Source organism: Miniopterus natalensis, chromosome 8 (assembly GCF_054644295.1).
Source record: "Miniopterus natalensis isolate mMinNat1 chromosome 8, mMinNat1.hap1, whole genome shotgun sequence".
Taxonomy (NCBI): Eukaryota; Metazoa; Chordata; class Mammalia; order Chiroptera; family Miniopteridae; genus Miniopterus; species Miniopterus natalensis.
In genome coordinates, this window is record NC_142088.1 from 34,439,460 (window position 1) to 34,727,817 (window position 288,358).

The following is a 288,358-nucleotide window of genomic DNA, read 5'->3' on the forward strand; positions in this document are numbered from 1 at the left end:
GTGATTAGCATTTCAGAAAGCATCAAGATTTTTCTGCTTTGAACTGATTCCTGCTCATCCACTTAGCTGTTGAAGAATGTCTTTGCTGCTTCCAATTTTCAATGATTACAAGTAAAGATGTTCCAAATATTCACGTGCAGATTTTTGGGTAGACACACATTTTCAATGCAGTTGGGTAAATACCTAGGGGCACAATTGCTGGATCATATAATAAGACTGTGTTTAGCTTTGTTAGAAACTGCTTTCCAAATTGGCTGAACCAATTTTGCATTCCTAGTGGCAATTAATAAGAGCTGCTTTCTCTACATCCACACGAGCAATTTCTATTATCAGTTTTTTGGATTTTAGCCATCCTAATAGGTGTGTAGTAGAATCTCATTATTGTTTTAATTTTTAATTCCTTCATGACAAATGATGTTGCGCCATCTGCATATCTTCTTTGTTCCCCCAACACATTTTTTAATATTTAGATAACTTACTGATTGTTAGAGCTGGATTGCAATATTATATCACTTTCCTATTTCAATATTATATATTCTCCCCCAAGAAAACATCCTAAAATGTGTGACTCTGGATTATATAGACAATATCTCTCATGCATGATCTATTCTGACATTATAGATAGAAGTCTATTTTAAATGATGATGTTGTACACAGTATTTAGTAAGTTATTTTATGGGCAGTCTACATAATAATATTGAATATTTGAAACTCCTTCTTTCCACATCCCAAAAAGTAGAACCTAATAGTATAAATTACCTAACACTCAAGGAGAAGACTCACACATGTCCCAGTTATAATACTGTCATGCTTTGTGTCCTAAGACAAGTCACTTTACTATGTGAAGCCTCGGTTTCCTCATCTGTGTATAAAGGGTGATTGTAGATCATTGAGAGCTTCTTAAAACACTCTGGGTTTATTCTCTGCTCCCCTCTAGAGTCGCAAACACTGGCTGGAGGCTCATCATCACAGTATCCTTTTCTTTGGCTACCTTTCCTTCTACTTTTACTACACTGAACTTCCTTTGTTTAGTTGTTAGAGCCCTTTCCAGATCACTCCTTAAGTACAACATGTCACTCTCTTGGCTTTGATTATCCAGAGATCACTTTCCTTTGTTAATTTGCTGTGTTTTAATTTTTATATTAAATCTAATTAGGAAGAACTTGCTTTGTCTGAGAGTAATTAAATTTCATCAGGGCAAATCAAATATAAGCCAGTGGCTTTATAGTTTATCTAAAAATCATCCTGGACTGCTTACTAAAATCTAAATTAAATTCCTTTCCATTCCTTCAACAGGAAGACTTCATGAAAAAAAGTTGGATTCTTGATCAATTTCAGCTTTTGAACTACTGTCTTTTTAATGGACAGATCTTAGAAGCTAAGAAATTGAACCTGAAAAACAACAAATCGCCAAAGGGTCTTACTAAGGATATATCTGATAAACTCTCTTTTCCTTGCTGCTGAATGTATCCTGTTGCCTTGAAAGAAAGGAATCCACCTATCTTATACAGTGAACAATTTTCTCTCCAGGGAGTATTTTGCTCCTTCAAGTTCGCCATGGGTCAGGCTAAGAGCAATCCAAGTATAATTCATATTTCTTCCCACAGACATTCTTAACTGCTTCAGGATGTATGACTAATTAGAAAAAATATACACAGCAGGCACAGTATGAGCACATAAAAACCACCTGCACAGGTTGCCATTGTGTTTAAGTCGCACAGATTGCCCCATGAGTCATTAACTTCTATAAAAAGTCTTCAAAAATCCATGTGCTAGCAGAAAATGTATATGAGCGCTTTCAAAAACTCAGGTAAGTCAAATGATAGATAACAGGAAAGCAGCGTTTCTCCTCACAGGGAGTAATTTACAAATCTAAGGATCATATATTTATAACCAGAAAAGTAGAACTGTCTCTAATGGGTAACTACATTGGTTTTCAGTCTCACACGGATCCTGAAGCACAGGTCTTGGTTCAGGGCCCTGAAGGTGTTCATTGCTCCCCAACACATTTGTCATTTAATTGATGAGTATGAAGTTCTCTTTACTCTGGCTGGCCAAACACATATTCATGCCCTTGTAGATATTTGAAATTCAATAAATGTTTATTATTGAATCAGAGAAAATAAAAAGTAAGTGAGCTTTGAATAAGGGCTTAGGAGGTCTCATCTTTGAGTAAAATATATGACTGATACCGTAAACATGCCCCAACAAACAGGGCAGCTTGCTGTGAGGTGGCATGCTTATCTGATCTGCCCACTCTGGGTGGGCCCTAGAACTTGAACTAGAGTAGAGCCAGATACTATCAGGTATAATAATACCTGGAAGGGTTTTAGATTGGAAATTTATGAAGATGACAAATTTAATACTAAGGAATAACTATGTATGTAGGTTACTACTGAGTTAAACATGAGATCCATTGCATATGTTTTCAGTAGCATTACAAGTCCCTGTATCAACTAAGGAACTGATTCTTTTAAACAAATAAATAAAACATCCTCATTTGTTTTCTGGATCTAAATTTGTAAGTTTCTAAATTGTTCTATACATTCTTCAACCTGTGCAGGTTCCACTGAAACTTGTGTGTGTCCAAGTTGTTGTTTTCCTGGAAAAAAAATATAATGAAAGTGAACTTTAATTAAGGTCTTAGCACATTTGCAGGACTGCTCTAAACTCCTATGTGTATTAACTCACATTTCTTCTTCTATCAGGGCTTCTATTGCTGTTTTCCAGGACATTTTATATCTTAATCTACAACTGCTCAGTGTTAGGCTTTAAAAGCTGTCCTATCAGGAAGGAGTTGGCTTTCCTTCAGTGTTCTCCACAGAAGTGGGCAGGGAGTTAGTGATTGGAAAAGGCTGCTCCCCTTGTGTGGCCTTGAAATCTCCCTCTCTCTCTCTTTCTCTCTCCCTTTCTTTCCTGCATGCTGACTGCAGGCGTGAACTTCTAGAATGTAACTTTTAGAACAGGACCAAGTTGGAATAGCTTTGCCCACTGCACTCATGTGGATAATATCACCCTCCCTATGAACCATCAGCAATAAAGCTACATGAGAAAAATCATGATTACTGCTGCAGAATATTACAATAATAATCTGTTGTCAATTGCTCATGATTTACTTCATGCCCATTACTTGCACAGGTTATATATATATATATACTTTGTGATACTAATATGGCTGTATTTTTCACTTACTTCCCCGCTCTCGGATATGTTCTGCATAGGTGTGATTCTAAATATCAAAAAGTTCCTCCCAGTTTCTTACCGTAAACCACATTGTTGATATATAGTTTATTCCCTTTAGAAGGATTTTTCACTTGGCATTAGAGGTCTCAATTTATCATCTCTGTATCCTCTTTAGCACCTAGGTCAGAAATAATATAATTACTAGCATTTTAAAATGACTAACAGTTGAATCCACTGTGCTAAGTGCTCTATATTCATTATCACCTTTAATCCTCACAACACTCTTATGAGAAATGTACTGTTCTTAATCCAATGTGATATATGGTCAAAGTCTGATTTGATGATATTAAATAATTCAACAGTTAAAAGTTTGAAAGCAAGTCTGCTGATGCTGGAATCTGGTCTTTGCCATTAAAGCTGTGCCTTACGCATAGTGTTCATGCTAGCAAAACACAACAAAGCAGCTCATTTGTTGGGTGAAAGCAGACCTTAACATTCTTTCTCCCTGGTCATGTAAAATGAGTAAGGAGGAAAATGGAGAAAAACCAAAGAAATCCTTTGTCTGCAGCAGCAGAGCTCTCACAGGTTTTGTAGGGTGGGTGTAAACACAGCTGAGCAGTTGGACTGGAAATGTTGCTTTGAGCCAAGGGAATGTAGTTTGAGTTTCAGTGCCTATCATTCTGCCTTATACTTAGAAGACACTCGATAAAACATTCAATTGAATCTAAATATGTTCACTGGAACAGCTAGCCTCAGGAGGAAGGGAAAGCTAACAGAATGACCTAACCATTGCAAACCACTTTATGGTTTGCAGTCTGGTTTCACAGCCCAAGCATATAGCATGTGAAGAAGCCAAAAGTATTGCCACTGAGTTGCTGCTACTCATGGTGTTTAGACGTGCTGCCATGTTACCCTGGCACAGCACTCTTCTTTTCTTTCAGTCCACAATTGTCCATGATGTGGGTAGGACAGATATTATTGTTCACCTAAAGCAAAAACACTGTTTAGTAATAAACACATTTAATAATGTATGGCAGACAAATGGTGATAGATGGAGACTTGACTTGGGGTGGTGAACACACAATACAGTGTACAGATGATCTGTTGTAGAATTGTGCACTTGAAACCTGTATAATTTTGCTAACTAGTGTCACTCCAGTAAATTCAACAAAAAGGAAAAAACTAATGTATGGCAGAGATTTGATTCTAATAATTTTGAAAATTGAAAACGTGCCAAGGAGCAAGTGGCTTATATCTCATTTTGTTCTGGGAAAATTGACTTTGGTGAGCCTTTCAAATCTCCCAGATACATATTTAGATGCAGACTCATATTTTCAGGAAAGCCCTGGATAATAAAAATTTAATTCAAATGCTATTTCAAACTGGTATCTTGAGTTCTATTTAATTCTTTAATTAGGAATATTATTAGGTCTTTGCCCCTGGAGATGAAGAGAATTCCCCTCCCCGTAGCCTTGATTTAGAATGTCTTTAAATCAAGAATAGCTTATTCCTGGAAGGCCTGTATCATTTTTGTCTAGATAGTCGTTCTCAGGGTTCTGAGATCAGAGGCCAGGCTACGACAGGAGGGACGTGCAAGTCTCATTCTTCCTCTACCTGCCTCCTCCTCCTATTGCAGCAGAGGCTGTGATGGGAAGTTGGCCTGGGGCTTGTATTCTGCTGCATGGCTCATTCGTTAGTAGCCCAAACATGTGCTCGTTAAGACTGAGCAATCAGGATTTTGAGAAATAGGGGGAACAATTGTGATCTCTTACAGGTTATTGTGGTCAAAATGCACACAAGTGGGTGATGATGGGTAGGATCTTATCTTAAGGAAAGGTAGTATTACTGTCAATCATTCTGGTTTCAATAAAACAAGTCTGAAATTCATTTAAAACAAGAGCAAGAGCAACAACATTAAATAGTTGGGCCTAGACTGGAGTTTGGAGGTGCTTAGAAATTCTCATTGATGGGGCTGAGCCAGTCTCCACAATATTAGAAGCTGTGGGAGCTAGTCAGGAGCTCTGCAGTCCAACTGCGCTTGTGAGCCCTAAAAGTAGCCACCACTGGTAACAACTGTTTATTACTCTGCATTAGACTTTGGTTATTTCCGGGTCTTCAGTGAATTCTTACTAAAGTCACAGGCTGGAATCACTTGTGCTAAGGAGAATTATCAAGAGCAGAGCCCCTTCTAGAGCTGAAGAGGAGGCATCAGTGGTGATCAACTCACTCAGGCAGGCCTACCCCAAGGTCTGCAGGCCTGGGCAGGAGTACAAAGGAGATGTGCACACTCACAGCCAAATATTTAAACATTATGAATCAAGCTACCTAATTACCTAGAATAGGTCCATCCTCCTACTTTCCCAAATCTATCTTCATAATGACCTGGTAGGCCAGTTGAAATTTAGAATTTTCTTCCTTTTCTGTCCATGACCTACAGCCCATCCCCTTCTCTTCCCATGCTGGCTCTGTCCCATATGAGGAGGGGCCTTGTTCGCCCATGGGTGGATATCCCAGGCCACACTTTCAGTCTTCATACACACTCTCACAACAAACAGCCATCCTAAATTCCCCCTTTAGCGGGTAGACTGTGCATACTTGAGTGTTCTAGCTTCAGGATGAAAGGGCCACAGAGGAAAGCTGAAGTCCCTCTGGGCAGCAGATTCTGGAGTCCTGGGGACCCAGAGTATGATCTAAAAGGGGCAAGTAGGCCCAGTGGACTCTCCATCCCATGTGGTGGTGCATGGCTGGAAGAAAGTCAGAGTGACCCTCTTGCCCAATTCTAAGAGCAGGAATGCCAGTACAGAACAATTTTCTCAAATGGCCACTTCACAAGTGTAACCCCAGCAGAATCAACAGTGGAATGGGATAGAGAGGGGGGGAAGAGAGAGAGAAGAGATCAGAACAGAATAAACTGAAAAGACTCTGCCAGAGATCAAAGGGTCCTAAGGAACTCTCAGAAATAGCTGGGGTGACACTGAGAGGAGTTCATTTCAAGCAAATCAACCATCAGAAAGTTCAACTGTAAAATTATAGTTTGAAAATATGGGGATGTATCCTTTGAGGTGGAGTACATAGGGACAGGTTACGGTGTATAATTCTTTCACTACAATGCATTCCCCACATAGGAGAAAACAGACCACAAGGGGCCAAGAGGCTTGTCCACAGTCACATTCCTATTGCACAGAGTAAGCTTTCGGATTATAAATCCAGTGTTCTCTGTTTCAAAAATATCCTGAGAGAGCAGCCAGAGGAGGTAAAGGATGTTTAAGGCTGGTTTATTACAGATAACTCTGCAGAGCATCTGCTCATACCTGGGTGCACGGAAAAAGTCTTGCTTCATTGATTTTCCTCAATAGGTCTTCCCACCTCGCTGATTCTTGCTGCTGAGTGAATTGGCTTTCTGGTTGTTGGAGGTGTTTTGTGGAGGTGTTTTATTTCCTTTTGATTCCCCTTACCCAGTTTTCAATACTGGTGTATTTTTTTAATGCTATCACAATGGATTTGTGTCAATATTAGCCCACTTCCCCAGGATGGGATTGTTGGTCCTACCCAGAAACTGCTTGCCTCAGTCTCATGACTTGGGAATTTTCTGGACCATTTTTAGGGCCTTTTTTTCTCATATTGTGTGGCTCGTCTTAAAACCCTGGGTTTCAACTGCATAAATCCTGATACTTATAAAAAGGAGCCAAGAATGGCTACTACCTATGGAGCATGTAAATTGTACTGGATGCCTTTATTCTCATAGCAATCCTATGACAAAAACAACAAAAATAATGACTTGCCTCCACTGAGTACTAATTGTGCCTGGTGCTATGCCAGGCTCTGCTCATCCATTTGGTTATTTGCTATTATACCCCGTCAGGGAGGAGTGATCACTCCCATGGTAGAAGTGAGGAAACAGAGAGTGTTACATGAACTGCTGAGGCCGGTAATGGCGAAGCTAGGATTTCAGCCCCAGTCTGAGTCACTACATGTTCTTTTTATTATGCTCTGTTCCTCCCATATTTTGTAATATAGTAACTTAATGTGCATGCTTTTCTCCGGAAGAAATAAATCATTATTTATAGTTATTATTCTCTGACCCATAAACTGTGATTGTCCTGGGAATGTTAGAGCTAGAAGGAACATTAGAAGGAACAGCTAGTCTGATACTCTCATTTTATGGTTATGAAACAGAAGTGCAGAGACATTTGGTGATTCGCAGAAGGTCTTGCAGTGAGTTGTTTATAACCCTAACCCCCTTTTTTTTCCAAATCTTATTCTGGTTTTTGTTTGTTTGCTTGCTTCCACAAACATTGTCAGAGGCTTACAGGAACTTAATTTGCCAACCCTGAAAATGTAAATGCATAATGTTCTCTGTATCACCATTTTTAAAATCTCTCCTTTTCAGCAATGAAACCCAACAGTCTCTAAATGACAGTGTAAAAACTTTGAATTACCAGTTCTCAACTAAAAATTGAGGAACTGAAAAAACCCTATATACAGATGGACCATCGCTTTTCAAAAGGCCAATGAAAAGTGATGTTATCATCAAAAGACTGATGAAATCTAGAATATTTTTAAGTGAACAGTACTTGGGCTTGAAAAGAAAACCTTTATTTGACTGTTATTACATTTATAGCCATATCATTGCCTATGAATACATCACTGAGATGAATCATGGTACCTGCTGTGATTTATAAAGCAGGACATGAAGTGCCCGTTCCCCCACCTCCAACAGTGATAAGCTGAACAGATGCGCAGTAACCACAGGTCAGAAGGTCAGCGCGGACAGGCGCAGACGGATGCAGGGGACTGCAGAGCGAGTTCGCGTCGACTAGCAGGTCAGCCTTGACTGCCAGCTACGCTGCTGCTCCCACCACATCGTTTTCGGGAAATAATTACTGTGCCGAAGGAAACGGGCAGGGGACGCTCTAGGGGACGCTCTCCGCTTCTTCCCGTCCCTGAGGGTCAGCGAGCCCTAAGGGACTGACTAAAGCACTAAAAGGATTAAGCTCAGAAGAAAAATGGCTCATGAAAAAAAGGATACGCACAGGACCACACACATTTTCAAAGTGGCTTCATTTATTATTCGGTGTTGCTCAGGCACGATCCTGGAATTCTCACGTGTCAGGAGCCAGAAAATGCAAAGGCAGGATCAATGCTAGCTGCTCTGTTCCGCTCATCATGAGCCTGGCAACGGGCGCGGCGGGACTGAGGGTAGGTGGTTTCACTACCCAGCCACCTTCCAGTCACTCCCCTACGTTTCCGTCCACGGGCCTGCCTACACCGTGCACAGCTATGAGCCCCCCACATTCCTCTACTGACTCAGTTTACTTTGAGGAGAATCACAAAGTAGCAGTCTCCCACCCTGGTCCAAGTGCTGCCCCCTCTCTGGCTTTTCTCTGTCTTCTCTACAATTCCCTCCTAATCTGTTCTTCATCTACCCCAGGTTTAAATAATGGAATTCTTCAGGGAACTGTTGGAAAATTTTCCTCTCTCCTCTTTCCTAACACTTCCTTCCTAGGCAATCTCCACCTCTTCTATGGGTCACAGACAGCTCCCAGCATGTATCCCCAGCCCAAACCATATTTCAAACTCCAGACGGATATATCCAACGGACTGCTCAACATAGGCACTTAGATACGGCACAGACAACTGAAACTCCACATTTAAGTTCGAGTACATTTTCCCACCCAAATCTCCTCTCTGCCAGTGTTTCTTATTGGAAAGCACATCACATTCTCCCAGTGGCTCCTATGAAAAGCCAGGGAACAAGGCTGGACCAAAACACAGACAAGAGCAAACCATTGGTTCAACATTTATTTGGTGGGTGTGTTAGATTCCATACAATTTACCACAAATTTGGAGGCTTAAAAATTACAAATTTATTCTCTCATAGTTCAGAAGACTAGAGGTCTGAAGTCAAGCTGTCAGCAGGGCCATGCTTCCTTTGAAAGCTCTAGGGAGGAAATCACCCCTGTCTCATCCAACTTCTGGTGGCCCCAGGCATTCGTTGACTTGAGGCTGTGTAATGAATCACTGCCTCTGCCTTCACATGGTCTTCCCTTTGTCTCTTCCCTTCTTATAAGGACAGCAGCCATTGGATTTAGGGCCCACTCTAAATCCAGGGTGATTTCATCTCAAGAGCCTTAACTAATTACATCTGCAAACCTTAACTAATTATATCTGTAAAGACCCTGCTTCCAAATAAAGTCACATTCTGAAGTTCTAGGTGGACACGAATCTTTGGGGGCACAAATTCAACTTACTCCAGGGGGAGTGGAGAGGAACAAATTTAATAACTAAAAAAAATGAAAAATAGAAACATTCACTTCTACTGGTCAAAGCAAGAAAATGTTCTGGGAGGAAATGACAAAAATCTTTTCACTTTTCTGCAGTTTTGGTTCTCCCCAGTTTTCTGTTGTTCTTTGTTCCAAACTTAATAATGTATTATTTAGTATATGAAAGGATTTTTAAATTTTTATAATTAAAAAAACAAACAAACCAAAAAAATGTATTCCCAGTAAATAGTACTAGGCCTAGTTGGTTTCAGGACTTTAACTGGTTGAAGGGCTAATTTTCAGCTGATTGAGCTGAAAACATGCTCAGAGAGAGACCTGCACTAGTGGAGAGGGCATTTTTGCGGAGAGAGCATTTCTGTGTTTCAGTTTCCTTTCATGGGTACTGTGCACTTCAGCACTGTATACAGTGGGCTGTATTTATAGTTCACCGAGTTTCCCAGTGGAGTAACGCCTTTGAAAGATGAGCATTTTGACAGCTGTCTTGCTTGCCTTCCCTTGACCTTTGTATGTCTAAGGTTATCTTTGACATCTCCTGTCTCCTCACTCGGCACATCCAATCAAGTCCGCTGATTCTACCTTCTACCATCCACTTTTATACACTTTCACTGCTATAATCCTAGTCCAAACCATCATCTTCACCTGCTTGAATAATCTCAATAGCTTCTGAACTGAGCTCCCCACATAAATCTTTCACAAAGTAACAGCAAAAACTTTTCTAAGTATAAGTGTGATCATTTTACTCTTATGTTTCGAAATCATCCCATTCCCTTACTTTAGAGGCCAAACATTTTAACAAGGCCCTCATGGCACAACACCTTCTGGACCCCACAAAACTCTGTAGCTTCATCTCTCACCATGTTCATTCCTTGACAATGTCAAACCCTCTCTAACCTACCTCAGGGCCTTTACACATGCTATTCCCTTTGCCTAGTATATTACTTAAAAATTTTAAAGCACGGGTTTTGAAGGCAAGAAGACCTGCATTTGAGATCCTGCTCTATTGTTAATGAGCTGGGTGACCTTTTGCCAGTTATACAACTTCTCTAAGCCTCATTTTCTGTATCAACAAAATGTGAATGAAAGTAACATTCCCAAGATTTGTGTAAAGATCATATAAGAAAATTGACTTATGTTTTTCTATGTTACATAGCACTATATAAATCTTAGCTATAATCATTACAATTATTCTAATAGCACTATCCAGTTGAAGGCCTTGAATCTCACTTTAAAGTACGACTTAAAGACAATGTTAACAGATCTGCCTGAATATGTAAGTGCTTGGAGAAAACTTTATTTCTCTTAAACTGATTGTGTTCTACCTATATGCGTATTATAATAATTTGTCAAACCTGTGTTTGTCAGACTCTTCTTAGAGTTAAGGCCCAACTAAAAGTTTTATTGCATATATGGAAAATAAAGTGACTCTCTATACTGTTTTTGTGCAACAGGGTGACCAGGTCCTCTTGGTTCACCCAGAACTTACCTGGTTTTAGTACTTAAAATTCCATATTCTGAAGACCCACTCAGTTACTTAATGCCACAAAATCACCATTTCTAAAGTTGGGCCCAGAACAGGACAGAGGCAAACCTACGACAGACCAGTGGTCACCAAGAGAGCTGGAGGAGAGGCCTACTATGGAGGTTCTTAAGGGAAAGGCAGCTTCCCTACCAGAGTCACATTCAGTCATGAGTTTTCATGTCTACTCTGGCCAGAGCCCAAGGGATTTTCAGTCTGGTGCTCAACCTTATCAGTTCTCACCCACAGCCATTTATCTGCTGGTTTCTACCACCTCAGAGACCCAGAATCACCCTCTCTCCAACTCCTTCCCTCTTCCCAGTGCCTTCCCTCTCCTGAGTGGCATCTCTTCTTTGAAAAAAATTAGTTAATTCATCTCCTAAACAATAGGAAAGAAAGCCTTCAGTTTAATATCTGGCTATGTACCCCTTTTAGTAGGGCTCACATTCTATAGTAAGTAAATTACTGATGAGAAAACAGAAAGCATGGCTATGAGGAAAACATCAAGATCAATCCCAGGTTATTTATAACAGAAGGACCATTCCGTTGCCACAGTATTTTTATAGTGAAGACAGGATTCTTCTCCTTCTGGTCATAAACACCCTGGGCTGGGGTCCAAGTACTGATTGCCTTTACACTAAAATCTCCTACGGGGATTGAGCAGTGTCCCAGCAGGGCTGTGGAGTCATTGACACAGCACTGTGCTATCGTCTTTGTTTCTCACATCTTGTTAGAACTCAGCAGCAATTAATCTGATGCTATCCGTGGCTGCTGGTTGCTTGTTTACCTTAGTCCACAGCTTGAACCATCCCTTTGTTTATTTTGGTTCTTTTTAAAAGGCCTTCTTTGTGGTCTTAGGCACTGTAAGTAGATGGAGTGGAACCAGGAGTTAATGTGTAAAGTTTTTCATCTTTGCAGAGTTTTGTTTCAAACTAACTCCAGGTCACATGTGCACGGAGTTCAGTTTTTGTTTGGACAGAATGCCTCAGCTTGGAAAGAAAGAGCAGGAAGTGGTACATTCCAGCCCCCAGGCAGCAGCTTCTGCTTGTCAAGCCTTTCTTGACAATAAGGTCAGAGACATTGGGTAAGGGCAGCTCTGGGAAGTAATTTACAAATTATGCTAAGAGCAACAACAAAAAGGGTTTATTATTAAACCAGAAATGATATGAGCACACTAGCAGAAACAAGGTTGTAAAATGATGTTACCTCCAATCCAAGTATCACAAGACTGTGCCAATTAAAGAGAGAGTCACTTTCAGTGGGAGGGAAACCAAGACCAGAACGAGACTCATCCTTCCTGCAAATCAACTCCTTGGGCATGGACATGGTGGAAGAGAAAGAACAACTGCTGACCAGGTTGTGAAGGTTTGGCAGCCAGAAGACAGGAGTGAAGGGCAGCTTTTAAGGACAGAGTGAAACCCATTCAAGTTTCAACCATGAAGCCACCGTGGAAGAAAAGATCAGCTATCAAAGAGCAATAGTGTGGAGAAGGCCTGGGGCGGGGGTGGGGGTGGGGGGGTGCCAAGAGGAGGCGATCGATGGGCGGAAAAAGGAGACATCCTTAATACTTTCAACAATAAAGATAAATTTAAAAAGACAGAGAGAGTGAGAGAGCTGGTACTTTCTGAATAAGGAACCAAAGAAGTCAAAAAGCATGGCTGTAGGGCTACCTCTCTGGGACCCCTCTCGCTGTGGCGGAAGCTTTTGTCTCTCCTCTCCTTCAATAAACTTTTGCTTTCCCTTAAAAAGGCATGGCTGCAGCGATCACAGATGTACCCTGACAAATACCTGCATCTGGGCCAGAAAAAAAGACTGATCACCTTCCAGTCTTTCCTGAAGTCTGGGATTAACAATTTCTTGGCATTAAGAAACCGTTTCCTGTTTCTTTCATTCCATCTCTGAGGATGTCCCAGGGTACAATTTATGTCATTCCTCCTGTGGCAAGGAGACCCCTGAAGGGCCTGGCTGAACCACGGATTGCCATTCTCACAAGCCCGACCCCTTTCCTGAACTGAGACGAGGCAGCACTGGCGTCGGAGAGGAGACACAAATACCATCCCCTGTCACGATGATGAGTTTCTTGTTAACTTGGCGTGGCCCAGTTGCTCAGTTATGCCAGATCATAGCCAGGCTGTCATCGTCTTCAAAGAGAAAAGGTGGTATGTCCTTCTTGTAAGCATTCTTCATCATCCTAAAACGCCACAAAGAACCTGCATGTACCTGAATCATACATTCTCACCAGGCCAGGAAATCATGCACAGGGTAAAAATGGAAACTGTCAAGTTCATTACAAAGCACAGCTGCTTGGAAAATTGATGAACGCTTTTTGATGTCCTTTTTTAAAAAAGAAAAAAGAACGTAGAATAAGAAGGGAGACTATTTGTAGATTCAGAATTACCCAGGTCACCCTTTAGTTGTTATGCTCAAAAGATGGGAACCTATTCTTAGAGGCACACAATCTCCATCTAGTCCCCCAGCACGTTGCTTTGTTATTAGTAATGCCATTTGTGTTTGAGCTAGGAGGAAATCCAATGTCAAATGAAAGGGGTTTCTCCTTTTCATGAATTAGCCTTTCTTTTGCCACCCCATCGAAAAAGTGAGGACACTGCTAATTCCCCAAATCTTTTCCAGGCTGGCAACAAATAATTCAAGTAAATCACTGGATGCCTTTATCTCCGAGTGACTCATGCCGCTGAGAGCCAGCTTTATGGGATTGAGACCCAGCTAAACTCTCACTACCTCCTTTGTCTTTTATGTAGCACAGCTAGGTTCAAGTGAATTCGAAAATTGTTTTTGAACCATACAACTTGCTATTAGTTATAACCCATAAATTGTTATCTGCCTACTTGGTTGGATCTAAGTATTACGCTGACTTTTTTTTTTTTTTTTTTGCAATCTGAAATATAATCTTGGCATAATTCTGGAAAATTATGACTCGATGGTATGACCCTAAAATAAAGAACATCTGTTTCATTTTTAAAAGGAAAAAGCTATTAGCTTATTTCTCATCTTCTCTAACTGAATTTTTAAAAGATTATTATATGCAAGAAAGTGCAGTTAATAATCTAGTATTTTAGAGGGTAAACTTATCTAAAATAAACCTAAGAAAATGGCAAAGAAGAGATTTAGCCAGACGATTTCGTTAAAATAAACTCCAAAACATTTTCTCAAACAAGGTAAAATCATCTGTACCTTTATAAGAAAAATAATAATAATTTCATATCAATACTGCATGTCTCCTTTTATTAGGAAGATTCAAAGATTTGGAATCTTCAGGTTGGAGTTCCTAATTAGCAATATTTTTCTCCAAATTCAAGAGTTGGTTCCTCTGAGTGAGTTTCTGAAGAGGCAAAGATTCTGCTGACTGAAACTGCACAGAATTTTCAAATGAATGCAAAGATCAATGTTACCTTAACTAATTTTCCTAATGTGTTTGATAATATCATGTTTCAAGATTAAGCACGCCATGTGAAGTTAATACTCTTTCAATCCTTTCATTTATTAGATCAAAATCAAGCGCAACTGAAAAGCCATGAAGATAAGCGCTGTCAACTTGTTGAGCTGTCACCACACAGAAACTGACTAACCCAAACAGGTTATGTGACCCATGAGAGCAGGAGATATTTCTCATCTTTTTTGATAAATGAAAATGCTTCTTGCTGTCACTTATAGCTTAGAACAAATAACAAATATTAACATTTAATTACTGCTGACTCTTGTCAAGCCCTTGCATTTGAGACTCTGATAATAATTATACTCTTCACTAAAGAATTTGTGAGAGAGACCCATGGATCAGTTGCCTCTTTCACGTGCCTCGCCCAGGGATTGAACCCATAACCTTGGTATGTGCCCTGATCAGGAGTCAAACCCGAGACCTTCTGGTGCACAGGAGCTCCAACTGAGCCACACTGGCCAGGGCCTCTGCATTCCAGGATTTGAAATGACACATTCAATGTATAGTTTATTAAAACTAAAAACATCCAAAATGGCTGTAAGAGTCAAATTAAACAAGCTGTTTCAGCAGAAAGAACAAGGAGTTTTTAGAGTACTTAAACTGAAACAAAAACAAATTTATGTTTCATCTGAATTCATGTATTTACCAATTGTATAACCTCAAGCAAGTCATTGATGCCCTCTGAGCCTTGGTTTCCACGTATTAAAAATAGGTTAATGGATCTTATTTCAAGACGTTATTTAGCAGGTTAAGTAAGAGAACATATATCAACCATTTACTACATTATTGATACATAGCAGGCATGCAAGTTGATAGAACTCTTTTTGTAGAACCCCAATATTATTGAGAAGTTACTTCATTATACTGGTTGATGTCATCAAACTAAGTATCTTTCTAAAATAGAAATAAACTGCCTCTGGTAACACAATGATTCAGATAGGAGGGCTAATGAGAAGTCATAGGGATTGGCATCACACCACTCAAAGACCTCCTGGAACCAGAGATGGTGCTTGTGAGACCCAGGGCTGTTTTTTGATTTACTGGTACATCTTGGGGCTATGAAACAAGCAATTCACTTAAACTGCCCTGCTTTTCTTATGCTCCAGCTTCTTTGCATAAATTGGATTTTAGTGACCTAAGTCCACCACGTAGTATTGGGGCAGCATCCAATTAAACAGATGGACTAATGGGAAAAAAAGTAACGTGAGATGACAACATTTAGTCACTGAGGTTCTGCAAAACAGGATGTTCTTTCCACACCACCTCTTCCTCTCATTCACTAAGGATGGCGAGTTACAGGACTTTGGTGCTTGGCAATTATCATCCCAGGAGGAACTTGGTGTGTCCATGAACTAGAGGTGAGGTGTGTGGTAAGCTTGCTTTCTTTTTTTTTTCCCCCCAGAGTTTTCCAGGGTGCTAGCAGAGAATATATAACTTTCTATAAAAGTATAACTTAAATTCCTTGAAGGAGAACAGGAAGAGTTAAAATTTACAAAAACTATTATGATAAAATTTCTTTATAAGAGCTGTAATTGCTAAGATATCTTATGTAGATAGCACTTGGGAAGAAACCATATAGAACTAAAAGATCTAAAAATGCTAAATCAAGAGATAGTGGCACCTAGTAGTCTTAGGTAACGCACACTTCAATATCCAATCAACACAATCTTCATACAGTCAACTGACATTTGCTGAGTGGCTACTGTGTGCAAGGTACTACGGAAGTCACATGGAATATACTCGTATGAAACAGCCTGACTTTATTATCTATAATGGTGGAGACAGACACATTAAAAATTAATAATTTTGTAATGTACTAAAGCACAGTAACATTCGTGGGCATGGTGCTACAGGATCACTAAGGAAGGGTACATAATCTTGCTTTGGAGGTATTGTAGAAGGATTCCCAGCCAATATAACACCATACCTAAGCCTTAAAAGATAAGTAGGACCTAGCCACTGGTAATGAAGGGAGAAAAGGCCATTCCAAGAATAAGAGACCACATGAAAAAAGCCTTAGAGATAAGAAGCAGCACATGCAGGGAACAATACACAAATCAATACAGAAGCTTAAAGTATGGCAGAGAATAGGAAGAAAGATCAGTGGGATGCAGTTTATGAAGGATCTTACAGGGTAAGGAAAGCATAGGTGATGAAGATGTGAAGAGATTTAAGCAAGGGAGCAATAGGGGTCAAATTTGCATTTTTAGTTAGGTCCTTCAGATAGTATTATAGAGGATAGATTTGAGAGGGAAAGAGAAACAGAGGGAGAAAGAACAACTGAAACTTGCGTTAATCCAAATAAGATATGATAAAGACTAGGACTAAGGTCATGAAGGTAAGAATGGAGAAAAGGGATTCATTAAAGATTTGGAGTCAAATCAAGCCAGTCTAGACAAGTGATAAGAGATGTAAAATGAACTTTGGGATTTCTAACTTGGGTAACTAAAAGCTTGGTGAAGACACTAAAGGGGAGAGAATACTCTAAGAGAAGTAAATGAAAGAAAAAAGACCAAAAAAAATCACACTAAATTCCATTTGAGAGGCCAATGAACTATATCAATGACAATGACAAATAGGAAACTGGATATGGAATTGAAAACTTGAAGCAGGGTTGGGACTGGATATATATGTGGGAGTCATAAGCAAATGGGTATCGGTTCAATCAAAACGGGGCATTTTACTCAAGTGAAGCATATAAAGTGAGAAGAGCATCTTACAGAGAACATAGCCCAGGGCTATGGCCATAGTTACCGTGTGGGTGGAAAAAATGCCAGGAAGGGGATGGTCACAGTGATACAAAATAGCTAGAGAGAGACAGTGTCATAGATCTTATGGAAAAAGAGCTTCAAGAAATAAAGAAGGACCCACAGCACCAAATGTAGCAGAAGCTGAGCAAGATAAGGGCTAACAGCATCTGCTGGATTCAGCAAATAGTAAGACACTGGTGATTGCGGGGAGCTGAGGCTTCAGAGGGATGGAAGAGGGGGTCAGATGCTGAAGGCCGAGGAGTCAACGGGAGGGAAGCAAGTGGAGAAACCTCTTTGGAGATGGGAGAATCAGTGATGGTACCACAGGAAAACTGAGGGGAAAGTGGGTATTTGCGTACTGGTTGTAAAAAAATGGAACTCACTTGAGCATATTCTTAAATTGAGAGGAACATGGAAAGATCCGTTTTCTTTGATAAATCAGATCTAAGATATTATGGATTAATAAAATCTGAAATCACTTAAAAAATTTATTTAAAACCATAATTCCTTCCCCACCAAATCTTTCATCTATATTCCTAATAACCTTCACTTTGGACTGATTGTGCTTTTCCTGACTTTCTCAGCCAACATTTCTGCTGGCACCACTAATAGGCCGTGAATGCAAGCAACATAATGAAGAAGGAAGCAGAAGGGGGGAAGCAAGGCCCTGAAAAATTCAGGCTGGAAAATCACCTTCTGAAGGGGTCCAGGTTGGCTGGTCACACACAGAGTAATGCCAAGTTGGCTGTGCTCCTTTGAAATGTATCCAAGCTACAATCTCAAATGCTAAACACTGCAGAACCCTAACAAAAGTCAAATGCTGTAAAGCATGGGCTTGGTCCACTTACAGGGTTGTTATTTTCCAGAGAGAAACCATGGTATCTGAAAGTGGTGGCGTGAAAGCAATTAGTTAATTATCGTATTTCCCAGCAGAAGACAACATCTAACAATTACGGTTTGGCTGCATACCTTTCAGTGTGATCCCTTCTCTGTGAACACCCAGGGTGGTGAAATCCAGGGCGTTCTGACAACACTCCTGGGTGTGTTGTACTGACTTTGGCTGGCCCAGGAGCTCTTCCCAGTTTCAGGTGGCAGACTCCCTTGATTGTTACTGTGATGGTAATACCAGGGCAAAATCAAAACAGAAAGTAAAATTTATTTTTCCTGCTTATCTATATCTATTTCACATGTTTTGCATAATTATTTTAAAATAAACCCTAAGGACACAGCCTTGAAGTAGAAAAACTTTACTGGATGTATTTTTATAACCTGCCTTCCATTCTTTTGGGGAAAAGGCAGAATATGCACAAACTTCAAAAAAAAAAACAGGTGTAGATACAGAAATTAATCCATGACAAATTCAGTGACAAATCAAAATACAATTAGCAAACTGAAGAGAATATGTAACATCAGGCTGCTTTCCAGGTGGTTTCTAGAAGTGAGTGGCAGTGCTTAGATCTCTTGTTTTTGAAAGATAACTCTGAAGATTAAGGATCCAAGCCAGAGTGTTGAAGATGCGTTTAGACAGTGAGGACACACACTGAATGGACACCTATGAGCATCAGGACACCAACATGGGACCTGCCTGGTTTCCTCACGTCTCAACTTCTATGCAGTTATGTTAGGGAATTTCACCAGGTGCCCACTCTCCTTCCGAATTCTTCCTCACAAAAGCCCACTAACTGCTCTTCAAGCACCTTACTGTAGCCTGAAATTAGCCAGGATTTGTAGGTAATCATGATTTACGTATAAAACAGCAAGTCCTTTTTACTCAAAACCCTCAAGGATACTGAGAAAAGCCTCCAGGCGAGCCAGCTGAGAAACAGCTGAGTTGCTGTCTCTCTTGGGGTTCTGGGCCACCAGCTTCATAGCTGACAAAGGCAGCCGGGCTGCAGAATAGCGCGATGAAATTCTGGACACCTGCAAAAGGCTTCAAAAGCTCCTTCCTGGGAATTTAACATTTTCTGTTTCCAAGTTCTGGGAGGAGGCTGCTGCTTCTTATGCTTAATGCTGCCAGAGGAATTGAAACGCTGAGTTTCACATCAAGTCATGTTCGTTTTGGTTTATAGCCTCCAGAAAAAACTAATCAATAAATAATAAACATGAAGAGATAATTACATAGAAAAGCTGTAGTTGTTTATCAACAAAATAAGAAACAGGAGCTCTGGATTCCTCAAACCTCACTTATTCCTTTTCAAGAAAGCTATAAAATATATCTAAAATAACAAAATATATAAATCTAGAATTTATAACACTTGTAAGGATGACCTAGAATATTTTTTTAAAACTATCTTTCTCAGTACTGAGATAATAAGTTTTTGGAAATCGGGGACATTTTTCTCTGTTTCCAGGGTCAAATTATTTTGTACATAGCAGGTGCTAAATTAAAGCATTTTTAAATTACAAAATTGAAATAGAAATGTTCTTGCCTAAGTCAGAGAGCACTAGAAAACAAAGGACCATTGTTCTTTAAAAGTTTCCTTTGGGAAGGTTAGAGAAAAGTGAAACATTTTCTTGAAGGTCCTTTTTTGGGTGGAAGAAAGAATAAATCTTGACTGACTACTTGGAGGAAAAAAGAAAACATTATATTTTTAAAACCTAGGTTGGGATTCCTAACCTTTATTAAGGGCCTGTATTGTGTACCAGAACCTACAGTTTACACGCTAAAGAATTAATAGGCCATGTGGCATGCACGTGCGCACACACAGCTGGCTGCAGGATGCTATAGACCTGCCAAGTCATTCTAATCAGCTATCTGCTCCCACTCAAATGAACACCCCGTCCCTGCTCTTCTTCAAGCCACTAGCTCATCCTTAGTCCACCATGATTTCAGTGACCCTTCCTCCAACCCCCCGGTCCTTGAATCCAAGTCATGATTATTATTTCCCTGATAAAAAGACCAAACTAGTATAGGAGAGAATAGATAATTGACTGTGTAGGATTTTGCTTTTAAAGCACTCAGAGCAAATTAAACAGCACATAACAGAAAAGAAAAATCTGGTCTTTGTTCACACGATTGTTTCTAAAAAATGTGCAATTTCACTATGGTGCCAAACCATACAATGACTAACCAAGGAGAAGCCAATAAAACATGACAGATCCTATGGGATTGGGTAACAGAAAGCCTGAGGGCCTTGTTAGGCATGTGCCTAAAGGCCTCTTGCCACCATCCACCTATGCCTGGTGTTCACGACCAGCGCAGACATTTGCAACACCGAAGTGTTTTTTAAAGAGAGCTTCTTTATTATTTGAGAAATACTGCTATATCCTTCCACATTTAAAAGTGATAGAAGCTGCAAGAATAAAAACCCAGAACTTAGTGGCTCCCCCTCAGCATTCCAATTATTTATTATTTTTACAAAACAGTTTTTAATACAAGAAAGCCTGCTGATGGCTTGAAGAAATAGGATGCTTGCAACAATCTTGTAATTGTCCATTTAAACCAAGAGACTGTGTTTGAGCACAAAAACTTCACTGTATCTAGAGGGGTAGGGAAACCTACTGGTTTCAAATAGGAAGATATTTTTATGTTGCTGCCTAAAACTATTGACAGAGCAAAGCCTTTAGCATATGGATAATGGTGTTTTTTGCCTCCTCAAAGAACTTAAGACGAGTTATTTAACTCTGTTACTCCTTAATTATTGCATCCTGTAAATAGAGATATGTCTGTCTTCTCCCTCTGCTAAACAGCTTAGGGATCAGTTAGATAACCAGTTGAAAAGGTGTCACGATAGATCTTTTACCAACATAAAGCCTACAGCTCATTTCTAAGAGGCTTTACTTCTTCCTTCTCTTGGGTGGGCCTGGCTTCCTTGGAAATCTCAGAAGACAGGAATTAGCTGAATAATGAAGGCAACATAAAACATTTCCATCCCTGCCCTTCCCATTAAGCTGTGAGTCATTGTTTCAAGTGTGGTATTAGAGTAGCTTCCTCTGGTTGTTTAACGTCACATGCAGATCGCTCCTGGAGGTAGCACACCTCCTGCCGTGGACAGCATGAGTGTATAAATAGTAAAATTAGAGCATTCTGTATGTCACCCCCAAAGATGCGACAAAATTATTCACACAGTCTCTGAAGGCATTATTAGCTATTATTAGGAGAGTAAAATTAACTCTGATTTAAAGCATTATTTTCTTGTAAATCCAAGCTTTTTTAATAGAGGAAAGGGGTAAAGGGACAAGGGGTTGAGTATGAGAAGAAAGCTAACAAAGTTATCACCCTGTGAAAACTTTCGTAAGGAAAACATTTTCTTACTTCCTAACAGTCAAATGTATAGATCTGCTAGATTCAAATCTTAACTCCCCCACCCCCCTTGTTAACTCTATGGCCTTAACCCTTTACCCGCCTCCATTTTCTAATCTCTAAAGTGGAATAAAAATTATAGCACTGAACCTCAGAATTGTTAAGAAATGAGAGACTCAAGCACTTGGTACAATGACCAGTCAGTTTACGTTGGCGGCGCTGTTTCATGAGCACGTAGTAAGTGCTTGGTAGCCGTTGCAGAGGAGAGGACCCAGCTGTCGTTTAGAAGTACTGCTGTGCTTTATAACGACCGCAGCAGGCACTTCAGTCTCTCCCCGATGCGAAATGCTAGCGCATTGAGACCAGCGAGAAGGAAACACAGGCAAAATAGATTTAAAGGCAAAATAGATTTAAAATGGCAATGTCCTTATGAAAGGCGCAGGTTAATTCTCGGCCTCGAAGCATCTCGGTGGGGGGGGGGGGGGGGGGCTTTAATACCGTGTAAATCAGCTCCTGCCTCCCTCACCCTCGCGCTAAACTGTGGGTTACTCTTAGCTGGAGATCAAGAAAAGCAGGAGTCCTTAAGCCCTCAAAGAGCTGTTCTCCCAAATCCTCGGCGGAGAGAGCGCACAGATCTGACTCTCTCCTGTGCGGGGCTCTTACTGGTCACTGTCAGCCAAGCTCTGGAAATAAACCGAGTATATCAAGTCACCTTCACCGCGGCCTTCAGTGCGAGTGATTAAGGGCGATCTTTACTTTCTGTGCAGTTTTCTTCTATTTTATACCTTCCCCACGGCAATATTAGTGTAACTCATTCAGGAAAACATCCTGTTAGTTATTGTTAATTCATTTCCAATTAACGTCTGCTACGCACGTATCCCACCCAGCACCCGCTTGTAGAGTATCTGATGCGCCCTTCGCTGCCGCGTCTGGGCGCCTCGTCTGGTTCCGCACCGGCGTCTGAGCCGTCTCCACGGGACCGAGTCACCACGCGGAAGACACGCAGGGAGGGCCTGTCTGCGCCCTGCGGGGGACCCGCGCCTCTCTGCCGCACAAGGTCTCCGCTTCCTCCCACCCCACCGCCTCCTCACTCCCCCCTACCCCTCCCCACCCCCTCCCTCCCCCCTCCCCCTCCCCAACTCCCACCCCTCCCCTCCCCTCCCCCTCCCCACCCCCTCCCTACCCCTCCCCAACTCCCATCCCTCCCCTCCCCTCCCCACCCCGTCCCTACTCCTCCTCACCTCACCCTACCCCAACCCCAACCCCTCCCCACCCTCTCCCCCTCTCCCACCACCCCACCCCAACTCCCATCCCATCCCCTCCCCTCCCCACCTCCTCCTTATCCCACCCCAACTCCCACCCCTCCCCTCCCCACCCCTCCTCACCGCACCCCACCCCAATCCCAACCCCTCCCCCTCCCCACCCCCTCTCCCACCCCCCACCCCAACTCCCATCCTATCCCCTCCCCAACCCCTCCCCTTCCCCCCTCCCCCACCCCTTCCCATCCGCATCCCTCCCCACCCCACCCCCACCCCCTCCCCAGCCCTCCCCACTCCACCCCCACCCCCTACCCCCACCCCACCCTACCCCCCTGCTCTTGACTGCTCCCCTGGATGGCGCCCCTGCAGGTGATCCCACAGGGCTCCTACTTTTCAAAGACTCTCGTGTCAAGTAAACAACTAGGAGGGCTAAAGGTTTCAGAGCCCGAGCCGGTCTGTCCTCTCCTCCCACGCGAGGCCGGGCCGTGTCTCGGGTGCCCTGCCGCTCCCAGGAGACGTGACGCGCGTGCCTGGCCGCGGGAGCCCTGGCCGTGCGCTGGGGTTTCAGTCCCCCGGCCTCAGGCTCTTTCCGCGGGCCCTGAGCGCCCGTAACCATAAAGCTGGGCGGTTAGCCTGGGAAACGACAGGTCACTAAGGAAAGGAGCCCGCCCGGCGGTGACTCTCGTCTTTAATAGCTTTCCAGGCGCTGGGCCTCCCGCTTGTCTGTGACCCTCCGGCTGGAGGGGGTGACGCTGCTCTTCTCTTCATTGCAGCGTCAGGCCTCTCGCTGCCGCCCCTTTGATCAGCCACACTTGGTACACATTGAACTTTCTCCTCTGCCCTCAAAGTCCCAAGTTGCCAAAGGAATGTCTGCAAAATGAACAGGGCTTGCAATGTTAGCCACTAAGACATAGAAATAAGCCATCCTGTGTCTATTTCTATGCATGTTTTCAGGGTTCTCCCCCCCTACAGAGTCCTAAGAAGGAGCTATGCATCATCTTTTTAAGCTCTTCATGACTGTAAGGAAGGGGTGACATTCCCCCCATGCCCTTATACCAGCTGTCACCTTCCAGGTTAGGAAACTGCATCCAAAGCCAGATTTCTGATATGAAGGAAATTGTTTTGATTTAAGACATTGATTCACATACAATATTAAAGAATAGTTGAGAAAATTTCACTCTTACTTTAAATGTCATTGTTTAAAAGTTTTCTTTATAGCATTTTTACTTTCCCAAACCCTGCCCTATGTTGGCTTACAAATACCAGGTTGAATGTTCTCTTGCCTGAAAAAACCTGTAATCCACTTCGGGATCTTCTGAAAGGCCCTGCTGAAACCCTAACCTCCATGGGGCCCCAACATTGTCCTTTGCCATCCCGCCCAAGCAGAGTAGAACTGTCTCTGAGAGCACAGCCAAATTGAAAACAGGGAAAGGGGGTGCAACTACCCCACCTACATTAGGCAAAAAAATGATCTTGCTGTAGCTCTTAATTTTTTTCTTTTCTTGATCATTTGCATAATTGCAGTACTCTTCTGATTCACTTTGCCAATGAAGACTTGGCTGCTAGCCCCGTAAATTGCTTTCATATAAACCTGGAAGTCAAGAAGTAAACATGTTGCTCCAATTAGCCTAAAATCCAACCTAATTCGCTGTTGGACCAAAAGAGGACTTTCTAAAGACAGATAAAATCAGTGCCTATCACTCTAGTAACGGATCCCTAAAGAAAAGTTTGGTTGACTGTCCTCCGAGCTGAAACAGAAATGAAGCCTTGACATTCTCATTCAAGGTCATTGGCTGTGTTGTTCTCTTGTGGTAGTTGCAAAATAGACTGGGGTGGCGGCAGGTGGTGAAAGATGAGGGGAATAAATCTTCATTACTATTACCCAGTCAGCCCCTGCCCACCTACTGGAGGTCAGGAGAGTACAGAGAGGCAAAACTCACCTCCATCAGGGAAAAAATAGAGGTGTTTTTATTGGCTGAGGAACACGCACTGTGTTGTGTTGGTGATTGCTCAATTTGTTTACATGGTGACTCATTTACGCTGCCAGTCTTTGTTCTTTAGACAAGATAGTCCGAACAGCAGAGCAAATCTTTGTTTCTTATGAGCTCATCGGCTTCTCCCGTCCGTGCGCCACACCTGTAATTATAATTGCGGCCCACTGCTTGGGACGCTGTAACCCTTTCTAGTGAAACCAGTTGTGAGTTCACAGAGTTACTTAAAGAGAGAATGCCTGAATTGACAGAATCAGTGTCATTCGTCTTTCACTGGTTATTCTGGCTGCACTTAGTCTTCTATTAAGATTCAGGTGATTAACATTTTTCAGTAATGTGGAGGCATTTTTGCATTTTTCAAGGGGACTGCGATGTTATACTAAGTGGGACACTCTGAACAAGCATATTAAGGTGAGGCTTTCTGAAGAGAACAGCTGATACCAAGGGATAAAAGAATTGGTGAAGTCGCACCTCAGGTATTACATTGGTGAAGGAAAGAGAATCCTTGTAACAGCACTGAAGTGAACTCCTAAGAGACATGATCAGTATATCATCAGGTGTTGACTGTTTATTTTGACCACATCTTTCTTACAGGGTGGCTGTGTATTTCAACACTAACAGACTCAGTGTGTTGCTAAAATATTCTGCATTATGAATGGTCTACCCCCAAGTCAGAGCAGCTTGATGGTTTTACAAACTCACTGTCCTTTAGATGAAAAAATTTAACACAGAACTTTTTTGTTTCAATTAAATTGAGGCTCAGGAACATCCAGGCCTTGTTCTAAAGTAACAGAGTTCCTTTTTTTTTCCTTTTTTTTTTTTTCTGAAGAGGCACTGTTTCTCTTTGATATAATGTTCTTTCCTAGATACTTGATAAGGAAAGGAATTTGTGATTACTGGGTATATATGCAATTTGCAGTTATAACCTCTTTTTATTCCGCAGCCTCAAAATTGGAGGAGTGGGATTTGTTAATCCATGTAAAGCAGATAAGACTGTTTTCCCCCCTCTACAAGGTTTCATTTCTAAAATCTGAGCCCAAATATTACAGGCTTCAATTGGTCTATTGTGTTTCAGTCAGACAAAGAATTTAGTCAACTGCAGTGGCATTTCAGCTTTTTAATCCTGTTGCAAATTACTGGATGTACCATGAGATTTTTCTGTTGTGTATCAAATAAAATTCAACTTGGAAAAATAGAATAAACAAAATCTAGGACAATATAAGAAACAAAAATCTAGGCCAAGGATAATATTTAATTTATCAGTGGGCCCATATTCATCTGATGAATTTAGGTAGAATGAGTGTGCTTGAAAACAAAATATATTCATGAACACTGCTTTTTGATAAGGAAGAATCCCAGAATTCTATAATTAGCAATCAACATTGCCTCAAAGAGTGGTTCTCAAAGTGTGGTTCCTGGGTCAGCATTGCTTGGGAACTGTTCAGGTAACCTGCTTGCCTCTTGAGTTCCTTCCCATAAATTATTCTCCACGCTGTCTCCAGAATGCCCGTGAAAGACGCTGATCTAATTATGCCGCCCTCTTCCTTAAAGCTCTGGCCCAGCTCTCCATGGCTGTTGGGTCAGGATGTTCATGGTATTCAGAGTTCCCCGCCCACTGGTCGCTGAGGAACACTGCAGCTCCATTCCTCTCACTTCCCCTGATCATCCCCCCTCTGCCACCATGACCACCACCTGCCGGCCCACAGGCGGGCCAAAGTGCACGCGCTCACCAGCTGCACACCCACGCAGCTCCAGCCGCCCCCGGCTCCTCACAGCTCTGGAGGTGCGCTGCTTTCTCCATCTCATCCTTGGGCTCTGTTCCTTGTTCCTTCCCCCCGAAGCGCCCTTCCCTTTCCTTCCCTCCCACTTTTCCCCACCTCTCTTTATCTGGATAACTTGTTCTCATCCTTCCAGGACTCATGCTGGTCCTCAGTCATCTCCAGGAGGCTCTGCCTGAACTCTCCCACCCATGCCTAGGCTACGTTTTTTTTCTAGGTGCTACCACAGAATGTTCTGTGTACTTCCATCATTGCACTCACCACCCAGAATTACAGAACTATAAGTACTTTCTTACCTCTTTTCCTCTGACTAAACTATAAGCTTCTAAATGGGAATGAATATCTCTTACACTCTTGATATTCCAACATCTAGCATAGGGGTTGGTTCATAATAAGCATTTCATAAGTCTGCATTGAATGAATGAATGAATGAATGAGTCCCTTGCTACTACAGATGAACAGAATTGGGTCCAGAGAGGAAAAGTGTTCTGACAAGGGTCTACTGTATAGGGATTAATGCCCTAATCCCGTTGTTCAATCCAGTGTTCTTGCTATTAAAGCATACTGTTTTTTAGACCCAAGGAAAAGTTCACCCCCACTGTGAAGAGGTGGGACTAGGCAGTCTTTGGAGTTCATTTTATAACAATTTTAACGATGTGAATATGATTTTATGATGAGGTTTTATCATGGGAAAGGTGGTGACCCCATACCAGGACAGAGTGACAGCTCATTTAGTATCACCTCCCAAGTCCCCTAGCATACACAGGCCTTCTATTGGTTGCATGGCACAGGGTGCCTCAGATCTTAGCTAGAGGCCAGTGCTCTATTGGTTTGAAAGCTCTGATGAGGTGGCTAAACCAGGAAGGTCACCTTACATAGTGGGTGAGAACGTGAGCTGTGAGCTCAGACTGGTGGCTCAGTCTTGTCCCCACCCTATGCTAACCACTGTGACATGTATGCTGAAGTTCCTTCATCAGCAAAATATGGGAGAAGGTGCTTCTTAGCTCATGCACTGGTGTGGAGACTAAAGAAAGGTAATCAGTCAAAAGCATTCATCACTCTGGCATAAAGGAAGCACTTCAAAACATGAGCAAAATTAAAACTAATAAGATACTGAGAAGTTTAGCAACCAGTTTCAGCAGAGACCATACATACAAAAAATTTAAAATGCAAATTAATGTCTATTTTAGGCTGAGATTTCACTAAAGGACATTGTTTCTCACGTGTGTTATTTTGAAAATTTTAATCTAGCAACAGAGATACTATGATAAAGTTCAGATCCAAAAAGTTTAACATTAACATAGTGGCATTTTATTTTTTTTCCAGCTTTATTGCAGTATAGTTTACAAATAAAATTATAAGATATTTAAAGTGTACATCACGATGATTTAATATACACATACACTGTAAAAGGCTTCCCACCATCTGGTTAATTAACACATCCATCACCCCACATATTTATCTTTTTGTGTATTGGTGAGAACATTTAAGTTCTACTCTCTTGGCAAATTCCGATTGTACAATACCATGTTATCAACTATATTCACCATGTCCTATATTAGATCCTCAGATTATTTTTTTCCTTTTTTTAAATTTATGTTTTGTCTTATTTTATTATTTTATTTTATTTTTTCCATCATCATTTGTCCTGTCTATGCCCCCTTCCACCTCCACCCACCCCACTACCCCACACAATTGCCACACTTTTGTCCCTGTCTATGGGTTCTCTTTCTTTTTCTTTTCTGTTCAATTCTTCCACACACACACCTCGAACCGCCCTCCCCCACCACCACCAGAGCTGCCTGCCTGCTCTCTATCTGTGAGAATGTCTCTATTTTGCTTGGTAGTTCTTTGTCTGATTTATTTCCCTTAGTATAATGCCCTCGGAGGGCACTTTAATGTAAGTTGTTTGTTAAGGAAAAACATTTGGACATTCTTAAATGTTCTTCCTTTGCAAAGATTGAACACACTGTTACCATCATGGGTTTAAAGCATCCACAGGATTTTTTACCATGTACCAGTGCTATACACAAGCTCCCGTGTGAGAGAATTCAGCAGACTCTTCCAATTAAGATTTGAACTCTTTCCTCTTATTGAATCATGGTCAACTTATAATCTTACTTTGCACCCTTTAAAATGACCCAAGCATTAGCCTCTCTTGAATTCAATGGGAGCCCTATGCCCAGCTGGGCTTCATGAAGTGCAGTGAGAAAAGAAAGGGACAGTCCTACAATGAAGAATGGAGTTTTCAACTGTCCTCAGATGATGATATTAAGGATGTTATAAAAAGGAGGGATTCAATGAAATAGGCCTGTAAGTATGTGTTTCAATTGGCTCTTTTACACAAAGGCCCTTGTTAGAGATGACACTGCTTTTTTTAATTCTCCAGTGACTTCTAGAAGATAGAACATACTCTGCTTGAGAAGGGTCAGGAAACCCACTGTTTCATTAAGATGTTAATGTTGGTGGCAGTAGAGACATGATCACTACATAATGAAGGCTCCAAACCCCTTTCTAACAATGAAAAGATGGCCAATTTGATTACAAAATTGACAAACATTTGTTGACTATGCCTTCATTCTGGATGCTGTACTGGGGCTTAGACAGAAATTAGTCAAATACATACTCTGTATCAAGTGTGCATTTTAAAATACAAAAATCTGGCTCTAGCACTTACTAGCTAGGAAAAGTTATTTAACTTCTCTAAGCCTCAGCTTCCTGATCTGCAGAATGGAGGTCTGTAAAACTGTAGAATTTACTTAAGATCTAAGGTAAAATAAGATCATCTCTGAGAAGACGGAAGCATAGTACCTGGTTCAGAAGGCTCAGTAAACATTAGCTATTATAATCCAAACCCAGGGTACCCAATCTATCAATGGAGGGTATTTTGTGGGAGAATCCGATGGCTCCCCTTATTCCATTGTATAGCCTTCAAATAGTTAAAAATGTGGGCACACACATACACACACACCCTCCACTGTCCTTATTAAAACTCCACTGCCACTCAGAGCCAGAGGCTGACATGTGAGGGCTGTAGCTCTCTTCACCCAGGAAGTTCTATGACACATTTTGGAGACAAATGTGTCTGAACTCAACTGAGATGGGGCAGCAATGAAACTCTGTGAAATATACTCAGCCCCTGAGAGAAGACTGGCTGAAAATATTTGTCTGTGCTTTTCCTCTTCTTTCACTTGGCCCCCCATCGCCCCTCTTTCCCGGCGTTGGCGTCCTGCACCTCCTCTCCTCTAGCACACACCCGATCCTGTCCCCCCACCCCCAGACCTGAGCGCTTGCTCCCTGCCCACCTGGCTCTCCGGGTCCTTCCCTCCTCTCTCCCTCCTCGGGTTGTACCTTCCGTTTCCCTCCCATTCCACTGTCGGCAGCCCTCTTCTAAGTAGCAATACCTAAGAAGTTTTTGAAGAAGGCTAAGTATTTCATGTTTTCATCCATTGGACTGACTTGGCCAATCAAACTGTCATCAGTGTGGTGCTCTGGGTTGACAAAGAGCCAGAGAGAAGCCCAAGAGGGGTTAACTCAACTCTGGGTACAGGAGGGGGCTTCCATGGGGACTGTTTAGATTAAAATAATGAATTTACAGGTGAGATTATCAACGTCTCTGAAATAATGAAGGATAATAACAGATTAGAATAGACTTGTTCATTCTGTCCTGGAATTTGAGAATGAATGAGTCTTCTTGGTGCCTGAAGGGGATAGGCTAATAAAACTAAAATGCAAAGTGCTGCAAACTTATGCAACCAAATACCCCTGGAGGGTTTTACAGACTGGAAAGGAAAATCATTTAAGAAGGGATTGGATACATTATGACTGGTAGGTCATATTAAATTAACCTTCTTTGATCGACCTCGGTGCTGTTCTCAGGGTCAGATTATAAATTACCTTTTCTCCAGAGCCGTATTAGCAGCTCTGGGAATACGGGGAGCTTGGAATTTCTCATTTCATGTATCTCTCTGGAAATATAGGATGTTGTGAGTCGAGAGTTATGGAGTGTAAATGTGACTTCAGATAGAACAATGAAAGGATAGCGCATAAAGGCTGAGGTGTGTAATCTAAGTTATTGCCATCATTACCCGGTAGAAGTCATCCGGCCTGTCTGATCATGCCAAAACGCTGCGTGCTTCACTTTCTGTCTCTCAAAGTCTGAGAGACAGAAAGTGACGGTTGTTGGGTGATGTTCTCTCAAAAAAGCCTTCAATCTGTAGTGTAGGGATAACTGCAAAATGACAGTGTGCGCCAGTGTAGGGAATCCAGGGCATGGCCTCTAATCACGGTGACAGCAGTTTCATCGTCGACATATCCACAGGTAAACACATTTTCGCGCATGAACTGTGGTGAATTTTGTCTCTTTTGTACACGTGCATCCAAACACCCCGGACCAGAGGAGGATCTCACAGTGCCCTTATTCTTTAGTCATCACTTTAAAAATGACCATTTCTTATTTATAGACTTAAAGAAAAACACTAGAGTCAGTATTGGGGAAGTTAAAGGAGGTCCTGATCTTTTGCTCCCATCATTTCCCCCATCCCCAGTTACACCAGACAAATAGGTTTGTGGATGCACAGAAAAGCTGAATTGGGAATTCAGTAGATTACTAAATGTGGTTGCTATTTTAAATGGCCTATATATTTGTTAGATCTCACAAATTTCTGTTTATTGTAATTTCCCCCTTTGGAAGTATCAGATTTGACATGTATTCTTTTAGCCACAGATGTCCTATTTGGGTTTCTGGCTTTTCCCTCAGAGTGAACTAATGATAGTTGTTTTGGATTTTTTTTGGGGGGGAGGGTGGTGTCAGGGGAGTTTGATTTGAAAGTACAGAACAAACAGACCATCAAAAACATTTAAAGCTCCTTTACAAACCATGGATGAAATAGACATGGTAAGGAACTTGAAACTTTTATTAGATTTATTTGGTGGCTTTTCTCCAAAGAGCCGGGATACTGCTGTGACTGTTTATTTGAAAGAAGCAAAATTGCAAGTTAAATAGATCCTTCTTCTCTTTTAGCAGACATAGAGGTGGCTGTGATTTCTTTTTTCCTTATATGTATTTAATTGAGACTTCTGTAAAATCCCTTTTTATAAAGATTCAAACAAAATTGCAAAATGTAACAAGAGAAAACAAGATTTATTACTTGTGTCCAGGAAAAAAAAGGATGGTCCCTTCCTCTCAGGAAAAAACAACCCCTTCAAATGAGACATGAGCCATGCCATGGTCAGCAGATTAGCGCTGTATCTAGCAAGGAGGCCAAGCAAGATAACCAGCTCAGAATGGCAACACCCCATTTTTGCCCCCACACGTTTTCCTGCCTCGGAAACCTATACAAAAGCACAAATCCACCCCCGGGATATGTTAAGGCTTTGGAGAGTTCCAGCAACCCACTTTATAGGCTTATAAATTGAACATTTGAATTCAGGCTCATGGCACACGGCGCACTTTTGTGTCTGGCTTGCAAATTTGATTGATACTTTTGAGTAAAAGTTGAGAGACAGGGAAAGACAGTTGTCTTAAAGACAGCTGTAATTGCCTGGCCAGGTGTGGCTCAGCAGTTGAGCATCGACCTAGGATCCAGGCGATCCGGGTTCGATTCCCGGTCAGGGCACGTGCCCGGGTTGTGGGCTGCAACTGATGAATGACTCTCTCATCACTGATGTTTCTATCTTTCTATCCCTCTCTCCTTTCCTCTCTCTGAAATCAAGAAAGATATATTTAAAAAAAAAAAAAAAAAAGGATAGCTGTAATTTTGATAGGTTTGATCAGAACCTAAACTCTAAATTAAAACATTTGTTTTTCAAGTGTCTGGGGCAAGGGAGCGAACAAAAAGTCTCCTCAGAAAAATGATGAGGTTCCTGTTTCCACAATTATGCAACATCCAGCATACTATGGTGCTCACAGGGTTTCACCTTAAAGCTGGGGGGACACGGAAGCCATTTCAGCAACAATACAAAGAAGCCGAATTGAGCATCTTGCCTGAGGTCCCACAACCCAGTCTAGGGATTGTTCTGCCTCTTTCTGGATTCTTTCCCCCAAACTATTATAGTGTGATTCAATTGCCTTCTAAATGGCTCCCCAACACCTGTGTCCACACCTGCTTGCTGGCCCAGGGGTTCCATTCTGTGGGTGCCACATTGCTTCCTGTTTCAAGATTGTTTTTGGTGTTGGTGCTACCCTAAGGGGAAGTGGAACAAGTTTCCGAGCAGTGGAAGAACTAAATCTTACCAGCCTGTTACATGTATTCTTCCCTGGTTTCCAAGATGACACCAGGGATTACACACACAATTTAAACCAACCCAAATCCCAAACTTTTATATGTGCTTCTTATTAATAAGTTTGATGTGATGGGGCTACACCTGATGCCTTCTCCTTTCTACCAATATGCTTTAGCTGGAACTCCTTGTGTAATCTTCTGTAGACTATATTTTAACCCAAAGAAATGTCTCAAAGGCTGGGAATTGCAGCCTTTTCGGCAGTGATGAAGGGAGATATTTCCGAGTAGGTGGGTCTTGAAGATGTCAACCTTCATATGTAAACATGGAGGCAATTTTTTATCCATAATTAGAACCATCATCTGGTATTTTACAAAACCATGGGGGAAAAGTCTCTGAACACAGATTTGATAAAAATACAAAGTGACTGATTTGTCAAGGTTGAGACTAAAATGTACCTCTGAAATTTTTTGGAATTATGATCCCTGGTCAGCGTCTGAAGATAGCCTTGCTTGGAGGTTTTATGTCCATCCTACCCTTGCAGAGCTGTATACGAAGCAAATGGATTCATGTGTATCAAAAGCAGCTACTAGCCCTTTTCAGGGCCGCTCCATTCCTACCATTTCCATAGGTCTGTTTGAAACTCAGTGGGCTGCCAAGATTGAGAACAATTAGTTCTCAGATAATTTTATCTGATGTAACACATCATTAAAGAGAATGTATTCCGTCATTTATCTTTGCTTTTGTATCTATTCTTTCTCAACCCAACCCCCAAGGAGAAATGAACTTGAGTGTTTAACAGCAGTCCTGAACTTCAGAACATGTTATTTGAGGTTCTCTTTGCAGCCTGTGAAGCATGGCCTTTGAGAATTCAGAAACCCTCTGAACTAAATGGGTCTTGACCCTGTATGGGTTTTCACAATGCTTCCATTGATAACGCACAATGTCAACCACCCGAGTGAGCGTGGTGGTGATGTCATTACTGATACGGTTCCACCGGATCTCACACTCTAGCGAGGCAGGGGAAATCAAAGTTGCACCACGCTAGAGGAGGGAAGCATTGCGGTGGTGATAAGAAAATCAGAGAAGACAGTTAGATGCCAGCTACTGATGAAAAAGAAAGCGAGAGAACCGTGCAAATTACATCAGTACCCTGCAAACACAAGCAAAGCTGTGGCTGCATCTTTTGGGAAAGAGAATATTGCTTTTATATAAGGTAGAAATGCTAGGAAGTTATGCTTCAAATTCAACCATGTGACTTGGCAGGAAAAAAAGAAAGCTATTATATCATATTCATTCTACAGGGCGCAAATATAAACCTGGGACAGCCTCCTTTTCATCAGCAGTAAGGTATAAAAAGTACACAGAGCCCGTGAAAGTTTCCCTCATTCAGAAACAGGCCTTCCACCCCACACATCTGCCTAAAATAGGGCTCAAAGTTTCAGGCAGGTAGGGAGATTTCCAGAAACACACATTTCTGAGTACAAGAATTTCTTCTTATTTTGACCCTTAGATTCCTGAGCACAGGGTGAGGGTGTCTATAGTAATTTGACTAGAAGTTGGCAGCAAGTGCTAAAAGCTATAAGGAGTGGCAACTTCAGGGATGCCAGTGAGACCAGCACAGAAATCACACAGCTCCCAAGAACACCGAGTCCTTAGGGCCCCAGGATTCAGGACAGCTCTTCTCAACGTGGCAATGGGCAGTCATCACAGCGATACCCAGGGTGTGTAGCGTATCCAAAGACTTATAGAATTCATTTGTCCAATAGACCTCACTGTACTATTATAAAAAATACACAGTCTTTGCCCTCAAGGTGTTAATTTATAGCTGGGGAGACATACGAGCAGACAGGTAGTTACAGCATGAACTGGAAAATGACTAGAGGGGGGAACTCGGGGCACAGAGAGTAGGCACCTCCCTTGGGAATGTCTTCCTGAGGAAATGAGGCCTACCCCGTGGCCAGGCAAGGAGATGGAGTTAGGTGAAGGAGGGGGAGGGCAGGAGTGCATTCCAGGCAGAGGCAGAACAGTCTGTACAAAAGCGTAGAAACAAAAGAGACATGGTGACTTCAATGGAAATGAAAGTAGTTCAGAACAGTAGGTGTGTAGTGGGCTCCAGGGGAAGGGCCAGGCAGTTAAGGGTAGAGATGCAGGCAGGGACAGTCCATGAAGTCTTCTTTTCCCATCTTCTTTTGTTGGCTTTGAAAGAACTGAATGTCTTAAAAATCTGACTTCTGTTTGGGATGTTTTACAGCCTTTAACATAAAAAACTCACCGAAGTTATAGAACTGATTATGAATTTTCATAAAGACCTTACCATTTCTCTCTAATTCACCTACCAACTTCCAGATACTTGTTATAGAACCTGAAATTGTCATTAGAGTTACGCTCTTTATTCTTCTAAAAAGGAATCAAACTGTGTGCCAGGCAAATCCTAAATTTGCCTATCATTGAAAGAGCTTAGTTTCTACAAATCAAATTTCTTTTCATCTTTCATTCTGTAGATTATTCCCTTAATGTCAAAAAAACACTAAGTTTGTGGGACAGTTTGTGATCCATATAGATTTAAAAACCGGTCCCTTTGTTACCTCATACCTACAAATCAATTCCAAATAAATTAAGGACTTAAAAAGAAAAGTGAAAACTGTAGAGCTTAAAAAAAAGTAGAATTCTTTTTAAATTCCAAAAAATGAAATATTTCTTAAACAAGGCAGAAAAAGTAAAATTTATAAAGGAACTGTTTGAGAATTTTGACTATATTAGTATTAAAAACATCTATTCATAATATATACCATTAAAAATAAAAAAAATGCAAGGCACAAACTGGCAGAAAAGATTTGCAGACATATAACCACAGAGGTCTAGAATCTAGAATATTTAAATAGAATCTCTAATCAGTAGGGAAAGAGGAAGAATGCAATAGGAAAGTGGGCAAAATCACGAATAAGTAACTTTGTTAGAAATCAAAGACATGCAAATTAAAACCACAAGGAAATGCCATATTTTACTTTTCAGTTTGCCAAAATTTTTTAAACTTGGAAAATATCAGGTCTTGGCATGTTTGGAGCAGCAGAGCTCTCATCCGTTGCTTGTGGGTGAGTAATTTGTACAACTACTTTGGAAGAGATACCTTCTGGCCCAGCAACTTCATTTTTAGGTACATGACTTAGAAAAACTGTTACACATGTGCCTCTGGAGACATGTGCAAGAATGCTGCAAAGAAGTTTTGCCCACAACAAAATGCTGAAAACAACTCAGATATACGTAGATCACAGAACAGAAAAGTGAAGTTTACTGGGGTCCCACAGTGGAAACTATAGCACAGTGTCAGCTTAGATGAACCTAGAAACATAATGCGGAGTGAAGGAAGCAAATCACAGAAGAGAGCATGCGAATCCGATTATATAACGTTCAAATCCTGGCACACTTAACTAGTAGTTTCTCTAGAGGGGCAACGAAGTGATCAAAAAATACAATGACTTTTAAAAGAAAAATGAATGAGTTTCCATGGCAGTGTAAGTGTTGCCCCTAGCTGAGGGAACTGGCATGACCATAAGGATAATGGATAGTCTTTCTTTGGTTTAGGGAGTTAAAAAAACTCTTAAAGTTTCTTCCCTTGGAAACATTTATCTCTATGAAACACCAAAACAAAACTAACAAGCAAACAAACACATGGCCTAATTTCTGAGATCCTGAGGTTCTGTGAGGCACCTTCCCCGTGTGGCGTGCTCCCCACTCTTCACGCGAAGCTTCCCAAACACCGTAGGTGCTGTTTCCTTCCCATTGGAGGGTCTCGATTAACTCATGGTCCTGGCGTGTTCAAAGTCTAAAGTGACTTTGCCCCCCTGCAAGTTGTAATTGTGTAATAGTTGCTTGTAAAGGAAATTGATGTGATCATGTCTGGCTAGCAGGAAATTAAGCAGATAAGTGGTCGGACCATTACACGCAAGCTTTAGTGGACCAGCAGCTGGATACCTTTCTCTGTGTGTCACTGTCCTCCGTTTTGGTCCACAGGCGGTGGATTCTGTCTGAGTACCATTTTCATATCACCACCATATGTTATTTGAATTATTTTTAAATCTTTAAATTATTTTAAAACATTAAAATAATTATTAAAAACAGCAAGGAAAGAAAAGTTCTACAAAGCTTCAAATGTGGTGGTGCTAAATCATAGAGCAAGGAGTTTTCAAACAATAGCAGCAACAACCAAAGCACTTTTAAAAAATTTTATTAGGAATAATAAATCTGTAACCATGGGACAAATTTATAGCCATTAATTCTTGTAGAAGGACATGTTGTTTCCCCTTTCTGTACTTGAAAAGGGAAAAATTTCAGTGTATAAAAGTGTTAGAGTCATCATTGAAGCTTCATAAAACCCAGGGAGCACAATTTTCATATCTCTAAGTCACATAAAATTTCACTGGGTAATTTGTATTGAGAAGGACATTAATGCAAATATAAATCATTATTACATTCTACTATGTTATCCTTCAGATACACGTAGTCCAGCTCAGCATATACTTACTATGTATAGGTTTGGGGAATTAAAATTCCTATTTTGGATATGCAAAGAAAGTGTTTCAAAGGTCTTGGGAAGGAGGTGAACTCCAAAAAACTCATATTCAGTTTCTCTTTGCCATTATCTAGATGTGAGACCTTGAATAAGTAATTTTACTTTTTCTGGGATGCAGTTTCCTCAGCTAAATTCTCTCATGTTGCTTCCATTCTAAAATTTCATATTTTGACTTTACTCTTTACTAAAAGACATGTTATTTAAGTATGTAACACAAGTATTTGGGGGTGAGGTGGGGAGAAGTTGCAGTACTCACACCCAGCATCTCATATAGAACAGGGACTCCGCAATTATTTTAAATAGATGAGTGACTACATAGCTTAAGCTCAGTGAAGCTAACCAAAGCTTGTAATTTGACTAAAAATTTGTGATTTTTCTTTCATTAAAATATTATAGCATATTATAGCAAATTCTGTGTGTGAGTTTTAAATTATCTGATTTTCCTAGGGGAATTTTTTTAAAACTCCTTACCTGTGGAAACTTCTGGTACACTCACAGACTAGCTAGCATTCTAAAGAACTGGAGTTTTGAAATAGTTGAAAGAAACTGATTAGAGAGCAGGTATTTACCTTTCTCATTAGCATTTTATTGACTAACTGACATGCCTTCTACCCACTCACTAAACAATCCTGGGCATGTTAATTCTCCATCTGGGCCTCTGGCTCTTTGAAAAATGGGAATAACAATGTTGACCTGCTTTGAGGAGGAAACAGCTATTGGAGTCATAAAGATCAAAATTCACCAGTAAGCCCGCGGAAGGCTATTTTCTAATAACAGTCAGTGAGAGATATTTACATGGTTGTTTCCTTTGGGGAAAACTTCTGGAAATGAAACATTTCCTTTAAGAAATATGGGTTTTTTCCTTCCATGGTTGCCCAAGTTTGTTTGTTTGTTTTGGGGGTTGTTGGTTGTTGTGGGTTTTCCTCCCTTCTGTTTTTATTAAGGAGTTTGGAAGCAAGAATATTATCCTTGTGGGGTATCTGATGGGTATGTACCCTTCAAGGCCAGGATTTTTTTTCATCATTCATTAAAGTAAATACTAAAGAGGTGAGTACATTTAAAACTCAGAGGCAGGTTCTTTGTGGAAAAAAATTTATTACTGAATCTTTTCTTTTTTTCTTTTTGGCAGCTGAGACAGAATATTTCTGGCCAATTATTGCTAAATTTTAGACTAGATACTTTTTAAAGGCATAACTGCAAAGTTATGAAAATATTATATCAAAAATACCTCATCATTATAAATATCATATCTAGTTTTAATAAGCAGGAGCCATAAAACTAGAACATTTCCCCTTCCCTAGAGGCTTTACTGACCCTGGTAATTAATCTTAACATCTGTTAAGGTCACTCGCCTTGTGAAATACTAAATTATCAAATAGCAGGGTCATAAAAGAGTGACGATTGCTTGTACATGGTTCACCATATGGCCCAGTTCAGTGCTAATATAGGGAAAGCCACGTGCTTAGTAAACAGGAGGCGGATTGCGGCCTGCGTTTACAAGAGGCAGTGGAAGTACAAAGTCATATAATGATAAATTTTGGCCTCACAAAGATGAAGATAATATCATTAGCTATTTATCGCAACGGAACTTAAATCTTTTCAAATTAAACTCATGATGGATTTTAATCACTTGGTTAATGTTGGTAAATGATTATGCCTCAAGCCATTACGATAATGATCATTATTAGCAAGACTCTGTTTTAACAATGTTTTTAATGTTTAAAATTAATCTAGAAGTCAAGAGCCATTAAATCATTTTTCCTGCAGCAGAATTTAAAAGATGCGCATACTTTACGTAACTGCATTTTAAAAACAAAAGCTAAAAAGGCAATGGAAAAAATACACAAGGAAATCAAGCTGTTCACTACAGCGCCACCAAGTGACCAACCTCAAAACTCCATGTAGAAGCAAAAGGCAATTAACGCGAAGGAAAACAGGTATATACAGAAAAGTGGCCACAGTAAGAACTTCAGATGGGTGCTGTTTATTGACCTATAATGGGTCTCAAAACTCTAAGAAGTCAACTTCTACCTCTGGAATTGTAAGCTTCAGAACGCTGGGAAATCTCAGGGGCCAGCAGCGGGTGGCCAGAGAGCCTACACTTTGCAGAATTTGAATCGCAGATGGAGATTACCCTTTAAACAGCAGCTACATTTTTAAATGTAAAGAAAAATGTTTGCTTGAGCGATATGACCATTACACATGACATGGTGTCATCTTTCAGCACAGAGAATAAAATGTGAACAAAAGAGAAAATTACACTGTAAAATTTTATATCTTATTTCTTATCATCTGAGCAGTCTATTGTCCTCTCTAAGTGTCAGGTTTCACATCTATAAACTGTTGAAATCAGACTATATGATTTTTAAGTTACTTACAAGGCCAGAAATCTCGTGGCAGGAATCACTTTAAGGCATGTAGTTCAACGAACTTAAGCAAAAAACATGTATGTAAATGCTTATACAGGATGAGCTTGTACCGTAATAGTCTAATTGATAATGTGTCTAAATGGAAGCACAAGAGAAGCATCTTATAAATCCAGGAGAAAATAACGTAGAAATAATTCTTACCGGCAATGTTTAAAAAATTATTTATTCATCCATTTACTTCGTGTATCTTGGTTTCCAGGAGCGTTCTAGGGATAACAACGTATCATAGAAACTATTCTTCAAGGTGGAAAGGTGTCCCTGATGGAGGGAACGCAATACTAACTACACGAGTCTAAAGGAGACGTGGGTTGAAAAAAATGTAAAAATTAGATTAGTTCCAAGCAATATGTAAAATCAGCCTATAGACTAAAGTATCGGACTCCACCCGATGAGCTGTTCCTGGAATTGCTGTTTTTATTCTTAAGCCAAGAATCATAAACTGAAAACCAACCAATCAGCAAACAAAAATGACTAAGGGAATGACGCGTTTGAATGACTAATGGGAGAAACTTAAGAGGAGCCAAATATAAACCACCTCACTATCTATATCTGACAAAACCAGGTCTAGAAATAGAAAAGTGATGAGGGGCTGAGTATTTTTTTCCAGGACACAAAGAGATAACCACTGGAGTGAGCAGTTAGAAGGAATGAGGGAAAGGAAACTTTAGATAGTATCAGAAAGAAAGCTTCCTGTCAGAGAGAATCATTAGCTTAATTCCATTTTTGGGAAATGCCAGACGGTTCACTTGGTGATCTGTTGGGAGCCCACCGACTGGAGCCCTGGGGCGTGTACTTGGTGTCCCCGGAGGGCGGCGAGCTGGTGATGCCTCAGTCTCCCTCACACTCTGCCAATGCCGAGGATTGGCATGGAAAATCACGACGCGGGGGGAGCCAAGCGAAAGCAAGCGTTTCTTAGTGTAATATGGAAATGGCTTATGGAGTTTTCCAAAATTACAAACTACCCAATTAAACCATTTTCCCTTCCACTTGTGTCTCTCCCACTGGTTTGAATCAAGGGAGGAAACAGGCCCAACACTCTGTGTCCCTGAGGAGACAACTGCATTGCAGTCCTTCATGCCACTAACTAGGCATAATATAGGACGTGTCATTTAAAAGAGCAAGAAGGCAGCGCTTGCCGTACATAACAGTTCAAATTCCGGGCTCTTTCCCCTGTCCTGAAATAAGGAAATCGTGCAGAAATACTCACTCGGCCCGTTAGTTCGAGAGTGTCCGGTCTGCCTGCTTCCCCCCTCGCCTGCACGCTCAGGTCCCATCAGTGCGCCTGGGGCATCAGGGCGCCCCCTGACCCCGCGGGCAGGTGTAAGCCCCCAGCCGCCCGCCCCGCCTCCGGTCCACCGGGCCACTGAGGCGCAGTCTCGGCTGCTGCTTTTGTAAGAGGGCAGGAAACCAAAAACTCTGCTGTCTTAACACCGGCCCTGTGGGTTGGTGACTGGACACCTCGGCCTGGCTTCCCTTCCCAGCTCAGGGCTTAGAGTCCAGTTGTGTTATTCTCGTTTAGCTACGTATGTGAATTCTGACTTTAGCCATTGCCAGGCTCCTAGAGTGACAACTGGCTGTGCTGGTTTAGTTTCCTGGTATTTTTCCCCTCTCCCAGACCTAGGGTATGACCCTGATGTTGATTCACAGGATTTCATCCTAATCTTTGTTTTGATCTATGGGGTAATTTTTAAAAATTGTTTCGAGCTTAATCTGCTCAGCTCTGCTGGGACAGAAACTCCCGGTTTTCATACCTGTGCCTAAGTATTTGTCATGTAAAAATGAACCCATTTTTCTTTTTTTAAACTATTTGTGAAGGAATCAATAATGATATCTCTGCTGAAGTAATAGAATATAGTTTAAATTATTATTTAAGCCACAATTAGTTATTATTAGTCACTTTTACAGGTGAAGGGATTTATTTCTTTTTTACTATTTACAATTTTCCCCCAAAGATTGAGGTAGTGGGATTTTTTTTGGGAGGGGGGGTTTGTTTGTTTTAATATGAGTGGTTAGAAAGAAATGTAGGTTCAAATAATCATATAATTGATATATCCATTTGGTTTACTAGAGCATTATCTACCATGGCTTATTATGTGTACTCTGTAATTTTCTTGCATAAGTAAATTATTGTTATTTAAGTACAGCTGGTATTCACATTTTCCTTGCCTCCATAATTTAGACATTTTGATCAACAGACAGGTAAATAGATGGTCTTTCCTGATGAGTTATAATTAAAGTACCAAACACTTACTTCTGTCAGGAACTAGATTGCCTTAAAATACACCTATGTGTATGCCTCAAGTGCACTCACGTGATTTCAGTAGCAGAAAGTACTTATAATAGAAAATTACAATTCTAAACTGTGATGGAGTACAGATGCTAAAGCTCCAGCACTTGGTAAAACTATGCCCCAACTTAGAGATTCCCTGGTTTACAGAAATATCAATTCATCCCTCCCTTATTCTCAGCGACAAGGACAGCAGCAGTTAACATGATTGCCTGATTTCTCCTCGGTGAGCTTCTGTAATTGTCAGAGCGTATGCCTGGGGTACGGGAGATGTAGTGACTTTTCTACCCTTGCATGCCCCCCCCCATAGGTTTGCGACATGGGCTCCGGGACACATAGGCTTTGGAATTCTATCTAACCCAGCAGTTTTGTGCTTCTTAGTAGAGCACAAGCAACATCATTTTGGAAAGGCTTCTCACGATCGGAACTCAACATAAGCATTTGGAATTACATAAAACCCAAAAACCAAAAAGAAAACTTCTCATCCCTAAATCATCAGGCTGTCCCCCCCCCGCCCTTTTTTTTTGATTAAGCAATAAGGAATCTTTAGAAATTAAAAAATATGTAAATATCAGATCCTAAACCTAAATCTTGGACTCTTAGACATTTTAGTAATTAGGGTTTAATAATATCTAGTTTTGTTAATAATATCAGGTTAAATTACATGTAATTACCATTTTTTATAGCTTAACAAGGTCAAATATTGGCAGCTTCAGAAGGTTTAGGTACGTAAAATAAGAGCATAATGAGAAATTTCATTGAACTAGACATTCTATTAGACACATATTTGTATTATATTAAAGCTTCACAAAACCCTGCAAGATAGGTAGTATTATTATTCCTATTTACAGAGGAAAAAATGATGTAATTTGACAAAGTTGACATTGCTGTTAGGTTTTGGTTTAAATCTATGTTCTTTTCACTATGCTGTGTGGCTTTACTCGATCATTTCAGAGGTGATTTCTCCTCTTGTCCCTATGTAGTTCATGAATTCTCTCTAAAATGTCCTTAAAGACGAGTCGAGTAATCTCTTGTTAGACACACCAATGTTTAACCCTCCATGAGCACTCATTACCTTTAGATGCAACCCATTCCATTTTCTGTGTAGCTTTGTCATAAAACTTTTAATTCTATTGAGTCAAAATCTGCCTTCCCATGGTTTCTATTTTTCCTGTTCCTGCTTTTCTAAGACCACCCAGAAAGGTCTAACTGTTCGTGCAAACAGCAGTCTTTGAAATATACGGAGATAACTGTGTATTGCCATGCTTCAACATCCCTAATTCTTAAAAACATTCCTATATCACAGAAATTGTTGGTTGTCAGATCGTGGTTTTTTGTGTAATAAAAGCCAGGAAATGACATCCCTTTACTAACTGGAGAATATGATTTCGGTTACCTGCTTTTCTGGATGAAAATAGTTGATAAGAAACTACTGTGAATATGAACATGAGAAAGATATTCAAGCAAGAAAGGACTTGTCTTGTATGCATTTACATTTTCTAAAATTCAGAATAAATGCAAATGTGCATATAAATAAGATATTCCTGAATGGTGCTAAGTTTGGCACCTTGGAATAAGGTATGTATTTGTCCTGTTTATTGATTAGAATATATCATTCTAGTTATTAAGGCATCAAATAAATGTACAAGGAGAAGATAACAGAAAATATATAACTTCTGTGGTACAGCGTGAGCAATGTAATTTTGAAAAGACTTTTTAAGACTTGTTTCATAGTTAGGGCATATGGTGTAGATAGGCCTGGGACTGAGGGGACCATATAGCTTGGTGCCAAAGTATGACATGGTTTGATATGGGGGACCGAGCTGAAAATGGACAACAACAGGAGTGGCCTTAAAAGACAATGAGGAGAAAAAACTTTCTCACTGGGCAGAGCTGAGAACAACACACCTATCCTTTGGACGTGCAAGAGGAGGTGGCCCAAGGTGAGTCTACATAGAGATTCTTGGGCAGTGACCAATGGTCAGGATCTTGGAAGGAAAAAGACTAGAAAATTAGAGACAAAGAGGTTCTCAGAGTGGCATGTGAATGGACATAAGGGAGTAGGCAAACATGTGATATTTTTGTATTACATGTTAGTTGCCACCAGAAATCATCTACCACTGAAGAGGCATTGAACAACCAAGTCAAAAAAATTACTTGTCTGACAGTTGTTAGCTATGCTTTGTCACTGGCCATCCCACAACCAGCATATGGGTGCATGAATGGAGTGGCCACGGTGGTAGTGATAGAGACTGTATATGAGCCCACCAGCATGGACTCCCATTTAAAAGGTCAATGTAACTACTGTTGCCTCTGAATTTTCACACTGAGCCCCTGGAATGACATTATTCTTTAATGAAGCTGATTTATGGCAAATGTGGCTACATTGGATCCCTTCTATCATAGAAAGTCCAACGATTCATTATCACAGGGAAAGATAACTATAGAAGGTATAGGTTTGCCTTTTATTTCTGCAGTCCCAGCCAGTGCTGATCCTTGGGAACTTATGGAATGCCTTGATCCACAAGCATGGATCCTAGACAGCATAGCATCCAACCAGGGGAACCACTTCAAAGCAAAGGAGGTAAAGGGCATGAGCGTGGGATCCACTGATCTTATCATATACCACATCGTTCAGAAGCAGTCAGCTTCAGAGAGTGCTAGAACAATCTTCTCAAGGCACCGTTGAAGCTTCATCTTAGAGGCAGTGCTCTGCAAAGATTGGGTTCCATCTTTCAGGATGAAAACTTTGTGCATTAAATCAGAAATTTCTACATGCTGCTGTGTTCCCAATAGGAAGAATACATGAATCCGGGAATCAAGGCCTGGAAGCAGGATTGGTGTATCATTCCTCCCAATGACACGCTGAGGGATACTATGCTTCCCACAACTATAAACTCTTCAAGGTTAGAGTTACTGTTTCCCAAAGAGAAAACACTCCTTTCAGGAGACACAGAGAGGGCTCCATTGAACTATAAGTTATGGCTGCTACCAGAACACCACGGACCAGCAGGTCAGGTCACCAGCAGTGAAATTTACCTCGATCAACAGGAATAAGTAAGGGCTGTTTTTACACAATAGGGTCAGGGAGGAGTGTGTGCGAAATCCAGGTGATCCATTTGGCCACCAAATGATACCTTCTTGTCCCACTGTAAGGGTTAACAGACATATGCAGCAATCTGGTCTGAAAAACACATGGTTGACAAAGGCTGAGATATTTAAGGAATAAAGATTCAGGTAACACCACTAAGTGAGGCACTTAGGCATCCAAAGGTGGAAGCTGAGAGTGAGGGGAGTCTAGAATGCGTAATGGAGGGGTAGGGGGTGAGTACCAGAGACCAACAGCGCCCATGAGGACTCTCACCCATCCCATCAATTTCCCTGTAAGCTTCCCCTCAGGAAGAGAGGCCCAGGGAACCATGCAGGGAGTTTTCCCCAACCTAAATGGAGAAGTGGATCTGTGCGGTAGGAGGGGTGGGCTGTGGTGGCACAGATCTCCTGCTGTGGGGAGCATGGTTGACTGGGGCCTCAGTCCCTGCTCCCCTGAATCCATTGCTGTCTTCACGCTGAGACCACCCCTCCCACAGGGTGCTTTCGGCCAACGGCTGAGGAGAATGAGGGGACTATTCCCAACCCACTCCTGTTAGACACAGAAGTCCCACGATTGGCCATATTGGCTTGAAAAGTCCCCAAGACCTCAAGTGTGGCTAAAACTTCTCCAGAACTACATTGCAATCTGAGACTCTTTATACTCAATCTTCCTTCCCTCCTCCTCACCTTCTGTGTTCTCCACTCTGAACATCAATTTATCCTTACTCTTTGTATGATTTATAAACACTATAATGCACATCTATCTGGAAACATCTAAAACTGCTTCATTACTCTCACTCTGTGTTCTATCTGTCTGAATGAGTGTTTCCTTACATATTTTATAATTTCCCAAAGGAAAACCCTAAATAAAGAACTATTTTGATACATCTAACCCAGTGATCTGAACAATTAAGCACAAAATGCATGCTTAAAATGATAATTATGGTAAGTAGTACTGAGGTAAAAATATTCAACACCCCTCCCTGCTGGGTCCCTCCTGGTGGAGCCTCTCTCTGTGACAGGATTATATTTCTTACCTAAAGATATCAGGCGTGGCCTTATGATTCACTATATTAGAAGTGACATAGGCCACTTCTGATCAGGAGCTTTAAGAACCAGTGTGTGTGTGTGTGTGTGTGTGTGTGTCTGAGTGTGTGTGTGAGTGTGCCCACACGCCCTGGCTAGTGTGGCACAGTTGGTTGGAGCAGCCTCCAGTACATCAAAAGTTCAATTCCCTGTTACAGTGCATACCCAGGTTGCAGGTTCGATCCCCAGTCAGAGCGCATGAGAGGGGCAACCAACCCATGTTTCTCTCACACATCATCCTCCCTCTCTCTCTCTCAAATAAATTTTAAAAAGAACCATTGTGTGCCCCCCCCCCCCCGCCCATTGCTTTCTTTTCTCTTTGTCATAGGAAAACCAGTATTCCAAATAGAGGCTCCTCCTTCGGCTTGGATATCCAGTAAAGAAGACCCATGGCAGACACATAACGTGAGAGAGAAATACCCTTTGTTGTTGTAAAGAGATTTTGCACTTGATCTCTCTTAAAGCCCACCTAAGCCCACCGAGCTGACTGACACAATCCCGAGAGTGTAATGTCCAAGGGCGCTGTTCAGTGTCAGTGTATGTATCAGTCCAGACTTAGGTGCACAAGAGAGTGCATGTCTTTATTTTCTGGGTATTAACTGGACTTCTTTCTTTGAAACTTAAGCTTTTGGAAACCAAATTTGGGAAGCTTTAGGACTATTTGTGTTTTTCAATGGGATGCACCCCCTCTCTGCTAACCAACAACAGAGCCTGCTGTTGGAGTGAATATGGGGGTTTGGGGGGGCTAACAAGGGTTTTCAAACAAATCTCAAATTATTATTTAGCTGTGCTATTAAAGTATGGAGTAATATAAAATGAGAAAAGAATGTAGGCTGTATTGAAATCAGATCAAGGTAATATTTTATCATGAGCAATTCTCTTACCTCAGTTTACTACTGCAGATACACTGAAAAGAACTATAAAAATAATATTCTTATATTTTGCTCTACTTTTGTCTTTAAAAACTAAAATATGCTTGTAATTTACATTATTCTGCATTGTTATACAAAATGAAACTAGAACAAACCATATGGCTGAAAAAAGACGGTTTCATTTGTTGCCAAATATCTTCTCTCCCGAACATCTGGGTACTTAGAACATCTGTATGACTGACAATCTTTCAACTTTTCATCTGGATGTTTGGAAAATACAAAGAAAATATTGCCTTTCTAAACATAATTCTTATTTTTATCCAGTGCTATTCTAATAGCATATTTGTTAACATTCCTATCATCCTACTATTTTATCTAATAAAATATGGATACAATATTGGAGCAAAACAATAAATTATTTAATGTTATGTTATGTGCCCACATATAAGCTCTGACAGTTGAAAAGGAAAATTTTTGGTGAATTCTTTCCCCACAGCCATCAATCTCTTCCAAGACAGTTTAACAATAGAACACATCGAAGCACTCAGTCCACGTTCAGTGGCCTCTACTGTGCATGCCCTTTATGTGAGGTGAGAGAATTCTGTTCTTCGGCCAGATGCTGAAACAGTCCTCTAACATCTGCATCGATGCCTGCTTGGCACTTAGGGTAAGGGGGGAAATTTGATTGTACTCTCGAGGTTATGGAACATGGAGATAAGCATCACAATCATCCTTTGCAAAAACTCCAAGGGGCTTAGTTACATGTTTTTCCCTTGTCAACATCTGTCAAGAGCCACATGTCAATTACTACTCCATCTTTTCTCAGGTAATAAAGGAACAAAGAACTCCCAAATGAACCATCTTTATCTTTCTAACAATATGCCCCAGGCCTTTGCTTTTGGATGTAACCCTCATAAATTTTTGTCATTTCCTACTTACAGGGATCTTGGCAAAGAAAGAGGCCTGGATGAAAGAAAAAGGTATTATTTTTATTACAGCAAACCTTGTGTTCGCGTCCATTTCAGGATATCCAAAGCGAAGAAAGGCAGAGTGAATTTAACTCTTGTGTAACTAGGATCTTGCAGTAGAAAAACACTTGCATAAAAAAAGGCACTAAAGTTAGCTTGTGGAAGGGCTGCTGGGGCAAAGCTCACAAAGATCAGGGCGAACCGAGCCATGAGCTCCTCCCAGGGAGCATCCGGCCCGAGGGAGCCAAGAAGAGGACCACGAGTGAGCTGCCACAGTGTGACCCAGCCCAAGAGGCTCAGCTGTTTCATGCACTCTGCATTCAGCTGCTGCTCCACAGTGGCACAAAACATCAACACGCTGGGAAACATCGCACGGGGACCAATGTGACCTCCAAGACAGCATCACTCCTGATCCCAGTCACACACGAGCTGATTCACACTGGAAAACACATATTAGAACAGAAGAACCTGTCAGAGTAAAGTACATCAATAAAAATGATTCTGGAAGCTATTAATTGTGTACAAAAACAATTATTAAAGACTTTCAAATAGTTAAATAAAAGGGAAAAGCAGATTGTAATTAAGAGAGAAAGTATTTGTTAACTTTGTAAAGTATATTATATTGAATTTGAATTCATAAATATTTATAGAAATTTAAATAAGAATATGAGTTGTAATTAAGGAGACATGGAGAAAAAAATTATAAAGGAAATGATGTACCCCAAAATATCTTGCTTCTCCACCAACTTCAGTCTGGTCACCGTTCATTTAGAATCATCCATATGCACTAGAGCTGCTAAGATATTATTGTTTCTGCACTATTCTATCAAGCTTTAGAAGTTTGACTACTGAACTTTTTATAATACACTTTTATAGCAAATGTTTATAAGACTTCCATTTATTTCCATGTCCCAGAAGTTTCTATTGGGATGGTCATAGTCACTGTGACTCAGCTCCAACTTAATATTGATTTTAATACTCAACCATATAGCACATTTCATGTACCCCTATCCTTAATGAAGAAAAGTACTAGGATGACTGAACAACTTCTTGAATAATAAAACATAACTACTCTAAAGTTATGTTGTCTGATATGGTAGCCACTAGACACATGTGATTATTTAAATTAATTAAAATTAAGTAAAAGTAAAAATGCAGTTTCTCACTCACCTCACCACATTTCAGGTGCTCAATAGCCACATGTGATAATGGCTACTGTACGGGACGGGGTAGGTATATAGACTGTTTCCATCATCACAGGACCTTCAAGTGAAGCAATGGTTCCACTGACCTACACAATTCTGCCAAATTTCTAAAATAAAAGCACAGTAGTTCACGAGTCAATAATGCTGTTAGAGTTAGCATACAGTTAGCCTCCAGTACCCTTCCCCTGCAGTGGTAAGTATTACAAGATCCTTCCCTGGTTTTGCCTCAGGTGCCAGGAGGGAGTGAGCCCACCCAAGCCCCCTTGCTGACAATAGACAAACTTCTGCAGATGTTGTCAGTGCTTTGCCCATATCTTTGGTTCTTAAGACTTCAGTGTGCTCCGGCCATCTTCCAGCTGCCAGTATTTCCATTTTCTTTGCCCACAGCCTTTTTCTAAAATTGCTGTAAGATATTCCGCCTATACCCCTGGCAGGACAGAGCACTGAGAAATTAATGCCTAGCAAAAGAACTCTTCGACCAATACCTGATGGAAGCTGGGGTAAAACTTCTCCAGCTCCACCATGTCTTAGGTGGGAACCTTTGAGCCCCGTGTTTTGCAGCATTTTCCAGAGTGGCCCGAGGTAGAGGCTGCCCGATAGCACAGCCTATGTCGGCGGTCTTCCCTCTCCTCTATCACTTGTGCTTCCTTCACCTCCAAATAAACCCTTTTTTCTCAGATCTTTGTAACAGGTTCTGCTTTTGAGGAAACCCAAACTAAGACAACATCCAAAGGAGCTGAAAGGGATAATCAGAAAGAAGGGGGAACTTACAAGACTACAGACAACCAACATTTATATATCATTAGGTTTGAACCCCTTGAGAGCAAGGATTGTATCTGAATTTCCTATTCTCAATGTCTAGCCCCTAAAAGATTCTTGCTTGTATTATAGCTTACCACGTTTTACATATGTTGTTTCTTTGATATCCCAGCAATCCCCTTCAGTAGTTATTACTGCCATTTTTCAGCTGGGTACATTAATGATCAATAGTTTAAACAAATCACCCAAAGTCACACAGTAAGTGACAGTGCTCTGTCTGGTCCAGGGCTTCGGCCTCCAGCTGGCGATGCCCACGTGCCGGCCATCACACTGACTTGCCTGGGGCCTCGAAGCCTCAGCGATGCCCACGCATGCTCTCTGCCCAGCCTCTGCCCAACTGAAGAGGGTGAAGTATGTTATTATTTCTGCTCCTGATCCATATGACAAGTGTGTGTAGTTAAGCTCATATAGTGGTTTCTATTTTCAGGGACCATGGCTCTTTAGCTCTAGGCTTGATCTTCGGAACAAAATGCGAAGGAGACAACAGTAAGTTCCTGGGTTCCCCACCGTCTAATCTCTGCAAGTGACAGTCTCACCCTCAAAAATCTCAAGGACAGGCATTATCATATTCCGTCCAGGACTCCCCTACCCAGGCAGTGCCAAGACTCTGGAACTATCAAAAATTAGGAGGAACTGCTATACCTCAGGGGATGACTCCAGGTTCTGTCCCTGCCCTCAATTTTGAAACTTCTACTCTCTGAATGTTTTGCTCAGACTGTTAGCTTGGTTCTTAATTAGAGTTATTTTGGGGGGGGGGGGAGGGAAATGTTTTCCATTTAAGGGATAGTTTGAAGTTTGGGTCAAGCTGGTTGGTTCTGGAGAGAGAGTGCCTGGATTAGAATGTATTTTATTAGCTTTACTAGACAGTGAATATGAGCCTTGGGCTAATTATTTTAAATTCTCAGCTTCAGTTTCCTGATAAGTGGAACACAGATGATAATGAAAGTACTCACCCATTAAAAAAAAAAAAAAAAAAGTACCAGGAGGTTATGAAGATTAAATGAGATAATCCATGTAAAGCACTCAGCACATTGTAAACAAGTTATTACTATTAGACACTATTATTAACCACCTGTCTGCATGTCCCACCCTTTCCCTCGCCCCTCATAAGCTCAATTTCTATCCCAGTAAACCCAGCCCTTCATTGAGGGGCGTTATCTAGAAATATAATTTAGATCAATGTGTTTCCTCTTTCAGGATTAACACTAACTCTGGGATTTACAATTCTTCAGTGGAAAGACATGCATCTTTAGTGAGAGCCATCTAGGAAGAAAGCCCATTTGTGAGCGGAGTGCCACAAGATGTTGGAACCATTTGCTTCCACGTGCTGTTTACCTCCCAGTTATTCATGAGACTGTGTGTGCTAAACGCTGGGTGTAGCTTAAACAGTATGTCCTGTGCATGAAGGTGGCAGATACATTCTGATAAACATGTATGCCCATGTTTTTATGTCTAAATCCTGCAAAAACAAAGGTGGAGCTTCTTCAAATAGAATGATTAAAGGCTGAGAGGCTTTTAAAAATAAGTCAGTCCTAGTCAGTTTGGCTCAATGGTTAGAGCATTGGCCTGCAGACTGAAGGATCCTGGGTTCGATTCTGGCCAGGGGCATGCACCTCGGTTGCAGGCTGGATCCCCGGCCCCAGTCAGGCCGCGTGAAAGAGGCAACCAATTGATGTGTCTCTCTCACAATGACGTTTCTCTCTCTCTGTCTCTCACCCCCTTCCACTCTCTCTGAAAAAGCAATGGAAAAAATATCCTTGGGTGAGGATTTAAAATAAAAAAAATAAGTAAAAATAAATAAATAAAATAAAAGTCACCTTGTGAGCTATATTATTTCTCTTTATGTGCTTAGATATGAATATGGTATTTATTTCTTATTTACAACCTTTTATTTTTAAAGTTGAGACCATGTAAGTCTACAATATCATGTTCCCTGAGCCAAAAATTTGGGTACAAAGTTTGATGAATGATCCCCCCCTCCAGTTTTTATATTCATGTAAGCTGCCAGTATTACAAATGCCTAAGAATTAAATTCCACTTAGCTACATATTTAATGAAGCTCCTAGTAAAAATTCATAAATATATGAAATCAGAAAAACCCCAGAGGATCTGGGCTCCACAGAAAACCTCAAGTGATGCTGCTTTCATTTCCTTTTCTACGTTTTGCACAGCAAAGCTCATTGCCCAGCTCACAGACACTTTCAAACTGAAATGATTTCAGAGGAAGATTGGCCACCACCTTTCCCATGTCCTGTGATGAACTACAGTCCTCGGGCAAACAAGGGTTTGGTGACACAACTGAAGTTGGCAGAAACATTTTTTCAGCTTCTTATTGCCGGACGAGATGGAATCGTGCCCACTCCACAGAAGAGCGCGGTGCCCCGAAGCTCGCCTTTCGGTCCGGTTGGGTTAGAAACTGTTAAGCAGCTGCCCTGAAGATGGCGCCACGTGCTCAGCTATGTTCCAACCTGCATCAGGCTGTGATTTCTTCTGAAGCCGCAAGTCCCTAAGGGCCACCCAGATTTACAGAAAGATCTGTAGGAAACGCAAACTTGAAATAGTATCCCTGTATTAAAATATAAAAATTAATCTGTCGCTCGTGATGTGAATGATGTGATTACATCATCTCTAAATTTTTGGTTAAGAAATGACAGGAAAAGAGAGAGCAAATGTTATTTGAGTTAGGTCAGTGGCATGCTCTAAAAACCAAAGTCCATCTCTGAGCTTGTTCCTGCTCCTTTGTTCCCTGTTTGCCATCAGTGGCCCCACCGTCTATCAAGCCCCAAGAGCCAGAAACTTGAGTGACAGCTTTGATCTTTCTCTGTTTTGAACTTCCCCACCAGCAGCCCCACATCACCCAGTCCGGCCTATTGGAAGTCCATACGTATATTCCAAGTGTGCCCTGCCCCCCCACCCCCTCCGCTGCCAGTGAGGCCCAGCGCACCGCCCCTGCCCCCTGCACCACTGCAGGAGCGTTACCGATCCCCCTTTCCCGCGGCTTGCTCCTCCCAGGCTGCTGGGCTGGAGTATCTCTCACAGGACAGGCCCAGTCAGGTAATCCCCCCGTTTACAATCCTCCATGGCTCCCTAGCACTCTCCGGCAAAGTCTGAACTCTTCCATAGCCGACAGTGCTGTCTACAATCAGTGGCCCCCTAACCCTCACCCACCTCTGCAGCTCAGCTGGCAGCACCGCCCCGCTTGTTCTTTTGCCTTAGCGGTCACAGATTCCTTTTCAGCTCTGGCACCTTTATTCTTACTGCTCCTGCTTTTGCCCCCAACTGCAGCTGCCACTCTGCCCTCCCCACAGCTGGAGCCATCGCCACCTCGTCCACCTAACCCACGCCCTTCCTGCAGGTCTCAGCACAAGCGCCATGTCCTCATGGGGGAGACCGCTGGGGCACACCAGGACCCCGTGCTCTACGACTCCGCAGCACCCTGCGCTTTCCAGCTTTTAACTCGTTTTATCATAATAATTCGTGGATGTTTGCCCTGCTAGATTATAAACTCCGTGACAGCAGGAACGGCGCCTGTCTGTCCTTACCTCATGTTCTCACGGTGGCTGAAGGCCTTCCATCCTCTGCCTCCCTCGCCTTGTCTTTCAGCCCCTGTTACCTGCAGTTCTCTCTCATCCTTTGCTTCGGCCTCCTTGCTTGTTGCTCTAAATTGGTGTCCTCTGACTTAGCCTCTTTGCGGCTCCTCTGACTCTCCAGGCACGATCCTGCCTCAAGGCCTTCGCGCTTGCTGTTCCCTCTACCTAGAATGCGCTTCCTGCAGTTTTCTCTGTGGCTCTCCTCACCTGCTTCGGATTTTCATTCAAAGGCCACAGCCTCCGTGGAGCCTTCCCTGGCCATCCAGCCTAGCACACACGCCCCTAGACTCCCATCTCTCTCCCTGCTCGATTTTCCTCCTTAGCTCCGGTCGCTGTCTAACACACCGTCATGGTTTGTCATCAGCCTCCCTCCAGCGGAATGCAGGCTCCACAGGGCAGGGCCTTTGCCGCTCTCGTTCATTGCTGTATCCCCAGCGCCTGCAGTTATGCCCAACACAAAGAAGCCAGAGGAATTGTTCATCACAGTGGGACCAAACTTAGTCTTTCATAAACTTCGTCTTTTCATCTTTTTCAGTACTAAATTATTCTAATTTATAAGTGGGGAGAATTTTTTCTTCCCCTGGGAAGTCTTCACGCTTCCAGGTTCCATTAGCTTCCTATTTCCAGAACTAGTATGTCTTTGTGGAGAGGGGATGGAGAAATCAGAACTCAAAATAAATATTCCTATTAAAATACAAAAGCAGACATTTATGGAATTCCTTTAAATTGCAATCGTTTCCAAAAAATAAATTTCCTGAAAACTAAGAGGACATTTGGATGAGGCCAGAGCTTCGAGTCTTGTTTAAAATGTCTCCACCTAGACAGATGCCAGGGTTATAGTTCTTTGTCATCCTGTTCATTGATGAGATACTCACAGAAAAAGTCTGATTCTCTCACATTACTAGGGCACATTCTATATTGAAACCCACGGATTTGCCTGCCTGTACAACCAGCTTGATCAGAAACATGAGGTTGCTAAAGCCGAGCCAGCTGTGCAATCAGATGAAGCCCGAGTTTGAAGTTTCTTGAGCAGGAAATGGCAAAGAAGAGTCAAGTTAAGTGACTGAAATATGGGTATGTGGTCATTTTGTAAAATTCCAACACCTTGCAATGATCAACAACTCTGGGGGAAAACCACATCCAGCCTCACAATACTCAAGGCTGATTCATGGCTAATGATTTATCACGGGGGTTGGATTCAATGTCCACTTTTCGAGTTGTAAGATGAGCTAGCAGATGCACCACACTCTAATTCAAGGGTATATTATATTTAAGCACAGTTTTTATGTGAACATGTGAAATATTGTTACGGAGAAACCTGAGAATGATCATTTATAATACAAAACAGAAATGGACGTAAATATCTTCTACCAAAATTCAAACTTTTGACAGAAGATAAAGATCCTAGTTAATTGAAGCCAAAGGAAAGGAGAAAATCTAATGATATGATTGGGGGTATAAGCACAAGATTTTAAAAAGCAGCAGCTGGTGTCATTTCATCATTACAAAATAACACGTGACTTACTCACAAAAAAGAAATCATGTGGGTACAGTGAAAAAGGAAGCTGAGGAAGTTACGATTTAGTTGGACAGTCTAACAATGGTTAGGGTTCCGGTGACAGGCTGTACATGGTGAAGATAAAGATTGAAAAAAAGAAACAGGAAAACAGCAATCATCAATTGCATATTTCTGGAATGAAATACAACAGAAAAGAAAGTGAAAGTCTACATGGTAATTTAATGAAAGTAGGCACCCGGATCAGCAGAAATGAAGGAGGAAGGGAGAGATGTGGAGCTAGGAAAGACGGTTTCCAGAATATCCCTTAATTGGAAGAGGTCAGGGTAAAAGGGCCGAGGCACAGTCAAGGTTTAAAAGACAGTGTGTAACAGTGGCCAAGGAATGAATGAATCATATAAACTAAGCTGCATAACTCTCTTCTTCATTCTGAAGGACTGATCTTTGAAATTTGTTAAAGGGATTCTATTTTTAAAGTTCCTTCAAATCAACAGAAAGGTGAAGATCAGGCAGAACAGAGTAGGCCTTCTGGAAAAGGAGTGTTTCTTAAAATTCCAGAGGAAATTCCACTCAATAGACTCCTAAATGATAAAACTAGGACTATAATTAATAATAGGGAAATCTACAGCTATTCCCCTGGTCTTGGAAGTGACTACCCTATACTTTGACCAGAAAAAAAAAAAAAAAAAAGCATATATGAGTCCTAAACTTGGTTCAAAGACAAACTGATTGGAAGGAAGTGGTAAATACTGGGGAAAAAATTGTCTACCTAGTTCCATGTTGGAAAAACTCACCTGTAGATGATTGATATTTTTTAACAATCCATGGAGGATTTTGAACAGGAATGTAAATTTGTCAGTCTCACCAAATGAGTAGGTAATAATCTGGACATTAAGTTTTTTAAAGGAGGTTTGTATCAGTATCATTTTGGGGAGCAGGAGAGGAACTGATAAGCTATCTAGCAATTATTTTCAAAACAAGCTCTTCATTCCCTGAGGACATATTTGGAAGTGTCCAAATGAGCCAGGCAGGGGCCCGGGCTTCATCCTCAGACTTCCTGACTCTGCTGAACACCAACCTTGCTGGTCTGCTGGTTTTATTTATGTTTTTGTTTTGTTTGTTTTTTAAGCAGGAAACTGGGAGGTATGGTTCAATAATTCTTTCAATGATGACAATTTTTGCTTGAAAACGATGCATATTCTAATGCTTTGACTTAAGTAACAACTTTCTAGAAGCTGTTTATCGCAGTTACTTAACTTATACATGATTTTGCTATGTTTTCATCACCATTTGGGAAAAGTTATTCAGAGAGAATGAACTAAGAGTTTTGTACTTGCTCTCTCTTAAAAAAAAAAAAAAAAAAGTTGTGTGTACTTGGCTCTGGGGGCATTGTACTACAAAAAACTGAGATTTTTCCATAAAAAAGAAGCCCCTCCCTGCGGTGTTTACACCGTGCTCCACACACAGCAGATTTGGTGCCAGAGCAAGACCAGCACCATGTTCTCCCACATGGCATTGCAAACATCACCATGCCAGATGGGCTATTGCAAGGAACCTGTGAAATGTTCCAGTACAGTCAATTACACTTCTTTGTGTTCCATAACCAGAGCTAACATACTATGCTCTCTCTGGAAGAAAGTATTCCTGGGCCTGCCAGTTCTCAGGTCTTGTGTCATATTCATGGTCATTTTCATTCACAGAAAACCTCTGAACAGTCAGCAGGAAAGCTTGACCCTGGCTAGAGACATTGTATAAAGTGCTGGGTCACTTGGGCTTGGCGACTTCTAAATCACCAGACACATGGGCCACCCCTAACATATTCCTCTTCTGGGTTCCTACATGGTGAAAGTTCAAAAACAATGAGAAGTAAATATTACTGCATATAGACTCTCTTGTTCTCAAAAGTAAAATTTATAAGCAAACTGTGAAAAATGAGACTCCTTTCTTTTCTGGTTACAGATGTGGCTCTCCTTTTAGTTCACATAGCAATGCACTAGTCCTTCCAAGAATTTAACAGCATTTTCTGGCGTAGGATGGTCTTTTAAACACTCAGCATCATCAGTGCATCGGCACTGAACCTAAGGTAAGTCACACACTGACAAATTATCACACTCACACACAGAATAAATTCATTTTACTTTCCAAAGTCTCAAGAGAATTTTTATTGAAAATCTTCTTTCCATTGGAACAGATGGAGTAAAATATTTTAGCAGTGGACAGTTTCTGTTGCTTTCTTTTGTTTTCTCTCAAGAATTTTTTTTAAAGGGGAAAATGCATGTTTAGTTTACTCAGAATTGAGTTAGTAGGAAAAGCAGAGGTTTCTCTTCAAATGCCACTAAAGTTGCACTTCTATAGCATCCCTTATGTTCAGGGCAGCTGAGCTCTTTTAATAACCCCTTTTGCTGGGGTCCAGGGCTGCTGGAATGCACCAAGTCATTGCAGACGCCTTGTTTAGCTCAGAAAACTCACTTAAGTTCTGTCTCTTCTCCATTTCAACATTTCTTACTCCTTTCTGGCTGCCCCCCTATGTATGCCATGCCTTCCTGGCTGATTCTGCTCCTTGCAGATGCTGTTGACGCCCTGCCCAGAGCCCCCGGGGCCTTGCATGCTACCCAGGCTTTCAGCTGCCAGCACCTGCATCTCATTGCAGAGCCTGCTCTGCCCATGTGCATGGGAATGACCCTCACCAAAGACTGGCAGAAATTGCTGCATACAGCCTTAAATATCTTGCAATTTTATGTGTCAGTTATACCTCAACAGAACTGGGGTGGGGGGATAAGTTGGTGTATATGTACCCCAGCTCCTCACACTCAGGTGAACTAACTCTTCCACAACGGCTCCATCATTTCCCCAGTAGTAGTAAGCTCCAGTTACCCACAGTAGCAATTACCCGACACATCTTTTTATTAACTTCCTTCATCTTCCTATATAACTTAACCATTCCCCTATTTATGTTTTCTGGAATAGCCTCCCAAATAACCACCAGGGCCTGCTTTTTACTGAATCTTAATCAAGATACTACCATTGGATTTCCAAATTCGGCAGTCAGATACTATCCCAGCTCCAGCACCCTACATCCCTATATATCTTGGGGTAGGCTGAGAATTAAATGTCATATTTGTGCTTGAAAGGTATGTTTTCATATGCAATATACTTTTATTGTATCATATCTCCTTAGATAAATTGATCTGTCATATTAATATGCTAATGATTTGTAAATCTGTGCCTGCAGGCCAGAGCTCGCTCTCTCTCTCTCAATTTTAAACATGTATATCGAATGGCTTACTTGTCAGTAGGATGTACCCAGGCCCATCACACTTAGCATAAACAATCTTTAACCTAACAATTTCTTTTTAACCCTGTTTTGCCCTCAGGCTTTCCTGCACCATTTATCGGATTGCTTAACTCAGATACCAGAAGAAAGCCTTGCCAACTCTCATTTAACCCAATATCAAAGAGGCTGGGTGCAGCTACAAGTAAGTCCTCCCTTAAAGTCACTGATAGGTTCTGCGACATCAAGTGAAATGACAAGCAACAAAACCAGTTTTACTCCAGGCTAATTGCTATAAAGAAGAGTTAACTTCTATGGCATCTCATCAGCGTTACAATGAAGTGACCTTGAATGAAACGCATCATTCAAGAACCTGCTGCGTGGACACTCACGTTCTACACCCTTTATTAACAGCAGCTTCGTGATACTGCTTTCCTTTCCTCCCGTGACAAGCAGGTTCAAGGTAGGCGGCTGCAGTGCTGATTCGGTAGCTTAGAAACACCCAGCAATATTTCTGCAGTTCACTAGGTCTCTCCCAGTGGGATGGAGACAGAGCTGCATCATCTTCTCTCTCAATAAAACAGAAAGAGAAAGCAGCAGGAAGCAAAGCTTTCCCTGAAGAACTTCCCAGCAGACGTCTCTTCATGGCTCACTGGCCAGGACGGACCAGCTGACTGACTCTCCTCGGTACAAGGGAAGCTGAGGAGCAGGGCCCGGACTGCTCTGGCTGGATACCCCATCGAGACTGATTACCTTGAGGTGGGCAGTCGGCATCTCAGGAAACCACGAAGAAAGTGAAATAGATAGTAGGTACTTTGCAGCGCCTGCAACAAATCCCATTCTCCTTCCAACCAAACATCACGTTGGGTCTAGAGGCTTTGCTTTATTGTTATTGTGCTTCACAGATGTTGCGTTGTTTTGGTTTTTTTTTAGGTTTTTTTTTTTTTTTTTTTTTTACAAATTGAAGGCAGGACCCCTCACCAGCAAAAAGATTACAACTCCCTTTATTTCAGTGCTCGCCTTACGGCAGCGGCCCGGAGCCCGACCCACAGTATCTCTGAGGCACGCCTGTGCCCTATCCTCTAAATCTTTCTAAAGGGAGTGCTTCATCACTGGCCCCGCTTTAGTGTCAACTACTGTTATCTGTGCTCAGGACAATACAAGACTCTTGCTAATTGTTTCTCCGTTTAAAGTCACAGTTTCTTCCTTCCAACCTCTCCTCCACCTTTACCTGGCGTGATCTTTCACGAAGGGGGCTCTCAGCTTGCTGTTCATTTGGCTTAAAGCACTTCAGTGGCGAACGCCAAGCTGTTCTTTCCTCTGCTCACCTTGCCCCTCCCGAGCAGTCCTTGCTTTGCCAACCACACCTGCATACCCACATTTAGCTCGCTCTTAATCATCCTGTAAGATTTTCTTTCTCTTTCCATCATATCCCTCATCTCCTGGCTGAGGTAGGCACACTTTTGTGTTCCCAAATCGTATATTTGCACTGTAGAATTGTTCTGTATAACACAATACTGTATTATCATTGTTTTATTATAGCATTGTCATCACCATTAAGCAGAGTTTCTTTAAAAGTAAAGCATTTGTTTCATTCACAGCCAGGTCCTCACCACCCAGCACAGTACTTGGCACATAAGAGTTTAACTAATGCTTGTTGAATAAACAGGGTGATTAATTAAAGATGAATATTTGCATTATTGTTGTTAATTTGAAAAGTTGGGTAGTAATTATTTCTGTAGATACCAGTAATAAATGAATGAACAAAAGACAACATGTCAAAGTTTCTGAGAGTATGGAGTCTAGATCCCTACAGACCAGCTCCACAAGGTTGGTTCTGTGACCTTCAACTGGTTAAGTGAATCTCTTTGTGCAGAGTTCCTTATACAGTATGTAAAATGTGGATAATGATAATACTTAACTTGAAAGGTTGTTATAAGGACTTGAAAAGTTAATGCTACAATTATAAGTAATGTCTAGAATAGTATCTGAACCATGGTAAATGTTACAAAAGTTTTTTTTAAATAAGTGAGTGAAACAATCATGATTTACTGTCTACATAGAACTTATAGTTCAGGTGATCCAAGAAAAATATAAGATGAGCCATATAGCATATAATTTAAATTGTTCTCGTAGCCACATTAAAAGTGATTGGATTACAAGTAAAATTAATTATAAGTATTTATTTAAACCAATATATCAAAATATTGTCATTTAAACATGTAATCAATATAAAAATTTATTGGGATAGTTTGCATTCTTTATTTTGTACTGTCTTTGAAATCAGCGATTATCTTATATCACATCTCAATTCATATGCTTAATTTTCATCTGTATTCAACCTGTATTTAGATCTGTATTTAAGTTTCATAAAGTTACAGTTAAAAGAGTAGACTCACATATCCAAGTTTTTCCAAGTATTCGTAATAAGTTTATGATAACTGATTTAAATGTAATTTTAAAATATAAATTTATTAAAATTAAATAGAAGTAAGAATTTATTTTCTCAGGCACACAAGTTACATTATAGTGCTCAAGAGCCTGTATTGGACAACACAGGACTAGAGAAAAATATGATAAGTAAGCAGACAATTGTAGAATGTGATTAAGTTAGGGGAAGGCTAGAGTGAGTGCTTGGGAACACATTAGGGGTGTTTGTGTAGCTTGGGCAGAGGGAAATTATAAGGAAATTTTCCTGGAGAAAATACTGTCCATCTTGAGACCCCAAGGATGAGCAGGAGCCAGCCAGGTCATAAGGAGGAAAGAGTGTCTGACAGAAGAAACACTGCTAAAAATGAAGGGAAGCGCAGCATTTTCACAGACGTGAACGTATTTAGTGGGACAAACGCAGAGTGTATATGTATGTGTAATAAGTAGGGAATGCATTAGAAGGACAGAGGTAGAAAAGGGAGCAGGTGAGAGGGGAGGCTAGAAAAGTAAGCGAGGGAGGAAAACTGACAGGTTTCATGAGACATATGAAGGAGGCCAGGCCATCCTGAAGGCAAGAGGGGCCCCTGAACACAGGGTAGTGATATGATCATCATATGCTTATTAGAGATCATTCTGACTACAGTACAAAAAATGTTTAGGAGACAGAAACTGATGGCTGGAATCACATACCCATTAGGATGGCTACTGTAAAAAATAAACACTAACAATAGGTGTTGGTAAGGATGCGGAAAAATTCCAACCCTTGTGCTCTGTTGATGGAAATGTAAAATCAGGCAGCCACTATGGAAAACAGGATGGAGGTTCCTCAAAAAATTTAAAAGTACCCAGTGAGCCAGCAAGTATACCTACTTCTGGGAATACACCCAAAAGAACGGAGCACAAGGTCTCGAAGAGATATTAGTGTACTCATGTCCATAGCAGCATTAGTCACAAGACCTAACACATGGATGAAATCCAAGTGTCCACTGACAGATGAACAAGGTTTTTTCATGTTGTGGCATCTATCAGGACTTGTTATTTTAATGGCTGAATAATATTTTATGGTGTGGATATACCTACCACATTTATTTATCCACTTGTCAGGTGATGAACACTTGGGTTGTTTCTACTTTTTGGCTGTTATGAATAATGTTGAAATAAACATTTGTGTGGAAGTTTTTGTACGAACATATGTTTTCAGTTTTCTTGGGGATATACCTAGGAGTAGAGTGGCTGGGCCATATGGTAACTCTAACTTTTTGAGAAACTGCCAGACTTTCTACAGTGGCTTTACCATTTTATATTCTCACAAGCAAAGTGTGAGGGTCCTTTCACTTCTTTTTAAAAAATCTTGTCTATGAACATTATTCTCATTTTATTCTGCATGCTTAGTTTCTCACCCATTTCACCAAGCACATTTTCTCCTTGCATCTTCGGCTTCATTATTCCACATTTGTTAAAGTTACCTTCAATCTTTGCAAATAATATATTTTATTTATTCTGCAAATCATGTGTGGCTTCCCTATCCCATAGTGTATACAATTTGTTTAAATTATTCAAAATATAAGTCTCTCACATATCTTAAGTCATTTGTCTAAACTGTTTATAATCACCAAAAGCATTTCCAAAGTTGGTTAACTATGGATAAGAACCTTGACTTTATTTACCTTCCCTTCCTCTTTAATTAAATTTAATCCAATTCAATAATTTTTTATGAAAAATCTGCATAATACTCTTGGTGGTAGGTGGTATAAAATGAAGCAAATTGTCTTTCACCCTGAAAGAAATATCCCAGTGAGTCCCACTCCAAAGAATGCCCAGACTCTTCATGGAGGTGTCAGGCTCCTAAATTGTCCTTGGATTTATTCCCCACCCTATGGCATGCATGAGCCTCTTCAGTGCAGCCAGGGTGTCTGTCCCTTCCTGCCTTCCACATCTATCAACATAATGCCATTGATGCAGGGACCAGCATGACGCTCTGCAGAAAGGTGAGATGATCGAAGTTCCCCGAGGGCTAAATGAGCTCGTACACCTGAGACGGAATGTGTCGAAGCAGGCTGCTTCCGGCGCTCTCTGCCTATTGGTGTAAAGGAAAGAACGTTTGTCAGAACAATGACTGACTACCAGGTATCAGGGCTGTGTTAATTTACTCAGCTAAAGAAGACATGTGCAATAGTACCTGCGTCTAAAATCATCACTTGTTTAAATTTACAGTAATTCATTAAGATTCTCCAAGACCCATCTGTCATCTGCACAAACCAAAGAAAGGTGTGTGTTTTTAAATGGGGATACGACAGGAGTCACTGCCTATATTTGTTAGCGTATGGGTTCATTTGCTGGAAAGAGATCCATAATGATACAGACATAAACAAGACTAAAATTTCTTTCTCCCTAAATGAAAGCCCTTATATAAGCAGACTAGAGCCGGCACGGTGGTGCTAGAAAGGGGAGCACAGCTAGTAGCTGCTGCCGTATCACTTTATACTTTTCAAACCTGTGATACTGGACTAGTCTCCACGGTCCCCCCAGTGTAAAGTTTTACTTTGAGTAAGGACAGAAAGCTCAGTATGTTTGGTTTGACCTTTTGCTGCAAAACAAACGTCATTTGGGGAGTCAGGGAGTCAACCTGTGTATTCAGTTATCTCTAAACGCAGGAAATGTGGAAGCAGCCACAGGATGGGTTTTCGGGCTCACAGGAACCACTACAGCAGAATTAGCCCCAGAAGTCTGACTGTCATCTCATCCTCATGTCCCCATTTTGTCAGGTGGATCATAATGACATCCTGCACTCTGTTACTTCAGAGTCAGAGGCTAATAATCCCCCAAAGACCCAGCTATTTCCCTTTTCCAACTACACAGTGACCTAGGTGAATAGTCAAAGATGATTTGGGGGAAGGCTGAGAAAAAGATTTATTACTGTTTTGAGTAACTCGCGCTCTTTCCTGAAGATCCTCAGGGTGGCTGATGGCAGATAGCCCGCCTCTGCGCACCTTATGCGCCTGTGCCGCTGCGTGGCTCACCGAAGCAGCGCCCCAGCGTGGCGCTTCATTCCAGCGGACCACAGGTGAAAAGTTAACCGGCTAATTTATCGCTAGGTGTCAAGGGTTACTGTCATCTCCTTTAATAGCTTTAACCTGATTATATATATTTTTAAATCAACTAATCACATATTCCCATCTTCTTAATGTTCCATTGCCTGTAAACTGCTGTGGCACCAATTACTAAACAGGAAAGGGTTTTTAATTACAGGCAGTATAATCAACTTTATGCAGAATCCATACAAATGAATTTCATGATGGATATAGCTGATTCACAGAAATATTAAGAAGCCTGAAGAAACAGACTCTAGCGTGACATTCCAGGAGCAATAGCTAAAACTCTATGACAGAAGTAGGCTGTTAAGAAAACTACTCTCTTTCTAGAGTCAGAAAGCTGGCAAATTAGAAGACCACCACCACATCTGCCGGCTTCCATATCTCACACCAGAATCGGTGGCAGTCAAGTGAACCCCCTGTCCTCTCACTCCCCCATGTAACTTGGTTCCAAATCAAAGCCCAGTGCATCTGATTAGCAAAACATATATTACATCTAGGAAGGATAGGACACGTTTTAAATGCATTCCTTTGTGGTAGCTTTCTAGCCTTTTCCCCCGGAAAAGCACGCCTGACCGTAATAAGGTTGGTGCCGAGGGAACCAGCCCCTCTGTCTGCTACAGGTAGGAAGCGGCCCGCAATGTGTGTGATCGCACGTGGGGGGTAAGAGGGCCTGGAATCGAGAGGATCGCAGGGCTGAAAAGAAACTGGGCCCGGAGCATGGGCCACACAGGCTCCTCAAATACTTGCTCTTCTTTGTTGTTAATTAAGTTGGTAATCAAGTAATGTGAATAAAAAGTAAAAGAGCTCCACCCTTCTCTAGATGTGTAACTTTGAACAAGTTATTTAACTTCTCTGTTTCCTCATAGTAATGAAGGTAATACCTATTTATAGAGCTATTTTGATCGTTAAATGACATAACTTTTCTAAATTGTTTAGCACAATCCTTAACACATAAATACTAGTTTAACGTTTACCATGAGATGTACAGTTTAAAATTCTTTTTTTTTTAAATTCTCACCTGAAGACATTCTTTCCATTGCTTTTCAGAGAATGTAGAAGGGAAAGAGAGAACCATCGGTGTGAGAGAGACACATCAATTGGTTGCTTCCTGCATGCGCCTCAAACAGAATTGAACCTAGGACCCTTTAGTCTGAGGGCCGACACTCTCACCACTGAGCCAAACCAGCTAGGGTCAGTTTAAAATTCTTGAAACACACCTGTCACTCAAGGCACTGCTGGCCCTACAGGAACAAAGGTACCTTGCATCTCTGACAGGAAGGGATGCTACTTACCCACCTCAGCTGCAGGAAGAAAAGACTCCTCCTTGCCCAGTAACAGCTCAGCCCAGGGGAAACTGCCATAGCTCAGCCAATAATAAGTCACTATACTTTGAAATTTCAGCTTCCTCCAATGGACTCTTCTTTACAACAGTCCCTCCCAAGTCCATAAAATAAACTTTCTCTTCTTTGTTTCTCTGGGCTTGCGCCTGGTTTGCCCTTACACAACATGTTTGCAATTGCAATTCTTTGTTGTTCCCGAATAAGCCCATTTTGCTGGGCTTATAAGTGTCCTTGAAACACTTATAAGTTTAGGATATTGATGGAAAGTGTCACTTCAACAGATAGTTCTTGATTAATCAAGACAACCAAATCCCTAAGTAATCTGGGGAAAAAATGAAGTTTGTCATAGTAGTGTATCATTCAGGTATTGCTGCTTGGCAAACAACCCCAAAACTTAGTAGAATAAAGCAACAAATATTTATTATTTCTCATGTATCTGTGGATCAGCTGAATGCTTCCAGTGATCTGGGCTGTGTCTGTCAGGATTCCCATGTAGCCCTGCTGTCTGTTTTCATGGCCCCTGGTACAGCTCAGACCACATCACTCCAAAATTACTTATAGGACTCTCTTCCCTGTACACTAATATCTATATCTGATTATACACAGTGGTTTGTAGATACTCACATAATAAAAAATGAGAAATTAAAGCAACCACACTGTCAAAATCCACTGTTAAAATGCATTTAATGCCAAATCTAACAGTTCTTTTTAAGGTGCTGAAATTACTACCACATTTTCAAAAATGAAATGTGAGTGTGGCCATCAAAACTACTTAGGAATTTTACTCAGTATCTAGGGAAGACAATGCCACAAATTTTCATATTGTTTTAGTCTTGATGTTTTACAGTAATGGTTTCCTAAAAGGCATGTGGCTCCTGAATTTGGCTACTTATTTTCCTTTAGTCACTGTATTATTTAGTTGGCATCTCTAATCTACCAGCATAATTAAAGGACAAATTTCAACTGTTTAAAAAACCTCGGTGATAAAAGCTATTCTGTCTATTTAAAAAAATTAGTTAAATAAATTTAATTGAATAAACACTCATTTAAATATTTATAAATGTAAATTTATAATTTTCAAATAAAATATATTCATGTAACATATCTGGTTATTGCCAATGAAAGAATTCTATTGCATTAAAAACAGAAATAAGATAATTTATCAGTTGAATTATGAATGTAAAAAAAAAGTTCCCATTGACTATGTGCTGTAATTAGGCAAAACTTTTTCTAAACTTATGATTTATTCAAACACTCAAGAATAACTAGAAAAGTTACACTTAAACTGAGGAAAGACAAAGTTTTATTGACCCAGATCGGGGACTAAATGGGGAAAAGATTCCAAGATGACACACATATGAGTGTGGAAAGGAGAGTGAATGGAGATATTAGTGGGTTTATATATGGATGCAGAACTAAGAAATAGGGGCATTTAATGTACAGTCAAAACTGAAGACCACGTCCAGGGCGCTTTCTGAAATAGACAACTTTTGCAATAGGGTTCCCATAAAACTGACCATGATTTTCTCCAGAGAAGGAAAAGTTAACTTTATTTTTCAGCTTTTAAACTGAAACACATGCATTATTGTCTATTGAAATCTTCCCATGTTTAGAAGCTAAGGATATAAGCAATACATTAAGTATATTAATAAAAAATGTCAGTTACAGCCTTTCCCGCAGCCCTCTCCCCATGTCCATGTGAAAGTCCTCTCATTTATAAGTATTCAGGCAATGAATATGCCAAGGAACCAGGACTGGGCTGTAACTAAATAAGACCATTTTTCCCAATGAAAACAAAAGTCTCCAATTCTTTACTAAAGGCTAAAGTAGAGGCATGCTAAAAAGGGATTCCTTATTTTGAATTAGATATATCCAGAGCCAAAATAATTAAAACCTTTCAAGAAGGACAAACTTTAGCATAGTTCTTGATAATGAGCTTTTATGAAAAAGTTTATCTCATGATGTAGAATAGTTTATTTCCCTGATTTACTCCAACCTGATTGATTCTCATCAATTAAATTTGTTCACTACAAAACTTGGATGGATGTATTTAACTAAATTATTGGCTATCATTCCCTCATTCTTATTTCCAGGAAAATTCAGCAATTTATATTACAGTTTATTTATTATTAAGGTTATTTTCCTATTACTGGAACCCCTAAACACCAAGCTTAAAACGATTTCTGTGAAAGAAAATTTGAGTGTGTTTTTACAAAACATAATTTGTAAATATCCTTTCATATCCTTTCCCTGGCATGACACAGTAGTTAAAAGGCACAGCTCTGAAGTCAAGTAGACCTGAGCTTCAGTCCCTGTTCTGCCACTACTTAGCTGGGCAACCTTTGGCATATTACCTGACCTGTGTCAGCCCAATTGTCCTCAAGTGTCAAATGAGAACTATCCTAGTTATTAAGTCAGTGCACCTGGAATGTTGTAAGTATTCAGTAAACATGTTCTGTTGTTGTTATATTATTATTTTGCAAAGAAGGCAATACTTTTAGATTGCAGCTATGTTATGAGTTAACAAGTCCTTGTTGATTTAAATTAAATTTAGTATATTACTTCTGAGGAAACCAATAACATTCACCAACATTATGAGGAATTATGGCTTTTAATGGCCACTGGGTAAAACTAGGTGGTGGTGTCAGGGTAATCTCTCTAAATATCTTGAAATATTTTCTCTAATTTCATTAATCTCTGCAACCCGCTTCATCCCAGTACCATCATCTCTTGCTAGGAAAACTGCAACAGCCTCCCTTTACCCAACTCACATGCTCTGCAGTCAGGTTTCTATCCTGCGGTTAAAGCCATCTTCTGAAAATATAAATCTCACTCAAGTCTTATTCACACTTCTCCCAGCAGCTCAAAGCTCTGCAACGGGAAGCAGGCCTGGGTCCTGTCTTCCTTTTTGCTACCTCACCTCTTACTCCTCTTAGTCCTTAGTGCTACACTGGGCATTTTTTAGGTTCTTAAACTCCCCATGCTCTTCTTGCCACAGGGCCTTTACCCATATTCTTCCCACAGCCTGAAGGACTCTCTCCCGGGGAGCCCCCTTCACTGGGTAACACCATTCTTATTATTTTAGAGCCCCACTTACACGGGGAGCCCTCCCACACCAGTCTTTGCCAGGTTCCTTTGCCCTCGGCTTTTGTGGACGGGTGGGGTTTGTTTTCCTTTCCTGCACTTATCTCAAGTCAGATGGGTGAGCACTCACCTGCGAGGGAATCCTGTTAAAGTCTATCTCGTTCACCAGAGTGAAGGCTTTGAGAAGGCAGAGACTAACTTCTGTTTCTATTTACTCCTGCACGCCTGGCACCAAGTAGCACTCCATATAGATCTGCTGAATACGTTTATTACTCAGCAAAGCAGGCAGTTTCAGAAGGGGGGAAAGTGAGGAGACAGGCTCTGCAAACCTCCCCAGCAGACAAATGCAATGATGCTCAGTGTCACTAATCTTCAGAGAGATGCAAATTAAAACCTCAATGAGATACCAACTCACCCCTGTCAGAATGGCTGCTGTCAATAAATCAACAAACAAGTGCTGGAGAGGGTGCGGAGAAAAGGGAACCCTTGTGTACTGCTGGTGGGATGTATATTGGTGCAGCCACTGTGGAAAACAGTATGGAGTTTCCTCAAAAAATTAAAAATGGAGCTGCCTTATGACCCAGAGATTCCACTTCTGGGAAAATATCCAAAGAAATCTGAAACACTGATTCAAAAGAATATGTTCATTGCAGCATTGTTTACAGTAACTCTAGCAACTTTAGAGCCTTTGCTTATGCCTGGCCCTGACTTTCTACACAGCCTTTATGTCCCAGTATTGTGAATGATTTAGAAAATACAGGACTTTTTTCACCCATTAAAGATGATCCATCTTGTCCATGTCAAGACATATGAAGTGGGAAACAAGAGTGAACTCAACAGAGAAAAAAAAAATTTGACTTATTAGAGGGCTGTTTTAAATTATATTTCCTCATCTGACTTTGTTTTAGTTCCTTGCAAAAGCTTTTCCACATCTATGATAAGTATGCATGACCTTTTTCTTTCACAGTCTAAGCATCTGAAATGTTTGGTAAATGATGCCTAGGGAGAGCCTCCCTAGAGGCTGCACCCTCCTCACCGCCAGCCACATACACCTCAGGACCAGCCTTGAAGGGAGGCAGAGATGGCAACCTGCAGAGGACAACTGCCGCAGAGCATGGTGCCCCTGTCTCTACCCAAAATATACCCCCCTTAGCCTTTATTCATCTCTGACTGTCAAAACTAAGTATTTATTCCTTTTTCCTTGTGCCCTATGATTTCATAAGCACTCCGGGTAGGGGCACAAATTAAGCATCTTTATCTTCATCATTCTCATAATTCCTTCTCTCTCTTTCTCTCTCTCTCTTTCTCTCTCTCTCCTCTTAAAATTCATGAACATATTGCTTCAATAGTAGGCATGGACCAGAAAGGACAAAAGGTTGCTGAGAGCACCCGAGGGGACTTGGAAAGGTGTCACCAGTGACAAGAAAAAAAGGACCTATAAAGGGTTGGTGGGGGCCACAGAAGACACTTTGGTCTAATTTATAATCTTGGAATATTGGTTGTAATCTGCCTCATCAAATTAAAGTTTTCAAGGGAAGGGAAAGGAGTTGTGTAGATGCTCATATAGTTACCAAACTGACCTCTCAGTTTCTCACCATATACTAGGATAGAAGGGGTGGCCAATTCCCTCCAAGATGGCTCTTGGCATTTATACTCCTCTCCCTGATGATTTTCTGGTCCCTCTTTTCCTTCCAGAACTAGGGAAAGGATAAGTCAATGAGTAGGTGTGATGAAATAGTCTCAGACTATCAGACCGCCTCACAATGGAGCAAAGATCTCAGAGGAGGAAAACAGACTGAGGTATTCATCCATAAGCCAGGAGGTTGCTTTAAAACATCTAGTTCATGACAAGTAGATCCTCTCTCATAACATCATTGTGTGCAAAATACCTAGAGCTTAAGCACATTTGTGTCATTTAGCTATGTATAAATGTGTTTATTTATCTGTTTGTTTATTATTAAAGTCTAACCTAATCAGACCATCCTGGTTGGTCCCCAACAGTGGCTTGTCACTGAGTGACAGTAATTTCCCATGGCAGGTGCTCTCAGCAGGTGGCTGCTCACAGTACCTGCATTGGAAAGGTAGATTTAGTCAGAAATTTTATTTTAATATGAAATTCCTATTGCAGCCTGAGCCACTACTGGGTGATGTGCCAAAATTCATGTTTGCAGCATGATTTATTATGTGAAAATACCACAGAACTAATCAGTGGAGTTACTAATTAATACAAATCTGCATTTTTTGCATAAGCAATTAGTGCAAGGAGAAAGCAGTGAAAGAGGAAGTTTGACTCCTTTAATCTCAGTGCCTATTCAAGCAGAAAGACCCACCAGGGCCAAACTCCAAGATCTACATTTGGAATTTTCCCCCTTTGATTAGTTAAAGACACAAAAGGTCAAATTATCAATATTTAATTCATGTGAAAATGTATTCACTAAAGAGGAAAGAAAACATTTTATTTAAAGAAGATGAGGCTCTAGGAATGAATTCTTGAATAAAAAACTTATATTTTTTATTACAGCAAAGTCTGAATAAAATTTAATAAGGATTCTGATTGCTAATAATGATGAAGTGTGAAAATTAGATCAATAATGGGGGAGGGTGTATGGTGTACGTTTCTAAGATGTTTTAAGTACTAACGGTGCTTGTGTTTCTCAGAGTCACATCTCTATTGGGCTTTTCCCAATATATTTTGTATGTCATGTATGTTAAGCTGTAATATTTAAAATCTACTATGATTTAAATTAATTTTGTGGCTCACCAAATCTGAGTAAATAATGTCATTTCATTTTAGCTAGCTTATTTTCCCCATTGAGTTAATCGAAATCATTTATAATATGAAAAAACTGGAGAGTTGATAAGATGATGCTGATAGAAAAATATTTATTATCAATAAAATGCGTGTTCCATAAAACAAAAGCAATAGCAAAAACATGTTTAAATATTTTATTATTTCTGTGCACAGCAGAAAAGAGCTCATTGTGGTTTTTGAACCTGTGTGGCAAATAACAGAAGAATGGCCATCTCTCTGAAAGTTATTCAATACATCATTTCTTTGTTTCAGATTCACTGGCTCAAATTACAGTTTAAGCCCTTCCTCCACCCCTACACTTGGACATCTACCTTTCCAGGAAACTTATTTTTCGAAGAACGTGGCTAACTAATTGCAGATTTACAGAGCTCTGTGAGTAAAAGTTCCTTCGCGGTGGTCAGTGGTTTTAGCAGGAAAAAGCGCAGCGCTGGGAGGGCCGTGGTTTAGCCGAGTCCCGAGGCCGCGCCGGGGCGCGGGAGGGAGCTGTCCCGGGTGCTGATTCCTCGAGGCCGCCGGCGTCCTGCACGCCGCCCGGGGCCCGGACCGCGCGTCCCCGGGAGCCCGCCCGCCTCCCCCACCCACGGCCGCAGCCATTGTTCCGGGGACGCGGGCGCCGTCGGTGTCCCCGCTCTCCACGCCCGCGGCTACACCCAGCTCCGGGGATGCCTGTCTGCCGCTGTCAAAGCCAAAGGGTGACACACGCGGGGCGCCTGTCAGTTACCGGGCCCTTTGGTCCCCTGTAGACGGCAAACTGTTCCTCAGTCCGGGAGAAAATAGGTCCGCGCCCTCCGTTGAGGCTCCTCACCTGAGAGCAGGAGCTCCCACGAACACACACACACACACACACACGCACACTCATGCACACCCTCCCCCTCACACAGTCACATAATTCACGCACAGTCACTGACGCATTTCCTACACACTATCACGCGCGTTCATACCTTCACATGCACACTCCCGTTCCCACGCAGCCTCGCACGCGCTTACACTCGCGCTCTCAGATCCGCACACCCTTGCACACTTCAGCACCCGCGCACAGGCACACACTCGCCCATCTGGTGCGCGAGGCCGTGGCAAGCAGGCAAGCGCCCTGAGCTGCTGCGTTGCTTTCGCGTTGCGCACACGCGTGCTGGGTGATTGCGGGCCAGCCCCTCCACGCCTGGCAGGGATCAGGGGTGAAGCCCCTCAGGGGCCAGCAGGCGCCTTGAGGGGCGCCACCCAGGTCCCAGCAGGGCCCGGAAGACATAAATAATAAATAAAAGAGCCCAGGCAGACGGAGCCGCGGAAGCCCAGCCCTAAATCACTCCCCAAATCACAGCCGCGTCGTGCTCCATCCAATAGCTCTAAGCGATTTGTGGGGTTGAGGGTTGGAATCAATTTTTTTTTTCTGTTCTCGCAGGTGCAATATGAATCAATTATCTTAATTAAGATTATGCCGCAAGCCCAGGAGATTTGGAGAGGACGGGGTTTTCGCTGGGGGCGACGACGAGGCATTTTAATAGCTTCTCTTTTGCGCCTGGCTCTCCCCAGCCAACTGCCTGGCAAAGCCAGGCCTCTCCGGCCTCCGTCCAGGGCCCCCAGTGGTCCGGCCGAGGCGCCAACCAGGAGCAGGGCCCGAGAGCTGGACGGAACCAGCAGCACCCCCCTCTTGCCTCCCTAGGGCCTTGGAGCACCGGGGCCTACGAGGGACCTACAACTCTGGCCCTCGGCTCCAGCAGCTCCAGGGCCCTCGGGTCTCTCCCGCTCCTCAGCCACCGTCACCCCCGGCTCCTGGAACTGGCCCAGGCCGGGACACCCCCTCCTGGGAGGGGAGAAAAGAGGCGGGAGCCGCTCGAGCCCTCTGGCGCAGCCCTGGCCACACTTGATTCTTTCACTGAACGCAAACTTCCCTTGGCTAGCAAGCATCTGTGTCCCCGAGAAGCAGGTCACGGCCGGGGACGCCGGCCGGGCCCCCGCTCTTTATCTTGGCCTGGTGAACGCGTCTAACCCCGCTTCCCTGCCAGCGCCGCGCCTCCCTCCCCCCACTTTCCCCGCCCAGGCCGCAGTCCCCTCTCCCCACCCCCGGCCACCGCCTCCTCCCGCCCCCCTTCCCGCCAGCGCTCCGGCTGCTGCTCCAACGGCCCAGACCGCCCGGCCCGCGCCGCGCGCGCGGAGCGCCGACCCGGGGGCGACAGATTTGGGGCATTGCTCGAGGGCAGTGAGTCATGAAAGCGGCTTTTGTTGCTTGCGCGTGCTGTTCGCGTGCAGCCCAGCAGCCTGCAGCGCCCAGTGGGGCCCGGAGCTGGAGCTGGAGCTGGAGGGCCGCTAACGGGCGGCGGGGCAGAGGGAGAGGGGGGGTTTAGGGAATCGGGAGGGGAAAGCGGGCAACCGTCGGAACAAAGTTCAAAGGGAAGAAAACAGGCGGGGCGGGGCCTCGGCGTCGGTCGGCGGCGATCCTCTCCAGGCGGCCCCGACGCCACGTCGATTGCCCCCCTTCCCCTTCCCCCTCCCAACAAAAAGCACCTCAATTTAGGCTTGATCTGGACCCCCCTCTTCCGGGACTGGCTGCCCGGCTGCGGCCTCCCGGGGGCCCGGCGGGCTCTCAGCGCACCTAGGCAGGCGCGGGGGAGGCGTTCCCCGCACCGAGGGGGATCGGCTCCTGAGCGCCCTGGGCCGGAAGGCCGAACCTCGTCAGGTTTCTGGAACATCCAGGAGGGGCCTTTTCTTTGTACAAATCCCCTGGCCTGGGCGAAACGACGGGCAGTGGGATTAGGGGTGAATTTATCAGGAGAGGGAGAGAACACATCTAATAATTCCCGCACTTTGCGCATTAGGATCTCGGCTGGTGACAACCGGGTTCACTACCCAGCCCTCCCAGCCCGAGAACAGCTGGCTCCAGCAAGAATTCCCTGTACTCCACAGGATGTCGCAGACTGGGGCAGTTTCTTCTTCTGGGGGTGGGGGCAGGAGGGGGTAATTCCCTAGGCCGCCCTCGGGCCTCGGGGGCCGCTGGTGCCCGCTTTCACTCCGCCCCCAACTTCTCGTCCGCGGGCTGAGAAACGCGAGCGGGGACACGAGTTCCGCAACCCGGACACACGGTGGGCTGGCCCGTCGGGGCCGCTGCCAGGACAGTGGCACCGCTTGGTGCGTCCCCGCCGCAACTGTCCCCGGACAGCCGAGTTGAGGACCGGTGTCTGCAGCTGCTCCTCTGAGGCCCCTCAAATTTTAACCTATCACTAAAGATACAGGGGTAACTACTGAGACTAGGTGCTTGAATTAATTCTTGTATTCTCCTCTGTGCTTTTTGTACACCGAGGAGAGAACGCAGAAAAGCAGAACTCCACACAGGTTGCTCTGGAAACTCAGCACAATTCATGCCACCCTTTGGGCCACTGGTCAACTCACACACCCCTTTATTCCGCTTCCAGATTTGCGCCAGACGGGGAAAGCTGCGGCCTCCACTTTCCAGACACCAGCGGTCCCCTCAGGACCCTCTTCGCACTCCCCCCCTACCCACGGCATCCCCCCTCCTGCTCCCAGATGCACCCAGCTCCAGCCGCTCAACCCTGACACTGTTTGCAAACTCAAGGGGCTTTTAGAGCAATTGCCTTTAAATAAGCAATTCAAGTTCGATGCATTCATTGCAAGGGGCTACTGGGCCTGGGAGGGGATAGGGGGTTAGTTAACAGAGGATTAGAGCTGGCTGAGACCTAGTGGACAGGGAAGGGTCAGGCTAACCCCCCCCCCCCCCCCATGTATCCTCTTCTAACATGCCTTGCTGGGAAAGAGTGAATAAAGAAAGAATCGCCATTTAAACACAAATATGGCTCTTTCAAAATTAGTTGGAAGGCTCTGTGGTCTTTGCATGACCCTGATGGTGAAAGTCGCATCCAGTCAGAGTCTTTGAGGTCTGGAGGAGTCCTGGCCCTTAGCTCTTCCCAATTGCGCCTGTGACCTTTCTCTAAGGAGGAGCCAAATAGACTCATTTAGCGCAGGCCCTTTGCGCAGTCTTCTCTGAACCAAATACCCACTTACAGAGCGCGGATTAAGGGTGCAGGCAGCCTGTGGCAGGGAACCAGGGACTTAGGGTGAGGGCACCCTTTGCAACAATCCAATGGCCTTGGTTAAAAGGCACAATCCGCGCGTCAGAGAAATCTCCCAGCTCTCAAGCAAGGGAGCTCCGAGGCCAGCGGAGCCGAGGCCTGAGCCCACGGACTAGCGCGCTCTGAGGGGTGCGGGGTCTCCAGGGACAAGAGTAGCAGAGGGTCAGGGCTCACCGGGCGGGGCAGCCCGACAGGTACGGAATTACTGTACCGGAGGGTCTGGGAGTGGGCCATCCAGATAAGGGGGCTGGAGACTAGTCTCAAAGCTGCTTTCGCAGATGAGGCCTTTTGTATGGCGTGTGTGTTTGCTTAAGGGGCTGATGGACATTAGTAGAAGCCACCTATTGGCATCAACGAGCAAAGCGTCTGCCAAGGAGGCGAAACCACGCGATGGGCACCTCAGAGAGGGCAGGGAGGCTTGGTGCCCTGGAGGGCAGTGCCTGGGCGAGTAGTCGAAAGGAGGTGGGACGCTTCCCTGCGATCCCCAGTCTCCGCCTTTCTGCCCGGTGCCCCTCCGCCCTACTTCCCGCCCGAGCGCTGGCTTCTCACTCGGACCCAAACCCAGTCAGTTAGCTTTCCCTCTTCCTTTCCGCAAATCCCGTCCCCCCTCCTCCCCTCCTTCCCCCGCGGCTCCTCTCCCTTCTGCCGCCTGAAAGGGTTAATCTCTCCTGCGGGTAAAAACAGGTCCGCGGAGTCTCTAACTGGCGACAGATGGGCCACTTTCTTCTGGCCACAAAGGGGCCGGAATGGAGCGCTCGGCGGCATACAAATGGGCAGGTCACGTGGTTCCCGGCTCCTGGCCGGACTGGAGGGACCATATGGCGCATGCCGGGGAGGGGAGAAGGGGCGGGGTGGGGGCGGGGGAGAGGGGAGCTGGAGTGGGAGGCGGCGCGGCGTGGACGCGGCTGCAGGGGCGGGGGCGGGGAGGCGGAACGGAGCGCGCCGCCCCGACGCGTGCGCAGGCCCGGGCGCGGGGACCCGCTCGCCGCTCGGCTCCCGCCCCGCCCGCGCCCGGCGCCGCCGCCTCGGCTATATAACCTGAGCGCCCGCGCGGCGGGGACACGAGGAATCCGTCCCGGCGGAAGGCACGACGTCCGGAGGCCCCAGGGTTATGAGACCATCGCTGCTCAGGACCGAGTAACAACTACAGGTAATTACAGTCCTTTCATTTTGGCTTGGAAATAAAATCAGTAATTGAAGACCCAATGCCGCTAGATATTGGGTATTCGTGCGCTTGTGAGTGCGTGTGCCGAGGCAGGCATTCCTCCCCATAACGGCAGACACGCATGCTCACGTTTTGACTCCCATCACTCAAATACCGCAGGCTTTCTACTTTTAAAAAATTGTTTCAGTTGGGGGTAAGGGTGAAGAATAGGAGCATCTTTGGATTTTAATACCATGATTATTTGCTAATGGTGATTTCAAAGTCCCAAAGGCAGCGAACTGCTTTACTCTCTTATTTATTACAGTAAGAAAAAAGCCCCTGTTGTTACCAAGATGTATTTTGTGTGCATGTGTTTTATGCACTTTGGAAGTGCCGAGTTATTTTTTTCAATGAATGAAAGGGACTTGGATACTTTGGGTATGCACACCCCGGAAAATAAATCCAGTTGAGAGAAAGTTTAGTTGAGAGGAGGGGAAATGGGGAGAAAAGGAGAGGGACTCACTCCTACTACCTGTTACTGCCCCAGAGGCGGCCAAGTCCCCAGCAGCCGCTGCAGGAGCCAGAAATTCAGTTGTCTCACTAAATGCTTTTTATTTCCTTTATTAAAAGCGGCAACTTCGCCATTGCCAGTCGCTGACCATTGTAATTACTCAATCTTTTAAAAGGAGGTTTGAGGCGAACTTTGAAAAGCCCCAATAAAGAGCGGGCGGCCTTTTCAATGGGCTGTTTATTAGAGAGGAGCCTGGCGCACCTGATCCCCGGGCGCGGACGCGCGCCCCGCACCGCGCCCCCAGCCCCAGCCGCGCCGCAAGCGCTTTTGTACAAGGTGGATTTTCAGCAGAGGGCCGGGGCCGGGCGGCGAGGAAAGAGAGGCGAGGGCAGCCTGGAAGACCCCTGCCCCCTTTTGTTGCCAAATGTCTTGTTGATGGTGAAATAATTTGGTTGAATGCACTTTTCCTCCGCCGTGCCTTTGCTCTTCAGTCTCCCGTTGGTGTAATCTTCTTAAAAATCACTGCCAGCGCTGGTAAGTTACGTAATGGCTGTTCAGCTTTCATCGCTAAGTACGGAGAAGCCTGGGCAGAGATGGGGACAGAAACTGCGATTGTCAAACTCGTTATTTTTGTGGAGTTGTGTCTTGGAACTCATACAGAGAAGCATGAAATCACCGAAATGTACACTCGTTTTCACACATATTATCCTGCCGGGTAATTACCATAAACAGACTTAAGTTAGTCACTAGGAAACACACACACGCACACACAGTGCACACGCACACCAGTCGCTCGCTCCCGCACCCCGGCTCTGCCTGGCCCCCTACGCCCCAGCGGGGCACCACGTGCCAGCAGGAAACACTGCGCTTACCCGGGCCTGGGGCGTCCCTTGTGTACCGAGCCGGTGCTTCTCTTCGCGCGTCTACAGGGTTGGGGAGCAGGCGCCGAGGGCGCGTGAAGTTTTCGAACGCAGCGTTTTTCCTTTCTCTGTCTGCTTTCCTCTCCCCCCTGTTGAATGCAGGCAACCGAAACATGACCAAATCCTACAGCGAGAGCGGGCTGATGGGCGAGCCGCAGCCGCAGGGGCCTCCGAGCTGGGCGGACGAGTGCCTCAGTCCCCAGGACGACGGGCACGACACGGACAGGAAGGAGGGCGACCTGGAGGCCATGGACGCGGACGGCCCGCTGAGGAACGGCGGGGACGAGGGCGACGACGACGACGACCTGGAGGAGGAGGAGGGGGAGGAAGAGGAGGACGACGACCAGAAGCCCAAGAGACGCGGCCCCAAAAAGAAGAAGATGACCAAGGCGCGCCTGGAGCGGTTTAAGCTGCGGCGCATGAAGGCCAACGCCCGCGAGCGGAACCGCATGCACGGCCTGAACGCGGCGCTGGACAACCTGCGCAAGGTGGTGCCCTGCTACTCCAAGACCCAGAAGCTGTCCAAGATCGAGACGCTGCGCCTGGCCAAGAACTACATCTGGGCCCTGTCGGAGATCCTGCGCTCCGGGAAAAGCCCGGACCTGGTCTCCTTCGTACAGACGCTCTGCAAGGGCCTGTCGCAGCCCACCACCAACCTGGTCGCGGGCTGCCTGCAGCTCAACCCGCGGACTTTCCTGCCCGAGCAGAGCCAGGAGATGGCCCCGCACCTGCCGACGGCCCCCGCGTCCTTCCCGGTGCACGCCTACTCCTACCAGTCGCCCGGGCTGCCCAGCCCGCCCTACGGCACCATGGACAGCTCCCACGTCTTCCACGTGAAGCCGCCGCCCGCCTACGGCGCGGCGCTCGAGCCCTTCTTCGAGAGCCCGCTCACGGACTGCGCCAGCCCCGCCTTCGACGGGCCGCTCAGCCCGCCGCTCAGCATCAACGGCAACTTCTCCTTCAAGCACGAGCCGTCCGCCGAGTTCGAGAAGAATTACGCCTTTTCCATGCACTACCCGGCAGCGAGCCTGGCGGGCGCCCAAGGCCACGGAGCGGTCTTCTCGGGCGCCGCGGCCCCTCGCTGCGAGATCCCTTTGGACAACATCCTGTCCTTCGATAGCCATTCGCATCACGAGCGCGTCCTGAGCGCCCAGCTCAATGCCATCTTTCACGATTAGAGGCCCCAGTTCCACCGGCCCGGGAAAGGAACCCGCGGGGCTTACAGGGACCGTCGTGTTTACAAGAGGCAGCCCCCCTTTGGGTACCACTGCTGCAAAGTGCAAATACTCCAAGCTTCAAGTGATATATGTATTTATTGTCGTTACTGCCTTTGGAAGAAACAGGGAATCAGAGTTCCTGTTCACCTTATGTATTATTTTCTATAGCTCTTCTATTAAGAAAAAAAAAAAAGTAGTACAGTAAAGTAAAAAAAAAAAAAAAAAAGCACCACAAATTTGGTGTCTGTATTCAGATCATATTAATTGTCTGATCGGGATAACAAAATCACAAGCAATAATTAGGATCTATGCAATTTTTAAACTAGTAATGGGCCAATTAAAATATATATAAATATATATTTTTCAACCAGCATTTTACTACTTGTTACCTTTCCCATGCTGAATTATTTTGTTGTGATTTTGTACAGAATTTTTAATGACTTTTTATAATGTGGATTTCCTATTTTAAAACCATGCAGCTTCATCAATTTTTATACATATCAGAAAAGTAGAATTATATCTAATTTATACAAAATAATTTAACTAATTTAAACCAGCAGAAAAGTGCTTAGAAAGTTATTGCGTTGCCTTAGCACTTCTTTCCTCTCTAATTGTTAAAAAATTGCACAATTTGAGCAAATCATTTCACTTTAAAGTCTTTCTCTCTCTTTAAAATGAAAACCAGATCCATAACACCCAAGAGGATGAAAAAAAAAAGATGTATTCCCTAACAAAACATATCAGTTCATTACTTGCACAAGCTTGTATATACATATTATAAACAAATGCCAACATACCCTTCTTTAAATCAAAAGCTGCTTGACTATCACGTACAATTTGCACTGTTTCTTTTTAGTCTTGTACTCCTTTGCATTCCATGATTTTACAGAGAATCCGAAGCTATTGATGTTTCTAGAAAATATAAATGCATGATTTTATACATAGTCATACCAATGGTGGTTTGTCCTATGTTCATGTAATGGATCTGAGCCTAAATCAAATCAGGTTGTTAATGTTGGGATTTATACCTGTTGTAGTCAATTAGTACAGTAGCTTAAATAAATTCAAACCATTTAATTCATAATTAGGACAGTAGCTATTGCATGTAAAATGCAGTCCAGAATAAGTGCTGTTTGAGATGTGACACTGGTACCACTGCGATCGATCTGTACTGTAATCTTGTTTGTAATCCTGTATATGATGGTGTAATGCACAATTTAGAAAACACTCATTCAATTGCAATAAAATAGTATTAAAATTCTGAGCAATTGTTGCATTTCTTCTTAAAGTGGTTTTTTTTGAGTATAAATAATTCCCAAGTGGAATAGTTGTTTTATTTGCTGAATTAAGAAACTACTAAACAGTATTTGTAGAATAAAACAAAAAAGAAAAGTTTACTTTAGCCTGTCTCTAGTCTGTTTATCTTGCTTAGGGAGCCATCAGCACTTTGTAGATAATGAAAGAGCCTAACTGATATTTTATTACTTGGAATATGAAGCTGTGGGGGGGGAGGGGGAGGGTTGTGGAGAGACAAACTGTTGTTTTTGTTTTTCTTTGCCTTAAGCAGTCTTCACATTTAGCTTTTGGGTTTTCATTCTTTTAAATTGTTATGTTTTGTGTTTTCTTCAATTGTTTAAAGGGGGATTTAGTTAATTATTAACAAACAAGGCACAAACGAGTACCCTGGCTTAGTTTGCCTACATATCAAAATATATATTTAAAAAACTTTACCACTTGCTTGGTACTTTGTTATCTGTATATTTTCCTGAGCTGAAATGTTCTCTAATGCAAACCAGTGTTATCCCCAAAAGAAAGTTATTACCTTTAGAAAATGCCTGGGGGAAGTTATTTAATTAATTTGAAGAATCCAAGAAGTGGCATTTTATAATTGTTCTATAAAGATCTTGTGACGATTTCAGTAATTTTTCAAAAATAAAAGGTAATGAATTACTTGTCCTCAAGAACATACTATGATATATTGTTGGAAGGTATAATTGTTGCCCCATCTCCTTTGGAGCACTATTGTGCTGTTTCATAAACAAAATTCACTGGAAAAACTTACAGATGATTCTGCCCACTGTTAAGTCCACTAAAAAAAAAATTGGCATGTCTGTTCCTCTGGATGTATTGACTGACAGGAAAGATTCCTAGGGAATAACATTTGGCACTTGTGTTCTGGCTCTACCCTGGTGCTCTGATTACTGTCATTAGTAACTCCATTGTTCCTCCTCTGATTTGGAGGCCACATTGGATGACTACCTCCCTTCCCAAGCTTGTTCCTTTAATCTCCTTCTCATTGGTGATTGAGGGGTTCCAGAAAGCTGACCTCATTTAGCAGGCTGCTCCAGAAAAATGCGAGTAATCTAATGGACAGGAACAATTAGCCATACTAATAACATTGCCAACGGGGCCACATCAAGCTGTGACGGTAGCAGCGAGGAATATTTCTACATTAGGAAAACGTCGGAGCGCACTTTAAACTACATTATTTTAGCATGTTTTCCATCAGCTTCATCCCATGACAGAAATGCTCTTAAGGTAGTCCCAACTTTATCCAAATCGCAATAATCTCATTCCAAGTGAATCAGACTTGTTGTTCTGGAACCAAGCTGTTGCTTCCCACGTTCAAGATTGCTCTCACTGTTCTTGCTTTAAGAGACATAATGCAGACCTGGTGTCTGAACACTGCCACCCTCCCAGCCTAGGGGACTGTGAAGTGTACGTTCAGATCTGATGTGATCTCTTCAGCCGCTCCATTTCACCTGTAATCAAAATCAGCTTCATGCAAACTAAAAATTGTTGCTGTAGTGGACAAAAGAAATAAGGGGATAACATTATAAGAATCAAAAGAACCCAGCTTTTAAAACAGCAAGCAGGGGAATCTAGACTGTGGGGGTTTTTATAAGGTGTAAATGAAGACTGCAAGTTAGGTTTGATTTTTCCCCCCTCATTTTATAACTTCTTTCTAAACCATAAGGATTCTTCCAGTCAGTCAAGGAGTAGCTCACATGCCACCATCTTTTATTCAAAGGCGGGCACAGATGTTCCTTCTGCAGGGGAGGTTTTAATTTATGAAAATGATATTGTTTATGCATGAATGAGCTGAGTGCACTCTGCATAACACACAGCACTTTCATCTGATCAGAGAAATACCGCAGAACCAGTGCCAATGGCAGAAGCATATTCTACAAATTTACTCACTTAAATGTTTAATGAATATTTGGAAGACCTTTTCAAACCACAAGAAACCTTTTCAATGATCTCTTCCCTTTCTGTTTGAGTTACTAGCCATATTTAAAAGAGACTCGTACAATTTTTATAATAGGCTAATACCTACACTTAGCTAATAAGAAAAGAAAATGTTTACTAAACGGAAGGCAAAAAAAAAAAAAAAAAAGAAACACTGGCAATTTTAGTTTCATTGGGAAAAATATTCCTATCATATAAGATGCTTAGATCTACTTATGTGAAATGTGAAAATGCTCTGAGGAGTTATTTCTGGGGGAAAAAAGCTGGAATTTAAAATCAGTGAACAGTTTCAAAGTTAGAGATGAAATTTGGCTAAATATTTTAACTGGTGCATAATTCCTTTTGAAAAGAACACTGCATAACTTAGATTTCATTTACATCACCAATTGCATTTATACAGTATGATCTATCCACTTTTAATGTTAAAAAGATAATTAAAGGCAAACTAAAATGAAGAATTATAATTTCATAAGGATGCTCTATTAATTTTAGGTTTATAATACGTCACAATAAAATAACATTTGAAACAAATTTGTGTTCTAATTTATTAACCTAAAAGAAAATCTCCCTATGTTTTCACCCTTGAAAGTCTATAATTCTTACAAAATTAATGCATTTCTAAATGCAGCTAGCAACCACTAAAATGATATATGGATCATTAGCTAACAGTTTGAACCAAGCTGTTTTAGTTGTATAATTAAACAAGAGATTTAAAGTGAAAATATCTATTAAACAATTAATAAAACTAGGTTTCAAAACATGGGCTGATTTTATCCTAATGGAAATCATGAAATAGCAAAGCTATTTCTCAAACTACACTAAGGTCTCTTGCCTTCTCTATTCCTCTCCTTCCACCAGCACTTATTTCCTGAGAGTGGTCTAAATAAAATCCTTAATTCCAGGGTGTGATAAAGAATAAAGGGGGCAATGCAACATCTTGTGGAACACCAGGACTGAGATCTCCTGTCACCATCGCACAGAGGCGTTCTGGCGTCAGAGGCACAGTGATTTGTATGGTGGCATAACCGTTGGCTCCCGGCCAGGCATTATGTTTCAGACGACGCTATTGTCAAGAACCGTTCAACTAGAAATATGCACTTTATGCGCTCAAAAGTTGAGATCATCTGCTTTCCTATGTCAGAAAGAATTCTGGGCTGGCAATCGACTCATGGACTCTCTTCACACACTAACACTTGGTTCAATGGCTCTGATGGAATTAGCTGTGTAACCTAACTAGTGACATCAACAAGACAAGGCCATAGCCTCCGGGGACTTCTGTTCAAAGTGCTAATTTTAAAATCTCTGATAATGCACAGTATTATGTTAATATTGGACTAAAACTTTAGATACATGAAATGTGGACTTGGTCCTATCTAAACATTATCATGTTTTTTGCCCAGCTAATTCAGAGGTAGGTGGATAGTGACAATAACCATCTTTACAGAGCATTAAGTATGGAGCAATCCACCCAAGGGATGGATCTGATTGTGAAATAACATCTAGAAATTAGAGAATAAATTTAATCTCATATATGAGGTGACTTGGTAACTTACTTGGCTGTTAACAAGATTAAAATCTGACCCTGCTCTTGGGCTTTAATGTCTCAAGGACAAACAGCCAGAAAGATGCTTACGAGGCTTTCTGTACTTACTAGGTCAGTGTTAAGTGCTTTCCATTCCTTCCAAACATTTCATCATCAAAGCAACCCTGTTCCTTATTTTACAGATGCAGAAACTGCAGGAAGCTGGAAATTTGCATTACAGGTTTCCCATTCAGGTTCTAGTTCATATGCAGCTTCCTCAAAGAAGCCTTTCCTGATCCTTAGCTGACCTAGCAACCACCTTCAACTCCACCAAATTCATTATTATATCAGAGCATTTATTTATCTGATGTTAGCGTGCTTATTTATTTGTTTAGCTTAGTTTAAAATGACAAAGTTCTCCCTTGAAGAATGTGGGCTTCACAGGAACGTGTCTTTTGTTTGTTGCTGTTTCTCTGGCACTAAGAAGACCTGGGAGATCCTCAATAAATATTAACATCCTAAGGGAATCTAGCCACACTGATGTGAAAGCTTGTTGCCTTAACCACTCTGCTACAAATCAAGTCAGCTGAGAATGGAGAGGGCCACAAGTGATTCTCAGCCCAGTGAAAATTATAAGCATTAACTTTATGTAGAAAAAAACAACAACCACCCAAAACCAATAGAAACTAATTTCCTATTGGCACAGCATGGCACCAAACACCCCTCCCCCCACTCCTTTTGAGGATCAGGAATAGTGAGTATCTGTCATCTTTTGGTTTTATTTTATTTTATTTTTATTTTTTAAATATATCTTTATTGATTTTAGAGAGAGGAAGGGAGAGGAAGAGAGAGAGAGAGAAACATTAATGATGAGAGAGTCATTGATCCAGCCCGCAACCCGGGCATGTGCCCTGACCGGGAATCGAACCCTGATCGCCTGGATCCTAGGCCGACGCTCAACCGCTGAGCCACGCCCAGCCGGGCAGTTTTATTGATATCAATTGGTTACATATAATTTGGAACTGGAATAAAATAACTAACATATTCTTGGCTCTTTCCAGACTTTGCCTTTTTTTTTTTTAACGTTCATTAAGAACTTGTTACTCTTTTTTCTGTTCATCATTCTTCTAGCAATTGTTCTTGTTCTGTTATCATTGTTCTGTAAAATTGTCCCAAACTTTCTTGCCACCATTGAAGTGTTTAGATTATAGCAGATCAGAATCCAACCCAGAAGGGCTATGTACTCCAGTAAGGAGTTTGGGAATTTGAATAGAACCCAACAAATTAAAAAGTAAAAATAGGCTACCTATAGGCAGCGGATGGCACAGAAATAGAAATCCGCCGTGTAAAGGAGGGAACCTCACAGCATTCTTCCAGAGTACCAGTTAGACAGACAAGTGGTAAGTTTATAGGAAATATGATATTTGTTGTGAATACAACACCCTTAAAGAAGAAAGAGTTATTTTTAACATCAGGTATTCACTTTTGCACTACCCAGGAATTATTACAAGATCTGCTTACATAACAGAACATAGAAGGATCAGTGTTACTGGAAGACGATTTATTATAAAATCACTGAAAACTGAAGAATGACCAATGTTCTTTATGATAATCATATCTATACACGGTATGTGTTATCAGCTGAGATAAACGCAGCTGAATTACCTAAGCTATAATTTTTACCTTAAAATGTTCACTGCATAAACTTAGCACGTCAACACTATTTCTTTAGTGTTCTCTCTCAGTGATGTCGGTTAGGAGATCATCCCGCTTTCAGTGACGTCAATGAAGGGGGATTACAGTGCTTAAGAGAACTGTTAATTCCTTACCTCTGGTGTCAACAATTGTAGTGCTTGCCTCCTTGTAGCAGGAATTACAAATTTATTATCTGCAGCAGGTTACAGGTACATGACCAACTAACGTTCACATCCAAGAATAGAGAGGATAATATAGTATTCTAAAAAGGAGACTCGGGATAACATCACCTGCCATTGTTAACAGATAACTGAATAATCTTTATTCCAACCAATGATTAAATATACAGCGAACAATAAATAAGCAAGAGTAACAACGCATATAAATTATAACTAGAATCTAAATAGTAATATTTATTAACATATTTCTTTACTAAAAGAATTTATTGGTTAATAGAGGCAAGGCTACTTATTTAGACATTTTAAAATCCCAACATGAGATGTTTAGATACAGACACTATATTTTAATGTTTTCTCAACTCTGACTAGCATATTAAAATTGTTAAGTAAAGAGGTATTTTGCTTCCCAAGGTTTCATTTTGCTTAATTAACTAAAAATGCATTTATCTAACTTCAAATATCAAGGAAAAAAATACACTACATTGGATTGAATACTGCCCCACCCACCCCGCCCGCTCTTGAAAATTCACATTCAATCAGAACCTCAGAATGGGATCTTATTTTGAAATAGTGTTTAAATAATACATCCTAAATGTAAGATGTAAATTAAGGTGAGTTCATACTGGATTAAAGCAGGCCTTATAATAAGAAGACTGATGTCCTTGTAAGGAGAGGACAGGACAGACACACAGACACACAGGGAAAATGAAGACTTAGGCAGAGATTGGAGTGATATGTGTATATGCCAAGAAACTGCAAGAGTTGGCAACAACCACCAGAAGCTAGGAAGGAAACATGGAAAAGATTTTCCTTTTGAATCCCCAAGAAGGAACTAACTCTACGGACACCTTGATTTTGGACTTCTGGTCTCCAGAAAATACATTTCTGTTATTTTTAAGCCACCCAGTTTGTGGTCATTTGTCATGGCAGCCCTGGGATAATAATACATATGTTAAGGTCTACAATTAATTGATATGTTAAATATACATAAATATAGGAGAGTTCATTTAAATTCTTCTGAAAATATTACCATGAAGTTTTAGTGACATAATAGATAACCACCAGCCTATTTTAGTTAGTATCAGCTTTGATATGATTTTTTAGGCCTTTTTTTTTTTTTTTAAATCCTCACTGAGGATATGTTTACTGATGTTAGAGAACAGAGAGAAACATCTCTGTGAGAGAGAAACATCTCTGTGAGAGAGAAACATCTATGCGTTTCTGACCAGGGACTGGACCTGAAACCTAGGTATGTGTCCCGACTGGAATCGCACTGCACCCTTCTTGGTGTATGGGATGATGCACCAACCAACCGAGCCACACAGGCCAGGATGACTTAACTGTTTTGATTGCTCAAAAATGCCAGTTAGTGGTTATTTTTTCTGAAGGTATTCAATTTATCAGAAGTTTTAGTTCATGTAGATCTGGGCACTGTCTTGTTTTTAATCATTTTCTTTTTAAAATTTATTTATTTATTTATTTATTTTTAGAGAAGTGGAAGGGAGGTAGGGAGTGGAGGAGAGAGAGAAATATCGATGTGAGAGAGACACAGTGATTGGTTGCCTCCCACATGCACTCTGGCTGGGGCTGGGATGGAACCTGTAACCCAGGTTTGCGCCTTTGACTGGGAACCGAGCCCTTGACCTTCTGGTGTGCAGGCCAACTCTCTAACCACTGAGCAACACTGGCCAGGGCAGAGTGAAGAAAAGAAGAGGAACTGGTTCTTACATTAAATTACTTGAGCCACTGGATCAATTATCTCACTAAGCTATATCTACATCTCCAGTTGGGTTTTATTATTTTTAAGTCCAGTTTCAATTGGATTTTCTGCCACATAAGGAGAATAGCCTAATACAAGAGAGACTGAATTTTTTGTTGCTTGTCACTTTTTATACATTAAGATGGAGAAAACCCTGAATATAGTGAAGATAAAATTTAGTATGATATAGGTATGTTTGACAGAAGAAAGTGTTGAGCAGAGTGGGGGGTAGAAGATATAGAACATAGGCAAAGAATTCCTTTGGACAGAAAGGATACTTCTTTTCAGAAGTATATATATTGTATATATCATATATAATATATCTGATATATATAATATCAGTGAACACATAAAGGCAGTTCACAGAATTTCTAAAGGAGTTGTATCCATTTGGACCAAAAGAGACAAAAACAGTTCAAAAATTTTAAGACCATGAAAGCTTCTGAACTCTCAACTTTTCATGGATAGAAAAATGACTGAAAAAGCTACTCAGCTGCCATCATGAACCATTTCTTGATGAAAAGAAGAATGAATGGAGGACAGAGCTAAAAGCCTGGAAGCTGGAGCCAAGAGATGCTGAACAATGCATTAGGGAGCCACTGCCAGGAAGCAGAACTAGATGTGAGATAAGGAGCATTCTCTTCCTCAGGGTCTGGGAAACTAGCAGCACATGTCTTACCTGAATTTCAGAATTGCTATGGATCAGTGACTAGGATGAGCTTTCCGTTTTTCCCCCTTTTTTGGGTGGGAGCATCTCTTGTACTTATCCTATGCCTGTCTCATCATTGCATGTTGACGTGTGTGGACATTTTGGGAAGAGGATATGGTGCTTAGAGCCCCTGCAGCCATCTGGGGGCCACCAATGGTGTCCTTGTTGATACCTGGGCATAGCGAAGTAGGAAATTGTAAGGGCCTTGTTTTTTTAATGACCAACCCAGGAACAGCCTGACGCTGGACCTCTGTTTATGTGAAAAGTAAAACCTTATTTCAAAACAACTTTTAGCTGTATGTTCTGTTATTTGTAAATTATAGACAAATAAACAAGCCTTATGGTAAAAAGGCAGGATGAAGAGGAAAGAATACTCACTGATGGTAAGAGTTGTCTTTATTGTCTAAAATACATGGAATCACCTGGTGTGCTTGTTTAAAATACATGTTTCTAGGAATAGTTCAGTTATAGATTTGAAATCTGAGGGCATCAGTGAGGGGTACAGCCTCAGAATTTTCATTTAAAACAAAGTGGACATTCTTAAGCACATGCAAGTTTGGAAAGAGTAGGAGTTGTGTTCAGAGAGTTCTTTTTTGAGTTAAAGCATTCAAGGAATCTACAAGGTCCAGAGGATATGATGATAGGAACCTGCAATGGAGGGCACCAGAGAGGGTTAGGATGAGGTTGTCATGGAAATTTGAGACTAGTGCTCTAAACGGTAACAGAAAATGATGTAAAAGTCAAAGACAGTGAACCTAGAACCAAACTTTTTGATGTCTATGGGCAAGAGGCCTGGGAGCAGTGGGCTCTTTTCAACAGTGAGAAGGGACATTGCCTCCTCTGTGTAATGCCTTTTTCACAATTATGATAATGTGAGCTATAGAAATTGAGGATAGATTTCTGATTTAATTTTCTATTTGTGTATCTGGTTATACCTAATTTAGTATTTTACACTATGGCATTGCTGGTAGTTACTATGAGAGTTTCAAACTGTTTGGTGGAAATATATTTCAAATAGTTGGTTCCAAGTTTATAAATATCAGTACCTACCTGAAAGTGGGCCTTAAAAACTTGAGGGGAAGAGAAGAAAGGCATATTCTTCTTTCCTATGTTATTTATTGTTATTGCTTTTGGGGAAACTAGAGATCACATGGTCACTGTCATTACCTATTCAGGGGAGATGTGTCCTAGAACACAGAGTTTCTAGAGTTTTAAACAGAGCTTAAATTTGAGTGTGAAAAACTCACACGTGAAGAAAATGTGATATTCTGAATTGGTGGGATTTTAAATATTTTTCTATTTTCTCTGTAATTCTTGTAGGGACATATGGCTCTCCACCTTTTAGGCCGCAGGAGCCAGACTAGCAGGAACATTCTGACGAAATCTCCACTCACTGTGAGAGGAAAGCCGTTTCCTTGATATGTTGATAATGTGCCCATTTGGCATCAGAAATGACTGAGAGATGGTTGCAGGCAAAGATCACTTCACCCAAAATGTAGGTTGGCATGAAGAAATTAAATGTCATGAATTTTTTCTCATCCATGAGATATAACATGTTGAACAACATCAGAAATTAATACAGGAACTCAATTTAAAAAGTTACTAATTCATTCATGCACTCAACAAGCAGTTATTGAGCACCTATTTTGCTAAAAGCACTGTTTAGGCTCAATAGGTAGAGCCATCAACAAGCAGACTAGGTCACTGTGGCTGCTGAGGTAACCATCTAATGGGAGAAGAGAGACAAATAAGAAATAAGTAAACAAATTAATCAATTACAGACTTTCAGATAGTGGGAAGTGTATTGAAGAAAGTAACATTGAGTAGGGGTCAACTTTTGATTGACTGGCCAGGAAAGATGCTCTGGGAAAGCGACATGAGGTTGATCTGGGCCCCATGCAAAGCCATGCCATGAAGACCATTGTTTTAGGCAGAGTGAACAACAACAGCAGAGGCCCTGATGACAAATGAACTTGGTTTATTTGAGGAATGAAAAGAAGGCCAGTGTGGTTGGATACAAGTATAAAAAGAATGGAAGAAAAATCACAGGAGATGGGGTTTGAGGAGGTGGCAGGATCACATGGGATCTCATAGGTCAGGGTGGGAGTTTGGATTTTATCCTACTTGTACAGAGAAGTCCTTACTGAAAAATATTCTGTAAAGTAAACTGGAGTTTGAAAAATGACGTTGATGGTAACTTGATAACATAGGAACTCAATCATTTGTCACATAAACTCCAAACTTTGAAGCCAGTAGAGACTTTGAGAGATCAAAGGGAGTGACATAGACTTATTCACTGGCCAAAGCTCAGGCATTATACTTCCTTGTCACCTGTCCTTGAAGCAGGAGGTCTGAATGTATCCATTGTCTGTGATTTCACCAGCCTCCATCTGTGGTACTGAGAAGGTGGCTCCAAATTCAGGAGGTGGCCCCATCAGACCTACATTCCTGGGATTTGCTGGGGTACTTATTGGCCTCCTGAGAAGAATGTTAACAATAGCAGCGATTTTTTCAAGGTCTGCTCAGATGTAGATTTCCAAAATCCAGGGATAGAGAGTGTGCTTCTAGATCTAGTCAAATGTCTTCCAAAGAGAAAGAAACTATGTTACTTTTAAGCAAGGACAGATATTTAATGCTCTGAAAACAAATACCCAAGCGTCAGCCAAACAGGGAAAGCAATGTTCAGGAAGCTCCCTGAAAATTTTCAGAGAGCAATTTTCATGCACTAGTGTATTATATATGTTATATATATATATGACTTATAAGACAAATGATCCTCAGGAACTGGTGGGGGGCATGACTATTGGGCTGTCTTGGCATCATTGTTACAGATAAATGTTAAAGGAATTCATTCATTCTTTCACATATTTATTAAGCATTTATTATGTATTATGTACTGTGCTAGATACTGAGATTCAGTGTAGAACAAATAAATTCTCTGCCATGAAGAATCCTTTATTGTAACAATAACACATTTATTGATTGTTTCTTATATTCCAGCACTATTACTAAGTGCATTAAGATCTTCAGTGAGAAACCTAGACAATAAACAAGTAAATATATAACAAGAGGTAATAATAAGGCATGTAAGGAAAAATAAATCAGGGTATGGTGGAGAGATTAATGGTGGCTTGAAGATGTCTATGTCCTAATCCTCAGAACCTATGAATATGTATCTTACATAAAAAAAGGGAATTTGCAGACATAGTTAAGGATTATCCAGAAAGGCCCAATTAATTACAAGGGTACTTGTAAGAGGGAGAAAAGAATGAAAACAGAAAAGATGCTATGCTGTTGGCTTTGAAGATGGAAAAAGGGGGGCCATGAGCCAAGACATACAGACAACCTCTAGAAGCTGGAAAAGCCAAGGAAGTGAATTCTACCCTACAGCCTCCAAATGGAACGAACGTAGGCCTGTTGAAGCCTTGATTTAATCCAGTGAAACTGAGTTTGGACTGCTGACCTCTAGGAGTGTAAGAGAATATATTGTGTTGCTTTAAGTCACTGTGTGTAATTTGTAATAGTAGCAATAAGAAACTAATATATAGGGTTTTAGGCTGTTGAATGATAGATAATTCTCAGCAATGGCCTCTTAGAGGAGGGAAACTGTAAGCAGAAAAGTGAATGAAGTGCAGGAGGAAGCCATCTGGTTGGCCGTCTGGAAAAGCATTCCAGCCAGACGGAACAGCAAGGCAAATGTTCTGAAAAGGAACTAGTTTCATTGTGTTTGAAACCCAGGAAGAAGGCTGTGTGAGTGAGCAAGGGGACCTTGGAGAGGTAGCCAGGGGCCAGGTTACATAGGGCCTTTTAGCCTTGCTAAGCATTTTGATTTTATTCCAAGAGTGATGAGAGGTCACAGGAAGGTTGTGAGCCTAGAGTAATATGATCTTGTTACCTTAAAAAGGAACAATGTGACTACTAGTTGGAAAACAGACTCTGGGTTGGGGGAGGCAGTGCAGGGGAAGGGGAAAGCAAAGAGATGGACTGGGAGGCTATTGAAGTTGTTCAGGTGAGGGTGCAGGGTCATAGACCTAGGTGAGAGCAGGCTTGAAAGGAGTCTATTTTGCAGATAGAATGGACAGGATTTGTCAATGAATTGGATGTGAGGTATGAGACAAAGAGAGGAGACCAAGATGATGTCAGGATTTTGATGACACTATTTGTTGAGATTTGGAACATTCTGGGAGAAGTAGGTGTGAGATGGAAAATCAGGAGTTTAGTTTTAGATACTTTACATTTCAGATGGTTATTGGGTAGCCAAGTGGAGATGTCAGGGAGGCAGTTGGATATAGTGTCTGATGTTCAGGGGAGTGTTTGGGGCTGGCAACATCACTTGAGGAGCCCTGGTTAGTAAGTAAAGCCATGGAACTGATGCCTGTGTAGATGGATCCTAAGGACAGAGCTTTGGGCGCTGCAACCTTTAGAGCCTGGGACAGGACAGCTCATCAAAGAAAAAGAATGGAGCAGAGCCATTACTTTTATCCTCAAGAAATGCAAAGCCAATGTTTTTGACCTTCTGGCCTGACTGAATTTTTGAAAAAATGGCAACTTGCCCCTTGCAAAGGTCCTAGGAAGTAGCCACTGAGCCAATTTGCCAGGCCTCTCAGTGAGCTTCTAAGTGTCAGTGAGCGTGTTGATTGCCTGACAGCTGTGAAGACAGATGCCGAGTCCAGAACTGCAACTCATTCTGCAGAGGGCACCAGCCTTCCCGAGTGATTCCTGAGCTGAGCTACCTGGAGCCTGTGCGGGGGTTTATCAGCAGCTGCACTTCTGCTCCAAGAAACAGCTCCCTGCAATCAGATCCAACTGGGGCTCTTCCCAGCTTCGCCTGGAAGCTTGGGTGCTTGTTTTCAGAGCATTACACAGTAAGAGTCCCAGCTTAACCAGCACACGAGTGTTTTATGTCTGAAGGGGATTTGGCTAGGCTGACAGTCGCCCTCCCTGGTTTTTTGAAGTCCAAGTTTGAGTAGAGAACCTTGAGACACTCCTGCTGCCATTAGCTCTCTGTCTGACTTTTCAGTGTGACCAGAGATGAAGATGTGGTTGGTTAGGTACCGGCACGCTGGAACTCGATTTACAACCCTTTTAATTTAATTTCCTCTTTAACTCCCTGACCCCTAACTTTTTCACAGTACAATTATTTTGCCCTTATAAAACGCCTGCTGATTTACTCCCCACTCTGCTCTTGTTCAGAACTGACTTTTCTGTCCCTGTCTTACCACCCGTGTCAGCTCCCCCAGTATTACACGGCTCGGAACAGATTTCCTCTGCCCTGGCTGGGCACTGGGATCCACTCGGGGAGTTTTTAAAAGTTCTGAACTCTGGGTCCCATCCCCAGAGATTCTAATTTAATTGTCTTCGAGTGTAGCCTGGGCACCTGGATTTTAAAAACCTCCCCAGGTAACTGTAACGTGCAGCCCCGGCTGAGAGCCGCTGGCCTCCAGACCTCTGCGCTTTAACAATCGGCCAAGGTCAAGCATCTCAGCTCTCCCCAGGCAGCGAAGGGTGAACCCCCAGGCTCTCTCCATCCCCAGGTGACACTAAGTCACCGCAGTAGCCTTCAGGAGAGCAAGTGCTGCTGCTAGCAATCCCTCTCCAGGGAGCGCCAGGTCCGGCCGGGGCAGGGCGCCTTGGGCACGCGGGCACCTTCCTTGCATACCAGGCCGTGAGGGGCGAGCGGCCCGTGCAGCCCAGGGCCTTCTCCGGGGCGTCCTCGCGGGGCTTTGGGAATTCAGCCCGTCCTCACGCTACACCCGCTGCGGACAGCAGCTGCTCCTGAGGGCGTGCCGGCGGGGTCGTGCGGGCGCCCCTGCTCGGCCCGAGGGCGCGCCGCCGAGGAAGTGGGGAAACGGAGGGGGCTCCGCGCTCCCCAAAGCGTCCCGCGGCCCGGGGGTGTGGGCAGCGCGGGACACACGGCGTCGCGGGCCTCCACCCGGACCGCTGCCGGCGGAAGCCGCATTTCACCAGCGCGCCCGGGGCGAGCGTGCGCGTCAACCCGCCCAGGTTTGAGAAGCGCGGGCTTTTCAGCCGCGGGGGCGCAACGCGCTGAACTGCTCTGAACGGCAGGCGCGAGTGGAGGGAGCACCGCACTCCCCGCCCCGCGGCCCCGCCTGCGCCCCGCCTCCCTCCCGGCGCCAGCCCCGCGCGGTTGCTATGGCAGCGCGGACGCAGCTCGAGGCTTCGCGGCGCGGACGCCGCTTCACCCCCCGCTCCAGGCACCCGCCTCCCCGACCCCCGGACCCCGCCCAGCCCGCGGGACCGCCATGCCCCGGGGGAGGCGCGGCAGCCGCGTGAGCGCCCTGGAGGGCGGCGCGGAGGAAGGGGCGCCCCCGGCGGAGGCCGCAGCGCCCTCGGTGCGGTGGGCGTCCCCGCAGCAGCCCGAGGCGGCGGCGGAGCAGGTTCTGCTCCGGGGCATCTTCGAGATCGGGAGGAGCAGCTGCGACATGGTGCTGAGCGAGCGGGCCCTGAGGTGGCGGCCCATCCGGCCCGAGCGCCCCGCGGGTGAGTGCGCGGGTCCCGAGCCTTCAGCCCACCGCTTCCAGCCTCGGCCCCGCCCCGCGCGGCCTCTCCCTCCCCCTGCTCCGCTAAGCTCCGCCTTCCCGGGCGGGCCGGGGCGTGCGGGTCCGGGCCCGGGAGAAGCGGGGCCGATCCCCGGTCCCCGCTGCCCCCGCCTCCCGCGGCGCTCCCGGCGCCCGCGTCGCACTCAGCGCCCGCCCCGCGCCGAGCGGGGAGAACTGGTCCCGGAGCGCGCGGGGTCCCTAAGCGCGGGAAGGTCACCTACTCCTCCCGCTCGAGGCTGGCGAAGTTTTCCTCTGCCCGTTTCTGAGCCTGCTCCGCGGTGCGAGCCTCTGACGCAGCCCCCACGCGGGTCGGAACTGAGCTCGCTGTGCGGACTCCTGGAGTTCAGCTTCGGAGCCTTGGAGTGTCTGGACTTTTCCATCCTTCACCCTGCCCCCCACCCAAGCCCCCCCACCCCTCACCCCCACCCCACCCCCCATGCCCCCACCCCCACCCCTGCCATTGCCTAGAATCAAGCCTTCTTCAGGCTGAGTCTGGAAGCTTGTGATTTTTAACGTTCACTTTAGAATCATCATGATTCCAATCAATGGTGTTTACTTGCATTTGACTTTTATTGACTCGAAACTTTAGTCATTTAGAAGGTGTTATAATGCTGTGTTTTATAACAGAAACATTTCAATTAGAGATGACACAGAGAAGTACCTTGGGATGTGGTACAGTCTCTTCTAGTTAAATACAAACTTAAGAAGTTTAAAAAATAGCCTCCCCCGTTGGAAAACAAGATTCAGTGTACTATTTATATTACAGAATAGAAAAACACCATTGTAAGGTTTCTTGGACAGAAGTCTAACAAAATGCAGCTGATGAGCTAGGGACCTAAGCCCTGGTCACGAGTGTGAATTCAGCTTCTGTATATAACTCATGCTCACTCACTTCACTAAAACCACTTTTGACTTTAATTTACAGGTTTTTAAGTGTTTTGAAAACCAAGGTGGAATATTTTCTTTCACTTTTAGTTAAAATCTAGTATGGACAGAATTATTCCATTTAGTTTGTAAGTCATTTTGAATTTGGGGGACATAAAAGTTTACAATTAGAGTTTAGGTTAGTCTACAAGAGACCATTTAACCTACAGTGAAGCTGAAATCTGATAGAATTAAAATGAAACATCATACAATGAGAGGTCATACAAATTAACATTGCAATGCTGGTAAACAAAAGGACATAATGTGAAAACTAAGTGCTGTTTTATATTGAGTGGTGATTGAGGAAAGGTAGGCTTAATTAGCATTACTGTTGGTAGCATTTAAAAAGGGACATCTATAATATTTTAAACAAAAATAAAAAAATAAAAAATAAATTAACTGGCCTAGTAAATAATAATAAAAAAAGACATCTTGATAGTTATAACTCTAAAGGTTGCAAATGTTGACCCTCTTTGTTTAATTTGGCCCTAAAACCCTTTGGTTATCGATTCCTCCATCTTTTAGAAGATGCACCACCTTTTCTTTGTAACTAACACCTAGTATGCAGAACACATTAGGCCTCTACATTTAAAGGTACAGAAGACTAGCACCTTAATAAGTATTTCTGTTCGAAGAAGAAACCAAGAGATGCTTTACTTAGTAGCATAAGAGTGGGGGGAAAAAAGCAGGTATTAAGAGCTGAGATGTTTAAATGTGACATAGGGACTGGTGTGGAATTAGTTTACATGTGAGCAGTAAAGGACAAGTGACATTGGTCCAGAAAATGGAGGAAACTACCTCAAGGTTACTGTACTTGGGAAGGCGTGGTGTGGGCGGATGAAGTGGGGGTCACCATGTCCATTGCAAGCTGGCCAGTGACTGGCTGTTCCAGAAAAGGGTGAGGGTGGGGGTCACTGGGCATTAAGTCACACATATGAGATGTTTTTGAGATCACTCAAAACCTGAGTTTTTAAACCTCATAATGCCTTAGTATTTTTTTTTTTAAATAGACTTTATTTTTAGAGCAGTTCTAGGTTGGGCAACGTTACAGAGATGTATCATATACCCCTGTCCCCAGACATGCACACCCTCCCCTGTTCTCAACATTTCCCACCAGAGCAGTGTATTTGTTACAGTTGATGAATGTACACTGACACACCACTATCACCCAGAGTTCATAGACACTGGAGTTCACTCTTGGTGGTGTATATTCTGTGGGTTTTGGCAAATTTATAATGACGCATATTAGAGTTCTCCAGAGAAAAAGAGCAGATAGAGTGATGGATAGAGAGACTCAAGGAGATACATTATGGGATTATGAAGACTGAGATATGCCACTGTTGCCATTTGCAAGCTGGAGAGCCAGGAAAGCTGGTGGTATCATTCAGACTGTCTTGAAGGCCTGAAAGCCAGGGTAGCCGATAGAGTAACTTCCACACTGAGGCTGAAGGCCTGAGAAAGGGGGGTGGGAGGCACTAAAATAAGTCTCATCTTAAAAACCAGGAGCTCTGATGTTTTAGGGCATGAGAAGGTGGATATCCCAGCTCAAAAGGAGAGCAAGAATTTGCCCTTTTTATGCCCAGCCGGGTGTGGCTCAGCAGTTGAGCGTTGACCTAGGGTCCAGGCGATCAGGGTTCGATTCCCGGTCAGGGCACATGCCCGGGTTGCGGGCTGCAGCAGATCAATGACTCTCCCATCATTGATGTTTCTCTCTCTCTCTCCCTCTCCCTTTCTCTCTCTGAAATCAATAAAGATATTTAAAAAAAAAGAATTTGCCCTTTTTATACTATTTAGCCCTCAACAGATGGAATGATTTTGCCAACATTGGTGAGGGCACATCTTTACTCAGGCTTCTGGGTCAAATACTAACACACCCAGAAATAACGTTTTACCAGTGATCCTGGCATCGCTTAGTCCAGTCAAGTTGTCACATAAAATTAACCTTCACAACATGTATCCACTGTTACAGTATCAGAGTAGCTTCATTGCTATTAAAAATCTGTGCTTTGCCTGCTCATTCCTCCCTCTGCAACCCCTGGCAACCCCTGCCCTTTTTTACTGCCTCTAGTTTTGCCCTTTCTAGAATGGCATATAGTTGGAATCACACAGGATGCCGCCTTTTCACATTAGCTTGTTTTACTCAGTAGTATGTGTCTTTCCATGGCTTTGAGAGCTCATGTCTTTTTAGTGCTGAATAATATTCTCCTGTCTAGATGGCCCACAGTTTACTGACCCATTCACCTGCTGAAGGACATCTTGTTTGTTTTTAACTTTTGGCAATTATGATTAAAGCTTCTGTAACCATCCATGTGCAGATTTTTGAGTGAGTGTAAGTTTTCAGCTACTTCAAATAAATACCTGGGAGTGTGATTGATAGATCGTATGGTAAAAGTATGTTTAGTTTTGCAAAAAAATGGCTAAGCTAACTTCCAAAGTGGCCATACCATTCTGCATTCCCACCAGCAATGAATGAGTTGTTCCACATCCTTGCCAGCATTTGGTGTCATCAGCATCTGGATTTTGGCCATTTTAGTAGGCGTGTAGTGGTATCTCATTTTAATTTGCATTCCTCTGAGGACATATGCTGTGGAGCATCTTTTCATAAGCTTATTTGCCCTCTCCATATCTTCTTTGTGAGGTGAGGTGTCTGTTAAGATCGTTGGTCCTTTTTTGATCAGATTGTTTTCTTATTGCAGAGTTTTAAGGGTTTTTGGTATATTTTGGATAAAAATCTAGATGCATTTTTTTTTTTTTTGCAAATATTTTCTCCCAGCCTTAATTGTTTTCACTAATGAAATAAAATGCTGTGTGGTCTTTCCCTAATATTCCATCTTGAATAATGCACAAAGATATTAATGTGTATTATGAGAGCCATCACTGCCAAAATAGTGACCACTTGATGGTCTTGTTGGCAGGGAAAATGAACTTGACCATAGTTACTGGGTTCAGGGGTGACTTGGAATAATGGTTGTGTTACCCATCCCTGTAGAAGTGAGGACAGCCTCTAAGTCAAAATGGGAAGCATTTTAATGGGAGAAATGCCCTCAGTTTAGTATAGTAGAACTAGTCAATCACGATGAGCAGTTAATTCCATTAACAATTTAACTTAAATATTTTGGTGCTAACTTAGTGGCAGAACACTTTGCTAGATGCTAAACAAATGCAAAATGATGACCTGGTCTTTGCCTTCAAGGAGATTTTACCTTTTTGGAAAGACATGACTGTAAGCCATAATGTAAGACTCTATGTCACCAAATAAAGTCATCCACCAAACATTAAGCACCTGTATGTGCTTTGTGCAACGATGTAGAGATCAGTTAGATGTGAGCTCTTTAAGGATTTCTGTGTGTTCAGAGGAAGGAGACATATATTCTTGATAGGAGTTTCTTCATGGAGGATCAGTCTTCTTATTTATTTAAGTCTTCACTTCCAAAAAGAAGACTTCGAGTTGAACAGTAAAGAGTATTTCACGAAGGGTTAAGGTGGTATGTTAGTTGCCTAGGGCTGTGCTAACAAATCACTGCAAACTTGTCAGCTTAAAACAACAGAAATTTATTCTGTCATGGTTTTGGAGGCCAGAATTCAGAAATCAAGGTGCCAGGCAGGCCATGCTCCTGAAGGCTCTGGGAGAGCATCCTTCCTTGCCCCTTTCGGCTCCTGGTGGCTCCTGGCATTCCTGGACTTGCGGTAGCAAATCTCCAGTCTCTGCTTTGGCCGTCACATGGCCTGCTCTCCTTTCTGTGTGTCCTCTTTATAAAAGGACAAAGTCAGGACCCACCCTACATCCAAGATGACCACATCTTGAGATCCTTAAATACATCCTGTAGTATCCTATTTACAAATAAGGTCCCATTCTGAGTTTCAGGTGGACCTGAAATTTGGGGAGCGTGTGTGTGTGTGGGGGGGCACTATTCAACCAGGTGTGTGGAGACTGGGAGAAAAATTCTAGGTTGAGGGAATTAAATGAAGGCAGAAAATGGAAGATTTTCTGGGAATAGTGACTGGTGATATGTGAAAGTATAGCAGGAGGAGAATATTTAACAGGAAAGCAGAGGCGAGAATGGGGAGAGGCCTGAAGACAAAAGGTAAAGAATTCAGGTTTTATTTAATAGAAAGTATGAAGATATTCCCCCCCAGCTTTTTTCTTTTATTTATTTATTTTATTTTTATTATTATTTTTTAAATATATCTTTATTGATTTCAGAGAGAGGAAGAGAGAGAGAGAGAAAGACAGAAACATCAATGATGAGAGAGTCATTGATCGGCCGCCTCCTGTACACCCCCGACTGGGGATCGAGCCCGCAATCCGGGCATGTGCCCTGACAGGAATTCGAACCCTGATCACCTGGATCCTAAGTCCACGCTTAACCGCTGAACCAGGCCCAGCTGGGCTCTTATATTTATTTAAAGCTGTGTTATCTTACTCACAACATCTCTCTTTATCCCAAGTCCTGCCATTGGTGATGGTCACATCTCAATCACTGTTGAAGCTTCAGACTTCCTAGGCCACTTCTACTTCAGTGACTTTCATCTTCATTCCATGTCATTTGCCTCCACCCATGGCCACACCATAGGCATTTGTCACCTCTCTTCATAACCAATCCATCCCATTTCTTCAGCCTCATGTAAAAATTTGTGTCATCTGTTATAGCCCCTTTCTTAGGCTTTTAGCCCCGGGTCCCCTCGCTTTCACTTAAGCCCAGTGATGTGCTCAGGACTGTCCCATCCTAACCACCCCTGCCTTGACCCTGGAACCTTCTCTCTCTAGCTGCTACTCTGCCTCTTTTCCCACTTTCTTGGATAGGCTCCTGGCAAAATTAGTTTACTGTCACTGCCTCCATTAGTGCTCTTCTTAATTACCCCTCTGCCATCTGAGACCTGGCTTTGTTCTCTCTGCTAAAACTGCTTGGGCAAAGGTTAGCAGTCACCTTCTAATTGTCCAATCAAATGGACCAATTTCAGCCTGTACCTTTTTGGATTTCTCCTTCATTTGACTTTGACTTTGCTGCCTTGGTTTCCGTGACACCACCAGAACTTAGTTTATCAGTCTTCCTTGGGGGCTTCTTTCTGTTTGCCTGTCTGATTTTGGTTCCCAAGGAGTCTGGTCTCGCTGACTGTTGTCACTCATCATGTTCTCTGGGTGATACCGTCCACTGTTCTCATCTACCCTCAGGCCAAACATTCATTCTCTGTCTGTAGTCCTGACTTCCAATACTTCCTGTATAGATCAACTTGGGAGTCCCACAGATTTAATAGGTCTACAAGAAAAGCAACTATTCGTGATCCTCAAAAATAACACCTGGTCTTGTGTTCCCTAACATAGTTTTGGAACTCACTAATTAGTCTGTCATCAGAATATTTAACTTTGCTTTTAGGTGTGTGTAAGCTATGGTGCAGCGAGTGGGACTCCTCGAAGTTTATGTTGGATGGACATAGGGTTGCATATATAAGTAGTAAACATCCTCCCTCCCTCCCTCCCCCCCCCGCTATCTCACACTGGGAACTTTGTCATTTACTAAAAATAAAGCACCTTGAAGTATGAAAAACATTATAGGGTCGTTTTAGGCTCCTACTCCAGTTATCTCTAATGTGCTCCCATCTGTGGTGTAGGAACAGTTTCAGGGTTTCAGGAGTGGGCACCAAAGGACCCGAGGTCTTGTCTCTGCAACCACAAGGGTGTGACTGACTTTGGGCAAGTCATTTAACCCCTCTGGGTTACAGTTTCTTCACCTACAAAACAAGGCATTTATATTATGTGGTCTCTTAAGAAGCATCAACTCAGTGAAACTGCACTTTAAAGAAAACGCCTGTTTTTATAGACTTCAAGTGTTAGGCTATCTCAATACATTAAGTAAGTCTGAGTAGGGTTTGAATGATCAGCGAGGTCTACCCTCTGGTGAGTGTGGAGGAGTGTTGCATTTTACAGCAGGAGCTTCTTAGCCCTAATGAATTTCTAATTAGAAGAACCACATGAGAAATATGAGCCAGGCCCCTTGCTCCCCTTCCTGAGCTTCGGGGCACAATGGTGAGAGGTGAGCCATTGCCTCAGCACAGGTCGTCTTTGGAAAGAAGAAACCATTATCTATAGAAAATTGTTGAGGAAGGCTAGACATAAGCAGATTTTTCAAAATGGACAAAAGGACTAGGATATCCTTTCTTCCTGCTATTTTATTTCCTGTACCCTCTGATCAAATTTCAGAGTAAGGATTTTATAATATGTTTGCTTAGCATTAGAATATGACATTTTAAATATTTTTAAAATAAAATGAGCGTTTCAAATCTTAATCATGGCTTATAAGTCTCTCTTTTCCATAGATTTACTACCTCAGGTTACACACTTCCACGTTGTCTTTTCAAAGGGTTATTCTTACCACAGCTCTGAGCTCAGCTGAATTAGAGCAGTAACTAGAAAATCTGAGGAAGCTGGGTTGCAAAATAAGGTCTTGGAAGTGAGTTAAAATGATTTTCTTGTGCTTTAATTTTATGTAAACATTTATTCGCTGGAAACTTAGCAATGTGAAAGGCAATGTGGAAAAATGTGAAAATGAGAAAAAAAAACAATCAATTTTAAAACAACAAGAGTTAGTGATTATGTGGGACTTAGCAGAGCTGGGTGCACTCTAAGCATTAATCTGCCTAAGCTGCTGGGGAACAGATGTACTTGAAACAGATCCAGTCGTCTGTTGTGTCCATCCAAAGTGAGACATCTGTCGGCCGACCGTGTGGTCAGAAATAATGGAAGCAGGGGTTAAACCCCAAAATGACCTATTACTCACGTGAATTATTGAAGGACTAATTACTCAGTAAAGCATGATGCTTTGGTTCATCGTTCTACATGTTAAGAAGAAAATACTTTTAAAACTTGGTAGTATGTTTCTAAGCTGTCAAATTTGAAGGAGTTTGAAAAAGATGGTTGTGAAAGAATCAAACTTACCAAGTAACTGCATGTTCTGCTTATGAAGTTTTTCAATGCTTTGGCAGGTCTGTTAGCCTATTGTATATTGTGTATAGCTCATCTTGTATAAATATCAGCTTTTTATTAAAGTAAGTTGGTAAATGCAGAAAAACAAATGTGGAGTGAATCTCTATAGCACGGCTGTTCAGTTAAACTTTCTGCGACGATGGAATGCTCCCTGTCTGAATGTTCGACACTGTCGCCACCAGCCACATGTGGCTGTTGAGCACCTGAAATGTGGCTAGTGTCACCAAGGCACTAAAATTTAATTTAAATTTAAATTCAGTAGCCACATGAAGCTAGTGGTGACTACAGCTTTAATGCATGGAGAGCTGAAAATGTTTATTTCCTTTATTTCCAGGGAATTCAATCTTTATTTTAAAAGATAATTTAAAAACTTAAATTCCTATTTCTATGGAAAGGTACAGTTTTCAGATAATTAATCTCAGCGTAGAACTGATCTGCTCATACAATCTGAGCTGCTGATTGAAAGGTAAGAAAGCTGAGTCCAGAGATGCCCAAAGTGGCAAAGCCCTTAAACATATTTTGTGAGTACAAAAAATGCTTTTATTTGTTATTGTGAATTAATTGGCTGATAGCAAAGTTGTTAAAAGTCATCATATTATTCTCCATGGTCATTGTGATTTATCATTTAAACTGAAATTTGGCAAACTTAGTATTTCTTACTATAGGATTAGTATATTCAAAATGATAACTGTCCTAGCCTATGGACCCTGACCTCATAGAAGTCTGCATACTAATGTTGCTCTTAAACATGCCACAACCACAGGGCACCATCTGAAGGCATGTACTTTTAAAAACTGATCTACTTTTGTTTTCCTCTTTATCTCCCCCCTCCCCTACATGGGTATCTTTTGGGGCTGGAACTGGCACAGAAATATCCTCCTTGGATTAGGGCACAGTACTTGCATTGAAGCCAAAGGCTATAGGATGTACAAACTGAGAGTCAGATGGGCTGGGTCAAGGTCAATAAATTAGAAAAGTTGGTCCAGTTGGGATGGTCCAAAGCAGGAGGACCTGAGGTATACTGCAGAAGTCTAAACATAATGAAGCTAAAGAATTAAAAGAGCTAGAGCAGTAGATACAGGAATCACCAGATAGCATGGGTGCATAGCCAGATGGGATGCTCTTGCCGGACTGCACATTTTTGTGCCCTCTGCAGTTTGGGAAAGTGGACCATTCTTGTTTAAAGGGCCAGGGATGTAGTAGATATAATTCATTGTGATCTCAGTACTAGAATACTCATTCTGAACCTCATTGCTTATCCAGACTAGCCTATTACTTGACCAGGTTATTAGATGACTTTCAAATATTGACAAATCTACAAACATCATCAAAGTCCTCAACATGGGCCTCTCTCTCTTCCGCGTGGCTGTATTCCTGCCCAAGTTTTAGAAGCAGCGTGTCAGTGATGGGGTAGTATATGCTGAGCTAGCGAGGAGTGCGTGTGTGTGTCTGTGGTGTGAGCAAAGGGAAGGAACTCTTAGTAGCCATGGCTCTTTATATTCTTTTGTATTTTCTAAAATCAGTGCATGAAGGGAGGTAAAAGGGAAAGGAGGGAGGGAAATGGAGTTTGAAGGAAATTAAATCTCACACTAACTTCTACTTAGTGAATAGATGACTGAATGCAAAGGCAGGGAGGCAGGCAGGCAAGAAGGTAGGCAAGTATGCATACGAAAAAAAAAGAATTGGCATAGTGCTGTGGACTTATGGTAAGCCTAAAGATAAGCCTAAAATTATGTACCAGCTGGCATCAGGGAATTCCTATGTACATTCCAAGATTTTCATCAGAAACAGTGTTCTGGAAACTACCACGGCTGCTACCCAACAGTGTCCAGTGTTTGACTGAAAATAATGAACATTTATTGATGTTTACTCTGCCAGGTCCTGTGCTAAGTATCTTATCTTGTTTAATCTTCCCAATAAGACTGTATAGTCTAGATAGAATTTTTATCCCCAGGGCCCAGAGATATTAAATAACTTGCCCAAGGTCATGCTGATAATGGAGTTGCTGGGAGTCAAAGCCAAGCAGACTGACCCCAGAGCCACACTGTACCCATTAGGTTATGCTGCTTCCTCAGTCAGGCAAGAAAGAATACCCCCGAATGCCTCCAGGAGTCTGTCTGAAGGTCTGAGTTAGTGATAGTGTAGCATCATGGTCCAAATCAAAATTAAAAACAAAACAGAAACCCTTTAATACAATAGTATCATCTGACTTCTTTCAGACTTTTAAGACAGTTCCACCATAGAAAGCATATGCCATTTCTCTCGGCATCTTTAATTTATGAATAAATGACCAAAATGAGACAGAGAAATGAGAGTTTTTAAAGTTTTTTTAAACCCAATATTTATTGTGGGAAAATGTCAAACACACCCAAATGTAGAAAGAATAACATAGTAAGCCCCCATGTTCAACCCAATGAGGGTGAGGCTCTAGGTAACACATTATTGAGTTTAAATAGTTTTCAAGGTGTCTTGTTTCATCTATGCCCTACTCAGTTCCCTTCTTTCTCTGGAATAGTTTGAAGGAATTCTTAGACATCATATAATTGCATCTATAAACATCTCAGCATGTATCTCTAGGAGGTAAGAATTTTTAAACATATAATATACAATATAATCACAATACCACTATTTCAATTTTTTTTTGCATTTTTATTTTTCAGTTACAGTTTACTTTTAATATTATTTTGTATTGGCTTCAGGTGTACAGCATAGTGGTTAGACATTCATATACTTTACAAAGTGTTCCCCTGATATTTCCAGTACCCACCTGTCACTATACATAGTTATCTCATTATTATTGATTATTCCTTATGCTGTACTTGACACCCTCCTGACTATTTTGTAACTGCCAATTTATACTTAATCCCTTCACCTCCTTCACCCAGTCCCCCAACCCCCTCCCCAAATATTCCAATTTAAAATAATCGTCTATATTCTTAAATATCCAGTGTTCATATTTCTCTGATTATTTTCATTTTTCTTTCTTTTTAAAATATAAATCAACATTGAAATAAGTTCCATATTGCAGTTGGTTGCTTTGTCTTTTATGTTTTCTGATCCACAGATTCTTCTCCCTCTTTTTTCTGTTTCCCTCGCAATTTATTTTTTGAACAAACTGAGTTGTCTGGTTTATAGCTTCCCATAGAAATATGGGGGCAACTGTCTGTGACAGATAAAAAGGGGAGGAAGCAGATTCCGAGGGATAACTTTCAGTCTGTGATGACAATCTGACACCCTTAAAGGGGGATGAAGCAGGCAGGGGCAGGGAGAGCCTCAGCCAATGATTTATGTCTGATAAGTCTTTGCTTATTTATGCCGAGAGCTTGAGAGAAAAGACTGCCCCTTAAAAGCCTTGCCTTGGGCAGAAATGGCCAGATCTCAGCAGTGTTCAGTCATGGGCTATGGAATGCTCAAACTGTCCCGATTCTAGATTTTTGGACCAATGGGAACCTCTTCATGTTGACTTCTGCGTCCTTTTGACATTCCCTCAGCCATCTCTGATAGCTTTCTTGCTTTCTAAAATGGGAAGATACTCCACGATCATCTTGGATACTGGTGTTTAGAGACCACAATTGGAGCACCAGCTGTGCTCATTGCTAATGCTTCCTTTATATGGTCCTATTTCTGTTTTTTTCTTAACAGAAAATGTATGATGGAATTATGCTGAAACTCCCATTTCAGGTTCAAGACTAAAAGGTTTTTGACTTTGTCTCTTTTCTCCTAACCTTAAAAATCCCTGACTGCAACGTATCATTACTCTCTTACTCTATCCTGCAATACGTGGTACATCCCAGAATAACAATACCAGTGCTACATCGACAATATAATTACTGAAAGCTATTTAAGATCATTCTGTGTAGAATTATTCATTTCATTTTGGTTTTTATTTTTGGGCATGGCTTTTTAAAAATCCAATTTTGTTCTGTAATTATGTAAAATGTTTATATGGTTCTAAAGTCAAATCTTCTAAAGAAGCTATATTCTGAGAAGTATAACTTTTATCTGTGTCCCTTCTACCATTTTTTTCTTCCTATTATAGGTAAGCTTGTTCTTCAAATTTTTGGTTGATTCTTTTATTTTTTAAATATAAGCAAATATGTACATATATTCTTGTCTTTACCCTACCTCTACCCACTTCCTTAAATGTATGTGGGTCTTGAAGAATGATTGGAGTTGGCAACACAAAGGAGTAAGGAAATTAATCTAGAAAATAGTATTTTAGAAAAATCTCAGGAGAGAATGCTTTGACCTCTTTGGGAAATAAGACTGTAGTCTGTGGGGAGGGTGTACATTAATGGGGGGAGAGGACAGTGCTTTGTGATAAGTTAATAGTTTGTATAAGGCTTTGAATATCATACTGGGAACTTGGTGTCTTAACCTGAGTGTTGAGTAAGGTGTGGCAAAGGCCAAGTGTCAGAATAAATCAAGATTTTGTTTTTTAAAGTGTGAGTGAGTTTGGGTTTTAGAAAGGCAACCATGGGGACAGGATGGATTATAAATGGGCTCCACATTGAGTAGCCCCTTTCAGTGACCTGTATATCAGAAGATCAGGAAGCAATGTGTATGTAGCAGGGAGAATAGTGTGTCTAAATGATGGAATATTGTCAAAGAACTTGGAGGGTGAGGGCTTGAGGGAAAGGGAAGAAACAATGGCAATGCTGAGGTTTTTAGCTTGGACAATGAAATGGATAGATCTGCTAAAATTAATTCTCAGATCTGCAAAATGAGAGCATTTTATTTGGAGTGGATTCTACAAAGCATTAAATATGCCAGTGACTAGCAGAATGTCCAAACAGGAGGGAAATAGACAGCTTGAAAAATAATATAAGCTGGAGAAATCTCTCCTGAAGGATTGTAAATGGAACCCTATCAAGCTTAAGATCTGTGTGTTCTGTGAGCCTCAGACTCTGTCCTTCTGTCTTGTTTCTTATTAGGTTGAGGCCACTTAAAAAATTTTAAATAGGTATTGGTAAATAAATTTATCTTTGTACAGCCATAATTTTTAGGTATTGTTGCAATATAAAAAGTCAGTGAAATAACTTAAAGTATGCCAATTTTTATATGTAGAAAAAAAACTGTTTACATATTATTTTAAACTTAAAAAAGTCATTTATTGTATAAAATCTCTATGCTGGTTCTTCTTCTTTTTTTTTTTTTTAATACAAATAATGTTTTCCAAGTCAAAATTTTAAGTTTAGTAAAGGTTACAAACACATAATTCAAAGTGCTTTCTAGTGTCCATCTGTGAAGAAAGGAAAAGATCAATAAAATTGAGCAGCTGTTAGGATGTATTAGTTTTCTTATATTTTAGGTGTGTTTTCATGTATTGAAAGTATAAAGGGAAGATAGTATATGTTTTGTTGTGGTTTTTGTCATACAGATGAGGAGTTACAGTGAAAATCTTGGCGACTAAAATGCATTTTTAAAGTCCCATTCATAGCCCACTTATTTTAGAAAATATTTCATTTAAATACTTAGAGTAAACTAAAGGTTTTGGGTGACATTTTTTGTCATATAATTTGATTTATAATAATCTCTTATTTTAAAAGTAGAAATAAATTTTTCTCTAGAAATTGTGTTGTATTTTAATGTTTTCACGCTGGGACCAAACCTACTCTGTTATTGGGCTTTATGCTATGGAAACATTTTATGGGAAACATATATTTCTGCATGGAAAATATGGGCCTTGAACTTCTAAGGGGTCTTTCAAATTTAACTTTCCTAGAGGATAAGGTAAGTCCCAACAATTAGTTTGGAAAGCTGTGGAATGCCTTTTGGCTTTGACTTTTCAAAGACACTCAGTCAATAACATTTACTTAGCATCCTTTGTGTACATTGTATATTTTGGGACGATGTGACTAGTTCCAAATAAATATTCTAGAAGATCTCAGACTTTTGTGGTTGAAGCTGATAATACACTCACTAAACTATGCGCTGCTTTACATTAAAATGACTATTCAATAGTTACCTACTGCTTAACTATTGATATAGGAAACCCAGCTGAAGCTGCTGATTTTGAAGTCAAGAATTCCTAATCATATACTAAGCTCACCAAGTATTATCATTAGCTTTGAAAATAACTATCTTCACCATCATTCTTGGGTAAACTAACGAAATCAGAAAACCCATCTTGAAGGCCTCTATAAATACTTTAGTGTTCTTATTGGTTAATATTCTGCCTTTATAAGAGTCTGAATAAAATCAGTTAAACATAAACCCTGAAAATTCAACATATTATCATGTTCAGTTTACTGTTAAACAATATTATGCCCTGTATATAATCTTCTAATTTTATTTTTTCACCTTAATAACAGCGCTGGTCATTATTGCTGCCACTGATGCTCTTTTGTCTGCACACACTGTTGCAACATAATGTGTTGTACATTTGATACGGATATTACCTTATTGCCATAAGGAGCTGCTATTATTTTAGGCACCAACTGATTCCATGATAGTGTCAGATTTCTTTAACATATGCTTATGTTTTTGTACAAATGACCTGAAGAAACATCTGCCAGTTTTGTGGTGGTATCTACTGTTTCTTTTTTAGAATTTGACCTGCCAGTCACTTTTTAATGTGAATATACAGTATTTCTGTAGAGTAGGCTCACTTTCTGGTTTTCATGCTATTGATATTAATTAACAATTTGAGTCAGCCTAATGGCATAATTCAGAAATTGAAGCTGCCTGTGCACATTATTTTAAAAATATCTTTTCAGGATCGTGACTTTATTTTTTTAGTCATTGATACTTTAAAATAGAAAAGTGCCCTTTTCATGGGTCCTTTAGGATCCAAAATGTTGAGTCCAAAGTTGCTTTCTAACGGCTTTGAGTTTACTCTTCAAATTTTATGAAAATGTGTAGTAATTGTGGTGTATTTTTGGTCAGTTCATAACCTGTGCTAATTGCTAGTCCTTCTTAGTATCTTTGATGGATGTGTAAAGGGTGACAAAGGAAAGGAAGTGAAGTGTCTATAAAGTTGTGAAATCTTTGCTCGAGGAGAATGGAAAACTTCTAGAGAACGTAAGCCCTTGATTGTGGAAATCGCTTTTACATGCTTTGGTGTGACATTGCCTAAGAAGCAGTGATCACAGATTTCCATTGTCTGGCATTTTCTTTTCGGCTTTCTTCTAATTATTTTTAAAGACATAGCTATTTATTCAAAGGAAGCAATATGACCATGTATTTATGGTACTTAAACCCAAAACATCGACAAAATGAAAAACAAACAAAACTTTCTTTGGGTAGCAATACTTGCTCATGTTTTCCAGTGGAAAATGTATAAATAGATTGTTTCCAATTCCCTTTATTTTACTAGAGGATGTTATCCTAAACATTTTCTTACCTACACAGGATACCAAATCTGAACCCAATAAAGTAAATACACGTAAGCGCTATAGTCCTTAATCACAGCGTATACCTGTGTTGTTAAGATAACTCGAACGTTTTGCTTCCATGCTCTACTCATCTGCTTTCCCTGCATCAGCTGTTGGGCTCCTTCAGACTCTAGGTGTGTCATCATTTACTTCTCTGTGCTCGTTCAGTTGCCCTTACTGCTCTCAGTCTCCCTCGGTCCCTTGGGTGACTTATGTCATTAGGACAACCTTCTGTCTCCCACTTGTCATGAGCTGGCTGCAACTGAGCCGAGGCCCCTGCCAGTTACCCTAGGGTGCTGGAGCTGCTGTGGCCCAGCTTTGGCCGCAGTGAGGTCTGTGTGCCTTCCCTGCCAACACTCAACTCTGTGAGGGGTGCCAGGGTTACTGAAAGCGTTGTTTTCAGTGCTAAAACCCAAGCAAGGCGGTGCTGAGTGTCTAAGTAGCTTTCTTTTAGGCCTGAAAGAGGAGAGCTAGGCGCCTCAATGTCCCTTGAGAAAGAGGGATTTCCCTCAGCCTTCTGGGCTCAACATTCAAGCATCTAAGTGGGCTAGTTGCCAGACCCAAAGGGGGATGTAATTTCCCCCCAGTTGTGCTTTAGTTTCTCCCTCTGTGTGTGATGACGGGTAGGACCAGCTAAGGGAAGTCCCCAGTGACTTTCCTTGCGTCTCGAGCAGGCCATTTACTTTCAGCCATAGCTTCCCGCCCTCTGCTCCCCTTCCCTATCTGTCCATGGCACTGGAGAAACCATAGGGATGGGAGGATGTTCCTAAAAAAGGTTTTCAGGTACTGGGTATATCTGGAGTCACATTTGAAGCATCAACTATTTTTTTTTTTTTTTTTTTTAATAATTTTTTTTTTTTTTAAATATATCTTTATTGATTTCAGAGAGAGGAAAGGAGAAGGAGAGAGAGAGATAGAAACACTAATGATGAGAGAGTCATTGATCGAGCCCACAACCCGGGCATGTGCCCTGACCGGGAATCAAACCCAGATCACCTGGATCCCAGGTCGACGCTCAACTGCTGAGCCATTCCCGGCCAGGCTTGAAGTATCAACTATTGAGCCATTTTCATTTTAATACTTATTACTTCCTGTACTTTCTGTTATTAGTTTTTAATACAGGGAATTTTGTCTGTATTATCGTGGCAGGGGGAGGTAGTGAACAGAATGAAATATATTTCCATTAACTTTGTGTGGTGCATAGTATGATATCATGAGCCGGTGGGCCCATAATTGTTTACTGGATGCTCTTTTTAAGAAGTCAATTATATCATGAAGAATAACAAAGTTAATTTGTTGAAACATTCTTTAGGAAATCTTGCCTGCATGTTCACTAGAAAAGCATGGGGTTTCTCCCTTAAAGGACAAGGCTTTGTCTTGTTTTTAATAAGACACACTCTTTATAATTAAAACAAAATCCCAGTGTTAAGGGATTACTGTTTTAAATAATTGGATTTCTTTCCTTTGTTTCCCTGGTCCCTGTATATGAGAATAAATCTAATGGTGTTTGAGGATAACACGTATTTCCAGATTAAATAGTTCCCTTAACCACTGAATTTTAATAACTCCTCTCAAAGTTTTTTGATTATCACATAGAAAATAATGTAAAGTCGAGATCTTATTTTAGATGTGGGAAAGGCAAAAATACAGATATACGTTAAGAACAACAGAAGCTGTGGAAACATTCTTTTTTGATGATGATGAATAATTGCAATAAATTATTCAAAAATATAAATTGATTATTTACATAATTTTATTTAACCCTGCCCTCAAATACTAAATTTAGTACTAGATATTTTTTTAAATTTCAGATAAATGCTCTCCTGAAATGATATCTTAATGTCTGAAGATAATTTAGCTTAAAAATGGTTAGGGTTAAAATGATATAGGGGAAAAGCAAATGTAAATGTCTAGCACTCTCGGTACTTTTAGGAAAAATTCCCAGAATAAGCTGTGCTCTCCTTTCTTTCTCTTTTCCTTTTTGTCCCTATGCTCCCAGCCCTTTCTGAGACTCCTAAATCAATGTGTGAGCTCCGGAGAAGACAGCATTTAGGGTGAGTGTAAGAACAGGAATGTTTTGCTTGGGGCAAAGTTTTTCTCCATATGGGACCTTTTTAAAACGCTCCCTCAGCCCCTTAAATCAGAACTTGAGCTTCCAGCCAGCAGCATGAGCAGCAGGCAGGGGAGTGAGGTGTGGAGGTAGATGAAGGGCCGTTTTTCTAGTTGGTCACTTCTGGGACTTTCAAACTGACCCATCTCTCCACTTAATCCTGGGTCAGTCTTCTCCCTGAACTTCCCAGGAGTAGCTGTGCTGGGTCTTCCCAGGTTTGCAAGGTTAGGGAGGCACAGTTGAATACTTGAACGTAGAAGGGAAAAGGGGGTAATGATAGTTTTCTTTGTTTGCCATATTTTGCTTGGGATGGTGATAAGACAAAAGGTCATGCAATACAGAAAATTCAGAGATTCTAAAGAAATAAAACATAAGGAAGGATGGTGCATTAGTCTGCTAGGGCTGCCGTAACAAATACCACAGACGGGGTGGCTTAAGCAACAGTAATTTACTTGTTTCCTCACAGTTCTGCAGGCTGGGAGCCCAAGATCAAGGAGCTGCCAGTTGGTTTCTGGTGAGGTCACTCTTCCTTAGCTTGCAGGTGGCCAGCTTCTCCATGCGTCCTCACACAGCTTTTCCTCTGTGCACACCCCAAGGAAGAGAGAGATCTCGGGTGTTTCTTCCTTTGATTATAAGGACACCAGTCCTATCAGATAAGGGCACCACCCTTATAACCTAATTTAACCTAAATTATAATTTAAAAGTCCTATCTCCAAATATAGTCACAATTCAACATATGAATTTGGGGGAGACACAATTCAGTCCGTAACAGGTAAATTTACTATAGTACTCCTTTGGCTAAGTCTTTTCCAAGCCCGAAAGAAGGTTTTGTACTCTCTGTCCCAAATTTCTATTAACAGTGAGGTGAGGTTTTTTGTTTGCTTCTTTTTGATTTTTTAATGTAATGGTTAATATACAGGGGTAGGCAAAAGTAGGTTTACAGCAGTGAGTACGGGGAACACAGAGTTAATTCTTGTATTATTATTAATTCTTATATTATTGTTAATTCTTATATATTTTCCCATATGAACAACTGTAAACCTACTTCTGCCTACCCCTGGATGGTTACTTACTTTTAAATTATATATCACACTCAGAAATAAGAATTGTTAAGAGAGTCAAGTAAGCTAATTAAAATTGTTTGGGGAGATGGGTTATTTTATTTTATTTTTTTACATTTTAAGTAGGTTTCCTCAACTCTAGATTACATAAGTCCACAGAGATTAATCAGTTTAAATGCAACCCAAACAACAATCTTTTGGTTATGTAATAGCAGCAATAGCAGTTCTGAAATACAGTGAGATAAGCTTGATTATCAGTAACGCTGTTCTGAGCTAGCTGTCCTTCTAAAGTATTCTGAGAGCATGATGGACTCATAACTTCAGTTTTGTTTTTGGTCTGTGATTACTAATGTTTGGTAAGAGATGACCATGTCTGATGACCTCTCCCAGGTATTAAGGGCTTATTTCAGGTTTTGGTACTGAAGTCAGTGTTCCCTATCTTCACATATTCCTGGTATATCTTGCCAATAAATAATTATCTCGCCCACATTGGGATGTTCTAAGGACTATCAGATTGTTGGGGCAACCTTAACAGGTCATGCAGAGGAGTGTTTGGGTCAATATTGCTCTGCTTTTTTCAAATCTGAACAATTCACTTTTACAGTGCAATCAAAATACCGACCTACATTTAAAAGTTCAACACTGTCCTGTCTGTTATATAAAACCGCTGTGCTATGAAAGGTGAAATACAGAAAAGAGGTCACCTGTAGGAAATACTCTCCTTGACTATGGGTTTCTTTTTTTTTCCTTTTCTTTTTCTTTTTTTTTTTTTGGTTACAGGGTCTTCTTCTGAAAGAAATAGAAAATTCACTAAGATTCCTCTTTGAAATCATAGTAGGATAATTCTCAGGATTATAAAGTAATGATATTGAAAACTGATATAATAAGTTAAAATTTATACAAGTAAGGACTGAAATGTGTTAATTCAATGTAGAAATACAGGGGTAGGCAAAAGTAGGTTTATAGTTTGTGTGAAAAATAATATAATTAATAATACAAGAATAAACTCTGTTTCATGTACTCACAACTGTAAACTTACTTTTGCCCACCCTGTATTTATATGAGAATTAACTTTAACTTTTGATGAGTATTGCTTGAAAAAATCTTCTGAGTATTTAAGCTTTTAATACTCTAGCAGTTCTCCCTAAAGTCAAGGTAAAAGCGTGTTCTTTCTTTGGTTTGGTAAGGCTCTGAACATGCAGAGCAACAGATGTTATGCCCAGCGTAATTATATGTATCCTGGAAACACATCTTTATAGAGTGGGATTGGTTCTTGGGAAAACAAAAATTTGGCAAACAAAGGGCATTAAATTGCTGATCTCAGCAGTAATTACCTGGGATAGATTATAATAATCTTGTGTAGGTGGCAACTGCATTTATGTATTGGAAAAATAATGTAATTCTAAAATACAGTAAAAGGAAGATGAATTTATATAAATATTGTCTATTCTGTTAAGCAGCAGAAAAAAACTCTCAATTTTACTCTTTTGGAAAGTTACTTCAATAACTTTTTGGGGAAGTTTTCCAGGGCTCCAGATCCTAATATATTGAGACTGAAGCTTTTAATCATGTCTTTGTTGCTCCTTTTGTTTTTTTAATTATTCCCACTGTAGATAGTTTTATTTATTTATATTTATTTATTTATTTATTTATTTATTTATTTATTTATTTATTTATTTATTTATTTTTATTTATTTATTTATTTATAATCCTCACCCAAGGATATTTTTTCCCTTGCTTTTCAGAGAGGGGGAAGGAGAGAGACAGGGAGAGAGAGAGAAATATGATGTGAGAGAGACACATCAGTTGGGGCTGGGGATCAAACCTGCAACCGAAGCACATGCCCTTGGCTGGAATCAAAGCCGGGACCCTTCAGCCCGAGGGCTGACACTCTAAGCACTCAGCAAAGCTGGCCAGGGCAATAGAGCGATTTAAACAAATGAACTGATCCCCGATCTTTAGGGTCCACATTACTCTTGGAAACAAATTGGCACTGTGAGAACCATGCTTATGCGCCTTAACAACCGTTCCAAAGCAGAGGTTTCTGTGGGTCTGATCTCTTCTTCCAGGACGTCTTAAAGTGCCCTTTCTCCCCTTGCTCAATAGATAAAGCGAAGCAGACCTGCTTAGGTCCATGTCATGGAAGGTCTGGAATGGTCTGGAGGTCAGTTTGAGGACCACTGCATAAACCATTTCTTAAATCAGTAGCTACAAAGTTGTGGAGGTTTTTACAAACATTTCTGAAGCCGATGGTGTTAGTTTTTGGAGTCTGAAGCTTTTTGAGTAAGAGTTTGTCCATAGTCATAGTCTAAATAGCCAGTTAGCACCAAGATCATCTAAATGTAGTGTTGTGTGTTTTTTTCCACAAAAAAGATTCTGAACACAAAAGAAACCTTCAGAATAAGACATTATACTTGGAAATATTCTGAAATAATTGTGCTATGGATTTTATTTTGTGTATCTTATATGATGGGCATGTATTTTTTGTTGTTTTCGATCTTATAGACATGCCATCTATTAATCTCAAATTCCTAGCTACTCCTTCACTTGTAATGTGTTGCTGTGGCATAGTTTTCAGATACGTTGAGAAGCTGAGATGATAAATAAGGAAAATAGCATATTTCAGGGCTGGTGTGCTCTCACTGTATCTAGCATTTTAGTGTTCAGGGTGGTGATGTGTGCGGTGTTTCCTTTCCATCGCAGAGAGCACAAAGCTTTTCCTTCTCAGCACAGTCTCTATTTCTATAACAAAATCTGGGATCTAGGGAAAAACCACAAGATGAAACCAGGTGATTGCGATCAAATTTCTGTTCCACACGGCATAATCATTAGTGTTTGTCAGAAACACTGTCATCCTACCCTGGGGTGGAATTGATGAAGCACTCTGCATTGTGACTGGGGCATAGAAACCCTTTCAGGATGAATACAAACTGAACTTGACCCATTTCTCACAGTACTGGGAAAATATTGCTACCTAACTAGGATCAATGAGAGTAGCAGTAGCATAGGAGTCGACATCTGGCCATTTTTTCCTCTTCCTATTATTTCTAATTTATTTTCCCATTTTTTTCTATACTCGTTCAATTTCTGCTTTTCTCCTCCTAACCTATTCCATAAATTTCTTAGTAGACCTTTTATACCAAGGGAGGTTTACTAGTCTGCATTGGAGAAGGCACTTTGGATGCCTCCTACTAATAGGAGCTACCTTTATAAATTTGAAACAAAGCCAGAGCATTTTGTATTCTCAGTGTAAGGTAGAGGAATACTCAAATTATTCCTGCCTATTACCATCCTGCCATGAATACTGACCTTTCTGGTTTATCTGATTCAGGTACTGGTCTGGTAACTGCAAATGATTTGTTGAATCTGTTCGAATAATAATAAATAATAATAATATAAAACAATAACAACACCTTGCATGTGCTAGAACCTGTTACAAGCATCTTACATATACTCTCCCTGAACCTTCACAACAATTCGTGGAGGGCTCATCATCTCCATTTTCTAGAGGAGAACCCCGGAGACAAAGACTAAGTCGCTTCTCCAAGGTCACACAGGTAGGAAGAGGCAGAGCCTGGACTCCAGCCCCTTTCAGAGGAGACCATGCTTTTCATCACTAATCTCTGTCGCTTCTATTTGGCACCCTTTCCTTAACAGAAACTGACAAGCTGCTTTTAATGTGAGGTTTCAGGAAGACAGCAAAAGATCATCTGAAACGTGAACCCATTCTATGTAATGTACCATATTCTCTCAAAGTCTAACTATAAAGCATATAATAACACAATTGTAATTACAGGCCATTCTTTAGTCCCTCTAGCCTATGGAACAGAGGACAGAGCATGAGCTTTAAAGTCCAGTCTTAGGTTGCAAGGAAGGTTCCATCACTTGCATCTGTAATTGATAAGCCCCTTCGCCTCTCTGAAGATCTGTTTGGGCCCTCCCAAACAGAGAAACAGGGTACCTATATCCTTTAATTCTTACCATATCCTGAAGATAAATTAGAGTTAAATAGATGGCATCTGATTTAGTGGCTAGCTTGCCAGGCACTTGATTCTGATCTCCACTCCCCGTGTTTCTGTACTGTGCTATTTACAGCGAAAACTGGCTGCTTCCTTGCAAGGTGAGTGGCATATTAGTGGAAAGAGGGAGGGAGGGGGGAATGAATAAGGTAATGTGGCAAATAAGTAAAGAGAAGTTTTATTACTTAGTATTAATTTTATTCCTAGTGAGTACTTGAGAAATAGCTGAGCTTCTGACTACAGTATTTCCTCTCTAGTCAGTTATTCTTAGCTGCTTAATGAAAGGGAGTTAATAAAAGAAGCAAACAGTTGGAATAGAGAACTAATTTCAGGCAACATATAAACCACAGGTCTGAAATGTGTTTTTCTGATTTTATATATATATATATATATATATATATATATATATATAATTTTATAAATTTTATATATACAATTTTTATTTATATAAATTGTACTAGGTGTAAAAGTATAGTGAATATAGAAGAATATGTAAAATAACATATAAATAAAATTCCATTTTTCAGAGGGAAATTGAGTTCTAATTTACAGGACTTTTTAAGAAGAGGCATATAGAGCACATGAATGAAGCTGAGTCTATGCTGAAAGGGTACTCTGGGTGGAAAACTAGTATGATGAATAGAGAGACAGATTGGAAGATTGTTTCTTAAATATCTCCAGTGGGTCCCATGTCCCTTTGTAAAGCGGCAGTTTGAAAATGAGAATCTGGTGGAGTTCCACAGGACGGTTAGCTACCCAAGTGTGCTTCCATTCCCCAATATACTAATCTGCTAAGGGAAAGAACTGGGTCTAATCATCCTTAAACCCTCAATATTTATTTTAGAAAACACTTAGAATATAGTAGGCACTCAAAATTTGAAACTAAATAGAGTATTGGTGAAAGATACTTGTATCTACAACTTATAAAGCAGTGTGATCTCCAGATAATCTTCAGTATACTAGGAGAAAGTGCTAGCTTTAAGCACAGCTCTTCAAAATGAACAAGCCAGTTACTCTAACATCACCGTTCCCTGCTGAATACTAGGGAACATAAAACAGCTCCCAGCTGGTGAGGGTCTCCGTGTGCTTGGCTCTGCCTGCAGATCCCTGATGCTAAGGGAGGAGCCAGATGCTGGCCCTCTTTCTGCAGAAAATCACAGGGTGACTTCAGGGTCCTAAGACGAGGTGACTCAGCTCTGCCTCCTTTCTTCTTCTCTGGTTTCTGTAAGGATTTCTCCTTTTAACCTCAAGAACTGCTTTCCTTTTTAACATGGGTATACCAAAAAGTATGAGAAAGTCACTAGAGCTCCTTTCTGAAATATTTAGGAGCATATTTACTTTGTTAGGCTTATTAGAAGTTTTGATTCTCCATAGGGTTTATGAATGGACAACATGTCTGAGCGATTTTGGGAGAGAGGGGTAGAAACCAGGCCTCTGTTTGAGCACCCATGGTGGGGCTGTAGTGCCCAGGCCTGTCGATGGTCCTGTGCAATTAGGCACGTGGCCCCTGGTGGGTCACTGACCTGAGCCAGCATATTGGGGACTGTTTTCTTTCCCTCGTGTGCCTTCTCAGACTTTTTTGTGTGCCAATCCATGGCTTTGGTTTTCTTTGGCTTCTTTGGTTTTCTTTCTTTATTTTTTATCTTTATATTGCTATTTACTTCTACTTCTGCAGTTTCTTTTTCTTTTTTTATTCCTCTCTCGCCCCTCATTGTTTCCCATTTTCAACATTCAGAGACCCAACAAGTAAAGTAAGGTAACAGGAGAGGAGAGTTAAACACTAGTAAAATGAGATATAATAGTCTATTATTGTACTCTTGAGAGTGACTGAAGATTGGGTTTCTGGAATCAGACTATCTGTTAGAAATTGGGCACTGTCACTTGTGTGATCATAGGACAAGCTATTAAGGTTCTAAGCTTATTCTCTCTGCCCCATCTGTAAAATCTGATATAATAATAGAACCTAGCTTACAGTGCTGTGAGGTTTTAGTGATCTAATAAATATAAACCTCTTTGCACTAGCCTACAATGGAATTTTTAAAATCTATTTATATTTGTTAAATGACTATTATAGCGTTTTAGAGCTGAAAGAAGATTTAGATTAGATTGAATATTTGTAATTTTCCTTACTAAGGGCAAGTTCCTGTTTTCTTCACCATTAGTTCTTTAACACCAAAAACAGTGTCCAGCAGATGACTCAGTAAATATTTGTTGAATGCATGAATGAATCTTTTTCATTCCCCTTATATTAGGGATGAGCTATCAAGCTCAGAAGTTAAGGCATTTTCCCCAAGATTGGTGACAGAGCTAGAGCTAAAAATTAAGGTCTCCTAACTCCCAGAAAGTGTCCTAAGAAGACTGCCTTTTTCTCCTATTTGTTCATTTTCTATGGTAAAGTCATACGAGGCTGTGTAGTAGCATAGAGGATGAACTTTTATAATCGGATATGTTTGGTATAAAATTTTAGCATTTTCATTAAAATCATTGGCATTTTGCTTTCTTAATTTCCATAGCTTCATCTCCAAAGTGAGATTATTGCTACCTTATAGAGCTATTAATGAAGATTAATTGAGATAATCCATGTAGAGCACTTGGTCCCATCTCTTTGCCCTCCCCCAACTTTCTAACTAGACTTATTCTACATTCACAGTCTTCACTTTTTCTTATTCTTTCTTGAATTTTCTATGATCAGGCTTTTGACTCCTACACTCCACAACTCACGTGTCAAGGTCAGTCCTCATCTGACTTGACAGATGGACAGAGTTTGACAGTTAAACTCAGTGTGCTTCTTGACTCAACTAACTTTACTTACCTTCTAGCGTGTCGAGTCGCTCCTTTAATTCTTCTATCCCTCTGGCCTGCTCCTTCGCAGTTTCCTCTCTCAGATATTATTTTCCTGTGTCTGTTCTCTGACCTCTTACTATCTGCTTCTGTTCTTTCTCTGGTTCAACCTTTTCCAGTTTCTGGCTTCAAATGCTAAGTGCTAGTGACCTTCAAATTGATATCTCTAGTCCAGACCCCTCCTCAGAATTCCAGATTTATATCAACTTAGAGTTCTAATGGATTTCTCAAGCTTATATTCATAAACAAACAAACTCTATTCTCCCCTGCAGCCTCCAAATATGCACTTCCTGTGGATCGCCCCATCTCAGTCCATGGGGACTTCATCCTTCTAATAGCCCAAGCCAAAAACACTTGGAAAGCTGCTAGATCCCACTTTCTCTCTCACTCTACATCCAGCCCATCAACACATCCTGCTGCCCCTTCCTTTAAAAATACCCCAAATTGAGCAGCATCCCTGCCACCACCTTGGTGTGAGAAACCATTATTTCTCGCCTGTATTGTATATGCTTCATTACTAGTCCCTCTATTTATAAGTCCCCTACCACTCTGTTCTCTATGGAGCAGATAGAATGTTACTTTTAAACTACAGATCACACCCTTCTGCTTAAAAACTTCCAGTGGTTGCCTTAGCTGGTTTGGCTCAGGGGTTAGAACATCGGTCCGTGGCCTGAAGGGTCCCAGGTTTGATTCCTGCCAAAGGCGCTTACCTCAGTTGCAGGCTCCATCCCGGCCTGGTCTGGGGTGGGTGGTGCAGGAGAGATGTGTTTCTCTCACATTAATGTTTTTCTCTCTCCCCCCTTCCACTCACGTGGAAAGCAATGGAAAGAATATCCTCATGTGAGGATTAAAAGAAATAATAAAAATACTTCCAACAGCTTCACATCTTATTAAGGCTAAAATCTAAAGTCTTTGCTATAGTCTTCATACCATTTCTTGCTTCCAGCCTTTCTGTTCTCATGTCTGACCCCTTTCCTTTCTCACCAGGTCCAGCCACATCTTGTTGTTCCACAAAAATACCAAGTATGCTCTTGCCATGGGGCCTTTACACTTACTGTTTCCTCTGCCCAGAAACCCTTGGAACCAGCTGTGTGTTAAAATTCAGATATTGCCTGATTTTAGCGCGTTAATATAGGACATATATTATGTAACACAACTGGCCTTGTGTAGCACTCCATAATCAAACATTAATTAAATTTCTGAATGAAACATTAAGAATATCCATGCTAAATGGGAGAAGTAGAGTTTAAAATTTTACTGTCAATTCAGGACCAGTTTTCCTACAACATGAGGTCAGCTCACTTTTTGCTACTAAATAATTTAGGAAAAAATGTGCAGTTTTCATAGCTTTGGGGGTTTTGGAATTGCAGATGGGAGAGGCTGGACCTGTACCCACATGCCTTACTCTCTCATGTATTTATTTTTTCTGATCTTTATTCAATGGTTATTTATTGGGTAGTCATAGAAGATCTCTATCTGGTAGGCTTCACTGTATAAAGTCTGGCATGTGGAAAGTGTTCATTTTCCAATTATTGAAAGAAGGAATGAAGCTTAAGTCATTTTCCATTCAAGTATGTGTTATTTAGAAGACAGCGTGAGCAGTTTAAGAATAGTTAACCATTATTGAAAACAAAGTACTATTTGATTAGTGAAAGTTAACTCAAATGCATATCAGAATTTGGAATATTAGAAATACATAATGGAAAACTCATTATCTGCTTTAGTGCCCGGTAGCCTAACCGGTTGGAGTCTGTTTCATTGATCTGGTATTGATTTGGCATGTAACCGTAAGTCCAATATTAGTATAATGTGATGCATTTCTAATTGCTCTCTATATTCAAGCATTTTCAAGTAGTTGATCAGGGATGTTGCCCCAATATTTTAATCTACTTAAAATTAAAAATTTTAATACTCATATCCATTTAAGTATCACTTTAAAATTAACTGAAAATTAAAGACAGTGAAAAACTTTTATAAACATCACCTGAAATTTTAACATTCATTTATATTCTTTACATAAAGGAGCTTATTTCTCTCTAAAGAAAATGTGAGTTATAAAGGTTCTTAATGATATTTGTTTGCATTCTGGCCGAATATCCACAGGGGAAAATTCGACATGAGTAGGAATTATTGGTCCACTTTTGCCAGTGGTTCTCCAGCAGGAAAGATTTTGTGTACTTCCAGAAATTAATCATTTTTCTCTTCTTTTGAGCTTTGAGAGCATAATTGTATTTAAATTGCTAATCTGTTTTTGAAGGCTACATAAATTGTTTAACATTTAAATTCAATCAGATTTGTAATTAGCATAATATTTTCAGAACATTTGAAAAATTAAATTTAAGAAAACGAGAAAATGTGTTCTTATAGTTTTGCTATGTTCTTAAAATTTGGCTCTTGCTCTACAGACTGCAGTCCTCCTTCAATCATGATTTTTTTTATTGCTTTTCTCCCATAGACTAGATAGAGCAGATGTGATTTTATTTTTTAAATCACATTATGGGGACAGCTTTGTTGGAGTTTTATGGAAATGATTTTATTTATTCTGGTCATGATGATACTTCAGTTGCATAAGATAATGCTACTTTAAACATAAGCAGTAGTTACTTACAGCCGTAAACTTAGCAAACATGCCTGTAAGTAGTCAGTATTTTTGAAGATCTTTATATAGCTGATCACAATGGCTCATATTCAACAGTGCCATTAGATGAAATAAACATGGGTACCTCTCCTGCCACACAGGCACAGGTGGACATCCTGGTAGCAAGCCTCATGCGGTGTGACACATGGCACAACCCGACATGGGGCCGAGAGCATGCAGCTCGAGCGAGGAGTCATTTTATGGATGCTTTGCTGTAGATTTGTGTTTTTCTGTGAAACAGCCATTATTGAAGACATTTACGTGGTATGATATTTGTTTTGTTATTAAATGTTTATAATAATTTCTTTAAAATAGTCAAGACCTGAATAGCACAAGCAATTTAGAAGCCAAAGTTTCTCCACCCCGCCCTTTGCTATCTATGTAAATGGTATTTTTGACTCTGCCCTTTAAAATGTTGGCACCCTGTGCATATTAGATGTAATCAGGGCTGAAAGGAAACTTGAATCCATCTGGAAGCAATAAACTTTTCTAAGAGACTGCACAGTGTTATTTAATCCTGTGACTTCTTACTGTGAGTGAAATTAAGGTTTGATGCAGTTGTGTCACATCATATTGATATCAAATTTATCTCTCTAAAAAAAATCCTGACAGTAATGTTACAGCCCAGAGGAGAAGACGGCTTGCTGTAATCCTATAAGCTGTTTGGCTTTGATGACATGCTACCTAGGGCAGCAAAACACATAAAATACTTGATCCAAAATTTTTAAGTTAAAAAACATTTTTTTTACATTATCAGGTAATACTTTCTTACCTTTACCTATAATTTTGGCCTTTTAGCATAGTACTAACTATCTGGTAGAAATTATATAATGATGAAAGGCACGAAGAAGAAACTTTTAAAACTTTTCAGTTGGGAACACGCTTGTGTAAATACCATATACGTAGAATGTGAAGGTCAAAACTGAGTTTATTTTCATATCACACTCTTTGAATCAATTTAAGGCTTTTTCAGAAAAAACAAAACAAAAATCTTTCTTTAATTTCTACTCCAAAATGGCATTTAAAATTTTGTTTTGCTTCAAATATGTAGGTGGAGGACCATATTTTATGTGAATAGGAGCCTAAATGCTATCAACTGACCAGCATAATGTAGTGTTTATGTGTGTTTGTTAAGACTTTATTTTTCCCTTATATTTTGCCTAAGTTCAACTGAAAATAATTTAGAAAGTTGGGAAATTTGACTACATTTTATAGGTAATTTTTCTTTCTTATTGATTCATTTGTCATTGGATTCACTTAGGTAGCGTTTTAGAAACGTATTTGTCAAGTATATGCTTTTAATGGTGGAAATGAAATAAAGGCTTATATCTCCGATGTGCCTAGCATATGAAAAATAAACATGAACTTTGTGTTAAATGTTATGTTGGATTTTTAAATAAAACCATGATAAGCTATATTAAAATTGTTTATCGCTTTTCTTTTGTCTCCAGTAAGTCTAGGACTGCAAATCCTCATCAAGTAAATACATAAAGGTTTACAAATACTTTTTAGAACATCTTGAATTATGTGTATTTGTTTTAAGTTTACTTTTGTATGTTTAGTGTATATAGCTTCTGGCAATTTCTCTGTAACCCCCCCCCCCCCCCCCCGTCCCCTCTCTCCTCCCCACCCCTATCCCTCTAGTGATTTCCTTAACCACAGGTGGCCTTCCCTGGAGTCTGGAAGGGACTGATGATTAGTTCAGATGGCCTGTAGGTTGATTGGGTGAATCTTCTTCAGGCCATTTTCGGATAGGCGTTGGCATCTGTTTCTAGCTGTCAGAGCCCCTGAAATGAATTTCTTCGCCTTTGATACTAGGACCAGTCTTCATCAAGTAAAATTTCTACTTTCTTAATCTCTCATGCAATGGTTCTGCTCCCTTTCAACAGCACAGACCTGCCTTTGTCAAGTTCAAACACTCTGGACTTTGAGTAGTTCTTCTGAATAATTTCTTCTTAGGAGCAAATAATGACAGTCTTGAGGGGAAACTGAATGAGAGTGGTGTAAAAGTAAGCCTTTTAGTTCCTCAGTAGCAGAACTTTTCATATTATCTGGAGGGCTGTGTGACATTGTCACTGTGACTACTATAGGTCACGGGGGATCTGACCTACACAGGCAGGGCATTGGTGATAGTAGTGGTGGAGGGGAAAGCAAAGCCAGTGTGGCTATTGGTGAGGTCCTCAGAAGACAGGAGTGTCAGCGAGTCAGCTTGGACTGAGCTATAAGGGCCTATATCAAGCAGGAAACCCACACCCAGGCATTGTCCTTAGACTCTGGCAATAGAAGCCATTATTGTGGCTGAGATCAAGTCCTATTTCCACAGTCCAGTAAGTTCTGGGCCATGAAAAATAAAGAACTCTTTAGCCTTCGTTTTCATAGAAACAGTTGTTTTTATGAAGATTGTTGCATTAATATAAGCATTTTAACATACACACAGAAGTGCCTGGAATTCAAATCCATTAAATGAAAGAAGTAAACTTTGGGGCTTATACTAAACTATTACAGTCTCATCTTTCTCGAACCCTTTCCTCCACCACCATTTTTTTTAAAACCACCATTTAATTAGTATGGAAAAAATTACATATAACCTTAACAGACTTTTAAAGACCTTTGCGCCTTCACCCTCTGGTAACTTAGGAACTTCTGATATGTGACTGAATCTCAGCTGTGCCGTGGAGTTCAGTGGGACTGGGAAATGAAGGACGTCTCCTGGAGGAGGGGCTCACCAGTGCTTTGACAGATGGTTAATGTTTGAAAAGTCTGGAGTCAAGAAGGCCTTCAGTTTGCTGGGAAATGAAGGAGCAAAGGTTCCGAGGTGGAAATGCATACAGTATGATTAAGATATTATCTGACTGACATAAATACAGTCAACAACAAATTTTTATGGGAAGCCCAGACTGTGTTTGAAGCATTGAGCTAAGGATACAGAGAGTAGAGATGAGGAAGATACTGTTGAAGCGAATTGCTGAGAAACTAGAAAAAGACCAATTACCATACTTTTGAGGTTCACGGGGGAATCTGTACAAAGATCATCTGGTATGATATATATTAACTATATATTACATATGAACTGATATATATATACCTGAACGGATCATGCCCAAAATGACTAGATTATAAAACAAACAAGAATCAAATAAGGACATATTCTGTTGGTGTCATTCTCAGAGGCTCCCCATTTATGATTTTCCTATGGAACTGAGATTGAAATAGACCTATAAAATGACAGAGGCAAATATATAGATAGTAAAATCAAGGAATAAGTAGCCCAATACAAGGAGCACATTAGTACGCCTGCTGAAGTGAAAATGGCATTGCGTGATAGCCGTGCTAAAGAATGTGAAATATGAATATGAAACACAAAATATGAATTAGAGGTGTTTTTAACAATGTTTCAGATATAGTAGGAACTTCTTGCATAGATAGGCTAAAATATTAATTTAATAATAAAATCTTAGTTATTTGACACAGGTGATGAAGGGTAAAATGCATGAATCATGCTATCTCGTGGCTGCCTGTCTCCATGATGCTTTCTACTATGGGGTCTCAAGCTTTTGGTCTTGGGGCCCCTTTATATGCTTAAATTATTAAAAACCATGAAGAGCGTTTGTTTATATAAGGTATACTCATTAATATGTATTGTAGTAGAAATTAAGTAAATATTGAAACTTTAATTCATTAAAAATAACAGTAATAAGTTTATTGCATTTTAACATAGTATTTTTATTAAACTAGCTATTTTATAAAACTATCAAAAAAGCAATGGCATTTTTTTACTATTTTTACATGTTTGTAAATCTCTTTAATAGAAGTCGTAACTTTTCTAGAAGGGTTAAGATTGCTTCTGCATGCAATCTGTTGTGAATATGGTATTTGGTTAAAGTATATAAGGAAAATCCAGCTTCACACAGATGTGAGTCTGGAAAAGGAAAAGTATCTTAATGTTTTCAGATAATTGTGGCTATCCTTCTTTGATACTACAGCGGAACTTAAGTGCTCATCTCTTAAAGGTTAGTTACAACGCAGAATTTGAAAACATATCAATGAACCTTTTGTAGTCTACTATTTGAAAATTTATAGGTATGCCCTGCACTTTGAATGAATCTTTTATTCATACATGATTTTATAATTTCCTGCATTGGCTATTTGGAAAATTTGGTATACTGAGTTATATAGAGCTTCCAAATATTAACACATTTCATTATACAATGTTTAAAAAATATCAAATACATTAATATCACTGCCAGTCTCATCAGAAAGTTCTTTAAGTATTGGGAATCTGTCAAGTTCATTGTAGCAGATAAATTTTAAACATATTCTAATTTTTGCTTAAAAACTTGAATTTTATCGTTGGCAACAAACATTCTCAGTTGTTTTTCTTGAGTGACTGACTCACTCTGCTCATTTCCCAGAAAATGTTTGCCAAATACTCACGCCTGAATACCATAGTCTGTTAGTCGATCTCTCAAATAAAAATGGTCTTCCACAAAAACCAGCTAGTTCAGCTGCAGCTGAAGTGGTGAAAGTCCTTTTCTTGGAGAGAACCATCCCTTTCATTTGTAGCATAAATTCTTTATGCATATTTCCCATTTCATCACACATACTATTAAAAAGAAATGTATTCAAGGCTGGTGATTTTAAAAAAATTTAAAAAAGTGTTCTTCATCAAGAACACAAGTGAAACTGTTTTGTATTTTTTTTAAACTGTGAATTGAGGTGGTAAAGAAAGCAACATTATTAGTAAAATTTGATGTCACTGCCTTGATTCATGCTGACACCAGGAGTTTTAACAGCTATTGCCTTTGCATTATTAGTGCAAATGTTAACATGGTGAAAAAGGCAAATAACATCTTTAGTATTATTATAAACATTATTTTAACCTTGTATACCCTCCGAGACTACACATTGAGAATTGCTGATAACGGTATTTTGGGTTAAGTATTTAAATGATTGACTGCCAATTTCTCCTCATTATTTGTTGGTATAAAGCAAAGTATAAGTATAGATATAACTTTTATTAATGATAGAAATTTTGGGGGAAAACTGATTTATAAAATCTCACTAAGCTATTTGGAACATGAATAAACTATATATCAAGAAAAAAGCTTTAGAACAGAAGATTGTTTATGATTGGAAGTCAGCCTAAATTTTCAATTATACTGTTGTTTGTTAAAGTTGATTTTATGTGGTATTATAATTAAACATAGACTTTATAATTTAAAATTGTTAATATCACATTGTATCATAGGCATTAAATGTTGTTTTGGATTCAGAGTTGCATGTTTATTGTTTATATTTCAAATCCTCAACCTAAAGAATAATATTTAAATTTTCGACTGGTCAGTTCCTTTTGGACTTCATGCAAAAATACCTATATATCTTCAAATACTTAGACTCTGAAGAAAAACATCTAAGCTGTTTATACATGACTTAGTGGGGAAAAAATTACAGATAGAAATTGAGCATTAATTTTTTATTTGGTGTGATAAAAATGTGACTTTTGGGTATTAGAGTAGCAATTTCTCTCTCTATTTATTTCTGTAAAGGATAAGTTTCAAGTTTCTTCTAATTCTTTTACTAAATAAAAATGCAATTTCTTGTCAGTCTTGATATGTGTATATATTTAGGAACTTAAACTTTTCTGCTAACAAATTCTATGTCATAATTCTTGAGGATAATAATGCATTGTGATGGTTTTTCAGTAAGCTACAGGAGCAGCCTCTATTTGTTTAAACCCTAGTTTAACCTGATTATTAACAATTAAATTGTGTTTTCTTCTTACAATTAAAGTGTATTCAAATTTATTGGTCCCTTGCTTCACAGATTTATCTCAGTATGTGGTGTATTCAAACAGAATTTTGTATTTTTAATTAGGGGATTAGATAAGTAATTCTGAAGAGCCAAAAAAAATTGTTAGACATCACATTGCTTAACCATCTAATATACCGTGTGTGTATACCCTGTGTTGTGGGAGTCATCTCTCAGGCAGGCTTGTTTTTCAGGCAGTGTTTTAAAGAGTGGACATGTGCAGAAACTGTGAGCACAATTAGCGCCAAGCAGATAAATCCAGCTCTAATCCTGTTTACGGTCTGCATCAGACAGATGTGCCAAGATTGATTTAGACAAGCCCTAGGCTTACAGTAATATTTTTAAAAGTTCCATTCACTGTTCTATTTTTGTTAAACCTTTGCTAAATATTCTTAAGTGTTGTTGGTTTTAGTCTTCTTGTTAACCACTGTAACCTACTTTAAGCAGGTTCTGCTTTGCTCTCATGGTGACAGGGTAACCTGCCAGGAGAGGTTATCTTTATTCCCTGTAATTAAATTGACTTTTTCCCCCAAGAAAATACAACAATAGGAAGTGGGTGCTGAATTAAATAAATAGCATGATATCCAATAGAGGTATACTTAAATCCCCTGCAAGAACAGATGGTCCCCAGTATCTTTGTAAGTAATGTGAGAGGACAGTTAATGTTCTGAAACAACTAGCTATAACCAATACAATAGTAATGAACCAATAGATTTTAAAAAATAAACCACATGGCACAATGCAAAATTATATATTATCTGGAAGGTTTTAATTCTTATAATCTCTAAAGAAAGGTGGCCATAGATGATTTCCATATTTTTATCTACTGTGATCAAATATCAATTTATGAATAAAGTTTTACTTCATATTTTTCACCAATAAAGGTGTATTTTACATTAATAAAAACTTAAAGTTATACTTAAAATACATGCCCCAAAGTATGTTATTTTTTCAACTCATTTTTTAACACATTCTCTGCATCTGTTAGATTGTCCATGGAATTGTGACTTTTGCATACAATTATGAAAACATTTGCTTTTATTTGCGGCAGAAACTGGTTGTACTATAATAGGTGGCTAGATCAGGGGTCAGAATAGCAATCTCATAGGTGAAGAATTAAGCAGAGATATAAGACCTGGATTTTTGTCAGCATTATAAATTTATAAATAAAATAGTTTATACATAAAAAGCAGTATTTTTCTGATTCATATGGAGAATAAAGTGAATCTAAGTCATTCTTAAATTACTACTACAAAGGGGTGTAGATATGTGCTCAATTTTTATAGACCCAAAACACTAGTGTTCTCTCTGAATGTGGTTTCTTTTCTATTTTTTCCTTTAATCTATTTCTCATAAATATTTGTATATTCTAAGTGTGTCCTAGAGTAAGTGTTTTGGCATGGGGGTTGAGGAGAAACAATGACCTTCTTAGATTTTCAGTTTATCCTATCAGATGATTGCTAGAGCCTTCAACTTCACTGAGGGTTAGCCCGAGGGCTTCCCAACTAGAAACCTGAGGACCTTTGGCCTTAGCTCTCTTTCAAGTCAAGTAAACCAAGGTCCTGCTGCCCCACAAAGCCAGCTGGTCAGCTACTCATATCATAGGAACTTCAAAAACAAAATAAAGACTAGAAAAGCACCACCTAATCTGACGAGTGATTAAACAATAGTTAGGCAGCTCCAAGCTTTTAAATTAAAACATTTTAAATTCAAGTTCACAGAATTTGAACAAGTTTTATTTCTGAAGATCATATTCAAAATGAGAAAATAATTTTCTGTAAAATAATATTATATATATCTTCACATGTTACAAAAGTTATATTGAAAATCAAATGAATCCTGTGATTAGAGAGAACTGGGTAGATTTACTCATGTAATGGAAATGATTAACATTGCAGAAATAAATAACAGATCAGAATTTGTATGTAGGAAATTAGCACCTGAGAGATTTATATAGTTTCTGAGAAAAAGAATCCTGAAGAGCATTTGCCTATAGTTAGAAATTGGTAAAAAACTATTTGATTCATAGGTATATTATCCTTTCAAATAGAAACACAGTGTCTTCTAAATCCATATTTCTTCCCCTTAGTCTCTTCTTGTCACATTGGCAAAGAGATGTGAATACCCCACATTTGAATTTGTGGACAAATGAGGGAAAAGAAATTGGAAGCCTGAGCTCGGAAAGCAGGAAATACCTTTCAAAGAGTTACGGAGATATTCAGAATTTTTACTTCTGGGAGCTCCTGGTTGCTGCAATCTAATCTTGCTTCTCCTTGAAGGTCACCTCAGTTTCTGATGAAATACTACTCAGTTAATTGACACATTTTGTTGTTGTTGTTTGTTTTTTATTTTAGAGAGTAAGAGAGGAAGGGAAGGGGGAGAGCGAGACATCAGTGGAGAAGCACCGATTGGCTGCCTCCTGCACCTGCTGGGCCTGTGCCCTGACTGGGAATTGAACTGGCAGCCTTTCAGTGCATGGGACACTGCTCAGCCAACTAAACCACACTGGCCTGGGTGACACATTTGCTGTCTTGCTGTTTTCCTAAGGACTACTTAGAGACGGAACAATGGTTGGACAACTCTTTAAAGTTTGACTTTTTAAATCAGAGTCAGAGGGTCATATGCGAGTGTGTGTGTTTACTTGAAGGTCCTTACTTCCCCTTCAGTGTTGGTAAGGAGTTGTGGTGAAGACCAGCCAAAGTGCTTGGATTTAAATCTTGGGTCTGCCTCCTACCAGATGTGTGACCATGGACAAGTTACTTAAACTCTCCTGAATTTCTTCCCTTTTAGGAAAATGCATCTACTACAGAGGGTTGTTGTGAGGATTGAATGAGATAATACACCTCAAGAGCTTAGGGCAATGTTTGGCGTATAGCATATGCTCATTAAATATTAGCTACTCTTACTTTTTAGGGGATAGAATTTAAAAAATTAAAACAAGTAATATGATCAGGGACTATTTTAGTATAAGCAAAGGAAACAATCTCTTTCAATTAATTGCAGGAGCATTTTCATTGTAGAACAATTTTAAATTCATATACACAAACTACATCACAATCTTACTATCCTTCCAAGTTTTCATATGCACATTCATATATATATGTGCATGTGAAAATATATTGCAATACATTATGTATTCAGTAAATATGTACAAAACAGTAATGGAAACATGCTATGCTATTTTAGCTACTTTTCTAGTCAGATTTCAACATTTTAATGGCTGAATAGCATTCTGTTATATGAATATACTTTATTTTACAGAATCAATACTCTGTTATGGCATATTTAGGTTGTTTCCAAGTTTCACTCAAATAATGCTTGAGTAAGCATTCTTTTAGCTAAATTGTGCATATTATTTATTTTCTTAGAGTAAATTACTGGATCAAAAATATGTATATATTAAAGCATTTTCTTTTTTCCACATTTGTAAAAAGTATAAAATATAATGCTAATAACAGAAAGGGAAAATTATGGAGGATTGTAAGAAAATATTAATCTCATTCTTCCTGTTGCATTTCTCTTTTTTAATAGGTAACCGATGTTGTTTGTTGTGTGTTTTCCACTGGATTTTTTTCTTTTCTCCTTTTCGTGGAAGTGAAATCAAATCCCTCAGGTTGCTTTGTAACTGCTTTTATTCCACTAGTTTATGCCTCTTAACATGAATACCTTTCCAGATCTGAACACAGGTCTAACTTGCTCGTTCATGAGCTGTGGAAGGGCAATTCAACCGTCTTCCTACTGAGGAACACGAATATTGCTTCAAGTCTTTTTGCTGTTATAAATACTGCTGCAATTAACATTTTGGAATCTTTTGATACCCATTTCTGACTTGCTCTCCAGCAGTTACCATTTTTGCATTCCCACCAGCACTGGGACTGGCTCCCTTTACCCATACCATCATTGAGCATTGTTTTTGATCTTGTGCCAATCTAAAAGTAAAATAAATGGTATCTTGTTGTGTTGATTTGCATTTCTTTGATTACTAATTAGATTGAACTTTCTCTTATGTTCATTAGTCAATTTGCATTTCTTCTTTTGTGAAATGCCTGTCTTGGGTCTTTTATGTACTTTTCCACCAAAGTGTTTCTTTCCTTGATTAAATAGATTACGTAACTGTCATATGTTGCACATATTTCTGCCCAGTTGGCCTTTCCTTGTGACTTCTATTTATGGGTCTCTAGGACTTTATAGACATTAAGTAACTTTTGTGTTAAATATCTCAGTCTCTCTATGTCTGCCTTTACTGTCATGCTTAGGACTTTACTAATTTATGGTTATATGGAAAGTTTCCTCTAACCTGGATATATTGGTGTATATTATGAGATAGGGTTCTATTTTTTCATTTTTAAAAGATTAACCAGTTCTAACTCACCATTTACTCAATATTTCCAACTGAACTGAGATGCCATTATTATCACATTAGTGACTTTTAAAATGTATACAAGTGTTGCTTCTTTGGGCTATTCACTTATATAATCCTAGATGTTTTCATTATTATAGCTTTATAAAATATTGCTATACCTGATCAGGCATGTATGAGCCCTCAATACTGTACTGTAAAAACATTTCCTTCATTAATGTAATATAATTATTTCAAGAAAATTTTCAATCACTTGATTAGGTTCCTTACCTCTTACATCAAAGAAAATACCAATGAGATTTTGATTGAAATTGCATTATAAGTAGTTATTAATAAAGAGAAAACTATAATGAAAAATATTTAATCTTGGAAATTGGTAAGTCTCCATTTATTCAATTATTTGTCTCTGTATATTTTGAATGGCTCCCCTCTCCCATATTAGTCCAGGATTATTTTGCTAAATTTTTTCATAGGTATCATATGCTAATTTTTATGGAATGTCTTTATCCCCATTATGCCGCCTTCCTGGGCATTAATATATTTGTAAACAGCTGCCTTATTGGATATTCTTTTAAGTTCCAGTGATTTTAAGTTGTTTCTTTATGGGTTTTGCAAATATATTGTGAAATCATCTATACATAGTTATAGTGCAGCTCCCTCTCTGCCTCTCCCACCACAGATGGTCATCTTTTATTTCATTTTTCTTACATATGGTATTGGTCAGAATGTCCAGAATAATTGGGAATAGTAAGAGTGATAATAGGTAGTCTTTTCCTATTTCCTAGAATTCTTATAGTTTCCACTACTAAGTTTGATCTTAGCTGTTGACTTAGTACCTTTAAACTTGCAATTTACAAAAGGTTTTTTAATTAGAATAGTTATTGACTTGTTTGCTGCCAAAGTAAAGCACACATGGTAAAAAATTCAGATTATAATGTAGGACTTGGAGTAAAGAGGTTTTTCCATGTTTCTCTTTCCTAATGGTTCTTTGTTCCCTTCCCCTTCGCCCGCCCACCTCCCTCCTTCCCTCCTTCCCTCCCTCCCTCCCTCCCTCCCTCCCTCCCTCCCTCCCTCCCTCCCTCCCTCCCTCCCTTCTTTCCCTGTGTCCTTCCTTCTTTCCTTGGAGCTCTTATTTGTTATAAGTTTATTTACATAAAAAATTAAATTTATGTGGGACACAAAGTCATACCTAATATCAAATCAGCCTAGAAGAAGTTATTTGTAACATATATCATACATGTATAGTAAAGGACTAATTTCAAGAATATCTGAAAGACTCCTACAAGTTCGACAAGAAACATCCAAATGGAAGTAGGGAAATACATATGTAGAGGAAACTCTTTTAAGAAATACAAATGGAAAACAATAAATAAAAAGATGGTCAGCTTCATTAATTGATGGACTAACTGGTTTCTGGAAAAGTACCCACAGATATAATCAGAGATACAAATTGTTTTAAGGTAGGTAAGTGATACAATCTACCTGTACACATTTAGCTATATGAAGCAGACACCTAGGAGCATCTCTGTTTGGAAAGCAAGCTGCTTTCCACTTCACAGGGCCCCGTTTACTATACAGAACATTGCATGCCACTAGGTGAGGATTTGTCAGGACCTTTGACAGGCCTGAGTTGTTTCATTCCTGAAGGCAGAGGAAAGATGTAAGATCTCCCTGGTCCCTCCCAAGTATTCTAGAGACCCTGGCCATATGCCTACCAGCTCAACAAGTGCAAACAACTGATCATACGTTCACCAGGTGAAAATACAGGGTCGGGCGAATGTAGGTTTACAGTTGTTTGTATGGGAGATAATACAATAATTAATAAATAGTAATACAAGAATAAACTGTGTTTTGCATACTCACAACTATAAACCTACATTTGCCCAACCCTGTATATTACTGATCATAAACTGTGACTCAGCTTGGTTCCCCTTCTGTATAATAAATACTGTCTAGCTTTTAGTTTCTAGCATATCCTTCCCTAAAATGAATCCAGATGAGCTTGGAATAGTATGCTGTTATAAGAAAGTTTATTTCCAAAGACATCTGGAGGTTGTGACAAAGGAGGCAGATTGGAGAAACTCTCCCTGGTCAGTGTGACAACTTGGAGTATTAAAATGGAGACAATAATTTAATTAATTGAAGAGTTGAGTCTGTAAGTGGTCATAACTTCATTGTGTGACCCAAGGGAACAAACACTGTAACATTTGTTAAAGAAGCATTTTCAAATGTGGTCTAGGGTCCTTTCAGGGAATCAGTGAGGTAAACGCTGTTTTTATAAATTACTAAGAACTTAGTTGCTATTTTTACTCTCATTCTCTCCCAAGGATACAGTGGAGTTTTTCAGAGGCTGAGATAGGTAGTGACATAATTTCCCTGATGTCTAATGGAATGTGTGTTTTGTATCCTTGTGTTTTGAAGTCTCGATTTTAATATCTAATGCAGTAAATATTAGTAGATATAACCTGCAGAAGTAAGTTATTTGGGGCCCTCTATCTTTAAGAATATAAATGAATTAGAAACCAAAGAGTTTGAGACTTGTTATACTAGACAAAAGTAAATCTGACCAATGTAGGCTAATCCATTAGTATTTACAGAAATGGGCAGGGGAACCACTGAGTTCTCTAAGGAATGCAGAATATTTAGGCTTATAATGATACCGTACTTTCATGCGGTTGATTAGTGTAAGGGATAGCTGTAGTAATAGTGATGATTGTTTTGTTTTCTGAAACATATATAATTGTTTCTAGTTGAATTGATACTTGGAGGGTACTGGGTGACAATTGACGTGAACTGCACACCAACCTGAAGCCTGAGCCCTCGGAGGAAGCGACAGCCCTGAAAAATTGACTTTGGGTTCTCCCACCACCATAAACTCAAAAATGATCTTGTTTCTTAGTTTCTTTTTCAGTGGTATGTGTGCTTTGTGAGCAATAATTTGCAGAATGGTTGGCGGAGGCCAAAAAGCTCCCCAAGGATGCAAAGAAGGACCTTTTTAAAGCATCTGGAAGTCCTTGCTTCAGTCTGGGAATATCGCTGAGCCTGCTTAAGGGCTGAGGAGCCTGAGAGGGCCTCTGCTTTCGGGGCTGTTTCAGCGCCGTTGTCATTTCTGTGGGCTTCTGTCAATTACTTTTTCTCCTATCACGTGTCATATTTTTCTGATTCTTTACTTGCATAGTGACTTTTGATTGACTGGGAGATGTTGTGAATTTTACCATGTAGACTTCCTGAATATTTTGGCATTCCTATAAATGCTCTTGAGCTTGGCTCTAAAATATGGTTAAGCTACTGGGGAACAGTTCAGTCCTTTTGAGGCTTTTAAGCTTTGTTAGTGGAATCAGTGCAGGCTTTCGTCAGCTCGCTAAGGAGGGAGTGCTCTTCTAAGCCTCTCGCCAGTGTCCTGTGGGTTTCAGTATTTTTCCACCTGCGGGATCTCTGAGCATTGTTCTCTTTAATTCTTCAGGTGGCCCTTCCCCTGGCCTCACACACGGCTGGTCCACACTCAGCTGAAGGTTCAAGGGGGACCTCTGCAGACCCACAGAGCTCTCTCTGAAGCTCTCTCCTCCGCAGTAATGTGCCCAGTGGACTCTGGTCGTCTTGGCTTTCCTGGACTCCTAACTCCTCAATGCAGGGAGATGAGCTTCCCCGTGGGTCCCCTTCTGTGGCCTAGAAACCTCTCGAGGCCATCAGCTGCGGCAATCATATGGCTCCTTTGTTGCCCTTTTCTCAGAAATCACGGTCCTGTGCTACCTTCTGTCTGACATCTGAAAACTGAAGCTTCATATATCTTGTGTTGCTTTTTAAGTTGTTTCAGACAGAAGGTAAAACCAGTCCCTGTGACTTCATGTTGGCCAGAGTAGAAGTTTTACCATTTTTAATTATTTTTTAAAATTTCTATTGATTTTGAGAGAGAGAGAGAGGAATAGGGACAGAGAGGAACATCCATGTGAGAGCGAACATTGATCAGCTGCCCCCTGCACGCCTCTCACCGGGGATCGAACCTGCCACCTGGGCACGTGCCCTGACCCGGAATCGAATCGGCAACCCTTTCGTGCCCAGGATCATGCCCAGCGAGCTGAGCCACACTGGCCAGGTCCAGAGTAGAAGCTTTAGAAGTACACTTGCAAAAGTATAAGGACGCTCCTACTTTGAGAGTCGATTGGAATGGCCCTTTGCTACAATAATTATTTTCTGATCTGTAGTTAAACAATTAAATTTTGTGTCACTATAAAATAAAGTCTGATTGTGGTAATAGTCCAGTGGATCTTTCTTTCTAGATCAGCAGAGATTCATAGTTTCCAATCACAATAATCTTACTCTGCCTCCTTTTGCACATGTGTTACTTTACCTAGAACATATATTTTCTTTCCTTTACATGTTGCCTTCAACAACCTGTCATAAACCCAATTCTGTTAGTGAATTCTGTGCTTCCCATTACTTTACTCTGTCCATATTAGTAGCAAGGAGCCTCTTGTGTGATACTCATTTTATTTATTGTTGAAATGTTGCCTTATGCTCTTAGAATTCTTTATACAGTGAATATCTTCAGATTCTGAATGTCCTATAGCCCTTGTGTGGCAAGGGCTCTCTTCCATTTTTCTGCTTTTCATTCTTAGGAAAATAGACTCAATTTTTCTTTTCTTTCCTCTCCATCTCATATAGAGATTGACATAAAGGACAATCGGTAAAATTACAAATGAGAAAGATTTTCTGGGTTTTTACTATTATTTATACATAGAAGATATGTACACAATGGTTTTGATTGGGAAACTGAATTTCTTTTCAGGTGATTCCAAGTCTGACTTGCTATGTAAAGAAGAATTCATTGAACTCAAGGATATATTCTCTGTCAAACTGAAACGGCGTTATTTTGCTAGTGGAAATGGCACTTTATTGGGCATCACACTCTTCATCTGTTTGAAAAAGGAACAAAATAAATTAAAGGATTCTACACTTGATCTTATCAATTTAAGTGAAGACCACTGCGACATATGGTTTAGACAGTTCAAGAAAATTTTGGCAGGTAAGTACTCCTTATGGGTTCTTACTGGAATTTTAAATGAGTCTAGTTTCCTTGCTGTGGGTTATTACTAATCTAAACATGATATTGTATTTATGAACACAGAAACTCTTGATTATGTTGGTAGTTTCCTTCTAATCCTAATATGTCAAGTGTTTCAGTCATGAAAGGGCATTAAATTTTGTCACATGCTTTTTTTTTTACCATAGATTGAGATAATAGGTTTTTTCCCTTCGTTCTGTTCATGTGGCGCATGACATTGATTTTTATATGTTGAACTATCCTTGTAATACAGGAATAATCCTGCTTGGTCATGGTGTATAATTCTTTTAATATTCTTTTAATATTGGACTTGTTTTACTGGTATTTTGTTGAGGATTTTTACATCATTATTCATAAGAGCTATTGGTCTGTAGTTTTTCTTTTTTTCTTGTATCTTTGTCTGACTTTGGTATCAGGGTAATGCTGGCTTCATAGAATGAGTTAGGAAGTAACTCTTGAATGACCATTTCTATGAAGAAGCTTTGATAATCTGAAATAACACAGTTCTTAAATAATTTAGTTCAGCTGAGAGTTGTTTTTAAAAGCATACTTATTTTTCTATTAGTGTCTTGAGCTTATATTAGAATTTATTTTCCTTACACCTACACACTGATGACAAGTGCATGTATGTCCTTACTGGGTGGCTTGAGAAAAACAGCTTTTTTGAAGATAATATTTAAATTGTTTATTTCAGGACAGATTTTTTTAAAAAGTTAAATAGCCAGAGAAAAGAGAAAATATTAACTAGAATATTATGTCCTAATGAAGTCAGTGCATCTGAAAATTTGTGTTATTTATATTTTATATTCTAAATAAAATGCATGAATACAAATACGATGCAACTTGGATTTTTAGAAGGTTATCTTGTTAAATAACCAAACTGAGTTTTAGGATTTTTTTTCCCCTCATAGATTTATAAATCTTGCTTCCTTTTTAGCTCATTTCTTTCTGTTTGCCAGATTGATCAGGGTAGAGGCAGCTGGTGTGGTTGATGGTGCAGTTTGGAGTAAGATGACACAGAACAGAGCTGGGTGCCAGACAAAGAGCAGGCACATGGCGATGTTAGACAATTTCAGGCCAGGCATCATTAACTAAGAAGACAGAGTGTGGTGCCAGGTGGGTACTAGACTTATTGGGGGATCACTTCACAGATTATAAAAGTGTCTAACCACTGTGCTGTACACCTGAAACTAATATAAAATAATACTCAATGTCAACTGTAATTGAAAAAAAAAAAAAGAAGATGGAGGACCTAAGTTGGTCAAGAGCAGACAACTGAGAAGGTTTCACCCATAAAAGATAAGCTGATGTGACATGGTAAAACTAGGTGACGCTGTCACTAGGTGGCCCCCATGCTTCCTTGTTAGCCCCTTTGGGACCTTCAAGGAGACCTGATTCTTTTAGTTTCATATCCATGTAATCCGGGTGTTCATTAAAGTGTCTGTCGCCTAAGATACAAATACGAGTGGCTCAAGCCTCTTTGCCCGACTGGGAAGAGGGTGATTGCTTGCTTCTGGCTGGTCCTCTCTGGCTCTGATTTCCATGGGGTTTGGTCTATTTGAGGATTACCTTCCTGTCTCATGTCCATGTCCCTGCTCTGTCCTCCACTGCATCAAGTTTGGCAGATGGCAAGTGTTTGTTGATTTCCAATTTTTTTTTAATGTCCCCACCCAAGCAATTTGTGTTTGAAGCAGAATATTTGGATATTGAGTTACTTTTGAATATGTGCATTTATATTTTAAACTGGATCAATGAATAAGATGTGATGAATTTTTGAGGAAAGAACAAATTGGCAGCACTAGAGGGAGAAGGAAGGCAACTCTTAAATACTCTTAAGACTCATTGACAAAGACTGACCAGATTAAAGTGGGTTTGTAAATATAAAGAGTCTTAGGCCCGGTTGAGTGTGGCTCAGCGGTTGAGCACCGACCTAGGATCCAGGAGATCGAGGTTCAATTCCCAGTCAGGGCACATGCCTGGATTTCAGGCTCAATCCCCAGCAGGAGGCAGCCCATCAATGACTCTCATCATTGATATTTCGATCTCTCTCTCTCCCTCTCCCTTCCTCTCTCTGAAATCAATCAAGGTATATTAAAAAAAGAAAAAAGGAAAAGGAATCTCAGAATGGTTTCTCTGTGTGTTTTTTTTAAAATACGTTGTCCTTTTACATTCTAATTTTTAATATAGTTGAACACAGCATTTTAAAAAATTCTTAGTAATAGAAAAATCACCATAACTTTATTCACTAATAGGCAATATAAGTTAATTTATCCAAAACACGTTTTGTATCAGGCGTTGTGTTAAGCACTGGGAGTAACATGAATGAGATGTAATCCTGTATAAAACACCTTTGCCCTGGGAGACAGACAAGGAAACTTGTATTATAAATGTATTAAAGACCACAGTGAAAATATGAACAAACTAGTAAGGACCATAACCATTGATCTTTGATTCAGAAATTCAAATATTTAAAAAATATAATTGATTAAGGCTGATATGTAGTCAGTAATAAGCATAATATATAGTCATTGTGGGGAAAGTCATTTACCACAGTCTTTTCTGTCTCTTTTACATCTGCGATACAAAGATAAACATGCACAACCTTTAAATATAGCACATGTGTACACTAGATATGTTAATTTTTATTCAATTAGAGTGTGATCAGTCTCTGCATATTTGTGTTTCCTGGAAATGGTGAATTGCAAGTTTGGCTGGATCCTGAACCAACCTTTCTTCTAGACACTCTAATCTATACTTTAAAGCATATTAGTATTTGGGATATATTACAGCATCCTGTTGGAGATGTTTAGCAAGCGAGCATTCAGAGAGGAATACATGAAGAGGTGAAGAGGAAGAGTTCATGTGATGGGAATAGATGAAAGCTTGCAAGGAAGTAGTACAGAGTTTAAAAATAAAAGCAGAGGACTGAGTACAGAATCTTGGGGATACTCATATTAAAATAGGCAGGGAAGATAATAACTAGAACTAAAAAATAGAAAGGGTCAAGGAAACAGAGCCCTTATAGCACAGGACTGTTATATTTAAGTTTTGCTAGTTTATTTTTAATATTTAATGGTTACCCAGAACAATTAACAAAGGTATTTTTAGCATGCACATGTTTGAGTTATTTCTGATAATTTTCTGTTCTCTTTCTAACTGCTAATTTCATAAATAGGCAAATATCAATGAGCCATATTTATTTAATACATTTTGTCTTTGTAATGAAGCCTGCTCTTATTTTCCTGCTCAACAGCCTCACTTAGTTTTCAGCTATGAAAAATAAAGAAAATGGAAAAATTACTTAAATAGGAGTAATTTTTCCTAGTTTCCCACTAGATGTCAAATCTGTTTCTCATGTGATAATAATTTGGTCTTAATTGGATGCTTTCCTTGATAGCCAAAACTCAGACTTCTTAAAAACTGATTTTTGTTTAATATTTATGTTGTCTTGAATAAGAAAATCATGGTGCAATATATTTTTGGGTTTCTAAAAAAATCTAAGCTATATCATCAATTATATTTTCATGAACCAGGAAGATTTTTTTTCTTAGCAGAAGAACAGAATGATGTGAAGTTTTACTTGGATATGCTGCCAAATGATGTACTTATAAGCAAAAATAAACTGGAAATCAACATTATAATGATTGTACAAAAATCAGCTGTTGTTATGTGTCGAAAGTATGATAGCTTCAGATATTTAGTTGTGCACTCTCTGAATTGGCAACACTTGTCTCCTTGGGGACAAGCTATTTTCTGCAAGAACATTATGTCTGAAATATGGGTATTTTCTCCTTTGAAGCCCTGAAAAAGTGATATGAGACTTTGTTTTATGACCAGTTGAATTGGATGTTAAAATCACACATGTTACTTCTGAATATGTTTTTACTAGCAATATATATTACAGTAATGTGAGAACTGATTAAATATGTATTACCTCATTTGCATGTAAATACCGAAGTCCAATCCATTCGAAGGACTCTGTCCAACAAGGATCATGTGACGTCGGCCCCCTCTGTCCCCCAGGACATGCCTCCCCGAGTGGAATCCGCACCTGCCACTCCCTCTTGAGCCCGTGTGCCTCCTCATGGATGTGTTTTATCTTTAGTAGTTCCGAATAAGGCTTTGTTGAAACAAAGCTTCCAGATGAGAAACATTTGAAAATTTCTGCTTTAGTCATCCCTGGGATGGTGACCTAGTAGCATATTTTCCCCTGGCATGCCTGATTCTGTTCACCTCCACACACGCAGAGAACTCATGGTGTTTTTCAGGGAGTCAAATATACACTCACTGTGGCAATCACAGAATGCGAACTAGCGGACATTGTCCATGTAATTTTATTCTTTTCAATAGATGTTACTTGTTAAATATATATTTAAATGTATTTTCCTTTCTATAACTTTATGAGATATTGCTTACCAATGAATCTGCAAAATATATATATATATATATATATATATATATATAATCAAATGAAAGTTTGAAATTGAGTTAAAAATAAGTTTACTTTGAAGTGTTCTCTTTTTTTCCCCCCTCTTCCTTGAACTTTCTAAACTGGACATTCAGAAGAAAACAGTGAAATTAAACTAATTCTATTACATTCATAATCATTAGTAGCGCTGTTTAGCTCTTCATAGAACCTTAACATATTAAAAGAATCTTTTGAAAACCAAATCTTCAATTTTATAACTGAAAAATATATAATCATGTAAAATTTGCTTAATAAAGAATAAAAAAATTATTTTTCTTGAACCTAGAGAGTTTTACGTTTTCAGCCATTTCCATTCTAGCAATTAGCAGTGTGAAAAATCACCATGAGGAAGAGTCTGCAGACATAATAAACTGTAGCAGATTCCTAAGAACTACATGTGACAGCATATACAGAGAACTGAACTAAATACTTTTAAAATAATCAAACGAAAAGAGAAATTAAAAACATAAAAGAGTAGGGTGCAATAAAAAAAGGATAGTATTTTTGCTATGATGTATGTATGTGTGAATTTCATTTTAAAAAATTCATCCTTCTCAGGATATGCTGTTCCTAAGTCTGAAAATTCAGAGGCTTTGATTAAATAAGTCTGAATGGATAGAGGCATGAGTGGCCTTGAGAAGTCCCTTCAGTGATTCTAAAGTGTAGCCAGGGCCAAGAACCACAGATGTCAAAGATTTGAACAACACAAGTCTGATTTAATGAACATATATTAAACTCTGCACTCCACATTATATATTCTTATTAAGTTAAATATCCTTAAAATTAGCCAATACCTATTCCTGAGTCTCTTAATTTTATCATTTATTTCTTAGGACTGCTTCACAAAAGCCTGTTAAAGACTAAAAGAGGCATGCCAACGGTTTCTGTTGTCATCTTAAGTTTGTTTTTTTACTAACATCGGCTCTAAATCACAGCCATTACTCTTTTAGCTGAAGGCAAACTAGAATTATCCCTTTGCAAACTATTAATGCTGTTTATACTTGGAATGAGTGACACAGACCATTTTCCCAAGTGGTTCTCACTGGCCTCCACTGCATTTTTATCCTAAGGGAGGAATCTCTTTTTGCATGTAATTCATTATATTCCTGCTTCAGTCATTGAGTATCTTGGGAATAGGAACTGAGGTGGAGTCATTCTCAAGTTATTTCTGATATATTTCAAAATCTTTTTGCTAGGTAAAAGTCCTTTGGCTGTGCATTTTGTATAACAAAAGTTCTTCTCTGGAGAAAAATATTAGGTGTACTTTGTTGTATCTTGTGTGATTATATTCAAAAGGTTAAATAATTTCTCTAAATATAGCCAGTAAAATGTTGGATTGTTTTTATGCTGTTCAGTAAAGTAGTTAACATTTTTTCCTTTACTGGACTACAGAGAAGTCATTTTTAAAATCGAAATCTTAATAATAGCTGACATTTACTAAATATTTACTATGTGCCACTTTTGTAAGCAATTTTTATAAGTTAGCTCATTAAATCTCATAATACTAGCATCAAGAACTACAAATATGTTCTCATAAAAAAGGAATAATACTTAACATGTTTTGTTAGGTTTGAAGAATTACAATAACGTATGACAGCAAATAGTAGAATTAAGTAAATTATTATTATTTTCATGATCATTTCTTAAAAGAAAACTAAGGTTTAATATAGTTTAAAAATTGCTAATCTGAGGTTAGACAGCTTGTATGTGGTAAGGAACTGGGGACAAATCTGTGTGTGTCTGAATCTGGAGCATGAGCCCTTAACCCGTGTTCTCTTGTCTGCCAAGCCAGTGGTATATTCTACAGTCCTTAAGAATATTATATTTACTGTACAGTTTAGACTGCATCCTGAAAAAAGAGCTTCACTTTTCCTGTTAGATAAGAGCTACATCAGTTTATGAAGATTATTCCTTTCTTGTGTTCTTTTTAAAACATTATGGTTCAGGACTCTACAGTGTTTGAATTCTAAAGCTCAGCAGTAATAGTACAGTGCATTTCTCAATCCTTAAAAAATTTTCTCATCCTGACTATCACCATCATTAAGATTTCTCAAATGCCTTAGAATGAACTGGGCATACACTATGAGAACATTGCAGGCATTTCTTTTTATTAGCCCAAAGGAATTTAAAAACATATTAACACACTGATTTGTGACCAATTTCCAGGCTTTACCTTAAGCAGAATTTTGCAAAACACAAATGCTTACAGCTTACAAAATTAGAAATTGGATCAATCCTAAAATGAGAGTATAATGGGTTGTCATTTAACAACTTTTTCACTGGAAAGAAATGAAGTAAAAAGTAATAAAGCAGCATTCTCACAGTTTGCATAAGTAGGAAATACATAATATTTCGTATTAAGTGACAAATTATTATTAAGCCCCCTGGCATTCATTAGACTACCATTAATGGTAATGAAATTGTCACATTTAGATATTATATGTGACTCCAGGAATTTTATTATCTTGTATGAATATATTTATTGCTGTTTGAGGCAGGTAGGTGGATATTGGCAATGATTACATGCTACAGCATTGTGATATTTCCAAATCAACCATATCCTCTCCTTTACCATCACGCAAGAGAAAACATGTATTTTTAAAATTTTTATTCTTTGAAAAATTACCTTAAGTAGAAAATTATGTATTTTGAATATCCCTCAGAATTACTTCTCAGCTTTCTTATACCGAATTGTTAGACTTTTAGAAACACATTATCATTGTTTATAATGATATATGCACGTATATCATTACACACAATGTATAATGCAGGGCTCATTGTTCATAAGTATCAGGCTCCTGAATATTTTGTAGGTGCATCTGTGTACTTCCTTGTAAAATCCATTGTTAGCAAGAACCCTCCTAAGTCAGTTAAACTAGAACCCCCCACCCTCCATATGTGATCTCCCTCTGTATCTGACCAGGTTCTTCATCTTCCACTATCCCCCTGCTGACATATGATCACCCTGGCCTGTTAGGTGATTTTAGCCAGAATCCATCTCACCTCTGTTTCTTCTTAGTAATTTTCCATCCTGACTCCCACCCTGCTATAAATTCCCAGTTGCCCATTCTTTATTCTGGAAGGAACCCAGCTCTTTCCTCCTATTGCAATAGCTGTGAATAAAATCTGTGTTTACCACTTTACTGTTCAGCTCAGGTTTTTCTTTGACAACATTTTCTTTGACAACAGTCCATAAACTTTTCAAGAGTTCATTTTTGCGGTAGAACATATGTTCTTGCAATACTAAAAACTGTGTGTTTTTTATTTTATTTTGTGGACCTGCAGATAACTAAGAACTCTTAAAATTAAGTCACACACATGTGACCCAGAGAGGATACTGTGAAAAAGCTTTCGAACTGCTAAAAATCATTGAGTTAAAACATGTTTATGAAATCATTCTTGACCATTTTATAGTTAATTTTGTAGTTTGTGAAGGACTTAATGTACAATTATTTTATCAAATTGGATTTTTATAAAGTTAATCATATTTAAGTGCTAATTAATTATTTTAACTAATTTTGTGGTTCACTTCTAAGAAGAGCAGAAGAAAAATAACTTTCCTGAAGCCTGTAACGTATGTTTCTTTCTAGTCTGAATTTTTAATTGGGGAAGTGGTATAGTGAAATAGGTCTACTCTATAGCATCTTCCAAAATAAATTAAAATTCACTTTATCAGATGGTAAAAATAAATGGATGATACATTTGGTTGGATTTTTTTTCTTTTTCTCTTTTGATCTCCTTTCTGCTTGTTTATTGTTGCTCTATCTACATAGTCTTGACTCCTTTATTATTTAAATACTGAAGTATTGAGGTGAGTATTACCAACAGCAGGTGATTTTTCTTCTATTAATTGCTATTCAGTCTGTTGCAGCTGTTAGAAAGATATGTCACACTGGAGGGCTGCATGTGAATTTAGAAGTTCCTGGGCTTGTTTGTTACTTTAAATAAACCACATAGCATTGAGTTATTTTCACCTGTATATGTAAAGATGTGCATCAGTCAGCGCTGGCTGATATAAAGGGAAATTGATGCACGTAATATAAGTCACTTAATATAAAATATCTGCAACCCTGAGCTCTGCTGGGCAGTTGTGTGAAGGCTAGGCTTTCACCATCGGTGTTACACATTAACTGGGTATAGTTTAATATTAATAGCTCCCGAGAACGTGGCAAAACTGAGGGCTTTATTTCCTGTGTTTGGTTTTGTTCTTTGCAACAATTTGCTTTTCTGTATAAAACGGTTGTGAGTATACACAAGACTGTGACAAGGTTCTGGGCTCTTAACTTCGAACACTGTGCCATTTCCATGCCATTTCCATCGGCTGCGCTCAAAACAGCACAGATGTGAGTCTGGGAGTGGCGTCCCCGAAGCTCTCAGGAGCCTTTGTTTGGAGAACACCCTGATTAACCCCCACCCTTCATGGTTCATTGGCTCGCTGATAGATCAAGTTTAAACTAGTACATATTAGCACTTTTGTTACTAACAGAGGGACAGTTGGCCGTTCTGTTTTACATCGCTGGCTCAGTGCGGACTGGCGTGCTGAAAGGTCTCTGCTCTAACGTGTGAATTGAGAGGTCACCAAAGGACTGAGAACCAAGTCAGTTGCATATGAATGTTAAATCGTATCTGCATTTTAATTTTTGGTTATCTATTTTGGGGATGTTTATACTATTGTAAAATTATGGATAAATGATAATTATCACTTTGAGATTCATGTTTTCAAGGAGTTCTGGGAGTTTGTGTCTCATTACAGCTTTCATATTAAACAGTTTGTCATTGTATGAGAGGTGAGCAAGGTCATGACTGCCTAATGCTTTGTGGTGTCGTATTAAAAATATTTTTCATACAGTTCTTTGTAGCCAGTGATTTTATAGAAATCTTTACAGTGTACTGTATTTCTGTATTACATGGAAATATTTGTTGCTTGGGCAAGAGAGCTAGTGTGCACATGTCTATTTTCTCACAAACAAAATTAAACTTTTTATTAATAAAATTAAATTTCTTAAAACTCAAAGAACTTTCTGTTCTCTCTTACCTTCCTAACCTAGTTTTCAAAGTCTCCAAATGCTTTTTATTGTTACAGTTCTTTTCATGGAAGATAGGTTTACCTAATCATTTGACAGCCTTAGCTGGTTTATTTTGTCTTAGCATCATCTTCACTCTTGGGCCATCCCCTTGGCTTCCTACTTCTTCGAGTTGTCCTTTCTTTAGTGAGATGAAGTACCAAGTGCCCTGATGGGACTGAGGGACAGCACTGAGTCCAAGCCTAGGATATGACAGTGGAGGTGACCTTTCAATACCGATCAGTGCCATGTAGACTAAAGTCAGTTTCTTCTAGGCATACTTTCTGATTTTTATTATAACTGATGATTTGTTTCTGGAAGGCAAACTGATTCTTTTAGATTCTGAGCAAAAGGGTCAGTATTTCTTTCATTGCTTTTGTAAAATTTAATTTAGAAAAGACTTCACCAGCTCTTAAATATAACTCTTCTACTGGTTTCAAGTTTGTAGATATAGGGAGTAAGTATGAGATAGGGATTGAATTTTTATTTTTAATAGCTTAACTCGGCAGCAATGAGGTTGTTAGCTTTTTCATGTTTAATGTTTCTTTCAAAAAATTTAAATGTCTATTGTAAAACCTATTTTTTTGTTTTTTTGTTTTACACATCTTTGGTTCTTTGTGAAGTATTGGCTTTAACCCTTTATTTTAATTTTAGGAATTAATATAAGTGGTTTCATTTCTGGACTTCTACATCACCACAATTTAAAAAGTAAAGCTTTTTGCTTAAATGATTGTTTTACAGGATTGATATTTTGTTTTTTAATACAATTGGAATTGTAGTTTTATAATTTAATTGTTTTTAATTTTTACTTTATTTTAAAAGGAATGTTAATTCAGTATTTATTTATTTATTGGGTATCTACTGTGTGCCAGGTACTATTCTAGGAACTAGTAAGATAGCAGAAAGCAGAACCACAAAGTCTTTGGCCTCAAGTAGCTTACATTCCAGTGGTAGTGGGTTGTCTTAGTCTGTTTGGGCTGCTATAACAAAGTGCCATAGACTGGGTGGCTTGTATGTAACAGATACTAATTTCTCATAGTCCTGGAGGCTGGAAGTCTGAGCTCAGGGCGCCAGCATGGTCAGGTTCCAGTGAGAGCCCTCTTGTTGTGTCTTCACCTGGCAGAAAGAGAGGTAGAGAGCTCTCTGGGGTCTCTTTAATAAGAGCATTAATCCCATTCATAACAGCTCTACCCTCATCACTTAATCACCTCCCAAAGGCCCCACCTCCTAATACCTCACATTGGGGATTAGGATGTCAGCACATACATTTTGAGAAGACACAAACATTTAGTCTATAAGAAAGAAAAATTGGAAAATATCAACTATATTTCTATGATGTCAAATGATAGGAACTACAAGGCAATAGGATGAAAGTATTTGCTGTTATGCAGAGGTGGTTAAGGAAGGCCTCACTGGCTGTGAAGTTTTAGAAGAGGGCTGAAAGCAATGGGGAAAAGAAGCCATGTGGCTATCTAAGGGAAACATGTTCCAAGCAGAGGGAACAGTAAGTGCAAAGGTTGAGCAAGAAAGTCCTGTGCAGAGTCAGGTTAGCAGGGAGCAAAGTAACGGGGTCATAAAGGACAAGGTCATAAAGGTGGCTGGGAGTAGAGCACAAGGGTCTTGCAAGCTTTGTATGGCTTTTGACTTTTATTCTGGGTAAAATGGGGGCCATTTGGGCATTTTAAGCACAGGAACAACCTAATATCACTTACTTTTAAAATAGATATTCTGGCTTCCAAGTAGAGAATAGACTATATGAATGGGAGAAAAAGATTCAAGCAGGAGACCAGTTAAGTGGAAATGGGTATAATCCAGGTGAGATGTGGTGACTTCAGTCGGGGTGAGAGCAGGAGAGGTGGTCTGAAGAGATCAGACTTTGTACTTGTTTTGAAGACAGAACTGGCTGGTTTATTAACTTAGTGGATATGGGCTATAGAGAGAGAAAAGTCAAGGATGATACCAAGATATTTTTTAGTGTATTATGAAAAAATGTCAGACATAGAAAATATTAAAAAACCTTACAACGGCCACCTATATTTCTACCACCCGTGTGAGCTACTGTGTCCTCCCAGTTCTGAAGACCAGCTCCTATCCCACGTCACTCCTTCTGACACTACTGCTTCATAAGTCCCTGTGTTTAGTAGAAGTTCTCTCCGTTTTTGGCCTCTCCTCTTCAAAGATCTTCACCTGCGCTTCACTTTACCCACCTCCTCCCATAACCATATTTCTCAGTCAGTGGTTCTCAAAGTGTAGTCCCCAGACCAGCGTCATGAGCATCACCTGGGAACTTGTTATAAAGGTGAACTCAGACCCCCCGGCCCCTGACTGCTGAGTCCACAGCCCTTCAGGTAATTCTGATGAATATGGAAGCTCATCAGATCTTGTTATTATGATTAGCTATAGCTCAGCCTCAGTTTCAAGCATCCCACCCCCTGTGTGGCTCCAGCCTTCTGTCTTCCTAGCTCACTGTTCTACTCTCCCAGCTCCTGAAATCCTTCATCTTCACTGAGACCACAATTTATTGACTCTGCAACTTTCTCACTAGTTCTTACTCTTATGTCTCCACCGTCCTTCTATCCAGCCACTCACATGACTACTCTTTGACTGTTCCCTTTCACATACCCTATCCAAAAAGTAAACTTGTCCCGTCGGCTCTCCCTTCAACATATATCTAGAATCTCACTGTTTTTTATAACTTCTGCTTTACTCTAGTCCAAGCACAATCATTCCCCACCTGGAGTAATTCAGCTGCTCTTTGTCAGTATTTGCTCTCACTGTGTCTACTTCCCACACGGCAGCTAGGTGATCTTTCTTACACCCAAGGTTATGTTGCTCAAAATTCTCCATGCTTCTCCTGCCACTCAGAGCAAAGGCCACAGTCACCAACGCCCACAAGGCTCTGGGTGATCTGATCATCTCTAGCCAGCAAGTCGCTTCTGCTGCTTTTCCCTTCCCTCTTTCCCATAACAGAGCTTCATTTTTATCCTTAGGACTTATTACCACTTGACCTACTCTCAATTCTCTTGTTCATTTCTGTGTCCCACCATCGGCATGAAGCCTCTTGAGGGCAGACGTTTTTCTCATCACTGGTAGAGCCTCAGTTTCTAGTAGCCTTCCTGGCAAATAACCAGCATACAGTTTTTTTGTGTGACTAATGAATGGATGTCATTGTTTTCTATATGGCCTAAGGTAACACTACCCTTTTACTCATTCATGAAATATTGTGTGCCTGTCACTAAGGAGTTAGAATATGAAGAAAACTCTAGAGAGTTTCTTGGCCAATGTGAGAGAGCAGCTAATAGATAGATATAACATCACAGCATTGTAAGTATCAAGATCGGGGTGTCTGTGGCCCTGTAAGAACAAATAGGGGGAATAGCCGAGCCAAAGTCACAAAGCCAGGAGGCTATGGTGGGATTTCCCAAGGAAGTGATGACTAAGGTGAGTTAAAACAAAGAGAAGTTAATTGGGCAAAGTGGCTGTGGTGGCAGAAAATGTAGGTGGGCAGATAGAGGGGAGGGCAGGTGCAAGGGCACTGTGGTAGAGGGAACGTGGCAAGCTTGGGAAACTGAATAGAGGGGAGGGAGCAGGAAGGAAGAAGGTTAGAGACTGCTAATTATATCTCTCTATTCCATCTAATTAAGACCATGTTTAAAAATTCTGCTTTATTCGTAGAAATCCCCCATCTGATCTCTAAATTGGTATTAAATGATCACCTGATTTATATACACTTAGGCTGTAGCTTCCTAATCATCAGATTAAGTGCACCCAAAAGGAAGAGAAATGAGAAAATGAATACAGGCTCTGGTGAAAAATTATCTTTGTGGATTTGTAGTTAAAAGACCTCGGTTTACCAGAATACCTAAGGAATGAAATATTCTGATTAATTTATTTAGTTTTTATTACTGTCGTTAACTGAGGCTTATTGCTAACTGAGGCTTAAGAATAAAATTATTTTGTTTAAATCTTTTTGGAAAATCTTTAAACAATAGCTTTATCCCCTTTCTTGCCTTACTTAGGGGATTATTTCACAAAGGCTGGATGGGACATGTAGTGTCCACTTTTATGCACATATGTTTAAAGGCTACAAGCTTTCAAGTACAATGCACTTAGCCTCGCAAACCCCTGATGACTGTTTCTCATTTCCACACTTCCATTCTCCCATGGTCATGATGCAGGAAGAGGGAGAAACAAGTTGGCTTTTATGATAACATTTGGGGACTGCATTTGGTGCCTAGATACCTTTCGTTGGACTGCCTCTGCCTGAGAAATGAAGCAGGGTCCTTTGATAAATTTACCAGGTACCGGAAACTTAATTTCAGTATTTAATCTGACACTTGGACTCTGGGGTTTAGAACAAGTTTCTTGTCCTTGTCATGTTTTTGATAAAAGTGAGCCTGGACTCATGTGCCTGGCCCTCCTGGTTAAAGGACAGCAGTTCTGTCCTTGAGGGCAGTTTTTTCTTTTTATACCTGATTCGAATCATACATCACATGTACTTGTTGGAATAAGTCGTCTGCCTTTCGTCTTTCACGGCCTTGATGTTTTTTTTAAGAGTTTAAAGCAGTTATTTAAGAATGCTCCTCAGCTTGCTGGCCTGGGTGCTCCATCCTGTTCCATCCACACGGGGCACTCTGGGCAGAAGTGCCTGTGCGCCCCTGGTGCTGTGTGCTGCGGCTCATGAGGCCTGTGTATCTGTTTGTACCATAAGGGTGTTGGTTAACTTTGGTCACTTGACTCAGGTGGAGTCTACAGACTTCCTGCTGTAGATGGGGACATTTTTACCCTTTGTAATGAGAACAATAGGGAGGGGCAGAGTTTAAGATTAGGTAAATATTTTGTTCCCCATCTGACTGTCACTGATGGTTTTAACATCCATTGCTGAATCTTGCCCGAATCCATTGTTGTTATGATGGTTGAAAATAGTGATTTTTTTCTAACTCTAACTTCTCCCATATTTATTAGTTGTCATTCCACTATAAGACGGAGCTTCTCCTCCAGTTTAGTATGATATATTACTATCTTTATCCCATTTTGCGTTGTCAGGTTTGGCCAATGGGAATCCTGAGCTGAGGTAGTGGGTATTGCATCAGAGTGTTTTGTATACGTGTTATAAAAATAGTTAATAGAGGCGCAGAGAGAAAAGTGGGAGTGACACGCCAGAGTGGTGAATTCTGTTGGTGACTGGGTAAGTGGGAAAGGCTTCAGTGAGACAGTGGCATTTGAAGTGAGCTTTGAAAAAGTAGCATTTTTAGAGAAATGATGATAAGATGGAATGGAAAGGAAAAACCATCTGAATGAAGGAGGGCCTGGAGTACCTCGTATTTGGCAAGTACCTAGGCCCAAAGCTTGATGGGGAAGCTGAAATGGAACAGAAAACCTTCTGTACTTACTTAGCTTTGTGCATTTGCTGCGCTGGCCGCACTGCTTAGTCTCCTCGGTTGCTCCACCTCAGCTCTTCTGCTCAGGGACAGGGTGAGGTGTAAGGAAGGAGGCAATTTTAAGTAGTGAAAACAGCATGAGCCAAAACCCCCACTCAAATACTCCCTTCTCCGGGAAGCCTTTTCCAGGTCCCTACTAGGAGATAACCACCTCCTCTCTGACACTCCGGTGGCTCTGTGTGACTCTGTTAGCAAGTCCGTTCTGTCCTGCGCTGCTTATATTGGTGGATCCGTCTTCTTTCTTTAAAGCATGAACCGTGTCTTAATTGCTTTGCCCCTCTCCCCAGCACTCAGCACAAATGCTCAATAAATGTTTCTCAGTGTGTGAGAAAAGGAGAGAGCTGGGTAGGAGTTCGTTGGGGGAGGGCTCTGAATGTCATTGTAAGGTGTTTGAGCTCACTCTGCCTGCAGCTATGAGCCAGGGCAGCTTTTGAACAATGCAGGGCTGGTCAAGCTGGGTGGGAGGACATCAAAGTGCCGCTGCTGGCCCAGAGAACCGGGAGGGGCAGGAGGAGTGGGAGGAAGTAGTTACCATCTCCTGAACCTCTGGGCACTCATTTGAATGTGGGAATTGAAAAAGGAAGGAATTGCGCATGGCTTTGAGGTTTCAGGACTGGGTGATAGGAGACTGACTAAGGCCTCTTAGCAAAGAAGGGACCCCAGGGGCCATTACAGAGCATGGAAGGAGTTCAGCATGGTCCTGTCACTGCCTCATCCCAAATGCTCCCTGGATTCAAAACACTATGTGCTAGTGAAAGATTCAGTTATATCAAATATGATGAGAAATGAAATATTGTCTCTACTTGAGGCTAACAAAGCTGACTTTGGTGTAATGAACATTTTTCATTTGGCTCTAGTAGTGGTCTTATTACAAATGGATGTTAGTAACCGCTTTTTTAACCTTGACTAGAGGCCATGTGAGAGTAGCTTACCCTGAAATGGTCAGCAGCTTTCTTTTGGCTCCACTGTTCCTCCAGCCCCTTCCTAACAACAGAAAATTTGCTTTGCACCTGCTCCAACTGGGTTCTAAGTGATAAACATCTTGCAAGCCCAGAAAATTGTAGTATCAAATCTCAGCCCCAACTGTGAGGCCACACTATCATCGAATCCCCGCTGAGAGGGGCTGCTTTCCCAGTTCCCAGGAGAAGCGTCCTCCCTCCCCTGGCCCCTTTTCAGGCTTGAACTTAGACCTAAACCCACTTTTTAGCTCCCAGCATGCATTGCTCTGGCTGCTGGCCCTGACCTGGCCCTGCATGCTCTCCTCCACCCCACAGGCAGGCCTGGGTAGCCCTGAGGTCACCAGAATGCCCAGTTCCAATTGTGAGCATATTTTTCCAAGAAGAGGAAATAGACTTTTCTATTTGTTACAGTCCATTGCTTTTCTCCCCAGAAATAAATGCTAAAGGAGCATTGGATATATTATTTGTGATTTGGTAAATATATAAAAACATTGCCTACTAGTCACAACGTTCCTTTCATTCACATCTTCCTTCATAAATTAAATGCTTTGTTATAACTCATGATTTATGTTAAGAGGGATATTCCTACTTCACTGCTAGGAAATGTAAATGTTTTCATCTAATGCTGGATTTAGAAAAACTCTTTTAAGAATTTCAAATAATAAATACTATTCAAATAGGTATATAACATTCTAACTGGACTTAGTCTATGGTTTTAAAGGGAATAGAAAAATGCTGACAGAGACTAAAACGTTTCCTTCTTTATGCTTGCCTCTTAGGTTTTTCAAACAGACCAAAGTCATTAAAAATACTCCTTAATCCCCAAAGCCACAAAAAAGAAGCTACGCAGGTCTATTATGAGAAGGTTGAACCACTGTTGAAGATTGCAGGAATAAAGACTGATGTAACAAGTAAGTCGTTTTCAGAATATAATTTTGCCATTTAAAAAAATCACATTTTAGGAATCAAAATAACCTGAATTTGTTCTTAATCCAAATTTAGGAAGCTACTAGTAACATCTAAAACTGTTTAAGTGTTTCCATAACCTCTACTGTAGCCAGCTTTAGGATTATAAATTTAATTATTATTATTATTTTTTGCTGATATTTTTATTAGAATATCAGTATATTCTCTTTAGAAAGTTTTCCAGACTTTAAAAAGTATCAGGTATCATTTTAAAGGGAGCTGCACACTGTTGATGTCTTCAATGACATGTTTGCTGTGTACACATCACTCCTGCAGTTGGCCACCATCGATTTCTGCTCATTTAAATGCTGGGTGTTCTTCCACAGACTCCTTCATTAGGTGGTTTTTGTTCTGACTCTGACCCCTGCTGGTTAGGTCAAAACTAAGCACGTAACTGCTGGTTTTAGATGAATTTAGAGAAGCCAGAAGCTTCAATCCATTGCCTAGAATAAGAAAGTGCTTAGGTTTGTGCCCAGGAAAATAGAAATTTGCTATTTCTAAGGTTAATAGAAAGACGATTAGTAAAATCCTTTTCAACTTTTTGAAGTTGGTGACCAAATTCCTTTATTTTCTTGAGATAAGATTGTTTTTTCCATGGGGAGGTAGACTGAGAAGGAGAGTCAATGCTATTGATAATCATACCCTCAATTTTTCTGATCTTATTTCTATGTAGCTTTAGTAAAACACAGTGTACATTTATAGAGAATTTTAATTTATGAAGAGTACTGAGTGATAAGCCTGCTCAAAAGGCAAGGCCACAGTGCTCTTGGGATAGCCTCTTCCTAATTCTAAATTCCTGGAGGTGGGACCCAGAATGACCTGGCTTTGCTCAGCTGTGACCGCAGGAGAAGGGGTTCTCAGTGTTACCAAGGTTAGTGAAGGCCACATCCCATGACTTGATGAATTGGGGTAGAAGGAAGTTCCTAAAAATAAAAAGAAAACAAAGAAAAGGCAATCATTGTGGGACCATCAGCCACCTGAAAAGGAATCTACAACAACAGAAGTTCAAGAGAAACTACAATAAAAAAACACAAGAGAAATTTCTGAATTAAAATGAAATCGTGGCTGTCCTGTGGAGTATGGCTCAGTTGGTTGGGTGGCATCCCATGCACTGAAAGTCTGCAGGTTCCACTCCCGGTCAGGGCACATGCCCTGCCTCCTGGCTCAATCTTGGTAGGGGCCATGCAGGAGGCAGCTGATTCATGTTTTGCTCTCACATCAGTGTTTCTCTCTCTCCCTCTCCCTTTCTCTCTCTCTCAAAATTAATACAAATATTTTAAAAATAAAATCATAGCCAGAGAACATGTATGCATAACCCATAGACACTGGCAACAGTGTGGTGATGGCCAGAGGGAAGGGGGAGCGGGAGCTGGGTGGAGGTGGGAAAAGTGGGGACAAATGCGGACATCTGTAATAGTCTCAACAATAAAAATAAAGTTAACAAATAAAAGTAAAAAAATGTACTGGTTGCTAAAATCTCAAAAAATAAAATAAAATCATAGCGTAGAAGTTAATCTTTCATCTTTGTGGCTTTTGGCTTACTTGGGTGACTTATAAGAAAAAGAAACAATCCAGATCTATCATTCCTTCCCACTGCAGAGATTCAAAGATCAGCAGAAAAAAAAGTCTGAAATTCATATTGGGATGAGACAGTTTAAAGTGGAATAAACTTATTGGCAAACTCAATAACATTAATTATTTTGTTTCATATTTTGATTTAATATCCAGAACAGTTTAACGTGGATATTATTATATATCACTCAGTTCAGGAAGCCCTTGTTGAATGACTCGTGTTAACCACGGTGCAGAATGGAAGATTAGTAAGCTCTGCAACCTGTTCTTGAGTGACCTGTAGTTCATTAGGTTCTCAAATAGATGTTTAAAATAAGTATAACTGGGATAACATAGAAGAACTAGGGTGTCTCAAAGGGTGATATTAATTTCGATCAGAAGACTCAGAGTATTTGAACTGGGCAGTTTTGGAGGGTCAGAGAAGCAAAGAATGATTTTCTGTGCACATGCAGCAGAAGAAAAGTGAGGGGAGGAAGGTAAGCCAGCAGGCACGTACAGGTGAGGTGTGCGTGTGTGTATTGTACCCATAATATCCGGGGAGCTCTTTTGCTCTGCCTTTCAGCTTTGACTTCATGTTAAATCCGATCTCTTCCATCATCATAAAATGGTTGCCAGTGGATTTGGATTTTTCTGGATTCAAATCTAGTGGGGTGGGAAGAGGTGTGCGTATCTGAGAGATCCAACATGCTCTAATCTCGAACAAGATTCAGATTTCTTCCTTATAGTTTGACTGTCCCAATGGAGTATGCATGCCCAACCTGGAGCAGTTACTCTCTCAACTCTCCGTAACCTTCCCTTGGGCTGAAGGTGGGGCCCCTTTTTCCTGAAGGCTGAGAATACCTGAACCAAATCTGGGTTCTGTTAGCAAGACAAAAAGGGCAAATGGGCTTCTGTGGAGGTTCCCAGCAGTGTACACTGGAGGAAGTTTGAGGCTAGGTTATGGATAGACCTTTATGCTACACTCAGGAGTTTACTCATCCGGTGTTGATCGGAGTTGGTATAAATTTTTTACCATGGTGTGGTAATCTGGTTTAGCAAAAATGGTTCTGCCAGCAGAATAGAGAGTAGAAATAAAGAGAGACAGAGAGGAGGAACGGAAACCGGCACAGAGGCCTGACCTAAGGCGGAGGTGATGATAGCAATGTAGTTTCCTTCTTAAAACAGTCGTCTGGGAGAGAAAAGGTGTTCTAGGGCTTGTTTTCTAAATTTGTAAATGTTATTGAATATTATGTTTAGTTTGACATTAAATAAAATTAGGGTATTACACAAAGGAAATTTAGAATTTACGTATTTGTGCAGAACTGCTAATTTTTAGTTGCCTAACACTCCTCCTACAGGCAAGATTATAAAACTGCATCTTTTGCTTGTAGAACCATTTCGGTATGTATATTGGCTAAATACTTATATAAAAAATGCTTCCTATTTTGTGTGGACTGAATAACCATGTGGATTCTTGAAAAGTTTTAGAATCCTCCTGCCTATCCTCACAGTGTAGTTCTGTAGTTTGGATAAGGTAATGTACTTGAAACGACCTTTTGTATTATAAAGTGCTATAGAATTGTCATAATGTTGTGCATTTCCGTTTCACAAAGTTATGCAATAGTAAGATTCGATTCACACTTCATTTGAAAGAAAAACTATCTGAAAGAGTAAAGCAAGGAGAGTACATGTTTTCTGCATGTCCAGGATGATTGCTGTTTCAATGTATCTTGTGTCCATTGCTGAGTGCAAATGGAATCTGACTTACATAATAATGATTTACATATACAGTGATTAATTCATTAGAAGGTAGTGTTATATAAATGAGGATTTGAAAAATTATAGTTAGATATTTTCATTTTAAAGTAATTTTTTGTATAAGTTTCTTTTAAAAGTCTCATCACACTAATAAAAATACACGCACTCCTTTCATTTTGCTTCTGCTGAAGCCCTAACTGCTCCTGGAAATAACGGCAGCATCTTTAGAAATAGATGAGCTGAAGTTGCAGCCCCCTTATCACCAGTGCAGGATCTTATTTTCGTAATGATTCAGAAGAACTTCTGGAAGAAACTGGAAAGAACTGAATTATTTTTCCTAACTTAGTGTATGAATCAAGAAAAGCATGAGTGGCAGGCTCACGCAGGCGTATGATACCATTTCTTTCTCTTCCTGCCAAAACAGAGACTTCAGGAATTACACCATTAAAGGAAGAGGAATTTTGAGAGCTCCTAGATTCACAGGATAATCCCGAGAAATAAAGGTGAAAAGGTCGAGGCGGCAGGGAAGTCAAGCTGGGAACTTTAGAGGCCCTTCTAGTCAGTCTCCGCGGCGTGGGGGTGCAGGTGTGTGACATTCCTCGTGGGTGAGCACCCAGCCTTGGTTTACGCCCCCTATGACCGAGTCATGTATGCCCTTCATGGGCAGTACTGATGGACAGTCTTATCTTGAATTCAGGGTCACTGTGTTTTGCGCAGATCAGAAAAGGACACCTCCTTTGTGCTGACTTACAAAAAGCTGCCCTGCTGGGCCGGTTCAGTTCAAGATCCCCTAGCATGCTGGGTAGGTGTACTGGCTGGGTTGCAAACCCACCTGCCCTCTGGCCCGATGCCTTTGTGCAAGGCATAAACTGCACAACAGGGCAAATTTGTGAGCTGGCATTTGCCTCTTTGTAATTTTATCTACTAGAGTTAATGTTACCTTTTACGGTAATACATAATAAATGACATAAGTGTGTCCCGTCTTCTGTATAAGAGTCACTGAGCTATTTGAAAACAGATATACTAAGTATCCTTGATCTCACTTGTTGGTGACATGCAATTCTATCTCCTTCAGTCAATCTTTGTGTTAGCAAAGGACTGCTGAGCCTTGTCATGCCCATTATCACGGTCAAAGGTGCCTCTCTGAATGCAGCCTCCGTTGCCAGCTCAGGCCCAGGGGAGTGCCCATCACCAGATAATTTTTACTTCCTGGCTGGCCCTGGGCAGAATTGTCAAGAAAGTGGTTTATCGTCACTTCCTTTTTCTCCTTCTGGCATCTAATTTTTACCAACTCTCTTTGAATTTTTTCTCCCTGGCTCTTTGTATGTCTGACTGATGCCTCTTGTAATCCCTGACATCACCCCACAGAAACCTAGGCAATCTGGAAAACACTCACCAGGCACTACAGATGCTAGCGGGCCGAGGCATCACTCCTTTCCAACGCTACCTGCTTCTTATTAAAATCCTGGATCGTGGATATTCTTGCATCATAGCCAGCTAGGGAGAGGGGAAATTCTAGGAGAAAGGTTCTTTTTACTATCCCTTAAATAATTGTGGATGTAAATGGCTGATCCCATTTCTAATCAGATGTCAGAACGTTGGAACTCTATCCCCGGGGGCAGTGAAGAGCCATGAGTGGGGTTTCTGTAGGGAAGTGGCGTGGTTAAATAAGTTTGAGAAAGGCCATTGTGGAGAGCGTGGGATGGAGGGTGGAGAGAAACGGGGAGGAGGCTGTTGTGGCATGCACATGAAAGATGGGGTGCCGTGTCCGGGCATTGTTGGCTTGAGGAACCTTGGGACGCTGCAGCACAGTTGAAGACAGAGGCAGCTGACCTTGGCGTGGAGTGGCTGTGGAGCGTCAGGGGGATCACCCAGGAAGGAGTCACTCTTCCCTCTTGGGCAGCGGGGCGTGGATTATGGAACACACACGGAACAATATATTTGGGAGGAAATATATCTAAAGGTGGAAATGATGGATTCCTTTTTGAGCTCACTGTTTGAAGCACCTGCAAGACGGGAAAGAAAGTGACGTCTCAGCATTTAATCCATCCAATTACAGCGTTTTATCACCAGACAGAAACGTGTTTCCTCAAGTCCACAGGAAATCATCTGCTTTTACTTCAGCCCATTTCCTCTCAACATTCAATATCAACCTGAAGATACTACTCTCAGCCAGTTTTGTCTTCCCGGGGACGTTGTATTTAAACCGAAGGCTAGGGAGAGGGATCCCAGCAGTGAGAACTGCGTGTCTGACGACTTGGCAACAATAGAGACTAATCGAAGGGGTGGAGGCATCAGCCCCATGGAAAGGACGGGCGAGAGGGGCTGGTAACCTCTTGAAGCTGCGCGTGGCCTGCGGTCCCCTTGTGTTCATTTGCAGCGGCACGGTTTGAATATGGCTTTTTCTGATTCCAGAGCCCATAATATCCCATCTAAATGAATATTTTGTGTCCTTCTACTGTATCTAAATAGTAGTCCAGGTTACTCTCTATCCTTTGTCCCTACATTATTTTTCTTTATAATCACTTATTACTACTTTTATGTTGTACATTTATTTTTTAAATTAGTGTACATTATCTGTCTCCAGAATGTAAACTCCCTGAAGCCAAGGATTTTATTCATCTTGTTCCTAATATATTGTGGTCAAGTTTGTTTCATCTTTTCTGTCTCTTTATTTCAGCTCAGTGATTTTATTTAACTTAGATACAATGTCACTTAAAAATCACTGTTCTTGGATAATTTGCATCAGTGTCTAATCAAATTCCACCCGCAAGATAAAAGGAAAAATTAAGCTATTATTTCAAATTTTACCTAAAAAAAAATAGCATTCAGCCATGACATAATTTTAAAGCTAATTTTGTACTGGGTTGGAAAAGTGTTTCCAAGTAAAAGCAAGGGTGGTTAAAGGATTCTCAAAATAAATATTTCTTCATAATATTCTTAATTATTTTTAATGTGTATATGTAGATGTTTTATTATTTTGCATTTAAGATTGTAACTACTTACTGAGGTTATGAATAAATGATAAAATCATTTATGATAACTTAAACTTTCAAGCTTGTAACCTTCTGATTAGAATTTAACATAGGGAAGCTTTACTCGTGTGAATATAATAGCATTTGAATGAGCTATGGGAGAATTCCAATGTAACGCTACTGGTAGAGAATGATTCTTTTAGACACCAAGACTAATAATTTTTAACAATATCTAAGAACATTGTAGGGAAAGCTTGAAGCATGCTGGCACCACGGACAGACAGGCATGAAAGATTAATGTAATCTTGCATATAATGATGCACATTCTTACACAAAAAAATCCATCTGCAATGTCATGTCAGTCAGCAGAAATCTTTGATGGGTGGATACAGCTGGGCTCTCTCTCCTGGCAGAGCTGCCCTAGAAAATGCTAAATGTGGTTGGGATGCTTGGTGCCATCTGCAGTGTGCCAGTTTATCCTGTCTTCACTGGCATCTACAATACTGCATAGGGCCTCATAACTGTGGAGACAGCAATAGGGAGTGACAGATTCATTTCCTCGGAGAACCCAGCTCTGGTGGGCCTGTGCCACCCTCCTCGGTGCTGGATCTGTTATCACTGGTGTTGGCTTTGCTTCACGTTTTCACATCCCACTCCTCCTCCTTATAGTCTAGCAGTTCCAGATACACATTCTTCTAGTATGTAAATCTTACACTAACCTTTCAACTAATTTATTCATGTAAGGTTGCCAAAGCGATTTAATATCGAAGGCTTGATGCCAGCCAATATGCCTTATTTTCAAAATACTCCTGCTCTTAGGCTTCTGATTTAAAAGGAATGTGTCTTATTTAGGGAACACTAAATAGACAGGCACCAAGATAAATTTTCCAACTGCTCTGTGTGGGATATCCCCAGATGACTTATGTAGTTGGAACAAATATACGACCCTCTTTTGCATAAAGCTATAAAACACATCAGGCAAGTAACACTTAACTCTCTTTCCCATGATTAAAATATAAATATTCAAGAATAAATGTTGTATTATGACCTGACCATATGTTTATGATATTATTTTGCCAAAGTTAAAAAGTATAGCCATTGTTTAAAACTTTCACCTTTTGTGTTTTTTAAATAGTAACGGAATATGAAGGGCATGCTCTGTCACTGCTAAAGGAATGCGAGCTGCAGGGATTTGATGGGTAGGTTATATTATTAACCTATATATGTCATATAGTTTATATTATTAAATGTTTTCATTAGTTTTTAGCTATATATTTGGGACTTACAAGTTTTAAACATGTATGTAGTTAGGCTCTATTTCTTTCCTATCTGTAATAACAATGAATGGTAATTATGATACTATGGCATAGTCATCCACCTCTCAAGATTAGGTACAGAAAAGCCAAAGGAGAAATCTAATCACAAGGAGACATCTAATCTAAATGTGGTATCTATAAATAATTTCCATTGGTAATTATACTTTGCGAGGTTCAATGAGAACTTTGCAGAATGATGAAAGACTATTGCTCAAGCTCTGTAAGGTATATTTTCCTCTTTACCTGAACTTACTCAATTCTTATTGTTATTTTGCAGTGTGGCGCTAAAAAAATTAATTATGGAGTTCCTTTAGTGGATACCCCAATTTTTTTTAACCAAATAGTTTGGCCTGACCATTATATGATTGAATTCCAGTAATTAACTGTTTCTAAACTCTAGCATGCTGATTTATTTAGGACTTATTATAATTTAATTTTTTTTATTGAAAGTTATCTGTTTTCTAAGAGCCTTGAAGTAGCGCATTGATTTCTTTGGGCTCAGTTTTTCCAGTAGAAACTGATATGGTGGTTGGGATCTTAATAAAATGGTCATTTTTAATTTTACTCTCCTTAGAATTACATAGAGAGGTATATGAGAACGATGGAAATGTAGTTTCTTTAAACTCTTCAGAAGAACAATTTTCTAACAATAAGAACCGTTTGAAAATGAATGTCCTAGTTCCCTGTTCCTGAGTTCCCTGTTCCTGAACCCATTCGAAGAGTAGCTATATAGGAACACTTTTTGTAGAATGTATTCAAAAGACTCAAGGGTGGTGTAAGGTAACCTCAGTATTCTATGGAATTTTGATGAGAGAGGGTCTGTCATTTCTTCAAGAATGAGCTGAAGCGCGTCTGCCTGACTCTGGAGGAGCTGTTGACAGAGTGATTAGGGAATCATGTAAATGGTTTTAGACACAGAGAGGTTAAGATCCAAAAAAGAGTCTATGTATATTATTCAGTAAAGCAAAACTGATTTGGTAAGTACTGTTTAAGAAATGTTATTTGTAAGATTAACGAGTTACATATGTTTCTACGAAGATACATTGGGACGTATTTCGAAAGCCAACAGGAACCCTGTGTCAGCGATCACTACAGCTGGTATGCAACTTCAGTGTTCTAGCAAACACTCAGATCCTGTGGCTAAAACTTTAGGAGCGTATTTCTATATTGGCCCCTATTTATTCTGGGCATGAATAGGAAGTTTTGTAAAGGCAAAGAAAAGACTTGAAGCAGTAACAGCTGAATGTACAAGTGTGAATATGATTAAGCTAATCTGTAGCTCTTAGGCAAAAATATACTAATATTTTCCTATTTTGTTGCACAGAGTTTTCTAATTGAATTTATTGAGTTACACTTTTTTTTTCTTCTGTTAATTTCACCGTTAACTAGACCCACATTAATCTAGACATTATTTGGCTAACATTGGCATTTTATCACACTGGCCATGATATCTGTATAACTAGGTTAGAGAAAAGTATCTTTTCCAAAAAAAATTTTAAACAAAAATTTCAGTAATATATTAAACATTTCAAAGATGGTATTGGTTGATAGATAAATACACAAACACCCATTTAAAACATTTTCATTTTACTTTTATATATAAGATATTAGCCCCTAAATGTACTTTTCTAGACAGAATTATTCTGTTTGGGGCTATGGCAAGAATAAATTGACTTATTCTAAAAACATAAGATAAACCATTTGCAAAATATTGGTTACTCTAAGGATTATGTTTTAGGGTAACTCTTAAGTGTGGTTAAATTAGCTCATTATAAAAGTTGATCCCCCCTTGTAGTATCCAGACCCCTGTGATACGTTTGTATTAAGTATATTCCTTAGGTCAGGTAACTACATCTGGAGGTGATCTTAATGACCTAGCAGTAATCAACATAAATAAATATATATCTTCCTAACTCATTTGATTCCATATTAGTTATACTGGTAAACTGATTTTCAAAATAATAAAACTCTCATAAGGCTATATTCATTAGGTTTTATATGTAGGAAAGGAAAATAATATCTTAAATATGTTTTTATTGATTTCAGAGAGAGGAAGGGAGAGGGAGAAAGAGACAGAAACATCAATGATGAGAGAGAGTCATTGATGGGCTGCCTCCTGCATTTCCACAATGTGAACCTGTGGAATCAGTTTAGAAATAAAATAATACCATGAGCCAAAAATGGCCTGGGTCATATTGCATATCCTGGAGCCTCTTCTAACTAGAGTGGATCTGGATTGCCCAGGCTACATGCAACCATAGAGCTAAACCTCAACTGGGTGCATGGGCTGCCAGGCTGAGAGCAAGGTGGAAAGAGTTGGTGGAAAAGTTCCCTCAGCCTCTGGATTCACCAGTCTCTGGAGCTTAGGGAACCAGTAACCCCCGCTGATTATGGCCCGCAGACTGTTTTGTTTGGCACATAGAGTTTTTAAGTAGATAGAATGGTAGTATTTACAGATTAAGAGAAGCAACCCAAAATAAGAATCTGTGGCTTCTCTAGAAAAAACAGATGTGGTCCTCTACACCTGTCCCCCCATGATGTGCGTGGGTGGGATCTGAGAAGGGCCTCTCCTTTAGACTGAACACACTCGTCCTTTTTTCTCTGTCCTTGTTGACCTTGAGTTGTGACACCTACTTTCAAGAACAAAATCTTCCTTTTGTGAAAATTGAGGTGATTTTGCTACTTAAGATGATTTTGAATCTTTTAAATACAAATGATTATGAAACAAATGTCTGATGTCTTATGTATTGATTTCATGGAGTCCCACCTCCACACCCCTGTAGTAGTCTTAAAAAAGATTAGCTGTACTGACTAGGGTCAAAGGGCATTAACACTAATTTTGGAAGTGCCATTTAGCAGTAATGTCCAGGAGATGAAAACTGGTTCAGGTTTGCAATTACTACATCCATATACTAATGATAATTAGCAGTCCCTTAAATTAAAGCCTCATATTTTACATGACTTTTATTGCTGTCTTTTCAGAGCTATATTGAAAATTAGCAGGACTTTATGACTTTGGTTTGCATTAGTGAAATGAATTGCACATCATTATTATTAACAAAATGAGAATAATATGTTTTTGGATATTAACAGAGCAAAATGGACCTCAGACATGAATTCACATCTTCAAATGTCCTGATACCTCTTTACCCATTTAAAAATACTTAGTGTATGGGTATCATCTGGGCATTACATTCATGAAGTCAAGCTTACCTGTGCAGTGCTAGTGTCTTCTTATCCACTGACACATGCTAAAATGTTTGAAGGGGTGTAGTAATCATGCACATAGAATACATAAGACTAATATTTTGATGTCTAGATCTCATGAATTACTATCAATTATTTTGAAGTTTTGCATTGTTTTATTTAATTCCTTTTTTTCTAGTGTCGTCTGTGTTGGTGGAGATGGTTCTGCCAGTGAAGTAGCCCATGCTTTGCTCCTTAGGGCCCAGAAGAATGCTGGCCTGGAAACAGACAACATCCTGACTCCTGTCCCAGCACAGCTTCCGCTCGGCGTGATACCAGCAGGCAAGGGAGTGGCCATGAGCTTGCTAATTGGACTCTCTCCTTCTCTCTTTCCCTGTTTTACTTCCTGACCTAGACAGTGTAACATAGAGTTAAATGCATAGACTTCGAGTCTGAAAGACCCAGGCTTAGCATCTCCACTAGCAAATGTGAGACTTGGACAAGTTATTTAATTTCTTTGAGCCTCAGTTTTCTAATCTACAGAAGGAGATAACCCACCTGATACTCACTTCATTACAAGGTCATTGTAGTATTAAATTAGGTGGTGTATGCTGAGGGCCTAATCCATAGTGAACCAATGGATAAGTGAGATCATCAATACTCTACCTTTCCATATGAAGGTCTAATGATCACACAGTCCCAGATAATTAAATTTCAAAATGGGGCCACTCCAGTCAAACTGCTCATAATTTCATGTGAGATAAAGTGTGGTAATCACCCTAATCAAAGTATAAACAGGTAACCTTGAAAACACCAACAGGTTTATTCTGACTGTGGTATTTCCAGCAACTAGAATAGAATCCAGTGTGACACAGCGAACACTCAATGATTAGGTTTATTAAGTGAATGGATGTAAGGATGATGTTGTAGAGTAACACTTGAATTAGGCCTAAAAGTGGATTGGATAGGATCTGGCCTGAGGAAGAATGAGAATGAGTTTTGTTTTGTTTTTTGACTGCAAAAGTAACATTCCAAGGCAAAACCCAGGAGTGTTGAGGAACAGAAAATGGACCCTTTGTTGGACGATAATGGTATCAAAATAGAGGCAAACTCTGGTGGCTCATGGATGCCACAGGAAGGCGTCTGAATGGCATTTGATAAACACTAGGAAACAATGGGAGTTCAGAGCAAGGGAGCAACTCCCTGGGAGCTTGTTCTAAGGAGCTTCGTGATCGCGGAAGGGAGCAAGAGAACATGAGGGTCAGAAACAATTATTATTTCCTATGAATGCACATGGTTGAAAAAAATTAATGTTCTACCCATTTGATAATAACATTCATTTAGTATAGATTTCAGTATATTTAGCATTGACAAAGAACAAAAGATATACACATGTTCGTTTAGAGTATAAAGTCTGTCATACAGACAAGAATTTAAAAGAGTATTTTCATATACACTGATAATTGTAAAGCATAGAGAGAAAAACCTGTGGCGGTCTTTGAGAAAGGAACAAAGTAACCTCAACTCAGAAAGAAGGCAAAGGTGTATATGGGGCCAGCCACTGGGACCTTTCTGTGCCCTTGTAGTAGCTCTCTGTCTACGATGATGGAACTTTCCCATCTTTCTTCATGCATAGTGGATATGCTTAGCGGATATGCTTAGGTCACCGTTTTTCTTCATCAGTACTGTCGCTTGTGAGGTGGGTCACTTGTTGACTCCCTAGCATCAAAAGTGGAAAGATGGGTATCCCCACAGGTCCGCGTTTGGCATAAAATGAATAGTTAGAGAAACTGGTGGCTGTGTTATAAAGGAGCAGTATCAAATTTTATCATCTTTGTGCTTTTTGAGCTTCTCTGATTTTGAAAGCATGTCCTGTGTACAGTGGATATGTAGAAATGCCATTTAAATACTTATTATTTAGAAGATGTAGCCTGTTGCCAAAACTCTGGTGACAGTATAGGAGTTCAGCTTATGGATCCCATCTAATAGGAGGAGGGCGTCATGTGTAGGATGTATTTAATGAGGACTCTGTGCCTGCTCAGGGCTTTGATTGAGTGAGAACAAGAGCTAGGCAGGAAGTTTCCAAGCTGAACACAGAAGACAGTTTGCCTTTGAAGCCATTTGCCTCCTGAAGAGAGACACCCAGAGGGAGAGTGTTTAGTAAATTACTACACTGAGCCAACAGACTAAGCTGCTGAATTATGGCCAGACTCAGATGGATCAGATGTGGAGAAGCCTATATTTGAACTGCTGGCCATTAGCAATGGTGTTTGTTGCTATGGGAACTGGTGCTAAGGAACTATACAGAGAGATTTGGATTAAAGGGTGTGCCTGTGTGGGCTTGGGGAGAAGATAGAGAAAAAGCCCGAGAGGGCATAAAAATAAAAAAAGCAATCCAGCCGTTGTAAAACAAGGCTCAATCTACATACTGATGGCGGCAAACGATATATTCCTATAGAGTTCACATAAATAAATTCATGCTTTCCAATTAATTTGAGGAAAATAAAATATTGCCAAGGGACTGTTAATTTCTATGATATTTCGGGCACAGAACCAAAGTGTAGGTGCAGTTTTCCTGAGAATTTTAGATATGCTTGACTAGGAAGTCATTACATCACATTTATCTGTTTAGATGTGGGAGACATTAACAGCCTTATGAATATTCATGGTGTCTGGTTAATTAAGTTAATTGTTCTGCAGAAGTGCTTGCACTTCCAAGGACAATTTTTTTCTTTTTCTTTTTGCCTCCCTGGCTTCTGGCTGGTGCTTCCATCAGTCATGCTTTACATGAACTGCTACTTCTGTCCTTACTCTGTAGTTGGCGCATTTTTTTTTTTTAAACAAGTCTGGGAAGGTGGCGAGTGAGCAAAGTTGCTGGTAGCATTAAGAAAAATAACTTTTCAGGCTAATTAAAATGTTTACAATGAAGTAGAATATTTACAGCTTTCGTGAGAATGCTAAAATTACATAGTTGTTATTTATGTGAGCAGCATGTTCTTTTAGCATGTAGACATCTTTTCAGATGAATCATATTTTGTTTCAGTAAACTGTACTCTTTTAGATTATCCAAATAAAACTATAGAGCAGTCTATATAGTTTTACAATTTTACATCCACTTTCCTCATGAACTCCCCCCCACCATGGACTTCATTTATTTATTTTTAAAGTTTGCTCTTTTAATCCTCACTTGAAGATATATTATTATTGATTTTAGAGAGAGGAAGAAGGGAAAAGGAGGGAAAGAGAAACATTGATGTGAGAGAGAAACAGATCAGTTGCCTCCTGTGTGTGCCCCAGCTGGGGATGGAACCCACAACCTGGGTATGTGACCTGACAAGGAACGGAACTCGCCACCTTCCAACCAACTGAGCCACACTGGCCAGGGTTATTTTTAATTAAAAAAAAATTTTTTTTTCAATTACAGTTTACATTCAATGTTATTTTGTATTAGTTTCAGATGTACAGCATAGTGGTTAGACTATCATATACTTTACAAAGTGTTCCCCCTGATATTTCCAGTGTCCATCTGGCCCCATACATAGTTATTACAGTGTTATTTCTTTTTAATTTAGAACTTAGAAACCCATTCTTAAGGACTAAGGTACAGGTTAATTAGAGTAGAATATGACAAATAATATTCTGACTTTTGGTCATGCCTGTCATCACTGCCAAGTTCTACGGAATTAAGGGAAAGTTGCAAAGTTGCAATGCCTAAGACATAAAAATTAAAAAACGGCAACCCTGATCTCTAGCATTCTAAAAGCATTTGTGCTTGGGCATGCTTAGCATACTTCAAACTCACAAGGACTAAACAGTCTTTATTTTCTTGAGTCATGATATGTGTCATTCTCTATTGCACATGACAACATTGCATTATGCTTTTTAATAACCTTTCTAGAGGAATGCATTTATGGCCATTCCTAATTAACCATGGTAATGGAGGAAATGTGTTTCATGGAGTACTGTAATCCTTTGATATCCTAAATATCTCTAATTATGTGGCCTCCTCCAAAATCTTTACCATAAATTTGACTGGGAAGCAAAATAGATTAACTTGTTTCCTCCCCCAACCCTCCCACCCCCAGTCCAGATTAATTAGCAGTTAGATGGCCAAAGGGCAGCCTATAGAGTTGAAGAACTAGGTATTTGACTCCTAGGTAAAGATCCACTGAGTAACAGGTTTCTGGACCACTTGTTCTGAAACCTTAGGGTGCATAAAAATCACCGCGAGAACCTGCTAAAACAGGGACACCTACCTGGGCCCCATTCCCAGGCATTCCATTTCCATGGGTTGTACATGGAACCCAGAAATATGCCTTTTTAAAGTAAGTTCCTTATATGTGGAATCTAATGAACACAATAAATTGACAAACAAAAAAGATCCAGAGACATTGAAGCATGCAACAGATTGACATATTTCAGAGGGAAGGGGGGTGGTGGGAAAAGATGAACCAAAGAACTTATATGCATACATGCGTAGCCCATGGACAGACAATGGTGCTGGGAAGGCCTGGGGAGGGGGCGGCAGCGGGAGGGAGGTGGTCAGTATGTGTGTGGGGAGGGGACATCTATAGTACTTTCAACCATAAAGATAAATTTTTTTAAAAAGAAGCTTCCAAGTAATGCTGATTCTGCTGCTCCCGAGACCACGCATTCTAGGAGTGACTCTCCAGGTTAATGCGCATACACCTAACCTGAGCATCTTACATAGTGTAGACTCTGACTCTGTAGGTCTAGAGTGGGGCCCAGGAGTTGGTCTTAGTAAGCACCCAGGTATTGTCATTGCTGCTGGACCCTGGGCCGTATTCTGAGTAGCAAGGGTCAGAGGATAACTTGCTTTTTGATCAAGCAATAGGAACCAATTTACCAGTTGGTTAAGGTGGACTTCTCTTTGCACTGGAATTATTCGAGGTCTGTAAATCATAAATGCTTACATAGATCTCTAATGATCACTATTATTTTAATGACAGTCTTGGTGGATAATGTCTGAGTTACCTCAGCTTTTCCAGCTGAGCAACCCAAGCACACAGCGGTTCAAAGTGACACAAATTGAAGAGGTCCACGTGCGACCGCACAGGAATGTTCCTGATTGACAAACCCAGTCTTTGCCTTGAAAGCTACAGTACATAACACATCCCTGTTTTCTCAACCCTCAGTGGTCACTGGATTTCTTTCTCATATTCTTTAATTGAAGAAAACTGGTAGCTTAATTTTAAACCCTTTTTACCTCCTGGGAATGGCAGGGCCTCGCTGGTATTTTCCCCTTCAGAAGCAGGCTTTTACCCCAGGATCTCAGAGATACAAATGTTACAGAGGCCTGACTTGAGAGAGGCCTTTTCTTCTTTAGGTAAGAAAAATTCATATGGATTTTAAGTTATCTTAATGATTATGAAACTCAGAAGTCTATAATGTCTCAATCGAGATTTTCATATGATGGCAAATACCATGGAATTAAATATTTTCTTCATCTAAGATATCATTTGTCAGATAATAAAGGGGAATATCCCTGTTTGGGTGAGAGCTTATCTCTGAGATGCATTTAATGTATTTAAAGCATGTCTTTTGTACTTTGTAGTGATTTTGTATATTTTTCTTAGTTATTATTTCTTAGATTTTTATTATTTATGTATTTATGCATTTGTCTCTGCTCTCCAGAAACACCCTTCTTCTGCTGTTGGTGCTTCTTTTGGTATAGAAGTTAGAAGCCCATTTATTAAAGTTGGATAGAATAGACTTTGATATAGCTAGTAGTTTTTGGTAGAGAATAGACATTCATGATGGAAAAAGCTGTAAGCAAGGAGATACTCTAAGTGATTTAAAAAATTTTAAGTTGTTTGAAGATTAAACAATCATCCAGTAACCATTTGATGTGCATGTAAACCATGAATGGAAACATAAATTTCCATGAATTTATCATCTGAATATTACATAATGATATCTGTATAAAGGGAGAGAAAATGGTTGATTTAACACCTATGCTACATTGATTGTATGTGTTTTAAAATTGACTTGGCAGGCTCTACCAATGTATTAGCACATTCCCTCCATGGAATCCCTCACGTGGTAACTGCAACTTTGCACATTATAATGGGTAAGAGTTATTTCAAAGAAGTTTGTTTTATAAGGAAGTTTTTATATTAATGTAGGAAGGTTTCTTTATTTCTGTCAGACTTGCATGAGGAAAGATAGGTTTTTTGTCTCTCAAAGCAAAGAAATGTTTAATTAAACCCCAAAAGTCAATTAGGCAAAGCTTCACTGTTTGGACTGCCTATTTTTTTCAGAACGCAGATGCTATAAAGAGCAGTAAATGAAGTTTTGCTATAATCTTGATAGAAAAAAATATTGTAATGATGTGTAAGATCACAATTTTATAACCCGGTCAGGAAAATCCATGCACGCTATTTAAGTATATCCGATACTGTTGTTTGTAGCAAGACTCTAGGGCTGGGATTATGTTATTAAAAGAAAGAAAACAAACACATGATAACACTTTTCATCCAGGGTACATCCACTAGACCTTTTATGATCCCAATTGATGGAAACCACATAAACTCAGATAAACAGTGCAAAACTACTGTTAAATCTAAGTTTACTTTGCACATACCACATCACTCCCTAACCATGATTTATACGAAATAGCTGTAAGCTGCAAAATCTCCTGCTTTGTGTTTCTTCCCGTAGTAATGGAGAAAGTTGCAAATGGCAGTTGCAGTAGTTGTAGGTAAAGAGAGAGAAAGAGAAAGCAAAGATATTCATTATGGTATAAAGTAGCTTGAGGTCTTCTATAAGTAAATAAATATGCTCTTCTGTCAGCTGGCACCACTGTGCACTCACTGATTGACTAATATTTAATATAATTCAAGGGCACATACAACCGGTCGATGTCTGTACCTTTAGCACCGCCGGCAAGCTGCTTCGCTTTGGGTTCTCAGCCATGTTTGGCTTTGGTGGAAGAACTCTGGCCTTGGCAGAAAAACATCGATGGATGTCCCCTAGCCAACGGAGGGATTTTGCTGTAATTAAGGCACTGGCAAAGCTTAAGTAAGTCTCTTTTTCTTAAATCAAGAATTTCATATCCCACAATCAGTGACTGTTAATGACAAATTTCATTGTATTTTAGGCCAGAGGACTGTGAAATATCATTTTTACCACTTAACAGCTCTCCAGGTTTACAAGAAAGGTAGGTTAAAAAGCTCAAAGTAATATCTACATCTGTATCTTTGTAGCATAAAATAGTTCAATATAAACAATTTATTAGATTATGACCTTTGGTTGCTTTGCTAACATATTAGAGAATAATATAGAATCATGGAGTCCTACAGATTCTAGTAGGCATGTAGTTTGGTTTCTGTCTTTAGAAACAACCCTCCCTCCCTCCCTCCCTCCCTCCCTCCCTCCCTTCCTTCCTTCTTGCCGTCCGTCGGTCATCTATCCATCCAACAGCTGTTTATTGAGTGCCTAATATATTCCAAGCACTTTGGATACATGAGTCAAAAAACAGACAAGTTAACAGAACCCATAGTTTCTGTCCTCATCAGAGTTTCAGTCTAGTGTGGAATATAAATATTAATCAAAGTCACACAAAGGAAGTGCTCTAGTCTTTAAAATGATCATTTTTACTGATAACACCTGTAAATGAATCAATACAATATAATTTAGTAATGCAATTATTCACATATTTTTACTTTCTAAGAAAATACTTAATATGAAATGTACGATTTTATAATCTTCTCATGTTTAATAGATGTTATTTTTTTCTGATTTTTTCTTTGTTTTCTTATTTTTAGGAGGGCACAGGGATCTCCCAAATCTGGTGAGTCTAAAAGTACCTCCTTGAGAACTGAGCCAGGTTCTACTGACATTCTGCTCTGGTGAGGGAAGGTAACCAATCACTTTCATTGTCTTTAGACTGTAATGACCAGTGGCAGATGATCCAGGGTCAGTTCTTGAATGTCAGCATCATGGCAATTCCTTGCTTGTGTTCAGTGGCACCTAAAGGCTTGGCACCTAATACCAGGTTAGTAAGTGTTTATGGCATCATCGATACTTTTCTATAAACCAAATTTTTCTTTCAAAGTAATCCCCACCCCCCCAAATCTTGGCTAGCTAGAATATTATGAAGAGGTATTCTGTCCTTGACTGTATAATATTAGACATTTTAAGGAATTTGTCATCAGAGTAAGTTCACAACAGCTGTTAAACTGGAAAAACGACCAGTCAGTAACTCTGATTTTATAATATCACTGAGGACAAAATAATATTCCTTGGGTTTTATTGACATGATTTTATTATGTTATGTCACTTTGCCTACTTTATTTATTTATGTTTATTTACCAGTTGTTGAGAATATTATATTTAATTCTGGTTTCCAATTTCAGTGCAGATATAACAGCAAAATATGATTTAAGAATTTTAAATAAATTTAATATGATGGTTTATCTTTCTTGCCTAAAACTTCTAGTAAACATTATATTTGTTAGAAGGATCAATAAAAAGCGATTTCTGGTGTAATCTCTTAATAAACAATGTCAAATACAAATATTTAATTTCAGATTAAATAATGGAAGTATGGCTCTTATAATTGCACGGAACACTTCTCGACCAGAATTTATAAAACACCTGAAAAGATACGCCAGTGTTAAAAATCAGGTATAGTAATCCCTTTTTTACTTATGTGCAAAGCTATTAATCATGGACAGAGATATGCTGCATGATTGACATCATGTCCTACTTCATAAGAAGGCTTTATTTTCTTCTGAATATACTTTTTTCCAACCTGTGCTTCCTCCAAATTTGGAAAAGCATCCACCAGTACTAATACAGGTTGGCCTTCTTTGAGCTATGGCTTGGTGGTTTTATGTATATATGTATTTGTTTTGTTTTGTTTGATTGGGTTTTTGTTCAAAGAGAAAATAGAAAATTTAGTGTTATATTGAAATATGAAGTAAATTAATGATAAAATTACATACTACTAGGGATATTGTTCAGAATGAGAATTAGTGAACCATCCTTAGCAGGTTGAACTGAATGTTCATTTATATCAACAATTGTAGGGCATACTGAAAACCATCATTTGCGGTGTGACTCATCTCGCCTCCCCCACCTCTGTGCACTGTCCGCTCTGTTTTCACTGTCCATACATTTCTACATTCACATTGACCATCATTTTTCATAGGAAGTTTAAAACCCTTAAATGTTAGTGTTTCTCCAGGGATTTGTTTGCAGCCTCTGTCTTCTCATTACACCTCCTGTAAAACTGTAAAATCTGCTGGGCCTTGGTTTCTACATAGTATATAAAATAAGGGTGTTTGGGAAAAACTTTAGTTTTCTGTCAACTTTTAAATTTCTGTGCTTCATTGAGGCTTATACGTGGAAGGAAAAAGATACGAACATGTAGATAATATGAATAAACCTCATACCATTTATTTGAAAACTAAAATGAGTAGTTACTGTGCATTCTGCTAAAGCTACTAGGTTACTTTTTCTTAGATATTTCAGAAAACACATAATATTTTTTCACTATAGTTTCCTTAGGCAAATAAGACAAATTAAAATTTGAAGGTTACTTTGCACCATTCTAGAGTGGGCAATAAGCAAACACAATTATCTTGCGACTTGTGTCCACCTTTAAAGTGGGGACAAGGCAGGCAAACACCTGTGAAACGTTTGATTGAATTTTTTTTTCTTTTGCCTTTATAAGTTTAGACCTAGGTTTTTCTTAATTAAATTCCAAGTGTGAAGCTTACACTAGAGTTTACTTTATATCAGCTAAACTAGTTGACAAGTTAATAATCAAGTCAGTGGATTATATAAATCTTCTGTATCAACAGATGAATATTAAAGAGTGTCTTTCATTGGAAATTCTACAATATCATTACTGTATACAATTTCATAGACATTTACTATTGTCATAAAACAAGTTTGCCAGCTGCTAGATCTAAATGAGGTAGGAAAGCTTCAGAAGGGTCTTTTCTTCCAGAGAAATTGGGGATCCCTGGTCATAATTTGAGTTTCAAAGCATGTATGTTGATATTTATGTGCAAGAGAGAACACAGTGAACTTTCTTAGTGTGCATTAGCAGTTAAAGATAAAGGAAGTACCATGATTATTTGCATTATTTTTATTTTGACAGAAAATGGGAGACATCTGTAATACCCCCTTTGCCCCCCTTTCCCTCACCCCGGCCCCACCCCAGGCCATCCCCATGCTGTTGTCTGTGTCCATGGGTTATGCATGTATGTTCTTTGGTGAATCTCTTCCTGTTCCCCCACCCCCCACTGAGATGTTAGTTTGTTCATCAGTTTATTTTGTTAGATTCCACATATAAGTGAGATCATGTGATGTTTGTCTTTCTCTGCCTGGCTTATTTCACTTAGTATAATACTCTCCAGGTCCATCCACTCCAAAGAGTATGAGCACCTTCTTCTTTACAGCTGCATAGTATTCCATGGTGTAAATGTCCCACAGCTTTTTTGTCCACTCATCTACTGATGGGCACTTGGGCTGTTTCCAGATCTTAGCTATTGTAAACTGCGCTGCCATGAACATCGGGGTGCATGTATTCTTTCTGATTGCTGTTTCAGGATTCTTAGGCTATATTCCCAGAAGTGGGGTTGCTGAGTCAAACAGCAGATCCACTTTTAATTTTTTGAGGAACCTCCATACTGTTTCCCACGGTGGCTGTCTGAGCCTGCAGTCCCACCAGCAGTGCACCAGGGTCCCCTTTCTCCATGTTCTTGTCAGCACTTGCGTGCTGATTATTGGTGGGAGCCATTCTGATGGGTGTGAGGTGGTACTGCATTCTTATTTTAATTTGCATCTCTCTGGTGATTAGCGACTTTGAGCATTTTTTCACACGTCTCTTGACCATCTGCATGTCTTCTTTGGAGAAGTGTCCATTCAGGTCCATTTGTTTTATTTAGTTCAGTTTTCCATTTGTCGAGACTTACACTGTTGAAGAAGTAAAAGTGGATCCAAGGAATAAAACCAGTGCACGCAGTCTGGAGGCAGAGGATCGGCTGCATGAAGCTGCTTCAGAGGACATTTTCCCTTGGAATGTGGATGGTGACTTAATGGAAGTTACATCAGAGGTCCACGTTAAGTAAGTCTAAGTATTTCACTGCTTTATGTCCACCCGTCGACACAAAACTAATAGTATAGTGGAAGCCTTCTTCCTGTAACTATCAGAGGAAGCAGTTGGCTAGGTATATTTTTTTACATTAGCAAATCAGATTAATGTACAATTTTTAACAAAGTATGACTTTACACTTATTCATCAGTTGCTACAGAGAATTAATGCATTTTCTTTGGTTATGTCTACACTGGCATTCTGAATTATTCTTAATAAACTATACAGATAATACATGTATACAATTGCCATTTTGAATTTATAAAAAATGGGTCAAAAGTTTAAACCTTGTGATGCCATCTAAGTAGCAGATTATTACAATTTAATCCACTAGTCTTTTAAATTTCCTTTCACCAGTAATTAATACTATAACACTTTGTATTCAGTAGTTTGCATTTATCAAGTCTTTCCAAAGCATTTAACCTAATTTACATAGGAACAATTTTACATATCAATTAAGTAACAAGAGCAACTGGTGCAGACATGTTTAGGAACATGCAAAATCATTCTTATGAGCTTTATGACTCAACAGGTGGTGTGCAGAGATGCCCTGGGTAGCCTACTGGATGTAAACTTTCTATAGGTACAGTTGGCTGCATTTTATAGAAGCAATGGAGAACTTTAGTCAGTCAAGGGAATCAGTTAAGAAGGCTTTATAGTAATATCCAATGCTGATTTATCAGACACCCTGCCATGAATGTGTATGTTTCTATTGGCTATCATTAGATTTGTATTCGGTATTAAGCACCATACCCAATGGGTGTATGTGTGAAAAGTAACAGAATGATAGGCTGATCAATTATATATATTATTTTATTTTTTACAGATTGCACCCAAGACTTATCAATCTTTATGGAGAAAGCATGGAAGAAATGAATGATTCCAAAGTAACATGTAGTTGTATATAACAGAAACGTATGAACTGAAATTTTAATACGAAGGGACATGTTTTAAACACATATCCTAACAGGAAAAAAAATCTGATTTTTTAATTGCTTGCTATTTTTGATGTTGCTAAAAATTATCTTTGAGGTCTTTAAAGAACCAAGATATTAAATATACCAAAAACTTTAAATTCTGGTAAACATTTTATATACTTTTTATATACTTTAGATTTAGACATGATGCTATATCTATATTTAACCTAGATAATTCCTAAGTGAAATAATTTAAATTCTTTCATTTTTCAGGGTTTGTGTCCATCAATTATGATGTCAAATATGCTATATAGCTTGGTACAAACAGACCACAGAGTTCAAATAAGAATGCCCTGATTTTCCTAATGAGGTACCTAGTCCAGGGAGGTTCAAGTTAAAATTACAAAACTAGATCTAACCAGAAATAGAACTATTACTTTTCAAAATTTCTCCAATACCTAGACTACCTGTCAAAAAAAGAACCCCTCTTTTTTTTTCTAAGTTGTTATGGTACCAATTTTGTGAATAGTCTCTGAAAGTTGAAACTCAGTTGAGTTGATGTCTTACTTTAAAGTGGTAGGGTTTTAAAATTCATAATACAGATAATATTAAAGTTTATAACAAAATTTATTTTAAACTCTGCAAAATATCTAACTGGGCAGAATCTGGCCCAACAGGGAGCTGTTCCACTTGCTCCTGAAAGTCATGTTTTCTGGCAATTATAACACATTGTTTTCAGTAATACCTGAAATGTATTATTTCTGAATAGGAAAGAACCAAATTTAAATTCCCTCAGGGATCACCCTTGAGAAAGAAATTCTAAATTTGGGTTTGATTTTCCACCAATGAGTCTAGACATTCTCCTGAACTACTTGGCTTTTTATAATGAAAAACCAAAAATAGCTTCTGCTAAAAAAAACACAAAAAAACTTTCAAATATTATAAATGGAATTAAATTCTATTGGCACACAGAGTTCAGGAGGTTTTGTGCTCATAGAGATTGGGTTTCACAAATCTCCACGTATCTCTCACTCTCCACCAATCACAGACTGCAGGCCTGTGACGGATAACTTAGAGGAATTAGGCAGTCTGCAGAAGACAGCTGTTGGCAGGGACTTCCTATAAAGAAATATTTATCTATTCTAATTTATCTATTTGATCACATCCTTAACAGATTTTCAAAATTTGGCCACAGTCTTCTTATACATATAAAGATAGATTTAGCCCAGCTTAGATGAAATTATATTCTACAATCAGCATCTAGTTCATATGCATGAATAAATATTATAAAAAGTTTATAGTTGTAAATGTAAAGGCATTAAAAGATAAATTATTTAAAATCCAGAAACTATTTCATTATATAAAAAAGAATCAAGACAACCAATAAAAAATGTATATTCACTGGATATAAGCTAAATCTGTATTTTTAAATTTATATAGTTAAATTTCTGAAATTTGTTTCCCCATTTCCATGCAGAAGAGATTGCTCTTATAGACCTGATGGAAGGATGTTTAACATTTACATTTCAATAGAAAAGAGTAACATCCAGTTACCATTTTACAGAGTATCAGCATGAAATACTGTCCCCTAATCATTGTTTTTGCAGAGCTTTGATTTTTAAAAATTATTTGTGAGGTACAGTTTGCATATTTTACATAGATCAGTGTATTTATACTTCAAATACCAGCTAAAGTGCAACATTCACAATCTGCTTCAGAATATAAATGCAAATTCTTAAGTACTGTTGTTTTGTAAACAAAAAATTTGACTAATAATGGATTTTTAAAATTTACTCCCTGATACCCTTGAAAAAATTATGTTACAGGAGAGGATTCATATCATGGATTTATACCTATATGAACATATATATATATATATATATATTTTAAAGTTAGGTATATACAGAAAGAAGAAATCCATAGCTGTAAAAACAATATTTACCCAGAAGTCATCCCATTAAGCTCAAACCAGTGTATATAAGTTCAGTTTGAAGTTTGCTCTTCAGGCCCATAATAATCATAGACTGCTGAATGGTTGTTGATCAAAGCCCATAGGAAATATATTACAAGTAAAGGTCTTAAAGGTAAAATATGCTTGACAATGACAATGGTCTTTTATTCATTAGGAAATTTGGAAACAGCTCTTTGAAAATAATTCTGCTAAATATTTTTAAAGAACATATTTCAAACAAGTCTCAAAGATGTTCCAGGGATTACATATCTTGAATAAATTGAGTGTTTTAGTGTTTTCTATACATTTAAGAACTGAAAGAATACATTTGGATATATTATCACCTTTCAGTTTTATATTGTCTTAAAGAATGTCAGTGTGTGGATTTTTCATTTGCCTTAAGACATAATATGTCACAAGGTAATGAGTAAAAGAAGTATATGAAAAACTCTGGGCAAAGCCAAGTTCATGGGTTCTTGTAAACAATGTTTTAAATCTTTATTATATACCTGAGTCTTAGTTCTCTCAATTTGAAAGAAGTCTTTAATCATCGTCATTGCTTTTACTGTTAACGTAATTCCAACTGTCTCTTCTGTTTTCTTCCTGTAGGATGGATTTGTACTGTCTTTTAAAGAAGCCAGCCTGAAAAAGTCATTGTATAATCACTAGTGTGTAGTTATTACAGTCATATAAAATATCTAAACAGTCAATGAAAACTTAATGTTGTTCATAGTTTCTATGACTTTAAGTAAAACAATGTGTAACAAAACCAATTTTATCATAAGCTGATTGATATAAACAACAGTTAAGTTCCTAACCTTAGAACAAAGCAAAGTTGAATGAAATGACATTTGAGGACCAGCTATATTTCTTAAACCGTGTCCCATGTAATCAGTAAAAATTAGCTGGACAATATGGGGTTAAAGAGCCCCCCCACCCGTTGCTGCAGGACTGAGTGCTGCATGTGTAAACTCTTTAAAATTGACATTTGACATAATGTGCAGTGTTTCTCAAAGGCATATTTTTCTAGAAGGACTTTGGTATTGAAGTTAGGAGAGAAGTATGATGAAATCAGTACTATATATTCACTTGGGGGGGGGGCACAAATTGGCTTTAAGAAAGTCAAGGATGGCATTTTGAGTGGTTTAACATTGGCAATTATTAAAGAAAGGCTTACCTTCCACATAACACATGAAATCAATAAAAGTAAAGCAAGTCCAAGTATCAAGCTACTTGAAATAATTGCTATAGTCAAATGACGTTTGGGTATTTGATGATGTAGTCCTTCGAGCCAAACCTATATAAATTAACCGAAATAAAGAACCACCAGTTTAAAATATTGCTCCTATTTCCTGTGCAGTCCCTCCACAATCCCCAACAGTAGTTAGAACAACCCATCCCATCCCATCCTCTTGCTGGTTCGAACATAACCATAGGAAACATTGGTAACTGATTAGCAGAAATAGTAAGGCTGCTTTCTGTGGTTCTTCCTCCAATCCATCCTACCATATTCAACTCCTTAAAAAGCTGTCATCCCCTCTTTCCAGTTGTGGAAAATACCAACTCTCAGTCAAGTATTCCAAGTCCTCCACGATCTAGTCAAAATCTATTTTTCTTACTAAACGCCCCAGCAATACTATTTGTCCTACAGTCGTAATGTTTCAGTTTAGAAAGGTAATCTTACATGTCCAACATTGACATCCTTGTTTACTTCAATAACTTTTGGATGTGGCTCTGGAAAAGCTGTTGCCCTTATTTCAAAACTGAGTGCTGAAGTGTCATCCTGTTGAATAAATGAAAGATCACTGTAGATTGATTCATAGTTTTATTTCATGAAGACATATTAACAGAACTTATTTCTCATGATCCTTACCTACTATCGAGAAGTTTTCATAATTAATCGTCCCCAATTTACTTCACCATTTGTAAGTAATTGCAACACTTCCCTTGGCTCTAAAGGCATGGTCTTGGTATTAATTTATATGGCACCATTTTGTCAAAATTCTTTTATTAAACATCACTACTTTGTAGATAACTTGATGTAAATATTATTTCTTAGTTTCTAGTGTATTTTTCCCTGGGTATTGAATTTTTACCACTAAATAAGACTTTTTTCACATAATAAATCTTTCCTAAAATTAATTTTATTTGGGCTTCTTTTTATTTCTTTCTAAGTAGTGTTGTCATCTTGCTGCTTTGATCAAATACATATAGTATACCTAATACTATAATGGAAAAATCTGGTACAAATAAGTTACAGCATTCAAATATAAAATCAATAAATGAACTCAGAGCTTTACTGTCTAATACAGAGACTTTATAACCCAGAATCCACAAGTGCTAAGGACTTTTGAAATTGTATGCAAAATTGAGGTGGTTTTTTTGCTTTGTTTTGTTTTGTTTTATATGTGCATTCAATGGGGAAGATGAGATTCTTAAAGAGGTCTTTAAAATTATTTTTTTTAATTCAACCTTTCCAAGTTCATTTTCTTAAAAGTTCTTTTGTTATTGTGTATTTGTGTTTTAAAGACAATTTTACTTTTTAGCTTTATTAAGTATTAGATTTTAAGCATACTTTAAAATAGTTTAGAAAGAACTTTAAGGCTATACAAAATATTAAGGTAGCCAATTTCTTTGACTTAATTGAGGTCTATAAGCAGTTGAAAATGCTTCCTAAAATAAACATCTTAATTACTAAAACCATGTCATTTGGACAATGTATTCAACTAAAGTAATAATTGAAACTGTTTAAGTTTCACTCTAAATTTTATTTTAATTAATAACTTCTTAATTTGAATGCTTCCCTATATACTATCCTATTTATATAGTTTGCAGATTCTATATGAACTTACCCACAAAGTTGCTGCTGAATATTAGACTTACCATTTCTAAGATAGATGGCCGCCCTTCCAACTGAATGTGAACACTGGCTTCTTTTCCATTTTCCACTTTCCCCAAATTGCATAAGAAATTTAAACAATGTGGATCGGCTTTTATGCAGTACTTGAAAATAATATAAAAAGCTACATTAAAATTTCAACATTTTTTCAAAAGATGGGTAATATTTTATATGGAATTAAAAGTCTGCTCTCCTTAGTCGTATTTATAAAAATTATCTTGCTATAAACATGGAATTAAAGATCTGCTTTTGTTAGTGGCATTTTAAAAAATCTTACTTTAAACAAAGCAAATGTTTGTTTTATAAATTACAACAGAAACAAAGTATTTGAACTGGAGCATGTGTTCTTATGAACTTAACCTTCTAGGAGAGATATAAAAGAAAGACTCCAAATGAGAATCTTGCTAAGCTGGATGGTCTATGTTTATTGTAAAACTTGAATAATTTGAAGGGTTAGATTGCTTCTTCAGTTTTTGTTGTTTTTTTCATAAAGTCACTAAAGTGAAAAGAGTCAGAATTAATCTAATTTCATAAAGGCTGCTCAACTGAAAAGGGTATGGAGAAATGTCTGGCTGGCACAAAATGGGCCTCTGTTAGATAAATAATGAAAACGTATATATTCAACCCCAAGTCTAAGATTTCCAATCATGTCTTTTCCTCACGTGGAAGAATATCTGAACTTGTTTTTCTCTCACACTCCAGCTCAAAGGCCATCAAGGCCTGGTTTGCAGTGTTTCAGTTCTGTATGTTGGAAAACAAAAACTGCCATGAAAAACAAACTTACCAGTTGCCTCTTATCGGACTTCGAGAAGAATTTAAACATGTCTTTCAGAGCCTCCATTGTGCCTTTTTCCTGCTCTGATGTACACATCCTTGGATAATTTTTAAAATGGCATTCTCCTGCACTAGTCTATAAAGAAAGAGAGAAAAATATTATAATTCAATATTGGAAAAAACGAAAGCTACATGGTTTTAAAAGCTAAAAAAAAAAAAAAAGTTCCAATTGCTTGCTTACCTATTCTAAAATATATCAGGTACTGATGAAAGTGTGAAAATATTTTTGACAGATTTATTTGGGAAAGATTAAATCTCTGCAGCAAAAACACAAACAAAAACTCAGCAAAATTTTAGAGGGTTGGATATAGGTCCTAAATTGATCAAATGGCCTTAACCTTACAGAAATTAGGGCAGTGTCCAAAAAATGGACATTTGAACATTAGCATGAAATTCAACATTTCTTGGGATTTTAGACATGAAACAAAATCATGTGTTATAACACCATGTGTCCAACCATCTGAATTTGAAATTCAGGTAAGATTTTTAAAAGTTAGATCTCAAACCTACTTAGTAGGCTTATGATTAATTGCTTGTCTTGAAACAGAGACAGTAAAAACAATTCTGATGGAATCATCAACATAATATTTAAGTTGTGATTTGAATATTCTTTCCTTAAAAAGGCTGAAATACTAAATTTTCCCCCCCAACAGTGGTCTCAAGTTTTATGGCGAATCCTACCAGTTAAATTACTTCCATAGGTCCGTGTCACAAAGAAAATGTACTGAAGATAGAAAATGTACTGAAAGATATTTGAGCATAATTCTGTCATTGTATACATCAAATGCAGAGTTTCCACTGTGATCCTACAGTTCTAATGCAATGCATAATTCAGGGTGTACTCAATGAATGCAGGGTGAATTCATGGCTGAGAATGTGTATGAAATAAGTGAACAGAAATCTCCATTTTAGCAGTTTTACTTACAATAAAGGAAGGAACCCATTTTTTACCTGGACATCCAAAATGTTGAACAACTTATCAGTTTGGGGGGTAAAAGAATTTGGCACCATGATTTCCACACTAACATTGGGAGCCATGCTATAGCCAGTGTTGATAACCTGATAAGAGAAAAAAAGTTTTAAACAACTTCTAAATGTTTTCATTAATATAAGTACAGGTATAAATGAGCTCTTGGGTGAACCCATATGCTTCACGCAACACTATAATGGTAGAGGTTTGTAGTTGGCAGCTACACAGCAAAGGGACGCAGAATATTTGTAGTGAGAACTTTAAAAAGTTTGCTAATAATTATAACCTTTAGTCATTATTCCCAGCGCTCTCCTTTTGTTATTAATTGGTCCAGAATGTCCAGGCAGATGTTTTAATGTAGACATACTCTAAAGAAAGAGATCTACAATGTGTATTGGTATGGCACATTCTATATCTAAAAAGCCATGATCGATTGGTCCTCATAACTATCCCATGACATGGGGCAACATTTATTTGCCAGTTCAAGAAAATGCTAAGAGGTATTAGTGAATGATGTGCCCAAGATAAAAGTGACAGAAATTGGGACAAAACCCAGGTATTCTAATTCTAAATCCTAGGATGTTTTCCCAGAATTACTCTGTGCAGTGGGGATATCAGCAGTAAGTGAATAAAAATGTATTTTAATTCAGGATGATTATAATGCTGATGCACTCAGAAAATCAGAAAGGGGTAGGTTATTGGGTTTTAGAAAAAATGCAATAGGTTTTTAAAAAATATGCATCAGGGAGTGATATTTCATTATGGCTGATAAATTTGGGGATTGTAGACCCCTGTAAAAGGAAATTGGACCAAAATATTGCCTCCTGAGAGCTTAACTATAAAAATACAGAAAGTCAGAAAACAGATGTGCCACAATACCTGAATGAAATATGACTCACAGACTTGCAATACTTTTTTGAATGCATATGATATAAATCAAAGAGTGTCCCTGACTTGGGGACAGGTGGTAATTGCTCAGCCATGCAAGCACAGGGCAGTTTCAAAGGCAATGTCAGTGACAGCTAACCAGCAGCACCCAGACCTTTAGACAAGGTCCGCCTGATGCCTGCAAATAAGCCTTCTAATCTACAATATCTTCCATCCTTGCTCACCTAATAACACAGACCTCCAAGAACATAGTCATACTTGGACGGACTCACCAAACCTACAGGACCATTTCTTGGAACTTCAAAGTAGAAGGCTCCATTTTCTCAATACAACTGTATACTAATGTAACAAAATCTTGAATATACAGACAATAGAATTTCAAGGTCATTCTCCCACAGATCTGGGGTAGAGCCTAGGAATTTGCATTTTGGATAAGCACCCAAAGTGATTCTGATATGCATTTTGAAAAGCATTGCCTTATAAAATACCATAATGCACCTAAATCCTGACACTCATTCCACATATTGTTATACAGCTCTAAGAATATTTGGGCAGTGCTTTTGGTTCAAAAATTTTTTGTGTGGACATTATCTCTAATTATTTACTAATCAGCATTCACGATGAGCCAAAAATCTGTTGATAGTAAATAAAACTTTTTAAATTTGTCTTTATATAAGTATATTAATATTTCTGGATAATGACACTACTATTTACTTTTTAAAAAGATTATTGAATACATGTTGCACCACTTGTTACAGGTCATATACCTATGGCCTGAAAGGCTGACAAAGTAGACCTTAAGTGGAGATACGGGAGGTAAGAGCTGACTCGACTTGGTTGTTTTAGGACTTTTATAAAGCTTCAACCAAGAAGAGAGCTCACTGATTTGCACCTAGACATGCCTCCCCTTGGCCTATCCTGTCTTCTGTAGACATCTCTAGCAGATTCTCTTCCTCCCGTAATTTCGCTCGTTTCGGGCATTACCTCTGTTCCTTCTTGCTCATTCCCACCTGTAGTGTAAGGAGACGTGGGCCTGAGTAGCAGGGACAAGGACAGTGGGAGGAAAGGAGCAGCAGCCCGAGAGGAAAGGGCGGGGGTACCATGTGGCAGCTCCTTCCCTCGGCAAGCTGTGCGGGGCCCAAGGCTGGGGGACATCTCGATGCGTCAGTAACACTTTCAGTCTGTTACAAACATCAACACAAGCAACTTTTCTTACGTGGAAAGTGATGTTCATTTTCTCTGCCATGCACTTTTCAGGCTCGTCCTCCTTTGAGCCATACACAAATGAACTTGGGGTTACAAACCTGATAGAAACAAATTCAAATTTAATTTTATCTTTTTTCAGCATTACAATCTCACTCATTTATTTACAAAGTGTATATGGGCGTGTACTAGGTGCCAGGTTGTGCTGGGTGCAAGGATGCTAATATTCCTAAGACACATGGCCCCACTCGAGATTTGTACAGTCTACTTGAACTTGGTTAGCTGTCTTTTTTGATGAGGTGTTATAAACAGTGTGTCTCTACAGTCTGCATGATAGCATATCTCTTAAAAATGTTATAATTCAAACAATAGATGCCTCCTTAAGCACAATCAAATACTTTTGGTTTCTTGGTAAGATAATAATTTTAGTAAAAATGTAATGAAATTAGAAAACCATGTGCTCTGACTTGGGTGACAATTTATATTTCTTCCCACAATATCCTTTGCTTGCCTTCCCAGCACTGCCTGGCTCATTCTACTGACTTATGTAAATCTGGCAAATAGGAGATAACTTCTTAGCTTTCCTTAGGACTTCAATACCCTCCTATGCCTCAGTCTCTCTCACCTATCTTTATTTTCTCCCCTCCCCTAATTCCTGCTGACTATTTGTAATGAACCCCAAATCTGGGACAATTCAAACACCAGTAAGTATGGTGAAATTTTTGTTAGAATACTAAATTGTTACCCTTTTTTGACCTGTGATTTATACATATGTATGGTATGTAAGAGAATACTTTTCTAGGGAAATCCTGACTCAACAAGATGCTCATATTTGGCAGCTGATGTGAGGTAATGCAAATTAGGGACCCATTACCCAGGAAAGAAATTAGAAATGTTCAAATGCAGACTAGGCAGCTTAATAGTTGCAGAACAGTCCTTGCTCAAAACAATAAGATGTGGGTAACGAAAAAAAAGGGAGGGAACTCGTTACAGGAAAATCAGGGAGGGCGGGAGAGACAACATTCAAAACCAGGAAACACGCAACTGCTTTTCTTTGCTTCCCACCGACTTTCTAGGTCTTCATCTCTGTTGAATGGCTGCCTTTACCCCCTGATTTTTATATCTCACAAGCTTGATACTCTATTTCATCAGTTTCAGACACTGATGTTTTATTTTTATATAATTATATGCCATCTTTATGGGTGGTTAAAAATGATTGGGGATGGTTTCTATTTAGAGCAACAAGGAAAGCTCATTTGTCTATTCCGTATGTATCTTCAATTGCTTTAAAAATGTGTTTTTAAACAAAGATCAATAGCCTAAATAATTTCCCAAAAAATCATTAAAGGTTTTCTTAATTCTTTTCATTCTTTCTCCATACAGGTCCTCCTTGAATCAGAGTTGGAGCCATGTAAACAATTACTAAAATGATGAGCAATCAGTGAATACTGGCTCTGGGGCTGTGGGTGAGGAACTGTGATTCATAGTTACAAAGAGCGGAAAAGGGACACGGTGCAGCCACCTGCCACATAGGTAGGCACAGGTTCTAAAGAGTAGTGATTTGGTGAAGCTAGTAATTCTTTAAACTTCACACTTGCCAAGCAAACTGTGCACTGCCCAACGCCCAGGTCCTGGCCTGGGCTGCGTACAACTGGAAGGCTGGACATGGCCTGCTAGAGGCTCTCCCAGTAGGAAATTCCTCCAGCTGGGCACTGGTTTGATGTGGTCTCAGCGTGACAATTACAGGCTGGAATAAAATAATGAACAGCTGGGCAAGGGACTACAATGCCAAGGTAATTGTTAAGGGAAAGAAATGGCACAGAATCGTAAAAGAAGGTTTTTTAAAATATGGTTTTGACTAGTAAGTACGCAGCAATGGAATTTAAAATCAGCTCTCGGCTTCAGAGGAGGCCTCGATAGCTACTTACCCGTACACAGCCAGCATGACTTCGTACTTCAGAGGTATTGCTACAGTCACTTTGTTACGCTGCAGATGGTCCATCTCCCCTTCGTTTTCGCTACAGAAGCAAACAGAAAATGTGTTAGAATCCATCCGGCACAAAAATCATCTTCAGAGAGAACTAATTCTATACCATGTATACCTGATGAATTTAGAGGTTGGCTGAAAGAATGCTTTTAGGGGAGTGGGGCTAAAAGTGGATGTGATGGTAAGAAAGTTTTATGACGGGTGGCAGAAATTTGCTCTCATTATTTACAGTTATTTTCTTCTGTGTTGGTTAAAGGTTTGTTAGTTTCCCAGGTCATGTAAGAGAAATTTTCCCCTGCAGACAATGGGACACAACTCCATGGTTCCCCTAAGGTCCCCTCTGAAAAAAGCCAGGGGTCTGTTTCCTTCAGCATAATTATGCTTTTCACTATGAAATATACCAGGAGGCGTGCACTGTGATGTTGAGGTCCTCCTCTGCTCTGCTGATCTCGCTCACATCCAGGAGAATGCTGAGGTCTACCTGCCAACACAGACAAGGAAAGCTCATTTACAGAAATAATCTAAAGGACACGTTTTACCATCTGAATTTTAATTTTTCTTAATAGTTTATACCCTGTGGAATGCAGATTTGAAACTATGTTCTAGAAACAGGGTATCCCTGACTCTGGCATTGAGTTACTGGGAAGCTGTTGGGTTTATGGCGATTTTTAAAATGCCAGCATTTTCACAAGTGACATCCAGAGACAAAGCCTCCTCTGAATGGAAAGACAGGCAGGTCTAGACTGACAGAATCAGAGGTGCTTTAACAACTTGAGGGAGGACTCTTGCCAGAGACACCTTCTTGTATAACAGAGGTTACATGCCTGGCAGATAGGACCACCGGGGGGGGGGGGGTGTTGGGGGGAGTGAGACAGGGAACGGAATTCTGATTGACACATTCACATGCCCGTCTTGACATAAATGTGTGCCCCCCCTTTTACAGTGAACATTGCCAAGAATATAAACAGTCTCAAAGGTCACAAGCCCAGCTGGTTTTGTTTTTATCACTTAGCTATTTACCCTATTCAAATAATAATAATAATGTTATATATTTGTATGCAGCATAAACATAAGAAAAATTGAAAAATTTTATATCCATGCTAGTAAACAAAAATTATAAATGCTAAATGCTTACCCTTGAGAGATGAGCTACATATATATAACCAACATTGCAGTCAATTTTTACTATGCCAGATATGTCTGATACTTCACAATTTATCTGCTTCTCTTCCTAAAAAAAATTAGAAAAATAAAATCAATTGGTTTAGGTAGAAAAGGGAACAGGAAGTTTGTAACCCATGTATAAGGATGGGTTTTGAAAAAAACATCGAAGAATTCACTTTCCTAGACAGCTATTTTGGGAATAAATAGAAATATAAACAAATGATATAAATATATATATATATGTGTATAGGTTTATTCTAATATTCATGTAAATTTTCCACAGAATAATTTGTGGACTTGTGGCTTTCCTCCATGTTTGTGTATCCCCTGTTTAACTCAAGGTCCAGTTCCTTGCAAAAGCATGAGGCAAGGAACTCGTAAGGTCTGTGTTTCACATCCCTCTTCTGAGTGGGATGTGAGAATGTGTTTAAGGTATATCATTGCAATAACTGGAATCATACTAGTATCTATACACACACATACATATGTATTCAAATATTTCAGGGAGATACACAGCTCTATATGTATTTGTATAGATAGGATTTCCCTGAATATTTGTTTTCCCTCTTACTAGTGCAACAGGCTCTTAATGCTCTAGAGAGAGGGGGTAATAGATATTACTGAGAGGTCAAAGCCTCTCTAAATGCCCTTAATATGAGGAAATGGTCTCTGGATGAGATCTGGGGAAATTTGCTAAGGAGTAGAGAAGCACCAAAGGAGACAGCAAGTGAGGCTTTTGTCTTTGAAATTCAACCCTCACTGGTGGATTTAAGTGCTCACTACTGAGGCACAGAGGTAAGAAAAGGTCTCCCCAGGTGCTTCACACCCCTCCAGGGAAGGAGAAACATGCCTACAATCTGGTTGACACCAGAATTTTGGATTTGTACCATGCTGGAGGTCCTTTGGGAGCAAGCCTGGGTGTATGAACTTCAAGTTCAGAGCGATCACTCTGGGAGTCCAGCAGGGAGGACCAATATTGCTGGGGCAGGGGCCTAACCAAGAGGAGCAGCAGTGTCAAGCACCAGAGAGATGTACCAGTGAGAAAACAAAGGCATCCAACCAGCTCGCTTGGATAACTGGACAGTTGTTTCTTGGAAATAGGAAGCTGACTCTTTTGATCTCAGTCAGGTCCCAAGGAACTTGTCATTTTGATCAGGGGCATGAAGAAAGTCTTAAAATCACTGGGAAGCCTGAGTGCTGAGTCTAACAAAACTCCAGATATTTAGACCTCGAATTGATGAAGTGAATGATACCATTTACATTTTTTTAAAAATTAAGTAAAACATCATGTAGTATTATGCTATTGTGGTTTTCAGTACTTACCAGATCTAAAATATTAATGAAGTAAAGGCCAGTGGGTAGTTTGATATGGAGAGTTGTGTCATATGCATCATCTCCAGCATTAAATAAGGACACATTCAGCATTACTGTCTTCATACTTCCAATAGGGAGATAGGTTTTATTTTCGTGTGGCCTAAAAGTTAAGTAATACGATTTAGTTCTTATTTTGGGAAATAAAAATCCCATCTCTTCATTTACTTATCCCTAACATAAAATACGAATTTGAAAAAACAACCAGAGGGAAATGACCACATGCAAGTAGATGCAAATTTACTTTTAAAAGGACTGTTTCCCATAGTTCAAATAACTTTGGTCAGCTATTACCTGAGGACAGTTTTTCCATTAGTTATATTTCTGTTATACTTCTTTTCTGCTTAATATCTTGCTTCTATAATTTTAACATTTCATTATTTTGCAATACATTTCTAAAAGCAAAGTATTTTTTCCTTTCCTTACTCTTGAATCGACATTGAATTAGCTGCTTCCCAAACCAGAGGGGGAAATGGGGAGAACTGAAAGAAATGGAGAACAGGGAGAGTATTTCCACCAAAATAGAAGGTGTTTTGGTGGAAGTGAACACAGCATAAGAAAGGACTGCTATTCCCAGCAAGTGACTCCAACTAAAATCTATTCGAGTACAGTTCATCTCATAGGACAGGCCGATCACCTCTATTAATAACAAGACCAAATTAATAGAATTCCAGAAGTGCTCCACCGTGCTGTGAACTGGAAGGAAAATATGGCTGCAAATCGAGATACACGAGTGAGATCAAGTTCTGGCTCTGGCCCCAGTTCTTCTGGGGTATGTGTGCACTTATTTAACATTTTTAAGCCTCAGTCATCTCATCTGTAATAGTAACTACTATTCAGTGGCTATTTGGGTCATGCACATTCCATGGAATCCTCAGAACAACACATTTATATATGAGGCACCTGAGGTTTCAGGAATTTATTCAAGGTCTCTCACAGCTAGAATGTTTTAAAGTCTCAAAGCAAATGCAAACCTCTGTCTACACAGCCCTTTCTCTTTACCAATAAGAGAATTAGAAGAGCTGAATGCTAAAGAAAACTTCTGTTACAGCATAATTCTATAAGCTTTCCTCCAAGTTAGATGTTCATGGCTATTCAAGAATTTAGGATAAGTAGTTTAACCAGAGAAGGATGTGACCCAAAGCAAAATATCAGATGAGAATAATCCTAACTATATGAAAGGTAAACAAAACATTCACTTTAGAGTTTATAGAAAGTTTCTTTAATGATGTTTACATCATACCATTCTATTCAACATCCACTAGAAGATTAGTGTTTGAGTAAACAATTTCCTGAAATAGTTTACTATTACACATAATAGGCATTTAATGTTTATTTGTGAATTAATTTAAGACAATGAGTATTTTAAGGACAGAATTTAAGAGCAAGTTTAAAATTTTATGTTTTTAAGCATTACTTGAAGGAAGATTCATGAATTACAGATTGAGTATGATTGACAGATCCTGTATAATAAATCAGGTACTATGATCATGACTCTCTGACACAAAGTTTTTTTTTCTAAATCCCACCTTTGTAGAGCTTAGAGAGTAAAACTCTATACACAAATGCAAACAAATATTATAAATACATGGGAAAGAGTTATGGATGAAGGGCTCTGGGAACCCAGGGCAGGGAATCATTTTTTGTCTGAGAGTAGCAAAGGCATGTTGCTTTTTGCTTTTCTACTATTCTGTTGATTTAGGTTGAATGAACAAACATTTTTTAAAAATTACTTTTAAATACAAAAAGGTCTGATTTAATTCTTTTTAATGAAATATTAGGGGGATCACTTTGTAAATTATGATTGTATAACCACTATGCTGTACACCTGAAATGAATATAAAATAATATTAATGTCAGCTGTAATTGGAAAATAAAATTTAAAAAAAAGGTCTGAACATTTCACAATTGAACCTTAGTTAGCATGAATTATACCCTTAATTGGCGCATGTACTTGTAAATTGCTCATTCTCATTGGTGTACATAGTCCATTTTGTAAATACACATTTTATTTATCCACTCACATTGTATTTATCAGCTCAACTATCACTGGAATTTCCAGTTTGGCTCTATTATTGTCTTTTGGTGAACATATGTCTGTCTATGAGCAGATCCTTATGGCTTTTTAACCCAGAATTAATTCTTTAAAATTGCTAAATCTTGGCTTATTTTAGCAACCAGCTTAAATTATACTAACAAACTGTATTTAAATAACAATACATACCATAAGGAACCATATTTAAATAACCAAAAATAAAGATCTATTACAGAATTGTCATATAAAAAGCAAGCATGCTATAGTCTAGAGGTTCTAAAACTGCTGCCTGAAGGCCCAGTTCAGACCTCTGCCTGGTTTTGTAAATAGAGGCTTAATGGAAGGCAGCCATGCTCATTCCTCTGTGGCCGCTTTTACCCCACAGATGCCAGCAGAATTGAATAGTTGAGAGAGATCTGCCCCACAAAGCCTAAAACATTTACTATCTGGCCCTGTATGGAAAAAGTTTGCCAGCTTCTGCCATAGAGCAATCTGATGGATAAGTAAGTATAATTAGTTTCAAAATAAGCATACAAAATAATATTACTATATTTAAAATCTACTCTGCATTATTCTGACAACAACAGAGGCTCATTTCAAACAGCTTGGGAAACAGGGAAAATGATCGCCCAGTCCTCACAGCTCCCTTGGCTGGTACTTGAGACATCAAGGAGACAAGAATGAGGAACGTGCCCATACGTAGCCTCTAGCTCCTGATCCCTGGGCTTGCGGAGTTGGATGTTTCAGGAAGGATATGCAATAACTAACAAAGCAGTCATTCTAAAACACGGCTATCGTTTCAGGATGGAAAAATGTGGCTCGGTGATCGTGTGTTTTAGGGGATGGCTGCGATTTACTCATCCCTGTGTTGTAAACCTCCGTGTCACATAAGTGCGCACCTGCGTGGTGGCACCGTGTTAGGCGACGGAGAAGAAATGCGCAGGAGCACGGCTGCCATACGTTCCCCCCGCTGTTCTCTAATCATGCTACAAGGAAAGGAGCCTAGGAGGCTCTAAAAGTAAACTTCAGCCTGACATTAAAGTTTAATTAAGACTTGTACAAGAGCTGCCTAGAAACAGACATTTATAAAATATTCTGGCATGTAACCAAAGCATTAGTCACTGAACACCTTTGGGAAAGAAGTTGGCACTTAGACAAGCAACAGAAGGTGAAAGCGTTGCATAAGCAGCCAGGTTCCAAGACAGCAGCAAATTAAAGAGAAACACAATGTTCACATTTCAGCAGCTAGGCTTCTGGTTTATTTTCCACTTTTAAGCTATTTTGTCACATAATCATAATTACGATTCGACTCCTTTTTTTCCAATATACACCTTATTGTATCTTGATTCATTAACAAGGTGCCATCAGAAAGCTACCCACCAGCTTTTTGTGGGAGACATAATAAAGGACCAGGTGCACATCTGGAAGTGCGACAAGGCTGAGCTCTCCCCAGAAATCATAGTTCATTCTTCATTAAAACGTGCATAATGCAGACTTGAAATTTACAAAACAGCCTAGAATCCATGCAATTTAAACAAATCAAGGTGCTGTGTACATGCAGAATCACAACTTAATAAGTGAGAGGGGAAAGATAGAAAAATGATGTCTGTTAGCACCAAGGCTCTATGTGTTTTTTTTTGAATGAATGATAATGTTTTATTTTGCAAGAAATGCTCCCCAAGTCTTAGTATAACTAATGCACTTTGCCTTGATAACATGAATTAGTGCTTCCTGGCCACTTTTTTAAAGATGCTAGAATATAATGTCAGCTGATATGTACCTGTGTCAAGATACATGAGTCACTTATTTGACAAAATGTAGCCTGCAGCAAGCGGCTTGCAGGCCCGAGTAAAAAAAAAAAATTGTGTGTTTTTTTTGTTGTTGATTTTTTTTTTTTTTTACTACTGACTATGGGGGGGGGGGGGAGGGCAGAATACTGGAATATTTTTGTCTACTGGAATACATCAGTTACCTGACATTTAAGACGTTACTGAAAAAAGGCAAACTCATTGAAGTCTAGTGGAATACAGCAGACTGCACTGGATTGGAAAACTGAACTAGGAAATAGCATGTTTTCATGTACAAGGTTTATAATTCATCTTCCCTAACCTCAGATCAGTCAGGCACACAGGGGTGGGCAAAAGTATATTTACAGTTGTGAGTACATGAAACACAGTTAATAAGGCTATTGTAATAATCATAACTGGCATGTCTTTTTCCATATGAACAACAGTAAACCTGCTTTTGCCTACCCAGTATATTCCTACTATCCCATTTTAAAAATGGACAATTTTGTTAGACTAGCTCTTTTAGGGGCTAAAGCATTTGCTTGCTGTCTGTTCAACAGATTGCCCTTTTAAGCTGCTAACAGAACCAGCATTAGGCAGCATTCCCTTGATTCTGCAGAAGACAAGCCCCTAGTTCATCTTGAGAGAATGAATTATGATCGATCTAATATGTTCATGATGACTCCATTCTCCTTCAGCCGCGATGGGTTCAGGGGTGAGTATGTGGTACAGGTCTGGTTAATCAGAATAAGAAGTCTGCTCAGGCACTGCCCTTCCTGGAAAACCAGCCTCAGGAAGACAAAAAGAATTTTGCCCTTGCCCCTTTTTTCCTTGCTGGGAACCTTGGTGCTGCCCAGCCATCTAGTGACCATGAGGGAAAAGCCAAGAGGACTGGAAAGATAACTATGAATGTCCAGACTTTGGTAGGTGCTCGCTAAACCCGCTACCGCCACCTCCAGGCTGTAGAGTTTGCAAAATAATTAAATGCCTTTATTGTTTAAGTCACTATTGGCCAGGGATTCTGTTCCTTGCAGTTAAAAGCATTCTTCACTTAAGTGAAAGCAATTGTTCAGGAAAAGCCTACATCAACTATGCTGGAAGCGTGACTGAGGAACGGAAAGAAAGTATCATTTATTTACATCATCAGAATCTATATGCAAGACCTGATTTTAAACTACCTATGTGATGCCTAACACTGGCTATTATATTTGTAATCTTGATAGAGTCATATTTGTTCATCTTTGTTTTGCAGTGTAAGTCATTTGAATATGAATTATTCCCCTGAGAGTTTAGGCCTTCAGGAGAAAGCCTCAACTTAATGAAAACATGAGACAGAGCACATAAGCACTGTTTAGTTTGCTGTTGGCAGTCTATTATCACAGTTTTCAGAAATGCATGTTCTTTACTGAGTAAATGCATTTACCTAAAGTGCGTATGTAGCTCTGGGGCACATAAATACCATTAGTGCCAGTGGGGTTATGGGCAAGAGAATGCATAGAACATATGGTCACAATTTGCCTATTATTACAGAGAAGGAAGAGAGGACACCTATGTGAGACAGGTGTATATTTGTCTGATAGAATATAATTTACTCTAAATGCAAAGCAGTTTGTCAGAGTCCTTCACCATGGGTCCAAAAAAATTGATTAGAAGAGTTTTCATAAGAGAATTCCTCAAATGAGTGATCATTTCCCAAGTAGAAATTGCCTGTAACTTTCCTAATTGATGTAAAAGGTGTGGGGTTTATATTTTACATGGGCATTCATGCTGCGTCAAATCTCAGGAAACAAAACTACTCACAGTCAGCAGCATTTTGGGGACGTAAAGAGACAAACTCTGGACAAATAACTAGTACATATACTTCTCAGAAAATGTTTAGAAATTCCTTGGCAATATTTCATTTTACGGCCAAACTAAAACTTTTTATTATGATCTATAAATATTCTAACCATAATTTATCAAAAATAACAACTTTTATCAAAGTTGGTAGCAGGTTTTGTGCTATGATTTGGCCTGCATTATTGCATTTTATCTTTAAAACACCTTTCAGAAAGTAGGGACTATTTTACCTCCTCATCAGTGAGGAAAGAGGTTTACGTAGGTTAAAAGGCTTCTCTGAAAATGTTTTGCAGCTAGTAGAGGGTAGATACAGAACTTGAACCAGTTTAGTTTGATTTCAAATCTGAAACTCTTCACCACCACCACGTTGGTTCTCAGATTTTAGTGTAATAAAAAACTCTTGGAGCCCTATTAATAATAAACATTTCTGGCTTGGTCCCCATTGCTTCTAGTTTGGATGGTCCGGGGCCTAGGAACCTGCATTCCTATGAAGCATTCCAGGGGATTCTCATGAAAGTGACTCAAGGCCACACCTTGAGAAACATGGCCTTATCTTCTGTTGCCTGCCATTTAAAGTCATAATGGACTTGGTATTTAGATGGCAAGAAATAGTATCACTTCTCATTAAAAATGCAAAGTAGATCATGTATTAGCTTATTACAAGAAAATGTGTAATGAAGAAAAAAATTCAATTAATAATTTGATATATTAATTCAAGAAGATGTATTTTCATTATTCAGGAAAGAAGGATTCTTGGTAATATTTTTGGACAAATTTCAATGTCCCATTTTCTCATAGACCATAGGATTGCAATGAAAGATGATGAAGGTGACAGTGGGATTTTCTGACTTGCAAAAATAAAACCCTACTTATTTGTAGCTTAGATAAGCTTTCCCACACATAACTCTACTTATCAAAGGCCCATGACAGCAAAAACACCAAGAGAACTAATCATTTCAGAAAGAAAAGAGAGACATGAATGGAAGGGTTATGAAATTTTCAACTACTACACCAACAAAGGCACCATATCCCATGCTGGGATATAAAATGGTTAGTAGACACTCTTTTTGGACTAGTTGAACAACCAATCTGGACAATTTAAATATAAAGTTCAATTATCAATCAAATAGGTTAGGGCTTCTTGGCCCTCAATTATGGATGCTCAAGACTATACTGGCATTGCCTAAATGAAATGAATTAATTTATTCTCTGCCAGATGTGATCCCACCCAGCAGGGTACTCAACACTGTCAAACTTTGCATTCATTCCTAGTTGATTCCTATCTCATTTATCATAACAGCTATTTTGAATCTTTCCCCATGCCTTTCAAGTTCCCAGATCCATCCCAAAGACCCTCACTTTCCATACATGAACCTGCTCCGGCCATCCATGTATTCCCTCTATTTTATTTCCTTCCACACTGAGTTTCTTAATCAATGTCAAGCATCTTTTCACGGCTGCTCAGATCAAGATAAGGACAGTTTTCATTTCCTTCCAAGGATAACTCTTCCACCTGAGTAGATCCCATTATATGCTGTTTTCTCTAGAACCTTGTTCCCTTCTCAGCAAACATCTATTAGTCACCCACAGTGTTCCAGACACTATTTTAGGCACTGGCAACACAAAGATGAAAAGACAGGAATCTGCCTTGAAGCAGCGTAAAGGATGGTGTTGGAGACAGATGATAACAGCAGTGAGTGCAAGTGTAGTGGGACCAGGGGCACTTAGGTTTATGTACCTGGAGACAAAAGGGACTTCACCTAGGAAACAGCTGAGATGTTCAAGATAAATAAAAGTTAATCAAGTAGATAACCTGGAGAAGTGAAATGAAGAAGTGAAACGACACAGAGGCTCAGGCGAGCATGGTATGGCCAAGCAACTATAAGTAGTCTGCCAGCAATGGAAAAAGGTCCCGGGGAGTTGGTGAGAATGAATGCTATGGAGTTCAGAGTTTAAGGTTATAATGAAGCACTGAAGCACTGGTGCTATCTGAGGTTTATGTGAGAAAGCTCACTCTGGAGACATCATCGCAGAGGAATTAGAATAATGAATAGCAAGAGGCCAGTAGCCCATGATCTAGGGAGATTGAATGCTTGCTTTGAAGCAATAGTGGTAGAGACAGAGAATTATGATGAACAAAAAAATACATTTTGGTGATATTATAGAACTTACTAATTTATTGAATGTTAGGGATAAGAAAGGGAGAAAAATGCAGAACGATCTCCAGGTTGTTGGTTTTGGTAACTAATTTTTGTGTCATCATTGGTGGACAGTTGGCTGGGCGCCTAACAGGACATATCCAATAGGCCACTGGATGTGGGGGTGTGCAACTCACAGATACTGACTTGGGCATTGGCAGTGTGGGCAGGCCAGGCGAGGTCACAGCTGCACGTAAGATTATCCAGGGAAAATACGGGAGTGTGAGAAAGGGTGAGAAACCATCCGCAGAGTCAACAGAGCCCAAATCCAAAATCCTCCAAAGACAACTGGGAAAAGGGGCTAGAAATGGAGACGGGAGTAGGGTGGCATCATGGGAACAAAAGCAAAGGACATTCAAAAGAGGAAGTGAAAAGCTGTCAGAGGCTTCAGAGAGTTCAAATAGGGGCAAAAAGTGCCCCTTGGATTTAAGTAGAAAATTTCTCTCCCCAATTTATTCTTTTCTCTGCCTTTGCTGATACATAAATAGCATGGTAAGTCCACTTGTTCCCAATATAATTTCTTCCCTTAAGCACTTATCCTGTCATTCAGCTACTACTGCACTGAAATTTCTATCTTAAAATTTGCCAGTTATATCTTTTTCTTACCCACAAGTCACATTTTAAATGCCAACTACCTTGACCTTTCCTCTGTCATTATGCTATCTCTACAAAATTTTACAATGTGAAGCCCCTCTTTTTATATTGGCTATTTCACAGTGCACTCAGTTCTCCTCTTAGCTATTTTCAGTCTCCTACAGGGAGTCCCAATTTTTGTTAGGCTCTTTCAATAAATCTGTCCCCCCAAGAGTTAATCTTTGGTTCTTTCCTCTGCGAAATGCACATTTCACCTCCTCTACCCCCCAAGCATTCTCACAAGTCAGGAATATGAAGAGGATTTCCACAGTAATCCTGAACTAGATTTCCAACTGGAGAGCTACATGCAGAAGTCCTACCAAACCCAACGTGTCCCAATGAAACTTGCTCCCTTTACAGACTTGCCTCCCGATACAGTTGCCCACTTCCTGCCCTGTCACTGACGCCTCCATCTCCCCTTTCATTTCCCATACACAGTCATCCCTCAGCCTGAGCTGGGCATTCTCTCCCTCTGCTCCTCATTTTCATATCTTCCCTCTGACATGCAAAACAGTTTCAATATGGGAGATCTGGACATGACAAAATCATGGTTTATTTCCCATCATAAAATAATACCAGCCATCAACATGTATCTAGTGTTCACTATATGTTAGGCACTATTCTAAGCACACTGTGTATGTTTTATTTTGACTGCTTCCCCTTCTGTGAATTTAGAAGAACAAGATGGTTTATTCCCTTTCAATTGTGTCATATATATTTAAGAAGTCTGAATTATGTAATCCTTTTTCTGAGTAATAAAAAACTAAGTATTATGCAGTGAAGGTTAGCTCACTTTGCCATCAAAATTCTAGTAAGAGGCACTAAGAAGTGTCTAAAACACAACTACAGTTCTAATGATGATGACCTGAGGCACAGTTAAACCCTGAAATATCTTCTCTGTTACCAATAAAAGATTAAAACATGCTTCATAAAGCCTTGGTGCTCACAATTCCCCGTTCTTCCAAAAAGTGGTCACCTTTAAGTGTATACTTATGTGAATAATGTATAGGTCACTTCATCTGTCTCTGTAGAATGTTGCTATTTCCCAGTTATTTAAATGCTTCTAACCCCCAAGTCTTTTTCTTTTTCTCTTTGAAACCCACATGCACACACATTATCCCATCTTGATGAATAACAAAGAGTAAACTATACTTACTTGGAAAATCCAATTTTTGCAGAAACGTGTAAATCAGCAGAACAGTTTTCATGGGCACAAAACCTTGCAAAGTTTATCTGGAAATAAAACACGACTGTATTTTATTTTTAGTTCAATCAGTAGGTATAACTCTGTTTTTTAAAGACTAACATATCTATGATACACGAGAAGGATAATATTACTAAATCAGATTTATAACTCCTTGTTTTATCAGTTTTGCCAAGATAGTCTTTGTCCAGTTCCTCTCAATTTTCTGATACTTTGATTCCACTTATTACACATGAGCATGGCACTTAATTTTATAGACAATAGACAGCGATTTTATGTTTGTCAAAAATAAATTGTAGAAATTTAGAAATTTCACTTTAAGCATGCATTGAGCAAAATTAAATGATTGCCTGTCATAGAGGTTCTAGCATATACTTACTTCTGAGCATTTTAATAGGACCCAGACATACTACAAGGTACATGGGAAGACCTGAGTTAGCCTGGACAAAGAAAAAAATGGAAAGAGAAAGAAAGAGGAAAAAAAAAAAAAGAGGCAAAGATAAAAAACAGTGAGATGCAGAAAAGAAAGAAACCCAGAAAGTAAGAGAAGGAGCCAGGTACACGAAGTGGCAAACGACTGGAGTGTTGTCAAATTGCATGTCAGATCGCAGACCGCCTATACCTGTGAGAACACAAGGAAAGTGTAAATCTTTCTCTAAATGATTAGGTAAATATGACTTTTTCTACCATCTTATTTGTAAAACAGGTTGTTCTAAGAGTCAAAATGTGAATTATTCTAATATAACTACAGATTGCTTAGGTTTTGGCTTGTGTAGTTATAATAAGGGACATTTAAAGACAGTTGATATTGAAAAGTGAAGTTAAACAGAAGAATAAAAAAAATGACTTCCAGAAATATTTTTATATATGGGTATAAGGAAAATTTGCTCTTAAGTTATTACCTTTACTCAATCTAATATTGTAGATTAGACAGGGGTGACTGTAAGTTCAAATGTCTTAAAGTGACTTAGGGGCAATGTTGTTGGGACAGCATATGAACTAGGCCTTCGAATGTCCCTTTTATCTTGCACATTCTGTATGCTATTCATGAATATTTTAATGAATGCTTTTACCATACCCCAGAACATCCTGTTGACTATGTCTTTGTGTTGTTGGACAGAAAAGTTTTGAACAACTGGACTCCCAGAAATAAACACACACACTGTCAGTGAAACTGATATATTTTAAGATAAACTGGAAAAAGCAGTTCACTGGTTAGAAGGCAGGATCCACCCCAAAATGCAGTTGGTCCTGGGATGAGGCTGGAAAGTATACAGTTAAACTTTAAAAGAGACCCTGTTATGTAACATAAACATGTATGTCTATAAATGAGTAAAGCCCAGCAAGGGAATTTGACTAACAAGACATGAGTGAATCGTGGGTGAGGTGAGTGGGAGGGAAATGAAAACGAGAGAGAAGAGACAGAAAATGAGAAAGAGAAACTGAACACACATGAAGACAGGGAATGACTGACTCATGAACACAACTCACTTCCACTATGAGTGCTCTCTAGCAAAATACCGTCTTCACTGGCAAGCCATTGAGAAGAGAAATTCAACATTTTATGTATATGGGAAATCACTGCTATGACTAAAGGCATATTTTAAAATAGTCAGTTCAATATCCTGAAGGAAATATAAAAAATTCAAAAAAATGAAAAACAAGACATATCACAAATCTTTTTATATAAAAATTATGAAATTAAAAAAACCTTAGAGTTCATTTTCCTAGAATTATGCAATATTTCAAAAAATAATTTTTTAGTTACATATCACAGTTTTTGAATAAAAGAAAATATTCCTACCGTTTTTTCAATGATGTCTTTTTCTTTCTTCTGCTGAAGAATTGGCTGAAGTGGTGGGAATTCCCCTGTGCTTTGTTTAGTGCTGGTATCTTGCCCAAGGTGGTAAGCGGCTACGATCTGAATTGGGGTGAGGATGTCTCGCACGTCTTTCTAAGGAAATTTAAAACCATATGAATTAAAAATAAAAAGCAGCATGCAATTTAAAAAATAGAGAGCTCCTCCTTTTCTGCATTAGGCCAAACAGAAGGAAGTCAAGAAAATTCTTACCTTTTAATCAAACTTAAGAAAACCTGAATGTATATACTTTTCACATTACAAAAACATTTGTTTTTTGGAAAAAACACAAAAACAGCATAAAAAATGGAAAAATATAATCATCCAATAATATATACAGGTCTACATTTGGGAATATTTTCTTCCATGGTATTTTCTATGCATACTTTTTATAACTTACATTATAACATAATCATTTTCCATTATAAACTCATTGTAAATCATTCCAAAGCCCTAATGAACATTTTATTCTATTTAACATTGCCCTCTAGTAGGCTTGTACAAATACAATCTCTCAATTTATTCAAGTTTTCTTTTTAGATCTTTCAGTACATTTTGATATAATTTGATTCATTTGATTTCATATCTATTATGAAACATATTCTTTATGAACTGTTTCCAATTATACTTTTTAATGGGCTATGAATAGTATATAGCAAGTTACTTTTTTATTTTTTATTTTTCTACTGAGTCTATACAAAAATAATTCTCTGTATATATTATGTCCAGGAGATTTGGTGCTTTATTATTATTATTATTATTATTTTATCTTTATTGTTGAAAGTATTACAGACACCCCTCTTCCCCCCCCCATTGAGCCCCTCCTCTCCATTGCCTCCCCCTCCCCAGCCTTGACTGCACTATTGTCTGTGTCCCTGGAAAGCATTATGCTAAGCGAAATAGCCAGTCAGAGAAAGACAAAAACATAGGGTAGTTGAATGAATAAGAAAATAAGACTCAAATATATGCTGTCTACAAGAGACCTACCTCAGAACAAAAGACTCCCACAGGCTGGAAACAAAACAAAAAAACTTCTGGAGGACTTTAAAGGAGAGAATGACAGCAATACATCATAGTAGGGGACTTTAACACCTCACTGACTTTACTGGGTAGATCTTCCAGACAAAAAATCAACAAGGACACACTAGATCAGACACACTAAGTGACACACTAGATGGGATGGATCTGATGGACATTCACAGAACACTCACCCCAAAGCTGCAGAATAGGCATTCTCCTCAAGTGCACACGGGGCATTCTCAAACACAGACCACATGTCAGGGCACAAAACAAGTCTCCACAAGTTCAAGAAGATTGAAATCATATCAATCCTCTTCACAGATATTTGCACAACAGAATACTATGCAGCTGTAAAAAGGCAGGACCCCTTACCTTTGAGACAGCATGGGGAGACCTGGAGAGTATTATGCTAAGCGAAATAAGCCAGACAGAGAAAGAAAAATGTCACATGATCTTACTTGTGTGTGGAATCTAATGAACAAAATAAACCGATGAATAAAATAGATTCAGTGACATAGAAGCATGGAACAGACTGACGAGTCTCAGAGGGAAGGGGGGGTGGGGGCGTGGGGAGAGATTAACAAGAATTTACAGCGGTGCCTCGGTTTCCGAATGTGATCCGCTTCGGAAGCCTGTTCGAGGTCTGAAACATTCGGAAACCGAGGGATCCCCAGCCCGCAGCTGGGCCTCAGGGTCTCGCCCTCAGCGGAAGCCACGGGGCATGTTCGACTTCCGAGGCGTGCTCGGAAACCGAAGGTCTTCTGGGTTTATGGCGTTCGTAATCCGAAATGATCATCACAGAGTCGTTCGGAAACCGAGGCGCCACTGTATATGCACATACGCATAACCATAGACAAGACAATAGTGGGGTGAAGGCCTGGGGCGAGGGGTACAGGGTGGAGGGGATCATTGGGGGGAAAAGGGGGACATTTGTAATACTTTCAACAATAAAGATAAATTAAAAAATAAAATAAAATAAAAATGTAGCTATATAAAGCAACAAGGAATTACTAAATTTCAGTTTCTTATAATAAGAAATTCGGGAAAACATTTGGAAGCAATAAGAAAAAAGAAAATTAGACTACTGCCAAGCAATGAACACTAAAAAGAAAATGAGTTACACAACAAGTATGAGACTTGTGTTAAGTGGGACCCTGAAAATTTGGAGCATGAATCAGAGTACTCAAGAGCTCTCATTACTTTTCCGATCTTATATGTGGAGACGATTTTATAAAATTACTTGATAAATGATCATCTCCATATGAAACCTTGAGCATATAGGAATGCTGCAAATCAAGGCCCAAAATCCAAGTTATCAACTTGTGAAAATGAAACAGCTTGAAGCCCTGAGTGTTACAATAGCAAACTTGATTAAATTATCCCCTAGGTGTAGGAGCTAGACAGCCACTGATTGTCCCTCCACATGTCCACTGTTTTAATTCTTCTCAACAAGCTTGCTTTGACCAAATCACATGTTATCTAATTCATACTAATTTTCCACAAGGTCTTCTCTACATCTGTTGTATATTACTTTCATTATCCTAATTAGCTATTAATTATGCTTTTCTCACAATATATAAAATGTACGTGCACTCTTGCAAGAACTGTACTTGACAGATATTCACACTTATTTAACTTTAACAGCTCCACCTAAGGACAAATGCTATATCAAAAATGTCTTAAAGTGACTAATTAAGTATTTGGGAGGAAAAAAGTAGGTTTGCTTAAAATTTTTAATTTGGATAGGCATGTGCTATCTATATTAAAAATAATGAAAATTCCATGCCACATTTTTATGGACAATTACCTAAAATAGTGCACCCACAAGCATGCAAATTAGCACATCCTGAAATTATAGAAAGTCTGCCTTCTTGTTTGACTTTCATAAAAATTTGTATTTATGGCCAACTTGAGAATCAAGCTGTAAGCCCATGCCCTCCTACTGTGCTTATGTATGAAGGGATGTACTTAAAGGGTGGGGCCAGAAATATTTATAAAATATTACTGAATGAAAAATGATGTTGCGATATAAACATTTAAAGGTATTATTCATAGACCTACAGTGTACAAGGTAGACTTGGGGACATAAAACTGAAAGCTGATACCTATGTCACAGTCTACAACCCATCAATCCACACATATAGTGTGGTAGATGCATGTGGTAGACATATGCATACACAAGCACAGAAGAAGTAGGGCCACCTACTTGAAAGGGGATGGCAAGAATTTTGAGCACAAAATATGATCAGGTTTGAGTTTCTTGAAATGCCCCTCTAGTACCAACGTGGGGGACAGGTTGGGAAAAAGACTGAGGCATAGACTGGAACCTAAGCGAGCAGAACCATGTGTAATTATAATCACTGTACCTAGTAACTTGAATCAGGAGGTGAACTATCAAACATCCAGCACTACAATTTCCTGAGAAAATACAACACCCCCAAGAAAGGTGACCCAACCATCATATCAATAGAACATGCTCAGATTTTCCCTCACAAAATCCTTTAAATAGCATCGAGAAGATATTATCCATAAATTGATTAAATATTGATTTTCTGCCTTATGTAATATATTAGTTCTAAGAAGAACACAAACATGCAAAAGATGATATTCTGTCTTCAAAGACCCTGCAATCTAACAAAGAATTAAAATATGCTGGGATAATCAGTTCACTTCTAGAATAACATAATTATCTAGAATGGAAAGAAATGTGTGCATATATGAATCGGTCCATAGTGTGCTGTAATTAAAATATGACTGCTTCAGAGCAATGGCACCGCACTAAACTATGTGTTTATATAAGCAAATAAAATATATAAGATAGAAATAAAATATATTTACTAATTAAATATTCATTTATTTCCTTCAAGTTATTACTGAAAAAGATGGCTTTTAGAAAGCACCAAAAGAGCTATATAACAAAATAAAATTCCTTTATTTCAGAAATTTAAAATCCAGAAATTAGGAAAGCCAAGGGAAAGAAAAGAATGAACTAATTCACTAAACAGGTTGGCAGGTTGATTTTATAATTTTTATATAACATGCTAAGGCCACTGTATTCATGGGCCCTCTGGATACCAATAAGCATTCCTGGTGCGATGACTAAGCTAGATATTTCTAGCTTTTATTGAAAATACTATAGGCAGGAAGGGAATCTTGTTACTTCATTTGTTATGCCAATGTAGCACCCTGTTTTCTTTTCCCAAACATCAGTGAATATTTTGGTGCAGAGATTCCATCAAGTCAACCAAGAAGTGCATTCTAGGAAAATCTCAAGAGACATCTCACTTCCATGGCTGCTCCCATATTTCTAAAAACTGTTAGCAATTGTCAATTGGGTTTCTCTAAATCAAAATAGCCTCAAAATGATCCCTTGTCTTAAGATCTTGTCCCAAGACATCTCTAAGATCTAATAAAGTTTTGTATTTGAACACAGCAAAAACAAAAGTTCATTTCATACATTTACATGGATGGGAAAACATTTTCATTGAGGGAAGAGTGATGTCTAGAAGAAGAGAATTTAAAAAAAAAAACAACGAAAAAAAACCTTTAAGGTATAAAAAACGAATCCTTTCACTTACATCACGGAAACTTTTTATGAACTCTCAACTCTAAATCCTAGGTTATACTTTCATAAAATCTAATAATTTTTATGGCTCTAATAGCAAAAAATTAAAGCTTGGCATAATTATAAGCAACTAAAATTCAATGGAGTTTTATAAGAAAAAAATAATTTCTGCCTTCCTTTTTATTTTTTTAGTAGCAAATTTTGACCATACACATAAAAAAAATCCTATGTGATAACTGTTTTAATTATGATTAAATTAAAGAGACTTGAGAAAACTAATATTCTTACCAACCAGATAAATGACCATAGTCTCAGAAAAATAACACACTAGAAAATGGATATGCCAGAGATATAGGTCCTTATTAGATTGTTAAAAATGTCTCCTGTATTCCAAGATTCAGTGTATGAAACTAGAGAATGTGTGATTAAAAGAAAAATATTTAATGAAGCCCAACTTTTGTGAGATTTGAATTTTTTTAGTAGCTAAGTCCTATACCATCAAAGAATGTGATGGATTTTGTAAATACAAGCAGGTTTAAAAGCTTTCATTTATGTGACATAACCAAGGAATTGTGAGCAAGAATAAAAGCAAAATTCAGTCTTTTCCTCAACTTCAGGTCTCTAATGACTGTTAATGTAATATTGATATCTTTCCAGCTTATTCCCTTTAATACTCAATTCCAATAATTTGCTGATCCCACTGGAATCTCCAATTTAACTTTTCCCTGTCCCTTACTCTCTTGATGTCCTCCCTTCTCCTTACCCTCTTTAAAATTTATGGTGAACGCTCCCTTGCATACCTCCTTGACTCTCTGGGCCCTTTGTCTGCTTCACTTCTTTGGCAAACCACAGCCTTGGTTAATCATTACTGCTCATCTACTGTAACCTGTAAGGTTGGATGTGACGGGAAATGTCTATAACCATCTGACTAATCTCACTTTATGACCATGGGTACAAGTTAGACCCAAACAAAAGCAAGGTAATTTAGGAAGGGGAAAAGACATTGGAAGAAACAATTACATTTTTAAAAAATCGCCACTATGTACCAACCCAAAGCTAAGTGTTCTGTTTGACATTGATGATATGGCCCCAAATCAATGGCTATAATGTACTGCCATTGATACCATGGTAACACAAGTATATAAGCAACAAACACAGAAACCTCTGCTAAAATGTAACTTCTACTACAAATTTATTCTGAAGAAAGTATACAATTTTGACAAACACTTACTCACAGGAGCAATGCCAAGAAACAGGCTTAAATAAATCAGATCAATTTATTGCCATCTGTATACATTCAACACAATATGTTTCTTTGTAAATGTCTAATATTGGTTCTTTTATTGCCTTTAAAGTGGTCTCAATGTTAGTCTCTCAAATGGACTAACCTAAGTGAAATCACAACTATGTAGAATTTTTAAAAAAAAGTTCTTCAATCTCTACCATATAAATGATGGTTACATTAATACCATTCTGTACATTTGGCTCCCAACCATCTGATAGCTTTATTCAAGTACAGCAATAAAAACTGTTCAGGGAAATGAGGAAATAGCATAGGGATTAGTGCTCTTAGCATTTAATAGTGTACTGGAGTCCTGATGCTTGTTCGCATTTGCTTGGAATAAGTACCTAAGGGAAAATTAAGTTCTAAACTGAGGCTCCTATTGGAAATCCCAGAAAGGGCTCCTGGGAATGGTTTGGCTTTTTTTGTGACAATAGATTTTCTGATGAAGTACACCATTCCCTAATGAAAAAGACCTGGCACTGCTTCATCTGATAAAATTTGACCAATGCAATGAACGCGATGATCCGTTTGGGAACGAGTGCTTTAATAAAAGGAACATGAAATCAGCTGTGCTTTGGCAGGCCACAGCCCAGCCATCGTGAAAGCCGTCGCCCTAGCGCGCAGCTGATCCCTACCCCACCACAACTGTGCACGATCCCACTGACGCCGCTGACAGCGCTGGCAGGGAGACAATGACGTAGTCCAAGAGCGGTCCTGTTGGATTCTGCTTTGTTAGAGCCACATGAAAGACAAACCAACTTCCTTACCTCCTGCCTCCTCTCCCCGTGCTCCCTGCAAACACCCTCCTCAGAACCCTACTCGATGAGGCTCAGCCGAACAGTTCAGTACGTACATGTCTAGGCAAGTGCATAAACAGGGGCAGGAAAATTGCAACTGAAGACAGGAAAAGGCAAATCTTTTAAAATAGTGATGTAGTAAAATGTAATAAATGTGAAATAAAGAAGATGCAAAAAGTGAACTGTGATTATCCAGGTCACAGGTTATCAAACATTTAAAAATATATATATATACATATATATTTAAAATATATCTTTATTGATTTTAGAGAGAAGAAGGAGAGAAAAAGAAACATCAATGATGAGAGAGTCATTGATTGGCTGCCTCTTGCACGCCCCCAACTGGGGATGGAGCCCGCAACCCGGGCATGAGCCCTGCCTGGGAATCGAACCTCCACCTCCTGGATCCTAGGTCTGTGCTCAACCGCTGAGCTACGCCAGTCGGGCTGTTATCAAACATTTTGACAAACATTTCAGCTCTGGAGCAACAGATCAGCTAGTTCAGGAGGAGATAACATTTGCTTTTAATTGTATTTTATAAAAAGATACCAATGCACTAAGGTTTTACTGTACTGACAATACTGCAGTTTACACATCCATTAATAAAAACGTCTACATTACCCGCATAAATGCTTGATATGCTTTGCAGGCAGGTTTTGTGCTGAATACTTTCATGCTTCCTGTAATCACATCAGAAGTTCCATTAGAAGAGAAGTAGAACCTCGGTGGAGACTCCGCCTTTCTGTTCACATCCAAACTCATGTTATAAAACAGAACTGCAAAAATGTAGAGAGAACTGCAGTTAATAGAAATAATTTCTAAAAGCATTTATTTTATTATTTTCGGAGTGATAATAGTCAAAGTTATGGAGAATATTGAAATATCTTAAATTCTCTTCAATAAATAGCTTTTAAAAACTAGCCTTAAATATGAAAGAGGGAACTTAAAAATACAAATTACAAGTTATTTTTATAAATAAAAAATTTATAAATTTTTCTCTAGGTTTCTATTTTTAACAATGTTAAAATCTTTAGTTATTTGCTTAATCCACTTATATGTAAATATGTCAAAACTACAATACCAGAATTATTACTAATGATAAAAGTCCTGAGTAAAGTTTGATTTCTTTGGAGTCCTTTTTATCCTTAGAACATCTGGCTAAACAAGTAGGTAGAGTGCAGTGCTCAAATGTCACTTGGAATATTTCTATCTTGAGTGGTTATATAATTAATTTCATATGTTGTTAGGTTCATTTATTTCCATTTGTTTCTAATTAGAGGGGTTATTTTTCTTTTGACTTATTTGTTGGCCTTTTTAGTGCAAAGTGAACACAGGATTCAAAAATCAGACCTATATAAACAGTTTTATTTAAAGATGTCTTCTCTTCCAGCCCTAGGCCCTGATTAGTCTCCTACATGGTTTTATTGGTTTCTAGTTTGAACTTCGAGTGCTTATTTATGGAAAAATAAACAAATATAGATAGACATTCTTGCAATAAATATTTTGGCAGTTTGGTAAGAACTTATTTCAAATCTCACGTAGAAAATAATCATCTGCTAATGATCTTCGGTAAGCAAAAAAACAATAATATTAAGGAAAATCTACAATAAAAAAATTCTAAGCCAGTTATTATCAAGAAAGGGCCATTTCTTGAATTTAAAAGGGATCTTTGCTAAATAAGCTGCATCTAATAGTCTGCTGAGTTGTGACTTATATAGGAGAAATAATTCATTAAGTGATATTCTAAAGAATTTACATAATTCCTGAAGTGTTCATTTACATTTTAGGAGTAACTAACTCTTCTATGAGGATTTATATACTTATTTCAAGGAAACCTAAGTATAAATCCATACTACTTCTATAAATTTCAAATAAATCTGTTAACCTTCCTTTTATTTAGAAGATAAATAATAAAGTCCAAATCAATTGGCTTCAAAATCACAATAACTGAGATTCAATGCCTTAGAGATGGAGCTGCAATTGAAACAGCCATCTGCAAATTCAGACAAAAGGAAATGGAGAAAAGTGAACAAAAATTCGCTCACAGTAAGAGGCAACAATGTCCTGGATTTATTAAACAAGCTTAATGTTAATTATTTTTCCCAAGGAGTCATTCTGTGACAACTATAAAGCATGTTTTTGTAACAATGTGTGGTTATTTATGAATTTCATATATATATTTTTCAATCAATTAAAAACATCTGGTGGCAGTGGAATTGGTAGTACAACAAATACTGATTTTACATACAGGGAAATCATCCTATAGATTTAACATGGATCTTCTGGATAACTCATCAGCTTGTCTGTGTTCCTGTGTTCCTGGGGTCACACTCTCAAACTGCCACCTCTCCAATCAAGAACCAGTTGAAGGGTTTTCCCACAGTCCTATCATTGCATCTCTAGCCAGCACTTCTGCAGAGTGCTATAAAAAATGAGTCTGATGACAAATAGAGATGCTAGGCCATTCTGGCCTCCTCACTACAGGCTAATTCAGACTGTTACATCTGTTACATATCCATAGTTCTTCTCAGTATTTGCTGCCCTTCGTGATGTTTAGATGAGTACAGACTGCAGGGTCATGAGTATAGACCACAGGGTCATGAGTACAATCAACTCTTGACAGGTCTTGTGGGGCTCATGAACTTTGTGAATAATTGATGCCCAAATGATAAACCCAGGTACGCTCCTCCCCTACCATAGGCTAGTTTCCTTAGTAGTCATTCTCATACTAGCTTTAATATAACATAATTAGCAACATTAACTTGCTAGTAAAAAAATGTAATACTTATCAAATCACATATTTGTGACTTGGGATCAACCACAATTTTGGATGAGCCATATCAATGCTACTATCTACAGAGCAGATGACTGAGAGTTAGTTGCCTATGTGTAGAAAAATGGGCATGCGAACCCAGGAGCTGAGAGTCGCAATAAATCCTTAACGGATGTGTGTTATTTTTGAGAAGTAGAATCAGGGTCTAGACTTCAGATAAGCTTCTTCAATTACTCAAACAGGATAGAATATAAAGGAAAAACCTCTCTCCCCAGGTTTCCAACTTACGCCAACACCAGGCTTTAAGGAGCCCAGTAAAACAGAGGAGCTGTGGTGATGTTCTTTCTAATCTAAAAAGCTCTTACAGATTAAGCTCAGTTCACTTTAAATAATACAGCAAGTGATACTCTTAATTTGCTAATCATAACTCCTAAACAACTGTAACCTCTTAATGTGCCCCACTCATAGGTTAGAATAACAAGAAAATCTGAAAGATGCGGGGAGAAAGGTGTGCTATCAGGTGACTGCTCTCTCCTGCCTAAAGTAGCCGTCTGTGGTGACACAGAGTGAGGGCTCAAAAGATGACTATGAGATTAATGAGTAAAGTACACCTTCTATTAATTTTGTAAGGGCACCCTTACCAATATAACCTGGAACCTCTTTGCCTTTGTATGAGAAACAGAGCGTTAGATCCATGCACACAGAAGGCAATCCATTTTCAGTACAGTTAAAATTTGTTCTATTTACTGACTCAGGATGGTTTAAAGAAGCTTCAACAATCACTACAGGTCTGGTCCTAAGGAGGGAATAAAATTAGCAATATTAATTACAGAATTATTTTTCCTTAGGAAAAGAATTGCATTTGTTTTGTCAGTTTCCATTGACCAAGTAATTTCATGAAACTGCTTCATTAATAGTATGTGCACAGAAACTCAATTAAATTCTCATGCATCAATCAAGAGGGATTTTCATTTAAATTTCTAAAAATATTGACTTTGTCTGATTATATTAATTATATCTATGTAAGGTGGGAAAAGTATTCCAAAATTCAATAACTAAATTTCGGAATACCAAAAAGAGCATTACCGGGTCACCACCGTTGCTGATTTTAAAAATTGCCTCCCATCATTTACAATTAAGCCCAATTGTCAGTAAGCAGCAAGATGCATCAACCTTACCTTAACAACACAGCAGAATCAGATAGAAAAGCACCAACTGCTACATCTGGAAGATAAAAAACAACATGGATTAATGATCATCATTAGTCAAAGAGAGTAACTTTTCAGTCAGAAATACTTAGCTACATATCACCTTTTGACTATATCAAAACACTGTTTACAGAATATTAATTAGAAAATACATGCTTACATCTTAAGATTTATTCCACATTTGTCTGAATCTACTCAGTTACAATGCCCTTCATCCCTTTATAATATAATATAAACATAATATGATATAAAATGAAAATCCAATTTTTGGACTAGGAACATTCACCCAGAAATCTTTCAAATTACACAAAAAAGACTCTTCTTTCTTTTCATCACCATACATTTCATTTATCTTTACGAGTCTTTTAATTTTTTAAAGAAGAAGGAATAAAATGATAAATAACAGAAATTACTTGATTATTTCAGACCAATCCTTGAATTGAAAAAAGCTTTTAAAATGAAGGAAAAATGTATTGGTAAATTAGAACTCTTTTATGTACTTCTCAATAAATAGAAGCATCCACAATAGAGCTTATTCCTATATAAAAAGTAAGGTAGATTTTATACTTACCTACATATCCATTATTATCTGCATCAATTTGCCCAGAGATAGACTGTCCAAACATACGTAAGGATTTGCTGATTTGAAGCCCTTCAATTCTCTGAAAAATAGGTAAGTTGAATGAGAAATGTGTTTGAACACCTACTATCTCAGAGAAGCCATAATTTAAATAAGAAGTCTTCCCATGTCCTGGCACACTTAGGAACAAAATGTCTTTTAGTTAGATTAACTACTTGTATGCAAGAGAAACAGAAGTTTCCTGCTTTCAGTGGGGAGTTGACATCTATTTTGTGATAAGAAAAAAAATTCCTTCCTTTATTTTGGGAACAAGGGAAATTACGTAGTACAGATCTTCTGTAACAGTCATGACTCCCCAGCCTTCTCTCAGGGTCTGTATTCACTCCCTGGCCAACAGGGATTACCAAACCAGTAATCTGGAAAATAAGACACTTCTAATCACTTAGTGGAGCCCACAGTTTAGGCTTATGTGGAAAGTCACCTATTTAGCCATATTGCGTCTCAGTACTTGACAAGCACAACTCAAGTTATGTGCTTCCTATCCCATGTGTCTAATTTCATGTCTAGATAGTGCTTTCTTTATAAGTATCAGGACGCTATCCATACCTAGAAAGTCAGTATTTTTACTAGACAAATACATACATTTCATGTTAAATATGGAAAGCTACATGCCTATTTTTGCCTAATCGGAAATAACAGTATTAGCTGATGTTTCCATAAAAGTATCATTAGAAAAGCTTGTCTTCTCTACATGTGTATGCAGGTTTTTTCTATGCACTGAAATGGCCTACTTTTCAAACTATAAAAGAGAAGTGCTTTCCACTGAAAGGAACACAGAGTGTTATTTGAGTGTTTGCTTTCCCTGTGTGATCTCCATGAAATATGGGACTTTAGCCACAAGACATGACACAGTTAATGAAATCTAAATGGGCTTATTTGGAATACTATAGATACTACCTCAGAATATAAATTTAATGAAATGCAGAGAGGAAGCTTTAATTGGTTAAAGACAAAATAGAATGGGAGTGATCTAGAACTCTTATTTATGGGGGGAAAATGGTTCCAAAGACTCATTAATGCCCTTAAAAATGAGCCTATTTACTATAATGATAGAAAATGGTAAAATAGAATATTAAGTGTTAGAACTTAATTTAGCAAATTAAGAAAAATAAGTCCAAATTAACACTGGGAATTTTAAAGAAGCTTTTATTACCAACGCTCCTTTTGAAAATAGAATTGCCTCCTACCTGTGAGAAGGCTGATGAGATCCCATCTGCTCCGCCATTGTAAATATAAATAGCACCTCTCAAGTCATCTTCTTGTGGAGCTCCAATAGCAACATCTATTCAAGAATTTAAAAGGTGGAAAAATAAATTCTTGATCCAAAGAATGCAACTCTGAAAACTAACCTTCATGTTCATTAATTCATATCACATAAGGAACTCCTTGTGTAAAAAACACTTTTCTCACTAGAAAAAAAAAATTACAAAATACTAACATCATCACAACAGTGTCCAGGGTTGTACAGAATAGTGAGCGCCTGGAAGAGGCAGAGTGAATGGGTCTGAGAGGCAGTTTAACAGAACGGGTAAGAGCATGGGCTCTAGAGCCAGGCCTCCGGGGCCTCACCCCAGCATTGCTGCTGTGCTGTTATGCTCGGCCCAATTTTTAACCTCTCTATATCTCATCTGTTCCTTCACCTATATCATAAGTCATATGAGCACTCGGTCACTCAACATAGAAGGGACATTATTCATCTAAAGTGTTCAGGGCAGCTCAGTGGATCAAAAAAGGGAAAAAACCACCAATAAAACAAGACCCATCTATATAATGCCTACAACAGACTCACTTCAGATATAAGAACACACACCGACTTAAAGGGAAGGAATGGAAAAAGATACTCCATGTAAATGGAAACCAACAGAAATCTCGAGTAGCTATATTTATATCAGACAAAATAGACTTTAAAACAAAGACTATAATAAAACACAGAAAAGGGAATTACATAATGATAAAAAGGTAAATCCAAAAAGAGGAGATAATATTTGTAAATATGTATGAAGCAAACATAGGAGCACCTAAATATATAAAGCAAGTATTAACAGACCTAAAGGGAGAAATTGACAGCATACAAATAATAGGAAACTATAATATCCTACTTGCAATGATTTCCAAACAGAAAATCAATAAGGAACATGGACTTTAAATAACACATTAGACTTGATAGACTTATAGATATATACAGAACATTCCATTCAAGAACAGCAATATATAGACTCTTGTCAAGTGGACAAATAGAACATTCTCCAGGGCAAATAAGTTAAGCAACAAAGCAAGTCATAATAATTTAAAAAGATTGAAATCATATCTGACAAGATATATACCCTGACCACAATGGTATGAAACTAGAAATCAATTATAAGAAGAAAACTGGAAAAAATCACAAATACATAGAAATTAAAAAACATGCTACTTAACAACCAATGGGATCAACAAAGAAATAAAAAGAATAAGAGTATTCTATGAACAATTATATGCCTACAAGTTGGACAACTTAGAAGAAATAGATAAATTCCTAGAAACATACAATCATCCAAGATGGAACATGAAGAAACCTGAATAGGCTGATTACTAGTAAGGAAATTGAACTGATAATTAAAAACCTCCCAAGAAACACAAGCCCAGAACCATATGGCCTCACTGGTGAATTCTACCAAACATTAAAAAATTTAATACCTATCTTTCTGGACTCTTTCAAAAAGTTGAAAAGGAAAAAGTGCTTCCAAACTCATGTTATGAGACCAGCAATATCCTGATACCAAAACTAGAAAAGAACACTACACACACACACACACACACACACACACACACAGAGAGAAATAAAGAAAATAAAATTGTAGGCCAATATCTCTGGTATACAGAGCTATAAAACTCCTCTGTAAAATATTAGCAAATCAAATTCAATTGTACATTAAAAGGATCACACATTCTGGCCAATAGGATTTATTCCAGGGATGCAAGGATGGTTCAATATTCACAAATCAATCAACATGATACACCACACTAACAAAACCAAAAATAAAAATTATATGATCATCTCAATAGATGCAGAATAAAGCATTTGACTAAGTTCAACATACATTTGTGATAAAAATGCTCAACAAAGTGGGTCTCGAGGGAACATACCTCAACATAATAAAGGCCATGTATGACTAGTGCAATAACTAACACCAGTCAATGACAAAAAGCTGAAACCTTTTCATCTAATACGAGAACAATTCAAGAATGTCCACTTTGGCCACTTTTATTCCACATAGTATTGAAGTTCTAGCCAGAGCAGTTAGGCACATAAGAGAAAAAAAATGGGGGGATCCAAATTGGACAGAAAGAAATAAAACTGTCACTATTGCTGATTTTCTGATTTTCTGTACAGAAAACCCTAAAGACCACCAAAAACTGTTTGTATAGCAAATTACATTTAATAGGGTTCATTGAAAGCATATGTTCAACAACCCACTAACTTTCTCCTTGCAGAGTAACATTTTAGACATTTAAAGTAGAATAAAGAAAGCTCTTAGGCATAAAAAGTAATTAAAGACATGAGAATTTACAGTACTCACGTCACTAATTTCCAGCATCCATGTAAGTTTTGACCTAATATTACCATATACCAAATGTCAAGAATGACATAATTCTAGCTCTGAAAATAAATATCAAATACTTAGTTGCTGAACTCCAGGAATTGCACACTCTCTTTCAAACCTATTCATCATTTCATGCCCAGTTTTAACAGACTTGGTTATCACTCAGTGCTGGACTGTAAAAAGCAAATTTTAAGGGGGAAGGCTGGTAGAGACAAGTACTTGAGCAGCTGGGGTGATCTCCAGGCAATGGGCACAGTTAAGATGGTACTGGCTATTCCATTATTGAAATCGTTCCGTATCAGTTGATAAATAGCTACTATCCTTGAGCCTGCTAGTTGCACCCTCACCACCGCTGAGGACTCAACCCTGGGATCCCTCCCACCCTCCCACAGTGCAACAGCTGAACAAGGAACACCTGGCATAGCAGGGGGCTTCCAGAACCCTGCTCCAGCTCTGCAGCCAGCCTTCACTAGGTTTTGCCCGTGTCTTTACTGTACTGTTAGTTAAAGAATATGATCTGAGTCTATGATATACTTTTTGTTTTTGACATTTTAACATTTCTGAAATCAGAATCCTTAAAATAGAAAAATGCATGGGTCACAATTTAATAGCATTGTTTGGGACACAAAAAATGCCACTCTTATAACCATGGTGCCTTAGAATCGATGACATATGGTATTCTGAATATCATCCTCTACTAACGACAGTAAGAATCAATAGCTGACAACTGAGGAAAAGACTAAAAAAAGAAAAAAACTTAGCATACCTTCTGGCTCAACTTTCTATAGAAAGACAAACAACATAAAACTCCAGTCAAATTCTCTTCCATGTACCATTTTCAGAGCGGAAATCAAGTACCAGATTGGATACTTGTAATTACCTTCGAAGCCATCGTTATCAATGTCACCAAGATTAACTATAGATTCCCCAAATCTTGCAGCGTATTTGTCACTTCCGACGAGCTCTGTTTCCATTTCATTCATTACTGCTCCCTAGATAGAAAGGGGGAGAAAGGTGTCATTATAACACTCCCTGACAACTTTACACATGATTTACTGTTGTAATTGGATATGGATTTTTTCTAATGCTTCAAACAAGTCGGACAAACTATAGACTGAGCTTTAGTACACACATCTCAGTTCAATTCCATAAATATTTATCAAGCATGTGTCAACACATAATAGTATGATTAGAGCTCAAAGGATATAAAAAAAATAGTCTAACTCATGATCCTTCGCTTTGAAAAATCCCATAAATCATTTTGATAATTCAATTTAGCAAACATTTATTGAGTTCCTACTGAAGGCCCTGCACTGTGCAAAGACTGAAAGGGAGAAAAGGGACAAGGCAGTGTGTTTATATGACACACCTCCTTTCCTGAAGAAGCCCAGAGTTGCAGGAAAGGTGAAGCACAGGCATGTGAATGACTTAGAAGTGCAGACTGCTTTGCAATATCAAGAATCAAGGAGAGCATATCTAATTGTGAGAGCCAGGGGAGATTTCATAAGTGATATTCAAGGTAGCTATTGAAGGACGGGCATAATTTTGATATACAGAGAAAATTATCAGCAAAGCACAAATTCCAAAGAATTTGGCTATAACGAACAGTGTGTATAATGAGTGAGACCAGAAAATTCAGATTAAAGCCTTGGGGGGTGGGACTGAACGCCGGGGGAAGTTTACTCTCAATTTAGAGGGCAATAGGAAGCCACTGAAAGTTCCTGAGTTGAGGGATGCGACTGAAGCTGGCCTTAGTAACTCATTAATGAGTTACTACAATAAGACACTCAGTAATGATGCAGTCACTGCTATCGAGCTCTCTCAACTCCGATCACATCACTCTCTTGTAGGAAAAAAATAACAATCCAGCACTTCTTACTTAGACCTCTGCGCAAACAAGTCTATTCATAATCCCCCAAGTACACACATGCGCTTCTCCTTGGCAGGTGCCCCTCACCTTTCACATTCTAACCAAAAAACTCCTATACTTATTTTGTTCCCAGAGAAATGTCTAATTTAAAGAAGGAGGGAGAAGAGGCTCCCACGAGGATGAGAAGGTGCCGACCTAAGAAAATGCAAAGGCACTGAAGTTCCAGGGGAGAGTTTCAGAAAGTGGCCACCACTCTTCTTCGAGTGTCCTCCGGCCAAAGAGAGCGGCGACCACGAGATGGACGGAGGCCCCTGGGAGCTATTTGAGCAGAAGTAGGGGGAAGCCCTATTCGTTGAAGTGTCATTCTTTCTTGAGTTCATTCCAAACCAGCACCTGCTTGTCCAGGACTCTGTCAGGCCCCGAGGAAACAGCAGTAAACAAGACAGACGATCCCCTTCCACGTGGTGTCCACGTTCCAGCAGAGGAACAGGTGCTAGCAAGCCAGACCAACAGGTATGTAATAGGGTGCCTTTGTGGTGGTGGTAAGGCCTCTTTAGAGAGGTAGAAAACAGGGAGGTAGAAGGGAACAAGGGGAGAATACTCTATGCCACAGTTGGTTTTAGAAGATGAAATCAATTATGAAATTAACCCCCGTGTTCAACAGTGGTGCCTCTGGGTAGGAGGGAGGGAAGAACAAAAGGGTAGACTTGTGGGTTGGTCTCCTGTCTTACCCTTAAAGCAAAAGGGCTCCTTTTTAATCTGTTTTTCATATTGGGATTGCTTAAGATTTCAATGGGGGGGGGGTGGGAAGCCCTCTATTGCCTTTTTTTGGGTGTATAGGCTACTGTTCAAAAACTATTTTCACAAAGTTTAGTTGTAAAGAGAAGGGAAAGAGACGTATGCAGAATGAGGGTGTAGCTAGTCAAAGGAAGACCATCTGTGGATATGGAAATGTGAAACATCTCCGCAGAAAAGTAATAATACCTGATGTCGCTATTAATGAGATGTGATCGCTTGTATATTATAATATGCTTTTACCATTAAATTTAGATTTAAACAACAGTCTAGAAAATTCCAATGCATAAAGATCTCCCCTGCTCTGCCCGTAGAACTCTCAGAATCTCTCAGCTTTATGAGACTGAATATTTCTTAAATTTTAAAATGATTAGTCTGATGCTTAATACAGAAATCTATTAAATGTTGTGGGACCATTGATTAAATGAGATTACAAATACCTTCTTGAAACAGATTTTACTTTGTTGAATCCTGACTGAAAATTCTGTGCCTTAACAAATGAACTAATGTTCTCACAAACCCATTCATGCTCTTAAATCAAAGGCAGGCCAAAAAGACCCAATTAAGGACCTATCAATTCTTCAGTTTGATTTATGGCCAAGAAGATAGACTGGCAAGATGAGGCCAGCGGACCTCTTTTAATTGACCTGTCAAGTATTCAGTTTCTACTCCAAAATATTCTCCATATTATGTCTTTCTACAACTACAATATCTAGTTTGGAACAAGCTATGTCAATTTTATATTCTTATCAATAATGTAATCTATATTAATTGTGCAAATTACCATTGTATCAAAACATGTCTTGTTTCCAATTGTCAAATCAAGACATTGAAAATACGTAACATTTTCTCTTCTACTTTTAATAACATTTTATAATTATTAAATTATACAAGGACATTCACTATAAGAAATCTTCATTTTGAGGGATACAAAAATCTTTCCTTCAGATTAGATTTGAGTCATATATACACTAAAAGAAACTTGATCTATTGGTGTGAACACATACAAGCTGGAAATAGAGAAGCTCTAGAATAATTGATCTCATCCTTCTGGAATATCAAAATGGGACAGCAGCCCATTGGTCATCATGCTCCATTTCATTTTTGGAGCATCAGTATCATACCAGAACTTTTACTTTCATCAGCAAAATAAGCCGAAGGACCTATAGTCTCAGAAGTCAGGGACAAGTTGCCAACAGGACCCGTAGGTGGCTCCCGGCCCGGGGTGGCTGGCCTTACCGAGCCCGAGTTGATGTACACGAACACCCTGCCTTCCTCCCTGACGACGCTCTGCATGGGCGCGCCCACCAGCAGGTCCGACAGGCCATCGGCGTTGAGGTCCACGGCGCAGACAGAAGCTCCAAAGTAGGAGCCAAGCTGTTCCAAACAAACCACACCCAGGCACTGAGAAAAGAGCAGGGCTAGTCACAAAAGCCCGCAGCCATACCGAAGGTGGAGGCATATTACCTTTTTACCTTTCATTTCATGTAAGATATTTAGTTCTTTTGCTTCAATGCTGAATATGTATGCCTGCAATTGTGGAAAGAATCAGAAAAGGTTAGATAAACTGCTATCACATGAAAGAATGTCCAGTTGACCAAAACATCGATTTTCATAGCTTGTAATTGCTCAAATATACAGTGTCCAAAAAAAAAAAAAATAATAATAATGTATACACACTTCAGCAGCTGATAACTCAATTGATGTTTCTTTCTTTTCACATTTAACCCATTGGTATATATAATTATTCCAAGTGTGTATACATTTTGGGGGGATACCCTGTATTTTTAAAAATCCTTTTCATAGTGATACCACCAAAGGTTTAGGAAACCATGTACAGATTAACGTGACTTCCTTGCAAAGCTACCTCGCCAGGAACTACCTATGGATCCCTGCAAGGGCACAGAAAGCACTGTTTGCCTTACTTGTCAAGGTAAGGCTCAGGAAAATGTAGTAACATTGACACAACAAGGTAAAAAAAATTAAAAAGCCAGAAACAACGTCTGATTCTTTCTACCCTTACCATAAAACATGTAGCTGTCTCAATTTCCAGTTAGCTGTAAACTTGTTAACCAATAAATATATTCCCTGGACATTTTGAGACAGTTAAAAACAATTTACTCATAAGAAATGAAAGTTTCATATTTGACTTTTATATTTTTCCTTAAAACTTTTCTGCTAAATTTTATCTAAAAGCCATACAGCGTTCAGCAGTTCCACTAAATGTAGCACATGGCTCATCACTTCTAGTTCTCACTCCTTGGAATTTCTGCAGTTCCTCCCTTAATATCTTCTTCTCTCATGCAATCTATTTGAACCCTTGTAAAGAAATAATTATAAAAAACATAGTTCTTACTTTACCAATCTGTTCATGTTGAGGGGCTCCGCCAACGACTTCAGTAGTATGCTTGCTCCGAAAATGACCAGCTCCAACTGAGTATCCTTCAAGAAAACAGAGACAAGTGTGAGAATCATCATCTGAAATGGGTAAAATATATTATCGTATACACACTCAGAATTGAATGAGACTGAATACAAAATAACTACACAGAACAGAGTTTTAATAATATTTAGCAAAGCAATACACAAAATTTGTCATTTATTATGTGCTCTAAGCAATTATTAATATGTGTTATGAAACTAGTCACATGGCTTATATTTCCAAGTCCTAGAAATTGAAGATGGCACCTTTACATGTGGTTTGTTAGTCTCTGTGTAGTATCAGGACATGCAAGCTTCTAGGATTACAGCAGAAATATTGTAAAGTCTATAAAATATGACATTTTAACCTTTAAGTAAAAAGTTTCCTAAATTTCAACTTTTTTCTGACAAAATCTTCCTATTGTGATAAAATTTTATGATGATAGAAATGGGAAAGTATTTTTGTTTTATTATGTAATAAAAGGGATAATACCAAGTTACATTTTATAATACTTGAAGATAACCTTCAACCATAAATAAGTAAATGTTGAAATATAAATGAATTCCCTCTGTTTGAAAATGAATTCCTTCTGTTCGAATGGAAACAACAATACTGCTGCTTCTTATAAATACTTCTGAATATAGGCAGCTCACATTTGAAGCCCATATGGTTTAAGCAAATCTGTACTTTCTAAGAAATTATAGGAAAAGCATTCCTTTTACTATAACAGGGGAATTAATGACAGAAAAATGTTGTGTTTCTGTTTAAACAGACTATAAAGCAGCCCACTGCTGACTTATTAAACAAGAATAAGAATATAAATAATAAGAAGATAAAAATAGTTAAGCTCTAAGAAATATTCTAAGGACTTATGAAGCAAAGGTCAATGAGCTTCTTTTAGACCCCTATGCTTCATAATGTCACCCACCGTCTAGGATGCTGTCGACAGTAGGCCCTTTAAGAAACTACACTTACACATGTATAATTAAGTGAGTTAGTTCATGTAGAGCGCTTGCAAAAGTTCCTCGGATGTGGTAAGCCCTCAACAGATGCTACCTTTATAGTAATAAGCTGACTACATAAAGAGACAAGCTCACAAGTGTTTTACTACAAAGAGTAAACACTTTGCAATAAACCAGAAGTTCCAGTCTAAGAATTATATATTGGTGACTGTAGTTACATATATTAAATATGAAGTTAACTAAAGTTTCATAGATTATATTCTTAAACAGACAAACTCTTTTTAATGGACACTGACCATTTTGATCTTTTGAAAATACAATTTACCCTATTTATAATTACTAATATCTGTTAAAAAGATTATAATTTAAGTTGTCAATTTTTACAGTACCTAAGTAACTTCCAAATTTTACTTGATTTTCTTCATCTAAAAAAGCCTTGTAATTATTTGTAGTTATATTGTAGACAAAAAGAGAGCCAGTCCAATAAGATGATCCTGGAGCTCCCATCACAATTAAATCCTATAAGAAATAAATGATTTATCATCATTTAAACGTTTAATCTCATCACCCCAAACCTCTTCCAGATATACATTTTAAGCAAATAGTAACAAGAATACATTTTTATAATAAATTTCTGAAATCTGAGCATTTTATGCATTTAAAAACACACCAGGAAAAAAAGAGAAGCTAGCTAATGGATTTTTACCAAAAAGTAGAATTTTAGAGAAGAAACTCTCACTTCACACTTATCAGTGGACTTAGAAATCAAAAGGAGAATCACTGAACACTACAGTAAGCTTTCCAGAGAAAGGCAATGTGCTTTCTATTAAAGGAAAACATATCTGGGTAATTCATTAGTGCTCATTACAGAGATAATCATGTGTTGTCAAAGAGTAAAAAGTAGACTTAATTTATTTCAATTTGCAAAAAGCCATTAGCTAGTTTTCTTAACAATGTTAGCTTAGAAAAAACTAAGTACAATGAAATTTGGGGCATATTTGATGACAGATATGAATTTAGAAAAAGGAAACAGAAGGAAGATTGTAATGAGCAGTTGTCTAGTAAAATATGAGAACTTTCAGCAATCAAACCTATCAAGCCTATTTAACATGTTTCTAAATTTCCTAAACAATTCTGAACCCCCTCTCCCCAAAAAAGGGGGTAAATTTAAATCCTGAACTTACACAAAAAGGTCAATTTAAATATACATTAAAGAAAGCATTACTCTTTTTTTTTTTTTTTAACATAGTAGGTAATATTTATGGAAACTGTTAACCCAAGTCTTTCTATATAGATTTGGAAAACATTAATAAATTCATAATTGGTTTTTAAGGGAAGCTGGGAGCTCTGGAGGTTGAACACAACTGGGATCTTTCACCAGAAGTCAAAGAGTGACTAGAATAGTAGAAAAAGAGTAATAGAGTTTGGGAATATATCTGATTTAAGAGGTTATTAAGTTCTTCAGTCTCCCAGTTCTCATAATTTTAATTGAAAGTGTGAATTCACATGCTTACTTAACCCCTCAACAAGTAAAAATAACATATTTGGATATTCCTGATGCCTAAGTTAACAAAAATAACTATAGCTGCTTTCAATTTCTATTAAATTCTTAATGAGAATAATATTCTTTAGTACAGACTTTTAGTTGATCTTGTGTGGCACAGCTATCTAATACTAGTATTTTCTCAAAATATATGTGAAATACTGAGTGGTAAAATTAAACTATAATACTATACTTTCAAATTTAAAAGACATATTCAGATGTTATACAATTTTTACTCTAAAGCATAACATTAGTCTTCTAAATCTTCACAAGAATTAAAATTCTATATGTAAACATTCATAGTGGCTATTTTTTGGGCTATTACCTCTGTGTAAAAACTTGATATTCCAACTTGACATGATGCAAAATGTTCTCCAAACTTTTTCACATGATCTAAAATGATGTAGAAAAAACAATTCAGGATTTTATTTAAAAATAAACACAAAATCTGCATAATTTTATCTTATGGAAGATAGGTGACTAGACCAGAACACAAAAAAAATACTTGAATGGTGGCTCCTCGCTCTGCCACCAACTAGTTTTTAACCAAAGGTAGAAAAAGAGAAGGAAAACCATTCCCAGACAATGACTATTGCTCTCATTTCATAAGCCTCCCCTCCACACGCATTAATTTGCAAATTGGACAGACATTTGGGATCAGAAAAAGCATAAAAATCTGTTTGTGGCCCCTTCTGCTACCAGAGGGCTAAAATTCTGATAAAATTACATTGTATCACTGGATCACAGTTTTCTCCTCTATAAAATGAAGGCATTTGATTCAACAATTGCCAAAATTTCTTACACATCTAATATTCTATCGAGTCTACTGTCTAATTTCATTTACTTTTCAGTATATGAAATCATCAACCAGAAATCACTTGTTGTCTAAGGCTAAACGTATTTCATTCCAATTTTTTTGTTGTAGTTCCTCCATTAAAAAAATTTAACAGAAAAAAATAGGCTTCCTAGATTTTGTCCAACTAAAAATAACAGAGTGAAGAGCTGCATGGAAATAGAGGGTCTTGAACTTGCTATGAAGACAAAGCTGTGCTTCTAAAGAACTGACAAGTAAACCTCTATGAAAACAAGAATCAGAACCATATCTTTGCTTTGGTTTTACTAACTAGAAAATTTAAAAGAATTGCTAAGTCATTTATAATTACCATACTCTGTCATGATTTTTCACTCTTTTTCATATCTTCCCTGACCTTATTTTTTTTCTATTTTTAAAATTTCCCCTTTGGTCATCTTATACTTATGCCATCTTGAACTTTTTTTGTAGAATATGGCTAGGTATAAATGAGAAAAAAAACCCAAAAACACTCTATTGGATGAAAATGTTTCAATGTACAAACCATAAATCATTAGGAAAAAGAGAATAATAAACATGCAGAAACTTAGACTGCGTTTTACTGAAATTAAGAATTTAAAATTCACATTTTACCTTATTGACATCCAAAGGCCAATCAGGAAAATATATGATATAAGCTTCTCCATAATATCAAATGCCAGAGAGGGAAGACCCCAGTATTAATAGAATCAGTAATTGAATTTGCTTACTTGATCAAAATTTTGTTAGGGAATAGGTATTTTCTTCAGATACTGGGGTAATCATTTTGGTTAGAAAAGTTGGAATGTATATATATTGAATGCTGAGTTTTTCAAAGACAAATTTTTAGAATTTGTTATGTTGCAGATACATTTTTTAATGCTCTGTTGACATTCACCTTGAACTTTTTTCATTTCAGTTGTTTATTTATGTCCTAACTCTGTGTACATTAATGCTACTGATGGCCTAGAATTTTTATGGAAAAATCTTTCAAACTTAAGATACCAAGCCCTTGCCATTTCAAGAAAAACGTGAATGTGGGGGGGGGAAATACATAGTAAGTGGAAAATACTTGCTTCCATTATACTTGAATCTTTCTGAATATTCTTTGCAGCTAAAGGAAAGCAAGAAACTTAAATAGTTTTCTTCTTACTGATTAGCCTTTTCAATGTAATTTCAAGATTTTAAGTATCTTGTTTGTTGAGCATTAGACTAACTTATAGTGAATTGAAAATGTATTTAATGCAAAAGTGAAAAATTATCAAGATTCTAGAATTATTCAAATTAAAACTGTAGAATTTCCTGAAAACATGAAGTACATTTATAAAAACTAATACTCTGAGTAAAAAAGGAAAGGGTACTTTGAGTAGTTAAAAAGAACACAGCTATTTTAAAAAATCCCCTCCCTGCACATTTAATATTGAAAATAATTTTAAAAAAAGTAAAAGTCATTTGTTTCTTTTGATCCAGTTAATATCAAAATTGAGTCTTACCTCGATAACATGGAGCTATTCTTTTACTCAATTCTGTTCGCAAATCAGAGGGCATTCCATAGCAAACACCCAAGGGGAGCTTATTTTCATTCTTCACATAATATATATTTTTCCATCTATGCCCACAAGTCTAAATAAAACATAAGAGTAGACCAAATGATGTGAAAGTCACACCAAGAATATCTGATTTCATGATGTGATCAGTGGACCAATTCCAATAACCTACCACGATGGCTCCATTTTCTCCTGGCTGCCTGGAAAGTGTGACCCCCAACCACTGATTGTCTCTTTCTTCCAAACAAGTCCTTCCACAAGGTTCTCCACCAGGGCTACCTATAGCATTTGAAAACAACGTTGTTATCAGTTACTTTGAAAACCATGTTATTCTAGGAGAGCAGAGAAAATGAACACATCATGCGTATCCCCAATGATTTTCCTCCAACCATGTGTGAAATGCCCACATCCCCTGCTTCTCTATCATCTTATATTCAGGGGATAGTGCGGGGGTAACCGTGGGTTACTTGGTGCCAACCTGTTTTCTTGCAAGGTGATTTTTGTTTGTAGAAATGATTGGCAACATGGTGAAGAGATGGCCTTGATAGAGGAGATAACTAATCAACATGACTGGCAGAGGAGAAGACCCTTTTACACCAACGTATGCTGTGCAGATACAATGGCAATGTATAATGCTTGGTGAAGAATTCCCACCTTGGTTTTGACCATTTATCTAGTGTTATTGGCAACATTACCAGGACACTTTTTAAGATGTTTCTTGTATGGAGACATTTAAAATAAAAGATGATAAAAGACTATGGCCTTCAGCACTGAAGTCACAGTTTATTGAAGCTGGAAGTTGACAGTGTATAATTAGCATGGTAACAATGACTAGCATTGAAAACCAACTGCCCTGTGGTTTATATTCAGTTGACTGTAACTGCTCTCGGCAAAGAACAAAAGACTTGAAAAACCAGATTATTTCAGTAGTAAATAAAAAAACTTCAATAGGCACTTTGGCAAATGCATGAGTAGCCAGAAAACCAAACATAAAATATTACTCATGGGCAATACAGTACTCCGAAGCTGTACAAGAGAAAGTAACTTACTCAGTGATAATTTTTTTTCTGTTGTTAGAGTGACTTCCTTGCTTTACAACTGGGATCCTATATTAAAGTGACTTCAATTAAGTGATTTTAGGTGAGAACAAGATGCAGTATCTTAAGACTCCTTCTGCTGACTGTATTCCCACCCTCTTCAATCGCCATGCGATAGCCTATTCCACCTGAGCTTAATTCCAAAGGCGGGTAAATATATTTGCATTCCCTTGATTGGAAGAATGTGGAACTTGGGCTTGTTTACTTCATTTTGAAGTCTGGTTCCTGGTACCAAGTTTTCATACACTTATAGGAACCATTCTCTAAATCGGGCACTGCCTCCTCCTATGACCCTAGATAAAGCTTCCTGGGAATACTCAGAATACCCAGATTGATAAGGCTGATGTTCTGAAAGTGAAATTACTTGCAGAAAATCTCCTGGGTAGGAGAGATTTTGTTTTAAGGAGTATAGGAAGATGTGTATACATTTGTTTGTTCTCCAGAATGTTGATCAGGAAAAACAGCAAACCCCTTTACACAGCTGAACTGAAGAAAGCTTCCTAGCCCCTTCTCTGAAGATTCTGCTTTAGTAGGTCCAGGAGGCCCTGACTCCCCCAGATGGTTCGCATAACCTGGAACATTGCTATGATGGAATGTGGATAACGTTATTCTGGCCAGGTTTCTTGTAGAATAGTTGCAAGTCCAACCTACTGGTAGTGGCTGCTTGGAGCACTAGACTGTAAGGAAGATGACTTAGGATGGGTCCGGGAGAATGCTGGGGTTGATTAGCAATGTCCCTTTGTAATAGAAAGAGAATTTGCTGCAGCCCAAACCTTGGTAAAAGATGATCCTGGTGGAACATAAAGTCTCTATGTTAAGACTAATAAAAAGATAAAGGAAGGGAAGAAGGGAAGAGTAGGAGGGAGAGAGAAAGAAGTGGGTTGTGTGCATGTGGTAGGTAAGGTCTCACACAGAGTTTGATTGTAGCTACATGATGTCAACATAATTGAGGGAAAGTGAAAGAGAATGCAAGAAATTTTAATTTTCATTGTGATAAAATTTTCAATTTGACTTTTCACTAACATTGCCAGTTCCTGTTTGTTGGTTTTTTTACTGTCAAAATAGATGATAAATGGCAGGCTCTGTTTACCTGAAGTTCCTATTATTTACCACAACAGATACTTTAAAGAAATATCATGTATGAAAATACCAAAGTCTTCTAAATTTACAGTCACTCAGGCAAACAAGGAGAAAAATTAAGGACGGGAGAGGAAGGAGGTCACAAATAACACATATCTCTATTAAAATGTGGTATAATATAATAGACACTTTATTTCATCAAAATTATACTATTTAGAAATAAATTTACTGTTTTAGAGATGACTCCAAAAGTTTAAAAATGGTCAGCATACAATAGTTTAGAACCACACAGTTCTATGTAAATTGCTTGAGAAAAATAGCCAAAAAGTTATGTGCAAAACTAGTGAATTATTAGCCTGTTTCTTGGCTGAGTCTTTATAAATTTTAAAACAAAGACAAGAAAAACTCATGTGTGACTAAACTGTTTTCTGGAGCCATAGATGATTCCACATCGTATCCTGTTTCTGTTTTTGTTCCACCAGGTGACATCCCAATGTCACCACTGCTCAGAATCTCACTTAGGTTTGCACATACTACTCACTTTCCCATTTTATCAGTGTCGCTTCCCTCAAACATCTTTCTCCCCATGTCTGAGTATCTCTCAGATCTTTGCGACTTGCACCAACGCCCTCTGGCCCCAGCCCCACACCAGCTTCTCAGGCCTGGGGCCTGAACTGCACCAGCTTTCCTGGTTCTTCGGCTTGCAGATGGCAGATCACCGGCCTCCGTAACTGAGGGAGCCCATTGTAAATCTCCCCATAGATAGAAAGGTAGATAGATATATGGACAAATCTATCTACTTACCCCATTGGTTCTGTTTCTCTGGTGAACCCTGACTAATACAGGCGCATTATTTATTCACAACTATCCCGTCTCCTTCCAAGACTTAGTAAATAATGTCCTAATTCATCCTGACCAGGACTACATCTTGTTCATTACTAGCCCACCCCTCAGCACATAGCCCAGAAATGCCTGCTGAAAATGGAAGGTCAATCAATAAATGAAAAACAGTTCAAAGCATCGACTGCGCTTTGTTTTGACTAAGTACCTTCTATTTGTGTTTTGTATCTTAATGTGAAATAATGGGTACCAAAGGATAAATGCACAGGCAAAAAGGAAATTCACAAAAGAACAAAGTCATGAAGCAGTTATCCTTCCACAAAAGGAATGAAAACTAATGCTAATGACTGAGCAAACACAGACTCATATTTATACAGGCTTCTCCTTTTCTTCCTAACACACCTCCTGCCAGCCACCATAATACTTTCAGCACCGGTTACAAGACAGGATCCATTCAAAGAACAGCCTGTAAGTCTCCACTGCTGCTATGGGTCTTTTCTTAATTTCCAGACACTTTTTTTTTTTTTTTTTTTACCATTTTTTCCTGTAGTGCCTGCAGCGTCTTGGCAGAGAAATTAGACCTTCACATCATCCGCCTACACTAGGGCCTTCTCCAGAGCTTTTCCTTAACTTTGCTTGCTCCTAAGTCCACTCCTTCATCACTTGGTTCTCGGTCTTGAATGAACATTAGGATCACGTGGGGAGAGTTCTGAACAAATACTGACACCTGGTTCGCACTCCCAGATGCTCCAGCTGGATTTGTCTGGGTTGAGATCCAGAAATCAGAATTTTCTGAAAAGCTCCCCAGGCTGTTGTAGTGTGCAGTTGGGCTTGTGAGCAACTGCTCTGCAATGTAAATGGTTATGCCTTTTCCTGTATTATATTGCATCTGAAAAGAAACTTCTTCCTTTTGAAAATAATATTAATAATAATAATACATTTTTTCCCCTCCTTGGTTTTAGCTAGATATTGAAATGGAATATCAAATGGTAAGTAAATTTTCTTTATGTGGAAATTCAGTATTTCTAATTTGGCCAGATATGATGATTATTAAAACTGTCACGAGAAAGCTAATGTCAGGGGACAGAACATCATAAATAAACTCAGATTATATTTTACCCAAATGTCATGCTGAAATTATTTATAATCTGGTTTTCAACTCAGCTCATATATTACTAATGTAAACGCTTAGTAAATCAAATCAGCTTCATAATTACAAAAGTACTTTACATGGTTTAACATAAAAGAGGTCAGCAGAAATTAACATGTGATAATTTGCCATGCTCCTGTACAACTACAATGAGTAATTCTGAGCACAGTTGAATGCAATTTTCCAGTCGGCATTAAAAATCCAAAGCCATATAAAAACCATACCCCTTACTCTAAAAACTGAAGCCCATCTTTCTCTTTTATACTTTTCATTTGGGAAACAAAATATAAAGATGTATGCTTACTACTTGTTTTCATTTCCATCTCCTGCTTCAGTATCACCCCGCGTGTGTATATGGATGTGAATGAGCAGTCATTTTGATAGATGGGTATAAGGGATGTTAGTGCAAAGCCAACTAGGTACACTTTTTGCCACCCCTTTTTTTGTCATTCTTCTTTATTATTATTCCAAGTCCCAAAATATGAAAGAGACTATGGAAGGGTAGGCTTTCAGTCCTGAATGTCACCTCCATGAGGGCAGGCATTCTGTTGACTGTGGCACTCCTACAGCACAGAACAGGGCCTGACCTGCAGAAGGCAGGAACAGAATACGTATTTGCCGAGGGAGGGAATTCTGAATTATATCATCCCACGTATCCTCTACTAGAGTTACTAATCCTTTACTGCAGCGACTCAGCCTTTTTCACCGCATGGCACACACAAACTAATTACTAAAATTCTGCAGCACACCCAAAAATATATTTTTTGTTGTTCTGACAAAACAACAACAACATAGGCGTACTTTTGATTCATTGATACATCTTGCAGCACACCGGTTGAAAATCGCTGCTTTCCTGCAAAAATTCCAAACTCTCAGGGATCTAAGCTTTGGAGAGATGTTCTTCCTTCACTGCTATGCTTATTACTTCTCTTCCAAAATATTGCCTTAAGTTTAAGGTAGTAACAGATGGTCTAGGGAAACAGTGTTTGCAGGTTTGAAGATCTTTACAAAGTGGGATATGTGAGCAGGACTATTTAAAACTGCGAGTCAGCTGGGGCCCACAGGAGGTGCCTCTCACAGCCTTTGTATAAGGATCATGGGGAGTATGTGAGATACGTGTGAAGAGCTTGGGCCAGAGCCTAGCAGATAAAGCAAACAGATGTTAGTTGATGTTAACATTATTATTAGTTTAAGGATTAATCTAAACATATGATTAAGCTGTACATATGTCATGCATGACATATATTCCCCTACATAAAAAATTGGGGCCCATTGCTGTTGTCAGTTAAGATTTATCATACACATTAAGTCATTTAATTCTCACAGTAGCAGCAGAAGACTATTTTATTAATCCCATTTTACAGGTGAGAATATTGAGTCTTAAAGAAATAAAGTAACTTGCCCAACTCCATGTGGCTGGTAAATGGGAAATATTAGAATAAAAAACTTGTCAAATAGATCTGTTACTTCTTACTACCCTATAGTATATAAAATAAAGTCTACACATATTTCAGATGTATTAACTGAAATCAGTGTCACTTTCTAAATTTTTTTCATCAGAAAAATGTGTAAAATATCACAAATCTGCCTACAGACTGTACAGTCAACTCTATAGTGCTCACAAAAAATGTCATTTACTTGGTCCCTATCTTGCCCTGCCCTTTTCCTCAATTTATATAGTTCTCAGTGTCTTGGCATTTCCACTGAAGAAAGACCAAAAGGAAAGGTCAGACTCACAGTTCTTCTTTCCGTAACTTGTTGACAGCTTGAGTGAAACACTCTGTGGGTAGGGCGTCTGGGACTTTTGGATGTAACGGCATGTTTGCTTTATCTGCCTGTGGACTGTGCTGCGACTTCCCCATCACTTCAGACCCTTGATTGAGGCGCTCTGTCTGGCTTTCTAGCTACTAAGACAATATGTATATATATTTATCTGATCTTTCAGAACATGTGATGTAATTTCACATTTCAGAAACATAGTGAAAGTCCTTATTTCCACCGGTTACATTTTTTTCAAAGTTGAAGCTCTATTCTATTTAGAAAAGTCTCACATGTTTCAAACTCTTCCACTTTTTCTCCTACTCCTGGAAAATGAATGGCTCTTGCTCTATCCTATGTTATATAAGAGTCATTCATTCAAGATATCTTTATTTGTAGAAGCAATCATTACTGAGTGAGAATAATTATACAATTCATTCCTCTAACTCAATTAAGATTATTAGAAAAACATGTGGATTAAAGGTGAACAAATCAATTCAAATGTGACAGGATTATAAGAGCTACCATTGCAGGGTTAGGACGATTACAGAAAATTTATGGCTGTGCGTACAAGGCTGCCTGGCAACAAATAGGTGTTTATTAAATAGTTAAGTGCTTCCATACCCACATTACGTTGATTTGGACGGCACCAGCAGAGGGAGCTCACAGTGCTGAGAGATTTGACCAGCAGCCCTCACCTCTTTAAGCCCACTGACCCCTTCTTTTAGATTTTCTTTCAAACCCTATTAACTATCAAATCCATTATATTATGTTTACCATATTAAACTATTTACTTTTCCCACGCATCTAATAAAACATGGTGATGTTTCTAAAAGATAACAATAATGTTTATGAATTCAGTAATAATAACAATAATATTGAGTAATAAAGAGTAAAATACCCAAGTTTTAGACATGAAATGGGATGTGAGAGTACTAAACTTTCCAAGCCATAGCCTCCAGCTTGTGTGGTGGGTAACAGAGTCAAACTATCAAAATAAACATAGAAAGTTAGAAAACATTCTCAAAGTATTTTTTTAGGCTCCTCTTCTCCAGTGATTCTCAACCATGGATGAATATTGGTATCATTTGGGGACCTGTGGAGAATCCTGATGTTCTTCTAAGGATTCTGCACTCAATTCCAATGTGTTCACCAACCTAGAAGCTCTCCAACTCTGTCCTTTTGGGGGTTTATGAAGGCTTCATTATGTAGCCCTGATTAAAACATTGGCCACTGGCAATCAATTCAACCTCCAGACCCTTTTCACACCTTGGAGGTCATGGGAGTGGGACTGAAAAGTTTGTACCCTTTAACCACCTGGTCAGCTCTACTAGTAACCAGCCCCCATCCTTCATCAAGGTCCAAAAACCACCTCATTAAAATAACCAAAGACACCTTTGTCTCTCTTATCCCTCAGGAAATTCTAAGGGTTCTAGGAGCTTTATGCCAGAAACAGGGACAAAGATGAAATATATACATATTTCTTTTTATAAGTTACAATATCACACGTACCAATACCCATCCCCCAAAATCTTGGGGAATAAACACTGGTATTCTTCAAGTTCTGCAGGAGAATCTAAATAGCAGCCAGAATTGAGTAGCATTGTTCTAGCCACTTCTCAAGTTGTTGCATCTGCTGGGATCTATCCTGGATCCTCTAATCATTTCAGCATAGTGATTTCCCAAATTAAACTCATTAACTTCCAGGGCTTTGATTGCCATCTCTACATCAATTACCTTCAACTCTGAATTGCTGGTACAGAACTCCCCTGCCTGAGTGACCCATACCTCCAACTGATCACTAGATACTTACTTCTATGTCTCATCAGACATAGCACCATCATCCAAGCAACAGTCCAAGTCAAAACCTTCAGTAACATCTCTAAATACTTAAAAGTTAAAGCATACTTTCTTTATACTAATAGTTCTCAAATGAAGGAGATTGGGTTGGAGATCATATATCAGAATCAACTGTGGAATATTTTCTAAGCCTACCTTTCTTCTGTATAAGTTAGGGTACTGTTTGGGGTTAATTTAAAAATAAATTATGTCCCAGGGGGGGAAAAACACTTTTCTTTTATCTCTCTCATTTAATAATGATCACATCCTGCTGAATCTATCTTTCAAATAACTGTAGAATCTGTTTTTTTCCATCCTGTTGCCAAGGGAACTGTTAACCCATTTCCTCCAAAGCACTCACTACTCTTCAACCAGAAGTATCTGTCCAACATAAATCTAACCATGTCACTTCCCAGCTTTAATCACCTTAGGAAAAATTCGTAATCCTAAGGAGAGTTTGGGAAGTTGTACCAAAAATAATCCTTGCTTACCTCTCCAACGTACCATCCACTTCACCCTCCAGAGTCCAACTGTATGCATTTTTCTTTCAGTTCAAAGATGCCATGTCTCAAAGACCTCAGGGTCTTCATGCACACAGTTTGCTCTGTCTGGCACCTTTCCCATAACCTCTTCCTCTAACTCCTGGTTTTCACTTAGTTCCCCACTTGAACATCAATTCCTCAGGAAGAATTCTCCTAACTCAATTAGATCTTCTCACCATACTTTCCTATAGTAACCTAATGGACTGGAAACCCCTTGGAGCAAGGGCCATGTTCCTTTTGTTTGTCCAGGTTCTGGCCCTTCATCATCCCTCAATAAATGACTGAATGAATAAATGACCCACATACACAATGGATATCTGACCCCAGAACTGTTGCCAAGGGAAGATATTTTTTTAGTTGTTAGGAATATTACTCAGTAATCAAGTAAACTTAAGGCAAAAAATAAAACTCATTTAGAAAACCTCATTTCTCCAATTAGGTAGAAAACATTCTTTTATATGAACTTTAAGAAATTGCTGGAAATCAGGGGACTTAATTCTCTTAATATTACAGTTTATTAATGAAGTCCTCTGTCTTAATTTTCTGCATAATTACCATAACAACCTATGTTCACAGGTGATTTTTCAAAATGACCAGTCTGTATCAACTCGGCTTCATAATCTACAATTTAAAGAGTAGTACAAATAAAAAAGAAAAGTTATCAAGAACATATTTGGAGTTTCAACAGTGAGAGGTTTGCCTTTTAATGTTAAGCTAATAATTCCTGCAAATCAAGCAGAAGTGAGAGTGAGGTAATTGTTAGTTTTATAATGCGATGTTAATTGACTTAACCTCTTCCAAATAGGTTATATAATATCAACCAGGAGGCTGGCTAAGGTAATATAATTTTCAGAAAGAAATCTGAAGGGGAATAATGATGACTGACTTGTGATGGACCATTGCTCTTTGCAGCAAGAAAAAGAGAGGACAGCAGGTATCTTACAGGTCTAATAGCCATACAACGGTTGGTCTGGAAAAGTGAAAGTCCTGTCCAAATATGCAGACACTTGGAAAACACCTGCTAAAAAGTTAGTGTTAGTTTATGCAGGAAATGTGTTTCTCTAGGAGAGTGCTGTCCAATAGAAATATAATACAAGCCAAATGTTGATATTGATTTCAACATGTAATCAATATCTAAAAAAATTAATAGGATACTGTATTTTATTATTAATAGGATGTTGTCTTTAAAATTCAGTATGTAATTTACAGTACAGCACTTCTCACTGTAAACTAGCCGAATTTCATGTGCTCAGTAGCCATAGGTGGCCACTGGCTATTGTGTGGGAAGTATCACTGTGTAACTTCAGACTCTATTACCCAAATAAGTGTGTGTGTGTGTGTGCGTAATGTTATTAGTGGCAACTTCAAAGTAATAAAAAATCTGAAATGTCTTTTGAATAACCAATTAAAGACAATTTTAAAAGTATAATTTTATAATCACTTATGTATTTTATTATGTTGTAATTCTTTGAATATTGGTAATCCATGGACGGACTATGATTAACTATAGTGATGGAGTTGTTATTTGTGATGCCTTATTTTAACAACCATCTGCTACCAAAGTTTCTTTTTAAAAAGCCTCTGCAAGGATGCAGACTGTGAATGGAAAAACAGCTAGGCCCTGGTGATTGCCACATGTCAATCCTCAAACATGACGTCTCCATGAACGAGTCTGGGCTCCAACCCTCCAGATGGAAGATGACCTTCCTTTTGGTTAGTGGAGGGACGTACCAATGTAGGGAGAGGACAGACAGTTCGCAGGGAGGCAGGGAGGTGGAAGGAGACTGTCTGCATACAGGAAGAAAAGCACTTTTTCTATAGTCAGTTCACTTCCCTAAAAGGGTATCTTGCTCTCAACATCTCACACCCTGAACATTCTAGATAAATGGGCGTTTGCTGCTGACTTTGGATTATGGCTACAGTAAATATACCACAATATGCAACATTATCCACAAAGGTGAGGGTGACATGGGGTGGGGGCATTGAACTCTTCTTTAACGGGGAGTAGTCCATCTGAATCAAAATTTGATCCGAAGTTCTGAGACTGAAAGGCTAGTCGATCTTAATAGCATTTTGAATTGTGTAGGAGAAAGACACCATTTTAAGGGATCTTTCAACTGCACCTCCTTAGTAGGTTAAGCCATTCCAAATGAAAGAAAATACCTTACTGACATGGCAATCACAGCTCAATCTTTAATTATTATATGATTTTTTGATTCAGCCAACAAGAACATATTTTCCATTGTGTTTCATTTGAACTGTTATCTTTTAATTTATACATTTAACTTATTTTTTATTTTTTTATTTTTATTGAATTTATTGGGGTGACATTGGTTAATAAAATTATATACGTTTCAGTTGTACAATTCTATGATACATCATCTCTATACTGTATTGTGTGTTCACCACCCCAAGTCAAGTCTCCTTCCATCACCATTTATCCCCCTTTTACCCCCTTCTACACAATTTCTTTATAAAAGGAAGAGAAGATATATTGTTTAAAACAATGCATGAAAAATAATTTCAGTCAATTCTTTTGTAAATATCCAAAGCTATTACTACAGCTATTAGTGTTCCAACCAGTGATTGAATAGAAATCCTGTCTTCCTTTTTGCCTTATATCTCAGTAAATACCTCTTTATTGACCCAAGGGTATTTCTATAGTCAATCCCTATGTTCCACATGCCCAAAGAATTTAGGTTTTTTTTGTTTTGTTTTTTAATTTTGACAGGTATTATTATCTGAAATTTTATATAATACTATGACATCTTTCCAGTTAAAAACAGACATCTATAAATAGATTCAGCGCCCTTCCAGACAGGAATTAAGTACTAGATATCAGTAGTTAAAATGTCATAGATCAGAAAACTATGACAGGACAACAGAAATGAAAATTTTCCCTCCTGAGGCCTTGTCAAGAGCCGCTGGCAGATCAAGGTTGTCTGCTCACTCCTTAATTCTTCATCCTACAGCTCCCTCATACAGTGAAAATTATGTTTTGCAGAATTATTCCAAGTAATAGGTCTATGAATGTGTTATGTTTTACTAGTCTGCCTTTGGGGATGGAAGAAGCTTAATAAGGGGCTAGGGCTTATTCTACATGCTACAGACAACTCCTACACTTTTATGGATGCTCTCTCAGTTAGAAATAAAAAGTCCCATTATATGCATACTCTGTTTGAATCCATTCTAAATGAAGGGAAACAGCTTTCCACTTTGGGAAAAAGCAAAGACTACTATAAAAAGGGGTTAAAGGTGCAGTAACTAGCCTATCTGAAAAGTCTATGGACAACAACAACAAAAATATGAGAAAGGTTCCAATCATAAGCTTTTAGTCACCATTTACAGATGACTTATCAGCTCAGCAGACAACATACTGGACTCTTCGTTTAACTTTATTTGCACTGAAGATGCGTACATCAAAGGACAGTGCTTGGGCTTTGGACACAAGCAGACCTGCCTTTGACTTGGGGTCCCATCTTCCACTCAGTAGCTGAGCAGGCTTTAGAAGAAGTACTTGCAACCCTCTGTGTCACCGAGTTTCTTGTGTGTTAAGGAGGAACAATGCCCGCTATGACCCAGTGATGCTCCAAGGGGAAAAAAATTAAGCAACATATATAGCAGTGCCTAACGGTGTTTGGAACAAGATAGGTCAGAATTAATACTAGTTCCTCTTTCGCTCCCCGCTTCCCTCACCCCATGTGTCTGTGCAAAGCAAATTTGCTTTTGGCTTTGAAACATGAACTTCCCTCCCCCTCCTTCAGAACACATTTTCCAAGTCATCACAAATCTAAGAAGAGATGTTAAGAAATGACTTCAAATAGAGGCACCTATTAAACATGAGAATTTGGGGAGAAAAAAACTAGTAAGTATATGTTCAGCCTCATTTTAATTATATTATTAACAGTGAAGATGCCAATTTTTCCTGTGCTCTCCTTTTTTACATTTTATACCCTAAGTAAAGCTATATCATTTTCTTTTTTCGAAAGCCCTTAGGCTAAATGGCAGGATATGGGATCCATTTCAATTGCTCTTCCTGACCTGCCCCTTAGCCTCTTCTCTTTAACAAGGTCGGTAGGTCAAAGATGGAAATAAAATTCTTTAGTCTTGGCTTAGCTATATCCTGCCCTTAATGTGCTGAGGCTTTAAAATGTGTTTTACAAAAGGGATGGCGCTTGGGAAAGGAGAAGGCATTATAAGAAATTTTCCTCTACATAGTTTAGCCAGAGTACCGCAATCCTTGCTGTAAGCCAAGGGGAGCAAAATACTGACAGAAAGAAGGGGACCCCTTTAGTGGAAGGAATGGGCAACATGAGTTCTCCCAGGAGAACTTGTTACTCTGGAGTCCACAAGTGTAAGTGTGTGTGTGCGCGCGTGTGTGTGTGTGGGGGGGGGGGCACTCACTCCTGGTCCCAGATCCAACTCACCCAACTGGAGCTGTTCGCACGTTCGGTTTGGATTCCTTGCGATCGGACATCTGTAGACCGCGCCGGGGCTGACCACCGAGGCGTTGGCGAGCCACGGGGCCGTGGGGGCCCCCACCACGAGCCTGCGGGGGAAACGCGCACGTGCGCGCGGCTGAGCGGCGCTGCCCAGGCGCTCCGGGCTCAGCGCCGCAGCTGGCAGCCGCTCCCCACCTCCCCCGCCCACCGCCCGGCGCACCCAGCCGGCCACCCCTAAGGGCCTTGCGCCAGAGCGCACCCCGCGAGCTGCCACCCCGAGAAAAGTGAGTGTCCCTTCCGGGCGGCTCTCCAGCACGTTACCCGCCGCGGGGCTCCCCTCCGCCTCCTCGGGAGAGGGGAAAGTTTGAACCGCGCAGGCAAGCCCCGAGGCAGCCTGCAGCCCCCGCTCCGAGATGCCCGGGCGCCCGCGCCCCGCTCCTCTCACCATCGGTTCGCGCCCTGGCTGTGCAGCACCACTGAGTAGCCGAAAAGGGTGTTGGGGGTGCCCCGGTACAGCACCGCGCTCTCGGTGTCCACGTTGTAGGGGCGCCCCGTCCGGACCCCCAGGCACAGCAGCAGCATCACCGCCTCCCGGACGGCGGCCCCTCGGGGGCCCAGCCCTCGCCTCGCTCCCGCAGCCATGCGCTCTCGGAGCGGAACATTCAACACCCAGTGGCACCGTCCCGAAGTTGTGCGGGATGAGACTCGGGCCAAGGGGAAGAGGGCCCCGGCGCGGCGTGTCGGGTGCCAGGAGGCAGAAGGGAAGAAGCTGAGGGAGGAAGGGAGGGACCTACAGAAGGAGGGAGGGGAAGTGGGGCCTCGGGCGGAGCAATCTGCGGACGCCCGGGACGCCGCGCGCCCGCCCTCGGGACCCCTCGCCTGGCTTCTGCGGCAGGAAGGTGCGGGTCGGCGGGGGGCCCGGGGCGCGGCGGCCGGGTGGGGCCCGGGGCGTGGTGCTGGGGAGCGGGGCCGTGCGCAGCCCCCCTCCGAGCGGCTGCAGGGGGCGCTGGGGGACCTCCGCCGGGCGCGCGCCTGGCCCGAGCGCCCCGCCCCCTCCGAGCGCAGGACGCGGGGTTCCGGGGCTCTGCCCGAGCGGAGCTGGAAGGAGCGCGGGCTCCCCCCGCTAACCGCGGTCGGGCCTGGGTGCGGATTGGCGTGGCCCCAATCCCACCGCGGGCACCCCACTACGAACGCCGAGGGTTCGCGGCCTGCCCCAGACCCGGGCGCCCGGCGCCGCGGGGAGTGGTTCAGATCTTGAGTTGATAGGCGCGTTATCTGCTTTCGGGGGGCCTTAAGAAGAACCAGAGGGCCGCAGATGTAAAACAAAAGGAGCTCCTGCAGGCGCCTGAGCTTAGGGCACGAAGGCGGCGCGGTTACTCACCTCGAGGCGAGCCCTGCGCGCTGCGAGCTTGGGTGCCCACTCCCTTTCCCCCAGCTTCCTCTTTAAGTTCTGGGTGCCTAGGGCAGGACCCAGGGGATCAGCAGCCTCTCGGCCTGAACTGAGGCTCGGGCTGTTAGGGGTTCAACAGCGATGCTGGCTTTGGAAAGCCCTGTGACTTGCCTCACTTGAACCAAGACCCCAGTTCTTGCTGCTCCCCCTTTCCACGCACCCGCCCGGTAGTCGTCAGATACCCCGTGTGAGGTCAAGAGGCAGCCACCATGAGAGGCCTCAGGATGGCTGGGGACCCACAGCACAAGGCATCCGAACTGGGTTAGACTCCCATTCCAGTGCAGTCCAGATGTGCCTCAGGTTTCTTCCTCCAGCAACCAGAGACACAGCCGTAGATGATCTGGCTGATATTTGCAGGAGATGCTGGCCTAGCTATTAATTACTAGATGCTGTGTGAAAATACAAAGAAAGAAAAAGGGTTCATCCCCGGAGGTGTGTGTGTGTGTGTGTGTGTGTGTGTGTGTGTGTGTGTGTGTGTGTGTGTGTGTGTGTGCTGGCCCCCCGAGCACCCCTGCACACTAAAACCACACATACTGAACTAGCACATCTTAAATTGTAATGGCAGACACATCCCTAAAATACTTGATCATTTAATCAGCATGTGCATTAAGCCAGCAAGTTGCAAGACCCATGACCACGGTGAGCAAGGCAAGATAAACCTTCAGGAAAATTTTCAGTCAAGTGGTAGATAAACTTTTACTTACTAGAGAAAAGTCTGGGTGTTTAAGGGACACTTAGAGATTGGAAGGGCAGGGAGGGTTGAGTTGGCTAAGCAGTCTGAGAGGAGGATGGAGGGTGGGCTCCAGCAGGGCCAGGTAGAGGAGCTGGGGGAGCATTTAGTTGTCCACACACAGGTTGGTGTGATATGAGGATCACTAGAGAAGCAGGGCCACACCGTGAAGCTCCTAAGCCAGATTAGAAAATTTCACCTCTGCTGGGGCTGATAGGAAAGGTTTGTCTTGGTCAGCTGCGTGTTTTAGAAGTGTGAAGAAAAGATTGGACACAGAAAACCTAATTTTGGAGGCTCCTGTAGTAAATAACAAGTAGTAAGATGATGGTGGCCTGAACTAGGAGGCAGCAAAGGAGGAACAGAGGAAAAAATAGAGTCAAGAGATATGAGAGGCAGAACCTAAGAGAACTTGGCGATAATATTGGTAAATACAAATACGGAGCTGAGATGAAGGAGTTGGGATGTGCTCAAGTCCTCAGTATGGGATTTGAGCACATGATGCAAATTCATAGAGAAAAAAGTACACAGGGGGAACAAGGTTACACATGTGTGTATGCCCAGGAATGGGCACACGCGTGGGGCAATGATGAATTTAGTTTTAGACGTGAGGTTTGAGATGTTTGTAGAACGGTAGAATAGTCTAGCTAAACAAAACCCAATAAATTTTACTCTTTTGTCAACAGACAAAGCAAGAAGACTAGGAATCCTCTCTTATTATTTGCAATAAAGTAAAAGGCAAAAAATGGTGTGTGATAAATCTATTGTAAAATTGAAATGAAATGACTAACAGGGCCCATGGTGAATGGTCCTCCTGGTTTGTTTCCTTCACTCGGAGGTTCTTTTTTTTCTGAGTAGACCTGCATGCTGCTTTCAACGCACTTCTGCAACTAGCTCACATTGACATCATTCTGAAACAAGCCACATTTCCAGTTGAGGCCCAGGAAGCAGTCGTATCAAAGCACTTGCACACTCTCCAGACTCTGGCAATGTTGGAGCCACAGATCTGAGCCCATACTTTTTTCTTTCTCTCCCTTCACGGAAACCTTTTGTGATGAAATCCACTCAACACAACTCTTTTCATAGCATAGTTAAGGTGAGTAGCAGCCAGTAAAGCGTTAACGGGGCAGGACCTTATTTCTATATTGTGGTTATAGTTATGATTTTACCCCTTTTCAAGAAACAACCACCCTTTACAACTTCACACACTATGTTAGTCCCAAGTTTCCTTCCTCCAGGCCTTAGAGAAGAGTTCACTTTTCCTAAGGCAGCAGAAATAAAGGGTGTTTAATTTTGTTTTGACAAAGCCTGTAGAAACTGCTCTCTCTCTAATCAATGCTTTTGTAGGAAAGTGTTAGAATGAGGTAGGAAGGGGGTACATAGAAGGGGGACAAAATGAAGACTTTTCAAAACTACTTATGCCTGTCCATAACCCTCAACTGAACCTAAATGTTCACTTTCAATTATTGTGTTATTTGATTAATATATATCAAAGTGCCTACTGTGTGCCAGGAGCTGCTTTAGGGACTCAAGGAAGAGTAAAAGACAAAATACAAGCGCTTTCTATCCTTGGTAAGAAGGATCCTCCCAGTAAAGAGAATCCTAATATGAGTTCATCCAACTTCTCAGTTGTTATCAAGATGGAACATTTCCCCTTCTCAAAAGTCTCTCTTTTTGTGATAGTATTTTTTTAGCTCCCTGCCCCCCCTTTCTATCTGGCCATTCTGAGTCTCCTTGCAGACTTCTTTCCCTCCAACATAGTGTTGGAAAGTTCCAGGGCTCTGTTCTGGAACATATCTCTCTTTGGGAGCTCTAACCCATTTCCTATGTCTTTAAATAACAGCTAAATAATACCATTAAATACCACACGAGTCCCCTCCCAGTTCATGTCTCCAGCCTGGTGCTCTCTTCTGAGCTCCAGGGTCCTATGTTTTACTGCCTACCTGTCGTCTCTGCCTGGATACCTAGTACGCATTGTGCACATAACATATCTAAAAAACTGAGTTCTGACTCTCTTATCCTGCATCTAAACTAGTCCTCCATCCAATGTCTTTCTTTTGAGAAAGTTAACACTCTATCTGCCCAGTTATTCAGTCCAGAAATTTGGAAAATAATCCAAGATTCCTCCCTCTCTCTATTCCCCACATATAATCCATTAATCATTAAGTTACAGCAATTTGACCTGTGGAATATACCTCAAGCCCATCTGTTTATCTTCTTCTGCCCTGCTATAACCCTTTTCCAAACTGCGGTAATCTCATTTGGGCTACTCAATAATCTGCTGCCTGGCCTCTCTATTTGCTCCTACTCCACACCATCAGTTTCTACATAGACGCTGAAGTGAACTTTTAAAATTCTAAATCAAATCATATATGCCACTCCCTTGCTTCAGTCCTATAAATAATTTTTCCCATTGCTCTTCCAGTACAAACCAGACTTAACGTGGTCTACAAGGATCTCAGGACCTGGTCTCTGACTTCTTTGTGTGCTCTCCATTGGCCAGGTACTTCAGGATCACTTTGCTTTAGTCACATTGACCTTCCTTAATTTCCTTAGGTACATTGAGGGTTTTCTCACCCTCAAGTCTTTGCTCGTATTGTTCCATCTGTCTGAACACATAACCTGTGACTTTTCACAATTCTCTTTCTTCAGTCTCAGCTTAAAGGCCTCGTCCTCACAGAGGACACTCCTGCTCATCCAGTTGAAGTAGGTCATCATATTCTTGGTCTCTGGCCCATGATCCTGTTCATTCTCTTCAGAGCTCTTTAATTTATAATCACATCTGCATGTACCTTTTCATTCTGTCTTCCTTTCTGGAATATGAAAGAAGAACACATGTGTGTTTAATTGCTGTTCACCATTATATCTCCAACACCTGTTACGCTACTGGGCAAACAGCAGGAGGTCAATCAGTATTTTTTAAATGGCCCTTACATGATTTGAACTTTTAAATCATTGATGTCATAAACTGAGATAAATATGGGTATTTCTATAAATTTAGGTTGATGCATGAATCCATGCAAAACAATGTGGTAGGTCCTCTGGCAAATTCAAAGATATATAAAATGTGGGTCTTACTCTCAAACAGCTTATAATTTACAAGGAGAGAAATGATATGCCTTAAAGGACCAGAGAATATAGTCAATGTGAATATCATATACATTGGGGAATAATTGGTTGCTAATCAATGGTGTAGGCATAAAGGGCAGTCTTGAGACCTGAATTTGGATACAGTGTAAATTAGAGAACATGAAAGAACTGATATAATACATTGGAAAAAATTGATATGAATTGTCAGGTGCAGTAATATGGGAAAGTAAAATATGACTGGAATTTTTAGGCTGGTCAATGGTAGTACCATGGGGAAAAAACCCCCACCAAAAAGCAACTGGAAGAAAGAGCTGGAGTGGGTGAGGGTGGGGAGAGTGTGTTTGGATAATGCTGACTAGGTTTTAGAGATGAGTCTGAGATGTTGGTGGAACATTCATAGATATGTCTGGCAAGTAATGTTTATTTATTTATTTATTTACTTTCCTTTATTAGATATTTTTAAATTACTAAATTGAAGTATGTAACATGTAAAATATTTAGTGATGCAAAAAGATTACAGTCTTTCCCTGTTTTCCTCTAATCCAACCTTTTCAGACACTCTTCCTGTCCCCCCAAAGTGCTGTCTCAAGGTCCTCTCTTGAGAGATCCAAACGAAGATCTTTCAGTCCAATCAAGAGAGATTCTTTTTTTCACAGTAATAAAGCTCCCAACAAGAAACAAGAAGCTCTGATTCTTTTTTTTTTTGGGTATATCATAGCCTGAATTTCCTGATGCTTGAATATAAATATCAATGACAAGGTTGCTTTAAAAGAAACATGAAACAATGCCTTCCAAATTACAACCATTCTTAAACCTGCTGAGAAACAGTGTGAAAACATACCTCAGAATTCCCCACCACTGACAGACCTGGAGGCTGGGGCACTTATCTAAGGACTCATCCTCCACTGGTGGAGGGTTAACTGTGCCACATGGGTGCCACCTCTTTGCAGGCAAGCACACTCCCAGGCGCCAGGATCCTCAGGCCTAGAAGAGATAGAAAGGCGCTTGAGCCAGAAACCTGCCAGCATGCAGCTGGGAGCTCCGATAGTGAAAGGGGCCAGGCAATGACAGTGGCTGCCACAACTGCCGATCAAAGCCTTATCCTGTTTGTTAGTGTTGCTCAAACTTGTTGTTTTCTAAAATTGAATTTATTGGGGTGATATTGGTCAATATAATTATACAGGTTTCAAGCATACAATTCTATAATACATCATCTGTATATTTCATTGTGCATTCACCACCCAAACTCAGGTCCCCTTCACTCATCATTTATCTCCCCTTGCCCTCTTCTACCTTCCCCCTACCCCCTTTCCCTCTGGCAATTACCCTACTGTTTCTGGGTCTATTCTTTTCTTATTCCCTTCACTTTTCTCACCCAACCCCCTGCTCCCCTCCCCTCTGACATCTGTCAGTCTGTTCTCTGTATCTATGAGTCTGTTTCTATTTTGTATGTTTATTTTGTTCACTAGATTCCACATATAAGTGAAATCATATGGTATTTGTCTGTGTTCATTTCAGTGTTATTTACAGCAGCCAAGATTTGGAAGCAGCCCAAGTGCCTATCAGTAGATGAGTGGATGAAACAGCTGTGGGACATTTACACAATGGAATACCACTCGGTTGTAAAAAAGAAGGAAATCTTACCTTTTGTAACATGGATGAACCTGGAGAGTATTATGCTAAGTGAAATAAACTAGTCAGAGAAAGTCAACTTGGATTTTAATCTCTTAGTTTTCTCTGGTTGGGTGGGGAGAATGAGTATGGGTAAAGTACTTAATACAGTACTTAACGTATAATCGATACTGAATATATAGTAGCCCTTTCTCCTTCATCCCTCTTTCCTTGTCATCATCATTAATTAAATAATTTGTATTGAAATAAACTACCTACAGAAATAAACTATGTATGGAAATCTGAGCTCAGGGCCAAAGACCCATATGCAGGAGGTTGTTTAAGTCAATAAGAGGCATTTTCTGTCTCTGTTTGTTTATAATTATTTATTAACTCATTCAACCAACACTTATTGAACACCTATTATGTATAACTTAGAGAAGCTGTGTATAACATGATAAACAGACTTGGGGTCCTTATCTTTTTTACATGTGCATTCCAGTGAAGCAACCAGGCAATAAATAATCCTCAATAATTTTTCCTGTTTTTAGTCTTGTCATGTTTTCAGTACATTGACATTTATAGGCAGACGACTTTTCTACAGCACAGCTGTGAATATGTCGTTTCCCCCCTCAAAGACTCTTAATGTCTCCACCCCCAACTCAACCCAATTAGCATGTCTTGCCTGGGGCTTAATACGCTCCATGTTTAGCCTCAAACTAACTTTCTTTATTCCCACCCCAAACATAGCTTATTTTTTCTTTCCTCTGGAAATGTTCCCTTTGGTTTGGGAAATTAGCAGATCAAGAAGGAACTATTTAAGCCAACAGGTGCCAAACGCCATATAAAACAGTGAATGACAGGGAGATTCAATGGACGGTTTCTCTGGCTAAGGTGTTCAGGACAATTTTTCTGAAGTAGAGGGCAATTTTGAGAAACTTCACTTTTTTTTACCAGTCTTTTCACAACTCCTGAAACTGTTGGCACTTCATAACTTCATCCAAGTCTATTTCATGCTTCAGTTCAGAAGGAGAAACAATTGTGCCTCTTGTTAGTGTGCATAAAGGACCTGGTATAAGACCTTTTTCCCCCCAGAGCATGTAGTTATTATATGACATTTTATCCATGAGTAATCTGATCTGGAAGATTGGATTTGTGCACTGGAACGATTTAACAACTGGTTCATGCAAAATCTCAAAGGTTTATAAGACACCGAGAGTTTACAGCATCGCTCTTATTTTCAGAGGTCAGAGTCCATATAAAAGTGCCTCACAGCAGTGTCTTATCTGAAGCCTCTCATATGCCTGACCTCATCTTGAAAGTTCCTAGGCATTCTGGAAAGGGACATAGTGAATAAACGTCGAGAAAGTGGTTAATCGTGGGTAAAGCTGTGTCACACAACAAACATTTATGTACATATGCCCCAAGCACTTTGCAGACACAGAAAAAGTTAAAGACATGTTCGTATTCTTTAATAGCTGGCAACTGACTAGCAGACGACACAGACTTGAAACCAGAAAACAATTTCAAAGCAACTCCTAAAATATGTCCTAAATATAGCACCAATTATATCAAGCAATAGTGATGTTTTCCCAGTAGCAACATATTTTGTGGGGAGACTGAAAGGAAATAAATTTAGCTTAATCTTAGATTTATTTTTCTTTTCTTTTGTTTTTCCAAACTAGACCAAACTGGAAGAACACAGAGGCTAGTCTTTGTAGACTAGATAAAAGAGATAAGAAAACATCAGAGACTAAAATATCATTAGTAAATAGGAGGAATGTAAACATAAAAAGAGGCTACACCACTTTGTAAGGACAATAGTGGGAAATAAGAGAAATAATGTGATTCACCAAAGTTTCCTAAATTGTCAATATACTGGAGAAACTTTGGAAAAATAATTCTAATTTGAATTAGTGAAATATAATAAACAGTACTACAAATACAAAAATAATTTCAGCTCTATCTCACATCTATGCATTGGAAGACCAGCAGAGCACTTAGATATATTCTATTTTTGGTGCATCCTGAATATCAGCTTTGTTTATAACAGTTGCACAGTATATTGATCTAGTAGAGTAAATTTCCTCTGTTTACAGAAATTAGAAAAACTATTTTGGTTTTAAAACCACAAGTTTTTCAAAAGAAACTCATTAAAATTGTAGATAAAAGTGAAAGAATCAATTTCAAACTAATTTTTTAAATTACTGTCTAAAAGATGGTAATACAAATTCAATACAATAGCAATATAAACATTGTGTGTGTGTGTGTGTGTGTGTGTATTATAGAGATATATCTTACTCTTTTCATGCTTCACATAAAAATCAGCAAGCTTCTTAAAAACCAGTTTCAGAAAACATACAGTGATTTGGAAGACATGAAGTCTGATGATGGAACTGCCCTTATATTTTTACAGCTTCTTTGTTAATAAAATGAAAGATTTCACTTAGATTGTCACAAAAGCGATTTCCATGACAGCAATCTTATTTTTCAAGCTGCCTTACAGAGCTACGGACCCCTATTCTGTCAGAGCCTGTAATAGGAATCAGGAAACTACACACACATATAGGCAGGCTATTTCCATTGATAACTCTATTCAAGAAGGCAAGAGGATGCAACAGTAAGGAGAAAAATATGAATTTTGAATAAATATCAACAGTTACATGTCCGTATGTCAATAACCATAATTGACTATCTACCATTTATCTTATCATATGTTGTCTTGGTTAAGGATATGCAGAATAGAAAAGTTTAACTTTCCTTTCCAGAAATGTTGAATAACACTCTTTTCTAGTTGTTATACTATGATATAATAAGAATTATATATAATTCTTCGTCCCCAGATCATGGCCAGCATTTCTAAAACCTTGTAAATTCCTAAATGATAAAGGTGAAAGGAGCATCTTTTGTTAAAGCATTTGGTTTTTGTCCCCAGTTCCTGAAATAGCACTGGAGAGACAGGGGTGACTTTTGGAAAGCCTCTAAGAATGGGGGTCTAGAGAAAGCTGCTTGCAGGGGAACTAACCATGTGACTAGAGGATTAGAAATTGCAGCCCCATCCCCAACCTTTAAAGAGGGAAGCGAGGGGCTAGAGACTGAGTTCAGCCACCAATGGCCAATATTTCAATCAATTGTGCCTATGTAATGGAACCTCCATAAAAACTCTAAATGACGGGGAGTAGAGAGTTTCTGAGTTCATAAACACTTTGAAGGTTCTGGGAGGGCAGTGTGCCCACAGAGGGCATAGAAGCACTGAGCATCACCCTGCCTTTATAACTTGCCCTAGGCATCTCTTCCATCTAGTTATTCCTGAGTTTTTCCTTTACGACAATCTGGTAAACATAAGTAGTGTTTCCCTAATTTCTGTGAGCCATTCTAGCAAATTTTTGAACCTGAGAAGGGGCTCATGGGAATCATCAATTTTTAGTTTGTTGGTCATAAGTACAAGAGGCCCAGGCTTGTGACTGGCATTGCTTTTGTGGGACTGATCTCCTAACCTGTGGGGTCTGCTAATTCTGGGTAGTTACTATCAGAACTGAATTAAGTCATAGGACACCAAGCTGGTGTTTGTAGGAAACTGGAGAATTACTTGGACGATAAACCCCACACATTTAGCCTCCGAAGTGATTAATAGAGAAAAGAAACTTTTGGTTGTTGTCTTCTAGTGTTTTCGTTGCCTTCTCTTGGCAACATTGACCATACTAGCAACAATTTTCTTGGCCACAACTGAGTCAAGATTGTTACTGATTCTTCAGAGAGGAGAGATTGAAATTAATGTCAGAAGTCTACAACCTAGCTGATTTTTTCAAGTTCATAGTATTACAAGTTACATATAGATCACATTCCTCTGTAAGTTTAGTCAATCCTAGTTGATGCTTTCGTTCCCTTTGCACTTTTATATTTGTGGTCTTCACGTAAATGACCAAAAAATAAATTGTACTTTTATGGATCTTTACAATTTACAAAGTACATTTTCCAAAATGCACTAAAGTAGATGTGAAGTGATTATCAGTAAAGCTTGAGATCTTAGGGGCATTATAAAGTACAAAATTAAATTATGCAAAATGTGCTATGACCACCAATACTACATTTTAAAATTAAAAACAAACAACTATGGGGACAGGATTTTCATCATAGGCTTAATCTGGAAGTTATTCATCTCATCAATAAGTGAGCAAGTAATATGAGTACTTCAAAACTCAGAGACAAAATGTCAAAGACACCTAAACAGATTACAGATATCAGAGACAGCACATTCCTAGAGTGACAAAGACCTGATTAAAGATGATCTTGTAGTATAATTGCAGAACGCTAGAACCTTTGTTAATGGAGACTGAGCTTTGAGTAATTGCCTTTGGAAAATTGGGAAGCTTCTCTATTTAGAATGAACTGTCTTAAAAAAAAGTGCCACCCCAGGTCCCATTAAAGTAACAAGTTACAAACTGGGGCATGAACATAAAGGATGTAAAGAACCAGGTCAGGCGAATAGATAGGAAACAACATTGACCATACTAGCAACAATTTTCTTGGCCACAACTGAGTCAAGATTGTTACTGATTCTTCAGAGAGGAGAGATTGAAATTAATGTCAGAAGTCTACAACCTAGCTGATTTTTTCAAGTTCATAGTATTACAAGTTACATATAGATCACATTCCTCTGTAAGTTTAGTCAATCCTAGTTGATGCTTTTATTACTAGTACAGAGTACTAGGATGCCAGTTTTAATATATAGAGTTATGGTCTAGAAGCATCTCAATTAAAAACTGTAGTCAATACTCTGCTACTTAGAATACCTACCAGTTAGCTAAGAGGTAATGCTGTCTTAGTAAGAGTTAGTCCTGGCTACTTAAGTAAACTATAGGTTTAGTGCACTGTAGGTTTACATACACTAACTTCATTGATCTTAGAAGAAAACACTGAGTTAGCTAGGATGGTTTCTTTCAGTTTAGAGATGAGACAATGCTTTCAAAGTGTTAAGTAGCTTGCTCAAGGTGAGTGACTACATTCCAGACCCTCTAACATGCCCTTACCAGGAGACTCAACTGGCCTACCTAGCAGGATACCATCAGAGTGGGTGCCAGGGCTTCAGTCTCTGGGAACAGAATTGGACAAAAATAGAAAGACCTTCCTCAAGTTTGAGTTAGAGAAGCCAAGATTAATCCATTCAACCAAAGAACAGAAGTGGGGGGAAAAGAAGACAAAGCTAAGGTTCAGGAAACAGGTGGAAACGCTAAACACAGGAGCAGGTCTGAATGCTCCTGGGCAATTTCTATGAGCACAGCAAGAGCATCTATGGCTTGTCTAGACTGGCTTTGGAATCTTAAAGATATGGAGATTGCCTGGGGGGATGTTACAGTGTCCATAAGTGACTGAGATGGGATTCAAGGAGTGGTCTGATATTTTAATTTACTTTTTAAAAATTGTTTCTAATACATCTCAAGGCCTATGCTGTCTGTGTATGGAGAATACAGTGTCAGTATCTGAAGACATCAGTAAAAGAGTCTACTCTGAAAATTCATCCATAATTCTTCCAAGAAATCTTGTCTTTAAATGGTGACAGTACCTACTTGCCTAATTTCTGGCTTAGTCGATTTTAGATTCACAATTTTTCCCTTGTAAATTAAGGACGCCTTCGGAATGCAAACTCTGAACCACTCTTCCTCTCAAGGCAGTTCTGAGGAAGCACTCTGCCCCGCCTAGGGCTTTTCACATGCATGAGCTAAGTATTGGAAACGAGGCTGAAGGAATGGAATTCAACAGAATGACTTCTAGATCCATGTAAGTCAGATCTTAATCATGAGACTTTATTAAAAATAATTCTGGGACCATCTGACCTACCTATATTCAGGTAGAAATGTAAAAATAAATATATTTCCACCCTTATTCAGAATAATGTTCAGGTTATTTACACTTGAGGCATAACTATCCTTCTATATTTCTGCCAATAATTAGGGGTGGGTTATACTAACATTTACTTGGACTCCAATAAGTTAATAGTACAAAGAGTGCTCTTCAAGGCTTCAGCAAGCTCGCATAATTCTTCAGGGGCAGCAGGCATGGGCTAGCAGCAGAGCCATGGGCCCTGCAGCAGACAGAGGAAGGCTGGGAGGAAACAATCCAAATCTAATCTCACTGCTCTTTTACCACTGTCACTTCTACAAACCTCTCGTTTTATTCAGACACGGAAAAGGTTACTATAAGGCTTTCGGCTGTTAGGTGATTTTGAAAGTGCTCATAAATCTTTATGAAATCCAATTCGGTTCCCAACTATAACAGTTTTGGGAGTGGGCAAAAATACTTTCCTAGCTGCATGAAAAAATTTTCATTGAGTCCAATGAAATTTTAGTGGTTTGACTGACGTGAATCCTTGTTTGGGAATCAATGTCGGTATTGACAGTAATTATTGCCAATGAACATTTTAATCGACTTTGTTTATAAAATAAAAACCGTAGAGCAGAACGAGGGGTAAGGCAGGATTAAAACCCTTCCACCGCCCTAGTAACAGACTCACATTCTAAGCCACACTATCAGTAGCACCAGACTATGTTTTAAGCCATGAGAACTGTCTTCAAAAACAACAACAATCCTGATTTCATAACTTCATTTGAGAATCTTTCACAGACAAGACTTCCCAATGGCTTTCTGATTCCAATTTAGGGGAATGAATTCCTTGTTTTCCACAAGAGAGAACTCAGTTAAAAAGAAAGGAGGTGCACAGGGACTACGGATATCGTTTGAAGTGAAACGACCGTCTGACTTGTAAACAACATCAAAAGGTATCCTGCATGGGAATTAAAGTGAAGAAGCATTTGCCTGAGCGCAAGCCTTCTTGGTCTTTGCTGCTCCTCTGTATGTGGAACGCTGATGTCTGTTAATAGATAAAATCTGCCCTTCTTCTTTCAGAACTCCCTGACCACTTGTCAGTGCCATATCCGCAGGAGATCTGCTTCCTCTGACTTGATACCGTTCTTTCAGACCATGCTGTGACTGCTGCCTGGTCTACCAGAGGCATTTCATTTTAAACCTCGCTTTGTTATGATACATTTAGGCATCAGCAAGTAAACTACAGACAAGTTCCCTGTTTTGAATTCACTCTGTGCCTATATTATCACTCTTTCTCTCAGTGAATATTTACTGACACCTAGCCTACGCCAGGTATTGTGCTTGGTGCTACAAATACAAACATAAATGAGACAGGATCCCACACTTGAGAAAATTATTATATACATAATAATAGAATATATATTATCATATAAAATATAATAATATATAAAATAAATAAAATACAACACTTTTTAAAAATGCTATATGCCACATGGAAACAAAGAAAGGAGTGGCCAATTCTGAGAGCCAGAAAAGGTTTTATTGGGGGGGGGGCATCTAAGCTGAATCCTTCAATACAATTAGGTGCTTACTGAATAGGTTGGTGGAGCACTAGACACTTAGGGTGTCTAGGGAAACCTGGGTGAGAAAGACAGGTCTTGAGGGTACCCTAGGGTTGAACGTCTGTTCCATCTAAGAGGGAGGCCTGAGTGAGGGCCCTCTGAAATCATCGCATGCTATACTCAGAGCTAGCTTTAAGGCCAAATTAGTACTGAGAAAGGAGACTAGTTCCTGTGAGTGTTGGTGTTTCCATAAGGCTGGTTTTCCCATTTCCCTACCCACTTTTTCTGCCGGCATATGCCTCACCTTCTTTCCCCCATGTTACTATAAGATACCAAGCATTCTCTCAAATTTCACTCTACCAGCCTTGGTCCTAACACTTAGTTCCCTCTCCTCCTCTAAGGATGGGGATGAAGGGTGACCACTGTGCCCAATTCCAGCTCCCTCAGTCTCTTCAAATGTAGGAGGAGCTGGTTTATTGAAGGAGGTAACAGGCATGCGGATCTTAGTGCTTGCAAACCTCACATGGAGAAAGTAGCTTTACCACAGAGTGTTGGAAAAGGAGCACGAATGTCTACATGGAAAGTCCAAATCTTGGGCTCCTCAGGTGAAGCATGCAGACAGCCAAGGACATAGCTGTACTTCAACTTAACACATCAGTCCCTGCTGCAGGATGCCAAATCTTCCCAGTATAATTTCCCCATGGTATGGTGCTGAACCGAGTGATCAGCATGTAATTGTGTTGTTCCATTTTAGACTGGTGTGTAGAGAAGGTCAGGCTCTGACAAGATCAGAAGTTCTTGAAATTTTAAGTGAGTTCATGCCACCCAGGTAGTCTGGTGATGTGTTTGAGAGTGGGCTGAGTTTTGAACGATTTTGGGGATTTTAGAGAAACTTGGTTCAGAAATTTCTTTCAGAATCTAGGATGGAAGCATTTCAAAGAGGCCAAATATTTCCAATAAAGCAGGGGTCTTGTTCTGAGGAAGTCAGTGGCAAAAGACTTGGCTGTTTGCATTTTTGCTAGTTGGTGAACTTGGGGCCTAAGCAGCACTCTTGAGCACTTCTGTGTGCTTCCAAGTGCTAGTGCTTTTCTCTCTCTCTCTCTCTCTCTCTCTCTCTCTCTCTCTCTCACACACACACGCACACACACACACACAAACACACACCACACACAATGCTTTGTAAACTTGCGCCCTGCTAAAGTGAGCATCGATAAATAAGATGTGAAATTATTATTCAGCATTTGCAGGTCAGATATGCACAAAGTATGGGATATATTACACTTTGAAAAGTATTTTTGGTCTATTGCAAATCCTACATTTTAAGTGGGTGCACAGTGAAGGGGGTGAGCTGTAATCGCATTGTCAGTGTCAGGTGATCAGCAGGTGGTGGCAGGACAATCTTCAGTGATAACAAAACACCTGGAGAATGTATTCGCAGGCAGTGCTTCTCAAACTTTAATGTGCCCATGAATCACTTCGAAATCTTGTTCAATTGTAAAATCTGAGTTATTAGGTTTGGGGTGGGACTAAGATTCTGTATTTCTAATAGGTTCTCAGGTGATGGCAAAGCTGCTGGGCTATGGATCACACTGTGAGTAGTAAGGTTTTAAGAGAATATTCTAGATTGAGTTTCATTGCACAGTTGTAACAGTAAAGTATAAGGCCTGCTGTCAGAACTGCCAGCAGAGAAAATCTGAACTGAGCAGCTGAATGTAAATCACTCTTTCCTGCCAACGTCTTGTGGTTGAGAAATTAAATTAGGCTATGTAATGAAAATATATTTTGACATTTAGTTAAAAGCCATATTAATCCTTTTTTATTATGAGATAAAATTTTGCAGCACGCTATCTTTTACTACCAGTCAATGAATTATAGTTTGAAATCCTATCTTTCTCTATAACTATAAATTGTCATGGTAAATTTTCTAGTGTAGTTCAGATTCTTTATTTAATTAAATGCTTTTAAATACTAACAGGATGAACTACTGTATTTGTAAAGAAGACTGTTAGCTGCTTTCTCCTTTTTCTCTTCCTTCCTTCCTTCCCTCCTTCCTTGCAGGAAGGTAGCAGCTTCCATAATAACTCAAGTTCATAATAAGTCTATGTAATAAGTGTGTGGGGGGAAGGGGGATCTAGGAAGCAAATTTCTATCTGTATCTTTATTGAAACTTTTATTTGAATGAGATTTTTAATTCTTATAAATGAATAAAATTTCTGAAAATCTAAATTTTAACATGAAGCATCTACTTTGGTAGATTCTCTCAAGTAGGTGATCTATTTTTATCTCAGAAGACTTTTACACTTAACTCTTTAGATGTTTATAGCCTGATGTGGGCTCCCTGAGCACATCAATGAATGGTGCACCAAGATTTTGAAGAATATTATTTGATTCTACAAAATTCACTCTAATATTACTATAATGATATTATGAAGGAGACTAATTCTGTGAACTAGATTATTATTCCCCAAATGGGAATTCTATGGTTACATAAATTTAGGAAAATCTGGGTTCTGTAGCTCTCTCTCGAGCATCCATAAAGCACATACATTTTTTTCAAATCTGGATAATAAACCTATTGCACTCTATCACAGTGTTTCTCAAATATATTTGTTCATAGAGTACACTTTGGAAAATGTTTCATTTTCCCATTTTCTATATTTTTTCATATTTATCAAGTTTTTGGTTTGGACAGAATGCTTTTCCTTCCATCATCAATAAGGAGAAAGACTTCACAGAAGTGCACCCAGATGACTTTCTCTGAAGTTTTTTGGATAACCAGGATGCTCTGAGCTGTGTCGGGCAAGTAAACATCTAACAAGGGGGGGAAGCAGGATGGTCAGGATATGATTAGACCTATCATAATTCATTAGCAGGGGTTGGTGCACCAGATTGGAGCCCTGTTAGTAAAAATTGAAAGTGACAATAGCTTCTGGGAGGGCAACTAACAAAGCCTATAGGAAATTTAAAAAAAAATTTATTTAATGCCTCCACCATTTCAAACCGGCTCCGGTCACCATCTTTTCCACTTCTGTAAATGCCTTTTGACTAATACTTCCATTCTTGTCCCCTTAGTATCAGTTCTCTAGGTGGCTGCAAGAGTGATCATTTAAAAACATAAACCAAATCATGTCACTTCCCTGCTCAAACCCTTCCAATGGGTTTCCATGTCATCTAGCAATTTCATTTAGCATAAACCTCACTTCATGCCTTGTTCAATTCGTTCTAGTCCTGGCCTTATTGCCGTTCCTCCAAAATGCCTATTTTTTTAAAAATTTTGTGCCCTTGGCATATTCAATCTTCTGCCCAGAATTTGTTTCCCCTCAGATTTTCACATGACTTGCTCCCTTGTTCCCTGCTCATATGTGACCTCGTCATGGAGAAGCTCCTTGATCAGGCTCTGTAAGACACCTGCTTTATTTTTTTGATGTATAGTCTTTGTTACATACTTTTATACTTATCTTTTTTTTTTCTGCTACCTCCACTAGGATATAAAAGCATGAACTGCACTTAGGACAGTACATCACACAGTAGGCTTGCAAATACTTGTGGAATGAAGGAATGAAATCCACAAAGTTAAAAGAGAAAACCATCACAGCCAGTTAAAAGAGAAGGTGATGGATTGTTTGGAAAGAACACTGCAGAGCAGTAGAAATGATTTGGAGATCTTCATAATGAAAGCTGACTAGCAAAGCCCTTGTTGACATCTTTGATCTCATTTAAACCAGGGTTGAGGATAATTCACTGAGTGTCAGCAAGGTTAAAAAATTGCATTTGCAAACTTGATTCTGAAGTTCTATGCCTTTCATTTCATTTGAAACTGTCTGCTGACATCTCTCACATCTACAACGCTATCATATTGATGTTAGAACCAGAAGTTTTTCTCATCAGTATAAGGGAGAATTACCTAACAAAGATTGAGTACTGGGACACTGATTCTTAGAGAATATCATAGGTTAAAATGGACAAAGAAACACCTCTAAATTAGACAGAATCTAAGGTGTCTTCCACATTTTGGGTTTTGAATTCTAGTTTTCCACTTAGCCAAAAACGGATCCTTCCCTTACATTCAAATCCTATTTGAAGGAACCCTCCTTACAAAACAACTTCTATGACATTAAAATTCAAGGCTAGATTATTCATAAACTTGGCAGACAATTTTATCTGGGCCATGCATTGTTTTATATACAAACAACCCAAATTAATTTTCTTTATATGCATGAACATTTTCAGTATAGATGATATTGTTAGACTTGGCCCAATTTCTGTTCAAACCAATATTTTTAAAGCATATGGCTTATCTATCATACCTCATCTCTTACAGTAGATATTAAATTCAAGAAGCAAGATTTATATTAGAATTCAGATTGAAAATATGGAACTAATTAAATACATTTACTTTTAACTTATGGCCTTGGTCCCAGAAGAATTGTAAAGCATTTCAAGCCAATAGAAAAATTGGATTACAATTAATGTGAGGTTATTTTTCAAAAGGCTTTGTAGCTGTGTCGATGACTTGATAATAACTGTTCAAGTAAAATTTGCACCATTAAGAATGCTTTATACATAGCCACAACATCCTGGGTTCACCACAGTCTGCTTTTGGACAACAGACACAGAAATGTTCTAGAAGGCAGGGCTGAGTAAGAGTAGCTATGGCAGGGAATGCTGGCTGTGTACCACAGTTCATTCTCCCCTCATTCTCTTCGAATGCCTTTAGGCTAGGGATCTCACCACCAAGCCAGAACTATGCTGTGGAGCACTGCCACTCCTCACCCAATCTGTGCAGCTAAGCATGGCTATGTGACTTCACGCTCATGAGGGGAAAATAAAGGGAAGTGCTGTGTAGCTCTTCCACTCCTGGGAGTTAGCATTTTCTCCCACAACCAAGCTGGAACAAATTTTACTTAAAGAAATCGTCTTCAAAAAACATTCCTATGTGAATAAGGGAAATACCCAGATGATAATGGAGAAAGAAGGTGGAAGGAACCTGGATTCTTGACTGTAGAGCATGGCAGCCTGCTTACTTGCCCCAGATTGATATATGAGAATGAAATAGAGGTTATTTTTGAAGCCTCTTTATTGTTAAGACTCACTGGGACAGCATTATAGCAGCTTTGCTTTTTACACTAAATGATACAAGGGTTAGAGCCACCTCTGGCTTTTTACACTAAATGACACAAGGGTTAGAGCCACCTCTGGCGCCCTTCCCCTCCCCATTAGCGCTCTGCTCTGTCTTCACGGTGCCTTCTCACTCACCAGGACCCTTGGGAGCTGTGTGTGCTCTGTTCGGGGTCCTTTCCTTCACGCCCTTGGCTTGTTGGACTTCTAAGCCCTGAGTCCTGTTTTAGTTTTAGCAATCTGACATTTTCAAAGGACTCAGATAAACTCAGTCAATTTTTTAGAAGCCATTACTAGGCCATTACTTCTCCTAAAGGTATTTATTTTTCCTGAGAGTTGTGACTTAATCTAAAATAATGCATTTTTTACTGGCAGAAGTTTAGGCAGGCCCGTCCAACATGGCTCAGTGGTTGAGCGTCAACCTATGAACCAGGAGGTCATGGTTTTATTCCCAGTCAAGGCACATGCCCAGTTTTTGGGCTCGATCCCTGGTAGGGGGCCTGCAAGAGGCATCCCATCAATGACTCTCATCACTGATGTTTCTGCCTCTCTCTCCCTCTCTTTTTCTCTCTCTAAAATCAATTTAAAAAAAAAACATTTTAAAAAAAGAAATTCAAGCAGAAGTCCAAAGACCATCCTAGTGTTTGTCCAGTTACATTCTCTATGGCTAGACATAAGGGAAATAATATTTTTTTCTCAGATTCTCAGGCTAGAGCAAGGCTCAGCCTCCCCTTACAAGATAGAAAGAGCGAAAAGGGAAGTTAGCCTCTTCAACTTATCTTTTTACATTGTTTTTTTAGGTAACTAGAAGTAAGAGACTATCCCAGTTTTTAATCTGAGAAACATAGGCTTAATTTATAATATCAAAATCCTCATGAACTAAATAAATATTTGTAAGTAGATTTAACTGAGATTTTGTGACTCAACTTGGGTTTCCATTTACTTGTCTCAGTGAATCAGACATTCAAAGTTTCTGAGTACTGCCTTAGATATTCCAGCTTAATCTCTATGAAGCTAAGCAGGAAAGAATTTGTAGACTGCACTGATCAAAGGAAGTCCATGTTCTCTTGGCCACCTCTGCTTGAAAATTGGAGAAAAGTAGGTGCTCATTGTCCATGTCATTCTTTACAGTGTGCTTTACCCTGCTTTCCAAAATGCTGGGTGCTTCTCTGTAGTGGGAAAGGACATAACTTACTGGGTCATGATCAACATAGGAAAATGGTAAAATAGTGCTTTTGCTATAATTCCGATAAGTATTATTTTGTGTAATTTAGTTTCAACTGTGTACAAATGTGAGTGTGTGTGTGTGCTAGTATGTCTGAGTTGTGATGCTAAATTATTTCTTACTACTAAACAGAGTTTGAAAAGGCTTGGGTAAGTCCATCAGCTCATTTAGAAAACAGGATTGCTCCACTTTTTGGGCGCCTGTCTCTTGCCTTAGTGTCTTTGAGCAGAGTCTCTTAACAATCTTGAAGGTCCTCCAGTGCCATGGAGTCATAAACTACGCACTATGTACCAGAGAGTTGGCTCCAGGGCCATCCTTCTCTAAATAATAAGAGAGAAATTATTTAATTCCTCTCTTATTATGTAAAAATCAATCCTCAAATCCCAACATTGCTCCAGCTTACTAAGAATAATGCTTAGAAAAGAAAAAAAAAAAAAATACTGTCCACAATATAAACTTATCTATGGGCACTAACTGAATTAAACACATGAAATAAACACATGGCCTCTCATTTTAACTTTCCCTAATCATGGACAATCTCATGATGCCCTTTCTCAAAGTACCATGCAGTTCCTTTCCAAGAAAGCACCAATGTACAAATGAACAACATAGATGGTACATTACTTATTGCAATGAAAGGAATCTGGTCAGCTTTATGCTCAAATTCATTTGTAGATTCTGCTGTAGATTATCTTTTGGGGAAAGGAGATTAGAGAAGCACTGTATTCTAAATGCAAAAAAAGAAATACATTTTACTTGTAGAATTCAAACATCTTAATGTAAATTGCTTACTGCATTTAGATTTTAGATTTTAATATATAACATTGTTTATATTCTAGACGAAATTACCTATAGCTAGATGCATTTGTTTAATTATTATACATATTAAAATGTATAAAATATTTGCCAACACACTCAAAAACATACATCAAGGGAAAAGAGAAATTCCTGACTGATTGCCTTAGGTAGAAATACTGACACACTAGTTTATCATATGAATGATCATATTCAGTAGCTTAACTAATAACCTGCTCCTTTGTCTATTCTATAGTGGAAAAAAATTTGAGCATCAACATGATTGAACAGTGAGCACATGAATATACTTATATTGCTATGAAAAATGGTTTAGCTTTTTAACTCCAAAATATTCTGCTTTTCAGAAATCAGTTTGAGAATAATCTATAAGCTCATTAATTTGCTAAAAATTATCTACTAAAAAAATTATATATATATATTATCAAAACTCATGTCCTAAGAATAGTTTATAATGATTTTAGTTATTCTAAGATCATGGTAGTAATACCTCAATTGAAAGCTCATCAATGTATATTTGAGAGCTTTATGAAACTGCTTTTTCCTTTTCCTACATATTATTAAAAAAATGGTCTTCAAATAATTCACAGGCTTTACGTAATTCCTAAAACTTCACCATAAAATAAATCATTTTGTGCTAAGTCACTCAGTTTTTGTGAGCTGAGAAGTATTTGAAAATAGGCAAAAAATAAGAAGGGCAAAGAAAATAAAGGGCGTTTTTCAGGCTTCTCTAATTTAAAATTCGTGATTACTCAGATTTGCCTAGAATGCAATTTTTCTTTTGCTATTGTCTTTTGAGGATAGGAAAAGGAGGGGAGGGAGGAGAACAGCTTGTTAAGCAAATGAATAGTGCCCTGCTTAGCTCTGGAAGACTGTTCTGAGACTCTTGAGAAGTATGCAAACACTGCAATCGCCATACAAACAAAGGCCACCCTGCTCAGCAGAGCTTGACCTTATGGAAACTACAGGTCAGTTCTTTTAATAAAGTAAGATTTCTAGACAGCATCCCTTGGGTCTTGCTGGTTTGTGAAATAAAACACTTCTACTTTTTCCAGATACTTTCCTCCTAACAAATTTGGATCACAGGTGGCTGTTAGCGTTTTGCTTTTGCCTCCCTTGCAGTGCACCAAGGAGATTAACACATTGCCTCCCAACCCAGTGGATCATGAAAATCAGTGAGGGTTAGACGGGTGGGTTTTCCAAAATTGTAGATTTTTTTTTTCTGTCCCTAAAAAAACAAAAATCCCTTAAACTTGCCTTTGAACTTTGAAAGAAAATTTTTGGATTAGCATTTTCTTGTTATTTGCAAGATGTGAACAGTGGCAGTGCTATATCCATGAGCTGTAAGCTTGGCTATATGTAATAATTTTGTGGAAAATATTTTACAGGTACACATAAAGTCAATCTGTCCTCTTAAAAAAATGCTATCTTTAACAGTTTGACACTGGACTGAGTTCTAAGTAGTCAAAGGCTCACGAAACTCCAATGACCAACCCAAGGAGAAATTTGGCAAACAGAAATTTGCTATGGAAAGAATCGCTTCAGTATATCAGGCATGTCACACTCAAAGAGAGTAAATAAGGATAATTTAATCAAGGGACTACTCAAAAATGTGAAGTCAGGATTACAGGTAGGTAAAAAGAGATGATGGAGCCAGTATCACCACTAGACTTGAAGGCAAAGGCAAGGAAGCAGTTACTGGGCTTCAGAGATGGAGTGATAGCTGATGGAGAGCTACTCCATAGGACGATTTTCTTGCTAAGGATCCAAACTACTCACAGGTCTGCCATGGAATAAAGCCCCCAACTTCTTTCCCCTGAATTCACTAATCTGCTGGGGCCTCCCAATGGCTAAGACCAACCAAAGCCAGAGGACAGGAACATAGTTGACATGGCCTATAGAAGGTGGCTGCCCAACACCAACAGCAGAATGGAGATACTTATGGAAAAGCCTGGAGGATCAGTACTGTCTAATACACTCAGATTTCCTAATATTCAAGTAGCCTGAGAGCTGCTAATAAGAAAAATCACAGAGTAAAAGTGCGTACAGAGCAGTGTCAATGTTTCTGAAAGGGCGTTTGTGAAGACTTCACAGTTTGTCGATGAGCCTAACTTCTTTAAGGGAAAAGTCAGGGCACCTCCATCCTGAATATGTGGGATGTCTTAATTCTTTAAAAAACAGCCTCCTCCCTCCTTCCTTCTCCCCTACGTACTTGCTCCGTGTATTAACATTGCCTACAGTTTTATCATGGAACAGGCCAATTGGTTAGTGGTCAGGGTCACAGATTTGAACCCTGTGTAGATCTATATAGTTCGATCTGAAGTGACAGATTGTGTCATTTGTTTGAGTAAATCCTTCTTATGTCATCAGTGTGAGTGATACGGTGTGGGGTGTAGTTGAGGGCAGTGCAAATTCTTATAAAGATAACGCCTTGAAAGTTCTTCAAAGGATTTATCCCAGGCTCTAGGTCCACTGCAGGAGAAACATGTATTCATCCTCTGGAGGACCATTGTCTCTGGAATTTCTTTTATCCAACAGGGCCCTGGTTTAGCCACATTCATCTCTGGGCTAGACAAAACTGCAACGTATGCAAGGGATCTTTGTTTTGCTTGGACTATCACCAGCGTGATGTAAACACTATCACCAGTTGTCACTTACTAAACCCTGGCTTTACAAGGGTTCTGCAGATAGTTTCTACTGGGAACAGAGAATCTTTATTTTTTAAGCAGCTTTATCAGCATAATTTGAATGAAAAAAATTTTTCACTTTTTAAGTGAACAATTCAATGATTTTCGCAACCTGATTTTAGAATATTCTCATCATCTCATAAAGACTCCTTAATTTTTAAGTTTGTGAAATAAACACAGATAAATGACTCCTATTTAAGAATACAATGTAAAAATATGCTTATAAACTTTCTAATATGAACAGTGATTATTTAATTTGTGGATTTTCGTAGTTAAGAGTAATACCCCAAATTCTTGATTGTCACTGAGCTGGCAGACTGTTTGGGTAATGCGGTTGCTGTGAAGATACTGCTAATCCATGGCGATAACTGAAATTTTAACTGAATTATTTTTATGTTGCATCAGAATTTGTTCCCAATCTAAACAATTTCCTTCCTTAAATAGGAAAAAGCAGATATTTTAAAATTCTTATCTCTAAAAATAATTTTATTAGAACCTCTCTCATCATTCTGAGAAATGAGATTGTTTCCTTTATGACTGCTGAAGAGCAATGGGGCTTGGAATTTATTAAGATCAACACTCAATTCAGAAAGGAAAAGACCAGTTTCAGTTCAGTTGCTAAACAGAAACAACTGTTTCCAACCATAGTCAATACATCAGCACCAGAATTGGAAATGCCACTCCTTCCGAAAAAGAAAGAACACCAATCCAAGCAACTTTCTCAATCAGGCAGTTTCACAGTGGAGACCCAAATCCCATAAGAAAACTACCTTACAGTTTCTACATTTGCAACTAAAATTTTCTTTTCCGTGTGTTTTCGTTTCCTAGGGCTGCCCTAACAAAGTAGGCTTAAAACAACAGAAATGTATTGTCTCATGGTTCTGGGGGCTAGAAATCTGAAATCGAGGTGTCAGTAGAGGCATGCTCCCTCTTTTGACAGAGAATAAACTCCTCCCTTGCCTTTGTTTGGCTTCTGAAGGTGACTGCCAATCCTTGTGTACCTTAGTTTGCATGGCATTCTAATCCCTGCCTCTGTCATCACATGACATTCTCCCTGTGTGTATGCATGGTTTTTTAAAAATATTTTTTTAATTTTTCAATTGCAGTTGCCATACGATATTATATTAGTTTCAGGTATAAAGTATATTGATTAGACATTTATATAACTTACAAAGTGATCACCTAGATAAGTCTAGTACCCATCTTACACCATACATAGTTATTATAACATTATTGACAATATTTCCCATGCTGTACCTTACATCCCCATGACCGTTTTGATAACTGCCAATTTGCACATCTAATTCCTTCCCCTTTTTTACCCAGCCCTACAACACCCCTCCCACATGGCAACCATCAAAATGTTCTCTCCGTATCTAGGAGTTTGTTTCTGTTCTGTTTACTTTGTTTTCTAGATTCCACGTATAAGTGAAATCACACGGCATTTATTTATCTTTCTGTGTCTGACTCATTTCACTTAGCATAACACCCTCTAGGACCATCCATGTTGTTGCAGATGGCAACATTTCATTCATTTTTATGGCTAAATAATATTCCATTGTATATTATGTACCACCTCTTCTTTATTTATTCATCATCCATGGACACTTAGGTTGCTTCTGGATTTGGTCCTTGTAAACAATGCTGCAATGAACAGACGATGCATATGTTTTTCAAATTAGTGCTTTGGTTTTCTTCAGATAAATACCCAGAAATGGAATTGCTGAGTCCTTCTTTGTCTCTTGCTATATCTTTTGTTTTAAAATCTATTTTGTCTGATATAAGTATTGTTACCCCAGCTTCTTTTTTTCATTTCAATTTGCACGAAATATTTTTTTCCATCCTTTATTTTCAGTCTGTGTGTATCTTTCAATCTGAAGTGGGTCTCTTATAGGCAGCATATGAATGGGTCTTGTTTTCTTATCAGTTCAGATACCCAAGTCATTTAATCCATTTTCACTTAAAATAATTATTGAAAGGTATGTAGTTATTGCTGTTCTGAATGGGTGTTTTCTGTCACCTTCTCTTCCAAATTGCTAATTTGATCTTCTGTTTCATCTAATCTGCTCTTGATTTCCCCCTAATGTATTCTTTGTTTCTGACTGGTTCTTTATGTTTTCTATCTCCATTTTTATGTTTCCTATATCTGCTAAGGTTCTCACTAAGCTCATCTACTAGTCTTCTAAGTTTACTTAGCCTCCTTATGACCAGTGTTTTGAACTCTGCTCTGGTACACTGCTTGTCTCTATTTTGTTTAGTTCGCTTTGTTTTGTTCTTTCATTTGGGACATGTTTCTTTGTCTCCTCATTTTGGATGTCTCTCTTAGTTTATTTCTATATATTGAGTAGAGCTACAATATCTCCCAGTCTTGACAGGGTGGCCTTATGTGATAGGTGCCCTGGGGGGGCCAGTGGTGCAGTCTCCTTAACCTTGTTTGGGGTTTGTGAGCCTTTAAGAGATTTTTGGAAAGGCTGAAGTATGGCCATTTGTATGGAAAAGTCACTTGAAGCACCTTGGGTGGGCCTGCAAGTTGGGTGTGGCAGGGTCTCAGGGATCACCAGGGCTGGGCAAATGGTGTAAGCCAGGTTGATAAAGACTTAGAGCCTACCTGAGCCTGCAGGCTGGGTGGGGGAAGGGATCAACAAAGGAGCAATGGCTTCTGCCAGCACTTTTGTTTGGGAGAAGAAAGGTACCCCTCCAGCACTTGCCCTGGAGCCAGACAATTCAGTTCTTCCTTGGATATCCCTGGCACTTTCCAGCTGCTGTCCAAGTGCTGGAGTTCAGAGCACGAAAATCAACAAGTGAGTAGGTCCATGTATAGGCCCTTTAAGATAAATGCCTGGATCTCTAGCAGCCCTTCATCTCACTCCTCTCAGATCACCTCACCTATAATCTCCTCTGGTTTTTACAGCCAGAAATTATAAGAAGTTCTCTTCCTGTCACAAGAACCCTGAGCTGTAAGGCCTAGTGTGGGCTGGGAGCCCACACCCTTCAGGGAGGACCTCCGCAGAGAACATACTGCTCTCAATTTTTAACCACCACATTTGGGTGTGGGACCAGCCCATTCTCAGTCTCTGTGGCTTCTTCTGTATATACTTAGTTATAAGATCCTTGTTTATCTGTTCTGTGGTTCTCAATGATGGTTATTATGTAGCTTAGTGGTAATTTTGATGTGATTGTGGGAGGAGGTGAGCCCAACATTTTCTTACTCTGCTATTCTGACCAGAAGTCCCCTTGTGTCTGTCTTCACTCGGCATTTTCTAGAATTACAGCCTGTTCTATTGAAATATGACTACAATTTACCTTTATTACCTCTACAAAAACCTTTTCCCCAAATGACATCACATTCACAGGTGCTAGGGGATACAACCCTACCATATCTTTTGAGGAGACACAATTCAAACCACAATTCATTCCACGACTATGTCTTTATTATAAAGCTTAAAAACTTTCCAAAGAGCAAATGAGTCCTTCTGAGGTCATATGTCAAGGTTGCAATGAGGTTTTAAGAAGTCAGGTTTCTTGTCAGATCATGGAGGTCCTCCTGCACATAAAGAAACCATAAAACAAAAAGAAAAACAAAAACAAAGCTGAAAGAGAAATTGGTAGTCATTTTCTATTCATTCAATATCTGAACACTTTTGTAGAACATACTTCATGTTTATTGGAATAAACATTCCTCATTTGTTCTCTAGTTTTTCCCACAAAACACACATGCAAATATTCTGAAATGAAAGAATATGACTCATTTCTTTCTCCTGTAATTATGCTAATAGATGCAGAGAAGGGTTTATCTTTTTGTTGAAGTGCAACATGGGCTTGAAAGCATAATTTCTATGGAAACCAGCACCATAGGTGGGGTTAGATGAGTTTTCTATGTTTCGTGCACTAAGCTGGTGAGAATTTTTCTCATCAACCTCCTCTAGGCTTTATTTACCCAGATATATCTTATAGTCAAATATTAATTTTATGATTTTGGTAAGTGTTTAATACATATCTACATCTTAATGGTAACAAGATGTTAAATGGGGCTCTTCCTGTTTAGGGTTTAGCTGAGGCCCAAACTACAGGTGACAAGTGTACTCCCACATCATGCATGAGGTGTCAACCACCTTCAGTTGGACTTGTACAAGAGGAGGCTTTCAATACCCTTAGCTAACCACCCAATTCCAGCTAATACAGAATCTTGGAAAACTCATGATGGAGAAGGGTTTTCTAGGAAGATTCTTTAGAGAGACACATCTAAGTACTTGGATTCTTTCTGTTGAGGAGAGGTCTGAGAGATGTATCCTTGTTGCTGCAAGTCAAATGAGAGGTTCCAAGAAGGCCACACAGACAACCCCCTGGAGCTATGGGAGCACGGTGGACTATAGTCATGCCTGAGCATCTCATGAGGACAGGTGGCTGGCTGAAGTGACTCATGGTGACAGCGGCGGCGAGTGCTGCACTTGAAGGTAGCTGCATGGCTTACAGACAGAGGCACAGATGGCCACATATAAGAGCTGTCTGGGCTTTCTTAGGGCTTTTCCCAGCAAGGTTATTTGGAGGGTCAAAGAGGCCTCTGAAGAAAGACTCCACAGATGACTTGCTGTATAACCAGAAACTGAAGGGAAATGACAGCTGGAGAAGTTGAGAGATCTCTGGTCATGAGGGATCTTAGAAGAGCCCAAGAAAATACACATAAGAGAAAAGAGTCACTTTAAACACTTTAAACACCTGCCAAATAAAAAGAATTGAGAAGTGTTTCAGGGGCAGGGCAATAGCTGGCCCTACAAAGCAGCTTTGAATAACTGTGAGGAAAAAGAACAAAGTTGTTTTATGACTTTAAAATATGTTTTACTTTGTTTTAAAAAATGACTGAAATATCCTTATGTAAAGTGCGCATTTTTGTGGCAGATGGTGACTGCATTCTTATCACGTGGAGAAAGCCTATGGAGGTCATCTACAAAATGCTGTGTCATATGCATCACACATGTACACAGACTCCCAACATGTGAATACTAAAGAACACTTTTTGTGCATGTTTAACAGTCTCTTTAATTAATAAGCATCATTAAAGGTAGTGAGCAGAGAACTAGTGTTGACATTGGAAAGCAGAGTTTCAGGTAGGTGGTAATTCATAATAGAAAATGCAAGAATTGGCATTTTCTTGACTGCTCTTCAACTATGCCTCTGATCGAGTGGTGACACACCTACGTGATATAGGTTATGCTTCTCTGTCCTCTGTCCACCATCATGAATAGTCTTTGCTAAGACTGAAAATGTAGGCAGCAGCACATTAAAAATCCTCAGGCCCTAGAGTGTTTCTCATGTTTTTAGGGTCAGAAAAAGGTGTTCTTCCTTGAGAAAATACAGAGACAGTTCAGTCCCTTCCTATATCCCATTTCTCAGACATTTCTACTTAGATGTTATGACCTCATCACATTTTCTAATTCTCTTTATATGTCTCCCTGAAATAAATTCCCCTTTCCAACGTCTGTATTCTGGTAAATGGCAGAATTATTTTCTTTAGTTACCAGGATCAAAATCAGTCATGTTTTACTTCTCCCTCTACTTTGCCCTTATGTCCAAGCATTGCTCTTTATATTTTCCAAACAGCTCCCATAGCTGTCTCTTTCTTTGTAGTCTTATCAAATATAACCTGTTGCCCAAATATGTTAAGTCTTTAATATTGTTTTCCCAACTTCCAGGTTCTCCTCTCTTTTGGTTTATCGCACATACAGCAGGAAAACTACTCTCTCTAAAACACAACTTCTGCCTATCATGCCATCATTTAAGAATGTTCTGTGGCTAACCACTGCCTTCAGAATAACTTTAAAACTTCAGACAGAACTATAACGCCATCTATGATGCCACCTCTCTGAACCTCGTCAATTACATGCTTTACTCCTGTTCTTTAAAATGCCTTCGTATCCTCAAAGGCAATTTCATCATTATTTTAAAATGCTTGCAGCTCTGCTAGACACTGGGGATGCAGCAATGAAGATGAAAGACACAGTTCTTGAGCACACATCACTTGGAGGCTAGAGAGGCAAGCACACAAGTCAAACAAGTTTTATGTTGGGAAGTAGAATATACTACAGGATAGGACAGCTGCACAATATCCAGGCTTGGATTATCAAAGAAGGCTTCTTGAAGGAAGTGACATTTACACCGAGGCCTGAAGGCAAAGCAGGAATTATCTAGATGAAGGGTGGGCAAGTAGCGCACCAAGAAGAGGGTGAAGAGTGTGTAGGTCTAGAGGTGGGGTGGGCATGGCCTGCTTAAACAACTGAAAAAAATGTTGCTCTCTTGGAAGGTCATATAGCGGTGCCTAAGATAGGGGAGAATAAGTCCTGGAAGCCAAAGGAAGAACTTCGCATTTCATTCTAAGAGAAATGTGGACCTATTGGAAGTTTTTAAAGAAGAAAAAACAATGAGCAGATTTGTCATACAAAGCACACTCTGGCTGAAGGGTGCTGAATGGGACAAGAAGACAGGCGGAGGTCCAGGTAAGAGCTGCTTCTAGAGCCCAGATGTGAATCTGTGGTAGCCTAGACTCGAATAGTGGCAGTGAGAATGTAAATCAATGAAGTTGAGAAATACTTGAGAGAAAAAATGGTAGGAATTCTAATTAATTATAAATGTGGTAAGTCAAAGTGAACCCCAAATTTCTGCTTTGGGCAATTGAAAGAATGATGGCACGTGTAGAATGGATTTGAGATTAGATATGGTGGCTTAGTTTCTGACATGGTGATCCTGAGTGATCACTAAGACTTCTAAGTAAAGATTCACTAAAGACAGAGGAGGGAGGGGGCCTGAAACTCAGGGGGAAGATCTGGGCTCAAAACAAAGTCTCGGAAATCATTAAGCTACAGATGGTGAACAAAGTAATAAAAATAAATGAGGCCACTGAGGGACGATGGGAGAAAAAGCAGTCTTTCAAAAACCGTGGTCCTGAAGAGCACCAGGATGGTTTAAAAGGCATAGGACGCAGACCCTGCAGGTGAAGATAAGTGGATTGAAGTAGCATAAAAGGGTCATAAAAGGACAGTTTCAAGAAGAGGCCAACATTGTTCCTGAAAGACTAAGTAAGAAGACCCAAGGCTGCACAACAGATTTAGCAATAAGGTTGCCCTGATTATCTTCTGTTTGTCCCCATGGTGTCCCCATCAGCACCCAGACAGCTTGCTCAGGATGGGTGACCTCAATGAAGTCCTTTCCACTCTATGTGCTTGTTGAGCTGGGCCAATGATGAGCACTGGCAGGAGATGAGAAGGGGGAAGAAGGTTAAGAGCTTGAATGGGAATGTATTCCCTCCGGGTCTTCTCTGTGCTGTGGGTTGTGCTTTCCTTGGTCTAATCCACAGTCCCCGTTGGTCAGCTCTCTCTGCTAACCCTTTCTGGGCCAGGATGGACCAGAGCTTCCTGCACTTAGCAGCTCTAGAGTGTTGTGCTATCCTTTGAGGGTCCGCTATACACTATCAAAGACCCAAAATAGTCTCTCTGTTACAGTCTCTTCAGATAATTCCTACTTGAATGTCCCATCTCGTTCTTGCTGGAATCTTGATGAACACAATGGTCATTTGTGACTTTGAGGAGAGTCTTTTCAGTGGTGTGGTGGAGGCAGAAGCCAGATTACAGATAGATCAAAGAATAAATAAGAGGTGAAACAAGGGAAATAGCAAGTACAGTATTCTTAAAAGTTTATCTACTACAGGGTACGGAGAGAAGGGGCAGAGGCCACAGAGGATCATCCAGTGAGGTTTTATGTATTTTTTTCTTTTTATGTTAGAAAGACTTGATCATTTCATTATTTGTGAGAGTAAGTTAGCATAGGAAGAGATTTTGAGGATACAGTAAAAAAAGGAGTTGGCAACTGGAGCTCAGTCTTCTAAAAAAGTGAGAGGAAATGGGATCCCCTAATAGAATGGCTAGTCTTAGAAGAGATCCCATTCCATAGGAGGGGGGTGTGGCTGGCATGCCAGGGAATCGATAATCTGGGTGAGAGGTTAGGGCTATTTCACCTTTGCTGGCTTCTCTTTTCCTTGTGAAGCTAAAGGGAGGCCATCTGATGAAAAAGAGAATGAGGGTCGGGGATTCAAAAAGAAGAGAGAAGTTCCAAATATTTTGAAAAAAACAAACCAGAGACTTGGCAGAACTCTTTGAGAATGCAGCTGAGTCTGAAAACCCTGCATTTAAAAAAGTCTGCAAGTTTGTATGGCATTTCTCCAGAGGCACCGAGCAGTGTGGGCATTCTTTCAAAAATATTAGAAATGAGCCAAGGCTGAGTTTTTCCAAGTACTAAGACTGAAGGACAACAGGAGAAGAGGGCTGAGAAATTAGGAAGCAAGCATTTGAAATAACGGAGCAGGGAATTTCATTTGGACGGGTAAGGTAGTGATAGAGAGAGAAGAGAGGAGTTGAGAGACTAAGTATCCCCAAGACACTGAAGACAGACGTGGTGGAGCTAACAGAGTGGAGTTGGTCATCAGGGACCGAACGCCTGAATTTAATATTTCAGTATAGCGCTTCTGACAAGGTCCCAGCTGCAGCCAGGGTGGTGGGTGGCCGAGGTGGAGAAAATATAAAGGTCACTGAACATAAGGCTTAATGGGTGGTCCATGGGACGGTTGCCATTCCTCAGATGTGTCCTCTTTGCAGAGCTTGAGCTTGATTTGTTTTCAGCACGTATGACTTATAATTAATGCTTCCTAAGTCATTTATCAAATTTTAGCATCTCACAAATATAGACAGTAATATTTAAATGTGAGAGGGTTCCTCTTTACGGTTCAGTTTTCTGAGTTATTTAAGTACTTTAAGATACTAACCCAAAAATATCTTTAGAAAGAGAAAACTGGTGGGTTTCTTAAACCAGGCAGCCCAGGAAAGTTCCTCATTTGGTTTTCTAACTATAAAGCACAGAAGGAAGGTGTGGTATGAAGTTTTAAGAGCTATACAGGATTCGTTTCTTTTTTTCTTTTTTTTTACATGCAATCCAGTATTGGACAGTTGTTAAATATTTGCTTTAACCATGAATTTGAGCACATGATTGCACCTACTGTCTCTGCATGACTCTTTTAGGGATCAGCATACCCTCAGGACATTTAATTAGAACGACAAATGATTTAAAAACAGAAGAGCACAAGTTACTGTACTCCCTTGGAAGCACATAAGCTTTGACAGAAAGTGGAATAAACTGGTTGTGTAAAAAGTTTCAACATAAGTTTTTTCAAAAATCTTTTATTTTATCAGCTTTAAATATATTTAGCTCTTTAGTGAGATCTCTTTGGAACACATTCCAAATCCAATCATGTGCATCAGGCGGATGATAATGGGCCTTAACTTTTTCCCTTTGAAATCATAACAAGTTATTACACAATAATGATAATGTTAATTCACATCTTTAGAATTTATAGATATATACATATAATGGCATTGTATAGATATGTATGCATATATGTATATGTTTGTGTGTGTGTGTGTGTGTGTGTGTGTGTGACTCAATCTAGATCTAGATATATACACTTATATACTTATCCTGGTCTTGGCATATGAAAGTGACACTAATAACATTTGTTGAAAAGTTGTGAAGGATTATATGAAACTGGAAGCATTCTCTTGCCTAGTTTCTTTTATGGTAGAGTCACTTAGGTGATAGGATATGGCTACACTGGGTCTTGGCTGGAAATAAAGAAAGATACAGTGTGTCTTGGTGCCTAGAAAACAGATATGTTCAGTTGAATGAACATGAATTTGATCTCATTACCTTCATGATATAAATCAACTGTGATGACCCTTTAGTCAGTCATTCATGAAACATTTATTGAAGGTCCACTATGTGCTAATCCCTGAAGATAAAGTGAGTAAAATATGGGATTTGCCCAATATAGATTGAGTTTGTAACTGATCTACCTACACTTAATGTTTCATATATTACCTGTCAAGATGATGTATATTCATACTTGAAATATTTTTTATAAACCAATCTATGCTGTTTCTAAGAATTTTTAAAAGTTTTAGCAGCTTTTAGTTATAAATTACACTGATTCTCATACATTACTCTGTTTACTTTATGAAAAGTATGGCTTTCTAAGTTGTCCTTTTTAATGACTCAGAGCATATTTTAATAAAGATTGGATTATTTGTATTTTCTTCTAAGTTTTATGGAGTTATTGTATTTTATAGCATTTCTTTTGATCTTAGGAAAAAAAATATTTGCTATCATTTACAGATACAACAATATAAATGTGAAGACTCTCCATGTCTATATATATAAGCTGAATTTTAGAAAAATTTGGGGGGGAAATGCTGATATTCCAACTATGGGGGTTTTGCCTTGATTCATGTTTTTACACTCAACAATGACAGATAATAGATGCTATCTATAGATGCGACCAAACACTAAGTATTGAGCAACTAAAACTATTCAAGCTTGATTATTGCTTTGTTACCTTTCATAACCTATAACAATCAACTACTCAGTAATCTTCTGGGATGATAGACCTGATCAGATCTAGGTAAATTAGAGGAGCCAGAATATATTATTCATATATTAATGAACATAATTAAAGCCCTACCTTAAATTATAGTCTATTTGTTTAGGAAATATTTGAAATATGTAAGGACTGCTAGTAATGTTCATTAGTTTATAAAATACCTGATTTTTTTTTTTTAAAGTTAGTCACATTGATTTTAAATACCAAAGATTTGGTTCTTCATTTACATATTCATTACCAATCTTTTACAAGATCTTCAGGAATTAGCATCCTCATTACTTACACGCTATCCACTGGGTACTCAGTAGTAAATAAAGTAGAATCTAGAGCTTCATGGGGCTTTCAGTCTGCAGCTGTATGATTCAGTCCTGGGGTACTTGTTAGATGTACAACTTTCTGGGCCTTAGTTCAGAAGATCTGGGATATAGACCAAGAAACATTATTTTGAAAGAAATCATCCCAGGTGATTTTGAAGCACATCCTCAAGTTTGATTGTGATGAACAGTCTTTTTAAATAGATTTTTTTTTGAAATGTTTATCAGAGCATCATTATTCTACTTAAAAATGATCCAAAGGCTGCCTGCTGATTCAGAAAACTTCCCAGCTCCTTAGCTTAGCCCCTGCCTTCCTTCCCAACCTCTTTGGCCAAGCCTTTCCTCACTGGTGAAGCCTGGAAAACTGCATGAACAAGTGTCTTAATATTTCACAGAAGGTATTACTATCAGAAAAAGCTTTGTTGGGTGAGAGCAGGAACTTTGGGTTTTTCTAGGCTCTGTTCTCAGAACTGGAACACGGTCTGTTACCTTTGTGGAGAAGAAAGGGGCCACCTATTATACCTGGCAGGCTCAGAGGAGGCCTGCATGGTGGGTCTTAAAAACTCAGAGACTGAAAGTAATCACATAAGATGGTCTGAACACAAAAATTCCTAACTAAAAGTCATGGTGAGTCAAGTCCGAGGCCTATAGCCTCTTTGATAAAGGTCAATGTTTTCCTTAAGTGAGCCTTTTTTTGTGCATCGAAGATAAACATTCTTTGAAATGTCAGAATAATCTGCTTTTCCAGATCCCTCAGGGTATAAGAGCATAAAACCACAGATCCCCTCATTGTTATCTTGTCGCCCCAATACCATCTCTATTTGCCATAAATATTAATTATTAACTATCCTGTACCCACCAATGTAAAAGAAGTATGTTTCTCTTGTTTCGTTTTTAATCCATTTTAGAGATTTCCCCGCTTTGCTTTTTCCCGCCTCTCTATCTACCACCAATGAATTTCACCCAACCCCCTTAAGTCTCCTCCTTTGATTCTAACGTATAAAATAAGTTGTGAAACTGCCATTCTTTGGAGCACTTTCTCAGTCCGTTGAGATTTTGCTTCCTCACAATGGTTGTCAGCTTGGCTCAAATAAAATCTTTGAAGACTTTTTCTTAGACTGGATGTTCTTTCATTGGCACCTTGTAGAAATAGCTTAATAACTATTTCTTGACTGAATTGATGAAACACATGTCTAGGTAAGCTCCCCGGTCTGTTTACAAGAAAGTAATTGGAGCTATTTTTAGGGTTCAACTATTGTTGTTAAGATGAAGCTTAATTTTTAAATGTTAATGAGGAGATTTCAACTTTCTTATAGCATCAAAAGTATTTGTAATTTGATACCAAAATAAAAATCTGAAATTTTTATTTTTCTTACAATTTCTATGTTGACCCTTCAGTGACTCCAAGGGAATGCCAGTCTTAGTTATGATGGTCACTCAACAGTGATCACTAACATCTAATTGAAGCGGCAGAATCTCTAAAATGGTTATATTTTTATGCTGCATTGAAGAAGTAGGAAAATTATAAACATATAATATCTAGGAGTTACTTGGCATCCAGTAGACAAAACATCTTGTTACATTATACAAATCTTCCAAATGAGCGTCTATGGGTAGAGATTTCTTTTTCCTTTGCAACTAACTTTAATCTTACCAAAGTCTTTCTAGTAGATAGAAAAGAGGGGAACCTCCCCTATTCCATCCCTCTTTAGTGTATATATTTTGAGGGAGCAGATCATAGCACATCATCAATTCCCTCTCAAAAATTTACTTCTAATCTCTAATATCTCCCTTGACTCCTCAAACCCATTTTACAGACTGAGGGTTGGTGGTTAACCAAGAGCTGCAAAACCAAGTTGTTCACCTCTTTGAAAAGTCTTATATAGGTAGTCTAGCACCTCACTTTAGAGTTATTGGAGTATTTTTCACCTCTTGTTTTGTGAACTCAGCTACGAATTAGGTAAAAATTCCCAATTTAAGGTTTTATAACTATAGTTAGTGCAATGCAGAAAATTAAGATCAGATGATATGATAGACTCACTGGAGAGTTTTCAGACAGTTTTCTATTGACAAGAAAGGATGAGCTCTGAGAAGATCAGAGGAAAGAGTCTATTGAACAGAGAAAGAGCTGACTTGAGAACGGTCATGGAGCAGAAAGTAGTCCAGTGTGGGTAGAGTGCATGGGTGAGGGGAGAGTTGAAGTCAGAGAAGTAGTCAGGGGCCAGGGTGTGTTGGGCTTTATGAACTAGAGAAAAACTTTTTTTTTCTTTAAGTGGATGAACTAGAAGGGAGGTGGGTAATGAAAAAGAGGAATCAAGGCTAACTCCTCAATATCACCAACTGAATCCATGCTCATCATCATAAAAACAAAGGAAAGGTAAAAATGAGGAGTCCTGCCTTTCTATGAGGACTTACGGAGCTTGACATCGGTCAAGACTTTTCAGTTCATGCCACTCAACTATGCACAACATATGGTTACTGGGTTATGAAGTTCACATATCCACTCTTTGAAAATTAAACACTTTATTCAGTCATTTAAAATGTTTAAATTCATGCCATTCTGCGTGCCCCTTCCTTTGCCACCACACCAGCTGCTCTGGTTAAGAGTCTGCTTTATTATGTGCTTGACCTTTAGTCCTGGTTGAGAATAGTCCTCTGTGTTCTAAAATGACCTGCACTGTGTAATGGTCAAGAAATTACTCAAGGAGCAAAATAAGGAGTTTCATTCTAGACCCTCAAGAATTGGGACCTCACGTGAGGGCTGTGAGTACCCTTGGAGGAGCCTGCGTTCCCTGTGAAGCTGTACCTCATGACAGGAAATGTCAGTAAGAGGATTATAAATGTCCGTCTATATTTGGTAAAATGAGTCGGAGTCAAGGCTCTGGGGCAAATCCATGGGGATAAAGGAATGGAGTTCAATTTGCACAAAGAAATGAAAGGAAGTGTGGCGAGTAAAGAGGAAGTCATAAGATTTCATGAGTGTAAGAGAGAATCTTTATTTTCCCCTGGATTGTCAGAATGTGGCCGAATGAAGTGCCTGGCAATGTAGAAGCTAATGGGACCTGGAGGAGAGATGAAAAGCAGAAATAATAGGAGTCGAAACACTGTTTTGGAGCAATGTGGTAAAAAGTACAAGCTCTGGAGCTACATTGCCTGAGTACGCTGGCTTCCCTCTGATGAGCCGTGTAACCAGCAAGTCACTTATCCCCCTGCGCCTCAATGTCTTAACCTGTGAGTGGGGAATATAATGCTTCTTATCTCCAAGCACGGTTAGACTTCAGAGTTTCTGTGAATGAAGCAGTTAGAACATGGCCCACACTGTGTAAGCACAATGTAAACATAGATATTAAAGACCCTGGGGACCATACTGAAGTGGTTTCCCAAGGACACAAGCCAAGATGAGACTGGTGGATGGGATCCAGTTCTGTTTTCTGTAGTGACCTGTACAGGGGATCTGTATAGGACTAGCATCTCTGAGATGAAATTCAATCAGAAATGAGGCTCACACATGGTACTGGATCATAAAACAAAAGGCTCAAATAGGATGACCGTAACCTAGGAGCACAGGGACAGATGAAAAGAGAGGGACTGCAAAGCAAGATAATCTCAGACAGCCTCCCACAGGTTTGGGAAAAAAAGAAAGGGCATGAAATCATTCAGAACACAGATGGTAAGGTAGTGACTATATTAAATAAATAAATAAATGAGTGGGTAGAGAGATAGATAAAAGACCCAATTCTTCTGAGGGCTGCTGGTAAGTGAAAGGAATCAGTTTGGGCTACAGATGTAAAGACGGAGGAAAAAGAGAAAGGTGTTGAAGCTGACAGGCTGTTTGCTTCAGAAAAGATGAAATGTGTTACAGTGTCACCCGCTGAGAGAGAAGCCAGCCCCTGGGAAAGTCAATTCTATCTGTTATTTGAAAGTTTATTGGGATCCAAAGGGTTAATATGGGAAAGGGTATTAGTGACAGGAGGCATTTGGTATTTTTCCAGATACCCAAGCCACAGACCAAACACATGGCTCCAAGCATAAGGTTAAGATGGTAAATTTGAAAGAAATGCCTAGAACACATGTCTAGTTATGTCTGCCACATCTTTTGTGCTCCGTTTAAGCCGATTCAAGTGAAAACTCCTGGCTGATCCGCTTTCACAGCTGCTTTGCTGTAGGGAGCAGCTGCTGCAGGTGCCAGGTGAAACACTCACACAGGATGCCAACAGGCAGTGCAGTTCAGGGGGCAGACAGCAGGCTCAGGGGCAGAAAGTGGTAAGCACAGTAGAAAGTGATATTTCAGGTTTCTGAATTGCTAGTTTTAAAAATCAAGAGTAGATGAGCAGAGATGATGGAGGTATATATATTGTCAGGCACTTTGTCAACAAGCAACAAGACACATCAGGCTTGCCAGGCCCTCTGCTTGAATCTGTTGGGGCATGAACTTCCAGGGTTATTTAATTTCTAGTATCTGATCAGGTGTAAGTAAAACAATGCCATTAATAGAATTACCTTCAGCAAAACAGGACTCACAGTTTAACCAAGGACAGGAAAGAGCTATAGGAAGGAGCCAGAGAAAATTTGGCCACTGTTGAAATCAGCAAACTCTCAGACTTTCAGTTTCATTGCAAATATTTCCCTCCCAAGAACTGGGAGCCAGAACTGGGTCTGGAAGTGGAGATGAGTTTAAAAGAAAAGGGTGAACTGGGTGATAGTGGTGATGGAACTAGTTACCAGGTGCTTAAGGAGGCTGAATTTTCAACAAGGACAGGAAGAAAGATTGGGAAGATTAAAACATCATATCTAAGCAGCATGTGGAAAGGAAGATCTAGGACCAGCAATGATGGCTCTGTCACTAGGAGGGAAGGTAGAGGCAGGAGAATGCGGAGGCTGTTGAGGGATTGCCTCACCAACAGCTCTGTAAAAAGTAATTTTAGATACACATCATTTAGAACAGATTTGGATATTAACGTATTATAGGAAGCAATCTGGCTAGCAGGAAACTGACTTTCTCTTATTGGAGCATCATAAGTTTTGTAAAATTTTTCAATTCCTTTTTTTTAAAAAAAAGCTGGAAAAATTATAATCTACTTTGCAAAATGAGTAAATATAATCTGAGTCTGAAATGTAGGAGGAAAGCGGTGGGAATGGAGTGTGCACCCCAGATGGCCATTGCACAGGCATTGTCATGGTCCCCAATTACATTTCACATAGGACCTGACCAGTCCAGGGCCAGATTTGACTAGCAAGGGAAGGGAAGAAAACCAACATGAAACATAGAGAAGTTACAATTACATTACAAATGAAATGCAGCCCCTCCTGCTTCGCCTAGATTGATGCAATGTCAGGGACTCCGCCCCTTAAGCGTGAGAAACTGTCTCTGAGCAACCCCAAAACATCCGGCACAACACAAGCCTGACATCTAATCCAAGCCTACCTCTGATTCTGTGATCTAATAATGAATCCACATTCCCTCCAATCAAGATCTGCGACATGTTTCATGATTATTAATTTTAATAGGATGAGAAATCTATAGGACAAATTCTAAACCCCTACGGAATGTATTTTTTTGGTAATCTGGGAAAAACAAGATGCTCTGTCAATGAGAACCACATGCTGTTTGCTCAAAATATCATCCTGATCCACATAAAGAAGACTTTCCATAAAAATTTAGTGTCCAAAAAATAAAGTCAGCATTAAACTTGTGAAAAAGCAAAGAATGATCGAAGCTCAGTTGTCTTTTAAAGACTGGCTGATTGACTTCCTGAAAGAATTTTTCATAAAGAAGACTTACAGATGACTGGGGAATTATGATTAAGGTTAAATTAAATGAGTACATAGATGTTTTCTCCCAGCAAACCCAAACTCAATCAACAACAGTAGAGAATGCTATTTTCTCTAGAAGTTCTAGAGTGAAAGCTCATAGTTGCTACATACTCCTGTCCACAGAAAGGATTGTTAAAAATGCACAAACGGTTTTAGAAAGATCTTGATCAAAGTGAATACTATGAATCAGAACTGTCATATTTTAGATGCTTTTTTTCTTACTACCATTCACTATATCATTCTATCAATGTTGTTGATATTTATATGAACTTTTACTGATATTTTGTTGATTCTAGTATTTTATAATATCTTCACATTTGTTTCTCTTTTCCCCCAACACTACTATGTACACAACGCGGGTATATTCCATCTGGAGAGAATTACTTAGAGCCTTGTTTCTCAGTCTATATTGAAGGACCAACTTTTCTGATGTGTTGTTTTTCTCTGTAATCTGTTGTGAATCAATTCTATTGTATAACAGTAAAATAAATTACTGGCAAAATGATATTAACAAAACATAGGCATATAGACATAAGCCACAATTTATTATTAAACTCAGTTATAATGCTATAATTGCTATAAAAGTTTTTAAATGCTTACTCCCAATGTTTCCATTTATCTCATTATAGATCAGTAATAGTTCATGGATTGGCACTGGTCTATGGTTCAAAATTTGAGTACCATTCAGATTAACCTAGAAACAATGGTAATTTCCCACAGTATACAGAGAGGCATTGAATTGTAGGGATCCTACTTCATGTAGTGGCTACAGAAATAAACAATATCTTTTATTTATATAGCATGCTTTTAGTTTCCAAAGTGTTTGGCTCTTCATTCTCCCATTTATCTTCAGGACAGACTATGTGGCAGGTAGATAAAAGTGCATTATTTTATCAGCCAGAAGCCAACATAGGTGGTGAAGCATAAATGAGTAAGTTTAGCACAAGGCACAATGTGGTAGAGGTAGTAAACAAGTAGTAAACCAAGTGCTGTAAGAGTTGAGAAGTTAATTTTGGCTGGAGAAAGAGGCATCTGGGTCGATGTAGAGTAGCTTTAGAATTGCTAACATGAATTTTTGATGAGGTGGAATAACATGAGGAAAGTCACAGAAGGGCTAAGGAGTCTGGGCCCCTTTTCTGTTCCCCAAGGACGACTGCAGTGCTGAGCGGAGACTGTCAGCTTTCAACCCTGCTCGCCTTGACTAACATTTAGTCATAATTCCAAGAAGATAATCTTGACCATATAAAAGTCAGCAACTGTAGGTATTACAGAAATTTTGATGAGGAAACAAAAAAGAGAATTACATCACACGATACACAACAAACCGTAAGAAAAGTCCTGTTTAAATATGTAGGTCCTCTTCAATGACCCAACAAGTTTCTTACTGGACACCAAGACGGTTCACCCCTCTCTCAACCTTTCCTTCTCTCAGAGGAGTTCACACTCTCTCTCCTTGTGGAATCTTGTGTTTCCACATTCCGCACACTGCTCAGTAAACAAGGACTCTCTTAATGTCATCTTTCTCAAAATCTACGCAAGGAAGGCATAAATAACATTCGGATCTCCTCTTTTTCTGATTTGAATGGAGACACGCAGATATTTATTAGATGATGGTTGGCATTAAATAGCCTATAGTGTAAGGGGCGGGCAGCCAGTGGCAAGCCGAGGCAGCTCTTGAGAGTGGAGAAGCAGAGGGCCAGGCTGAGAGAGCGCGAGGTGTTGGCGAGCTGGCCAGAGCACCCCGGCGGCCTTCAGACCCACCTCCGCTCCAGATCCCGCTGGACGCTTCCTTAGACACCGGCGCAGTGGTCCTTCATAGCCTTGCAATACATCTGTTTTTACTTAATTCAGCTTTAACGAGTTTTTAGTGTGAAGACACATTTATTTCCTACCTGATAGTAAAGGAAAAGAGAAATAATAACTTTATAAGTCATCTTCAGATATGCCAAAGTCACAAATCGGGTAAGAGAGATCAGGCTCATGTTTTTCTCCCTGGTCTTAATGAAGCAGAGGCTGGGCGTATATAAGTTTAAGTTACAAAACATTTATTCTTGGAGGTTAAATAGCCTAATAAAAGGAAACTGGTGCAGGAAGAGGAAATACTCAGGAAAACAATGGCATTGGCGTGGTAGATGTACATACTGCTTTGCAGCTCCCCACACTCCCCCCACTTTATGAAACAGAATGGTGCAAAGAGCTGAAGAAGGTCATGGATATATTAATTCAGATAAGTATTTAGAATGAAAATAAAAGAGATCATTTTCTTCTCAAATGAAGTTAAAATGTAAAGCTGACAGGTATACAGTAAAATTACAGAATCTTAACCCTGCATGCAAATGGTCACCGGCTTGCTGGTTGAAGTGTGGAGTTGCTCTGTGAACTCAACACAGAGATTCTTTTCATCAGTCACACACTCTTACATTGTTTGTATTGTCATCTTTGGCCATAAAGGACGCCAGTAAGTACAGCACCCTCAGGAACTCATAATGAGAGCTCATAGAAGAAGAGAGAAAGTCACCAGCATGGGACAGAACAGGCTCTGTGTTTCAGAACACTAAATTTTATGATTAAAAAGGACTGGTTGCTAATAAAATTCAGTGATTATGACATGATTTCCCCAACCATATTTAAGGTAACACCAAGGTTACCCAAATCAAATATTTTAATGAATTCACAAAGACCGGAAGGCATTTCTAGATTTCCCAGCTGTAAGAGTTCTAAAATATTACTATTACATTCAGCTCAACAGAACAGTAAAGCAAAAACGCTTATTGCAGGTGACATTCCAGGGAACAGTTAAAATTGCTTTATGGCCTTTGGTAATGAGAGTGGACAGCAGTGTAACAATACATAATAAGGTGAGTTTAGTTTTATGTCCTGAGAACAATCTGCTTTACTTTTATGGTTCTTAAACTGTTTCTGTTTTAAGTAATTACAAACGATAGCTGGCAAGTGACAGTTATAACCACTGTAGCAAATGGACTTTGTTGTAGCACTGTAGTCTACCCCAGAGTACTATTATCTTAGACTTCTAGAGAATTTAGTGTGAGGATGTCATCTGAAACGAATGCTTCCTGACTTACACTAGATGTATAAGGATCTATCTACTTCAAGAAAGACCAGCTCAAGTTTGTGCTAATGACACTTTCCAAAGGATAGGACATCTAACACTTGTGGTGCTTGAGTTGCTATTAGGAGATACAAGAAAAAAATGTATTTTAACAGTTATATTTTTATTTGGAAATTATTAAGTATAAAGACCATATCAAAACCATGATTTTATGGATATTATTACTTAAGATGTGTTTGTTATAGTTCATATAGGCCCCGGCCTGGTAGCTCAGTCGGCTGGAGCATCATCCTGATACACCAGGGTTGTGGGTTTGATCTCCAGTCAAGGCACACACAAAAAGCAACCCAGGAATGCATAAATAAGTAAAATAATGAATCAGTGCTTCTCTCTCTCTCTCTCTCATCAATATATATTTTAAAAGTTAAAAAAAATAAAAATATTAAATAAATAATATTATAAGTGGTATGTGGTAGAAAAAGAAAACTTTTGATGGTGTGTACATGACTGTGTACCTAGCTTTCAAAATGGCTCTAGTGGTCCTCGGCTCCTGGTATTCATGCCCTTGTAAAATCCCCTGCCACACTGAACGGGGTTGATGTGTAACCAGCAGGCTCTTGTGACCAATAGGCTGCGGAAATGAAAGAGTATGCCTTCCAAAGCCAGAGCAAGTCACTGAGGCTTCACTTGGACCTTTGATCCTTTGTTCTGTGAGGAATTAGCTGCCTTGCCATGAAAAGCACCCTATGGAGAATCCCATTTGCTGAATAACTGAGGCCTCTTGCTAAGAGCCAACAAGGAGCCGAGTCTTCTTGTCCATAGCCACCCGAGGGAGCTGACATTGTGACAGCAACCTGTGTGACACCCGGGGCCAGAGCCACCTCAGCTAAGCTACTCTTGAATTTCTGACCCACAGAAACTGTGTGAGATAAAACATGCTTGTGGTTAAGATGCTAAATTGGGGGGTGGTGTGTTAAGCAGCCGTATTTAACTAACAACAGATAAAGAATATTATGACCAAGACTGGGAAGCAGTGATAGAGAATCCAGCTTATCGCTGCCCACTGGGTGCTTTGCTTTGCTCGTCTTTGAAACTTCCATTACATGGAGCCCACATGAGGTCTAACTCGGGGTACCTGCTGCTGCTGCTTTTGGTGGAGCCTGTACGTGGCACCGCCTACCTGACCAAGTGTTTACTATTCTTTCTGACAATGAGAGGGTTATAGGTTTTCCATGGATGCAGACTGTAACCAAGAGAAATTTAGCAGCCATCCAAGAATTGTGGCCTGAAGTTCTGAATTCCAAACGTTAAACCACTCGCTCTTTTTCTTGTTCCCTTTCTTCTTCTAAAAAATCTCAAAGCAGCTGCCATCTCTCAGTTCTATCCTCATGTGCAGTTTTATAGTTTTCCTGAGCCACTGTGTCCATGGTGAATTTAGAGTTATTGTTACAGTTGTTATTTAATGCTATTTCTATTACAACTTACAAATATACATTAAGTATTTCTCTTATTAATTCACTTTCTCTTCATGTCAGCAGAAACAGGTTGCTCAAAAAAGTTCCTAGACACATTGGCTCAGGTTCTTACCTTCACTCAGAGCCCTTGTTGGGAAGACTGTCATGATGCTGTTATTTCCTCAGAGTAGGGAGCAAAAGCTAGTGGAAAGAGTGGAGACAGAGTAAGGAGGATTCAGCTCATTTGCCATATTTACTCACATACTCTCACTCACTTTTTTTTATTTCCCAATTATTTTCTCATGATCAACGGAAGTTTCTTATTAGGTCTTGGGTATGCATGTTGAAAATTAATTTGGTTTCCACTATGTTCTACTGTGTCAGCATTTCCATAATTACACCCCACCACTGGTTGTCTCCCAGATGACTGCTAAAATTATATATCACAGGGTTTAACTACAGGCCAGACCACAGTGTCTTTTAATCTTCGTTGGAATTCCTCCCAAATAACTAAGGAGCTAATCATTCCAGCTCTATTTTCCTTTGTCTCTAGTTTAGGCCTTTTCAAGCACCTCTCTTTCAACAGAACAGAAGTACCTTTGAAATTTGCAAGCTGTTTTTGGTTCATGGTTTGGGGGAAAAGGAACAGGGTCTGCATTTCTCCATGATCCTATCAAAAGAGGATCCATGATCACTTCTCAGCCTTTTGGCTAAGATCAAGTGTAGTATCAAAAGAGGCTCCATGAGACAGAGCTAAGAGTTGGCAGGATGTTCTGACCCACAGACACATTATTTGCCACAGAATAAATTTAGTGAATACCTACTTTTGTGGGTATCTAAATCTCACACTATCACTTCTTGATTCTAGCTCAGGAACCATATTTTTTCGTGCCCTCATCACAAATAACCCAGATGAAAGTAAATATTGATAGAGATGTAAATTAATATACCCAGAAGGCTAACTTGTAGTTCCCATTCTAAATCCCCAGCCGTGAGTTGGGTGAGTCTCCTCACTTTCCAGGTGTCAGTCATTCCAGCGATCAAAGATCACTTCCAGCCAACTGACCTAGAGGCTCGGCACCAGGGATGGCAGTTCAAGACGCCCACCATGCTTGCTAAGGCCACATGTTCTCCCAGCTACCATTGCCTTGGTGTTTTTTTCCACTGGCGGTTTTATTGTCAACAGTTATCTTTGCATTGTTCCTTTTTTTATGAATTCCCCCATCCTTTATTTCTCCCTATCGAGTCTCTACAAGGGCCAGAGGGTCTGAAAGAGATAGAGATTGACTACCTCTTGATATGAATTATGCTCTTTTAGCGTGCTTAGGAAATAGACCCATAGAAGGCCTTCTAGGAAAGTGTCACCCAGTCATTTTCATTTTAAAGATATCTTTTTTTGATTTCAGAGAGAAGAAGGGAGAGGGAGGGAGGGAGAGAAACATCAGTGATGAGAGAGTCATTGATCGGCTGCCCCCTGCACACCCCCTACTGGGCATCGAGACCGAAACCCAGGCATGGGCCCTGACCAGGAATCGAACCTCAATCTCCTGGATCCTAGGTCAATGCTCAACCACTGAGCCACGGCCGGCCAGGCACCCAGTTAGTCTTTGTGTGCTTATGTTTTCTTTCTGTAATGTTCTCTTTAATTATTGGGTTATTTATTGATAAATGATCTCTCCATATAATAAACAATCACCTGGGTGCCATATTCCCCGCTTCAGCCCCAACACCTCAGCTGTTGTGGGACAAAATAATAATTGTACTTGTTTTTATCGATATATATGTTCAATATGCTCAGTTAATGAACTGAACCAGAATCCCTTTCAAGGAAATCTGTCTTTTGAAGAAATATGCCCCCAAAGACGTCAGAACTATCTAGAAATAGCAGCGGTTCAGAAAACACTAAGCATAGTCACATTAAATTGTCCACATGTGATATATGGCAGAAAATTGAAAAGAAAAATTCCTAGACAGAGGAGTATCTAGTAAACCTCTAAATAGTGCACAGCTGTGTGGCATGTGGATAAACAAACTTAATAAGCACATTTGGGTTGGATAATTCTGGCTATAATTGTACTTTACATCTCTTCCTGTGGGCAGGCATAAGGTAGAAATCTTAGCAGTGCTATTCTGAATGACCGTACCATTTTAGGTTATGGAAAATCCTCATTAATTTGAGTTCTGTAAATGTAGACTTTATGAATCTAAGCCTGATTTAGCTTTTCAAGTGGGAGTGGTTTCTGAGAAGAAATGTTAAATGAAATGAAGGAAATATAAATGAAATTTTTAAAAAATTAAAATTCATGACCTAAGGTCTAGTTCTACTTGTAACTTGGTTTAAAGGAAATAATGGACTCTTCAATGTCAGTAATCGAATTATATCTGTGTATTTGGTGTTTTGAAAGTACGTTGTTCATTTATTAACTAAACAATCCTTTGGGGCTATGATGCAAAAGAATACACATCTAAAAGATTAACAGAACTGATAAAAATTCAATTATTTGCACTCTTTTCATATATACCTACAAATAAAGGTATGGCTCACTTAAAAATTATGTTTCAGGCCTGGCTGGCATGGCTTAGTGGTTGAGTATCAAACTATGATCCAGGAGATCAAAGTTTGATTCCCAGTCAGGGCCCAGGCCCAGGTTTCAGACTCTGACCCCAGTGGGGGGCGTGCAGGAGGCAGCCCATCAATGACTCTCTCATCATTGACGTTTCTATCTCTCTCTCTCCCTCTCCCTTCCTCTCTCTGAAATCAATAAGGATGTATTTCAAAAAATTATATTCCAGTAAAGTTTTGCAGTTCTAGAAAAAAGTACTTAATTTATACAATTGATATGTCAAAGTGAAATTCTTTTGAAGTTTGCTATTTCACGATAAGCAAATATAGGTCACAAATTATGACACTGTTGTTTTCACGATAAGCAAATATAGGTCACAAATTATGACACTGTGATCAGTACAGTGACACTATTGAAACAGTGTTTCTCTTTTTATAACTAAAATTTTAGTTGGAAAACTATTGCAAGCAGAAGTTTAGAAATATATTTTAATGTTTCTTCTAGTCTTTTATTTTAAAAGTTACACATATTTTTAATTTCATGGGAT

General features: G+C 39.3%; 3 protein-coding genes across 3 annotated transcripts; 2 read left to right on the forward strand and 1 right to left on the reverse strand.

Annotated features, from left to right (window-relative positions):
• Nucleotides 1-77,917: 77,917 nt before the first annotated feature.
• NEUROD1 (neuronal differentiation 1) lies at nt 77,918-78,982 on the forward strand. The gene has a single exon (XM_016195790.2). The coding sequence runs from the start codon at nt 77,918-77,920 to the stop codon at nt 78,980-78,982; it is 1,065 nt and encodes a 354-aa protein (XP_016051276.1).
• A 15,415-nt stretch (nt 78,983-94,397) lies between these two features.
• Nucleotides 94,398-177,726, forward strand: CERKL (CERK like autophagy regulator). Its single transcript, XM_087819734.1, has 13 exons — nt 94,398-94,635; nt 137,600-137,836; nt 154,586-154,717; nt 162,192-162,255; nt 165,758-165,900; nt 171,575-171,649; nt 172,422-172,599; nt 172,679-172,738; nt 173,346-173,371; nt 173,467-173,575; nt 174,111-174,207; nt 176,481-176,659; nt 177,513-177,726. Exons 1-13 carry the CDS (start codon nt 94,398-94,400, stop codon nt 177,592-177,594), a joined length of 1,620 nt encoding a protein of 539 aa, XP_087675860.1. The 3' UTR covers nt 177,595-177,726.
• Nucleotides 177,727-179,472: 1,746 nt separating this feature from the next.
• On the reverse strand, nt 179,473-240,669 carry ITGA4 (integrin subunit alpha 4). Its single transcript, XM_087819733.1, has 28 exons — nt 240,458-240,669; nt 239,998-240,119; nt 227,437-227,543; nt 227,211-227,340; nt 225,214-225,281; nt 223,735-223,864; nt 222,318-222,403; nt 221,429-221,491; nt 221,201-221,338; nt 218,177-218,288; nt 214,900-214,994; nt 213,644-213,734; nt 213,043-213,088; nt 212,506-212,660; nt 209,713-209,867; nt 202,371-202,520; nt 200,519-200,595; nt 190,823-190,973; nt 189,471-189,566; nt 188,737-188,816; nt 188,277-188,366; nt 186,362-186,449; nt 184,239-184,346; nt 183,238-183,363; nt 182,438-182,557; nt 181,239-181,337; nt 180,732-180,851; nt 179,473-180,196 (listed from the first exon to the last, which is right to left on the reverse strand). The coding sequence occupies exons 1-28, from the start codon at nt 240,652-240,654 to the stop codon at nt 180,098-180,100; spliced, it is 3,099 nt and encodes a 1,032-aa protein (XP_087675859.1). The 5' UTR covers nt 240,655-240,669; the 3' UTR covers nt 179,473-180,097.
• Nucleotides 240,670-288,358: the final 47,689 nt, after the last annotated feature.

Coding starts and splice junctions, on each gene's coding strand:
- NEUROD1 (XM_016195790.2), top strand. CDS start 77,918: ATGACCAAATCCTACAGCGAGAGCGGGCTGATGGGCGAGCCGCAGCCG.
- CERKL (XM_087819734.1), top strand. CDS start 94,398: ATGCCCCGGGGGAGGCGCGGCAGCCGCGTGAGCGCCCTGGAGGGCGGC. Junction 137,837..154,585: donor GTTCAAGAAAATTTTGGCAG/GTAAGTACTCCT, acceptor CTTGCCTCTTAG/GTTTTTCAAACAGACCAAAG. Junction 171,650..172,421: donor AACTTTGCACATTATAATGG/GTAAGAGTTATT, acceptor ATATAATTCAAG/GGCACATACAACCGGTCGAT.
- ITGA4 (XM_087819733.1), bottom strand. CDS start 240,654: ATGGCTGCGGGAGCGAGGCGAGGGCTGGGCCCCCGAGGGGCCGCCGTC. Junction 223,865..225,213: donor TATCAAGTTTTTACACAGAG/GTAATAGCCCAA, acceptor TATTTCTTATAG/GATTTAATTGTGATGGGAGC. Junction 213,089..213,643: donor AGATAATAATGGATATGTAG/GTAAGTATAAAA, acceptor TTTATCTTCCAG/ATGTAGCAGTTGGTGCTTTT.